The sequence below is a fragment of the Pseudophryne corroboree genome, chromosome 2 (genome assembly GCF_028390025.1).
Source record: "Pseudophryne corroboree isolate aPseCor3 chromosome 2, aPseCor3.hap2, whole genome shotgun sequence".
Classification (NCBI taxonomy): Eukaryota; Metazoa; Chordata; class Amphibia; order Anura; family Myobatrachidae; genus Pseudophryne; species Pseudophryne corroboree.
The window spans coordinates 860,938,447-861,199,937 of record NC_086445.1 but is presented as its reverse complement, the minus strand read 5'-3'; the positions used below and the strand labels follow the sequence as shown (position 1 = coordinate 861,199,937).

The following is a 261,491-nucleotide window of genomic DNA, read 5'->3' as shown; positions in this document are numbered from 1 at the left end:
TTTCGGCCAAGTCCGCGGAGCTCGGGTGAGAAGGGCATTCGTCGGAAAAATCGCGGAGCCCAAAAACCGGGTCTGAGATCAGTTCAATCCAGAGGGAAGGTTGCCCAAGTCCGCGGAGCTCGGGTGAGAAGGGCATTCGTCGGAAAAATCGCGGAGCCCGAAAACCGGGTCTGAGATCAGTTCAATCCAGAGGGAAGGTTGCCCAAGTCCGCGGAGCTCGGATGAGAAGGGCATTCGTCGGAAAAATCGCGGAGCCCGAAAACCGGGTCTGAGATCAGTTCAATCCAGAGGGAAGGTTGCCCAAGTCCGCGGAGCTCGGGTGAGAAGGGCATTCGTCGGAAAAATCGCGGAGCCCGAAAACCGGGTCTGAGATCAGTTCAATCCAGAGGGAAGGTTGCCCAAGTCCGCGGAGCTCGGATGAGAAGGGCATTCGTCGGAAAAATCGCGGAGCCCGAAAACCGGGTCTGAGATTAGTTCAATCCAGAGGGAAGGTTGCCCAAGTCCGCGGAGCTCGGGTGAGAAGGGCATTCGTCGGAAAAATCGCGGAGCCCGAAAACCGGGTCTGAGATCAGTTCAATCCAGAGGGAAGGTTGCCCAAGTCCGCGGAGCTCGGGTGAGAAGGGCATTCATCGGAAAAATCGCGGAGCCCGAAAACCGGGTCTGATATTTCCTTCCTTGCCCATCGCAGCGCCCCCTGGTGGGCTGAACCCGGTACTACGATTTGTGGAAGTCTTGCCGATGAGTGGAGACTGGCACCTCTCGGTCCGGGACAGGCTTCCAGGAGCCTGGGGAAAATCGGAGCATGTGGCGCAAAAGTGTCGCGCGCGCCGCCCGACACGTGACTCTAGTAAGAACCACCTCTCCGGATGTGTAATAGGAAGCACGTGCCGGGGCCTGGGCCCTCGATTCCCAGAACCCTGTATTCACGGTGGGCGTGGTCAGACAGAAAGCGCGGGCTTGGTACGGTGTGTGCGCCACAAACTCCGGAAGTGCTGGGTCTGCTGGTCGCAGTGAGGCAATGTACGGAACCGCGGCAGTGACGAAGACTATCTCCCCGACTCGTCAGAGTTGAGCAGCTCGGATGATAGTGGAGGGGAGGAGACGTCTTTTCACGGCAGGAAGGTTCTGGAAGTGTCCGGGGCTTGCTCCGCGGAGGCCGAACCAAGTCTCCATCCGGCCCGCGCAGTGTCGGTCCAGGTACTTACCCGAAAAGCAGATGGTTCGATTGCATGTAACAAGAAAAATTTCTGCCTGTGGTGCGAGAGGCCATTCTCAAAAATTGCGAGACATGTTCAAGCTGTCCACCACAATGAGCATGAGGTTGCAAGGGCACTCAGCTTTCCGAAGCGCTCCAGGGAAAGGACAGTGCAGCTAGACCTGATTCACACCCGGGGAAACTTTGCCCATAATGTCGGGGTTCTCCGCGAGGGCAGCGGAGTCCTCCTACCGTGCAAGCAGCCGAAAGAAGCAACGGCTCCCCAAGATTTCATGCACTGTGTAAAATGTAAAGGGCTATTCTCCAGGAAGCACCTGTGGCGCCATGTGAAGAGGTGCCCGCTCCGCAAAAGTGTCAGCCCCAAACCTGGAAGAACCAGGGTGCAGGGTCTCTTCACTTACGCCACACCGCTCCCGAAAGATGTTGGCACTGGCCTCTGGAAGTTGCTGAGCGAAATGAATTATGATGATGTGGTACCGGTAATCAAAGGGGACCGCTGGATTATGCAGTTCGGTCAGCACCTCTATAACCGTCTGGGGTCTGATGTCAGCAAGCATGATTACATCCGTCAGAAGCTCAGAGAGGTGGGGCGGCTTCTGCTGAAGGCGATGAAGGTCACACCGTTGCGGTGTATGGAAGATTTCATTTGCCCACAGAATTTCCTGCAAGTGGTGCATGCTGTGAGGAGCCTGGCCGGTTACGATGACCGCACCAATACATATAAAATACCCTCGTTGGCTCTGAAGGTGGGACACAGCTTGCAGAAGATTTCAGCTATGGTGGAGTGTCAGGCACTGATGGAGGGCAGTGCCCTGACAGAGGAGCGTGCCCGAAACTTTCGGAAAATTTATGAGGCGAGGTGGAGCGAGCTAATCTCCACTGCTGCCCTGAAGACACTTCGAGAGATAAAATGGAATGCACCGCTGCTTCTGCCCTTCACTGATGATGTTAAGCGCTTGAACCTGTACCTCCTTGACCGTCAGCGAGAGTACATCGATGAGTTGTCCGCCCACCCTTCCAAACAGCAGTGGTCCATGTTGGCCAAAGTTACCCTCACGCAGCTGATTCTCTTCAACCGCAGGAGAGAAGGTGAGGTTTCCAAGATGCTGCTCTCCTCCTTCGATTTACGGCACACAGCCGATTTGCAGGGTGATGTGGCCCAGGCCCTGTCAGAGCTGGAGAAGGCACTCTGTCGTCACTTCTCCCGTATTGAGATTCCTGGGAAAAGAGGCAGGAAAGTCCCTGTCCTGCTATCCCCAAGCATGCAGAAAGCGATGGAGCTCCTCATAGAGAAGCGGGCAGAATGTGGTGTGACCCCACACAATATCTACATGTTTGCTAGGCCAACAGCCATGTCCCATTATAGGGGATCCGACTGCATACGTCTCTACGCCCGGGAGTGTGGGGCCAAGCACCCCGAAGCATTATCTTCCACCCGCCTACGGAAGCATGTGGCTACACTTTCCAGAGTCCTCAACCTGAGCGATACAGAGATGGATCAGCTTGCTGATTTCCTTGGACATGATATTCGGGTGCACCGGCATTATTACCGCCTCCCGGAGGGTACCCTTCAACTGGCCAAGTTGAGCAAGCTGTTTCTGGCTCTCGAGCAAGGGAGAATGGCTGAATTCCGGGGCCACAATCTGGAAGAGATCTCCATTGATCCAAACGGTAGGTATCACTTGACAGTGTGGCTCCAGGGACTGACTGTCTAAGTGGGCTGGTGTGATCGGTTTCCCTGTCCTTCTCTATCCACAGAGCCGATCCAGGTGGTGAGCGATGACTCTGGGGATGAGCCAGAGAGTCAGGATACTGAGGTTCCCATGGGGCACATGGGAAAAGAAGCTGGCAGCGTGGTGTCGGCGGTGGATGGAGGTGCAGCTAAAGGTGGGTGTGACTGTCCATTCCATTTGAGATGCGTCCATGACTGGTGGTGGCGTTGCGTGGTGACTGACCTTTCTTCTCCCGCACAGGTGACAGAAGGGGTACCAAGCGCAATCCGTGGACCCCAGCAGAAGTGAAAGCTGTTGAACGTCGCATGATTCGGTTCATTCGCTCATTCAAGGTGCCGGGCAAGAATGACTGTGATGCGTGCCTAAGGGCAGAACGACAAGCGCTGAAGGCTCGGAACTGGCTCTCGGTTAAGTTTTACATTAAGAACCGAATTACTGCTGAAATGAGAAAGAACCTTTCCTGAATAAAATGTATCTGCTGCTGAATACACGTTTCCTCTATCTCTAATTAAACCCGAAAATAAATCAGTTATGTGGGGTGTCCTCATTAGGCCGGTATTCCTGAATAGGTCCCCATGAGGAAGGTTCCAGACATATGTCCCGATGAGGATAGAAAAACAAGTATGTGTGTGTGTGTGTGTGTGTGTGTGTGTGTGTGTGTGTGTGTGTGTGTGTGTGTATCTACAGAATATGTGTATCTGTGTGTGTATCTATGTGTATGTATGTGTGTGTGTGTGTGTGTGTATCTATGTGTATGTATGTATGTATGTATGTATGTATGTATGTGTGTGAGTATCTACAGTATGTGTGTGTGTGTGTGTGTGTGTGTGTGTGTGTGTGTGTGTGTGTGTGTGTGTGTGTGTGTGTGTGGCAACAGTTTGTGTGTGTGTATGTGCATGTATGTGTGTATATCTATGTGTATGTATGCAGGCTCGGCGACAGGGGGGGAGGGGTCAAAGGGTGCATTCGTACCAGGGCCCGAGGTTCAGAGGGGCCCGAGGTTCAGCAGCGGAAAAACATTGCCTCAGCGCATAACAGCAAATTTACCACCGATATGTCCGCACCATCTCCCCCTCCTCCTCCTCCCCTCCCGTTACCGGCATCACGTCATTTGGTCCCGGCCATTGAGCATATTAATGTCATTGTGATGTCAATATGCAGTGCCAGTCCTTCTATGTCTGTCCGTGCCGCTGCGGCCCGCCACCTAAGAAGAGGAGCAGACAGGAAGTGAAGCGCCGGGCACCAAGTCTATGAGGCAGTTGCAGCAGCTCCACCACCATTTACTCCCTACAGACACCCTCCCTGGTTGGCAGTGCAGCACAGCAGAAGAGTAAAAAGAAGACTGGTAACCAGGGACGTGCAGTCAGGGGAGGCAGTGCCCTGTCATTAATGATGAAAAGAATAAAAAGAAGATTCTTATGACACATATTCTGTGTCATAAGTATGTTCTTTATATTACTCTAATCATTTGACACTGGAAATACCTTGTAAATGAATTTCTGCGGCACCTAGAGCGGTGCCGCACGATGGCCATTGTAAAAGTCCAGAAGCAGGGGGCGGCTAGGGGGCGGAGCCAATCAGAGGATTGGAAAAGGCCATGGAAAATAACAGTGAAAGCGGCACCAGTACAAGTGCCGCAGAGCAGCAGCGGCGTGCTTTCAGCGTATATGAAAGCACGCCCCTGTCTCTATGATTGGGCAGCAGCTGTAGCACTGACAGTGACGGCATCCTGCTGTCACTGGCAGGCCCGGCGACAGGTGGGGTCAAAGGGGACACCCGTCCCGCTGGCCGCCTGCTTCGTAGTTGTAAGTAATCATTAATAGTAACGTACTGTCTTTTTTTGTTTTGCACACACTCCCCCCCCCCTCCACCCCTCAGTGCCCCTGCCCAGCGTCACCTGTCAGCCAGTCGGCCCCGTCCAGACCTCCCCTCCTCTCAGAGTCCTCCGTCCTCACCCGCCCTGTCTCTGCTGGGGATTCGGTGAAAACCGGGCCGGTTCAGATTCCGGAACCCCGGACGAGACCTGCTCCAGCAGCGACCCCTGCCGCTGAGGAGCTTTATATGCGCGTTCCCGTCCGGGGGGGCATGTCACTAACAGGCTGTCAGCGGGGACCGGGGAGACGGAGAGCGAGAGTTTTAAGAGCCGACTGGGCTGCTGCTCCCTGGAGAGACTGTCAGCCCTGCACACATAGCGGACGGGCGGACGGGTCCGTGTGCTGCTGTGTGTGGGGAGACATGACAGCCTCCTACCCCGCTGCTGCTGTGCACGGACAGAGGTAGGGAGGGGGGAGCAGCACAGGGAGATTCTGGTGCTGTGCTACTGTACATACATACAGGGCCGGTGCTAGGGTGTTTTGCGCCCCCCTGCAAACTATAAATTTGCGCCCTCCCATACTTTACAAAGGGACAGCGCACATAGGCCCTCATTCCGAGTTGTTCGCTCGCTAGCTGCTTTTAGCAGCATTGCACACGCTAGTCCGCCGCCCTCTGGGAGTGTATCTTAGCATAGCAGAATTGCGAACGAAAGATTAGCAGAATTGCGAACAAAAGATTAGCAAAACTGCTACTAAATAATTATTTGCAGTTTCTGAGTAGCTCCAGACCTACTCACAGATTGCGATCAGCTCAGTCCGTTTAGTTCCTGGTTTGACGTCACAAACACCCCCTGCGTTTTGCCAGCCACTCCCCCATTTCTCCAGACACTACCGCGTTTTTCCGACATGCCTGCGTTTTTTAGCACACTCCTGGAAAACGCTCAGTTACCACCCAGAAACACCCCTTTCTTGTCAATCATTTACCGATCAGCAGTGCGACTGAAAATCGTCGCTCGAACACCAGCAAATCTACTAAGTTTTGTGTTAAATAATCATGCTCATGCGCTCTGCGTAACATGCGCATGCGCAGTTAGCAACAAATCGCAGCATAGCGAAAATCGTCAACGAGCGAACAACTCGGAGTGACCACCATAATGCTTGTACACATAATGCTCCCTATAGTAGTGGGACTTACACACGTAACGCCCCCTGCAGTAGTGATGCGTACACACGTAACGCCCCCTGTACCAGTGATGCTTATACAAGACGCAGTGATGCTTACACACGTAACGCCCCCTGCAGTAGTGATGCTTACACACGTGACGCCCCCTGTACCAGTGATGCTATACAAGACGCAGTGATGCTTACACACGTAATGCCCCCTGTACCAGTGACGCGCAGCACCCTCTGTACCAGTGACGCTTACACACATAACGCCCCCTGTACCAGCGACGCTTACACATGTAACGGCCCCTGTACCAGCCACGCTTACACACGTAACGCCCCCTGTACCAGTGACGCTTACACATGCAGCACCCGCTGTACCAGTGACGCTTACACATGTAATGCCCCCTGTACCAGTGACGCTTGCACACGTAATGCCCCCTGTACCAGTGACGCTTACAGACGTAACGCCCTCTGTACCAGTGCCGCTTAGACACGTAACGCCGCCTGTACCAGTGATGTTTACACGCGTAACGCCCCCTGTTTCAGTGACGCTTACACATGTAAAGCCAACTGTACCAGTGACGCTTACACACGCAGCATCCCCTGTACCAGTGACGCTTACACATGTAACGCCCCCCTGTACCAGTGCCGCTTACACACGCAGCACCCCCTGTACCAGTGCCGCTTACACACGCAGCACCCCCTGTACCAGTGACGCTTACACACGCAACTCCCACCTGTACCAGTGCCACTTACACACGTAATGTCCCCTCTACCAGTGACGCTTACACAAGCAATGCCCCCTGTACCAGTGACGCTTACACACGTATCACCCCCTGTACCAGTGACGCTTACACACGTAATGCCCCCTCTACCAGTGACGCTTACACAAGCAACGCCCCCTGTACCAGTGACGCTTACACACGTATCACCCCCTGTACCAGTGACGCTTACACACGTAATGCCCCCTCTACCAGTGACGCTTACACACGTAACGCCCCCTGTACCAGTGACGCTTATACACGTAACGCCCCCTGTACGAGTGACGCTTACACACGTAATGCCCCCTCTACCAGTGACGCTTACACAAGCAACGCCCCCTGTACCAGTGACGCTTACACACGAACGCCCCCTGTACCAGTGACGCTAACACACGTAATGCCCCCTCTACCAATGACGCTTACACACGTAACACCCCCTGTACCAGTGACGCTTACACACGTAACGCCCCCTGTACCAGTGACGCTTACACACGTAACGCCCCCTGTACCAGTGACGCTTGCACACGTAACGCCCCCTGTACCAGTGACGCTCCCTGAAGCGATGATGCTTACACACATTATGCTGCACACATATACCACATATACACATACAACACGTACATACTGTACATACATTACACACAGTCACACATACATACACACAGATACTGTAGACATACACACACACATACTGCATACATATACACTCACACACACTTTCCAGCCACTTACATAAAGAAGCCTGGTAACTCGTCCTCTTGTGTTGCAACTGCAGCCTGGTCCCGTGTAGCTCCGCCCCTTATCCCCATGTAGCTCCGCCCCCTTTAGGCCCGGCCAGCACACTGCGGTGAGTCTGTAACAGGGGAGGGGGAGAAGATGCTTCATGATGCCGGCGCCGCTGCCTGTCAGAGTGTGACAGGCGCAGCAGCCAGCATTAGCAGGGGAACTCAGCACTGGAATGCAGAGCAGGGAGAGCGCCTCTCCCCCCTGGCGCCTACCTGCACTGCATCCCTTTGCTGAGCGGTAAGCGCCGGGCCTGTGCACAGAGCCCCCTCAGGTTACAGAATATAGGGATAGCAGTAGGAGTGAGATACATGGAGTAGAGATCACCCAGCAGCTATACACACACACACACACACACACACACAGTCACATGTACAATGCAGGAATTATGACAAACAATAAAACTGCACTGGAATACTATTACTGAGTAAAGCTATGTATATAAACAGATATATCAATGCACAGTAAAAACTGGATGAATATCACAGGGTACTTGTACTAAATAACCCTGAAGTTGCACTTGTTCTTAACTAACACTGTCTAAACGACATGTAGAATACTGAAGTGTCCTGTAAATGCACAGCGCAGATGATGCAGGCGGATTTACAGAGGAGGCATCACCCAGCAGTCCCAGAATCAGTTCAGTATGTGTGTAATGGCGCCCAAACGCTGACAGGGAGTGAGGGAGGCAGCTCCAGGGCGGGGACATTTACTCTAATGGTACCCAGGGGCTGGGGGAGGGGCTACAGGTCAGAGCCTTATCCCCTTGCTGGACTTCACCACCGGGTGCTGTGGGCCTTAATAAAATGGATTATAGCCTAATCCGACCTGTGCCCTTGCCCTGGTGGTCTAGTGGGGTCCCTATACGGGCACAGTGTCCACACCAGCGCGCGTGGCCCGCCTCCTAATGGCCGCCCCGGATCACGATTTCCAGCGGGTCCCGTCTGGGGAACCCTCTTACCTCCTCCCTGAGTGCGGCCACGTGATCCCGGAGAACTTCGGTTAGTGTGTGTGTCCTGGGAGAAGAACCATAGCCTCCGCTGTAAGTACCCGGCAATCAGGGACTCGGGAGTATACAGCGCTGCTGGGGGAGGTGATGGAGCTGCAGCAGGAGATATCAGAATGATATCTAGCACTAGAGTGCCTCTGCTGCAGCCCTTGAAGTCTTCTATCTTCTTTAAAATAGCTCTTCTTAGGGCTGCTGGAGCAGCCCTGCCTGTTAGCTGCCTGCACTGCAGGAACCAACTTACAACTGAGCTCCTGTGCACGGAGGCGGGGTTATAGAGGAGGCGGTGCTGAGCATCTGGGAACAGTCAAAGCTTTTAGCCTGTTGGTGCCTCGGATCAAGATCCTACTCTACACCCCGATGTTATTACCTGTGGAATTCCATTGTGTACCCCGCTGCAGAAATTCCCATTCCCATTACATGTACATATTGTATATGTACAATATCACTGGCACTGTGTTTGTCAGAAAGAACAGAAGAATCAAACCATCTGGAGGATACAGCTGCTGCCAGACATCTCACAGCAACTCTAGACATTTACTGTAAACAAAGGGGCATTGGCCTCAAAATAATTAGCTCAAATCTCACCAGATGATTTGTATGTCTGGACTCAGACTATTATTAATTTGAAATGCTTATTATGTAGTAATAGCTTATGAAAGGCATCATTATTATCAAACTCTAGCAATGCTCTACTGTTTAAAGACAAATGTCAATTCCCAGATTAAAAACATTGCTGTTTAACAATGATACATACCACCCCCCATACCTACATGGTATTGGTCAGTCAGTGCCATAACTACCATTGGTGCAGGGGATGCTGCTGCTAAGGGCCCCAGGTTGCCTCCAGAGCCCGCCGCTATCCCTACACTCAGTCACGCTGCAGTACTGCACTACAACACTGAAAACAACCAGCAGCTGCAGCGATTCTGACAGCCCTACTCAGACATCTACGCCCAATGGGAGGAGGCTTGAACGTTCTTCACATGGCAGGCAACACTGCAGCAGACAGGGATGGGCATGTGCCCCCTCTCTGAGCCAGCAATCCCTCCCAACCAATCCCACCCCCCACTGCATGTCTGCATATACGGGCTGTGGCTGCCTGCAATGCGCAGGGGAGCATAAGGAGTTGGCGAGGGTGGGCCGGACGACTGGAAACAGCTTTGACTTGCTATTTGGTGGGCCAGACATCCGTAAGTGTGGGCTTTATAAGGAGTGGGGGGCAGCGAGGTTACAGGAGAAAGGAGAAAGAGAAAATACAAATAAACACATTGAAAATTAACCCCCTATGTACTTATTGATTCAAGATTGTACCCTGGTGATCATGATCATACAAAGTTCCAATATACTGTACTGCCTGTTTACTGCTGCTGCAAGAGTGGGATATAGTGCAGCAAAAAGGTCAACAGGGTCAAAAAGGTTGACAATCAAAGGTCGGTCGTCAAAATGTCGGCAGGTTCAAAAGATCAACAGTCAAAAAGTCGGCAGATACAAAAGGTCGCTTGGCTAAAAAGGTTGACATATGGTCGACACGTTTTGTTATGTTTTTTTTCCAAGTCTTTACAGCTTTTGCTGCATTTATTATCCGTGTCACAAACTATTACCTTTAGTAGCCTTGACCGAAGCGTGGCATGCATTTCAATAAATTTACTATCCATGTCACAAACTAAATAACTAATACCATTAGTAACCTTGCGGCGAGTGAATCGGAGCAGAAAGAGCCACAGAGCCTGAAGCGTGGTGAGCGAGCACATTTCAAGAAATCTGGGTAAAAAATGTTTAAAAACCACAAAATAACACCCACATTTTTATTTGTCAACCTTTTGACCCTGTCATTCTTTAATCTGTCGACCTTTTGACCCTGTTGACCTTTTGACCCTGTCACCCTTTTGACTTTGTCGACCCTATGGTGTAGACTTAATGACTGTATATCTTTTTAATGTCTATCTTCTGTATCACATCCGCCTGCACCTACCTACACAGCTCAACTAGGACTGCAGACCGTGGCATCACTCATCGCTCTCCCCTCTGAGAGTCATGTCAAGATACTACTGAATGTAACAGTCTAGCCCACATGTGTAACAGGATCCGTAGCAACATCTCCTTGCTAAGTAGTAGTGGAAATACTGTACTATTATTATGTCAGGATGGGTGCATCCTTCTCTCTCTCTCTCAATATATATATATCTCCTATATAATAGCCCAGATCTGTGACTTTGTGATTCATTTGCTAACGCTGGGCGGAGTCACAACACTGGGCGGAGTTAGTCAAATGAGTCACTGATCTGGCCAAATCTATAGGAGACTAGGAGCAGAAGCAGATAGTATGGGCATGGCACAGGCAGGGGTGCATACCTCCCAGCCTTCTCCAGGAGCTTTCTTCAGGCAGAGGGCGGGATTTACTATAAGTAATCGCCGCCTCTCGCCGCCTACCGCAGCGATACTAATCACGTATGTACTAACATATGCGATTAGTATCGCAATGCGGTATAGGAGGCCCCCCGCGATGTGGTCTGCCGGGGTCGGCGGGGGTCAGCGGGGGTCTCCGTCACCTCCCAGACTCGGGAGGTGACGTGGGCAGGGAGTCCCCGGCTCCTCCTCCTCCTCCCCCCTGCAGCCGGAAGGAGACAAGGCTGTGATGCGGGGGAGAAGGAGGAGGGGGGCCGCACCAGCAGGCAGCAGCAGCTCAGGTATGCGGGGGGGGGGTCGTCGTTAGCGGGGCGGCGGCGGGATGCGGCGGTGGCGGTAAGAATCCCATAGGCTTCTATAGGGTATCGCCATAAAAAGATGGCGATACCGTATGAGGCGAAAACGCAGCGGTCGGGACTTAGTACATATGAAAATGCGGTAAAACGGGGGTTTTACCGCATTTTCCCTTTAGTAAATCCCGCCCAGAAGGAGGGACACACACTCGGCGAAAAGGGGGCGTGGCTTCACGGGAGGGCCCCCGTTTTCGTCAGTGAGGGGGCATGCCCAGCGCTCTGTGAGCTGCTGGCATGCCCCCAGGGGCTGATTATGAGTCCGGGGGGCCCAGGGCACTTGAGACAGGGGAGCCCTATCTCATTGCTGTGCCTGCTGTGGGTTGGGGGCGTGGCCTAATCGCGGGGCGCGAGGCCACGCCCCCTCATGCAAATTCCGGGATTTTTTTTTTTTTTATGGAATTTTGGCCCCTCGGCTAGGGGTAAATCCAGAGGAGGTGGTCGCTCCCCCCTACACACCCGCACAGGCAGAAGAAAGCAGGGAGACTGCTGCCTCCCTGCAACACCACAGACCTGCCAATACGCAGCAGCGTGTGCTGACAGTAGCACAATGCTGCCGTTGTTGCTGGCAGGACGGGGGAGCTTCTGAGCTGGGACAGAGCTACTCGAGCCGGGGGGCCCCCTAAAACTGTGGGGCCAAAGGTACATACCCCCTGCCCCCCCCCCCCTTAATCCGGCTCTGCTGCTGGAACCCCCCCTTAATCCGTACCCCCTGATGCCCCCTCTCCCTCTGTCTCCACTATTCACCGCTGCTCTGCTAAGCAGAACAGAGAGTACAGGAGCTTTCCAACTGACCCCCCCCCCCCCTTACCGCGGGACACTGCGACCCGCGGGTGGGACAGCGGGACAGACCCCAAAAAATGGGACTGTCCCGCAAAAATAGGGACATTTGGGAGGTATGGGGGTGTGTGAGGGGGTATGCCATATAGACAGACGGGCACCGGCTCACTGTGTGCTTGACCCCCCCTCTCTGGCACGGAGGAGCGTCACTTTCTGGCACACTCCACGCTTCTTAGCTGCAGTTTTGTGGGGCACCTGCCGCTGTGCAGGTTCCGTACTGCCTCTGTTACCTCCAGCCCCGGCAACCTCACCGCTAGCTGCAGCGCTGCCGCCCGCAGTGAGGTGCGCCCAGCTCCTTCACACACTTTAGCCGGCGGGTAGCGCTGTAGAAGTCCGAGCTGCTTGCAGGCTCCGACCCCCTCCTCCCTCCAGCCGCAGCGTCTCCTGGGAGCTAACCAGTCACTCCCAGTCTCCCCTTACCACAGTGCCCAGCAGCCGCAAGGTCCGCGCCACGTGCATGCTATGACCCCCTCCTCCCTCCAGCGTCTCCTGGGGGCTAACCAGTCACTCCCAGTCTCCCCTTACCACAGTGCCCGCCAGCTGCGTGAGGTCTGCGGTGTGTGACTGAGGAGTGGGGGGAGGGATGCGGACGGGCAGAGGAAGCAGGACTCCAGCCTAAGAGAGTCAGCCATGCCAAGTCTCCACCAGCAGCAGATCCCAACAGGTTGGAGTGGAACAGCAGCAGCCAGCAGCAGTGACTCCGGTAACACACATCTGTCTGTCACAACTGTTTTGTCCCTAATACCAATCTCTCCCGTGCCCTGTGTTCTGTCATGTCCCTGTCACCCCTGACCTTGCCCTGCCACCCTTATCCTGGCCCTTTCACCCTTATCCTGGCCCTTTCACCCTTATGCTGGCCCTGTTACCCTTATGCTGGCCCTGTTACCCTTATGCTGGCCCTGTTACCCCTATCCTGGCCCTGTTACCCCTGTGCTTGCCCTGTCAACCCTATACTGGCCCTGTCACCCCTGTCCTGGTCCTGCCGCCCCTACCCTAGCCTGTCACCCCTATCCTGTCCCTGTCATTTCTGTCTTGGCCCCGTCGCCCCTGTCCTGGCCCCGTCACCCCTTTTCTGACCCTGTCACCCCTGTCCTGGCCCCGTCAACCCTGTTCTGACCCTGTCACCCCTGTCCTGGCCCTGTTACTGCATACCCTCCAACTACCTTTTTGGCAGGTACAGTACCCGCAGCGCCTCCAGACCTCTCCCCAATGCACCACACCTCCGCACCTTCCCCACCACCACATGCGGCACTCCACCCCTCCCCCACACGCTGTGCCTCCAGACCCCCTACACCACCCGCGGCTCCCACTCCTCCTCCCCTTCACCACCCACAGCACCTCCAGGCCCCATCCACCATCCACCCCCCTTATATGTCTCCCCCCACACCTGCCCCCCTCCACCCGCAGCATCTGCAGACACCCTCCTCCATCCGCGGTCTCCCCCTCACCTACCCCTCCCCCACCAATGGCACCCCCGCACCTGCCCCTCCACCACCTGCAGCACCTCCGGACCTCCTTCCCTATCCGCCGCACCACCCGTACCTGCCCCTCCCCTACCCATGGCGCCTGCGGACCCCTACCCCACCCCCGGCACTCCCGCCCCTTCCCATCCCACAGCACCTCCGGAACCCGTCACCCATCCACAACATCCCCACACCTGCCCCTCTCCCACCCGTAGCACCCCTGCCCCTCCCCCACCTGCAGTGCCTCCGGACCCCTCCCCAATCTGCATCCCCCACTCCTCTGCCCCTCACTTTCGGTCAACCGCTGACTACAAATTTCCCACCATTGGTTACAATGGAGCGCATAGGCGCTACATTGTAACACTGCCATGTGCCGCCTGTCAGACAGTACAGGAGCACCTCCGATCAGGAGGGTGCCACAACGTGGCGCTCCCTGATTGGCTGAAGAAACCCTCTTAGACATCAGTCAGAGGGGGTTTCTGGCATTCGGGGAAAGGGGTCCCATGTGAAAACATGGGTCCCCTTTCAGTTCGTGGTCGGGTGTCCCGTTTTTTTATTTTTACAAGTACGTGGATTACAAATGGATTATCCGAGGAGCCCTCTACACTGGATTTGGTAAGTAGGATTTTTTCAACAGGTACACCATGGATTCTACTGGAGAAGGGGACCGACCCTCGTGTGAACATAAGGTAAGTATGTGTATATGGTGGTGTGTATGTATGCATTAAAGTTATACTTTCAAGGTGTGTGTGTAATGTCTTTATTGGGGTATTTTTTTAGTAGTAGTACTACAGGTACCAGCGGGCCCGGTTTTCCGCCGCATGCTGGTACTTGTGGTTCTCCAAGTACCAGCTTGCGGGGGAGGCTTGCTGGGACTTGTAGTACTGCTACTAAAAACAATATTCATTACTTTCAACAAAGGCTATCAGCCCCCCATCCGCAGCCCATTGGATGGGGGGGACAGCCTCGGGCTTCACCCCTGGCCCTTGGGTGGCTGGGGGGGGGACCCCTTGATTGAAGGGGTCCCCACTCCTCCAGGGTACCCCGGCCAGGGGTGACTAGTTGGATTTTTGATGCCACGGCCGCAAGGCACTGTATAAAAGTGACCCCCGGCTGTGGCATTATCTGTCCAGCTAGTGGAGCCCGGTGCTGGTTTCAAAAATACGGGGGACCCCTACGCTTTTTGTCCCCCGTATTTTTGGAACCAGGACCAGGCGCAGAGCCCGGTGCTGGTTGCTTAAATATGGGGGAACCCCTGTCAATTTTTTCCCCATATTTTTGCAACCAGAGCCGGCTCAAAGAGCCCGAGGCTGGTTTGGCTTAGGAGGGGGGACCCCACGTAATTTTTTTTTAAGTTTAAACATTTTTTATTTTTTTTACAAGGTGCACAATGAAGCCCTGCACGGATCTCTCAGATCCGGCCGAGATTCATTGTATTAAAGTCGGCAGTGTTTTACAAGTCACTCACGTAAAACACTGCCTAAAAAAACGAATGACATCGACATCGGAAAAAACGAAAATGCAGAATATGGCAGCTTAGTAAATTAGTCGTAATCAATTCAAAAAGTTGCATATTTACACTTTCGATGTCATTTGTGATTGAACTTTGACCTCAAACGGGAAATTACGATTCTTAGTAAATTTACCCCAATGTCTCTTTCTCTTTTCCCACTTCTATTTCCACTGTCAATCTCTCTGGGTGGATGTACTAATGGGAAAATGTGATGAAACCCCTGTTTTATGGGTTTTTAACTGCATTTCTTCTATATGTTCTAAACCCAGGCTTCAGTGTGGAGGGTAACACCAGCTATTGTTGACATTACCTTATAGAAGCCTATGGGCCTCTTTAAACATAGATACTGAGAGGGATCCGATTGTGTGTATGTGTATATTATATATATATATATATATATATATATATATACACACCCTTTGGGCGGAGCTTGACACGCCCCTTCATTCTATGCGAACCTATAATCTCCCTGAAACTAGTTTTGAAAAGTAGGCAAGTATGCACTGCACCCATTATAGAAAGGCCAATATCCAGTAGGCCTTGGCGTTCCACAGGGGTGTATCAGGGTCAATAGCTGTAAACCCCTGTAGCTTGTGGACCTCCACCCATATCTTAAGCGCTTGCAGAAGTAAATGGGGACATTTGCCACGTTCTCTACAGGCAAGAAGGGCTTATAGGGGGGCTTGTCTTGGTGACACCTGAGCCAACAGTAAGAGCAGTGTCAGAGGTGTCCTGCAGTCAAAGCCTCAAATGCGATAGCTGGACTGTGTAATAGTAAATGCGAAAATGAGGCAATGCTAACCCACCATCAGATTTAGCTCTGGTAAGAGTATTATACCTAATTGGAGCACGCTTATCCACCCAGACCAGAGAGGGTAAAAATACATTTGTAAACGTTTTTCTTTTCAGTGGAATTGGCCAATAATATTTGTTCTGCTGGTGCAGAATGTCCTTACAATGCTTACAACATGCATTGTACTTCAGTATACCCTTCTATTAACCTGCGTAATTTATATGTGACTTTATAGAAATAAGCCACACGCAGGGGGAGATGTATCAAACATTGGAGAGAGATAAGGTACCAACCAATCAGTGTCTAACTGTCCTTTTACAGGATGTTTGAAAAATGACAGTTAGGAGGTGATTGGTACTTCATTTCTCTCCACTTTGTCTCTCTCAATGTTTTCAAGTAATTGTTACAGCTACAATCTCACATTTTCAGGGAATAAGGCAGCATAATTCTAACTGATTAGATCTTAATTTTTATCATTTATTTTACTTAATGCGTTTTTGAAAATCTAATCCTGACAGATAGCATAGAACACAAAACACAATTAATGTTAATGGTGGTGTTCTGAATGATGAGACCGTCAACGCATCCTTATTTTACTCTCGTCTAACAAATTATTTTGTTGGAAATGCTGATAAGCTAGTAAAATCCATATTGGTCAAAGAAAAAGTAAAAGTGTTTCAAGCAATGGTACCCTTAAAGGTGCAAGTTACCATAACTACCCAATATGCTTCGGACTGAGCGACAAATGTGTGATTAACTTTATAACTTTCAACGACAGTAAAATTGTTACAGACTTAGGCATTCTGCTCTCTTTTGCTGACCTAATAAGCACTTGTACTAAAGCCCCCAGTATTTCAGTTTGCTCATAGTGACACGTTGATTGGAGTGCAGGCAGGAACAAGAGCATACTTCCTATTTTGCTCTTGACCCCACCAGTCACCGTACTACATTAATCACGCAATGGCATGCATGGGACTTGTGCTGCCCTGAACTCCTTCTGCAATCAGTTATTGCAGAGCGCCCAGTGAGCAGAGGGCTGGAAGTGAGGGGAAAATTAATTCAGTAGCCAAGAGGCCTTTTGTAGGAGATCACCTTCTATGATAAAAGAAGCAGGTACTATGATTGTTGCTGCTGAATAGAAGAAGTTTCAATTTGACCAAGGCTTCTCAGTTTATTGATGCTGAGAAAGTAAAATTGATATAGAAACTATTGTTATTTGCCTGCTGGGCTGCAGACATGACTGTGTATCCAATCCACATGTGTAACTACTCGGGCTTCTACATACACTATGGCCCACACGGCAGCAACATTCTCCTCGGTTATATATATATATATATATATAGTGCAGAAGACCCGGCACTCCTCTCGCTCCCCAGCGTGTCAGAAATGTGCTCCCGTGCCCTCACCTTCTAGGGCCTGGATCCCATGGATAGCAGTGGAAATAAGTGCGGCACTGGGAGTCTTGCAATGAAAAGTGAAAAAAGCCGTGTCTTTATTTCATCTACGTTTCGGGGACGCAGCCCCTTCGTCAGGATAACCACAAAGTGTAATAAAACGTGTTTAAATAGCATTAAAAAGAGGAGGTACTCACCGCCGCCTCCAGCCACGCTGCCCGGGTCCCGGTCCTGACGTCACTCCGCCCACCGGAAGTGACGCGGCTCCGGTCCGTGCGGCTAGCGCACTGAGGCTAGGGTAAAAGTAACCATGACAACAAGTTACAACAAAGTAGCAGCTGCGCTAACTCGTATGTAGTGCATCGTGTTTAACATACAATAAGTGTATAATCATTAGACTCATATACATGATATCTATGATGCAGAATAGTCGCAACATTAATAGTGAATGTGAAACATGAAAAATAAACAAAATTACATAATGAAAGATAAAACTCGCTAATTGATGCCTATACTGTATAGCACAAACTAAGGGGGGAAAATTACTCATCACACCAATTCGGGTATTTTCATTACAATACTACCTGAGACTCCCCTATCATATTAAACTACAGGGTTAAAGAAGGAGACTTTATAAACTAGTACCTACATAATAAGATGCATAGCTAATAGCCGTGACAAGAATGATAAACACCATATAAGGCAAAAGTCCAGTAAATACAAGAGAATACATTAAATAAACAAATATGTCTGTACCGAATGAGAATGGACGTAACAGAGCAGCATGAAAGTAAAAGTAAGAGTAAAAGCAGAATAGTGGATATAACCACCATAACAGGCGCCTAGCTGTGCTTCAGCCCCTACTTAAGGTCTCTCATAGGAAGCATTTGAAGCTGAGTGCTTCATTAAGGCCCCTGGGAAATTGGGTGTTCAGTGTATAAATCCATTTAGCTTCAGCCTGTAACAGTTTTCTAGAGCGATCACCGCCACGTAATACTGGCGGTACGTGATCTATAATTTTATACCGTAATGTGGCCATTCCATGTTTTGCTTGTGCAAAATGGCGTGCCACAGGTTGATCACTGCCACCTGATTTGATGGCCTCACGTATGGCATACCTATGTTGTGCCATTCTAGTCTTGAAGGCACAATCAGTCTTGCCTACGTAGGCCAGTCCACAGGGGCAGGTTAAAAGGTAAATGACGAATTTTGAGTCACATGATAAGGGGAATCTAATGTTATATTTTCTCCCAGTATGCGGATGCTGAAAGCTATCACCCTGTAGCATATAGCCACAGGTGGTGCACCCACTGCATTTAAAACATCCATTTCTCCGTTTAAGAAAATTTTTGGAATTGCTCTTATCAAACGAGGAAATGTCAGTCTTGACAACAAAATCCCTAATACTACGTCCCCTAGAGTAACTGGGCAATAATCTAGACTGATAAGCTTCACCCAGTTCTCGATCTGAGGAAATGATTGGCCACAGTTGTCTAGTTCGCTTCATTAGCTGTGGGCTGCTGGAGTTAAATCTAGTTACCCAAGGAAACCTTCCTTTTAGTTGTTTATGAACTTTAGGTTTCAATAATTGCTGTCTAGTAACACTCAAAGCCTTTTGTTTTGCTTGTTCCAGCAAACCTCTAGGGTACCCCCTCTCCGCAAATTTAGCTAGCATCTCATTCAATTGTTTATCTCTTATTGACTGTTGACTGTTAATCCTACACACCCTAAGAAATTGTGAGTATGGTAGGCTTGTAATGGTGGATTTGGGATGGAAGCTATCAAACCTTAATAAATTATTCCTATCAGTGGCTTTTGTATATAACTCAGTGTTGATCACGCCTCCGGTCAATGTAATGCGTACATCTAGAAAATTAATCTGCTTGTCATTACACTCCATGGTGAATTTAATGGGACTAGATGTAGCATTATGCTGCTTGATGATTTCAGATAGATGACTTTCAGGACCCGTCCAAAATATTAATACGTCATCAATATAGCGCTGATACAGGCATAGCCTTGATGAGATAGCCATATCCTGTAGGAACAGCTCCCTTTCTATTTCCCACATAAACGCATTGGCAAATGCCGGGGCCACAGCACTCCCCATGGCACAACCAGTGCGTTGAATGTAGAAGTGGTTGTCATGTAGAAAATAGTTATGCGTCAACGTGAATTCTAATAAGGACAGATAAAATTTAATATCTGGTCCTAAATATTTTGGGTTGTTAATTAGCAAATGTTCCACCGCTGCTAAACCCGCCCCATGGGGGATACAAGTGTATAAACTTGTCACATCAATAGATGCCAAGACAATATTGCTAGGAAGAACACCTAAACCCTCAAGTATACGTAATAACGATGACGTATCTTTCAAGTGTGTTACCGTATCCTGTATACAGGGTTGGAGATAACTATCACAGTAAATGGAAACTGCCTCACATAATGAACCCCTGGCAGATATAATAGGCCTGCCAGGGGGATTCACTTCATCTTTGTGAATCTTAGGAATCACGTAAAATATAGGGACTACAGGGAAATCAACACTCAATGCCTTAGCCACATCTGGGGTAATAGTTGCCGCTTCAACTGCCAGCTTCAACATATCATCCAATTCCTTCTTGAACTGACTAGTTGGATCCCTAGACAGTCTAGCATATGTAGAGTTATCTGCCAATAACCGTGAACATTCTGCTTTATACTTAACAGTGTCTAAGACCACAATCCCCCCTCCCTTATCAGCCTGACGTATTATAATATCTTCCCTTTTACCAAGATCTATAAGGGCATCAAATTCATCTTTGGCTAAATTGGGGTAACATTTATCATGATTATGATGCACAGATGTCTCAAGCATCCTGTTAAAAGTTCTAATGGAAGCATTGAGGGAATGTGGGTCAAACGTAGATTTGGTAAGTTTTCTCACCTGCGGTGGGAGAGAAGAAGTCCCCATGGTTGAATTAGCCACATTGTCCTTTGCAAAGTGTTCTTTAAGTTTCAAGGACCTGATCAATTTAAATTGTTCGACTTTCTGAAGAAACGGATCAGGACGGGATCTAGGAATAAAGGAGAGTCCTCTACTCAGTATTTTAGACTCCATCTCCGAAATCCGCCTTGTGGAGAGATCAAAGATTAATTGCGTCTTCCCTTTGGAGGTTTGGTGCCTGTGTTGCCTCCCCTTCTGCCTCTTTGTTTGCCCCCCTCGCCTCGTTGGGGCACTTCTCGTCCGGCTATGATAGCCCTGGTACGAACCCCTAAAGGGATCTCCCTTCTGTCTTGTGGGGTACCTTGGGCTCCTTCCTCCGTCTCGCTAGCTGATGTGCTCGAATACTGGGGACGTTGAGTTCTCCGTCTGTTATACGATGATTGTGTACCCCTTCCTTGGGTGGCTTGACTCCCCAGCCAGGAGTAAACTTTATGTTGATCATAGTCCTGTTGGACCCGAACTCTCTTTTGTTTTTTAAACTTAATGAGATTCGTTTTGTACAACTCGATGTCATCTGAGAGTTTGCTAAGCCACTCTGGTGCCGGTACTTTCTTCAAGTCATGTTCCACTTCGAATAGCTCTATTTTATTTCTGGTAATAGTTAGCTCACGAGTAGACTCCTCAATCACCAGTAGTAGTAAGTCCATGGAGCACTTATTCAGATCTGCTTGGCCCTGTGGTAGTCAGACAACGTCATGGCATGATACAGGAAATCAATCTCTCTTTTGCGTAGCTTGAGAAATTCCTTATAGGTATCCTCACTGGATGCTCCAATATCCGTGTCAAATAGCGGTTCTTTATATAGTATACTCTCCGCTTCAGCTTCGGAGAAACTCAAAGTATCATAAGTGTCACATTGTAGGAACAAAGTTGCTCCCTCCACTGCTGTTGCATCAGTATTAGACATGATATAGCGAAATAAAGTGCAGCACAAGTGCAGTGTACCAAAATAAATATCTAAAAGTGCTGTGAAAGTGCTGGTGCAAATGGACCTCCTGAGTCCGGTGAAACAGGTATTTAAGGGTGCCTTGGACAGATGCTTTCCGGCCCTATGGCAAAACAGGCCTCAGCATACATGTAGTGCAGAAGACCCGGCACTCCTCTCGCTCCCCAGCGTGTCAGAAATGTGCTCCCGTGCCCTCACCTTCTAGGGCCTGGATCACATGGATAGCAGTGGAAATAAGTGCGGCACTGGGAGTCTTGCAATGAAAAGTGAAAAAAGCCGTGTCTTTATTTCATCTACGTTTCGGGGACGCAGCCCCTTCGTCAGGATAACCACAAAGTGTAATAAAACGTGTTTAAATAGCATTAAAAAGAGGAGGTACTCACCGCCGCCTCCAGCCACGCTGCCCGGGTCCCGGTCCTGACGTCATTGATATAGAAACTATTGTTACTTGCCTGCTGGGCTGCAGACATGACTGTGTATCCAATCCACATGTGTAACTACTCGGGCTTCTACATACACTATGGCCCACACGGCAGCAACATTCTCCTCGGTTATATATATATATATATATATATATATATATATCATAGTTGCCTACCCTCCCTCATTCTGCAGGAGACTCCCTGAAACAGCAGCAATCTCCCTCACTCCCTGTCCCTGAATAGTCCAACAATCTCCCTGATTGCACCTTACCCCCATTATGTAGCTATTACATTCTTGGGGGGAAAAATAAATCAGAGATAAAAGCATTCAAATGGGATCATCATTGCCATTTCCCTGCATTGGTTATAAGACCGAATGATCCCTATGGCTACATGCATTTAAATAAGGTTTCTTGTGGCCACTTACAGTATATGGAACCTCTTGTAAAACACAATGGCCCTCATTCCGAGTTGATCGCTCGCTAGCTGCTTTTAGCAGCAGTGCAAACGCTAAGCCGCCGCCCTCTGGGAGTGTATCTTAGCTTAGCAGAAGTGCGAATGAAAGGTTAGCAGAACTGCTCGAAAAAATGTTCATGGCATTTCTGAGTAGCTCCAAACCTACTCCTTCCTTGCGATCACTGCAGACAGTTTAGTTCCTGCTTTGACATCACATACACGTCCTGCGTTCGGCCAGCCACTCCCCCGTTTCCCCACACGCCTGTGCTTTTACCTGACACGCCTGCGTTTTTTAGCACACTCCCGGAAAACGCTCAGTTACCACCCAGAAACACCCACTTCCTGTCAATCACTCAACGATCAGCAGAGCGACTGAAAAGCGTCGCTCGACCTTGTGTAAAACAGCATAGTTTTATGTGAAAGTACTTTATGCGTGCGTACTGCGGGCCATACGCATGCGCAGAAATGCAGATTTTTAGCCTGATCGCTACGCTGTGAACAACGGCAGCTAGTGATCAACTCGGAATGACCCCCAATATACAAACAAATCCTGCAAAATATCAGTGTCTTTTCTTCAACAAATAGATATTACTAAGTTTGGGCCTCATTTACATTTGGATGTAAGTAATTTTCATAACACGCCTCTCCGATGTAGCAGTACATGTCCGTGCTTTTAGTTGTTACTTTCACAATCTCCCTGAAATGCTTTTTCAAAAGTAGGCAAGTATGATTTTATATATATATATATATATATACTCAATAATTAATTTTGTGGTTCTTTGCGAATATCTTTATGTGGAAAAAGCAGCCAGTCTGTATAGTTATGCAGCCGTATTTGGCTTCTTATTTGATGTACTTTTTTTGATTTCTGTATATGTTTCAGTATTGTGTTCATTTGTACCATGTGTTAAGTCTCAATAAAAATATTTTTTGGGAAAAAAAAATCAGATCAGAACACCTGTCTAAGCATGTTGCAGCATAAGGGATGCTAGCTGGAACTCCACAGAGAAAATAGCTTCTGTCCACAGATGCCCCCCCACCCCCATGCCCCCATTCACACAGTACAGTTAACAGGGTCCTACACACTAGCCATCTACATACAAAAACTAAGGCTTTAAATAGGACAAAAGTCTGTCGCCCATGCAACAAAGGAATTGCGCGCGCCAAAAAAGGGGCGTGGTCTCAAAAAGAAAGGGGCGTGATCACACAATAGTAATAATGCCCACAATAGTAGCACCCCTAATACACATAATGCCCACAGTAGTAGCACCCCGTAATACACAATGCCCACAGCAGTAGCGCCCCTTTTACAATGCCCACAGTAGTAGTGCTCCACTGTACTGGTAGTGCCCACAGTGGTAGTGCCCCTAATATAGAGCCCATAGTAGTGGTGCCCCCTTTACAATGCCCTCATTAATAGTGCCCCCAATTGTAATGTCCTTAATGGTAATGCCCCTGTGTAGTATTGCCCCCAGTAGTAATGTCAACTGCAGTAATGCCCCCAGTCGTTTAGCCCCTGTAGTTTAGTACCATGTAGTTTGCCCCAAGTAGTAATACCCCCAGTAGTTTAGCACAGTAGTTATGCCCCCAGTACTAATGCCCCCCTGTAGTTTGCCCCCCTTGTAGTTTAGCCTCCTTGTAGTTTAGCCCTCCTGTATTAATGCCCCCAGTAGTTTAGCCCCCAGTAGTAATGCCCCCAGTAGTAATGCCCCTGTAGTTATGCCCCCAGTAGTAATGCGCCCCTGTAGTTATGCCCCCAGTGGTAATGCACCCCTGTAGTTATGCCCCCAGTAGTAATGCACCCCTGTAGTTTGCCCCCAGTAGTTAGCCCCTGTAGTTTAGCCCCATATAGTTTGCCCCCAGTAGTTTGACCCAAGTAGTAATGCCCCCAGTAGCTTGCCCCCTTGTAGTTTGCCCCATGTAGTTTGCACCTAGTAGTTTGCCCCAGGTAGTAATGCCCCCAGTACTTTAGCCCCCTTGTAGTTTAGCCCCCAGTAGTAATGCCCCCTGTAGTTTGCCCCTTATAGTTTAGCCCCCCTGTAGTTTAGCCCCCCCATAGTTATGCCCCCAGTAGTTTGCCCCCAGTAGTAATGCCCTCCTGTAGTTATGCCCCCAGTAGTAATGCGCCCCTTGTAGTTTGCCCCCTTGTATTTTGCCCCCTTGTAGTTTGCCCCCAGTAGCTTGCCCCCAGTGGTTAGCCCCCTGTAGCTTGCCCCCAGTAGTTTGGCCCCAGTAGTTTGCTCCCAGTGGTTAGCCCCCTGTAGCTTGTCCCCAGTAGTTTGCCCCCAGTAGATTGCCCCCAGTGGCTAGCCCCCAGCACTATAAGAGAGACGCCATGACGTCATTGTTGGACAGGATAGGACCAGGAGCAGCGGCGGCGTGGAGACAAGTGGGCTCTCCGGATTGCCCTGGACCAGCTCTTCCTGCTCAAGGTATGAGCCAGAAGAGTGGTGATGGTAGGGATGTGCCCAGGCAGCGGGAGCGCGGAGCCCCTGCACCAGCCCTGCTACTGCCCGTGTGACGGAGGCGCTGCTGCTGCTCTGTCGCGGCGGCTCCCAGGGGACTCTTGTGTATAGCCTGCCCGCCTGCTGCCCTCATCTACAGTAGCTGCTGCTTTGTCCCATGTGTGTGGGTGCTGCTGTACAATGTGTGTGTATATACGATGCTGTGTAGTGTGTATGTATCCATATGGTGATGATGCTGCTGTGCAGTGTGTGTGATGCTGTACAATGTTTGTGTGTATATATGGTGATGCTGCTGTGCAGTGTGTTTCTGTTTATGGTGCATATGATGCTGTGCAGTATGTATATATGGTGGTGGTGATGCTGCTGCTTTGTAGTGTGTGTATATATGGTGCTGCTGTGCAATGTATATATGGTGGTTGTGATGCTGCTGCTTTGTAGTGTGTATATATTATGAAGCTGCTGTGCACTGTATATGCTGTGCCAGCCGGAGTAGTCGTCCAATGCATGGCATGTCATGTGTGATGGGCACAATGCTGCTTCCGCTGCCGCTGTGTATAATGTAACATGCTGCTGTGTCTCGCACCTGGACTGATCGCCTCTGTGTCCCCGTTTGCTCCCCAGGGCTGTTCCTAATTGGCTGCCGGTCCACTGCAAATTTGAAATAGTAGTGCCGCGGTCATAGGAGCGGCCTGCAGTGCCTCTGACCACAGCCTCCTCCGATACACCTCAGCCGCACCGCCACCCTCATTCCTTCTCTGCACCTCCACCTTCTCTGCACCATGCCGGCCACAGCCTCCTCATCCACCACAGACCACAGCATCCTCAGCACCTCCGCTGCTAAATAGGTAATCTTACCCTGCTGCCTTTCTCTCTCCCTAGTCCCTACTGTATGCCCTTACTGTCCCTCGCTCTGTCACTCTCCCTGTCCCTATGTCCCTGCTGTCACTTTCCCTGTCCCTCTGTCACTCTCCCTGTCCCTATGTCCCTGCTGTCACTTTCCCTTTCCCTCTGTCACTCGCCCTGTCCTTATGTCCCTACTGTCACTTTCCCTGTCTCTCTGTCACTCTCCCTGTCCCTATATCCCTACTGTCACTTTCCCTGTCCCTCTGTCACTCTCCCTGTCCCTATGTCCCTGCTGTCACTTTCCCTGTCACTCTCCCTGTCCCTATGTCCCTGCGTTCACTCTCCCTGAGGCAGCCTTAGGTATATGCAACAAGACAATTATTTTGGATTGGATAACTTTCACCTAGCAACATGATGGGACACAAAGTACATGTACCACCACCAGCAGATGTTAGGGGTATATGTACAAAGTCATGTAGAGAGATAAAGTACCAACCTACCAGCTCCTGTCATTTTTCCTAATACAGGCCCTCATTCAGTGAGAGTGGCAGATTCTGCTTTAGCAGAATCTGCCATTTTTCAAAACGCATGCTGGGGGCCGCCCACCAACTGCGACTGTGCTCTAATTGCGTTTGTGCCGCAATTAGTAGACGGTCGCAGAAACCAGGGAAGCCTCCTGCCGGCACAGCCTGGCTGCGATGGCAAGAGTCCTGCTGCCATCTTTTTGTTCAGAGCGGCTGCATGTGATGTCACGCAGCCACCCCGAAGACACCGCAGACCTGCCTGTTTTCCCTGCTCCACCCCTGCAACGGTCCGTCGCCACCCCCGGCCTGCCCTGCAAACACCTCTGCCTGTCAATCAGGCAGAGGCATTCGCAGTTATTGCGACCCAAACTGCATTAACTGCAGGTGTACGCGCAGGACGGGACATGCGGGTGTGCCCGGATCTCAAAGATTGTGGTCGCATCGCGTTTCTGATGCAACCTGAATGAGGTCCACAGCCTGTAGCATGGTAGTTGGGAGCTGATTGGCTGGTACTTTATCTCTCTCCACTTTATCTCTCTCCAAGGGGTATATTTACTAAAATTTCGTGTTTGTCCGAATTGTGTTTTGTTTTTTTAAGTCCCAACACGGGAATTTACCAAGCACAAATCTCGGCAGTGTTGGTGCAATTCGTAATAGTTTTCACGGCTAAGTTCAGAAATACGAATGAATAGACCATCGGTCAAACGCGGCTGTTTGTTCATACAACACGGGAATTTACCATTAATTCGTATTTGGGTGTTAGTCTCTGAATGCTCAAGTGCGGGTGTATTTTTTTGTGAATCGTTAAAAAAAGCAGCAAAAAAATAGACCTGCTTTTTCAAGGCGAGTTTGGATAATCATGCACGGATCAGTGAGATCTGTGCATGGTTATCTATGGGAAAGGGTCTGTTTAGTGTAAAAATTGTAAAAAAAAATTGCGTGGGGTCCCCCCTTCTAAGCATAACCAGCCTCGTGCTCTTTGACCACAAGAGTGACCCCACTTAACCTCGCGGTCTACCACAGACCGCAAAGTTCCCACCATTGGATACAATGGAGCGCTTATGCGCTACATTGTATCTCTACAGTGCGCAGCCTGACTGACAGTGCAGGAGCGCACAGCCAATCAGGAGAGTGCCATGACGTGGCACTCCCTGATTGGCTGAAGGGACCCTCTTTGACAGCAGTCACGGGGGGTCCCGCCAGTCGGGGAAAGGGGTTCCATGTGTAAACATGGATCCCCTTTCAGTTCGTGGACTGGGTTTTTTGTTTTTTTATTTTGCCAAGTCCCTGGATTATAACTTATAAGAAGAGGACCGATCTACCCCGGATTCTTTGTAAGTATAATTTTTTTTACAGGTACCCCGGGATTCTACTGGAGAAGAGGACCGACTGCTTCGTGTCAACATCGGTAAGTATGTATGTATGTAAGTGTGCATGTATGTTTTAATAAAATTTTATTTGGGTATTTTTTTGTAGTAGAACTACAGGTACCAGCGGGCCTGTTCCCCCCCCCCCCGCATGCTGGTATTTGTGGTTCTCAAAGTACCAGCTTGCGGGGGAGGCTTGCTGGGACTTGTAGTTCTGCTACAAAAACCAATATTCTTTTTTTTACACAAAAGGCTATCAGCCTCCCATACGCCGCCCTTGGATGGGGGGGACAGCCTCGGGCTTCACCCCTGGCCCTTGGGTGGCTGGAGGGGGGACCCCTTGATTTAAGGGGTCCCCACTCCTCCAGGGTACCCCGGCCAGGGGTGACTAGTTGGTGATTTAATGCCAGGGCCGCAGGGACCAATATAAAAGTGTCCCCCGGCTGTGGCATTATCTCTCTGACTAGTGGAGCCCGGTGCTGGTGGAAAAAATACAGGGGACCCCTACGTCTTTTGTCCCCCGTATTTTTTGCACCAGGACCAGGCACAGAGCCCGGTGCTGGTTGTTAAAATATGGGGGAACCCCTGTCAATTTTTTCCCTGTATTTTAACAACCAGGACCGGCTCAAAGAGCCCGAGGCTGGTTATGCTTAGGAGGGGGGACCCCACGCAAATTTGTTTTCTGTTTTTAACCCATTCTGCACTGCTCACAATGCACACAATAAAGCCCTGCACGGATCTCACAGATTCGGACGGGATTCCTTGTGTTTTGTCAGGCAGTGTTTTACTAATCACTCCCAAAAAACACTGCCTGACATTACGAATGACATCGACATCGGAAAATACGAATGTGGAAAACTCGGCAGCTTAGTAAATGACCGTATCAGGATTCAAAAAGTTGCAGTAAAATGCACCCGATACCATTCGAGATCAAACACCCTTAAAAACGCCTAAAACACGAATATTAGTAAATATACCCCCAAGGCTTAGTACATATGCCCCAAAGTGGAAAAGTAGCAACCAATCAACTTCTGTCATTTATCCAGCTTAGTCTATAGATTGGTTGCTTTGGGCAACTTCTCAACTCTTTTAAATAATGCTCAGCATCTGGTTATTTATAGGGAGAGAAACGTTAAAATAAAATAATAGTGGGAGATGCCAATTTGCAGGCAAACTGTGAGACCATCGTCTCCACCATGTTTTTAAATGTCATAAGAAATGTATAACATGGTGCTATTTGTTCTGTTTTCTATTTCTTTATTATACTTTTAGACTCTTTATGCCTTTATGTTTCTCCAATCCACCAAGCGATAGATTTACATAGCTAAACAGGTGATTTATAAAGCAAAAACGTGTGTCATTATTTGATTTATATTTGCATTGCTTAGAACATTTCACATTGTTTACCAGACTTTTTTCCAACCTTTTACTGACCTCATTTGCGATAACTCTGTTTGAGACTATAGATACATTTTCTGTCTTCATTGGTTTCTTTTGTTCAGTGTTTACAGGACACATTACAGCGTGATGAATGTAACATTAATAGAACAAACCCATGTCATGTTTCATGGTAGTAGAGAATAGTAAAGTCACATCAATTTCCAAGCTATACAATGGCCCTGATTCAGAGGTGGACGTAATGTCGATTGTGTACTCAGAGGAGCGATGTTTGCTACTGCTGTAATATGCATACACTTCGATGGATTGGAGATGGCGTGTGTACAGAGGATTTATTTTCAAAGTGAGTGCCAGTAGTCAGGGTAATGGGGTATGGCTTGAGAAACACAGGCTTGTCGGCTTCTGAGCATGCTCTAGTCAACCGCTCCAAATTTGTCTACAGCTGGAGAGGTCCTGGCGTCTTAGAAGACACGCTCAGTCTGAGACAGCATAGGGATCCTCAGAGATTTGATAGTGCAACCAATGTGTGAACATTTTTCAGCTTTTGTATGTATGCAGCGAATGTCAGATGCCACCAGTGGGCATCTCTATGCACAAGACAGCATCTGTGTCAATAGCATATTTTCGCGAGTCTGCATATGAAACCGCAGCTGCTTATGAACTGCGTGCACCCAGGGCTGCCATCAGAAATTGTGGGGCCTGGGTCTCCACTTGTTCAGTCTCCTGTGCTCAATTATGGCTATCCTTAAAACCTGGACTGTGCCTTGAGGACCGTGGTTGGGCAGCACTTTTTTTTTTTTTAAACAGACAACAATACCTTTCTTAAAAACTGGAGCTCATCCCAACACCTGTGGCAGTGCCCCTTGGTGTAATTGTTCAAAGATAGATTTCAGTTTTTTTTTCTTATGCATTACTGCTTGCAGCAAGCCTTGGCAGTCCTAAATGGCTTGAGGATAGTGGTGTTTATAGGAGAGGCATTTGATATGTCGGCTGTCGGGATCCCGGCGCTCACCCTACCGACACCTGGAAGCCCGACAGCTGGCATACCCACAACTATTCTCCCTCTTGGGGTGTCCACGACACCGCTGGAGGGAGAATAAATAGCGTGGTGTGCGTAACACGCCACCGTGCCCACAAGGGGCTCTTTTGCACTCACCCCTGATCCTAAGTGCCGGCACACTGCGATCCAACCTGAATGAGGCCCAATGATCAGAAGCAATTCTTTTTTAGTAAAACATTACTATGGATTCGGTGTGGTGTGGTGTGATACAGGAGGAAGTCCATGAGGGGTGACACCATGAGTTACCCCACCGGGTGACACCAACCCTAGTGACGCCTCTGACTGTTTATAGCTCCACCTAATTGAAAGACAACTATTTTATAAAATGTTCTTGTAGTGGAACAAAAGACAACTTAATCTTAAAATACACATAGAAAAAGAAAATCTTTAATTTATCTTGTCACATGCAAAAATAGTAGCAGCCTCTGTACTACTTACACTTACACACCGGGATAGGACTCAGGAGGACTCACTCTGTGTGTGTGTGTCTAGACCCTCATTAGATAACAAGTTACACAGGACACAGTCACCACAGTGTTCCCACCCTGTGTCACTTACAACTATCTCCGCCCTCCTATCTCTCCTCTGGTTGGGAAGCTCCATCGGTAGTTCATGAAATCTGATACTGCTGTTGCTCACATTCTGGCTGTCTAGTTCTGCTGCTGCATAACAGGGAGTTATGTCAGTGTGCTCTGGCCGCGGGGCCCCCTGACAAAGGGGGGTTCTGGGTACAGTATGCCCTGCATCCCCCCCTTAATCTGGCTATGGGCCACGTACAATAAGGACATGCTCACACAAATCGATCAAGATGGCCTGGACATAGACATATATTCTAATTAGCTGATTCTGTTTGGACCCCTTTCAGTGATAGTACAGTATATAAATCAATAGTGTGGCTGCTTTAGTTTATGACGTTAAGTCACAATCTATTCACATTACGTCATTTATGTTTGCTTTCGGATCACATAGGAATATTCTCATTGCATTTGTAAAAGGAGGGATGTTTGTATTTATTTGACTTAAAATTATTCTTTTTTTTGTATTTATATTGGAGATGTGTGCTGACCCCTATGTTTTGGTTTTTCTATATTTTTTTATTTTTTAACCACTTAACTGACGATTCCCCCCCCCCCCCCCCAAAAAAAAACGCTCAGAAATTGTCTTTTTTTATGAGTGAATTAGGTGAAGAACAGGAATTTAACCCTATCCAAAATGATTTTAGTTAAAAAAAGAATGTATTTTGTTTTAAATAATTTTTTCAAATATTGGAACATCGATCGGGAACATCGAGACCATCATAACATCAGTATCATAGCGACCATCGCATTTTTATTTTTTAGAGCCTGGACAGCTGCCAGGTACACCGGGCGGTGGGGGAGGGGGGGCAGCTACGGGGTAATGATTTACACTCAGCAGTGATCGGAAGCACGGCAATCTGTGGGGACAGTGCAGGGAGACAGACAGCAGAAGCAGAGGGAAGTTTCCCTTCCCTGCCGCTGCATCCTGTGCGACCAGGTCTGATAAAGCACTTGCAGGCACGGTCGCATCTGATGCAACCATGCCAGGCAAGTGGTTAAATTGATAATAACAGCTAAAATCTCATAATGTGGGGATTCTTTTGTTTCTTCAGTATCATTAACCTCAATAACAATAATTTTCAGTAATTTCCATCAATTTTGACCACCTCACAGCTCACAATAATGTTCACCAATATAGACCAAAGCCTGGCTGGCTAAACTAAGTAGCAGCAGTAACCAGGAAATGGATACAGGAACCACCAGATGGTCCCACAGTGCTCAGAGCGGAGGCATCGGGGACACGTGTGGCCACTTACCGGCGTGGGGGGGAGGTGAATCAGTCCGGCAGGAAGAGGTGAGATCCTGTGTCGGATGAGCAGTGCGGTGACTGGGAGGAGGGGTCACTGCTGGGGCTGCAGATGATGCGGGTGAGGAGGAGGCAGATAACCGGCTCAGCTGCTTTATATCTACTGCGCGCCATATGTAATTAATATGTGTCCAGAATTAAAGGGATGAGGTGGCAACCCTACCCACACCCTGAACAGGCCATGCCCAGATCCCTCTGGCCAGCTGCTGGTGGCTACTGGTGTACTAATCCGCTCCTAACTGTCATTTTTCAAACACAGCCTGTAACATGGCCGTTAGAAACTGTTGGTTGGTACTTTATCACTGTGAAATTATCACTCTCCAAGGCTTCATAAATCTGGTCCATATATATGTCATAATGTAAATCGGGGGCACTGTGTTGCATAATGTGTACTTGCAGCCATACAATGTGACATAACATGAACTAAGACACTACTATAGTTCATGAAATAAACTAGGGCACTACTATGGAGCATAACATTAATCAAAACACTACTTTGGTTCAGAAAATTAACTAGGGCACTATTATAGGGCATAAAATTAACAACTGCAGCGGAGAGTGTCTCTCCAGAAGTATTGGGACAAAGGCCCCTTCAAAATGTTGCTATGGGGCACACAAAGTTCTGGCTATGCTCCTGTGACTAACCCATACTTACATAGAATTAGGCACACCCTTTTGACTAACCCATGCTCACGTACTGTAGAATTAGACACGCTCAAGTGACTAACCCATACATCGAATTAGGCATTCTCATATGTCTAACCCATGTGATTAACCATACTCACATAGAATTAGGTACGCACATGTGACTAACACATGCATAAAATCACATGTGACTAACCCATATTCACATAGAATTAGGCACTCTCATTTGACTAACCCATACTCATAGAAAATTAGGTACGCTCATATGGCTAATCCATACTCACATAGAATACGGAACGCTTAGGCGGCTGACCCAAGGCGGTGGAAAACTTTGAAGTTGGAGTCTGAGATCCAATGTATGGTAGTTGTGAGCTAAAGTGCTTTTGTGAAGCAGAAAAGTACCATGTATCCATTTATGCTGGAATAAACAGAGGTCTGCTATCGGATAGTCGCCGCCTAGACAGAGTGAAAATCCGCCCCGTGCAAGTCTGCGTACGCCTTGCAAAAAGCTTTGCAAATGCTGGTCAGCTGCAAATCCGTTCGCAACTCACTTACCACCTAATGTTTTTTCCAGTCTTTGCAGTCTGTGCGTAGCCCAGGACTTACTTCTACAGTGCAAAAGAAACAGGCTGATCAGGTCGGAGCTGACGTCACACACCCTCCAAATGCTTGGGGATGCCTGTTTTTTTCCTAACACTCCAAGAAAACAGCCAGTTACCACCCCCAAATGTCCACTTCCTGTTAATCAACCAACGTTCGCCTAGCAATCAAAAAAGACACAGGATTTATTTTGCAGTTTGGCCTTGCACGTGCGCATTACGATCCCATGTACACTAGATAATCTTATTGCAATGACCTGGCTTTGCAAATTTTGTTTTTGCTCAGTTCCTTACAATTAGTTTAACAGGTGCAGCTACTCCAAAAAGCATCATCACTTTATCCAACTTCTCCCTTCTGCTTGTCCTAGTTTCTGTTCCTCTGTAAACATGGACATCTTACTCCATACTACTCTATAATCCTATGTGGTTTGGTGGAAATCTAGGTGCATTTGCATAAGTCAACGTGAACAACCTCAGCCAAAAAGCGTTTTGCCAGGGGCATAATTACCACCAGATAATCCCAAGCAGATGCTAAAAGCAGGGCTGCTTAGACTTTGGGTGGGCCAGAGGGCTGGGGGATGTGGCTGTTGGAGCTGGTGTGGCTATGCCCCATTGTTGTACACATTACTATGGTGTGTTATCAGGGGCCTTGATTGTGGCATCACATCATTGCCTACCCTGCAATCCTAGGCTATTACAGAGGCTAGGGAATTCTGTACCCGTCTCCCACTGGCCGTAATGTTCAGTGACAAGTGAAGTGGGGTTCTTCTTAGCAGATTTAGAGGTTGTGACTTGCAACATGAAATCTGTTTGTGTATTCAGTTGCAATGTGATATCACAGTAGATCTGAAATCTATTTGGGGTTCCACTGTGCCGGTTCTGGCCAACCAGCATACTCAGGAGAAGGGCCAAAAGCAGAAATCTTGGGGCACATGCTCACATGTTTTTGTGTCCCCCAATCCCTCTCCAGTAGGTGTAGGCTGGATGGCCATTGTCTTATCCCCCTATATCTATCCAGCCTCATCCCTGCCTGTGCCTCTCTGACTTATCCCCCCATGTCTCTCTAATCTCATCCTTCTATATTGCTCTAGCCTCCCCCCTATTTGTCCATCCTCCTCTTTGCCTGTGTCACTCAAGGATCATCCTTGCCTGTGTCTCTCCAGCACCATTGCAGTCTCCAGTCTCATCCTCCTTATTTTTCTTCAACCTCATTCACCTTTGTCTTTCCATCTCCGACCATTGGCTCATCTCTCCTGTGTCTCTCAGTCTCTCTGCCCATCTTTCAGTTTCACTCTCCCCCTGTTCCTTTCAGCCTCATCCCGACCAACCCTGTGTCTCTCAGCCTCATCCCCTACTGTCTCTCAGCCTTATCCCCCACCCATGTCTATTAGCTCATCCTACCCTTTGTCTCTGAAATGTATCCCTGCCTGTGTTTCTCAGTAACCCCTCCCCCCGTGTCTCTCAGCCTCATTTCCCACTCATGTATTTCAGCCTCAAACCCCCCTTTGACCTTACCCTCCTGTGTCTTACATCATGATTACCCCTCCCTGTGTCGCTCAACCCCATCATTCAGTGTCTCTTCAGCACATCTTTCTGTGTCTCCCCAGCCCCATGTCTTCACCTCCATCCCCCTATGTGTCACTTGATCTCCAGCAAACCCAACCTATGGTCTCTCAAGGTCAGCCTACACTTATCTCCTGCTGCCTGCTACTCCTCTTCATAGGCGGATTGGCTACTCTCTGATCCGGCAGTGCAAAATCATGACATTAAAAATACTTTATTGCACTGGCAACCAGCAGTGGCACAGGCAAGATGATCGCGTAAACAATATTCCCTTGTATCCCCCTATCATCAGGGGAATAGATGACTCTAGTGAAATAAGTAGGTAAGCATTGCCAACTGCCCTCCCCTTGTCCCTACAGAGCAACATTTCATAAAAACATCAAAAAGAATCAAAATACATTTTAATGCAGAAACAAAAAACTAATACACTATGGGTGACATGTAATAGGATGCGATTTTTAGTAAGATTCCGAAATCGCCCCCTATCGCATGTTTTGAAAGCGTTAATTTTTTTGTCAAAATCACGAATGTAACAGGATGCGAATTCGGGAGTGAGACATGCGTTGTCATGCGATTTGTTGCGATATTATGACCCGGTAATGTGCGCTTTTCTGACCAACCAGAATACGATTTACAACACCATCATTAGACACAAGCAAAGACCCCCACCTATTGGCCGAGCTAAGTCCCCTGGAATCTGCATCACACACCCTATATAAAGGGCTCCAGCGCCATTTTGCCCTTTGTTAGGCTGGGAGGAGTGTAAGATAGAGAGGATAGTGACCAAGAGAGGCAGAGAGAGCAGCATGGAGAGAGGCAGCATATGGTGGCAAGGAGGGCAGTGGCTGGGAGGAGTCAGGAGGAGCAGGCTCAGCATGAGGAGCAGGAGGAGGCTGTGTGCTGGAAGCAGGCAAACTGACACTGAGGAGGAGGATTTTGAGAGGGAGCAGGAGGAAGAGCTGGAGGAGCCTCTCCTTAGTGACGTCGACTGGCAGGAGGAGGAGGGTGATGGGGGCCAGTTTGAGGAGGAGGCTGCAGAGGAGGGTGAGGAGGATGAGGAGGGTGAGGAAGGCCCTATGCCAGGGCGTACTCCCAGTGGTCGCCATATGCGTTTCTCCTATGAGGAAAACTGTGCCCTTGCCAGGGCAATGGTGCCACTTTTATCAGCTTCTGGGGAAGGATAACCACTGCACCAATATGGTGCGTAAGTGCAAAATGTGGGTGGACATTACAGACGCAGTTAATGCGGTTAGCATTTTCAAGCGAAGAGTGGTGAACGTGAAAAAAAGATTTAACGACATAAAAAGACTGCTCAAAACAAAGATGGTTGCAGAGAGAAAGGAGGCCAGACACACAGGGGGAGGTACCAGTGCACCCACACAGTTTACAGCCTATGAGGAACAACTTAAGCGAATAATACCGCCAGAGATACTTACCGGGCTACACATAGCTGATACAACATTGCGGGTGGCAATGTGTGCATCGTTATATTGGTGCTGTGAAGGGCCTTGTGGATTACGCGGAGGTGTCATGATCCACGGTAGACACCCATACCCTAAATCCCCTGCAAAACATAAGTTGTGGTTGTGAATGATTAATTACCGTTGTTTTCAGGTATTTGTTACACACTAAGGTATAGTTAATTTAATTACCAGACCCTAACAGTCAGTTATTACTACACATAAGCACAATCATTAGAGGAATGTAAGATGACTTCATGACACAAATAAGTGTGTTACTGACCAAATAAGCACACCATTATGGGTCAGGGTCATGCTGCATTGTTAGGCATTAAAACAGTACTTTTTAAAAAAAGGACATATTAGGAAACACATTAAAAGATAACTTGAATGTACCTACCAAGTAGCCATCCCTCAGGCATGGTGTGCTGCTGGAAGCGTTCCCAAACGGATGAGTGACGCAGGATTTAGGCATCATGGCAAGACCCTGGGTAACCTGCAACCACACTGAGAGTTCTAAGGTTAGTGTCACACACCACCCGCACATTGAGGAAGTGATGCCCATGTCGATTGACAAAGACATACCCCATCACGTGTGGTGCCCGAATCCCAATGTGGGTGCAGTATATGGCCCCCAGCACATTAAGGAATGCTGAGAGCCGATAGAATGCCACCTTCAGGTCCTGCCACTCGGACTCAGAACTTGGGAATGTGATATATGTGCACCACAGCTTCTTCAAAGCATATAACACTTGAGTTAAATGAGTTGAGAAAGTGGCTTGTGTAAACCCCAGCGACCAAGAGCTCACAGACTGAGTGGTGCCTGTGGCAGAAAAGTGCAGGCCACACATTAATTTTAGCAGCCCAGACACTGCATAGTTGGCAGAGCCATATGGCTCCAAATCATGTCTCACCTGCTCATATAAGCTCAAGAGGTTTGTTCGGATCAGCCAAAACATCTCCACCACCTCTTGAACTGAGAGGGAGTCCAGGTACACCCTCACACGGTACCTACGTGAAGCACAAAGTGGTCTGGGGACTTGGATCTGGTGCGCAGCCTGCACCCTCCTCCTGCGCAGCTCCTCCAAACGTGCAATATCACATATACACAGCTCAACTCCTGACTGCAAAAACTCCATTGTCAATCCCTCACAGGTGCCCTGGATGATGTAGCGGTATTTGTAAGGGTGTTTCTGATGAAAGTGTGGCTCACCTGTGCAAAATGTAACCCTTTGTTTTCTTTGGATGGTGGAAGTACTCCAAATCGCCTATCTCTACCTGGTCTGTTTTGTGTGCGGTTTTTAGTCAATTTTTAAGTGTGATTTCCAAAATCGCATCCTATTACATTTGCGAGTTGTATACTTTTGAATGGGAAAACATCTGGATGCGATTTGAAATTGACAGGTGAAAATATGCGATTTTCTCAGGTAAAAATGCAAATTAGAGTGCAATTCGCATTCTATTACATTTGCGATTTACTCAAAATAGGCGATTTCGGAAGTTTTTTGACTAAAAGTCTCAAAAGTCTAAAAATCTCATCCTATTACATGTCACCCTATGAATCACAGACAAAAAATGGTTAATAGAATGCAGTTGTTTTTGAACAAATGCCAAAAGGAAAAAAGTATAAAGAAACATTTAAGATAAGTAATCAAGTAATTCATTTAAATTCTCTTGAATAGTTTCCGGCAGTGACGGCCAAAATACTAAGGCACTTATAATATTCATGCAGGCTGCTAAACACATTTAGACAGGAGTGGGCAGATCCGGCCATTCAACCGCTCTTAACAACAAAGTCTTGTATGGCGAATTATTTACTGTTACTGATATAATTTCTCATTAACAGCTCCATGCCAGAAAATTTAACTATACTGTGGTGAAAAATAGGTCAAATATAACACTCTTCTCACCAGGGGGGTATATTTACTAAAATTCGATTTTGGAAGGGGCTTTATGAATCTTCTAAATCGATTGAAATCGATTCCATTTGGTATTTCTAAACTTTTAGAAATTTACCTTATTCACTAAAAATCGATTTGACATTTGATTTGGGCTTTAGTAAATCTGTTCAACCCAAATCTAATGGAAATCGAATTGAAACAGAATCCCAAATCGCTTGAATCACCAGAATCGAACTTTAGTAAATTTTGCCCCATGAGCCTATTCATTAAGCACTGCCGAATAGTAGCAAGCCCCCCCTATGAAGATGATGTCCGTTCTCGCAATCAAATTTTCAGATTTGAATGCATTGGGAATTAAGGAGGTCCCCATACTAGTATATGGGGTCCACATTCTGTTTCAGGGATGAGAGATAAGCTGTGTTACCTGTTTAATTAATTAATAGGGCCAGTACGTAACTTTTACAAAAGTAGGTGATAATGTATATTATCGCCTACTTGTAAGGATAATGAATAGGCCCCTACACAGAATGAGATTTATGGAGAATGGGACGTAGTGTAGCGTAAGCAGCAGGGCAGCTATACTGGTATCCGGTCTCTAGGTCGACAAGACTTAATGTCGACAGTAAGTAGGACGAAAGGGTTTCTAGGTCGACAGAGTCTCTAGGTCGACATGTTATAGGTCGACAGGTCAAAATGTCGACATGAGGTTGTTGTTTTTTATTCTCTTTTTGAACTTTTTCATACTTTATGATCCATCTGGACTATGATTGGGAATGGTAACCTGTGCCGAGCGCTGCGGTAGCGGAGCGAGGCATCTGGACCAAAGCATGGCGAGCGAAGCGAGCCATGCAAGGGGACACGGTGCACTAATTAGGGTTCCCGGTCACTGTACGGCGAAACGCCACAAAAAACAACAAAAAACTAATGTCGTCCTTTTGACTTGTTGACCTAGACCATGTCGACCTAGAGACCCTGTCGACCTAGAATCCCTATCGACCTACTTACTGTCAACCAATATTGGTCAACCTAGACACTGTCGACCTAAGTGTGGTCGACCTTCAATACCACACCCGCTATACTGTACTGTACATACACACACTGATAATGAGGATGTGTCATAAACCAGGCACCTATGCTGAGAGGTGCATATGGATGAATGAAAATAAGCCTATTTTCTTTTCTCTCTTTTTTTTTTTTTTTTTTGAGTAATTTATACGAAGAATTCTGCATTAGCTTCAAAGTCGAGGCAGCTTTCTAATAGGGTTAATAAATATTTCATAGAATGCAGCCTGTCATTTACAGTAGCTACCCTTACCTCATACCTATGGGTTATGAAGTGCCTCAGTTTTGTCACTGGCTCATAGTGAATTGACAGACTCATTCTCATGGTAAGTGCCGCCATCAGGGGCCGCCATCAGGGAACACCACATATACATTTTCTAGGGGCCTAAACTGTCATAGGAGCCCCGCTGCGACCTGCCATGTATTTTCTAATAAAATACAATTTATGTTGCTGCTCATGCTTTTTCTGGCCAGAGGAGGCTGCTGCACATTCTATCTTACTAGGTGACTTCTCTTATGATACCTTTCATGTGTATGGGTTATACATAGCGAGCCTGCTACTTGCATTAGTGGATCTGCACACAGGCAGCTTTTGCACTTTGCTACTATACACAGTGCAGTATCGGAAATGAAGATAAATGAATGCTGTCATGCCGATACTTCTGCCAATATTGGTTTAACTTTTCTGAATATGTGTTTTTATAGCAAAAAAAAAAGGAAATTGACATCACATCTGTACCTTTTCTCCAGGGAGTGATAATTACCAGTTATGTCTACTATTGGGAAACAGGAGAGCTGTCATTCCAATTCACTGCACAGCCTGATGCTTTCTTCCACAATGCATTAAATAAATGTGGTCATTTCATGTGAAAAACTGTGTTTACTGCACAAATGTGATTACCTTGGGTGAAAAATGTATGGAAATTTTTTTCCTCTTTTTTTCCGTGAAGAGTGATACTAAGGGGTCTATTCAATCCAAGGGGTCTATTCAATTCAATTCAATCCTCTCCGACGGAGAGGATTCCACACTTCAGTATTCAATTTGATGGCATTTCCGACAGGTTTTTGTCCATTTTCGACAATGCTGATCCGACATTTTTTAAAGTCGGATTGGCATTGGCAAAAACGGGCCAAAAACCTGTTGGAAACGCCCGCAAATTCGACAAAATACGTGGATCTGCGGATAATCCACTGATCCACGTGTTTTCTGACAAGTCGGAAAATGGCACTAGACTTGAATAGGTTAAATCCAGATTCGACCTAAAGTGCAGTTTTTCCCTGACAAGTCGGAAAATGGCACTAGACTTGAATAGGTTAAATCCAGATTCGACCTAAAGTGCAGTTTTTCCGACTAGTCGGGAATTCCGACAATAATTGAATAGACCCTTTTATTGTGAAGTTGAGAACTATTGGAATTTAGGCAATTGTTATTGCTTAACACAATAGGTAACTTGAGTTTCGGCCGGCGTGCGGGATTCCGGCCTAACTCAGATTTTTTTTAAAGTGGCCACTCCCACAAGGCATGGTTTTGCCTTGTAAGTGATTGCCCCTTTAAAAAAACCTCAGCGTTCGGCCGGAATCCCACACGTCGACGAAACTCAGTCGGTATTACATCTCGCCTTTGGTGTTTATCTCTCCTCAGCATGATAGGATTGCATATTGCTTAAATACTTTTGTGTATTTGCCATAACATATTTTTTGTGTGCATTTGCCATAACATGTTTTGTGCTCATTAGACTGCTGTTGTTACACATTTGGAGGCAGGGCTGCCATCAGAAATTGTGGGGCCCAAAACTGACAAAATAGGCAGGGACCCTCCCGCTACTCCCCGTCTGTTAGAGATTAGACAAACTGTAACACCTGGGTGCCCACTACCAACTGAGGGTATACCCTGCCAATTTGCCATCCCCGGGTTCACTCTGCCATTGTGTGTATGCTCTGACATCCCCACGTGTGAAGCTAGGCTTTCTGTCAATCAGTGCAGACTTAAGGCCCCCATCCACTAGCGAGTATTATCTCAGCAATGAGTTGGATCCTTTTTTCCTGCAATCTGACCGGCAGCTTCCCGGGAGCCCTGCGATTGCGATTTGCTACTTAAGTTTATTTTTTACATGTGATTTATCTCATGCGACCTAACGCACTGCTATCCATCTCATGCGATATATCACAAAGGGTGTTTTTCCTGCAATTTCACATATGATTGATCTGATGGGATAGGTTAAAATTATCATATGTAAACAGCAGCCATTTTTAACTCTAGGCACACTCTGCTCTGTGACTAGCGAGGCTGTTTTATTCCTGCTGAGCGTTCCACATTGCTACCGTGCACTGCTTTGTTTTGCTTTTCCTAAGTGCTCTATTCTATTCTGATATGGCTCCCTATCGTTATAACCTCTTGGTAGCCTATGGCTTTCTTGTGAGGAGACGTGACAGGGCTCAGAGAAGGAAGAGGGTGAGCTCCTGCTGGACAAAGGAGTGGCTGAAGAAGAGGGGGACTCTCTCTCACATGTCTAGCTGCTGGGCGTGTATATGGATTGTCCAAGGTGCCAGTCAAGTGACTCCTCCGAGCAATCACATGAGACCGGATCGCAGGTGTACAAATGCACTGCGATGTGCGCCTATTTCCATGCGATTGATATAAATATAATGGTCAACCCGTGTCATCTGCGATTGCAATGTGAGGCACACGGGAACGCGCCTCGCATCGCAATCGCACGAAAAGGACATGCGATGTGACACTTTTCATCCAATCCGTCTCAGCAATTCGTCTCAATCGCATAAAAAGAGCCCATATCACACTAGTGGATGGGGGCCTTTAGATCGACAACTCCCCACCACCACCAAACTTCAGTGGTGGCTATAATACTGTACATGACTATCTTGTAAATTGGCTTTAGGTACAATTGATATGTTGGTAGTTCCACTTAAAGTGTTTTTTTTGCGGCTGTCTAATAACCAGGGAAACCTAAGGCTCTGCAGGTATCTTGGAACTAAAAGTTTGCCCTTACTGTAGGTGTGCTTTTGTAGTTACACAACAGCCAGTGGCCAGTGTCCTTACCGCATCCCCAAGTAAGTGGGCATTTTCTCAATTAGGGTCCTATGTATCACAGGGAGTAAAGCCTAAAACCAGCAAAAACAGTTGTGTTTGCCAGAGATAGGTCTTCCCTATCAACAAGCCCCGAAACTAGCAAATGCTATCACCAGCTGCTTATTTTAGATAGATCCCAGTCAGGGGCATCTCTAGAGAGGAGGGGACCCGTGTGCAGACACCATGTGTGGGCCCCCTCCTCTCTCATAGCCGTCGCCGTTGCTGCTAGCACTCTGAGCGCTGTAGACTCTGGCACAGTGCCAGAGTCTACAGCACATGCGCAGGACTCCAAAAAATGGCCGCTGCGCCATTGTTTTCGGAGTTCTGCACATGCGCTGTAGACTCTGGCACTGTGCCAGTCTCTAGTGCTCAGTGCACTAGCAGCGGCGGTGGCGGCTACAGTAGAGGAGGGGGCCCACACACAGTCAGCAATGTACTCCGGAAAGGTAAGTATAGGAGAAATGGGTGCAGTGTGTGTGGTGTGGGCCATAATGTCCCTAGTAGTGGCGCCGCTTATACACATAATGCCCCTTGTAGTAGTGCTGCTTATACACATAATGTCCCCAGTAGTGGCACCGCTTATACACATAATGCCCCCTGTAGTGACGCCGCTTACACACATAATGCCCCCTGTAGTGACGCCGCTTATACACATAATGTCCCCAGTAGTAGTGCCGGTTACATATATTGCCCACAGAAGTGCCACTTATACAAATTTTGCCCCCCTCCACACACATACATACATACATACACACAGATAGACACACAGATATACACACATACACATACTGTAGATACACACATACATACATACATACATACATACATACATACATACATACATACATACAGGGCCGGCAACAGAAATCCCGGGGCCCTGTACACAAATATCTCTGGGGGCCCCCCAGTTAGAGAAGCACAGCAATACTCCCGGAGAAAAGATAGATAGGCTGACATACATACAGAGACTGGCACACACAGAGAGCCTGGCGCACAGCGAGAGACAGAGCCTGGTTCACAGTGAGACACAGAGACTGGCGCACACAGAGACTGGGGCACACAGACACAGAGCCTGGTGCATACAGACTGGTGCACACACAGACTGGTGCATACAGAGAGACAGAGACTGGCGCACAGCGAGACAGAGACTGGCTCACACAGAGAGACAGTCTGGCACACATAAGACTAGCACACACATATAGACAGAGCCTGGCGCATGCAGCGAGAGACAGAGACTGGCACACGCAGCAAGAGACAGAGACTGGAACACACAGTGAGAGACAGAGACTGGCGCACACAGAGAGACTGGCTCACACAGCAACAGACTGGCACATATAAGAGTGGCACACACATAGAGACAGACTGGCGCACAAATAGAGACAGACTGGCACACACATAGAGACAGACTGACACACACAGAGAGACAGAGACTGGCGCACACAGAGAGACAGAGACTGGCGCACACAGAGAGACAGAGACTGGCGCACACAGAGAGACAGAGACTGGCGCACACAGCGAGAGACAGAGACTGGTGCACACAGCGAGAGACAGAGACTCGCTCACACAGAGAGACTGGCTCACACAGAGAGACAGACTGGCGCATATAAGATTGGCACACATATAGAGACAGACTGACAGACACATAGAGACAGATTGACAGACACAGAGAGACAGAGACTGGCACACACAGAGAGACAGAAACTGGCACACACATAGAGACAGAGACTGGCACACACATAGAGACAGACTGGCACACACAGACAGATGAGTAAGGGATCCCATTCATCTGCAATACAGAGAAATGCAAAAATTTTTACTGTTACTATAACTGGAGTTACCAGCAGTGACGTGCGGTGAGGTAAATGGCTGGGGAGGCACTGGATTCTCCAGTACATCCCCAGCAGCACAAGAACACAAACCTCAGCTCACTTTTTAGGAACAGCATAATACGTTAGAGTACATGGGGGGTGGGCTGGTACTGCAGCCATTGTGTATATACTGTGATTACAGGGCAGCAAGGGTGTATCTACTCTTTGGAAGGATGCCATTCATCAGGGGTGCCGGCGAGAGGGGCGCAGTACAGTAATTGGTAGTAGCTGCTACTGGCATGGCACCTATGCATCATGTACTGTATGTGAGGCCAAGTAAGAGCCCAAGCTGGAGCTTACTGTACCTCGGCCCTTCCACCAGCAACGGAATGCCACGACTTGCCGCCAGTGAAGGGCACTGTCATTAAAGAAGACAAGGCGACACGCTCACCCATAACGTACTCCGCCAGAGGCTTCATTCCCGCCCAGCATCTCCCAGAGATGCCTCTGCTGTTCCTCAATCGCTTTCCCTGGCCCGCATACACCGCTCTGAGAGGGGGAACTGTGGGAGATAGAGGAGGGTGGGCCGGCGGAGACAGAAGGTGGCCACAGCTGTCAGAAGATACCAGGGAGGTAGCGGTGGAGCTAATCCGGCAGCTGGTGTCCGACAGCCCGGGAGTATGGGTGAGTGAAGGAAGTGTGTGTGTGTGTGTGTGTGTGTGTGTGTGTGTGTGTGTGTGTGTGTGTGTATGTATGTACACAGTACATACATAGAGTGATTGGCCTTTCCAGGGGATTCCACACTGATACTGTACGTAGACATTATTCTATACAGTAGTAGCATATACAAAAAGAATACTTAAAATGCACACACAGAAGCGAATACATACAGTACATACTAATGTATACACACTGCTGCAGAGTCAGTGGGAGGCGAAGTGCCGGAGACAGTCACTGCCTCACTGGTTCAGCATCCACTTCACCGCTACCCCGCGCCTTACCCGACCCAAATAATTCACACAGCTTCACAAGAGAAGTGTCTTGGAGGAGCCGTGCGCTACCGCTGCGGCTCTCCCTACTTGCAGGCAGACTCATAGTAGATACTGCCTGTGGATTTGTCCTCCACATAAAAAAAAAATAAGAATAGTTCAGCAGCGTCGATTGAGTGGTGGCCATGGGGGGGGGGGTTTTCTAGGTACTCAGAAACCCCCCCTGCGTGCGCAGCAGCACTGCTCCAGCGCTTACCTGTCCAAGATGAGTACCTTTATCCTCCTCGCTTCCTGTTGAACGGCTGTAGGCTGGATACTCCGGGGGGATAGGGTGGGTGTGGGGGGGGGTGAAGGTGTCGAGAGCACTGTATGCTGCTACCGGCTGCTTCTGTGTATCGAGGGGGCTCTTTGTGCTGCAGCCACCACTTCTGGGGATTCGGTGAAAACCGGACCGGACCAGATTCCGGAACCCAGGACGAGACCTGCTCCCTGCAGCGACCCCTGCCGCTGAGGAGCTTTGTATGCGCGTTCCCGTCCGGGGGGGGGGGGAGGGGCATGTCTCTAACAGGCTGTCGACGGGGACCGGGGTGACGGAGAGCGAGAGTTTATTTGATATTATTTATTTGAGATTAAATTTAACAATAAAATCAGACCTTGGTAATACCATATATTTGGTTGCACCATTTTTGGCATCCTTTTTTCTTTCTTTTCTTTATTACGCATGCTGCACTTTGGTGGTGATTTTCTGATTGGGCCCGTGAGACTGATTGCATTTATTTATTCCATGTATCTGTTATTTGGACAGGTTATGACTTTTTGGCAATATAACAATATGTATGGCTTGTCTTGATAAAGGCTCTGCCTGTTGAGCCGAAACGTCGACCCAATAAAGCCGATTGTGATTTAAGAAAATACGTTTGGATGATTTGTGAAGGAGAGTGCCCCCCAGGAAACTGGAACTACTACTATACGTGTTGATCCACCGAGACTGTGTGGATTCGACAGGGTGCACCCCGCAGTTGACTATACACGGATGTGAGTGCAGGACTTCCATGGATAGATATAAATATATATATATATATATAAAATGAACCTTATAGTGACCACGCTTTTAAAAAATATCACAATTGGCTGTCACCATTTTTTAAAAGTGTGGTCACTATAAGGTTCATTATATATATATATATATATATATATATATATACATATACACATATATGTTATATGGTATTACCAAGGTTTGATTTTATTGTTAAAAGTAATCTCAAATATTAATTGATCCCTCCTTTGCACACAAATGTTTTTTGTTCTTTTGTACTGTTATTATATATAACACTGTAGTGTATACACCCCCTCCTCTTATGCAGGAAGCGGCTATATATGATATGTATGCAGGCCCGGCGCTTACCGCTCAGCAAAGGGATGCAGTGCAGGTAGGCGCCAGGGGGGAGAGGCGCTCTCCCTGCTCTGCATTCCAGTGCTGAGTTCCCCTGCTAATGCTGGCTGCTGCGCCTGTCACACTCTGACAGGCAGCGGCGCCGGCATCATGAAGCATCTTCTCCCCCTCCCCTGTTACACACTCACCGCAGTGTGCTGGCCGGGTCTAAAGGGGGCGGAGCTACACTGGATAAGGGGCGGAGCTACACTGGGATAAGGGGGCGGAGCTACACGGGACCAGGCTGCAGTTGCAACACAAGAGGACGAGTTACCAGGCTTCTTTATGTAAGTGGCTGGAAAGTGTGTGTGAGTGTATATGTATGCAGTATGTGTGTGTGTATGTCTACAGTATCTGTGTGTATGTATGTGTGACTGTGTGTAATGTATGTACAGTATGTACGTGTTGTATGTGTATATGTGGTATATGTGTGCAGCATAATGTGTGTAAGCATCACCGCTTCAGGGAGCGTCACTGGTACAGGGGGCGTTACGTGTGTAAGTGTCACTGGTACAGGGGGGCGTTACGTGTGTAAGCGTCACTGGTACAGGGGGTGATACGTGTGTAAGCGTCACTGGTACAGGGGGCATTGCTTGTGTAAGCGTCACTGGTAGAGGGGACATTACGTGTGTAAGCGTCACTGGTACAGGGGTCGTTACGTGTGTAAGCGTCACTGGTACAGGGGGTGCTGCGTGTGTAAGTGGCACTGGTACAGGGGGGAGTTACGTGTGTAAGCGTCACTGGTACAGGGGGCGTTACGTGTGTAAGCGTCACTGGTACAGGGGGTGCTGCGTAAGTGGCACTGGTACAGGGGGGAGTTACGTGTGTAAGCGTCACTGGTACAGGGGATGTGTGACACCCCATCAGAGTTGCCACGGACATTTAACTTATTTCTGCGCCCTTTATCCCCCTCTACAAAATACAGCCTGGCTAAATACTTTGAGACTTCAGCAAGGAAAGGGTTAAGAACATTTTCTATGCTATAGCTGTCATGCGCTTGGACAGTTAACAGCCGTGTGCCGAGTGTGTTGGCAGTTGGGCGGCGGCCATCTTAGGAGGATGGGCAGAGTGAAACAGGACCTAGGAGCAGAAGGTGCTGAGCTGATTTGGTGGTGTACATGGTGACCAAAGGAGACTCCTTACCTGATCTTCAATAAATCAGAGTCCAGCAGCTGACAAAGAGAGTGTCTATGGAGTGGTGAGCAGACTACGTCAGCCCTGAGGCAAAATAGCCACTTCTAGTGAGATCCAGGAGCCCCATTGCAGACTATACATTCTCACACTCCCTGTCACAGACTCCCTGGTATACAAGAGATCACAGTTTTATACAGTAAATTAGCCAGTTTCTATAGTAATAACACCCTTTATGAGACTGATAAGAGCCATCAAATAGCAGTAAGCACCTCTGTGCAGAAGCAGACAGTCATGTGCCGCAGTTTTCTCAGCACACAGCCAGAACTTTGTAGCGCAGTAAGGAACAATACTGTCTTAGTTACACAGACAGCTTAAAGGATTCAGGACTCAATATCACAGGGGCCTGCAGCTGATGTACTGCTCCCAGTCAGACAGTGTAAATGTAACAATTGAGTACAGTAACCTTTTTAAAGTACAGGTCAGTAACCCTGTTTCACCACCTCTTCATTGCAAGCCCTTCCAGAGATAGAGAGACTGCTCATAACAGGGACAGAGACACCTTAGCTGCCTATATTGCATTTAAGGATGAGTCAGGATTAAGTGGCACAGTTGTAAACCTACTTATTGCCTGACACAGCCATGTGGATATCGCAGAGAGCCTCCTTTAAGAAAATAGCACCTACAGTACAATCAGTTAATATTATATCCAGACTAGCAAAATAGACTCACAGTTGCCTAACAATAGTGTGCTGCATCATATTAGAAGTTGCAAAACTGCCTGGTTGGACAGAACCTGCTACACTTCGGCCCTCATTCCGAGTCGTTCGCTCGGTATTTTTCATCGCATCGCAATGAAAATCCGCTTAGTACGCATGCGCAATATTCGCACTGCGACTGCGCCAAGTAATTTAACAATGAAGATAGTATTTTTACTCACGGCTTTTTCATCGCTCCGGCGATCGTAATGTGATTGACAGGAAATGGGTGTTACTGGGCGGAAACACGGCGTTTTATGGGCGTGTGGATGAAAACGCTACCGTTTCCGGAAAAAACGCAGGAGTGGCTGGAGAAACGGGGGAGTGTCTGAGCGAACGCTGTGTGTGTTTGTGACGTCAAACCAGGAACGACAAGCACTGAACTGATCGCACAGGCAGAGTAAGGTTGAAGTTACTCAGAAACTGCAAAGTAGTTTGTAATCGCAATATTGCGAATACATCGGTCGCAATTTTAAGAAGCTAAGATACACTCCCAGTAGGCGTAGGCTTAGCGTGTGTAACTCTGCTAAATTCGCCTTGCGACCGATCAACTCGGAATGAGGGCCTTCATTTGTTGTAATCCATCCATTGCTACCTTCATCCAAGACTTGTATTAACTATTCTCAGGATATAACTTTCCTAGAAAGGTGCACTATACTCAATGTAGCTAGCTACAAAACTAAAGGTTTTTACGGGGCCCCAATTATAAGAGTATTTTCAGGTGATTGCTTAAAACTGTATATTAGTGTGTAAGGATTGTCAAATGTGGATATTGTTTCTTGTGCTTTATTGTTCTTTGCATGAAAATGGTATGTGACTAGCATAGACATTGAGGTTAATCTAAATTGCCATTATATGAGATAATCTCAAATTTCTACAGCTGAGAAAAACTTATAGCAGTGTTTCAGTAGAATAAAAATTCATATAGAGAAATTGTGTAATCAATGCCTGTGTGCAATATATCCTGAACTATATTGTAAGTTGCTGGTGAAACTTATTCCTGTTAGAAGCTACAGACACTAGGTCCAGGTGAGGAACACCAGAAAAGATAAAGTAACACATTAAACCAGAGGGTTAGACTTCCTAATACTTACCTGTAAATTGTTGACTTCAGTGATACCTACTTTAGGGTGTCACATCTGGCGTCGTACGAACAGGATACGAACATGTCTTCTGATGATCAAGCAGCGGGGGATTTGTCAAATACTCACCCAACCATGGCCAGCATAAATCCAATCGTCTTGCCGTATTACTTTGGGGCTCCATGGATTCCAACATATAGCGGAGATGTTCGAGGTTCTGAAGGGAACACATGGACTGAATTTCGGAACAAAATGAAGTAATTGGGGTATATTTACTAAGGTCCCGATTTTGACCGAGATGCCGTTTTTTTCTTCAAAGTGTCATCTCGGTAATTTACTAAGCAAAAATCACGGTAGTGATGAGGGCATTCGTAATATTTTGGAAGTCCTAGGAAAAAATCACGAATCAATACACCATCGGTCAAATACGCCTGCAATTTGGTAGAAATCGGGAATTTACTAAAAAGTGCAAAACACAAACACTGCCGACAATAGCCAAACACTGCCGTGATGAAATACAAATCGTGAAAAAGTGCTAAAAAAAAACAGACCTGCTTTTTTATCCCGTGTTTGTATAGGCATGCACGGATCCATGAGATCCGTGCATGTTTTTCAGTGGGAAGGGGGGGGAAATGTTATAAATTTTCGAAAAACAAATGCGTGGGGTCCCCCCTCCTAAGTAAAACCAGCCTCGGGCTCTTTGAGCCGGCCCTGGTTGCAAAAATATGGGGGGGAAATGGACAGGGGTTCCCCCATAATTAAGCAACCAGCACCGGGCTCTGCGCCTGGTCCTGGTTTCAAAAATACGGGGAACAAAAAGAGTAGGGGTCCCCCGTATTTTTTAAACCAGCACCGGGCTCCACTAGCTGGACAGATAATGCCACAGCCGGGGGTCACTTTTATACAGTGCCTTGCGGCCGTGGCATCAAATATCCAACTAGTCACCCCTGCCCGGGGTACCCTGGGGGAGTGGGGACCCCTTCAATCAAGGGGTTCCCCCCCCAGCCACCCAAGGGCCAGGGGTGAAGCCCGAGGCTGTCCCCCCCATCCAATGGGCTGCGGATGGGGGGCTGATAGCCTTTGTGAAAAGTGATTGATATTGTTTTTAGTAGCAGTACTACAAGGCCCAGCAAGCCTCCCCCGCAAGCTGGTACTTGAAGAACCACAAGTACCAGCATGCGGAGGAAAAATGGGCCCGCTGGTACCTGTAGTACTACTACTAAAAAAATACCCCAATAAAGACAACACACACACACCTTGAAAGTATAACTTTAATACATCCATCCACACCTCCATATACACATACTTACCTTATGTTCCCACGCAGGTCGGTCCTCTTCTCCAGTAGAATCCATGGTGTACCTGTAAAAAAAATTATACTCACATAATCCATGGTTGAAGGCTCCTCTGCTTGTAATCCTTTTGTAATCCACGTACTTGAAAAAATAAAAAAACGGACACCCGACCACGAACTGAAAGGGGACCCATGTTTTCACATGGGCCCCCTTTCCCCGAATGCCAGAAACCCACTCTGACTGATGTCTAAGTGGGTTTCTTCAGCCAATCAGGGAGCGCCATGTTGTGGCACCCTCCTGATCGGCTGTGTGCTCCTGTACTGTATGACAGGCGGCACACGGCAGTGTTACAATGTAGCGCCTATGCGCTCCATTGTAACCAATGGTGGGAACTTTCAGGTCAGCGGTGAGGTCACTTTCGGTCAACCGCTGACCTGAAAGTTCCCACCATTGGTTACAATGGAGCGCATACTAAAAACAATATCAATCACTTTTCACAAAGGCTATCAGCCCCCCATCCGCAGCCCATTGGATGGGAGGGACAGCCTCGGGCTTCACCCCTGGCCCTTGGGTGGCTGGGGGGGGACCCCTTGATTGAAGGGGTCCCCACTCCCCCAGGGTACCCCGGCCAGGGGTGACTAGTTGAATATTTGATGCCACGGCCGCAAGGCACTGTATAAAAGTGACCCCCAGCTGTGGCATTATCTGTCCAGCTAGTGGAGCCCGGTGCTGGTTTCAAAAATACGGGGGACCCCTACTCTTTTTGTTCCCCGTATTTTTGGAACCAGGACCAGGCGCAGAGCCCGATGCTGGTTGCTTAAATATGGGGGAACCCCTGTCCATTTTTTCCCCATATTTTTGCAACCAGGATCGGCTCAAAGAGCCCGAGGCTGGTTTGCCTTAGGAGGGGGGACCCCACGCAATTTTTTTTTAACATTTAAACTTTTTTTTTTTTTTTTTTTACAAGCTGCACAATGAAGCCCAGCACGGATCTCTCAGATCCGGCCGAGATTCATTGTATTAAAGTCGGCAGTGTTTTACAAGTCACTCACGTAAAACACTGCCAAAAAAAACGAATGACATCGACATCGAAAAACCCGAAAATGCAGAATACGGCAGCTTAGTAAATTAGTCGTAATCAATTCAAAAAGTTGCATATTTACACTTTCGATGTCATTCGTGATTGAACTTTGACCTCAAACGGGAAAATACGAATCTTAGTAAATTTACCCCATTGTTCCGTTTATACCAATTGAGCAAACAACAGCAAGTGGAGATTCTTATAGGGCAGCTAAAAGGCACAGCCCTAAGAGAGGTGACTTCATGGCCAGAGGAAAAAAGAGAAACCGTAGGCCTCATCTTGAACCGACTAGCTGCCACATTTGAAACAAGACCGTTATCTGAACTTAAGGTGGCTTTTTACACGAGAAAGCAGCGGCCAAGAGAAACACTGCGTGACTTTGCACTCAATCTTCAGGAGGCACTTCGAGCATTACAGGTCATAGATCCAACAGAAATTCGGCCAACAGATGAAATATTGATTAATCAATTTATAGAGGGATCCCATGGTGAGATAGTGAAGTCGCATTTACGCCTCCTTCAGCTACAGTTATCAAATAGCTAATTTTTGGTCTTCAAAGAAGCTGCCATTAAAGTGGTAGGGACGTTACAGATGCAAGAAATGTCCTGCCCTGAGATGTTGGGAATCCAAGAAGAAAAATACCCTCCAGAGATCACAAATCTGAAATTGGATCTGCACTCACCTAAAGAAGTTGTTGCACAGGGTGATCAGGTGCCAAGGACCGATCTATTAAGAACTATAGGAGTGCAAGTCGCTGAGCTGACCCATGGGATAAATGAAATGACACAGCAATTGCGGAATTTCATGCAGCAACATGAAAAGTGCAGAGGAGAGACAAACTGGAGCATCGATGAAAGACAGCCCAGAGATGTGGACCTTCATGTTGTAGACCAGAATCAAACTGAAGTGGTCACAACACCAGCTACAGAGCCTGTAGTCAGTGCAAGAAAAGTTAAGGGGAAAGTCGTTTGGTTTAACGTGTGGTATGGCTATGGCTTTATAAATTGTCCTAACACCAAGAAAGATGTGTTTGTACATTATACGGACATAAAGAAGAACAACCCCCGGAATTATTTCCGAAGTCTGGAGAGAGGAGAAACGGTTGAGTTTGATGTTGTAAATGGAGAAAAAGGTCCGCAGGCAGCTAATGTAACTGGTCCTGGTGGTGCTCCAGTGCAAGGCAGTAGAGATGCATCAAATCGCAAGCATTATTGTCACAGAGGTGCTCCATGTGATTATCAGCAAAGCTGCCAATACAGTGAAGGTGGAGAGGAGAGCAAAGAAGGGGAAAATGTGGCAGAAAGTGCATATCAACCACAGCCTGATGGGACATGTTGCTACCCACTGTATGAGCAAATGGCGGAGGAGAGAGTTGACACTGTGCAGCAGAGCTTGCAAGACATAATCCGACCACAGCTGCCTCCAGATCCAGCATGTTTAGGTGAGGCCAGAGTCAAGGACATCAGTTCCAGTGCGGCCTGCCTTGATCAGGCAGATTCAGGTGTAGCCGACCGGGGAGAAGTCACGGAGAAAGTGATCTACATGGCTGCAGCAGAAGCCTTGGAAGTTTCCTCTAAACCCATTGCACCAAATTCCGTTAGGTCAATGTCTGAGCCTCATATTCCTGCAAAACCCTCTAATAAAACAAAAGAGGCTGTAACATGGCTTTTCCCAGAGTGGCATTGCGAAGACTGTGAATACACCACAATAAGAGGTGAAGAGTTTGTCTCAATTTTGCAACAGTCATCAAGAAGATCAGGAAAGAGGCCCAAAGGGATTTCTTCCCATTAGATACTGGCAAAAGAAAATGTAAAAGTGATTATATAACAAACATATCAGTTTATACAATAGTTTTGGAAAAAGTAAGTGTTAGAATTGTTTAATGTTACTGTTGCTATATGGCAAACTGACTGTGTTAACGTTTATGGTAAATTTCTAAAACTTAAAGTGAAGTCTTGAAAGTTAAAACAGAACGTCTTCTAATGTTATTTATGTTAAATATAGTGTAATGTAAAGACTGTATTTGAATTTCACAGCTGCAAGGTTGTTTGCTGATATGCGTGGGGACACGCATAATTCTAGCGGGCTGATATGTGACACCCCATCAGAGTTGCCACGGACATTTAACTTATTTCTGCGCCCTTTTTCCCCCTCTACAAAATACAGCCTGGCTAAATACTTTGAGACTTCAGCAAGGAAAGGGTTAAGAACATTTTCTATGCTATAGCTGTCATGCGCTTGGACAGTAAACAGCCGTGTGCCGAGTCTGTTGGCAGTTGGGCGGCGGCCATCTTAGGAGGATGGGCAGAGTGAAACAGGACCTAGGAGCAGAAGGTGCTGAGCTGATTTGGTGGTGTACATGGTGACCAAAGGAGACTCCTTACCTGATCTTCAATAAATCAGAGTCCAGCAGCTGACAAAGAGAGTGTCTATGGAGTGGTGAGCAGACTACGTCAGCCCTGAGGCAAAATAGCCACTTCTAGTGAGATCCAGGAGCCCCATTGCAGACTATACATTCTCACACTCCCTGTCACAGACTCCCTGGTATACAAGAGATCACAGTTTTATACAGTAAATTAGCCAGTTTCTATAGTAATAACACCCTTTATGAGACTGATAAGAGCCATCAAATAGCAGTAAGCACCTCTGTGCAGAAGCAGACAGTCATGTGCCGCAGTTTTCTCAGCACACAGCCAGAACTTTGTAGCGCAGTAAGGAACAATACTGCCTTAGTTACACAGACAGCTTAAAGGATTCAGGACTCAATATCACAGGGGCCTGCAGCTGATGTACTGCTCCCAGTCAGACAGTGTAAATGTAACAATTGAGTACAGTAACCTTTTTGGAGTACAGGTCAGTAACCCTGTTTCACCACCTATTCATTGCAAGCCCTTCCAGATATAGAGAGACTGCTCATAACAGGGACAGAGACACCTTAGCTGCCTATATTGCATTTAAGGATGAGTCAGGATTAAGTGGCACAGTTGTAAACCTACTTATTGCCTGACACAGCCATGTGGATATCGCAGAGAGCCTCCTTTAAGAAAATAGTACCTACAGTACAATCAATTATTATTATATCCAGACTAGCAAAATAGACTCACAGTTGCCTAAAAATAGTGTGCTGCACCATATTAGAAGTTGCAAAACTGCCTGGTTGGACAGAACCTGCTACACTTCATTTGTTGTAATCCATCCATTGCTACCTTCATCCAAGACTTGTATTAACTATTCTCAGGATATAACTTTCCTAGAAAGGTGCACTATACTCAATGTAGCTAGCTACAAAACTAAAGGTTTTTACGGGGCCCCAATTATAAGAGTATTTTCTGGTGATTGCTTAAAACTGTATATTAGTGTGTAAGGATTGTCAAATGTGGATATTGTTTCTTGTGCTTTATTGTTCTTTGCATGAAAATGGTATGTGACTAGCATAGACATTGAGGTTAATCTAAATTGCCATTATATGAGATAATCTCAAATTTCTACAGCTGAGAAAAACTTATAGCAGTGTTTCAGTAGAATAAAAATTCATATAGAGAAATTGTGTAATCAATGCCTGTGTGCAATATATCCTGAACTATATTGTAAGTTGCTGGTGAAACTTATTCCTGTTAGAAGCTACAGACACTAGGTCCAGGTGAGGAACACCAGAAAAGATAAAGTAACACGTTAAACCAGAGGGTTAGACTTCCTAATACTTACCTGTAAATTGTTGACTTCAGTGATACCTACTTTAGGGTGTCACAGATGCTGCGTGTGTAAGCAGCACTGGCACAGGGGGTGCTGCGTGTGTAAGCGGCACTGGTACAGGGGGGAGTTACGTGTGTAAGCGTCACTGGTACAGGGGATGCTGCGTGTGTAAGCGGCACTGGTACAGGGGGTGCTGCGTGTGTAAGCAGCACTGGTACAGGGGGGGCGTTACGTGTGTAATCAGCACTGGCACAGGGGGTGCTGCGTGTGTAAGCGGCACTGGTACAGGGGGGCGTTACGTGTGTAAGCGTCACTGGTACAGGGGATGCTGCGTGTGTAAGCGGCACTGGTACAGGGGGTGCTGCGTGTGTAAGCGGCACTGGTACAGGGGGTGCTGCGTGTGTAAGCGGCACTGGTACAGGGGGGCGTTACGTGTGTAAGCGTCACTGGTACAGGGGGCTTTACATGTGTAAGCGTCACTGGTACAGGGGGCGTTACGCGTGTAAGCGTCACTGGTACAGGCGGCGTTACGTGTCTAAGCGGCACTGGTACAGAGGGCGTTACGTCTGTAAGCGTCACTGGTACAGGGGGCATTACGTGTGCAAGCGTCACTGGTACAGGGGGCATTACATGTGTAAGCGTCACTGGTACAGCGGGTGCTGCATGTGTAAGCGTCACTGGTACAGGGGGCGTTACGTGTGTAAGCGTGGCTAGTACAGGGGCCGTTACGTGTGTAAGCGTCGCTGGTACAGGGGGCGTTACGTGTGTAAGCGTCACTGGTACAGAGGGTGCTGCGTGTGTAAGCGTCACTGGTACAGGGGGCATTACGTGTGTAAGCATCACTGCGTCTTGTATAGCATCACTGGTACAGGGGGCGTTACGTGTGTAAGCATCACTACTGCAGGGGGCGTTACGTGTGTAAGCATCACTGCATCTTGTATAAGCATCACTGGTACAGGGGGCGTTACTTGTGTAAGCATCACTACTGCAGGGGGTGTTACGTGTGTAAGTCCCACTACCATAGGGAGCATTATGTGTACAAGCATTATGGTGGTCATTCCGAGTTGTTCGCTCGTTGACGATTTTCGCTATGCTGCGATTTGTTGCTAACTGCGCATGCGCATGTTACGCAGAGCGCATGCGCATGATTATTTAACACAAAACTTAGTAGATTTGCTGGTGTTCGAGCGACAATTTTCAGTCGCACTGCTGATCGGTAAATGATTGACAAGAAAGGGGCGTTTCTGGGTGGTAACTGAGCGTTTTCCAGGAGTGTGCTAAAAAACGCAGGCATGTCGGAAAAACGCGGTAGTGTCTGGAGAAATGGGGGAGTGGCTGGCCAAACGCAGGGTGTGTTTGTGACGTCAAACCAGGAACTAAACGGACTGAGCTGATCGCAATCTGTGAGTAGGTCTGGAGCTACTCAGAAACTGCAAATAATTATTTAGTAGCAGTTTTGCTAATCTTTTGTTCGCAATTCTGCTAATCTTTCGTTCGCAATTCTGCTATGCTAAGATACACTCCCAGAGGGCGGTGGCCTAGCGTGTGCAATGCTGCTAAAAGCAGCTAGCGAGCGAACAACTCGGAATGAGGGCCTATGTGCACTGTCCCTTTGTAAAGTATGGGAGGGCGCAAATTTATAGTTTGCAGGGGGGCGCCAAACACCCTAGCACCGGCCCTGTATGTATGTACAGTAGCACAGCACCAGCATCTCCCTGTGCTGCTCCCCCCTCCCTACCTCTGTCCGGGCACAGCAGCAGCGGGGTAGGAGGCTGTCATGTCTCCCCACACACAGCAGCACACGGATCCGTCCGCCCGTCCGCTTTGTGTGCAGGGCTGACAGTCTCTCCAGGGAGCAGCAGCCCAGTCGGCTCTTAAAACTCTCGCTCTCCATCTCCCCGGTCCCCGCTGACAGCCTGTTAGTGACACGCCCCCCCGGACGGGAACGCGCATATAAAGCTCCTCAGCGGCAGGGGTCGCTGTAGGGAGCAAGTCTCGTCCGGGGTTCCGGAATCTGGTCCGGCCCGGTTTTCACCGAATCCCCAGCAGAGACAGGGCTGGTGAGGATGGAGGACTCTGAGAGGAGGGGAGGTCTGGACGGGGCCGACTGGCTGACAGGTGACGCTGGGCAGGGGCACTGAGGGGTGACCACTGGGCCGAGGGTGGAGGGGGGGGAGTGTGCGCAAAACAAAAAAAAGACAGTACGTTACTATTAATGATTACTTACAACTATGAAGCAGGCGGCCAGCGGGACGGGTGTCCCCTTTGACCCCACCTGTCGCCGGGCCTGCCAGTGACAGCAGGATGCCGTCACTGTCAGTGCTACAGCTGCTGCCCAATCATAGAGACAGGGGCGTGCTTTCATATACGCTGAAAGCACGCCGCTGCTGCTCTGCGGCACTTGTACTGGTGCCGCTTTCACTGTTATTTTCCATGGCCTTTTCCAATCCTCTGATTGGCTCCGCCCCCTAGCCGCCCCCTGCTTCTGGACTTTTACAATGGCCATCGTGCGGCACCGCTCTAGGTGCCGCAGAAATTCATTTACAAGGTATTTCCAGTGTCAAATGATTAGAGTAATATAAAGAACATACTTATGACACAGAATATGTGTCATAAGAATCTTCTTTTCTCTGACGTCCTAAGTGGATGCTGAGGACTCCGTCAGGACCATGGGGAATAGCGGCTCCGCAGGAGACAGGGCACAAAATTAAAAGTTTGACCACTAGGTGGTGTGTACTGGCTCCTCCCCCTATGACCCTCCTCCAAGCCTCAGTTAGGTTTTTGTGCACGTCCGAGCAGGGTGCAATCTAGGTGGCTCTCCTAAAGAGCTGCTTAGAAAAAGTTTGTTAGGTTTTTTATTTTCAGTGAGTCCTGCTGGCAACAGGCTCACTGCAACGAGGGACTTAGGGGAGAAGAAGTGAACTCACCTGCGTGCAGGATGGATTGGCTTCTTAGGCTACTGGACACTAGCTCCAGAGGGACGATCACAGGTACAGCCTGGATGGGTCACCAGAGCCGCGCCGCCGACCCCCTTGAAGATGCCGAAGAGAGAAGAGGTCCAGAAACCGGCGGCTGAAGACTTCTCAGTCTTCATGAGGTAGCGCACAGCACTGCAGCTGTGCGCCATTGCTCTCGGCACACTTCACACCAACGGTCACTGAGGGTGCAGGGCGCTGGGGGGGGCGCCCTGGGCAGCAATGAAAGTACCTATTCTGGCTAAAAATACATCACATATAGCCCCTGGGGCTGTATGGATGTATTTAACCCCTGCCAGGTTGTCAGAAAAACGGGAGAAGAAGCCCGCCGAAAAGGGAGCGGGGCCTATTCTCCTCAGCACACAGCGCCATTTTCCTACACAGCTCCGCTGCTAGGAAGGCTCCCAGGCTCTCCCCTGCACTGCACTACAGAAACAGGGTAAAAACAGAGAGGGGGGGCACTTATTTGGCGATATTAATAATATTTAAGCTGCTATAAGGGGAACACACTTATTTAAGGTTGTCCCTATATATTTATAGCGCTTGGGTGTGTGCTGGCAAACTCTCCCTCTGTCTCCCCAAAGGGCTAGTGGGGTCCTGTCTTCTATCAGAGCATTCCCTGTGTGTCTGCTGTGTGTCGGTACGTGTGTGTCGACATGTATGAGGACGATGTTGGCGTGGAGGCGGAGCAATTGCCTGTAATGGTGATGTCACCCCCTAGGGAGTCGACACCGGAATGGATGGCTTTGTTTATGGAATTACGTGATAGTGTCAGCACGCTGCAAAAGTCGGTTGACGACATGAGACGGCCGGCAAACCAGTTAGTACCTGTCCAGGCGTCTCAAACACCGTCAGGGGCTGTAAAACGCCCTTTACCTCAGTCGGTCGACACAGACACCGACACGGACACCGAATCTAGTGTCGACGGTGAAGAAACAAATGTATTTTCCAGTAGGGCCACACGTTATATGATCACGGCAATGAAGGAGGCTTTGCATATCTCTGATACTGCAAGTACCACAAAAAGGGGTATTATGTGGGGTGTGAAAAAACTACCTGTAGTTTTTCCTGAATCAGAGGAATTGAATGAAGTGTGTGATGAAGCATGGGTTACCCCCGATAGAAAACTGCTAATTTCAAAGAAGTTATTGGCGTTATACCCTTTCCCGCCAGAGGTTAGGGCGCGCTGGGAAACACCCCCTAGGGTAGATAAGGCGCTCACACGCTTATCAAAACAAGTGGCATTACCATCTCCAGAAACGGACGCCCTCAAGGACCCAGCTGATAGGAGGCTGGAGAATACACTAAAAAGTATATACACACATACTGGTGTTATACTGCGACCAGCAATCGCCTCAGCCTGGATGTGCAGTGCTGGGGTGGCTTGGTCGGAATCACTGACTGAAAATATTAATACCCTGGATAGGGACAATATTTTATTGACTATAGAGCATTTAAAGGATGCATTTCTTTATATGCGTGATGCACAGAGGGATATTTGCACTCTGGCATCAAGAGTAAGTGCGATGTCCATATCTGCCAGAAGAAGTTTATGGACGCGACAGTGGTCAGGTGATGCGGATTCCAAACGGCATATGGAAGTATTGCCGTATAAAGGGGAGGAATTATTTGGGGTCGGTTTATCGGATTTGGTGGCCACGGCAACAGCCGGGAAATCCACCTTTTTACCTCAGGTCACCTCCCAGCAGAAAAAGACGCAGTCTTTTCAGCCGCAGTCCTTTCGTTCCTATAAGAACAAGCGGGCAAAAGGACATTCATATCTGCCCCGAGGCAAAGGAAAGGGTAAGAGACTGCAGCAAGCAGCTCCCTCCCAGGAGCAGAAGCCCTCCCCGGCTTCTGCAAAGGCCTCAGCATGACGCTGGGACCTTACAAGCGGACTCAGGGGCGGTGGGGGGTCGCCTCAAGAATTTCAGCGCACAGTGGGCTCACTCGCAGGTGGACCCCTGGATCCTGCAGGTAGTATCTCAGGGTTACAGGTTGGAATTCGAGACGTCTCCCCCTCGCCGGTTCCTAAAGTCTGCTTTGCCAACGTCTCCCTCAGACAGGGCGACGGTATTGGAAGCCATTCACAAGCTGTATTCTCAGCAGGTGATAGTCAAGGTACCCCTTTTACAACAGGGAAAGGGGTATTACTCCACGCTATTTGTGGTACCGAAGCCGGACGGCTCGGTAAGACCTATTCTAAATCTGAAATCTCTGAACCTGTACATACAAAAATTCAAGTTCAAGATGGAGTCACTCAGAGCAGTGATAGCGAATCTGGAAGAAGGGGACTTTATGGTGTCCTTGGACATCAAGGATGCTTACCTCCATGTCCCAATTTGCCCTTCACACCAAGGGTACCTCAGGTTCGTGGTACAAAACTGTCATTATCAGTTTCAGACGCTGCCGTTTGGATTGTCCACGGCACCCCGGGTCTTTACCAAGGTAATGGCCGAAATGATGATCCTTCTTCGAAGAAAAGGCGTATTAATTATCCCTTACTTGGACGATCTCCTGATAAGGGCAAGGTCCAGAGAACAGCTGGAGGTCGGAGTAGCACTAACTCAAGTAGTGCTCCAACAGCACGGGTGGATTCTGAATTTTCCAAAATCCCAACTGATCCCGACGACACGTTTGCTGTTCCTAGGGATGATTCTGGACACTGTTCAGAAAAAGGTGTTTCTTCCGGAGGAGAAAGCCAGGGAGTTATCCGAACTCGTCAGGAACCTCCTAAAACCAGGAAAAGTGTCTGTGCATCAATGCACAAGAGTCCTGGGAAAAATGGTGGCTTCTTACAAAGCGATTCCATTCGGCAGATTCCATGCACGAATTTTTCAGTGGGATCTGCTGGACAAGTGGTCCGGATCGCATCTGCAGATGCATCAGCGGATAAACCTGTCGCCAAGGACAAGGGTGTCTCTGCTATGGTGGTTGCAGAGTGCTCATCTGTTAGAGGGCCGCAGATTCGGCATACAGAACTGGGTCCTAGTGACCACGGATGCCAGCCTGAGAGGCTGGGGAGCGGTCACACAGGGAAGAAACTTCCAGGGCGTGTGGTCAAGCCTGGAGACGTCTCTTCACATAAATATACTGGAACTAATAGCAATCTACAATGCTCTAAGCCTGGCAAAACCTCTGCTTCAGGGTCAGCCGGTGTTGATCCAGTCGGACAACATCACGGCAGTCGCCCACGTAAACAGACAGGGCGGCACAAGAAGCAGGAGGGCAATGGCAGAAGCTGCAAGGATTCTTCGCTGGGCGGAAAATCATGTGATAGCACTGTCAGCAGTGTTCATCCCGGGAGTGGACAACTGGGAAGCAGATTTCCTCAGCAGACACGATCTTCACCCGGGAGAGTGGGGACTTCATCCAGAAGTCTTCCACATGATTGTGGTCCATTGGGAAAGACCAATGGTGGACATGATGGCGTCCCGCCTCAACAAAAAACTGGACAGGTATTGCGCCAGGTCAAGAGACCCTCAGGCAATAGCTGTGGACGCTCTGGTAACACCATGGGTGTACCAGTCAGTGTATGTGTTCCCTCCTCTGCCTCTCTACCCAAGGTACTGAGAATTATACGGCAAAGGGGAGTAAGAACGATACTCGTGGCTCCGGATTGGACAAGAAGGACTTGGTACCCGGAACTTCAGGAGATGCTCACGGAAGATCCGTGGCCTCTACCTCTAAGAAGGGACCTGCTTCAGCAGGGACCTTGTCTATTCCAAGACTTACCGCGGCTGCGTTTGACGGCATGGCGGTTGAACGCCGGATTCTAAAGGAAAAAGGCATTCCAGAGGAAGTCATCCCTACTCTGATTAAAGCCAGGAAGGAAGTGACTGCACAACATTATCACCGCATTTGGAGAAAATATGTTGCGTGGTGTGAGGCCAGGAAGGCCCCCACGGAGGAATTTCAACTGGGTCGATTCCTACATTTCCTGCAAACAGGATTGTCTATGGGCCTCAAATTGGGGTCCATTAAGGTTCAAATTTCGGCCCTGTCGATTTTCTTCCAGAAAGAATTGGCTTCAGTTCCTGAAGTCCAAACTTTTGTCAAAGGAGTACTACATATACAGCCCCCGGTTGTGCCTCCAGTGGCACCGTGGGATCTCAATGTAGTTTTGGATTTTCTCAAATCCCATTGGTTTGAGCCACTCAAATCGGTGGATTTGAAATATCTTACATGGAAAGTAACCATGCTACTGGCCCTGGCTTCGGCCAGGAGAGTGTCAGAATTGGCGGCTTTATCGTACAAAAGCCCATATCTGATTTTCCATTCGGACAGGGCAGAACTGCGGACGCGTCCTCAGTTTCTCCCTAAGGTGGTGTCAGTGTTTCACCTGAACCAGCCTATTGTGGTGCCTGCGGCTACTAGCGATTTGGAGGACTCCAAGTTGCTGGATGTTGTCAGAGCATTAAAAATATATATTTCAAGGACGGCTGGAGTCAGGAAGTCTGACTCGCTGTTTATACTGTATGCACCCAACAAGCTGGGTGCTCCTGCGTCTAAGCAGACGATTGCTCGTTGGATTTGTAGCACAATTCAACTTGCGCATTCTGTGGCAGGCCTGCCACAGCCTAAATCTGTCAATGCCCACTCTACAAGGAAGGTGGGCTCCTCTTGGGCGGCTGCCCGAGGGGTCTCGGCATTACAACTCTGCCGAGCAGCTACGTGGTCAGGGGAGAACACGTTTGTAAAATTCTACAAATTTGATACCCTGGCTAAGGAGGACCTGGAGTTCTCTCATTCGGTGCTGCAGAGTCATCCGCACTCTCCCGCCCGTTTGGGAGCTTTGGTATAATCCCCATGGTCCTGACGGAGTCCCCAGCATCCACTTAGGACGTCAGAGAAAATAAGAATTTACTCACCGGTAATTCTATTTCTCGTAGTCCGTAGTGGATGCTGGGCGCCCATCCCAAGTGCGGATTGTCTGCAATAATTGTACATAGTTATTGTTACAAAAATCGGGTTATTATTGTTGGGAGCCATCGTTTCAGAGGCTCTTTTCGGTTATCATACTGTTAACTGGGTTCAGATCACAAGTTGTACGGTGTGATTGGTGTGGCTGGTATGAGTCTTACCCGGGATTCAAAATCCTTCCTTATTGTGTACGCTCGTCCGGGCACAGTATCCTAACTGAGGCTTGGAGGAGGGTCATAGGGGGAGGAGCCAGTACACACCACCTAGTGGTCAAACTTTTAATTTTGTGCCCTGTCTCCTGCGGAGCCGCTATTCCCCATGGTCCTGACGGAGTCCTCAGCATCCACTACGGACTACGAGAAATAGAATTACCGGTGAGTAAATTCTTATTTTTATTCTTTTCATCATTAATGACAGGGGAGGCACTGCCTCCCCTGACTGCACGTCCCTGGTTACCAGTCTTCTTTTTACTCTTCTGCTGTGCTGCACTGCCAACCAGGGAGGGTGTCTGTAGGGAGTAAATGGTGGTGGAGCTGCTGCAACTGCCTCATAGACTTGGTGCCCGGCGCTTCACTTCCTGTCTGCTCCTCTTCTTAGGTGGCGGGCCGCAGCGGCACGGACAGACATAAAAATAAGATTTTACTTACCGATAAATCTATTTCTCGTAGTCCGTAGTGGATGCTGGGGACTCCGTAAGGACCATGGGGATATAGCGGCTCCGCAGGAGACAGGGCACAATAATAAAAGCTTTAGGATCAGGTGGTGTGCACTGGCTCCTCCCCCTATGACCCTCCTCCAAGCCTCAGTTAGGATACTGTGCCCGGACGAGCGTGCATAATAAGGAAGGATATTGAATCCCGGGTAAGACTCATACCAGCCACACCAATTACACCGTACAACCTGTGATCTGAACCCAGTTAACAGTATGATAACAACGAAGGAGCCTCTGACAAGATGGCTCACAACAAGAATAACCCGATTTTTGTAACAATAACTATGTACAAGTATTGCAGACAATCCGCACTTGGGATGGGCGCCCAGCATCCACTACGGACTACGAGAAATAGATTTATCGGTAAGTAAAATCTTATTTTCTCTGACGTCCTAGTGGATGCTGGGGACTCCGTAAGGACCATGGGGATTATACCAAAGCTCCCAAACGGGCGGGAGAGTGCGGATGACCCTGCAGCACCGAATGAGAGACTCCATGTCCTCCTCAGCCAGGGTATCAAATTTGTAGAATTTAGCAAACGTGTTTGCCCCTGACCAAGTAACTGCTCGGCAAAGTTGTAAAGCCGAGACCCCTCGGGCAGTCGCCCAAGATGAGCCCCCTTCCTTTTGGAATGGGCTTTTACAGATTTTGGCTGTGGCAGGCCTGCCACAGAATGTGTAAACTGAATTGTATTACAAATCCAGCGAGCAATCGTCTGCTTAGAAGCAGGAGCACCCATCTTGTTGGGTGCATACAGGCTAAACAGCGAGTCAGATTTTCTGACTCAAGCCGTCCTGGAAACATATTTTTCAGGGCCCTGACAACGTCAAGTAACTTGGAGTCCTCCAAGTCCCTAGTACCCGCAGGTACCACAATAGGTTGGTTCATGTGAAAAACAGAAAACACCTTAAGGAGAAATTAAGGACGAGTCCTCAATTCTGCCCTGTCAGAATGAAAAATTAAGTAAGGGCTTTATATATGATAAAGCCGCCAATTCTGACACACGCCTGGCTGAAGCCAGGGCTAATAGCATCGTCACCTTCCATGTGAGATATTTTAAGTCCACAGTGGTGAGTGGTTCAAACCAATGTGACTTTAGGAAACTCAAAACAACATTGAGATCCCAAGGTGCCACTGGGGCACAAAATGAGGCTGTATATGCAGTACCCCTTTTACAAACATCTGAACGTCAGGCACTAAAGCCAGTTCTTTCTGGAAGAAATTCGACAGGGCCGAAATTTGAACCTTAATGGACCCTAATTTTAGGCCCATAGACAGTCCTGTTTTCAGGAAATGTAGGAAACGACCCAGTTGGAATTCCTCTGTAGGGGCCTTCTTGGCCTCACACCACGCAACATATCTTCACCAAATGCGGTGAAAATGTTTTGCGGTTACATCCTTCCTGTCTTTGACCAGGGTAGGGATGACTTCATCTGGAATGCCCTTTCAGGATCCGGCGTTCAACCGCCATGCCGTCAAACGCGGTCGCGGTAAGTCTTGGAACAGACAAGGCCCCTGCTGGAGCAGGTCCTTTCTTAAAGGTAGAGGCCACGGGTCTTCCGTGAACATCTCTTGAAGTTTCGGGTACCAAGTCCTTCTTGGCCAATCCGGAACCACGAGTATCGTTCTTACTCATCTCCCTCTCATGATTCTCAGTACTTTTGGTATGAGAGGCATAGGAGGGAACACATACTCTGACTGGTACACCCACAGTGTTACCAGAGCGTCCACCGCTATTGCCTGAGGGTCCCTTGACCTGGCGCAATATCTGTCTAGTTTTTTGTTCAGGCGGGACGCCATCATGTCCACCTTTGGTTTTTCCCAACGGTTTACAATCATGTGGAAGACTTCCCGATGAAGTCCCCACTCTCCCGGGTAGAGGTCATGCCTGCTGAGGAAGTCTGCTTCCCAGTTTTCCACTCCCGGAATGAACACTGCTGAGAGTGTTATCACATGATTTTTCGCCCAGCGAAGAATCCTTGTAGTTTCTGCCATTTCCCTCCTGCTTCTTGTGCCGCCATGTTTACGTGGGCGACTGCCGTGATGTTGTCCCACTGGATCAATACCGGCTGACCTTGAAGCAGAGGTCTTGCTAAGCTTAGAGCATTGTAAATTGCCCTTAGCTCCAGTATATTTATGTGGAGAGAAGTCTCCAGACTTGATCACACTCTCTGGAAATTTTTTCCTTGTGTGACTGCTCCCCAGCCACTCAGGCTGGCATCCGTGGTCACCAGGACCCAGTCCTGAATGCCGAATCTGCGGCCCTTTCATAGATGAGCACTCTGCAGCCACCGCAGAAGAAACACCCTTGTCCTTGGAGACAGGGTTATCCGCTGATGCATCTGAAGATGCGATCCGGACCATTTTTCCAGCAGATCCCACGGAAAGGTTCTTGCGTGAAATCTACCGAATGGGATCGCTTTGTAAGAAACCACCATTTTTCACAGGATCCTTGTGCAATGATGCACTGATACTTTTCCTGGTTTTAGGAGGTTCCTGACTAGCTCGGATAACTCCCTGGCTTTCTTCTCCGGGAGAAAACATCCTTTTCTGGACTGTGTCCAGAATCATCCCTAGGAACAGTAGACGTGTCGTCGGAAAAAACTGCGATTTTGGAATATTTAGAATCCACTCGTGCTGTCGTAGAACTACTTAAGATAGTGCTACTCCGACCTCCAACTGTTCTCTGGACCTTGCCTTTATCAGGAAAGCGTCCATATTTCTTTTAAGAAGAATCATCATTTCGGCCATTACCTTGGTAAAGACCCGGGGTGCCGTGGACAATCCAAACGGCAGCGTCTGAACTGATAGTGACAGTTCTGTACCACGAACCTGAGGTACCCTTGGTGGGAAGGCAAATTTGGACATGTAGGTAAGCGTCCCTGATATCCAGTGACACCATATCATCCCCTTCTTCCTGGTTCGCTATCACTACTCTGAGTGACTCCATCTTGATTTGAACGCTTGTATGTAAGTGTTCAAATATTTCAGATCTCACCGAGCCGTCTGGCTTCAGTACCACAATATAGTGTGGAATAATACCCCTTCCCTTGTTGTAGAAGGGGTACTTTGATTATCACCTGCTGGGAATACAGCCTGTGAATTGTTCCCAATACTGCCTCCCTGTCGGAGGGAGACGTTGGTAAAGCAGACTTCAGGAACTTGTGAGGGGGAGACGTCTCGAATTTCCAATGTACACCTGGGATACTACGTGTAGGATCCAGGAGTCCACTTGTGAGTGAGCCCTCCGCTTGTACTGCCCCAGCGTCATGCTGCGGACTTGGCAGAAGCTGTGGAGGGCTTCTGTTCCTGGGAATGGGCTGCCTGCTGCAGTCTTCTTCCCTTTCCTCTACCCCTGGGCAGATATGACTGGCCCTTTTGCCCGCCTGCCCTTATGGGGACGAAAGGACTGAGACTGAAAAGACTGTGTCCTTTTCTGCTGAGATGTGACTTGGGGTAACAAAAGGTGGATTTTTCAGCTGTTGCCATGGCCACCAGGTCCGATGGACCGCCCCTTTATACGGCAATACTTCCATGTGCCGTCTGGAATCTGCATCACCTGACCACTGTCGTGTCTTCGTCTGGCAGATATGGACATCACATTTACTCTTGATGCCAGAATGCAAATATCCCTCTGCGCATCTCGCATATATAGAAATGCATCTATAGTCAATAAAATCTTGTCCCTGTCAAGGGTATCAATATTTTCAGTCAGGAAATCCGACCAAGCCCCCTCAGCGCTGCACATCCAGGCTGAGGCGATTGCTGGTCGTAGTATAACACCAGTATGTGTGTATATACTTTTAGGATATTTTTCAGCTTCCTATCAGCTGGCTCCTTGAGGGCTGCCGTATCTGGAGACGGTAACGCCCCTTGTTTTTATAAGCGTGTGAGCGCCTTATCCACCCTAAGGTGTGTTTCCCAACTCGCCCTAACTTCTGGCGGGAAAGGGTATACCGCCAATAATTTTCTATCGGAGGAAACCCACGTATCATCACACACTTCATTTAATTTATCTGATTCAGGAAAAACTACAAGTAGTTTATTCACACCCTACATAATACCCTTATTTGTGGTACTTGTAGTATCAGAAATATGTAACACCTCCTTCATTGCCCTTAACATGAAACGTGTGGCCCTAAAGGAAAATACGTTTGTTTATTCACCGTCAAAACTGGAGTCAGTGTCCGTGTCTGTGTCTGTGTCAACCGACTGAGGTAAATGGGCGTTTTTACAAGCCCCTGACGGTGTCTGAGACGCCTGTACAGGTACTAATTTGTTTGCCGGCCGTCTCATGTCGTCAACCGACCTTGCAGCGTGTTGACATTATCACGTAATTCCTAAATAAGCCATCCATTCCAGTGTCGACTTCCTAGAGAGTGACATCACCAATACAGGCAATTTGCTCTGCCTCCTCACCAACATCGTCCTCCTACATGTCGACACACACGTACCGACACACAGCACACACACAGGGAATGCTCTGATAGAGGACAGGACCCCACTAGCCCTTTGGGGAGACAGAGGGAGAGTTTGCCAGCACACACCAAAAACGCTATAATTATACAGGGACAACCCCTTATACAAGTGTTTTCCCTTATAGCATTTTTATATATGTAATCATATCGCCAAATAAGTGCCCCCCCTCTCTGTTTTAACCCTGTTTCTGTAGTGCAGTGCAGGGGAGAGCCTGGGAGCCTTCCTCACAGCAGAGCTGAGCAGGAAAATGGCGCCGTGTGCTGAGGAGAATAGGCCCCGCCCCCTTTTTGGCGGGCTCTTCTCCCGGAGTTTGTGAGATCTGGCAGGGGTTAAATACAAAGAAAGCCAAAAGGAGAGTTTTGGAAAAGACTCTAGCCATGCTAGAGCGAAGCTAGCCATGCGAGGGGACACGGTGCACTAATTGGGGTTCCCCGTCACTTTACGAAGAAAACAACGCCAAAAACAGTTAAAAAAACCATGTCGACCTTTTGACCTGTTGACCTAGTACATGTCGACCTAATGACCATGTCGACCTATTGTCCCTGTCAAACTAATGCTTGTCGACCTTCCATGGTCGACCTAATGACTGTTGACCTAAGTTGTGTCTATCCAACGACCCATACCCTGAGGCGGAGGCCATTTTGGCAGGGACTTTTCAATAGAAGCTTGCAGCGTACTCGCCCCCTCCTGTGACAGTGTCAGATCTCGGTCATGAAAAGGGGGCAGAGCTACATGAAATGGATGGGGCGGAGCTACATGGAACCAGATTGCTACCACATCTGCTACAGCTCCGGCCAGCCTGTGATAGGAGGTAAGTTGAGGGAGAGTGAGTGGGAGAGAGAAAGTGTGTGTGTGTGTGTGTGTGTGTGTGTGTGTGTGTGTGTGTGTGTGTGTGTGTGTGTGTGTGTGTATTTATTTTTTACGTTTATATATATATATATATTTATTATTATTATTATTATTTGTTTTTGTTTTTTTGGGGGGGGGGGGGGCTGCATATTTTGTGAGACCCAGGACCCAGAATTTCTGATGGCAGCTCTGTCCCTGGGGCAGGAGTTTGGGTGGGTTCGGTACAGTGCTAAGCAGGACTGTGCAGTGAATATTTTGTTATTCAGCCCCTGCCCTAGTGGAGTTTACCACTCTACAGTCGAAAATCATTTCATACTATAAGTAGAGATGTGCACTGGAAATTTTTCGGGTTTTGTGTTTTGGTTTTGGATTCGGTTCCGTGGCCGTGTTTTGGGTTCGAACGTGTTTTGGCAAAACCTCACCGAATTTTTTTTGTCGGATTCGGGTGTGTTTTGGATTCGGGTGTTTTTTTCAAAAAACCCTAAAAAACAGCTTAAATCATAGAATTTGGGGGTCATTTTGATCCCAAAGTATTATTAACCTCAATAACCATAATTTCCACTCATTTTCAGTCTATTCTGAACACCTCACACCATTATTTTTAGTCCTAAAATTTGCACCGAGGTCGCTGGATGACTAAGCTCAGCAACCCAAGTGGCCGACACAAACACCTGGCCCATCTAGGAGTGGCACTGCAGTGTCACGCAGGATGGCCCTTCCAAAAAACACTCCCCAAACAGCACATGACGCAAAGAAAAAAAGAGGCGCAATGAGGTAGCTGTGTGAGTAAGCTAAGCGACCCTAGTGGCCGACACAAACACCTGGCCCATCTAGGAGTGGCACTGCAGTGTCAGGCCGGATGGCCCTTCCAAAAAATACTCCCCAAACAGCACATGACGCAAAGAAGAAAAAAAAGAGGCGCAATGAGGTAGCTGTGTGACTAAGATAAGTGACCCTAGTGGCCGACACAAACACCTGGCCCATCTAGGAGTGGCACTGCAGTGTCACGCAGGATGGCCCTTCCAAAAAAACACTCCCCAAACAGCACATGACGCAAAGAAAAAAAGAGGCGCAATGAGGTAGCTGTGTGAGTAAGCTAAGCGACCCTAGTGGCCGACACAAACACCTGGCCCATCTAGGAGTGGCACTGCAGTGTCAGGCCGGATGGCCCTTCCAAAAAACACTCCCCAAACAGCACATGACGCAAAGAAAAAAAGAGGCGCAATGAGGTAGCTGTGTGAGTAAGCTAAGCGACCCTAGTGGCCGACACAAACACCTGGCCCATCTAGGAGTGGCACTGCAGTGTCACGCAGGATGGCCCTTCCAAAAAACACTCCCCAAACAGCACATGACGCAAAGAAAAATGAAAGAAAAAAGAGGTGCAAGATGGAATTGTCCTTGGGCCCTCCCACCCACCCTTATGTTGTATAAACAGGACATGCACACTTTAACCAACCCATCATTTCAGTGACAGGGTCTGCCACACGACTGTGACTGAAATGACGGGTTGGTTTGGACCCCCACCAAAAAAGAAGCAATTAATCTCTCCTTGCACAAACTAGCTCTACAGAGGCAAGATGTCCACCTCATCATCATCCTCCGATTCATCACCGTGTACATCCCCCTCCTCACAGATTATCAATTCGTCCCCACTGGAATCCACCATCACAGCTCCCTGTGTACTTTGTGGAGGCAATTGCTGCTGGTGAATGTCTCCATGGAGGAATTGATTATAATTAATTTTAATGAACATCATCTTCTCCACATTTTCTGGAAGTAACCTCGTACGCCGATTGCTGACAAGGTGAGCGGCGGCACTAAACACTCTTTCGGAGTACACACTTGTGGGAGGGCAACTTAGGTAGAATAAAGCCAGTTTGTGCAAGGGCCTCCAAATTGCCTCTTTTTCCTGCCAGTATACGTACGGACTGTCTGACGTGCCTACTTGGATGCGGTCACTCATATAATCCTCCACCATTCTTTCAATGGTGAGAGAATCATATGCAGTGACAGTAGACGACATGTCCGTAATCGTTGTCAGGTCCTTCAGTCCGGACCAGATGTCAGCATCAGCAGTCGCTCCAGACTGCCCTGCATCACCGCCAGCGGGTGGGCTCGGAATTCTGAGCCTTTTCCTCGCACCCCCAGTTGCGGGAGAATGTGAAGGAGGAGATGTGGACAGGTCGCGTTCCGCTTGACTTGACAATTTTCTCACCAGCAGTTCTTTGAACCCCTGCAGACTTGTGTCTGCCGGAAAGAGAGATCCAACGTAGGTTTTAAATCTAGGATCGAGCACGGTGGCCAAAATGTAGTGCTCTGATTTCAACAGATTGACCACCCGTGAATCCTTGTTAAGCGAATTAAGGGCTCCATCCACAAGTCCCACATGCCTAGCGGAATCGCTCAGTGTTAGCTCCTCCTTCAATGTCTCCAGCTTCTTCTGCAAAAGCCTGATGAGGGGAATGACCTGACTCAGGCTGGCAGTGTCTGAACTGACTTCACGTGTGGCAAGTTCAAAAGGTTGCAGAACCTTGCACACCGTTGAAATCATTCTCCACTGCGCTTGAGACAGGTGCATTCCACCTCCTATATCGTGGTCAGTTGTATAGGCTTGAATGGCCTTTTGCTGCTCCTCCAACCTCTGAAGCATATAGAGGGTTGAATTCCACCTCGTTACCACTTCTTGCTTCAGATGATGGCAGGGCAGGTTCAGGCGTTTTTGGTGTTGCTCCAGTCTTCTGTACGTGGTGCCTGTACGCCGAAAGTGTCCCGCAATTCTTCTGGCCACCGACAGCATCTCTTGCACGCCCCTCTCGTTTTTTAAATAATTCTGCACCACCAAATTCAAGGTATGTGCAAAACATGGGACGTGCTGGAATTTGCCCATATTTAATGCACACACAATATTGCTGGCGTTGTCTGATGCCACAAATCCACAGGAGAGTCCAATTGGGGTAAGCCATTCTGCGATGATCTTCCTCAGTTGCCGTAAGAGGTTTTCAGCTGTGTGCGTATTCTGGAAAGCGGTGATACAAAGCGTAGCCTGCCTAGGAAAGAGTTGGCGTTTGCGAGATGCTGCTACTGGTGCCGCCGCTGCTGTTCTTGCGGCGGGAGTCAATACATCTACCCAGTGGGCTGTCACAGTCATATAGTCCTGAGTCTGCCCTGATCCACTTGTCCACATGTCCGTGGTTAAGTGGACATTGGGTACAACTGCATTTTTTAGGACACTGGTGAGTCTTTTTCTGAGGTCTGTGTACATTTTCGGTATCGCCTGCCTAGAGAAATGAAACCTAGATGGTATTTGGTACCGGGGACACAGTACCTCAAACAAGTCTATAGTTGGCTCTGCAGTAATGATGGATACCGGAACCACGTTTCTCACCACCCAGGATGCCAAGGCCTCAGTTATCCGCTTTGCAGCAGGATGACTGCTGTGATATTTCATCTTCCTCGCAAAGGACTGTTGGACAGTCAATTGCTTGGTGGAAGTAGTAAAAGTCGTCTTACGACTTCCCCTCTGGGATGACCATCGACTCCCAGCAGCAACAACAGCAGCGCCAGCAGCAGTAGGCGTTACACGCAAGGATGCATCGGAGGAATCCCAGGCAGGAGAGGACTCGTCAGAATTGCCAGTGACATGGCCTGCAGGACTATTGGCATTCCTGGGGAAGGAGGAAATTGACACTGAGGGAGTTGGTGGGGTGGTTTGCATGAGCTTGGTTACAAGAGGAAGGGATTTACTGGTCAGTGGACTGCTTCCGCTGTCGCCCAAAGTTTTTGAACTTGTCACTGACTTATGATGAATGCGCTGCAGGTGACGTATAAGGGAGGATGTTCCGAGGTGGTTAACGTCCTTACCCCTACTTATTACAGCTTGACAAAGGCAACACACGGCTTGACACCTGTTGTCCGCATTTCTGTTGAAATACTTCCACACCGAAGAGCTGATTTTTTTGGTATTTTCACCAGGCATGTCAATGGCCATATTCCTCCCACGGACAACAGGTGTCTCCCCGGGTGCCTGACTTAAACAAACCACCTCACCATCAGAATCCTCCTTGTCAATTTCCTCCCCAGCGCCAGCAACACCCATATCCTCCTCATCTTGGTGTACTTCAACACTGACATCTTCAATCTGACTATCAGGAACTGGACTGCGGGTGCTCCTTCCAGCACTTGCAGGGGGCGTGCAAATGGTGGAAGGCGCATGCTCTTCACGTCCAGTGTTGGGAAGGTCAGGCATCGCAACCGACACAATTGGACTCTCCTTGTGGATTTGTGATTTTGAAGAACGCACAGTTCTTTGCTGTGCTTTTGCCAGCTTAAGTCTTTTAATTTTTCTAGCGAGAGGCTGAGTGCTTCCATCCTCATGTGAAGCTGAACCACTAGCCATGAACATAGGCCAGGGCCTCAGCCGTTCCTTGCCACTCCGTGTGGTAAATGGCATATTGGCAAGTTTACGCTTCTCCTCCGACGATTTTATTTTAGATTTTTGAGTCCTTTTTTTTACTGATATTTTGTGTTTTGGATTTTACATGCTCTGTACTATGACATTGGGCATCGGCCTTGGCAGACGACGTTGATGGAATTTCATCGTCTCGGCCATGACTAGTGGCAGCAGCTTCAGCACGAGGTGGAAGTGGATCTTGATCTTTCCCTATTTTTGGAACCTCAACATTTTTGTTCTCCATATTTAAATAGGCACAACTAAAAGGCACCTCAGGTAAACAATGGAGATGGATGGATACTAGTATACTTATGGATGACGAGTGACTGACGACACAGAGGTAGCTACAGCCGTGGACTACCGTACTGCGTCTGCTAGTATAGAGATGATAATGATATAAAAAATATATATATATATCACTACTGCAGGTATATATAATATAATGACGGACCTGCTGGACACTGTCAGCAGACTCCTAAACTACTAGTATGAAGAAGATAGGAAAAAAAAACCCACCACAGGTAGGTATACAATTATGGACGAGCACTGACGACACAGAGGTAGCTACAGCCGTGGACTACCGTACTGCGTCTGCTAGTATAGAGATGATAATGATATAAAAAATATATATATATCACTACTGCAGGTATATATAATATAATGACGGACCTGCTGGACACTGTCAGCAGACTCCTAAACTACTAGTATGAAGAAGATAGAAAAAAAAAAACCACCACAGGTAGGTATACAATTATGGACGAGCACTGACGACACAGAGGTAGCTACAGCCGTGGACTACCGTACTGCGTCTGCTAGTATAGAGATGATAATGATATAAAAAATATATATATATCACTACTGCAGGTATATATAATATAATGACGGACCTGCTGGACACTGTCAGCAGACTCCTAAACTACTAGTATGAAGAAGATAGAAAAAAAAACCCCACCACAGGTAGGTATACAATTATGGACGAGCACTGACGACACAGAGGTAGCTACAGCCGTGGACTACCGTACTGCGTCTGCTAATATAGAGATGATAAAGATGATAGAGATGAACAAAAAAAATATAACACTACTGCAGGTAAATATTTATATAATATAATGAATGACGGACCTGCTGGACACTGTCAGCAGAATGCGTTTATAGAATAAAAAAAAAAAACACCACAGGAGTGTTTAACTTTTTCAGGCAGACAATATACTGGTGGTCACTGGTCAGTCACACTGGCTCAAAAGTGTGCACTGTACTCCTGCTATAACTGCACCCCAGTCTCCCCCACAATTCAGCTGTGTGAGCAGTGAGCACTCAGCACAGTCAGATATACATATAGATGATATTATCATGCAGCACACTGAGGCTGAGCACAGATATGGTATGTGACTGTGTATCGTTTTTTTTCAGGCAGAGAACGGATTATATTAAATAATAAATAAAACTGGTGGTGGTCAGTCACTAGTAACTATCAGCAAAACTCTGCACTCTGAGTACTCCTAATGCTCCCCAAAATTACTAAGTAATCAACTCAAGTGTCTCTATCTATTCTAACGGAGAGGACGCCAGCCACGTCCTCTCCCTATCAATCTCAATGCACGTGTGAAAATGGCGGCGACGCGCGGCTCCTTATATAGAATCCGAGTCTCGCGATAGAATACGAGCCTCGCGAGAATCCGACAGCGGGATGATGACGTTCGGGCGCGCTCGGGCTAGCCGAGCAAGGCGGGAAGATCCGAGTCTGCCTCGGACCCGTGTAAAAAGGCTGAAGTTCGGGGGGGTTCGGATTCCGAGGAACCGAACCCGCTCATCTCTAACTATAAGTAGGACTGTGGAAGGAAGCAATGCTAACCTCTGTGCCCACAGCATGCCTCAGCCTGGCAAGCCAGACATCTTACTAAGACTCCATACTGGGCCTTATTCAGTAACTGTTTGTGCCTCACAGGAGCTCCTGGCTCATCTACTGCTGCAGCGCAATGGAAAGCTGATGCAATGCAAGATCACTGAAACTCTGTTCTTCTAACACCGCAAGGTCTTGCGATAACCCTATGCAGACTTTAGGAAAAGAAGATCCCTGTACAACAAATGCGCAACCACGGAGAGCGCCAGCACCCCTATATTTTCACAACACCCCTGTAATTTTACAGCATACAAGACAAGGCCAGTGTACATTTATTTTCACTGCATCCCTGTATTTTACAGCATACAGAACCAGTGTACTTTTATTTTAACAGCCACACCCCTGTATTTTTACAGCATACAGGACCAGTGTACATTTATTTTCACTGCACCCCAGAATGTTTACAGCATCAAGACAGGGCTAGTGTACATTTATTTTCACTGCACCCCAGAATTTTTACAGCATACAAGACAGGGCCAGTGTACATTTATTTTACTGCACCCCAGAATTTTTACAGCAAACAAGACAGGGTCAGTGTACATTTATTTTGCTGCACCCCAGATTTTTTACAGCATACAAGACACGGCCTGTGTTCATTTCTTTTAACAACAGCACCCCTGTATTTTTACAGCATACAGGACCAGTGTACATTGATTTTCACTGCACCCCAGAATTTTTACAGCATACAAGACAGGGCCAGTGTACATTTATTTTACTGCACCCCTGAATTTCTACAACATACAAGACAGGACCAGTGCACATTTATTTTGCTGCACCCCATAATTTTTACAGCATAAAAGACATGGCCTGTGTACTTTTATTTCTCTAACGTCCTAAGTGGATGCTGGGGACTCCGTCAGGACCATGGGGAATAGCGGCTCCGCAGGAGACAGGGCACAAAAATAAAGCCTTAGGATTAGGTGGTGTGTACTGGCTCCTCCCCCTATGACCCTCCTCCAAGCCTCAGTTAGGTTTTTGTGCCCGTCCGAGCAGGGTGCAATCTAGGTGGCTCTCCTAAAGAGCTGCTTAGAAAAAGTTTTTAGGTTTTTTATTTTCAGTGAGTCCTGCTGGCAACAGGCTCACTGCATCGAGGGACTTAGGGGAGAGAATTTCAACTCACTTGCGTGCAGGATGGATTGGATTCTTAGGCTACTGGACACCATTAGCTCCAGAGGGAGTCGGAACACAGGTCTCACCCTGGGGTTCGTCCCGGAGCCGCACCGCCGACCCCCCTTACAGATGCTGAAGATTGAAGGTCCGGAAACAGGCGGCAGAAGGCTCTTCAGTCTTCATGAAGGTAGCGCACAGCACTGCAGCTGTGCGCCATTGTTGTCACACACTTCACACCAAGCGGTCACGGAGGGTGCAGGGCGCTGCTGGGGGCGCCCTGGGCAGCAATATTTAATACCTTTATGGCAAAAGAATACATCACATATAGCCATTGAGGCTATATGTATGTATTTAACCCATGCCAGATATCTAAAACTCCGGGAGAAAAGCCCGCCGAAATAGGGGGCGGGGCTTATTCTCCTCAGCACACAGCGCCATTTTCCTGCTCAGCTCCGCTGTGAGGAAGGCTCCCAGGACTCTCCCCTGCACTGCACTACAGAAACAGGGTAAAACAGAGAGGGGGGGCATTTTTTGGCGATATTTTGATATATTTAAGCTGCTATAAGGAACAACACTTATATAAGGTTGTTCCCATATATATTATGGCGCTTGGGTGTGTGCTGGCAAACTCTCCCTCTGTCTCCCCAAAGGGCTAGTGGGGTCCTGTCTTCGATAAGAGCATTCCCTGTGTGTCTGCTGTGTGTCGGTACGTGTGTGTCGACATGTATGAGGACGATGTTGGTGTGGAGGCAGAGCAATTGCCGATAATGGTGATGTCACCCCCCAGGGAGTCGACACCGGAATGGATGGCTTTGTTTATGGAATTACGTGATAATGTCAGCACATTACAAAAATCAGTTGACGACATGAGACGGCCGGCAAACCAGTTAGTACCTGCCCAGGCGTCTCAGACACCGTCAGGGGCTGTAAAGCGCCCTTTACCTCAGTCGGTCGACCCAGACACAGACACTGAATCTAGTGTCGACGGTGATGAAACAAACGTATTTTCAAGTAGGGCCACACGTTATATGATCACGGCAATGAAGGAGGCTTTGCATATCTCTGATACTGCAAGTACCACAAAAAGGGGTATTATGTGGGGGGTGAAAAAACTACCTGTAGTTTTTCCTGAATCAGAGGAATTAAATGATGTATGTGATGAAGCGTGGGTTAACCCAGATAGAAAAGTGCTAATTTCAAAAAAGTTATTAGCATTATACCCTTTCCCGCCAGAGGTTAGGGCGCGCTGGGAAACACCCCCTAGGGTGGATAAGGCGCTCACACGCTTATCAAAACAAGTGGCGTTACCGTCTCCTGATACGGCCGCCCTCAGGGATCCAGCTGATAGGAGACTGGAAACTACCCTAAAAAGTATATACACACACATACTGGTGTTATACTGCGACCAGCCATCGCCTCAGCCTGGATGTGCAGTGCTGGGGTCGTCTGGTTGGATTCCCTGACTGAAAATATTGATACCCTGGATAGGGACAGTATTTTATTGACTATAGAGCAATTAAAGGATGCTTTCCTTTATATGCGAGATGCTCAGAGAGATATTTGCACTCTGGCATCGAGAGTAAATGCGATGTCCATATCTGCCAGAAGGAGTTTATGGACGCGACAGTGGTCAGGTGATGCGGATTCCAAACGACATATGGAAGTATTGCCGTATAAAGGGGAGGAATTATTTGGCGTCGGTCTATCGGATCTGGTGGCCACGGCAACTGCCGGAAAATCCACCTTTTTACCTCAGACCCCCTCCCAACAGAAAAAGACACCGTCTTTTCAGCCGCAGTCCTTTCGGTCCTATAAGAACAAGAGGACAAAAGGACAGTCATATCTGCCTCGGGGCAGAGGAAGGGGTAAGAGAGGGCAGCAAGCAGCCCCTGCCCAGGAACAGAAGCCCTCTCAGGGTTCTGCAAAGCCCTCAGCATGACGCTGGGGCCTTACAAGCGGACTCAGGAGCGGTGGGGGGGTCGACTCAAGAATTTCAGCGCACAGTGGGCTTGCTCACAGGTGGACCCCTGGATCCTGCAGGTAGTATCTCAGGGTTACAGGTTGGAATTCGAGAAGTCTCCCCCTCGCAGGTTCCTAAAGTCTGCTTTGCCAACGTCTCCCTCAGACAGGGCGACGGTATTGGAAGCCATTCACAAGCTGTTTTCTCAGCAGGTGATAGTCAAGGTACCCCTCCTACAACAGGGAAAGGGGTATTACTCCACGCTATTTGTGGTACCGAAGCCGGACGGCTCGGTAAGACCTATTCTAAATCTGAAATCTTTGAACCTGTACATACAAAAATTCAAGTTCAAGATGGAGTCACTCAGAGCAGTGATAGCGAATCTGGAAGAAGGGGACTTTATGGTGTCCCTGGACATAAAGGATGCTTACCTGCATGTCCCAATTTGCCCTTCACATCAAGGGTACCTCAGGTTCGTGGTGCAAAACTGTCATTATCAGTTTCAGACGCTGCCGTTTGGATTGTCCACGGCACCTCGGGTCTTTACCAAGGTAATGGCCGAAATGATGATTCTTCTGCGAAGAAGAGGCGTATTAATTATCCCTTACTTGGACGATCTCCTGATAAGGGCAAGGTCCAGAGAACAGCTGGAGGACGGAGTAGCACTAACCCGACTAGTGCTGCAACAACACGGGTGGATTCTGAATTTTCCAAAATCTCAGTTGACCCCGATGACACGTCTGCTGTTCCTGGGAATGATTCTGGACACGGTTCAGAAAAAGGTGTTTCTTCCGGAGGAGAAAGCCAGGGAGTTATCCGAACTTGTCAGGGACCTCCTAAAACCAGGGAAAGTGTCTGTGCATCAATGCACAAGAGTCCTGGGAAAGATGGTGGCTTCTTACGAAGCGATTCCATTCGGCAGATTCCACGCACGAACTTTTCAGTGGGATCTGCTGGACAAATGGTCCGGATCACATCTGCAGATGCATCAGCGGATAACCTTATCGCCACGGACAAGGGTGTCTCTTCTGTGGTGGTTGCAGAGTGCTCATCTGTTAGAGGGCCGCAGATTCGGCATACAGGACTGGGTCCTGGTGACCATGGATGCCAGTCTGAGAGGCTGGGGAGCGGTCACACAGGGAAGAAACTTCCAGGGAGTATGGTCAAGCCTGGAGATGTCTCTTCACATAAATATACTGGAGCTAAGAGCGATTTACAATGCTCTAAGTCTGGCAAAACCCCTGCTTCAGGGTCAGCCGGTGTTGATCCAGTCGGACAACATCACGGCAGTCGCCCACGTAAACAGACAGGGCGGCACAAGAAGCAGGACAGCAATGGCAGAAGCTGCAAGGATTCTTCGCTGGGCGGAAGATCATGTGATAGCACTGTCAGCAGTATTCATTCCGGGAGTGGACAACTGGGAAGCAGACTTCCTCAGCAGACACGATCTACACCCGGGAGAGTGGGGACTTCATCCAGAAGTCTTCCACATGATTGTGAACCGTTGGGAAAAACCAATGGTGGATATGATGGCGTCCCGCCTCAACAAAAAACTGGACAGGTATTGCGCCAGGTCAAGAGACCCTCAGGCAATAGCTGTGGACGCTCTGGTAACACCGTGGGTGTTCCAGTCAGTGTATGTGTTCCCTCCTCTGCCTCTCATACCAAAAGTACTGAGAATTATACGGCAAAAGGGAGTAAGAACGATACTAGTGGCTCCGGATTGGCCAAGAAGAACTTGGTACCCGGAACTTCAAGAGATGCTCACGGAGGATCCGTGGCCTCTACATCTAAGACGGGACCTGCTTCAGCAGGGACCGTGTCTATTCCAAGACTTACCGCGGCTGCGTTTGACGGCATGGCGGTTGAACGCCGAATTCTAAGGGAAAAAGGCATTCCGGAAGAGGTCATTCCTACACTGGTAAAAGCCAGGAAGGAGGTGACTGCACAACATTATCACCGCATTTGGAGGAAATATGTTGCGTGGTGTGAGGCCAGGAAGGCCCCCACGGAGGAATTTCAACTGGGTCGATTCCTACATTTCCTGCAAACAGGATTGTCTATGGGCCTCAAATTGGGGTCCATTAAGGTTCAAATTTCGGCCCTGTCGATTTTCTTCCAGAAAGAATTGGCTTCAGTTCCTGAAGTCCAGACTTTTGTAAAAGGAGTACTACATATACAGCCCCCGGTTGTGCCCCCAGTGGCACCGTGGGATCTTAATGTAGTCTTGGATTTTCTCAAATCCCATTGGTTTGAGCCGCTCAAATCGGTGGAGTTGAAGTATCTTACATGGAAAGTAACCATGCTACTGGCCCTGGCTTCAGCCAGGAGAGTATCAGAATTGGCGGCTTTATCATATAAGAGCCCATATCTGATTTTCCATACGGACAGGGCAGAACTGCGGACGCGTCCTCATTTTCTGCCTAAGGTGGTGTCAGCGTTTCACCTGAACCAGCCTATTGTGGTGCCTGCGGCTACTAACGATTTGGAGGATTCCAAGTTGTTGGACGTGGTCCGGGCATTGAAAATATATATTTCAAGAACGGCGGGAGTCAGAAAGTCTGACTCACTGTTTATATTGTATGCACCCAACAAGATGGGTGCTCCTGCTTCTAAGCAGACGATTGCTCGTTGGATTTGTAGTACAATTCAGCTTGCACATTCTGTGGCAGGCTTGCCACAGCCAAAATCTGTCAAGGCCCATTCCACAAGGAAAGTGGGCTCATCCTGGGCGGCTGCCCGGGGGGTCTCGGCATTACAACTCTGCCGAGCTGCTACTTGGTCAGGGGCAAACACGTTTGCAAAATTCTACAAATTTGATACCCTGGCTGAGGAGGACCTTGAGTTCTCTCATTCGGTGCTGCAGAGTCATCCGCACTCTCCCGCCCGTTTGGGAGCTTTGGTATAATCCCCATGGTCCTGACGGAGTCCCCAGCATCCACTTAGGACGTTAGAGAAAATAAGAATTTACTTACCGATAATTCTATTTCTCGTAGTCCGTAGTGGATGCTGGGCGCCCATCCCAAGTGCGGATTGTCTGCAATACTTGTACATAGTTATTGTTACAAACAAATTCGGGTTGTTATTGTTGTGAGCCATCTGTTCAGAGGCTCCTACGTTTGTCATACTGTTAACTGGGTTCAGATCACAAGTTATACGGTGTGATTGGTGTGGCTGGTATGAGTCTTACCCGGGATTCAATATCCTTCCTTATTGTGTACGCTCGTCCGGGCACAGTATCCTAACTGAGGCTTGGAGGAGGGTCATAGGGGGAGGAGCCAGTACACACCACCTAATCCTAAAGCTTTATTTTTGTGCCCTGTCTCCTGCGGAGCCGCTATTCCCCATGGTCCTGACGGAGTCCCCAGCATCCACTACGGACTACGAGAAATAGAATTATCGGTAAGTAAATTCTTATTTTTAACAACAGCACCCCTGTATTTTTCAGCATACAGGACCAGTGTACTTTTATTTTAACAGCAGCATCCCTGTATTTTTACAGCATACAGGGCCTGTATACATTGATTTTCACTGCACCCCAGAATTTTTACAGCATACTAGACAGGGCCAGTGTACATTTCTGTTACTGCACCCCTGAATTTCTACAACATACAAGACAGGGACAGTGTACATTTATTTTACTGCAGTGTACATTTATTTTTCTACAACATGCAAGACAGGGACAGTGTACATTTATTCTACAACATACAAGACAGGGACAGTGTACATTTATTTTACTGCAGTGAACAGCAGTGACATTTATAACAAGAACTGACCTGTGACCCTCCAGTGCAAGCTCCATGTGTGTCCCATGCTCCCGGCCGCCGTCCCGCAGTGGAGACCCACGACCGGAAGTGCCACTGCGGGACGGCGGCCGGGAGCATGGGACACACATGGAGCTTGCACTGGAGGGTCACAGGTCAGTTCTTGTTATAAATGTCACTGCTGTTCACTGTTTTGGTTGTCTGAGGAAGGGGATTATACCCCGAAACGTTACCAATAAAAACGGCCCGGTGGGGTCTTTTTTTCACTAAAACCGTTTGATAAAAGTCTCTGAGTGCCGCCCATAAGAAAGGAGATATATATAGATATATATATATGTATATATATGTGCAAATAGCTGGTGCGGCACTCCAGGCGACGAAAAAACTCAGAGCCAGTACATCACGTTTAAAGACAACAACGTTTCAATGCCTTTATTACGTCATTTTCATCAGGATACCTGATGAAAATGCCGTAATAAAGGCATTGAAACGTTGTTGTCTTTAAACGAGATGTACTGGCTCTGAGTTTTTTCGTCGCCTGGAGTGCCGCACCAGCTATTTGCACATGTCTCTTACTCTGTGGAGGCACCCGGCGCAGTACCGCTAATACTGGGAGAGACGGACCTGCTGTTGGTTATATATGTATATATATATATATATATATAAAATGAGAGTATCCGGCACTCATACAATGGTTCCATCGTACTGGAGTGTCTGGCTTGAAGAATGTCACAGGAACAGTACAGGTAGTCGGCACTCCACAGACTTTCAATAAATAGAACACAACACAGGGTTGTACTTCCAACATCTCAAGTATTGTTACATTTTTTCCTTGAAAAAATGTAACAATACATAAAACGTCGGAAGTACAACCCTGTGTTGTATTGTATTTATTGAAAATCTGTGGAGTGCCAACTACCTGTACTTTTCCTATTTATTTATACGGGGGTGTAACTGTACCTTTGGAGGCCCCATAGCACAAGCACATAGCCCCCACCAGCGCAACATCCCCCCTTCCCATACTGCTTTAAGATCAATCCCTGCACCCTATTCCGCTCTCTTCCCTCCCCACAGCAGACCACTTGCGACTCAACTGCCCTTCCTGCCACCACTTCTCCCGTCAGACAGAGTGGATTGAGTCAGTGGGTGGCGCTCACCTTTAGAGTCCCATTGGCTGCTGTTGTATTTATAGTATGTGCACTGCAGGCACATACCTGCTCTCCCAGGCTTGCTCGGTTTCTCCTCACTGACTGAAACAAGAAAGAGTCATGGCCATGGTCTGAGGATGTCCCTGCAGGCTTAGCCGTGCCTCCTCCCAGCATCACTGACAATGAGGAAAGACTGGGTTGGCCAGGACAGCATATGTGCCTGTAGCACACTTCTAGGGAAAAGCAAATGGCAGCAAAAATAGGTGCAGGGGGAGCGCCAGGCGCCAGATGCAGCATGGACCCCGTAGCAGCTACACTCCCTGCACCTATTGTAGCTATATATATTTATATATATTTATGTATATTATACACACACATTTATAGAACAATGCAAGAAAATGCCTTTGTACACATTTGTACACAAATCCTCTTTGTAGCACATTTGTGCACTTGAGCGCTCACTGTTATTTAGTTACAATACCCTTTATTAAATAACACATTTCTCTAGCTTTCTATGCAAGGGCAGATAGTTAACTGAATAGAGTGTCTGACTGCAATGCCACAGGCAAAGGGTTCGAATCCTGTGTATGTCAGCATCTTGAAATGTAATAAAGGACAGTGTGACTGAATAACAAAGAGCTATAAGTTAAGTTCATGAATGTTGTATAGGTATTAGTAAAATAAGGAGTATGGGTAGGAGCAGGGCTGGTTCTAGGTTTTTTGGCGCCCCGGGCGGAGAATAGGGGCGTGGCTTCATACAGGGGGCGTGGTCAGTTACGCCCCCTGTAGAGTTGTGCCCCCATTTGTGCCCCCTGTAGCGTAGCGCCGCTTGCACACCAAAAAAAAATAAATACAATCCCCGCTCCTGACCGCTGCAGACCTCCGCTGGCGCCGCTCCTCTCCTCTCCTCGGATCTATGGGAAAGACGTCATGACGTCTCTCTCATAGCACAGCATACACAGACACTAGAGGTCAAATATGACCCCTAGCGTCTGTCAGTCCCACAATGCTGTGCGGTGCACGATGATGTCATTGCGCACCGCACAGCAAAGGTCCTCTCCACAAAGGGAAACTAGACGCGTAGCATCTAGTAACCTTCAGAGCGGGGGACACAGCGGGGGCACAGTAGCGGATCTTGCCATGTTGCGGTGCCCTCCGGATGGCGCCGGCGCCTTCCAGAAGGCGGCGCCTCTGGCAAAAGTCCTGCTTGCCCGTGGCAAGATCCGCTACTGGGTAGGAGACAGGGATGGTCAGGAGTTGCTTGGCTTCAAACAGGGCGGAAGCTGCAAGTGAAAGTAATTGAAACAGATAATTGACAAGTACTGCCAACAGCGCCCCCTAGCCTGCAGCGCTATATGCAGTGCACACTCTGCACACAACTAGTTACGGCCCTGCTGCATATACAATGATCACCTCATACTAACACCGAACAGATTTCTGCAGTCTGTTTATGATTTGTTACAGAATTACAATACAATGCTGCTGTTCCTGGATATCTTTGTTTCAAATTCTAAACTGAACACATAACATAATTTAAAAAAAAATAGTGATGAAGTATGCGATTGGCAAAATTCATGAACAGACTCAGCAGTCCAAAAAAAGGGATTAGTGTATTAATTCTCCTGACCCGACTCAAAGAAAATATCATAGAGACCACCTCCCCCACAACAGGACACCGCCCGGATAGGGACAAGCACTACAAGCTCCAGAATGGCAGTTTGCTGCGAGCAGCTGGTCCAGCGTCCCGGGGTCTGGACAGTTCCGGTTTTTACCCAATCCTGAGTATTGGTGCTCATACACTTGTGCGACATCGCGGGGCATCGCACCGGCAGTTCTCACACCTGAACTATCAAAGTGATTACTGTGCAATCATGGGATAGATCGCATGGTCATCACGTGATGGGCACATCACCGCCGAGTGGGAACGGCCTCTGGCGGGTGCCCATCACGCATCACAGTGCGATATATTGCATGTGTTTTTAAAAAACACATGCAATCGCACTGTGATACGATAAATATTAAGTGCAGCACTTAATATATTGCGATGCGACAGTCGACCGGCGTGCCCGCGCATCGCGTTGCATGGTACCTAAAGGCCCATACACATTAGACGATGTCGCTCTGTGAGCGACATCGTCTAATGTTTCCCCCTCCCGGGCCGGCCGGTCGTCGGCCGCCTGTACGCACTGAGCGATATGACAGCTCATATCGCTCAGTGACGTCACGCCTCCGCCAGCCCTGCATGAAGGTCGTGGACGACAGTCCACATCCTTCATGCATGCCCTACCGACAGCGACGATCGTTGCCGACCCGCGGGGCCGCGCATCGGTCGTCGCTGGCGGCATACACACTTAACGATAAAATGAGCGACGTCGCTCAAGGAGGGGGAAAATGAGCGACGTCACTCATTATATCGTTAAGTGTGTATGGACCTTAAAATGTGCATACAATCCTTATCTTACAGATACGGTCGAAATCGAAGGATTGTATGCCATATCGCACAAGTGTATGGGCTACATATAACCAAGAGATAATAATAATATTACAAATATTTACATACACCCCAGGACTCCTATAAATTGTTTTGTAGATTGATCTTAGAAAAACCACCAACAAATATTAATAAGTAGCACTTTTTTTTGTTTGTAAATGCAGAAGCACAATCACCCCTGCTGTGTATGGGTAGACAGATCCACTTGTCGCCTGTATAATCATGCAAGAGAAAGGCAGTTAGTGTGATTCCAGCGCTATGATCTGTATGAGCAGGTCGCTGTATACTGTATACTGTACTCTGCTCTGTGCTATGGCTGTGCTGGGACTCACAAGAAAGTGTGATCTGTGAGGTGGTGGGAGGTCATATGTAAAGTGACAGGACAGCAGCCGCCTATAGGAGAGCCATATAGCTCAGGGAGGCGTGGCGGGGGTACCGTAGCCATCCACTGACGCGTTTCCTAAAACCCCGGTGTCTGTTCTGTATAAGTGCAGCAGCCCATGTGCGCCCAGCGCAGGCTACACAGCAGCAGCTGGAGACCAGCTTCTGGGACGGGACTACACTCAGCCCGCAGGACCGGCTCACTAACTTTACCAAAGCCCGGGCTGGAAGGCAAGGCTGCCCTTGCTGTCCTCTCTCATCAACCATGCCCTCTCTGATTTGGGGTTATGGTTTGGATTACTAAAGGGAGTGTTTATGAGGACACGGGCATCCTGGCACACTATTATGTCACCTTGGCCAGCTGATTTCACCCGGATTGTGCCATGCTGTACCACTCATCGCTGACTTTTTGTTCATGCTATAATGTTTAGGCAATTTTGCGCATGCGAGGGCGCAGACGCGTCTTGAATTACGCAGCAGCATAGCGCAGCACAAGGCAGGGTGAGCCCTATACACCCTCCTCAGCGAGCTGCTGGGGCTCCTGAGACTGGTGGAGAAGTTGCATGTGGTTGGATTGTTATGACATGGTGCTTGTAGTCCAGTTACAGGTGGGTCCCTTGTGGGTATGGCGATGTTAGGGGACACCAGTGACGCTATGAAGCACTCCTTTGGGGACAGGGAGTGACAGGTGGACGCAGTAAGAGCCCCTCTGTGTGCACATATACACCACATACTTGCTCCGCTGTAATAAGAAGCTCTGGCCAGCTGACCGGACGGTTCTTCCAAGAAGTTACTGGAAAAGGATCGAATCTTATAACAAAAAATAAAGGGGGGAAGCAGCCCCTCCTCTCCCACCCCCAGATGCCTGTAACTGTCTCCCTATGTGCCATTAACCGGTAGTGGCAATGACAATAAGTGCAGCTTACATAGCTGTGGAGGTGATCATCGCTGTGCTGTCCATCGTGGGCAACGTGCTGGTCTGCTGGGCAGTGGCCATAAACAGCACTCTGAAGAATGCCACCAACTACTTCCTAGTGTCGCTGGCTGTGGCTGACATAGCGGTGGGGCTACTGGCCATCCCATTTGCCATCACCATCAGCATCGGCCTGAAGACTGACTTCCACAGCTGCCTGTTCTTCGCCTGCTTCGTTCTGGTGCTGACACAGAGCTCTATATTCAGCCTCTTGGCTGTGGCTATAGACAGGTACCTGGCTATCAAGATCCCACTCAGGTAAGAAACACCTGTGGCTGGGTGGGAAGTTATTCTCTCATCTGTACAGGATGACTTTTCTGTATCCGTGTCTGCAGTATGTGTGATACTCTGCGTACAGTAATCAGTGGGATCAGGCATACAACTGATATGTACTCAGACTTAATCAAGACGTATTTTACTGTTACATGGTGTGATACTGGAGGTGTATAGACGGGATCCGGTCTGAAGATCGACAGTGTCTAGGTCGACAATGTTTAGGTCGACAGGGTTTCTAGGTCGACATGTTCTAGGTCGACAGGTCAAAAGGTCGACATGAGTTTTTCACATTTTTTTCTTTTTTAGAACTTTTTCATACTTAACGATCCACGTGGACTACGACTGGAACGGTAACCTGTGCCGAGCGCAGCGGTAGCAGAGCGAGGCACCTTGCCCAAAGCATGGCGAGCCATGCAAGGGGACACGGTGCACTAATTGGGCTTCCCGGTCACTGTACGGAGAAAACGACACCAAAAAACATGAAAAACTCATGTCGACCTTTTGACCTGTCGTCCTAGAACATGTCGACCTAGAAACCCTGTTGACCTTCAGACCCTGTCGACCTATAGTGGTCGACCTAAACATTGTCGACCTAACGATCCACACCCGTACAGACACATATGCCAACTTCCATCTATATCCCATGATAGGTCTTTCTCAGACATATCCTTTAGCCCTAGATCTCTTATCAACGGTGTGTGGAGCAGTGATTGCATTATACCACTATTAGTGCACAATCGCTACAATCTCAAAGTGTACAGACTATGCACACTGTGTATTGCTATCAGTGTACTGTACAATGTATGCCATGTGACAGTATCACAGTAATGTGATAAAGGAATATGCCAAGCAAGGTGCCATCAGTTTGACGTTTTAATTGGTCTATTGGATTTCCTCACAATGTCCAAAAACCAAGCTGTACATTAAATGACTGAGATTAAATTGTCATGTGTGTTACAGTGCTCTTGGTGATGGCTAAATTAGCCTGTAAGCTCCAATCAGGCACTGGGAAATGCAGCAGACTCTGGGTAATAATTATTAAGTGAACCATAAGTATACATCTTCTAGGAAGGAATTTCATTTAGTGCAATCTCTCACCACAATGTTTTCCTGCGCACATCCCTGTATATTATAGTAGCCAAATATTGCTAATTTTCCTGTGCACCTCTGCTGGGTAGAAAGGGGAATCTTAGCAGTTATTGGCTGAATTGAATTCCCCCTTAGACTGATGTATAATAATGTATTATTGCTATGTGTGCACATGGTCTTGGCAATGTTTGTTTTCCATGTCCTTCTTGGAGTTCAGTCCATACTGGCGTTTTAGGTCTTACCACCTTTTCCTATTACCAGGTCTACAGTTAGGAGCTGTTCTGTGTGATAAGTGCATCTCTTAAGATAACTGGTGAGAATGTCTATAGATCAGTGGTTTCCAAACTTTTTTGAATCACGGCGCCCTAGAATATCAGAATTTTTTTAACGGCACCCCTAGGCCAAAAATTTCTTATTGAGAAATTTAGAAAGAAATATTAAATTACGTAAATTGTGTTTATATGTCATCCTTAGGCTCAATTGTGTGGTGACTGGTGAGAGACACGATTTGCTTCTGTTTGTCCCCATATTTGATGACTGACAGCTACTAGCACTAGTTTTGCCTATTATATTGACCATAAATAATTTGAATTGGTCCTGGACCACCAATCCAAGGCACCCCTGCAAGTATCCCGAGGCACCCCAGGGAGTCACGGCACACAGTTTGGTTCCTCTGCTATAGATGGAAGCTGCCCAGTGATAAAATACTTTTCATCTGTTTTCTGATAGTTTCCAGTAAATATTTGCCAATGATATTGCAACACATACATTAGCATTCGCTGTGTTTGAAGATGAAAAAAAACAATGGGAACTTTATGGGATTGAAAATCTACTTTATGGCTCAGAATTGGAATTTCTAAATTATTCATTCTCCAAAATCTATTTTGCTACAGGTCCTGACAATGCTATATGTTTTAGCCTCGGGAGTGTTTATGCACTCATGTAGTCATGTTTGCACTGTATCTGAATATGTACCTTGTGGTACCCTATAAATAAAAGTAAGTGATGATAATGATGATGATGATAATAATAATATGATATCAGTGTTACCGATTACAGGGAAATTACATTTCTTTATTAGGGACTAGTGTTCAAATGGAAAGAAAAGAAAAAGTCATATGTAACAGTGGGAAAAGGAAAAATAGAGTAAAATTATCATGAAAAAGAAAGATCATGTTCTCATTCTATTCAGAACGAGAATAGGGTCCCAGTTATCACAGCATAACCAGTTCTACATTGTTTAACTCCCCTTTAGAATGTAAGCTCTCACGAGTAGGACTATCATGTGCCTTTTCTAACTTAAACCGTCTTCGACGGCAACAAACCAGTTACTGTGCTAGATCGCTCAGCACACATCTCTGGGGAAATCTCCCCGTGTGTACTGGCCTTTATGTCAGTGTCATCTGCTGATGTAGCTCTGTTTATTTACCCTGTACTTGTCCTATATTGTCTTCAACTGTAAGTCACTATTTTCCGGTTTTGTATTATTTGTTTATGTACTCTGTAATTGGGCGCTGCAGATCCCTTTTGGCGTCATATACATAAAGGATGATAATAATAATAATAATAATAATAACAATAATACCCATAAATAAAAGTTAGCATTATACCATAATAAATGCACTATGCAGCTTTACATTATAAATGAACACAGTGGTAGAAATTGTAGTGTTCTATATTGAATGTTAAGAGCGTTTATTTAAATATTGTGTTCTCACCCATTTCTTCCATTCTTTTTGACAAATCTGGTTATATACCTATATCATTATCCTTATCTTATCCCCCACCCCTCTGCTATCTATAACTCATTCAGCATGCAGTGCTGGTTACTTACTAATGTAACTGAAGGGAGGGAGCGTCTTGTAACTAGTAGCAACCAACCTGCAATTGAGCTTTTATCTGTCTAACATAAAGTATACACTGAAGCAAATGTCTGCTTGGTAAAAACTCTATAGTGAAAGTGACACATTTCAGCAGTAGTAATAAATCCTTATATTGTGTACCTAGCCCTTTCTTCTTCCTTCCGTCGTTTCTATATTATCTAAGCACATTTCTGCACTACTGTTTCTTTATTACATATCTCTCTAAATTTACCATGTCTTAATCAAACTACCATGTTGACCTCTGCGCGTCTGTATAAAAATAGGTGCCAAGGAGACTGCAAAATGTTTTATAGTTCTTATGACTCATAAAATTATTTATTAAATAAAATATGATATTTTGCCTAAAACCCTTTGTGCGTGTATTACCCCTTTCACATCGCAAATGTCGGATCCCACCCGGGAATTGGAAACGGGTGGGATCAGACATTGGACGCTACAGCAGGCTTCCCTGACCCGGCAATATGCCCGGCGGGTTGCCATAGCGGCGGGGGTCAGACCGGCAGCGGGAACGTAGGTGGCGCTGGGAGATGAGCTCTCCCTATCTAGTGAACGGGTCCTGGGTCGAATCGACCCGGGAACCTGTTTACGCTGCCACTGACCCGGTATTCAACCCGGGAATAACACTGTTTTATTCCCGGGTTGAATTACCAGGTCAGGTGACCCGGGAATTCCACCATGGTGCTTTCACACCGCATGCCGGCCCGTGCTGGGTTGATACCGGGTTATTTGTGCGGCGTGAAGAGGTATATGACTTCTAGCATTGCTTTGTGCTCATATTTATCACATGTGGAAAGAGATAAAGTACCAACTAATCAGCTTCTAACAGTCATTTTGCAGGCTATGCTAGAAAAATGACAGAAACTGTTTGGGTGATACTTTAACACTCTCCAAGATTTGACGAATTTTCCAATTTGCACCATATAGACATGGAAATTGTGCCACTTAGTGAAACAATAATCACAGTTTATCTTCTCTCTATTGTCTCCTATTACTGTTTTATGAAGATTACAGTGTGTTCCTCACACTCATAGTTTACTTCTATAAAAACAAAATATGTACAGTAATCTGGGCATACACTATACAATTATCTGGCAGATAATCTGTGGTTGGAATGAAAACCTGGTAATGGATGAGAGCAAATGACAGTCGACCATTTGTACCAAACACTGAGAATCGGACAAAACCTGTCATTTATACAAATTGGTTTCACAGACAGGTTTTGTCCATTTTCCAGTGTTTGGGAGCAAATGGTCGATTTTCAGTTGCTCTCATCCATTACCAGGTTTTCATTCCAACCACAGATTAACTGCCAGATAATTGTATAGTGTATACCCAGCTATACTGTGTACCTTTCTGAATGTTACAGATTTATACTTAGTATACATCAACGTAGAATAGAATTACTTAGTAGAATATTTAATACTTAAGGGCCATTTGGTGAATTGTAAATGGATTACTTGCTGTTACAAGGCGGTACCTGTAAAATTGCAGATATAAGGGAATTTACCTGGGGTTCTTGATAGAATGGTGCCAATTGCAGTGGTAATTGGTTAATCTACACACATAATGGGTATTTGGTTATCTTGTATAGAAAAAGAAACGGGTTGGTAAAGGATAAAAAACTTCTCTAGACTAGGCTGGGTGTCCGGTCTCTAGGTCGACCACACAGGTCGACATGAGCTTTTCACGATTTTTTAACATTTTTTTTAAAAACTTTTTCATATTTTACAATCCACGTGGACTACAATGGAGAACGGTAACCAGTGGCAAGGGCAGCTGTAGCGGAGCGAGAGCACCTTGCCCGAAGACGCGAGCCATGCAAGGGCACACGGTGCACTAATTGGGGTTCCTGGTCACTCTATATGAAGAAAACGACACCCCAAAAAAAAACAAAAAACCTCATGTCGACCTTGCTCACGTCGACATAATGCTTGCGTCAACCTATTTTGGGTGTCGACTTAGACACTATCGACCTAAGTGTGATCGACCCTATGAACCACACCCACTAGGCTGAATGACAGTATCATTATTATCCAGAAACATAGTATACTCTTGATCTGGGCTGTCCAAGTGATGTTGTGAGTCTTTTTATGGCTCCTGCTTCCCTGATAATCAAGGTCAGGGTATAAAATATGGACATTGGTTAAAATTAGTGTCTTAGGACTCATGCCTCTTCATCAGCTGCAGGTGGATACCTGCAAAACTTACACATAATAAAAAATAAAATACAATACATCTGGGTTTGTTCTTTCATAAATTCTAGTTGTTTAGATCTTGAAGAAGGCAAACCAACCCCACCAATAAGACAACAACAGCCTTCTCAACCGCTAAAATAACAAGCTAATACATTCTATGGCCAGCCTACCTCTAAACCCTTTTTAGTTCTCCTACGTTCTTCTGACGGTGAAGTGCCCAACCTGTACCCCATCGCATATTCTAAATGCGGTCTGACTAGTGACTTGTACAGTGGTGCACTCTTTATGTATCATTTAAAACAAGTATTTTTGTTTTCTATACACACAAGTAAGACTAACATTTCTACTATTCATTTACACTGGCTGCTCTCATCTCAAAGTGAATGTGTCTCTTTATTATAAATACAGGTCCAGTATCCCATATCCCGAATGCTCGGGACCAGGAGCATTCCGGATATGGGATTTTTCCGGATAATGGAATACCTGGTCCGGAGAGGGGTCAAGCAGTCGTCACGGCTGGTCGGGCTGTCAGTGCGGGGGTCTGGGAGGGGCAACGGGGGTCCGCGGTGAGGTCAGCGGGGTCCAGCGGTCATTGCAGGGGTCAGCGATGAGGTCAGCAGGGGTTGGCAATTGGCATGCACTATGTGGCGAGGGACTACCTGCAAAGCCACTCCCCCACCGCCAGACATTGGTCACAGCTCCGGGATATTCTGGTTTTTGGAATATTCCGGATAACAGGTTTTTGGATAACGGAGACCCGACCTATATATCATATTCACACACTGACAACCATGTTATAAGAGAGGGTTGTATATTCCTAGGATTAAACCCACCTTTTATATACCAAATAAAATTGTACATTGCTACTGGTTTATTTAGAAGCTGTATATTCCAGAGTCATTTACATTAATGTTTCTTAGAATGTGTTGTTATTCTTTTTCCTGTCATTCAGTGAATCACAAGGTATATATTGGTGGCATCATGCTGCTGGCAATATTTCTGTTCTTTTATGTAATCCTCATTTTCAATATGAGTTTACTCTCGGGAAACTAAATTACAGGTATGTCACATGTAAAACTGGAATAATTAAAAAATAAAAATGAATTAAATGAATTACACTATTATACAAGGATAACAAATTACCATAAACAGAGTGTCTTTCTTGTTTGACCTCAGGGCCTCATGTACTCTATAGGTGAAACATGCTGAAGCACAATTTAGTGGCAACACAGAGATGGTTAATGTTATTTTTTATTGCTTTTTAATATTTTTTGGCTCTGTTTTTTTCTGTGCATAAATAATGAAGGTGGAATTGGATATTTGGGCATAGGTGTGCTTGTTTAGGGAGTACTGTATATGCTAAAAATGCTTACGGTCTTTTCCCAATAACTGTGAGCATTTTTAAGTATTATTATTATTATTATTATTATTTATTTGTATGGCGCCACAAGGGATCCGCAGCGCCCAATTACATAATCAAATGAGCAAACAAGAAAACAGCACTTACAGTATAAGACAATATAGGACAGGTATAGAAAACCAAGGGTTATGTGCCATCAAAGGGAGTATGGAGTATACGATAGTGTAAGTAAGAAAAAGAAAGGCACATGAGGAAAGAAGTCCCTGCTCTTGCGAGCTTACAATCTAAAAAGTAGATGGTGTAGTATAAATACCTTGTTCAAATAGTCATTAGATGTGGTTATTTCACGACCACATAGCTCTTCATGCTCTCTGTGCCTGTCGCCACTATAGTTATGTGTTTGTGTGTAATATCAGCACGATACCCGGCCCTCCAAGATGCAAACAACTTGTCCTGGTGCCCTCACAGAAGCAGCATATAAACAGTACAGAGGTGCGGCACTCACGGACAGATTTAGAATAAAGCTCACAGACGCAGTTTAGCGGTAGTTCAACGTTTCAATCCTCAACAGGATTTTCATCAGGAAAACAACACATAAATTCACATACAGTACCTTATAAACCCAGTGGACAAACATGGATTGGCTCGGATTGGCTGCGGTTTCCGGCGCGGGAGTCCCGGTCCAGAGGCTGTCGCAGCAACATGACGTCAACGCGTATAGCCGCGGTGCACGTTCAGCATAGTATACATCGCCATAGCAAGCAGATTACTGTAAACATAATGAACAATACCATGAATACAATGAAAGAAACAATGTTGCTCACACACAGGGACGTGCAGTCAGGGGAGGCTGTGCCTCCCCTGTTATTAATGATTAAAATAATACAAAGAAGATACTTATGACACATATTCTGTGTCATTAGTATCTTCTTTATATTATGGTAATCATTTTCAGTGTAAATAAGTGTTTAAATTGATTTAGGAGGCACCGAGAGCGGTGCCTCCCGCTGCCAATTGTAAAGGGGGCGGGACCAAGCAGAGGGCTGGGAAGTGCTTTCAGCCCATATGAAAGCACGCCCCTGTCACTGAAGCCAATGTGATTGGGCACCAGATTCAGCACTGACAGTGACTGTATCCAGCTGTCACTGTCAGTACTGTACAGAGAGGGAGAAAGTCAGTGTCAGCTGTAACTTTATCACATGCGGATCCGGTGGGAGGAAGGACGCGGGCCCTGTGCCCCCCCCTGTCATTTCTGGCACTTTCTTTAAAAAAAAAACACAGCAGTCCGGTCCCCGTCCTCTAGTTACTGGCTGTGCGCCCGACAGCGCCCGACCCACCCCCCTCCCCACGCCGGTCCTCAGCCTCCACTGCCTGTCTCCAGAATTACCTGTCCCCTGTGCTTGCTGCAGAGTGAATGGGAACAGGAGGAGGGGGACGCCGGAGCTTACTTAGCGGCCGTGCTGTCCAAGGAGGAAGGCAGAGCGTCCGGGACCTGGCAGCAGCAGACAGGAGGTGACCCCCAGCAGCATAGGCACGACGGCATCTGACTGAAGTCAGATAGCCGCCGCCTGCTTTGAATACTGTCAGCCAGCTCCCTGCACCTGAACACGTACAGCTGTTGAATGCAGAAGAGTGGGATGACAGACTGCAGCGTTAAGGGTAAGTCTCTTCCACTCCATCCTGTCCCCTGCAGCCCACCACTACTCCCATCCTGACCACTGCAGTCCACCACTACTCCCATCCTGACCCCTACTGTCCACCACTACTCCCATCCTGACCCCTGCAGTCCACCACTACTCCCATCCTGACCCCTGCAGTCCACCACTACTCCCATCCTGACCCCTGCAGTCCACCACTACTCCCATCCTGACCCCTACTGTCCACCACTACTCCCATCTACTCCCATCCTGACCCCTGCAGTCCACCCCTACTCCCATCCTGACCCCTGCAGTCCACCACTACTCCCATCCTGACCCCTACTGTCCACCACTACTCCCATCCTGACCCCTACTGTCCACCACTACTCCCATCCTGACCCCTGCAGTCCACCCCTACTCCCATCCTGACCCCTACTGTCCACCATTACTCCCATCCTGACCCCTGCAGTCCACCCCTACTCCCATCCTGACCCCTGCTGTCCACCATTACTCCCATCCTGACCCCTGCAGTCCACCCCTACTCCCATCCTGACCCCTGCAGTCCACCCCTACTCCCATCCTGACCCCTACTGTCCACCACTACTCCCATCCTGACCCCTGCTGTCCACCACTACTCCCATCCTGACCCCTGCTGTCCACCATTACTCCCATCCTGACCCCTGCTGTCCACCACTACTCCCATCCTGACCCTTGCTGTCCACCATTATGCCCATCCTGCCCCCTGCTGTCCACTACCACACCCATCCTGCACCTTGCTCCTTAATACTTAACTATTCCTGCCTTCTGCCCCATTACTTCCATCCTGCCCCTGCTCTCCACCACCACTACCCCTATCATGTTTTACAGCCACCTTCTACCCACTACTACTCAAATCATAATCCTGTCCCCCCCCCACACACACACACACACACACACACACACACACACACACACACACACACACACACACACCATATATCGTAACTAGGCCAGCTTAGGGGTGCCCCAGTCCTCCCTACAGCGCTGCGACTGGGCACTAGGACCCATTGGAAGGCCAGCGGGTACTTGGCGCCACAGTCCTCCCTCTTTGCAGTGCCTCCATATGGAAGGGAAGCCATCGCCGCAGCAGTCGGCAGGCTCTAGGACCTAGCAGCAGTCAAATGCTTCTCCTTTAGTCCCGGCATGAACAGGCTGTGGCTTGCACTGTGTCCCCTGCCCCCCCCCCCCCCCCCCCACACACACACACACACACACACACACACACCACACACACACACCTGGCAGTGGCTTACACTGTGCCCCCTTGCTACACCACCTGATGGCTGTGGCTTGCACTGTCCCTACCCCCACGCCCCTCTGCACTACCACCCGGCGGCTGCATGTGGGGATACAAGGGACACAAATCATTGGAAGGTGAAACTGTCGGTGTGTCAGCATCTGTAGACACTGACAGTGGGAGTCACAATCCTTGAATATTCAGACGCACGGATGTACACCAGGCAGTTGTAGCAGTATTAGTATAAAGTCACAGACACAACTGCAGCAAAAGACGTAAAGAAGGCCGCAACTGCGTCCAACTCAGAATTCGGCCCTATAAGGAGGGATCCCGCACCCTTGACAGACCTCACCCCTCAACAGACTCTGCCCCCATTAGGGCTGCTTCCATCCATTTACTGGGCTGGTTTTCCATCCCAATCCGCCCATGGTTACACATACAACACCATGGTTATTTTGTTGTCCAGCTCTTCCATTCACTTAGCACCACACCCACGGCGACCCCTACACATTATGTACACACACCAGTCAGTGCCTCACCGCACGCCACTGCTCACACATGTTACTAAACAGTAATAGAAGAACAGCATTACAATATCAGACCTGACTCTGAATCCTAATGGTAAATTAAATATAGATAAAGTGTAGCTAAAAAATAGCACAAAGCCACAAATCCCAAATCAAAAAGGCACAAATATTCAAAACCATCATAATTACATAAAGAGAAAACATTGTATAGTAAAGAATAATCCAGCTCAATTAATACAGCCCATAGCACGACCTATACTAGATAATAAAAATAATCACATATAGGGTAATCTCATGAGAAGCCAGCAAATCTAAACATATAATTCAAACCCTTTGGGGCAATCACATTCAGCTGATGCATCCATTCTGCCTCTCTCTTCAATAAGAGGGAGTTACGCTCCACCAGGGTTCTGCAGTGCGTACATAGGGGCTTACAAAATAAAACTAGATAACATAGGTGCAGGTGACCAAATTAGACAGTTACAGATATATTCACAATCTAACATATATACTTAATTACAATCCACAAATGACACATTTATGTGGGGGGGGGGGGGGGAAGGAGAGTAGGCCCTGTTCACCGGAACACATTCTATATAACTATATATGTAACACACATTACAGGTTATGTACAGTAATACGAGTCCATTTCAGTAGCTAATTTGCTAAAAGCAATTTTACTCTAATTAGACAGAAATTTCACTAAGTAAATAAATAAAAAACAGTCTTACCAGGTACATACTGTTATTACAGAAAATTGAAAAATATTTGGAATATTTTGGAACTGGTGTGAAGCTGTCATTGAATACACCACTAAGAAGTCGCTTGAGACAAAAGACGGTATCCAGACTCTGGGTCGACACTACCTAGGTTGACACCCATCAGTCGACAGTGAATAGGTCGACACTATAAACACTACGATTGGGGATAGTAACCTTCGCTTGCCATGCGAGGGGACACAGTGCACTAATTGGGATTCCCGGTCACTTTATGAAAAAAATTACACACAATTTTTTTTTGAAAAACTCATGTTGACTTTTTTCATGTCGACCTAATGGCTGTGTCGACCTAGCCTCTGTCTACCAATAGGTGTCAACCTAATGGGTGTCGACCTAGACACTGGCGACCCTGAGTCCCATACCCCAAAAGACGTTGGGTGGATATTGCAAATGTGTCCTGGAGTGGGTTTTTTACTTTGTATCCAAGCACTCGCAAACAAGTTTAGTGGCATCTAACCCAAAAAAGGCCACTTTGCATATGTAAGGCTGTTTTACTGATTGTTATTGATATGTTAAAATCAAATGTGATTGAATTATACAGAGGCTGATTGATTGTGTTCATGGGTGAACCCTGGTATGAGGGTCTTCTTGTAGAAATAAGAAGGTTCCACTCACAAACCTTCATCTTTGGATCATTTTGAAGCAGGTGCTGTTGGAATTATTGGAAAGACTTTTGTCTGGCACACCTTAAGATCCCCAATCTGTACATAGATATATATTTGTGTAGGTGTTAGTAGGGAATTCTATGGCAAAAATACAATATTCTGTATATTTGTCTACACCTATTCACATTTGATTGCCATAGTCTATTTCACATGTATCATATCCTATATTGTATGGTGGTTTGTCTGTGGTATTACAAGTTACAACAAGAAATACTAGGTTCTGTGCAGAAAGAAATCTCCTTACTATGCAGGTAGGTTTCATTTAAAGCAACTAGTATTTTAAGTGTAGTGTGGCTTTAAGCTGAAATGCGGTTATTTATAAAGTCATACTTAAATCACTTACATCAATTAATGATTGTGAAACTGCATACCTCCATTAGCTTGTAAGCATTGTGAGTGCTGAGCACATACCGTGAGTAAGTTTGTTGCGTCATTATTATATGAATAAAGACACCTCCCTCTTATATTTACAGACATAAAATCATGGCATGCTGACAACATATAAGAATTAATAGTGCCATCTAATCTTCCTTTATATAAGTTTGTTGTTAGGAGATACCTGAGAGTGAGACCAACTAATGATGGTTTGTTTAGACTTAAGGTCCGTACACCTTAGACATTGTCACTCTGTGAGGTACGTGGTCTAATGTTTCCCCTCCCGGGCCGGCCAGTCGGCGGCCAACTGTACACACTGAGCGATATGACCGCTCATATCGCTCAGTGACGTCACGCCCTGCATGCAGGTCGTGGACGACAGTCCAGATCCTTCATGCATGCACTGGCGACAGCGACGATCGTTGCCGACCCATGGGGCTGCGCATCGGTCGTCGCTGGTGGCATACACACTTGCCAATAAAATGAGCAACGTCGCTCAGGGAGGGGGAAAATGAGCGATGTCGGCAAGTGTGTATGGACCTTTAGCAGGGACGGATACAGAGGGGGGCGAGGGGGGCATTCGCCCCCACTAGCACACTCCTTCCGACGGGACAAACTGTCTCTGAAGTCCTGCTCCCTCCTCCCTTCCTAGCTCAGCTGGCTGTCAGCTTTTCTCAGTGGTGTCGAGCCGAGCTCCCAGACGCAGCATCTCACAGCAGGTGCCCCTTCCTCCCTATTCACCCTTTGACCTACACTGCACTTAATCAACATAGTTTGTTGATTAAGAGACTGCTTTCACCTTTCATCACCTCCACGGACTTACTCCATGGAGGTGAAATAGCTGTGGGGGTTGCAGAGAGAAGTTTAAAGAAAATCCCGCACTGAAAATCTGATACACTGAACATTTTTCAGCTTTTACAGGTAAAAGCAAAGTACATTTACTGTGGTCATAAAAATACTTTTTTTTTTTTTTTTTACAAAAGAGGTTTGAAGATTCTTTTTTTTTTGTGAAATTGTATATCGCAAATTATTACCATGCCTAAAATAATGACTATCCAGTATAGAATGTAAGGGGAATAAAGGGGGTATGCAGGCATTAACTTTCTCTGCAGCAATACTTGGGTGTCTTGAGAATGCGTTGCCGACTGAGAAAAAAGTTATATAAAGAGGCTGTGATTTATATAGTAACCTTTGCAAGGTTAGGGTTATCAAGGAGAATATTATATTAAATATAACATACTGTGCAAGGGACTTTGTTTATTGAACAGGAGACATTACAATTCAATGTTTATAGGTCATTGTATTTGGTATTGTCAATTTTTGTCACTTAACATACTTCTTATCAACCCACTGGATATGTGTTTACCTTCATTATACGCAGGACTACACCCACACTTTTATTTACTTACTCTGAATTGCAAGAGGCTGTTCAATTAGAAAAACAATTTTAATGTTTAAATACTCTGTCCTCATCACTTTAAATTAATAATATCAGTAAAAGATATATGCCGATATCCTATTAGCTGCTGTGCGTTACCGCAGCTAAAGAATTCCAACAGGGCTATCCTATTAGCCCTGTAAGTCAGCACTTATCGGGAATTCTGTGAGGCACGCGAAGCAGAATCGCCGATAACCAGCCTCCCGGAGATCCGTTATCGGACCCGAACACATGGGTCCGCGATGTTATCACGGATCCCATGTGTTATCGGCCGATAGCGGGTGAGTTACCGCACAATAAAATTGGGCTGTAATAGGATAGCCCGATATGTGTATAATGCCCAAATGAACCCTTCGCCTCATATATTGTGTAAATCTGGCTCTGGTATGTAATGTATTTGTGTGATGGAGGATTTGGGACTGGAGAGGGGAGGAGTCAAGACTGGAACGGGGAGGAGTCGGACAGGAGAGGGGAGGGGTCAATATTAAACAGTAAACCGCCCCCCCCCCTAAAATAAAAGTCTAGATCCGCCCCTGACCTTTAGAGTATGTTTTAATCTTTTAGAAAAATAATTTCTTGATTATTATTTCTGACCACATTCCATTGTGACACACTTTTTTCTGGAAATGTGATAATTCTTATTCTTTAGAACATACACTTCTTAACACTTTAATAAATGTTGCAATACTGTAAAACCTTTGATGTAAAACATACTTTAGAACTTGAGCAGCTGTCAGTAATTGGGTAACGTCTTAGCGGTGAAATATAAGACTGACTCGTCATATTTGTTAGCCTCTCGTGTCTTGCAAAACTTCAAAGGGGATTTCTGTGACCTTGTGTATAATTATCGAACCTTTCTATCATAGTTTGCCAAATGACTTATGTCTGCTGTCCTGTGACTCATTCAATTTATTTGTGGTCAGTCAATGCACTTATATTATGTGATTTTATCTGACAAATGTAATCTTCACTTTTTTTCTGTGGTTTATATACTTACCTAATACACTTTACTCTATGTATTCTGTTTGAATAAACTTTACCTTGTTTTATTGTAAATTATTTGATTGCCCCTTTCCTCCATCTTTGTCTCTCTTAAGATGAAGCCAGCTGTTTAGTATTCATAAGAATGCACAGTGAGGCACAAGTTCCCAGTGATTTGCTAGACTACAGCATGGCTGCTCAATTGTGAGTAGGTCACAGGTGCACATTTTGTGTTGCTCTATCATACTACTTATCAATTATAATTAGATTGAGGAATTCGTATCACACTCAGCCCACCTCAGCTGCTCTCCAGATTTGCTGTATTGTTTCGGATCTAAATGAAACAGGGTAACAGAGAGAGCTTGAACATGCATACATACATCTCTTTCTCGCTCTCTCTCTTTTCTTATATATATATATATATATATATATATATATATATATATATATATATATATATATATGTGTGTGCTTTTCATTCATTGAGGAACCCAGCTACAGTGTCTGTGAACAGAGAAAACACTAAATGGACCAGGCACACACTACAATTGTTTTGACCAGCATTTACTCTTAATTATAAACATACTGGCAATGCACCATTATTCAGCATGGTGATTCCCATTTGAAATGCAGCTGATTGTGGGGTCATCTGTGAAAAAGTAAACGTGGTTGTTATATTACTTTTTCCCAGAATGCACTGGAACCAGAGCCGTCTCTATGTATGGGCTTGCAGTTGCCCAAGGGTTCCGTGAGGTCTACATCCGCCTTTGTCAGTTGCCCAAGGGTTCCGTGAGGTCTAAATCCCTAATGTCAGTTGTCCAATAGATGCAGACTTTCCATTATACATACTGTATGCTTTAAGCAAGCAGTTCTCAAGGGAAATTTTCCCATGGCGTGCCCACCATTGCAGCCACTGTCAAGCTACATGGCTGTTCTTGAAATGTAAAGGCTGAGTACAGATTTGCTCCCCATCTCTGTCCCCCTCCCCTTCTTTCTCCTGTGTGCCTCTCCCCCCTTTTCCTCATGTGATCCCCATTTCATCTCATGTATGCTGCCCTATGTCTGTTCTTTCCCCAGTGGTTCTATTGTCCCTTTCCCTTCCCCGATGTGCTCTCTTCTCAGTTGCTTCCCTGTGCTACCTTATTTCGGTTCTTCCCATCTTATCTCAGCTGCTCCCTAATAATGCCTCATAGCTCCTAGCAGCATCTTACTATTTGTTTTACTTTTTCTCTAACGTCCTAGTGGATGCTGGGGACTCCGTCAGGACCATGGGGAATAGCGGCTCCGCAGGAGACAGGGCACAAAAGCAAGCTTTTAGGATCACATGGTGTGTACTGGCTCCTCCCCCTATGACCCTCCTCCAAGCCTCAGTTAGGTTTTTGTGCCCGGCCGAGAAGGGTGCAATCTAGGTGGCTCTCTTAAAGAGTTGCTTAGAAAAAGTTTTTAGGTTCTTTATTTTCAGTGAGTCCTGCTGGCAACAGGCTCACTGCATCGAGGGACTTAGGGGAGAGATTTTCAACTCACCTGCGTGCAGGATGGATTGGATTCTTAGGCTACTGGACATAGCTCCAGAGGGAGTCGGAACACAGGGCTCGCCCTGGGGTTCGTCCCGGAGCCGCGCCGCCGACCCCCCTTGCAGATGCTGAAGATGAAGAGGTCCGGAACCAGGCGGCAGAAGACTCTCAGTCTTCATCAGGTAGCGCACAGCACTGCAGCTGTGCGCCATTGTTGTCAGCACACTTCACACAGCGGTCACGGAGGGTGCAGGGCGCTGGGGGGGGGCGCCCTGGGCAGCAATGTATAATACCTGTATGGCGAAAAATACATCACATATAGCCCTTGAGGCTATATGGATGTATTTAACCCCTGCCAGATATCTAAAACTCCGGAGAAGAAGCCCGCCGAAAAGGGGGCGGGGCCTATTCTCCTCAGCACACAGCGCCATTTTCCCTCACAGAAAGGCTGGTGGGAAGGCTCCCATGATCTCCCCTGCACTGCACTACAGAAACAGGGTTAAAACAGAGAGGGGGGGCACTGATTTGGCGATATGTATATATATTAAAATGCTATAAAAGGAACACTTATATAAAGGTTGTCTCTGGATAATTATAGCGTTTTGGTGTGTGCTGGCAAACTCTCCCTCTGTCTCCCCAAAGGGCTAGTGGGTCCTGTCCTCTATCAGAGCATTCCCTATGTGTGTGCTGTATGTCGGTACGTGTGTGTCGACATGTATGAGGAAAATATTGGTGAGGAGGCGGAGCAAATTGCCTGTAATGGTGATGTCACTCTCTAGGGAGTCGACACCGGAATGGATGGCTTATTTATGGAAATTACGTGACAATGTCAACACGCTGCAAGCCGGTTGACGACATGAGAGGGCCGGCGAACAAATTAGTATCTGTCCAGGCGTCTCAAACACCGTCAGGGGCTGTAAAATGCCCATTTACCTCAGTCGGTCGACACAGACCCAGACACGGACACTGATTTCAGTGTCGACGGTGAAGAAACAAACGTATTTTCTTTTAGGGCCACACGTTAAGGGCAATGAAGGAGGTGTTACATATTTCTGATACTCCAAGTACCACAAAAAAGGGTATTATGTGTGAGGTGAAAAAACTACCTGTAGTTTTTCCTGAATCAGATAAATTAAATGTAGTGTGTGATGATGCGTGGGTTTCCCCCGATAGAAAATTATTGGCGGTATACCCTTTCCCGCCAGAAGTTAAGGCGCGGTGGGAAACACCCCTCAGGGTGGATAAGGCGCTCACACGCTTATTAGAACAAGTGGCGGTACCATCTACGGATAGGGCCGTACTTAAGGAGCCAGCTGATAGGAGGCTGAAAAATATCCTAAAAAGTATACACACACATGCTGGTGTTATACTGCGACCAGCGATCGCCTCAGCCTGGATGTGCAGAGCTGAGGTGGCTTGGTCGGATTCCCTGACTAAAAATATTGATACCTTTGACAGGGACAGTATTTTATTGACTATAGAGCATTTAAAGGATGCATTTCTATATATGCGAGATGCGCAGAGGGATATTTGCACTCTGGCATCAAGAGTAAATGCGATGTCCATATCTGCAAGAAGATGTTTATGGACACGACAGTGGTCAGGTGATGCAGATTCCAAACGGCACAAAGATGTATTGCCGTATAAAGGGGAGGAGTTATTTGGGGTCGGTCCATGGGACCTGGTGGCCAGGGCAACTGCTGGAAAATCCACCGTTTTTTACCCTAAGTCACATCTCTGCAGAAAAAGACACCGTCTTTTCAGCCTCAGTCCTTTCGTCCCTATAAGAGTCATATCTGCCCAGGGATAGAGGAAAGGGAAGAAGACTGCAGCAGGCAGCCCATTCCCAGGAACAGAAGCCCTCCACCGCTTTTACCAAGTTCTCAGCATGACGCTGGGACCGTACAGGACCCCTGGATCCTACAAGTAGTATCCAAGGGGTACAGATTGGAATGTCGAGAGGTTTCCCCCCTCGCAGGTTCCTGTAGTCTGCTGTACCAATGTCTCCCTCCGACAGGGAGGCAGTATTGAAAACAATTCACAAGCTGTATTCCCAGCAGGTGATAATAAAATTACCCCTCCGACAACAAGGAAAGGGGTATTACTCCACACTATATGGTGGTACTGAAGGCTAGGTGAGACCTATTCTAAATCTGAAAAATTTGAACACTTGCAAGGGTTCAAATCCAGATGGAGTCACTCAGAGCAGTGATAGCAAAGAACAAGGGGACTATATGGTGTCCCGGGACATCAGGGATGCTTACCTCCATGTCCCAAAATTTGCCTTTTCTCACCAAGGGTACCTCAGGTTCGTGGTACAGAACTGTCACTATCAGTTTCAAGACGATACCGTTGGATTGTCCAAGGCACCCCGGGTCCTTACCAAGGTAAGGACCGAAAGGAGGATTCGTCTTCAAATAAAATGGACGACCTCCTGATAAGAACAAGGTCCAGAGAACAGTTGGAGGTCGGAGTAGCACTATCTCAAGTAGTTCTACGACAGCACGGGTGGATTCTAAATATTCCAAAACCGCAGTTGTTCCGACGACACGTCTGCTGGTCCTAGGGATGATTCTGGACACAGTCCAGGAAAAGGTGTTTCTCCCAGAGGAGAAAGCCAGGGAGTTATCCGAGCTAATCGGGATCCTCCTAAAACCAGGAAAAGTGTCAGTGCATCATTGCACAAGAGTCCTGGTAAAAATGGTGGCTTATTACGAAGCGCTTCCATTCGGCAGATTTCACGCAAGAACTCTTCAGTGGGATCTGCTGGACAAATGGTCCGGATCGCATCTTCAGATGCATCAGCGGATAACCCTATATCCAAGGACAAGGGTGTCTCTCCTGTGGTGATTACAGAGTGCTCATCTTCTAGAGGGCCGCAGATTCGGCATTCAGGATTGGATGCTGGTGACCACGGAGGCCAGCCTGAGAGGCTGGGGAGCAGTCACACAAGGAGTGTGATCAAGTCTGGAGAATTCTCTCCACATAAATATACTGGAGCTAAGAGCAAATTTATAATGCTCTAAGCTTAGCAAGACCTCTGCTTCAAGGTCAGCCGGTATTGATCCAGTGGGATAACATCACGGCAGTCGCCCACGTAAACAGAAAGGGCGGCACAAGAAGCAGGAGGGCAGTGGCAAAACTGCAAGGATTTTTCGCTAGGCGGAAAATCATGTGATAGCACTGTCAGCAGTGTTCATTCCGGGAGTGGACGACTGGGAAGCAGACTTCCTCAGCAGGCACGACCTCCACCCGGGAGAGTGGGAACTTCATCGGGAAGTTTTCCGCATGATTGTGAACCGTTGGGAAAGACCAAAGGTGGACATGATGGCGTCCCGCCCGAACAAAAAATGGGACAGGTATTGCGCCAGGTCACGAGACCTTCAGGCGATAGCTGTGGACGTCCTGGTAACACCGTGGGTGTAACAGTCGGTGTATGTGTTCCCTCCTCTGCTTCTCATAACCAAGGTATTGAGAATTATAAGACATAGAGGAGTAAGAACTATACTCGTGGCTCCGGATTGGCCAAGAGGGACTTGGTAACCGGAACTTCAAGAGATGCTCACAGAGGACTAATGGCCTCGGGAGCTAAGAAGGGATTTGCTTTCAGCAAGTACCATGTCTGTTCCAAGAGGAACCGTGGCATCGGCCTTTAAGAAAGGACCTGCTCCAGCAGGGACCTTGTCTGTTCCAAGACTTACCGCGACTGCGTTTGACGGCATGGCGGTTTGAACGCCGGATCCTAAGGGAAAAGGCATTCCGGAAGAGGTCATACCTACCCTGGTCAAAGCCAGGAAGGAGGTGACCGCACAACGTTATCACCACATGTGGTAAAAATATGTTGCGTGGGTGAGGCCAGGAAGGCCCCACGAAAAAAATTTCAACTAGGTCGATTTCTGCACTTCCTGCAAACAGGAGTGTCTATGAGCCTCAAATTGGGGTCCGTTAAGGTTCAAGTTTCGGCCCTATAGATTTTCTTCCAGAAAGAATTGGCTTCAGTTCCTGAAGTCCAGACGTTTGTCAAGGGAGTATTGCATATACAGCCCTTGTGTGCCTCCAGTGGCACCGTGGGATCTCAACGTAGTGTTGGGATTCCTCAAATCATATTGGTTTGAACCACTCAAATCTGTGGATTTGAAATATCTCACATGGAAAGTGACCATGCTGTTGGCCCTGGCCTCGGCCAGGCGATTGTCAAAATTGGCGGCTTTGTCTTACAAAAGCCCATATTTGATTTTCCATTCGGACAGGGCAGAACTGCGGACTCGTCCCCAGTTTCTTCCTAAGGTGGTGTCAGCGTTTCACCTGAAACAACCTATTGTGGTGCCTGCGGCTACTAGGGACTTGGAAGACTCCAAGTTGCTAGACGTTGTCAGGGCCCTGAAAATATATATATATATATATAATTCCAGGACGGCTGGAGTCAGAAAGTCTGACTTGCTGTTTATATTGTAGGCACCCAAAAAGCTGGGTGCTCCTGCTTCTAAGCAGACTATTGCTCGTTGGATTTGTAGTACAATTCAGCTTGCACATTCTGTGGCAGGCCTGCCACAGCCAAAATCTGTAAATGCCCATTCCACAAGGAAGGTGGGCTCATCTTGGGCGGCTGCCCGAGGGGTCTCGGCTTTACAACTTTGCCGAGCAGCTACTTGGTCAGGGGCAAACACGTTTGCAAAATTCTACAAATTTGATACCCTGGCTGAGGAGGACCTGGAGTTCTCTCATTCGGTGCTGCAGAGTCATCCGCACTCTCCCGCCCGTTTGGGAGCTTTGGTATAATCCCCATGGTCCTGACGGAGTCCCCAGCATCCACTAGGACGTTAGAGAAAATAAGATTTTACTTACCGATAAATCTATTTCTCATAGTCCGTAGTGGATGCTGGGCGCCCATCCCAAGTGCGGATTGTCTGCATTACTTGTACATAGTTATTGTTACAAAAAATCGGGTTATTATTGTTGTGAGCCATCTTTTTTAGAGGCTACTTCATTGTTATCATACTGTTAACTGGGTTCAAATCACAAGTTGTACGGTGTGATTGGTGTGGCTGGTATGAGTCTTACCCGGGATTCAAGATCCTTCCTTATTGTGTACGCTCGTCCGGGCACAGTACCTAACTGAGGCTTGGAGGAGGGTCATAGGGGGAGGAGCCAGTACACACCATGTGATCCTAAAAGCTTGCTTTTGTGCCCTGTCTCCTGCGGAGCCGCTATTCCCCATGGTCCTGACGGAGTCCCCAGCATCCACTACGGACTATGAGAAATAGATTTATCGGTAAGTAAAATCTTATTTTTATTCCCCCAAGTCCAGTATCATGGTGACATCAGTTTCTTCCTTGATTGTCATGGAGACTCCTTGAAAGAGCAATCTCCCTGACTCCCTGAAGAGTATAGCAATCTCCCTGACTCTCTGAAGAGTATAGCAATCTCCCTGACTCTCTGAAGAGTATAGCAATCTCCCTGACTCCCTGAAGAGTATAGCAATCTCTCTGACTCTCTGAAGAGTATAGCAATCTCCCTGACTCCCTGAAGAGTATAGCAATCTCACTGACTCCCTGAAGAGTATAGCAATCTCCCTGACTCCCTGAAGAGTATAGCAATCTCCCTGACTCTCTGAAGAGTATAGCAATCTCCCTGACTCTCTGAAGAGTATAGCAATCTCCCTGACTCCCTGAAGAGTATAGCAATCTCCCTGACTCCCTGAAGAGTATAGCAATCTCCCTGACTCTCTGAAGAGTATAGCAATCTCCCTGACTCCCTGAAGAGTATAGCAATCTCCCTGACTCTCTGAAGAGTATAGCAATCTCCCTGACTCTCTGAAGAGTATAGCAATCTCCCTGACTCTCTGAAGAGTATAGCAATCTCCCTGACTCCCTGAAGAGTATAGCGATCTCCCTGATTTCACCTTCCCCATTATGTAGCTTTTATGTGCTTAGGGCAAAAACAGAACCACTTGTAAAACGCAATACATGAGCAAGTGAAAGGTATCAGTGCCTGTTCATCAACAAGTTCAGATGTCTCCACCTACATCCTTGCTACAGTCACGCTAAACAGCCCTTGAAGGTGTGCCATGCTATGGCGGGACTCTGTAGTGCTGAATGTCTTTTTTTGCGTGTTTTTCCAATGTAAAGTGATGTAATAGGACGCACAAGCTGCTTCTGCTGATTAAAATGATATGCAGCATCCCTAGATTCTATGTGTAATTGCGGCTATACCTGCATCTGAAATGCCATGTTACAGTGTAGCATAGCATTTTGTATGCAAATATAGTCGCAGTCAGACCCAGAATATAGGCATGCTGCATATCATTTTAATCAGCAGAAACTGCTCGTCCTATTACATTACTTTGCATCTAAAGGGGGGTACACACGGAGAGATCTGTGCTTAAAATCAAAGCAATCTTGCTAGATTGCTTAGATTTTAAGCACGGATCTGCCGTGTGTATGCCCCCCAGCGATAGCGATGCGCGGCCCCGCGCATCGCTATCGCCGGTCCTAGATTGAGCCTGCATGCAGGCTCAATCTAGCGGGTCGCTCACTTCACCGTTGTGTGAAGTGAGCGGCTCCCCGTCGGCTTTCCCCCTCGCTCAGCACATCGCGCTGTGCTGAGCGGGGAGAGAGATGTGTGCTGAGCGGTCTGTGTTAAGATCGTTCAGCACACATCTCTCCCGTGAGTACCCCCCTTAAGACACATTGCCACTTAGTCACACAGCACTCATGCGATATGTGTAACGCTACATGTAGTGCACAAGCAAAGATGTAAGAGGAAACATCTGTAGATCTAACTGCTCGTTGTGTTGATTAATAATAAATAATTAATTAATACTGTACAGTTTACCAATTCACTAACATTTATATGTTGAAATGTTTGTGTTTTTTAGGGCTTATAATGATCCTTGCTTTACTTACATTTTTTTGTGGTTAAAGTTTGAATTTGTTTAAAGTACCATTAAATTCTTAAGGTTTAAGTTTATTGACCGGTTACATTTTTATTTGTGTGAATAGGTGGGTAGGGGCCCCAGTGAATTGCTTGCCCAGGGGCCTACCATGCTGGTAAGATGACCCTGACTGAGTCCATGAAGTTCCTGCAGCCTACAATACAGATATCAGCATGTTTACGAACACCTACATGTGAAACATCAAATTACATCAAATGACAATACACGTGATTTGGAGTATGTAAATGTACTGTACTTACTCTTAGAAATTATATGACAGCTCTCATTTAGTCACCATAGCCACCTGGGCTCATAACCTTTTATCTTATAAAATTAAATCCCTCATCATTTAAAACCCCATTACTGTGTTGTAACTTCCACTCAGATGGAGCTCCCGCAGTCACTTAAAGACAGTTTATTCGAGTGCAGTATAAAGCATGTAATGACATTACTGCTTTCTTATCAGATAATCAGCCATCCAGTGCCAGGCAAAAACCATAAAGGCAGCCAGTAATGTATAACATTGTATTTTTGATGTCAATATAAGTCTGGCATACTAAATACTAAACTGCACGGCTGCATGGCTTGTGAGTTGTGCTACTGGAAGTAAAGGACATGCTGTAATGGTAACATCCATACTATCTGATCATGGGGGTAATTCCAAGTTGATAGAGAGAGTAAGATTTGGGTGGGTTATTTTGTTTCTGTGCAGGGTAAATACTGGCTGCTTTATTTTTACACTGCAAATTAGATTGCAGATTGAACACACCCCACCCAAATCTAACTCTCTCTGCACATGTTATATCTGCCTGTCACAATGATGGACACCAAGGCCAGATTATGGGGGTGTCGCTACTAACACAGGAACTGCCAGGTTTCAGGAACTCCTGCTGCTGGGAGCCAGGGATCTGTCATGCTGAGCAGGTATGTGGGTGTGGGTGTGTAGGTGTGGGCTGCCAACGCTGCATTGAGGTGAGGAGCAGCATTAGCCTTTTATTATATAAAATAGATGTTGTATATCTGTAATGGGCAGGCATAAGGATGCTGCACTATATACACCAGTACTGGCACGTGTAAGCTTACCAGTCCTCACACAGCTCCCGGACAGTCTGGGGGTAGAGGAGGCCAGAAGCCACCAGCAGCTGGCTGGAGGGGTTTGGGCATGGCCTGTCTGGGATGTAGGAGGGGCGATCACTGGACTCCACCCCTCCACTGACATGCAGGATATATAAAGCAGCAGAGCCAGTTATCTACCTCCTCACCCGCATCATCTGCAGCCCCAGCACCGACCCTTTTCCTCTCGGTCACTGTACTGCTCTGCTCACCCCACACTGGGTCTCACACCTTCCTGCCAGACTGATTCACCTTCTCCCTCTGCTGGTAAGTGGCCACGTGTCCTCCGTGCCTACCCCCTGAGAACTGTCGGCTATCTGGTGGATCCTGCATCCATTTCCTGGTTACTGCTGCTAATTGTTGCAGAGTCCTGGAATGGCAAGTAACCTGGGGTTGCAGCATACTGTATGGAGGAGGGGGGTGCCCTGTGTGTAGGCGTTACTATATAGTCTATATAGGGGGCACTATATGGAGGGATATGGGAGTGCAGTGTGTATATAGGGACAGTATATGGTGGGGGGTGTAGAATATGGAAGAGGATGGGGGTGCAGTGTATATATGGGCAGTATATTATGGGGGATGAAGTGTACATAGGGGTGTGTGTGTGGGTATGTGTATACCGCCGGCACCACAGAGGTGAGGAGCAGCGTTATCATTTTATATATATATATAGATATGTAATACTATTTTGCTAAAATCTGCATCTCTTTCCACTGTCCCTATCTGCCCCTATCACTCCACTCTCTCTCTTTCTCTCCAGTCCCTATGCATGTAATGAGTCTATATAATATATTAGTTTCACCTTTTAAGTTGAATTACTGAAATAAATGAACTTTTGCACGATATTCTAATTTTCTGAGTTTCACCTGTAATTTCATCCGTCAAGCGCCCTCTAGTGGCTGCTGGCGCACATAACAGGTGAGGAGCAACGTTAGCCTTATATAGGATGACTTATATGACAATAGGTTAACTACTGGCAAAATTATTATTATTATTTTATTATTCCTCAATAGTTAGTATAGACAAAGAAGAAATAGGCGGCACTTGGCAAATCAAATGTAGAAAGATTTGTATTCAAAATTGCATAAATTCCATATACAGCATATGTTCAGCACGACCAACGTTTCGGGGACCAATACGCCCCATTTTCAAGGTCCATATGCAAATGCAGGTAGTCACAAACAGCCGATTGGATAGGATGTTTGCCCTGTTTTATCCTATCTGCTGCTGCAGAACAGAGGGAGAGACACATACCACAGTGACCAAGTCTGCTTGACTATCACCAGTTGGGATTATATGACACATATTCATGGTCACTGTCCCATGAAGTTTTATTTTGCCTTTTAAAGCTCATTTGTGGATCCGATTTGGCCATTTGAAGAAAACAAATCCACCTCGTTGAATTTGTATTTAATCGATCCCTTTGAATTATACCCTTGATGAAGTCCCGTTTGTGGACGAAACGCGTAGGTCATTTTTGTAACAGCCTGTATTCTGTAAAAGGGATTTTTACCCAGGAGCTCACACTCGTAAGGGTTAGGTGACAGTCTGACATCACATCCTTTAAAATTGGAGAGGTTCAAAGTTTGCCATTTATGTGACTCAATATTAATTATGTGTATTGTATTTGATATGAATATGTTTTAGCACCTCTGTTTTTATACCAGGAATAAATATTCAGGTATTCAACTGGATGTTATTTTCTTATTATACGTTATTGAGTGACCATTTGTAAAAAGAGTACATCACCTATTAAGGGATTATCCCTATATGAATGTATTATTAGTGCACCGGAGGTAATTTTTTTCCTTCACATTATCTATTTGGTCCCCACTAGAAGGGGACTACCTATAAAGTGCAGCTCAGATTATATGTTAGCGCGGCCAAAAGGGGATTTTTTTTTCTGGTTACGTTTATGTGACCGGTGGTCAGGAGACTAGAACCTGTGGCGAGCGCAACAAGCCTGGAAGGGGCTTCATTGCGCTCCCCCTCCTGACGGCAATCTAACTGTCAGGAACCCGTATAAAGGTGGTCATTCCGAGTTGATCGCTAGCTGCTGTTGTTCGCAGCGCAGCGATCAGACAAAAAATCGGCACTTCTGCGCATGCGTATTCACAAAAGCCAATGCAGTTTCACACAAGGACTAGCGACGCTTTTCAGTCGCACTGCTGATCGTTGAGTGATTGACAGGAAGTGGGTGTTTCTGGGAGGTAACTGACCGTTTTCGGGGAGTGTGTGTAAAAACGCAGGCGTGTCAGATAAAAATGCAGGAGTGGCTGAGGAAACGGGGGATTGGCTGGCCGAACGCAGGGCGTGTTTGTGACATCAAAACAGGAACTAAATAGTCTGAAGTGATCGCAAGGTAGGAGTAGATCTGAAGCTACTTAGAAACTGCTTGAAAAGATTTAGTCGCCTTTCTGCAATCCTTTCGTTCGCACTTCTGCTAAGATACACTCCCAGAGGGCGGCGGCTTAGCGTTTGCACTGCTGCTAAAAGCAGCTAGCGAGCGATCAACTCGGAATGAGGGCCAAAGTGTATGAAAACTACAAAGAATATGTTTGAAATATCTTCTTTGCATTATTGTAATCATTTTTATAGCCAAAACTGTGCAGTAAAAAGTCTATGGCAGGTGAGGCAGTGCCTCACCTGCTTATCTTTTCTGCACATCTCTGATCAAAACTCACCAAATTTCCAGGAGTTTATACTGCTGCACCTGTGTATAATGCCCAGATGTACCCTTTGGCTCATATATTGCGATATTGTGTGTAAATCTGCTCTGGTGCTATTAAGTGCCTCCTGAGCCATTTAGCTCACCGCCTGTCCCATATATATACATATATATATATATATATATAAATATATATAATCTGTCTATATATACTGTATGTATGTTAACTAATCAAAGTTCGTCAGTATAGCAGGGCAGTTATATACCATATTACCTGAAATGGAAAGTCACAGATACCACAGGTCGTAGCAACCAGTGCTGTGGGTTCTGTGAGTGCCTGAGAACCCCCAATATTTGTTTCCCCACTATCCATGCCTATGCATTCCATAGTTTAGCTATATGAAGGGGCAACCACCAATCATTTAGTAAAGTTGTCTCTAGTACTACAGGCTGTGCAATAGTTGTGTTTGTTGTTGGTCATACTGATTAAATAGCAACTATTGTTTCTCTTACTATTTACTAGACTGTTACTGTGGTGTCTCTGTCGCCTTAGCTGAAAGCCTTTCAAGCTGCACTACCACCTACTACTAATATCTTCCTTCCCTGAGATCCAAGGGCTGCTCCATGGGGGTAATTCCAAGTTGATCGCAGCAGGAATTTAGTTAGCAATTGGGCAAAACCATGTGCACTGCAGGGGAGGCAGATTTAACATGTGCAGAGAGAGTTAGATTTGGGTGGGGTGTGTTCAATCTGCAATCTAATTTGCAGTGTAAAAATAAAGCAGCCAGTATTTACCCTGCACAGAAATAAAATAAACCACCCAAAACTAACTCTCTCTGCACATGTTAAATCTGCCTCCCCTGCAGTGCACATGGTTTTGCCCAATTGCTAACTAAATTCCTGCTGCGATCAACTTGGAATTACCCCCCATGTGGGGTCCTCCATGGTCCTTCTCACAGCCATGGCCTAAAACCAGAGGGACAACATAGATGATTTCAGATTGGTCCTCCCTCTGCCCCTAAACAGACATTTCTAAGTGGGCAGTGGAAATGTTCTTCCTCTTAGGTGTCAATAACGTTTTTATTTTCTTGTAGGTTTTTTGCTGGAAATAATAGTTTATAGATCCAGTTACATTTTCACTGCAATTTTTCTTTAATCATTTTTACCCAATAGAGGTGGGGCGGGAGGGGGCGTGCCAACGGCATTAGCGGGGGCGGGCCACAGCGGCTGCGTGACGTCACACACAGCCGCTGCGACCCAGGATGCGGCCAGTAGCTCCCTGCCAGCGCGCAGGAACTGCGCTGGTAGGGAGCTACTCATCAGGTATAAAATCACCGCCGCCGTGTGATGCTTTTGTACCTGTGCGGCGGGGCAGATCCAGACATGCGGGGCGGACTAGCCCTGTGCTGGGCGTTCACCCGCATATCTGTGAAAGTGATCGTAGATGTGCTAAATTTAGCACATTTGCGATCAACTCTGAATTACCCCCAAAGACGGAGCAGCTGTGCTACTGTGTCCATTTCTGAATCATGCCCTGTGGGTGGCATCATTAATCTAACCAAAAGCACAGCAGCACGTACTTGTAACGCAGTCTGTCTCTTTTCAACTGATAAATCATATACTATTATGTCATGTCAGACGTTACACCCTAATTCTCATGTTATTAAATGGTTGTTATTATTATAACCCAAGTAAGAGGGCAGCAGACTCCCTGCCTTGGCACAATGCATTTAGTCATTTGTAGGATCTGTTTAATAACCATGGCATGTAGTGAAACAGCCTACAGAGTGCAGACTGATCAATACTACAGGTCCAGAAAAGGAAGATGAGGCATTAATTGCTTGCATATTAAATAGGTATTGGGAAAGCAGATCTTATTAATATTCGGTAGCTACACAGATGCAAAACAATAGTTTGCTAGAATAATTCGGAATATTCTGCAAGGTCTGCCAGAAGATGATAAAATATGTAATATTATACATCCAAACATTATACCTAGAAGAGTAATTAGTGAGTAATCAAAGTAGCAGTTATGGATGTTTCTCATTGTGAACACTTATATGGAAATATTAACCGATTGTTTTTGCTACTGCGTGAGCAAAAATCTCTAAACACTCCTATGGCACATACTTTACACAGTGTACACACAAAGGTGCTATTGTGATTATGACACATGGTATCAGAAATGTCTTAGAAAATACTGGGCGTTCCTTGCGGGTGACTGCGACGCAAGAAGATGATCCATCTTATAGGCCTGTTATCAGTGGCGGTTCTAGGAGCGGGCACCATTTACAAACTTCACAGCGCCGCTGGTGTTCCCTCCCACTTTCCCAGAGCGTCAGTGCCATATGTAACAACGTCACAATGCCTGACATTGTAGTTCACCGCATTCTGGGAGCGACCGTGGTGAGAAGAGGACAGACTCTGAGCAGTCATGAAGGAGGGACCTGCTAACTTCACAAGGTAAGAATTACCCCACCACAAACATATCCCCCTCTTGGCAAACGGTGCCCCTATTGTGCAGCATGCAATTAGCATTCTCTTTATATATATATATATATATATATATATATATATATATATATATATATATATATATATATTTTATTTTTTTCCGTGGGAGCTGCAATGGACTCCCCCCTCCACCTCAATCAGGCCACACCTACCTGAGTTCCTTAGCTCAATAAACTCTAGGATTCGCCCTGCTTGTTAAGGGAGTGCCGCTGGACTATTTGCTTACACAGGCGTTCAATTGTTTACATACAGTAGGAAGCCATGATCAGAACATCTGCATCTGCCATAGAGCTGGTGCAATTTTCAATGGTGTAACTGATGCTGGTGTCTAAAGATGCACTAGGCGGTATTACACCGTCTGCGGATGCTCAAAAAGGGGGTCTCTGTCCTTGCACGTTCATATGCACAGATGTACACTAGGGATGGGCTTTGTAATGGCATGTACATAAAATCGAAGACGGACGACAGCCAAAAGACCACCTCTGAATCAGGCTCATAAGGCGATGGTACTACAATCTCATCAACAAACATTTAACAAAACATATCATCAGTAGGGCCCCATGTGCTAGTGTTTTATGAATGTACAAATTAGAAGTGTTAATAATACTCAGCGATTAGGTCAAGTGGAACTTGCAAAATAATCAGTGCACACTTAGCAATGCATATAAACCACGTTGTGCTTATGTATGTGTTTAAGATATGTTTTGTTTTTTAAGCGTTCATACAGTGTATATTTTAAATGTGTCTGTGACAGAACAGGAAGCTGTTAACTTGTGCAAACCAAACACATGTGGAAATAATGTAAATACACGTTAACCACATCTGAAGCCGTTTACGGTGTGCTCTCATTGAAATGAATGAAAAATGTTACCACAGAAATGGAACAAGAAGTATTAAACAAAAATACAAGTTAAATACACGGCTATACCCTCACCATATTGCATGGTGCAGCGTGCTGTAAAGGGGGACATTTGCAGCTGACATGGGCCCCTCAGACAAGTCCAGGCACCTGGGTAATAAGTACCCACGCCCCTCTTACTGCCCATGGAACTAAAGTAGCTGGGATTAGACAGTGCGGTTGGTATTTTAAAACATTGGGGCTAATTGTGAGTTGGACACAACTGTATCAGCTCTTCAGAGCAATTGCAGCTTTGTACTTTCTACAATAGACAGATATAAGTAGTCGTCCAAATGGTCTATTTACTAAGCCTTGGATGGAGATAAATTGGATGGAGATAAAGTACCAGCCAATCGGCTCCTAACTGCCATGTCACAGGTTTGAAAAATGACACGAGCTGATTGGCTGGTACTTTATCTCCGTCCAAGGCTTAGTAAACAGACTCCTAAGTGAGACATACAAACACAATTTATTTCATTTAATATTTATTTAAAAATTTCTCAATAAGAAACTTTTGGCCTAGGGGTGCCGTAAAAAAAAAAATGTCTGATACTCTAGGGCGCCGTGATTCAAAAAAGTTTGTGAACCACTGGTATATATACTGATGTGAGGCACGCAGATGGTGTATGTATACTGATGTGAGGCATACAGATGATGTATGTATACTGATATGAGGTATACAGAAGCTGTATATACACTGATATGAGTTAATGGATGGCAGAGTTGCCGTACTGCAGATTATACGCAGATGGATTAACAGAATGAATGGGACAATGCAATGTGTAATTGTAATGAGTGCCGGCGAACTGTCTGTCATGTGGTGTGCAGGGCCACATGTCAACAAATAAAACAGGCCCACAGGCATGTCGACCCACTACCCTTTTTTTTTGGCTGGTCTACCCTTGAACATACGACCTGGATTTTTTTTTTTCTCCCCCAGGGTCCTTGTTTTGGTGTGAAACAAGTATCAATACAGGTTGACACAGTGGGGTAAATTTACTAAGATTCGTATTTTCCCGTTTCAGGTCAAAGTTCAATCACGAATGACATCGAAAGTGTAAAACTGCAACTTTTTGAATTTGTTACGATGGATTTACTAAGCTGTCGGGTTTTTCTTTTCTTCCGATGTCGATGTCATTCGTGTTTTTTTTGTGTTTTTTACGGCAGTGATTAGCAAAACACTGCCGACTTTTTTACAATTAATCTCGGCCGGATCTGTGTGATCCGTGCTGGGGTTCTATTTTTTTTTTTTTTTTAATTAAACACTGTAAAATTTTAAAAAAAAATTGCGTGGGGTCCCCCCTCCTAAGCATAACCAGCCTCGGGCTCTTTGAGCCGATCCTGGTTGCCGAAATATGGGAAAAAAATTGACAGGGGTTCCCCCATATTTAAGCAACCAGCATCGGGCTCTGCGCCTGGTCCTGGTTCCAAAAATACGGGGGACAAAAAGAGTAGGGGTCCCCCGTATTTTTAAAACCAGCACCGGGCTCCACTAGCTGGACAGATAATGCCACAGCCGGGGGTCACTTTTATATAGTGCCCTGCGGCCGTGGCATCAAAAATCCAACTAGTCACCCCTGGCCGGGGTACCCTGGGGGAGTGGGGACCCCTTCAATCAAGGGGTCCCCCCCCCCCCAGCCACCCAAGGGCCAGGGGTGAAGCCCGAGGCTGTCCCCCCCCATCCAATGGGCTGCGGATGGGGGGGCTGATAGCCTTTGTTGTAAAAGAAAAGATATTGTTTTTAGTAGCAGTACTACAAGTCCCAGCAAGCCTCCCCCGCATGCTGGTACTTGGAGAACCACAAGTACCAGCATGCGGCGGAAAAACGGGCCCGCTGGTACCTGTAGTACTACTACTAAAAAAATACCCAAAAAAACACAAGACACACACACCGTGAAAGTATAATTTTATTACATACATACACACATACATACATACTTACCTTATGTTCCCACGCAGGTCGGTCCTCTTCTCCAGTAGAATCCAAGGGGTACCTGTTGAAGAAATTATACTCACGAGATCCAGGGGTCCAGGGTCCTCGGGGAATCCAGGTGTAATCCACGTACTTGAAAAAAAATAACAAAACGGACACTCGAGCCACGCACTAAAAGGGGACCCATGTTTGCACATGGATCCCCTTTTCCCGACTGCCAGAAACCCACTCTGACTGATGTCTAAGTGGGTTTCTTCAGCCAATCAGGGAGTGCCACGTTGTAGCACTCTCCTGATCGGCTGTGTGCTCCTGTCCTAACTGACAGGCAGCACACGGCAGTGTTACAATGTAGCGCCTATGCGCTACATTGTAACCAATGCTGGGAACTTTCTGCCCTGCGGTTGGCCTAAAGTGACGTCACCGCTGAGCAAGAAAGTTCCCAGCATTGGTTACAATGGAGCGCATAGGCGCTACATTGTAACACTGCCGTGTGCCGCCTGTCAGTGAGGACAGGAGCACACAGCTGATCAGGAGAGTGCTACAACGTGGCGCTCCCTGATTGGCTGAAGAAACCCACTTAGACAGAAGTCAAAGTGGGTTTCTGGCATTCGAGGAAAGGTGACCCATGTGCAAACATGGGTCCCCTTTCAGTTCGTGGTCGGGACACCGTTTTGTTATTTTTTTCAAGTACGTGGATTACCCCTGGATTTCCCGAGGAGCCTGGACCCCTGGATCTCGTGAGTATAATTTCTTCAACAGGTACCCCTTGGATTCTACTGGAGAAGAGGACCGACCTGCGTGGGAACTTAAGGTAAGTATGTATGTGTGTATGTATGTAATAAAATTATACTTTCACGGTGTGTGTGTCTTGTCTTTTTTGGGGTATTTTTTTAGTAGTAGTACTACAGGTACCAGCGGGCCCGTTTTTCCGTCGCATGCTGGTACTTGTGGTTCTCCAAGTACCAGCATGCGGGGGAGGCTTGCTGGGCCTTGTAGTACTGCTACTAAAAACAATATCTTTTCTTTTACAACAAAGGCTATCAGCCTCCCCATCCGCAGCCCATTGGATGGGGGGGGACAGCCTCGGGCTTCACCCCTGGCCCTTGGGTGGCTGGGGGGGGGGACCCCTTGATTGAAGGGGTCCCCACTCCCCCAGGGTACCCCGGCCAGGAGTGACTAGTTGGATTTTTGATGCCACGGCCGCAGGGCACTATATAAAAGTGACCCCCGGCTGTGGCATTATCTGTCCAGCTAGTGGAGCCCGGTGCTGGTTTTAAAAATACGGGGGACCCCTACTCTTTTTGTCCCCCGTATTTTTGGGACCAGGACCAGGCGCAGAGCCCGATGCTGGTTGCTTAAATATGGGGGAACTCCTGTCATTTTTTTCCCATATTTCTGCAACCAGGATCGGCTCAAAGAGCCCGAGGCTGGTTATGCTTAGGAGGGGGGACCCCACGCAATTTTTTTTTTAAAAATAAGCACTTTCCCACCCCTTCCCACTGATATACATGCACGGATCTCATGGATCCGTGCATGCCTATCCAATCACGAATAAAAAAAAAAGGTCTGTTTTTTTTTAGCACTTTTTTACGAGTTGTAATTTTTCACGGCAGTGTTTGTTTGTTTTTTGCTTTGCACTTCTTAGTAAATGACCGAGATTCATACTTAAACAGCCGCGTTTTGACCGATGGTGTATTCATTCGTAATTTTTTACTTGGACTTGCAAAAAATTACGAATGCCCTCATCTCTGCCGTGATTAGTGTTTAGTAAATTACCGAGATGACACTTTGATGAAAAAACGGCATCTCGGTCAAAATCGGGAGCTTAGTAAATTTCCCCCAGTGTTTGTTTTTTTTAATCTCAGCTCAGACCTTGGATTTTGATCTCAAAAGGGTATTAGTTTAGCTGATTGCCACTTCACGTCATCTTTCCACATTATTTCCTCCAAATATTGACTGTTGGAAGTAGATGCCTTCAGTGACATAAAACACTTGAGTTTCGGAACAAAGTAACAGGCACAACAATAAAGAATGTTTTTTTTTTAATGTTCGGAATGTTGCACTACACTCTTAGCACCCCATGGTGCTTTCTGACAGCTAATCTTTTCTGTAAATATACCTGGTGCAATTTTAAGGTTGATTACATATATACTATATACTTGAAACGGTAGTCAAATACCACTGAACATGCCAGTATACACACCCAAGCTATAAACACTCATAACCAATGCAGCTACTTATTCAGTAGTTCAGAAGCCATGATCTACCTTGAATAATAAGGAATGAATGATATCATGTGACCTTCTTACAAAACAAAGCCATAATTGTGTGTGTGTGTGTGTGTGTATATATATATATATATATATATATATATATATATATATATATATATTTCTCTTACGTCCTAGAGGATGCTGGGGACTCCAAAAGGACCATGGGGTATAGACGGGATCCGCAGGAGCTTAGGCACACTGAAAAGACTTAAGACTGGGTGTGAACTGGCTCCTCCCTCTATGCCCCTCCTCCAGTTAGACTTTGTGCCCAGGACTGACTGGACACTCACAGGGGAGCTCTACTGAGTTTCTCTGGAAAAGACTTTTGTTAGTTTTTTTATTTTCAGGGAGACCTGCTGGCTACAGGCTCCCTGCAGCGTGGGAGTGAGGGGGGAGAAGCAGGACCTACTTCTTCTTAGTTTAAGGGCTCTGCTTCTCGGCTACTGGACACCATTAGCTCCAGAAGGTTCGATTACTTGGTGCGCCTAGCTGCTTGTTCCCGGAGCCACGCCGTCACCCCCTCACAGAAGCCAGAAGAAAGAAGTCGGGTGAGTATGAGAAGATCAGAAGACTTCAGGACGGCAGAAGACTTCGGTGACCAGGTACAGCGCTCCCACACACATCGCGGATGGCACTCGCAGGGCGCTTGGGGGGGGCGCCCTGGGCAGCAGGTCACTGGGGTCCGGGTAGCTGGCAGAAGCACTGTCGGTGCCTCGGCACCGTTCATCGGCCCCCGCCGGCATTTTCAAATTAGGCGCGCTGAAGCCCGCCGGGAAGGGGTGGAGCTTAGCGCGCGGCTCACGGCGCCATCTTCCTCTCCTCCACGTGGCGGCAAGGAGACGCTGGGCCGGACCACCATCGCTCCCCGCAAGTAACGGGGAGATTTCTCAAGGGGGGGGGGCGCAGTGTGGTGCATTGTTTTATTTCTAGCAGCGCTGGTAATATATATCCCCTATAGGGATATATAGGCGCTGGGGTGTGAGCTGGCATACTCCCTCTGGGTCTCTCTCTGGGCTTCATTGTAGGCCTGTCCCCTAGCTAAGACATTTGGTGTGTGTGTCGCTGTGTCGATCGAACGTGTCGACATGTCTGAGGCTGAATGTGATTCACCGGAGGAGGTTGTGGGGGGTGAAGTTGTGGGTCTGGATTTGGCGCAGCCGACACCTGATTTACTCACGTTATTAACTACAATCAATACGAATGTAGCTTCGTCATCTAAGAGGTTAGATAAGTCTGAGTCACAGACGCAGGTGTGGAAAAAGTAGAGGAGGCTTTATCTCAGGTACAGACCCCATCGGGCTCGCAGAAGCGGCCTTTTACTCAAGTGGCAGATACTGATACCGACTCTGACTCTGACTCTGAGGTCGATTTTTCTGAGGCGGCTTTGCATCCGCGTTTAGTGAAGAGTATTCAGTACATGATTGTGGCTATAAAGGATGTGTTACACATTTCTGATGAACCTGCAGTGCAGGAAACAAGGATTTGTTTGTTCAAAGGGAAAAAACCTGAGGTGAAGTTTCCCCCCTCTCATGAAATGAATACTCTTTGTGAAAAGGCTTGGGAGTCGCCGGATAAGAGGTGGCAGATTCCCAAGAGGATTTACATGGCGTATCCCTTCCCCTCTGATGATAGGGAAAAATGGGAGTTGTCTCCAAATGTTGACAAAGCTCTATCTCGTTTTTCTAAGAAGGTGGCGCTTCCGTCTCCGGACACGGCAGCTCTCAAGGATCCGGCGGATCGCAAGCTGGAGACGTCTCTAAAGTCCATTTTCGCTAATACAGGCGCATTGCTCAGACCTGCAGTGGCGTCGGTGTGGGTAAGTAGTGCTATTGCTAAATGGGCCGAGAATTTAGCCACTGATATGGATACCCTTGATAAACATAATGTTCTTCTGACTCTTGGTTATATCAAGGAGGCTGCAGATTACCTGAAGGATGCGGCGAGGGATGTTTGTCTTTTGGGATCAAGAGCCAATGCCATGTCAATATCGGCTAGGAGGGCGTTGTGGACCCATCAGTGGAATGCTGATGTCAAGAGAGCTATGGAAGCTTTACCCTTCAAAAGTAATGTCTTGTTTGGGGACGGCTTGGCGGACCTGGTCTCTACCGCGATGGCGGGTAAGTCCTCTTTTCTTCCCTATGTTCCCATACAGCACATAAAGGCACCACATCAGCAGATGCAGTCCTTTCGTCCTAATAAATATAGGCGTGGAAAGGGTTCGTCCTTCCTCGTTTCAAAGGGTAAAGGAAGGGGTAGGAAGTCGCCTGCCGTGTCAGGCGCCCAGGACCAAAAGTCCTCCCCTGCCTCTACCAAGTCCACCGCATGACGTTGGGGCTTCCCTGGGGGAGTCCGGACCGGTGGGGGGCTGTCTCCGAGTCTTCAGTCAGGTATGGGTTCGTTCAGGCCTCGATCCTTGGGTCCTAGAGATTGTATCTCAGGGATACAAGCTGGAGTTTTGGGAGGTGCCCCCTCATCGGTTTTTCGTTTCACCCTTACCAGTGTCTCTTCCGGACAGGGAGCTGGTGTTGGCAGCGATACAAAAATTGTGTCAACAGAGGGTCATTGTTCCAGTTCCCCCGTCACAACGGGGGGAGGGGTTCTACTCGAGCCTATTTGTGGTGCCGAAACCGGATGGTTCGGTCAGACTGATTCTGAATCTAAAATCCCTCAATCCGTACTTGAAAGTTTTCAAGTTCAAGATGGAATCTCTTCGAGTTGTGATTTTCAGCCTAGAGGGGGGGGATTGTATGGCGTCAATCGACATAAAGGATGCCTACTTACACGTCCCGATATTTCCTTCGCAACAAGCCTTCCTCAGGTTTGCGATACAGGACTCTCATTACCAATTTCAAACGTTGCCTTTCCACGGCCCCGAGAGTGTTCACCAAGGTCATGGCAGAAATGATGGTTCTCCTTCGCAAGCAGGACTTGGACGATCTCCTGATAAAGGCGAGGTCCAAGGAAAGGTTGCTAAGGAGTGTGGATTTGGTGCTGTCGGTGCTTCGACAGCACGGTTGGGTGCTAAATTTACCAAAATCTCAGTTGATTCCGACCACCCGGCTGTCTTTTCTGGGCATGATTCTCGACACGGAGTTAGAGAGTTTTTCTTCCACAAGAAAAGGCTCAAGAACTGTAGTTGTTGGTTAGGGAACTTCTGAAGCCGAAGACTGTGTCCATCCATCAATGTACGCGCGTTCTGCGGAAGATGGTGGCGACGTACGAAGCCATTCCGTTCGGCAGGTTTCATGCCCGGGTGTTTCAGTGGGACTTGCTGAGCAAATGGTCCGGGTCTCATCTGCACATGCACCGGAAGATAAGTCTATCTCCCAGAGCCAGAATTTCCCTCCTGTGGTGGCTACAAGGGTCTCACCTTCTAGAGGGACGCCGGTTCGGTATGCTGGATTGGGTACTTCTGACGACAGATGCGAGTCTCCGGGGCTGGGGTGCAATCACCCAAGGCAGGAACTTCCAGGGGATATGGTCGTTCCAGGAAGCGGGTCTCCACATAAATGTTCTCGAGTTAAAAGCCATTTACAACGGCCTGCAACAGGCAAGAAGCCTTCTTCAGGGTTGACCTGTCCTGGTACAGTCAGACAACATCACAGCGGTGGCACATATCAACCGTCAAGGCGGCACAAGGAGCAAAGCGGCAATGGCGGAGGCCACAAGAATCCTTCGCTGGGCGGAACAACACCCGAGCGCCCTGGCAGCAGTCTTCCTTCCGGGAGTAGACAACTGGGAAGCAGACTTCCTCAGCAGACACGATCTCCATCCGGGAGAGTGGGCTCTTCATCAAGAGGTGTTTGCAGAAGTGACAAAGCGTTGGGGACTCTCTCTGATAGACATGATGGCGTCTCGTCTCAACAAGAAGCTTCCGAGGTATTGTTCCAGGTCAAGGGACCCCCAAGCCAGTGCGGTGGATGCCCTGGTGTGTCCGTGGGTGTTCAAGTCGGTGTATGTGTTCCCTCCGCTTCCTCTCATTCCAAAGGTACTGGGGCTCATTCGGCGAGCAAGGGTTCAGGCGATTCTCGTAGTTCCAGATTGACCAAGAAGGGCCTGGTATCCGGATCTTCAGGAATTACTAGTGGAAGATCCTTGGCCGCTTCCTCTAAGAGAGGAGCTGTTGTTGCAGGGTCCATGCGTGTTTCCAGACTTACCGTGGCTGCGTTTGACGGCATGGAAGTTGAGCGCCAGATCTTAGCTCGTAAAGGTATTCCAGAAGAGGTCATACCTACTCTCCTCAGGGCTAGGAAGGAGGTTACGGCGAAGCATTATCACCGTATTTGGAAGAAGTATGTTTCCTGGTGTGAGTTTAAGAAGGCTCCTGCAGAAGAATTTAATTTGGGGCGTTTTCTCCACTTTTTGCAGGCTGGTGTGGATGCAGGCCTGAAGTTGGGCTCCATCAAGGTGCAGATTTCGGCATTGTCTATTTTCTTTCAAAGAGAACTGGCTGCCCTCCCAGAGGTTCAGACGTTCGTGAAAGGAGTTTTGCATATCCTCCGTTTGTGCCCCCTGTGGCCCCATGGGATCTGGACGTGGTCTTGCAGTTTCTCATGTCTTCCTGGTTTGAGCCTTTGCGTAAGGTTGAGTTGAAGTTTCTCACCTGGAAGGTAGTCATGTTGTTGGCGCTGGCTTCTGCCAGGCGGGTGTCTGAGTTGGCGGCCTTATCTCATAAAAGCCCGTACTTGGTCTTTCATTCGGATAGGGCAGAATTGAGGACTCGTCAACAATTTTTACCAAAGGTGGTCTCCTCGTTTCACATTAATCAACCTATTGTGGTACCGGTGGCCAGGGATGCTGCGACAGTTCCAAGGTCTCTGGATATAGTGAGGGCGTTGAAGATCTACGTCGCCCGTACGGCGGTTGCCAGGAAAACTGAGGCACTGTTTGTCCTGTACGCTTCCAACAAGATTGGTCATCCTGCTTCAAAACAGACTATTGCACGCTGGATTTGTAGTACGATTCAGCAGGCTCATTCTTCGGCCGGATTACCGGTGCCAAAGTCGGTGAAAGCCCATTCTACCAGGAAGGTGGGCTCGTCTTGGGCGGCTGCCCGGGGCGCCTCGGCTTTACAGCTCTGCCGAGCGGCTACTTGGTCGGGTTCAAACACTTTTGCCAAGTTCTATAAGTTTGATACCCTGGCTGATGAGGACCTTGCGTTTGCTCAGTCGGTGCTGCAGAGTCGTCCGCACTCTCCCGCCCGGTCTGGAGCTTTGGTATAAACCTCATGGTCCTTTTGGAGTCCCCAGCATCCTCTAGGACGTAAGAGAAAATAGGATTTTGGTACTTACCGGTAAATCCTTTTCTCCTAGTCCGTAGAGGATGCTGGGCGCCCATCCCAGTGCGGACTGTTTCTTGCAGTGTTCTCTTGTCGGTTCACTTAGTTTATACACGGGTTGTGTATTTCTGGTTTCAGCTTGTTGCTGTTGTTTTTTCATACTGTTATCTGGTTTACTGTTACTCCGGTTGTACGGTATGGTTGTGGTGTGGGCTGGTATGTTTGTAGCCCTTAGTTTACACAAAAATCCTTTCCTCGAAATGTCCGTCTCTCCTGGGCACAGTTCCTATAACTGAGGTCTGGAGGAGGGGCTTAGAGGGAGGAGCCAGTTCACACCCAGTCTTAAGTCTTTTCAGTGTGCCCAAGCTCCTGCGGATCCCGTCTATACCCCATGGTCCTTTTAGAGTCCCCAGCATCCTCTACGGACTAGGAGAAAAGGATTTACCGGTAAGTACCAAAATCTTATTTTTTTTCCCCCCCTTAAGCATCTATTAATGTTGTGCAATAGAGAAACATGCCATTTCCTTTAAAAAAATAAATTAAAAAAATTCTAGAAGTGTTTTGTAACATGAATTTATCTAATAAGCGTAGCATGCATATATAATCATTTTCACACAGTTATAATGCATTCATTTCTGTTTCGAGCAACAATTGTATTGCTTTGTTGCAGGGCACCCAAAAAACATTTCAATCACCCCAATGAGTTAGATGTTATTATTAGATATTAGACAATTAAATATAGATAAATATGACATTAAATAGCACTTACTAGAATGCTCTCTTTATTGTATACGAGTCAATAGAATGCTCCATGTGTATTATATAGTTTGCAAGCTTGCAAGCAGGACCTTCCTACCGGTATGCGGTTAGCATACCGATTGTCGGGATCCCAGCGGTCACACTACAGACACCGGGATCCCGATGGGGGCACCATACCGCTGCCGGTATACTGGAGAGGTAAGCGATTCCTCCTCTATGGGTGTCCACGACACCCATAGACGGAGGATAGAACCTGTGGCGAGCGCAGCGAGTCCGCAAGGGGCTTAGTTGCACTCGCCCCCCTGCCGGCATTCTATCCGCTTGGGATGCCAATGTCGGTATACTGACATTCGGCATCCCATACGACAATAAAGCATACCGAACCCTTCCTACCTCTATGTCTGTCCCAATTTTGTTCTATTACTGTTGTTTTCAATTGTAAAGCACAACAGAATATGCTGCAGTATATTAGAAACTGTTCATAAATAAATAAAATATTGTATGGGTTGCTAAGATGCACTCTGCATTGTTTTTTTTGTACAATTATATCCCTTTCAGATCTCCAATGCCGGATCCCACCCGGGAATTGGAAACGGGTCCTTCCCGGGTGGGATCCGGCATTGGAGCCTCTGTGCTGGCTTTGGGTCGGTTGCCATAGTGGAAGGGGACGGGGGTGGAGGCGGTGCTGGGAGATGAGCTCATCTCCGTGCCGCCTCTCCTGATTTAGTATACGGGTCCCGGGAATCCATTTACGCTTCCACTGACCCGGTATTCTACCTGGGAATAACCCTTCTTATTACCCGGTTTGAATTACCGGGTCAGGCGACCTGGGAATTCTCGTGGGGCCCTTTCACATTGCACACTGACCCGTGTCAACCCGGCATATTATTTTTGCAATGTGAAAGGGGTATTAGAATGCGATACTACTGTACATTGGCCAGACACTAGCATACATACCGTATTTTTTTTTTTTTTTTATTGAGGTATCAGAGTATCAATACAAAAAGTTTGTATGCAATGTACAAATAATAAACATTGAAACATGTTATCATGGTTATTTTCCTGCTCAATGATGAATACAATGAAAATAAAGATTCAATTCACAAGTCTTGTGTTAGTCTACATACATTTTGTTATATATTCATGTATATAGAAAATATTACAATAAAAATACAAGTGACCGTATTTTATCATACCTCTCAGATGCTGAGCCACCTTTGCAGATCTATTGAGGGTTCGCGTACTAAGTGATTTGTCTCTGAACCTGAGCATCTGATTTTCCATGTGCAAATTGTCTCACTACAAGGCTTGACTGAGTGGCCAATTTGAAGTCCTAGGGACCTATAGGGTCTTGTCATCAAGCATTTACGAATGAGCCGTTGAGATTGTGGTTCTATATACTATTCATACTTACCATTTAGTTGAGATCCACCCCTGATGAAGTCTTGGAGAAAAGATGAAACGCATTGGGTTGTCTTCTTATGAAGCTCATATAAAAGAAAAAGTGGATTTTACAGAATATCACCTGTAAATTGCTGCTGTGGTCATTGATCTGTAAAAAGGGTGAAGCGATTTACCACTTTTTCTATGTACAAATATTGATTGTATGTTTTTACAATAATAAAAGTTTTTAGATGGAACATGTCACCATTATGTTTTAGGAGTAAAGTTTTTTAAAATGGTTTGTTTACATTATTAAGTATTGATACGTATTGTGGGCGCCAATTCTTCTATTGTGTTATATATAAAATGTTAATACCAGAAGGCATGAAAGAGTTCACCCTGGCACCAGACATGATTCATTTGCAAACTCCATTCTGTGCTGTACATGGGAGGTTTAAATGTGCAGTACAATTGGGGGCTGTATTATACAGTATACTGACTTCTGAGAGTTTCATGCAGTGGCGTACCTATAATTGGTGCAGTGTATGCTATACATATGAGCCCCCAGGGTCCAGGAGGGCCCAGGCCGCACATTTTTTTAATACTTACCCTCCGGAGTCCTGCGTCAGCAGCAGCGCACTGCAGAAACCACTGGGAAAATGGCATCGCGGTATGTTGAGGCTTTATAAATAAAAGTTAATCATTGTGTTATAGGCTGAGAATTCAGAATTATACTGTACTGTTTAAAAATTAGGTCACTCTGTGGATCTGCACGTTTCTTATGAGCCAGTCCTGCAATGATCATAAAATCACAAAAAGAAGGCTTAGTATCATTTTTCAGTTTGTCTTAGGGAGTTTCCAATGTTAAGCCGTTGAAACGCAATGAGACAATTTAAAAAAAAGTACTTAAATGAGTATGACAAATAGCAAACATAACAGTGTACCCTGCCTTTCTCCATGCATAGTCTGTACACCAATTCACACTGCAATATGTGTATTCGCCTAACCACTCTTATTGCAGAACTTGTGTGAACCATAGCCAGATTAAGGAGGGGTCGAAGGACATACTGTACCCCAGGTCACCCTTTGTCAGGGGGCCCCCCCAGCTAGAGCACATTGACATCACTTGCTTTCTCTCTTATGAAGCAGCAGCAGAACCAAACAGCCAGAATGTGAGTAGGACAGTATGCAGTGCAGGCAGAGACTTGGTTGTATAAAGGTTTCATGAGCTAAAGTACCTATGGAGCTTTCAGACAGGAGAGTTAGGAGAGTGGAGAGTGCTGTAAGTGACACAGGGATTCCAGTTTCTCCTCCTCCCCACCTGGGTGTCTGGGTCCTGTGTAACCTGTTATCTATTGAGAGTCTAGAGCAGGCCTGGCCAACCTGTGGCTCTCCAGATGTTGTAAAGCTAAAAGTCCCAGCATGCCTTGCCACAGTTTTGCCATTAGGGAATGCAAAAAGTGTGGCAGGGCATGCTGGGATGTGTAGTTTTACAACAGCTGGGGAGCCACAGGTTGGCCAGGCCTGGTCTAGAGTGAGAGACACACACACAGTCCTCTTGAGTCCTCTCCCCCTGTGTAAGTAGTACAGAGGATAAATTATAGATTTTATTTTTCTATGTCTATTTTAAGGACAATTTGTCTTTGTTCCACTACAATAAATTTTATAAAATAGTTGTGTCTCAATTAGGTGGAGCTACAAACAGTACCCAGGCATTATTACACTAATAGTTTAAATCTTATATACACCATTGGTTTGAATGTAATATACATAATCCATACGTCCCAACAGTACTCATTCCAGGAGGAACAGAATGCTCTCTATCTGGACGTCCCTCTCATGTAAGGTTTCACCACAGGTGATTGCAATCATTTCTTATCAATTAAATAGTTCAACACAGGTAACGCCAATCATATATTAACAGGAAGTCCAGGTAGAGAGCATTTTGTCCCTCCTGGAATGGGTCATGTTGGGAGGCATGTACAATCTAATATATACCCCTCTTTCCACCAGGGCCCCCCTGTCTTAAGTGCCCCAGGCACACCCAAGGCTTAGTCTGGCCCTGGTGTGTACACTGTATTTGTTCTTGCTGTTGCAACAATCACACATTGCATAATGCAATACACTAGAGTTTCTCTATATTCATTATATATCTTATCTGGATTGAGATAATGGTAGCAAAAAAACCTGCAGTATCTTGTGATAGATCCAAGTCCCATTATGATTAGCCTCTGGGGATATTAGTGGGATGGCTGATCAATTTCTGTACCACTGATGAGAACAGCAAGGATGTAATGAGAAGTCTGAGGTTCTACGGCTCTAAAGCGCATTACAGTCATTCAAGGAACAGATGATTTATTAAGAAGCATATTCTACTGTAGAAATAAAAGCAGTCAGATTGATACGGATTGTATTTGCCAGCAATAGAGTATTTTCAAATGATGTCCCATTTTTTGCAACATTAACTTGCTTTAGCTAGCTTAGTGGTATTAAAATTTGGTGTATTAAACATGTAGAAAATGCTTGATGGGCATTTATTTGGTTTATGGCAAAACAATGTTGTATTTTATTCCCCTCAATGATAGATGGCATTATTGACATAAATAAATTGGGTGTGGATTAATAGATCGACAGTGTATAGCAGGCCTGGCCAACCTGTGGCTCTCCAGATGTTGTGAAACTACACATCCCAGCATGCCTTGCCACAGTTTTAGCATTCCCTAATAGCAAAACTGTGGCAAAGCATGATGGGACTTGTAGTTTTACAACCGCTGGAGAGCCACAGGTTGGCCAGGCCTGGTGTATAGGTTGACAGGCATTAGGAAAACAGTATATGGTCGACATGTATTAGGTGACAGGTACAAAAGGTTCACAGTGCTTAAGGGCAACTGGTACAAAAAGTCGATAAGTTCAAAAGGTCGACATGTAATTGGTTGACACTTGGTTTTTGTGTCATTTTGGCCTAAATGTAAGATCTTTTCTTTTATCAAGTCACCATCAGCACAAACTTGTACCCTCGCGGGTTCACTTCGCTCTCCACAGGTTACCATTCCCAATAGATATCCACGTAATAATAAAGTAGATATTGAAAAAACATGTGTCGACATTTACATGTCAACATTTTGAGCCTGTTGAACTTTTTTCCTGTAGACCTTTCATCTGTCGATCTATTGTACTTGTCAACCTTTTGTACCAGTCGACCTAATGCATGATAACCAACCATATACTGTCAACCTAATGACTGTCGACCTATACATCGTCGATCTATCATCCGGATACCAAAGCAATAACCCCGTCTAATCTTGATTTAGGTGCCATCAGTTACCATGTTTCATTGCTGTGGTTAAAACTGCAACTGCAATTCCACCTACTCAACAGCAAATGAGCATGTTGAACATAGGGCTGAGAGGCACTTCCTAGGATGTCCTCCTTTCATTCAGACTTCTCTTTGCCAAATCTCACAATGTGGAAAAATATTTATGGTTACCCCTGCAATGCATTTGTGCAACAGCACTCAAGTTTAAACAGTCACTAAATACAGGTGATATTCCAGAGGACTGGAAAAGAGCAAATGTAGTTCCACTGCACAAAAGTGGAAGCAAGGAAGAAGCAAGTAACTACAGACCAGTAAGCCTTACATCAGTAGTAGGGAAAGTAATGGAAAAACTATTAAAAGAAAGAGTAGTGGAATATCTTAAATCAAACAACTTACAGGATCCAAAACAGCATGGATTTACTGGTGGGAGATCATGCTAAACAAATCTTATTGACTTTTTTGACTCTGTGATGAAAATAATAGATCAAGGGGGAGCTGTAGATGTAGCATATCTAGACTTTAGTAAGGCATTTGACACTGTCCCACATCACAGACTGCTAAATAAACTTGAAAGCCTGGGGGTGGATTATAAATTAGTGAAATGGATAAGAACCTGGTTGCAGGATAGGAAACAGACAGTTGTAGTTAATGGAGTGCAATCTATGGAGGGAAATGTTACCAGTGGAGTACCCCAGGGATCTGTACTTGGTCCAGTTCTCTTTAATATCTTTGTTGGTGACATTGCAGATGGTATTGAAGGGAAGATATGCCTTTTTGCAGATGATACAAAGATATGCAACAGGGTAGACACACCGGGAGGGGTCAAACAAATGATTGATGACCTAGGTAGGCTTGAGAAATGGTCAAGAACGTGGCAACTACAGTTTAATGCTAAAAAATGCAAAATCATGCACTTGGGTCTCAAAAACCCAAAGGCTAAGTATAGTATCAAGGGTACTATAATGGAAACTACTGAGGAGGAAAGAGATTTAGGAGTCACTATTTCAAGTGACTTGAAGGCAGGAAAGCAATGCAACAAAGCAATGAGAAAGGCAAGTCAGATGCTTGGTTGCATAGGGAGAGGAATCAGTAGCAGGAAAAAAGAAGTGATAATGCCACTGTATAGGTCATTGGTAAGGCCCCATCTGGAATACTGTGTCCAGTTCTGGAGACCCTATCTCCAGAAGGATATAAATACATTAGAGAGTGTACAAAGAAGGGCAACTAAAATGGTGCATGGCCTACATCACAAAACTTACCCGGAAAGGCTAAAAGATCTTAACATGTATAGTTTGGAGGAGAGAAGGGAAAGGGGAGACATGATAGAAACTTTCAAATATATAAAGGGTCTTAACAAAGTTCAGGAGGGAAACATTCTTCAAAGGAAAAGAAGTATTAGAACTTGAGGGCATACATTGAGACTGGAGGGGGGGAGGTTCAGGGGAAATTTAAGGAAAAATTACTTCACAGAAAGGGTAGTGGATAAGTGGAATAGCCTCCCATCAGAGGTGGTAGAGGCTAAGACTGTAGGGCAATTTAAACATGCTTGGGACAGGCATATGAATATCCTTACAAAGAATCAAGATTAAAAAAGGGTTGAGATTGCCTAAAGGATAAAATAAAAAAGGGGCAGACTAGATGGGCCAAGTGGTTCTTATCTGCCGTCAAATTCTATGTTTCTATGTTTCTATTAAGTTTGTTACTGAGGAGTCACCTGATCTGTGTCAGTGTCTTCCGTCCACTTCCTCAGATCTTGCTGCATGCTGAAGAGATCTGAGGAGGCAACAAACAACCCGTAGGTACGCGCATTGCCGTTGTTATTGTCCGTACACACGGCACTTTTTAAACGATGTGTCATTCTGATCGGACGGAAACGCCCTCTTTGTTTAAAATATTGTGCCGTGTGTAGGCAACTTTACACAATCGCAAGAGACAAGGGTGGTCATTCCGAGTTGATCGCTAGCTGAAAATGTTCGCTGCGCTGCGATTAAGTAAAAAAACGGCACTTCTGCGCATGCGTATGCGGCGCAGTGCGCACACGTGACGTACTTTCACAGCGGCCGATGTATTTTTACACAAGGTCTAGCGAAGCTTTTCAGTCGCAGTGGCCGCCGCAGAGTGATTGACATGAAGTGGGCATTTCTGGGTGTCAACTGACCGTTTTCAGGGAGTGCTCGAAAAAACGCAGGCATGCCAGGAAAAACGCAGGCTTTGCTGGCCGAACGCAGGGCGTGTTTGTGACATCAAATCCGGAACTGAATGGTCTGAAAAGATCGCAAGCGCTGAGTAGGTCTGGAGCTACTCTAAAACTCCACAATTTTTTTTATGTAGCCGCTCTGCGATCCTTTCGTTCGCACTTCTGCTAAGCTAAAATACACTCCCAGTGGGAGGCGGCATAGCGTTTGCACGACTGCTAAAAACTGCTAGCGAGCGATCAACTCTGAATGACCCCCTGGGTGTAGAAGCCTCATGACATCATATTGCATGTCATGTGATTGTGGTTGTTATGGTTAGCAATAAACAATATAATATTTTTTAATGGGATTTCAGTGGAAGATACTTTTAAATAGGTTTTCTTTTTTTTCCAAAAATGTAGTCCTTAAGATTTGATGTGTTTACATTATCCTTCCTAGACATGTAACAGACTAGAGAGAGACATAACGCTTCTTCATCAAGCTCGGAAATCGGTGGAATAAAAGACAGTATTTGGCTGTTCTGTGAGGACTTTCATTACTCGCAGGACCTGTTATTGCAGAACAGATTAATGTGCAATTTAGAGATATCAGTATACTCAAATTACTGTCTAAGTATTCTTTAGTGGGTGACCTTCATGCTGTTTGTCACCGCTTAAACAAATCAGCCTCTGCAGAGACCGTAGTGACATCTTTTAAGTGTTCAAAATAAGGTTTTCCATTAATATTTGTTTTTAAGCATGCTTTCTAAACACCATTAGTTATGTCTTTATGTCCTATGGCCAGTGAGGCAGATGTTTTCAGAATATCTTGTTTTGCTGGTATAAGTGGTGGCGATACATGCTGGAATATTAAAAACACTTCCCTGTGGTTATAAGCTATACAGCGTAAGTTTTTGTATGTCTGTTTTTAAAGTCCGATTGTTTATTTTGGATACAGCATGTACACAAGGAACATTATCAATCCGGGCATTACATCATTAAATATTTGCGGGATATTCTCAGAAAACAGACATTTTCAGTGGGATATTTTTAGTATCCCCAAGATACACTACAGAGGGGATGCATTTAATTTGCCAGTGGTCGGAATCCTGGCTGTCAGGATACAGACACCGGAATCCAGACAGCCGACAATGCCGCCAGCCAGAATGCCCGTGCAACAGGACTATTCCCACTCGTGGGTTTCCTCGACACCCATAGAGTGGAAATAGATCCTGTGGCAAGTGCAGCGAGCCACAGACCCCACAGTGAGGCGAGCGCAGCGAGCCCGTAAGGGGACTCTTTGCACTCGCAAACATGATAAAGACTGTGAATACTTATGTACATGTGATTTCTTAGTTTTTTATTTTTAATACATTTAAGAGATGAGCGGGTTCAGTTCCCAGAGAACTGAACCCCCCCGAACGTCATGTTCCGAGACCAGATCAGAGTCTGACTCGGGACTTCCCGCCAGACTCGGAAACCAGAACGAGGAAAAAAGTAATCATCCCGCTGTCGGAATCTTGCGGGTTTTGGATTCCATATAAACAGCCACAACCACCATTTTCACTCTAGACTTGGAGAGTGAGGGAGACAGACCTCTGTCTCTCTCTGTGAGTGGTGGTGTCAGGTGGGGTTAGTGGGTGCTCTGTAGGGTGCTGCTGCAGTCACTGTGGTGTACCTGTGCTGTGTTAGGGGTGCTGTCCTGGCTGTCACTGGTGTTTCATGTGCTGCAGTTGTACATGGGTGTTGCTGTCCTGCCTGCCACTGTGTTGTACAGGGTGCAGGGACACTGTCCTCCTGTATGCTGGAAAATATAGGGGTGCTGCTGGCCCTGTATGTTGTAAAAATTCAGGGGTGCAGTTGTTAACAATTATAAGCACACTGCTGTATGCTGTAAAATATAGGGGTGCTGCTAGCCCTGTATGTTGTAAAAATTCAGAGGTGCAATTGTTAAAAGTTAAAAGCACACTGCTGTATGCTGTAAAATATAGGGGTGTTGCTGTTAAAATAAGATTACACTAGCCCTGTATGTTGTAAAAATTCAGGGTTGCAGTTAAAAATTAAAAGCACACTGCTGTATGCTGTTAAATATAGGGGTGCTGCTGGCCCTGTATGTTGTAAAAATTCAGGGGTACAGTTGTTAACAATTATAAGCACACTGCTGTATGCTGTAAAATATAGGGGTGCTGCTGGCCCTGTATGTTGTAAAAATTCAGGGGTGCAATTGTTAAAAGTTAAAAGCACACTGCTGTATTCTGTAAAATATAGGGGTGTTGCTGTTCAAATAACATTACACTGGCCCTGTATGTTGTAAAAATTCAGGGGTGCAGTGAAAATCAATGTACACTGGCCCTGTCTTGTATGCTGTAATAATTCTAGGGTGCAGTGAAAATCAATGTACGGTGGCCTGGCTGGCAACAGAGTGAGCTGCTTTCTCTATGGGCTCCAGCCCGTGTGTCGACAGAAAGCCCTTTCTGCCCCTGCATACCCCTTCTTATTTACTGCCTCCGAGCTCCAGCACCTTACCCTGTGTTCCTGCCTTCTGGGGAGCGTGCCGCGGAATCGGGAGGAGGCTTAGGCCGAATCTGCGGGTTGCGGCCCTCCCTTCTCCATAAAGCCGGGGCCTCGATTTTGGAGACGCGCCGGGCCGGGCGCCGGAAGCGCGAGCGGGTGACCGGACTCGTCCTCACTGACGGGCCGCTCGCTGGGGCTCCCCTCACCGATCCTCCCCATCATCTGGACTCAATTCTGGCGGCTGGGAGCAGCGGGAGCGGTGTAATTGAGTCCCCTGGCCGTGAGTACTATGAGGCGGCGGCCATCTTAAGCTCTGCAGTGTGGAGCAGTTTTAACTGCCTGGCGTCTGGAGACTTTGTCTGGGGACTGGGCACTTTCAGTGCTGCTATATCTCCCCCCAAGTTTACAGTCACCTACCTGCATACTGCAAAATATATTTCTCTAACGTCCTAGTGGATGCTGGGGACTCAGAAAGGACCATGGGGAATAGCGGCTCCGCAGGAGACTGGGCACAAAGTAAAAACTTTAGGACTAGCTGGTGTGCACTGGCTCCTCCCCCTATGACCCTCCTCCAAGCCTCAGTTAAGATTTTGTGCCCGAACGAGAAGGGTGCAATCTAGGTGGCTCTCCTGAGCTGCTTAGAGTAAAAGTTTAAATAGGTTTTTTTATTTTCAGTGAGACCTGCTGGCAACAGGCTCACTGCATCGAGGGACTAAGGGGAGAAGAAGCGAACTCACCTGCGTGCAGAGTGGATTGGGCTTCTTAGGCTACTGGACATTAGCTCCAGAGGGACGATCACAGGCCCAGCCATGGATGGGTCCCGGAGCCGCGCCGCCGGCCCCCTTACAGAGCCAGAAGAGTGAAGAGGTCCGGAAAATCGGCGGCAGAAGACGTCCTGTCTTCAATAAGGTAGCGCACAGCACCGCAGCTGTGCGCCATTGCTCTCAGCACACTTCACATTCCGGTCACTGAGGGTGCAGGGCGCTGGGGGGGGGCGCCCTGGGACGCAATGAAAATACCTTAAATGGCTAAAAATACATCGCATATAGCTCCTGGGCTATATGGATGTATTTAACCCCTGCCAGTTTTCCACAAAAAAGCGGGAGAAAGGCCGCCGAAAAAGGGGCGGAGCCTATCTCCTCAGCACACAAGCGCCATTTTTTCCTCACAGCTCCGTTGGAGGAAGGCTCCCTGACTCTCCCCTGCAGTCCTGCACTACAGAAACAGGGTAAAACAAGAGAGGGGGGGCACTAAATTGGCATATTAATATATACAGCAGCTATATTAGGGAAAAACACTTATATAAGGTTATCCCTGTATATATATATAGCGCTCTGGTGTGTGCTGGCAAACTCTCCCTCTGTCTCCCCAAAGGGCTAGTGGGGTCCTGTCCTCTATCAGAGCATTCCCTGTGTGTGTTGTGTGCTGTGTGTCGGTACGCTGTGTCGACATGTATGAGGAGGAAAATGGTGTGGAGGCGGAGCAATTGCCTGTGTTAGTGATGTCACCCCCTAGGGAGTCGACACCTGACTGGATGGTCTTATGGAAAGAATTACGTGATAGTGTCGGCACTTTACAAAAGACTGTTGACGACATGAGACAGCCGGCAAATCAGTTAATACCTGTACAGGCGTCTCAAACACCGTCAGGGGCTATAAAACGCCCGTTACCTCAGGTCGATACAGACACTGACACGGACACTGACTCCAGTGTCGACGGTGAGGAAACAAACGTATTTTCCAGTAGGGCCACACGTTACATGATCACGGCAATGAAGGAGGTTTTGAACATTTCTGATACTACAAGTACCACAAAAAAGGGTATTATGTGGGGTGTGAAAAAACTACCCGTAGTTTTTCCTGAATCAGATGAATTAAATGAGGTGTGTGATGAAGCGTGGGTTTCCCCCGATAAAAAACTGCTAATTTCTAAAAAATTATTGGCATTATACCCTTTCCCGCCAGAGGTTAGGGCGCGTTGGGAAACACCCCCTAGCGTAGATAAGGCGCTCACACGCTTATCAAAACAAGTGGCGTTACCGTCTCCTGATACGGCCGCCCTCAAGGAACCAGCTGATAGGAAGCTGGAAAATATCCTTAAAAGTATATACACACATACTGGTATTATACTGCGACCAGCAATCGCCTCAGCCTGGATGTGCAGTGCTGGGGTGGCTTGGTCGGATTCCCTGACTGAAAATATTGATACCCTGGACAGGGACAATATATTATTGACTATAGAGCATTTAAAGGATGCATTTCTATATATGCGAGATGCACAGAGGGATATTTGCACTCTGGCATCAAGAGTAAGTGCGATGTCCATTTCTTCCAGAAGAGGATTATGGACGCGACAGTGGTCAGGGGATGCGGATTCCAAACGGCATATGGAAGTATTGCCGTATAAAGGGGAGGAGTTATTTTGGGTCGGTCTATCGGACCTGGTGGCCACGGCAACGGCTGGAAAATCCACCTTTTTACCCCAAGTCACCTCGCAGCAGAAAAAGATACCGTCTTTTCAGGCTCAGTCCTTTCGTCCCCATAAGGGCAAGCGGGCAAAAGGCCACTCATATCTGCCCCGGGGCAGAGGAAGGGGAAAAAGACTGCAGCAGACAGCCTCTTCCCACGAACAGAAGCCCTCCCCCGCTTCTGCCAAGTCCTCAGCATGACGCTGGGGCCTTACAAGCGGACTCAGGCACGGTGGGGGCCCGTCTCAAGAATTTCAGCGCGCAGTGGGCTCACTCGCAAGTGGACCCCTGGATCCTGCAGGTAGTATCTCAGGGATACAAATTGGAATTCGAGACGTCTCCCCCTCGCCGGTTCCTGAAGTCTGCTTTACCAACGTCTCCCCCCGACAGGGAGGCGGTATTGGAAGCCATTCACAAGCTGTATTCCCAGCAGGTGATAATCAAGGTACCCCTCCTACAACAGGGAAAGGGGTATTATTCCACGCTGTTTGTGGTACCGAAGCCGGACGGCTCGGTGAGACCCATTTTAAATCTGAAATCCTTGAACACTTACATAAAAAGGTTCAAGTTCAAGATGGAGTCACTCAGAGCAGTGATAGCGAACCTGGAAGAAGGGGACTATATGGTGTCTCTGGACATCAAGGATGCTTACCTCCATGTCCCAATTTGCCCTTCTCACCAAGGGTACCTCAGGTTTGTGGTACAGAACTGTCACTATCAGTTTCAGACGCTGCCGTTTGGATTGTCCACGGCACCCTGGGTCTTTACCAAGGTAATGGCCGAAATGATGATTCTTCTTCGAAGAAAAGGCGTCTTAATTATCCCTTACTTGGACGATCTCCTGATAAGGGCAAGGTCCAGAGAACTGTTAGAGGTCAGAGTAGCACTATCTCAAGTAGTACTACGACAGCACGGATGGATTCTAAATATTCCAAAATCGCAGCTGATTCCGACGACACGTCTGCTGTTCCTAGGGATGATTCTGGACACAGTACAGAAAAAGGTGTTTCTTCCGGAGGAGAAAGCCAAGGAGTTATCCGACCTAGTCAGGAACCTCCTAAGACCAGGCCAAGTGTCAGTACATCAATGCACAAGGGTCCTGGGAAAGATGGTGGCTTCTTACGAAGCGATTCCATTCGGCAGATTCCACGCAAGAACTTTTCAGTGGGATCTGCTGGACAAATGGTCCGGATCGCATCTTCAAATGCATCAGCGGATAACCCTGTCTCCAAGGACAAGGGTGTCTCTCCTGTGGTGGTTACAGAGTGCTCATCTCCTAGAGGGCCGCAGATTCGGCATTCAGGATTGGGTCCTGGTGACCACGGATGCCAGCCTGAGAGGCTGGGGAGCAGTCACACAGGGAAGAAATTTCCAGGGCTTGTGGTCAAGCATGGAAACGTCACTTCACATAAATATCCTGGAACTAAGGGCCATTTACAATGCCCTAAGTCAGGCAAGACCTCTGCTTCAGGGTCAGCCGGTGTTGATCCAGTCGGACAACATCACGGCAGTCGCCCACGTAAACAGACAGGGCGGCACAAAAAGCAGGAGGGCAATGATGGAAGTGGCAAGGATTCTTCGCTGGGCGGAGAATCATGTGATAGCACTGTCAGCAGTGTTCATTCCGGGAGTGGACAACTGGGAAGCAGACTTCCTCAGCAGACACGATCTTCACCCGGGGGAGTGGGGACTTCACCCAGAAGTCTTCCACATGATTGTGAACCGTTGGGAAAAACCAAAGGTGGACATGATGGCGTCCCGCCTCAACAAAAAACTGGACAGATATTGCGCCAGGTCAAGGGACCCTCAGGCAATAGCTGTGGACGCTCTGGTAACACCGTGGGTGTACCAGTCAGTGTATGTGTTCCCTCCTCTTCCTCTCATACCAAAAGTACTGAGAATCATAAGAAGGAGAGGAGAAAAGACTATACTCGTGGCTCCGGATTGGCCAAGAAGGACTTGGTACCCGGAAATTCAAGAGATGCTCACGGAAGACCCGTGGCCTCTACCTCTAAGAAAGGACCTGCTCCAGCAGGGACCATGTCTGTTCCAAGACTTACCGCGGCTGCGTTTGACGGCATGGCGGTTGAACGCCGGATCCTGAAGGAAAAAGGCATTCCGGATGAAGTCATCCCTACCCTGATCAAAGCCAGGAAGGATGTAACCATACAACATTATCACCGTATTTGGCCTAAATATGTTGCGTGGTGCGAGGCCAGGAAGGCCCCTACAGAGGAATTTCAACTGGGTCGTTTCCTGCATTTCCTGCAAACAGGACTGTCTATGGGCCTCAAATTAGGGTCCATTAAGGTTCAAATTTCGGCCCTGTCAATATTCTTCCAAAAAGAACTGGCTTCTGTTCCTGAAGTTCAGACGTTTGTCAAGGGAGTACTGCATATACAGCCTCCTTTTGTGCCTCCAGTGGCACCTTGGGATCTCAATGTAGTTTTGGGATTCCTAAAATCACATTGGTTTGAACCACTCACCACTGTGGACTTAAAATATCTCACATGGAAAGTGGTAATGCTGTTAGCCCTGGCTTCAGCCAGGCGTGTCTCAGAATTGGCGGCTTTATCCTATAAAAGCCCTTACCTAATTTTTCATACGGACAGGGCAGAATTGAGGACTCGTCCTCAATTTCTTCCTAAGGTGGTTTCAGCATTTCACTTAAACCAGCCTATTGTGGTGCCTGCGGCTACTAGGGACTTGGAGGATTCCAAGTTGCTGGACGTAGTCAGGGCCCTGAAAATATATGTTTCCAGGACGACTGGAGTCAGAAAATCTGATTCGCTGTTTATCCTGTATGCACCCAACAAGCTGGGTGCTCCTGCTTCTAAGCAGACGATTGCTCGTTGGATTTGTAGTACAATTCAGCTTGCACATTCTGTGGCAGGCCTGCCACAGCCAAAATCTGTAAAAGCCCATTCCACACGGAAAGTGGGCTCATCTTGGGCGGCTGCCCGAGGGGTCTCGGCTTTACAACTTTGCCGAGCAGCTACTTGGTCAGGGGCAAACACGTTTGCTAAATTCTACAAATTTGATACCCTGGCTGAGGAGGACCTGGAGTTCTCTCATTCGGTGCTGCAGAGTCATCCGCACTCTCCCGCCCGTTTGGGAGCTTTGGTATAATCCCCATGGTCCTTTCGGAGTCCCCAGCATCCACTAGGACGTTAGAGAAAATAAGAATTTACTTACCGATAATTCTATTTCTCATAGTCCGTAGTGGATGCTGGGCGCCCATCCCAAGTGCGGATTGTCTGCATTACTTGTACATAGTTATTGTTACAAAAATCGGGTTATTGTTGTTGTGAGCCATCTTTTCAGAGGCTCCTTCTGTTATCATGCTGTTAACTGGGTTCAGATCACAAGTTGTACGGTGTGATTGGTGTGGCTGGTATGAGTCTTACCCGGGATTCAAAATCCTTCCTTATTGTGTACGCTCGTCCGGGCACAGTATCCTAACTGAGGCTTGGAGGAGGGTCATAGGGGGAGGAGCCAGTGCACACCAGCTAGTCCTAAAGCTTTTACTTTGTGCCCAGTCTCCTGCGGAGCCGCTATTCCCCATGGTCCTTTTGGAGTCCCCAGCATCCACTACGGACTATGAGAAATAGAATTATCGGTAAGTAAATTCTTTTTTTATGATATACTTCATATGGCTCTATGATCTCTATTGATAATAACACTCCTGTTTAATTAGATCATACTGAGCCTGCCACTTCATATTCTTTTTCACACTCCGACTGTACCCAGCTTCTACTTGCAGCTCTGGCTGATGCCAGCTCTCGGCCACTGTTTGATATTATCTTCATACCACCAGCTGTGATTTAGCCGCCGGCCCCCGGTGCCGCACACCTCTGTGCATTACTGACCCCGACCGCGGGCTCGCCTGTAGCTATGTGAAGACCCCTAGCTACCCTGTGGAGAATGCTGCTGCTTACCTGATGTCCACCTAGGCCACGTGGGGGGCTACTGCATGGTGAAGACCCACGCATTTTTATATAACCAAGGATATGTGACAGTGTAACTCTGCGCCACCTCTCCTTATAGACCGATCCCATGGTGAGAGGCATAAAGAAAAAAAAGGCCAAGACCAAGCCAGACGAGACTCCAAAATCTGCGACCCGTCATTCGTCAGACCTCCGTCAGTTCTTAACTCCACCGGCCGTGGACCGAGCCACCGCTTCAACTATTCCAGACTCCCCGATTCTACTTGGTGGGCGTCATGTGGGATGCGGTCAGGATGCCGCCGGACGGAATCCCGGCGGTCGAAATACCGACGCCGGAATCCCGACCTCCACAATCCCGACATATTCTCCCTCCGTGGGTGTCCACGACACCCATAGAGGGAGAATATAATAGTGTGCCGAGCGTAGCGAGGCACCGTGCCCGCAGCGTGGCGAGCGAAGCGAGCCCGCAAGGGGCTTCGTTCCGCTCACCACCCCTGTCGGGATTGTGTGGTCGGGATTCCGGCGTCGGTATTTCGACCGCCGGGATTCCGACCGGCGGCATTTAGTACTGATCCCCTCCCTGTCAGTCCCCAGGAACACACAACCTCTGTTGGCCTCCTCTTCAACTGCAGAGATTAGCGAGATTCTGTCTCATGTTAAATCACTTCCCACAAAACAAGATTTTTCGGCCTTAGAGACTCGCTTGCTATCTACCATCAAGCAGGAAGTGACCGCGATCCGACAAGACATGTCTCAAATTGCGGCGCGTGTGGATATATTGGAAAGACACAAGACATCTAGCATTCACACTCTAACCAAATTTCAGGAAGTGATTTCTCATCAGAGGAGTGATATTTCTTTTCTCAAATCACGTATTGAAGATATGGATAATCGTGGGAGGCGGAATAATATCAGGGTTAGAGGCCTCCCTGAAAGCGTCCAACAGGCTGACCTGACGAATGCACTAACGACAATATTTGGAGAGCTTATTGATATGGATCCGAACAAGGACATCATGTTTGATAGGGCACACCGGGCTCTCCGTTCTCGTGGCTTACCATCGGATAGGCCGCGAGATGTGATTTGTAGGCTCCATTACTATGTCCAAAATGAAGATATAATGAGAAAGGCCCGCCAATTGGATGGTATTGATTTCCAAGGCGACAAGATTCAAGTGGTTTTCAGATCTCGCATGGTCGACCCTGAAACAGCGCCGAGCCTTAAAGCCCCTTACCGACTCCCTTCGGAAACTTGAACTGAAATATAGATGGGGCTTTCCTTTTTCTCTACAGGTTTCCCATAACGGTAAATTAGCTACTCTCTCCAGACCATCGGATTTACCGGCCTTTTTCACAACCTTAGGCATACAGCCTCTACTGTTACCTGACTGGGACTCTTTTCACCATCAATCTGACATGCCTGCTGTGGTCCCTCCAGATAACATGTGGCAACTAGTGCGATACCCGCGGACGCGGGGGACCCATCCTACTAGCCCACAATCTTCTGAACCTCCATGATTGAAACGTTTTGCCTTGTTTTATAGAGATAGTTCTTATTACTGCTGATGCATACTTGGTTTTTCTCCTTTGTGCTACAGCATGTTACTTATATGTGTGATCGGTTTGGTAATGGTTTCCTAGATAAGTAGTATATTGTCGTTAGAACATGTTTCGAACATGTTTAGGCTAAATCTTTAATATTGATAATAATATTTCTCTGACGTCCTAGTGGATGCTGGGGACTCCGTAAGGACCATGGGGAATAGCGGCTCCGCAGGAGACTGGGCACAAAAGTAAAGCTTTAGAACCACCTGGTGTGCACTGGCTCCTCCCCCTATGACCCTCCTCCAAGCCTCGGTTAGATTTTTGTGCCCGAACGAGAAGGGTGCACACTAGGTGGCTCTCCTGAGCTGCTTAGTGAAAAGTTTAGTTTTAGGTTTTTTATGTTCAGTGAGACCTGCTGGCAACAGGCTCACTGCATCGAGGGACTAAGGGGAGAAGAAGCGAACTCACCTGCGTGCAGAGTGGATTGGGCTTCTTAGGCTACTGGACATTAGCTCCAGAGGGACCGATCACAGGCCCAGCCATGGATAGGTCCCAGAGCCGCGCCGCCGGCCCCCTTACAGAGCCAGAAGACAGAAGAGGTCCGGAAAATCGGCGGCAGAAGACGTCCTGTCTTCAACAAGGTAGCGCACAGCACTGCAGCTGTGCGCCATTGCTCTCAGCACACTTCACACTCCGGTCACTGAGGGTGCAGGGCGCTGGGGGGGGGCGCCCTGAGACGCAATAAAAACACCTTGGATGGCAAAAAATGCATCACATATAGCTCCTGGGCTATATGGATGAATTTAACCCCTGCCAGAATACACAGAAAAACGGGAGATAAGGCCGCCGAGAAGGGGGCGGAGCCTATCTCCTCAGCACACTGGCGCCATTTTCCCTCACAGCTCCGTTGGAGGGAAGCTCCCTGGCTCTCCCCTGCAGTCACTACACTACAGAAAGGGTTAAAAAAGAGAGGGGGGCACTAATTACGCGCAGTATTAAAAATACAGCAGCTATAAGGGGAAAAACACTTATATAAGGTCATCCCTGTATATATATAGCGCTCTGGTGTGTGCTGGCAAACTCTCCCTCTGTCTCCCCAAAGGGCTAGTGGGGTCCTGTCCTCTATCAGAGCATTCCCTGTGTGTCGGTACGTTTGTGTCGACATGTATGAGGAGAAAAATGATGTGGAGACGGAGCAGATTGCCTGTAATAGTGATGTCACCCCCTAGGGGGTCGACACCTGAGTGGTTGAACTGTTGGAAGGAATTACGTGACAGTGTCAGCTCTGTATAAAAGACAGTGGTTGACATGAGACAGCCGGCTACTCAGCTTGTACCTGTCCAGACGTCTCATAGGCCGTCAGGGGCTCTAAAGCGCCCGTTACCTCAGATGGCAGATATAGACGCCGACACGGATACTGACTCCAGTGTCGACGGTGAAGAGACAAATGTGACTTCCAGTAGGGCCACACGTTACATGATTGAGGCAATGAAAAATGTTTTACACATTTCTGATAATACGAGTACCACCAAAAAGGGGTATTATGTTCGGTGAGGAAAAACTACCTGTAGTTTTCCTGAATCTGAGAAATTAAATGAGGTGTGTGATGATGCGTGGGTTTCCCCCGATAACAACTGATAATTTCTAAAATGTTATTGGCATTATATCCTTTCCCGCCAGAGGTTAGGGTGCGTTGGGAAACACCCCCTAGGGTGGATAAAGCGCTCACACGCTTGTAAGAACAAGGGCTCTACCCTCTCCTGAGATGGCCGCCCTTAAGGATCCTGCTGATAGAAAGCAGGAGGGTATCCTAAAATGTATTTACACACATACTGGTGTTATACTGCGACCAGCAATCGCCTCAGCCTGGATGTGCAGTGCTGGGTTGGCGTGGTCGGATTCCCTGACTGAAAATATTGATACCCTAGATAGGGACAGTATATTATTGCCTATAGAGCATTTAAAAGATGCATTTCTATATATGCGTGATGCACAGCGGAATATTTGCCGACTGGCATCAAGTCTAAGTGCGTTGTCCATTTCTGCCAGTAGAGGGTTATGGACACGACAGTGGTCAGGTGATGCGGATTCCAAACGGCATTTGGAAGTATTGCCTTATTAAGGGGATGAGTTATTTGGGGTCGGTCTTTCAGACCTGGTGGCCACGGCAACAGCTGGGAAATCCATGTTTGTACCCCAGGTCGCCTCTCAACATAAGAAGACGCCGTATTATCAGGCGCAGTCCTTTCGTGGGCAAGCGGGCAAAAGGTTCCTCATTTCTGCCCCGTGACAGAGGGAGAGGAAAAAGGCTGCAGAAATCAGCCAGTTCCCAGGAACAGAAGCCCTCTCCCGCCTCTGCCAAGCCCTCAGTATGACGCTGGGGCTTTACAAGCAGAATCAGGCACGGTGGGGGCCCGTCTCAATGAATTTCAGCGCGCAGTGGGCTCACTCGCAATTCGACCCCTGGATCCTTCAGGTGATATCTCAGGGGTACAAATTGGAATTCGAGATGTCTCCCCCTCGCCGTTTCCTAAAGTCGGCTTTACCGATGTCTCCCTCTGACAGGGAGGCAGTTTTGGAAGCCATTCACAAGCTGTATTCCCAGCAGGTGATAATCAAGGTACCCCTCCTGCAACAGGGAACGGGGTATTATTCCACACTGTTGTGGTACCGAAGCCGGACGGCTCGGTGAGACCGATTCTAAATCTAAAATCTTGAACACTTACATACGGAGGTTCAAATTCAAGATTGAGTCACTCAGAGCAGTGATTGCGAACCTGGAAGAAGGGGACTACATGATGTCTCGGGACATCAAGGATGCTTACCTTCATGTCCCAATTTACCCTTCTCACCAAGGGTACCTCAGGTTTGTGGTACAGAACTGTCACTATCCGTTTCAGACGCTGCCGTATGGATGGTCCACGGCACCCCGGGTCTTTACCAAGGTAATGGCCGAAATGATGATACTCTTTCGAAGGAAGGGAATTTTAGTTATCCCTTACTTGGACGATTCCTGATAAGGGTAAGATCCAGGGAACAGTTGGAGGTCGGTGTAGCACTATCTCAGGTAGTGTTGCGGCAGCACGATTGGATTCTCAATATTCCAAAATCGCAGCTGATTCCGACGACTCGTCTTCTGTTCCTAGGGATGATCCTGGACACAGTCCAGAAAAAGGTGTTTCTCCCGGAGGAGAAAGTCAGGGAGTTATCCGAGCTAGTCGGGAACCTCCTATAACCGAGCCAAGTCTCAGTACATCAATGAAAGGGTTCTGGGAAAAATGGTGGCTTCCTACGAAGCAATCCCATTCGGCAGATTCCACGCAAGAACTTTCCAGTGGGACCTGCTGGACAAATGGTCCGGGTCGCATCTTCAGATGCATCAGCGGATAACCCTGTCACCAAGCACAAGGGTGTCTCTCCTGTGGTAATTGCAGAGTGCTCATCTTCTAGAGGGCCGCAGATTCGACATTCAGGACTGGGTCCTGGTGACCACGGATGCCAGCCTGCGAGGCTGGGGAGCAGTCACACAGGGAAGGAATTTCCAGAGCTTATGGTCAAGCCTGGAGACATCACTTCACATAAATATCCTGAAGCTAAGGGCCATTTACAATGCTCTAAGCTCAGCAAGACCTCTGCTTCAAGGTCACCCGGAGTTGATCCATTCGGACAACATCACGGCAGTCACCCACGTAAACAGACAGGGTGACACAAGAAGCAGGAGGGCAAGGCAGAAGCTGCAAGGATTCTTCGCTGGGCGGAAAATCATGTGATAGCACTGTCAGCAGTATTCATTCCGGGAGTGGACAACTGGGAAGCAGACTTCCTCAGCAGACACGACCCCCACCCGGGAGAGTGGGGACTTCACCCAGAAGTCTTCCACATGTTTATAAAACTCGACAAGTATTGCGCCAGGTCAAGGGACCCTCAGGCAATAGCTGTAGACGCTCTGGTAACACAGTGGGTGTACCAGTCAGTGTATGTGTTCCCTCCTCTGCCTCTCATACCCAAGGTACTGAGAATTATAAGATGGAGAGGAGTAAGCACTATATTCGTGGCTCCGGATTGGCCAAGAAGGACTTGGTAACCGGAACTTCAAGAGATGCTCACGGAGGATCCGTGGCCTCTACCTCTAAGAAGGGACCTGCTCCAGCAAGGACCCTGTCTGTTCCAAGACTTACCGCGGCTGCGTTTGACGGCATGGCGGTTGAACGCCGGATCCTGAAGGAGAAAGGCATTCCGGATGAAGTCATTCCTATCCTGATCAAAGCCAGGAAAGATATAACCGCAAAACATTATCACTGCATTTGGCGAAAATATGTTGCGTGGTGCGAGGCCAGTAAGGCCCCGACGGAGGAATTTTCAACTAGGTCGATTCCTACATTTCCTGCAAACAGGAGTGTCTATGGGCCTGAAATGGGGGTCCATTAAGGTTCAAATTTCGGCCCTGTCAATTTTCTTCCAAAAAGAACTAGCTTCAGTCCCTGAAGTTCAGACGTTTGTGAAAGGGGTACTGTATATACAGCCTCCTTTTGTGCCTCCAGTGGCACCTTGGGATCTAAATGTAGTTTTTGGGTTCCAAAAGTCACATTGGTTTGAACCACTTAAATATGTGGAGTTAAAATATCTCACATGGAAAGTGGTCATGCTGTTGGCCCTGGCCTGGGCCAGGTGCGTGTCAGAATTGGCGGCTTTATCCTGTAAAAGCCCTCATCTGATTTTCCATTCGGACAGGGCGGAATTGAGGACTTGTCCTCAGTTTCTCCCTAAGGTGGTTTTCAGCGTTTCACCTGAATCAACCTATTGTGGTGCCTGCGGCTACTAGGGACTTGGAGGACTCCAAGTTGCTAGACGTTGTCAGGGCCCTGGAAATATAGGTTTCCAGGACGGCTGGAGTCAGAAAATCTGACTCGTTGTTTATTCTGTATGCACCCAACAAGCTGGGTGCTCCTGCTTCTAAGCAGACTATTGCTCGTTGGATTTGTAGTACAATTCAGCTTGCACATTCTGTGGCAGGCCTGCCACAGCCAAAATCTGTAAAAGCCCATTCCACAAGGAAGGTGGGCTCATCTTGGGCGGCTGCCCGAGGGGTCTCGGCTTTACAACTTTGCCGAGCAGCTACTTGGTCAGGAGCAAATACGTTTGTAAAATTCTACAAATTTGATACCCTGGCTGAGGAGGACCTGGAGTTCTCTCATTTGGTGCTGCAGAGTCATCCGCACTCTCCCGCCCGTTTGGGATAATCCCCATGGTCCTTACGGAGTCCCCAGCATCCACTAGGACGTCAGAGAAAATAAGAATTTACTTACCGATAATTCTATTTCTCGTAGTCCGTAGTGGATGCTGGGCGCCCATCCCAAGTGCGGATTGTCTGCATTACTTGTACATAGTTATTGTTACAAAAATCGGGTTATTGTTGTTGTGAGCCATCTTTTCAGAGGCTCCTTCTGTTATCATGCTGTTAACTGGGCTCAGATCACAAGTTGTACGGTGTGATTGGTGTGGCTGGTATGAGTCTTACCCGGGATTCAAAATCCTTCCTTATTGTGTACGCTCGTCCGGGCACAGTATCCTAACTGAGGCTTGGAGGAGGGTCATAGGGGGAGGAGCCAGTGCACACCAGCTAGTCCTAAAGCTTTTACTTTGTGCCCAGTCTCCTGCGGAGCCGCTATTCCCCATGGTCCTTTCGGAGTCCCCAGCATCCACTAGGACGTCAGAGAAAATAAGAATTTACTTACCGATAATTCTATTTCTCGTAGTCCGTAGTGGATGCTGGGCGCCCATCCCAAGTGCGGATTGTCTGCAATACTGGTACATAGTTATTGTTACCAAAAAATCGGGTTATTGCTGTAGTGAGCCATCTTTTCTAGAGGCTCCTCTGTTATCATGCTGTTAACTGGGTTTAGATCACAAGTTATATGGTGTGATTGGTGTGGCTGGTATGAGTCTTACCCGGGATTCAAAATCCTTCCTTATTGTGTACGCTCGTCCGGGCACAGTGTCCTAACTGAGGCTTGGAGGAGGGTCATAGGGGGAGGAGCCAGTGCACACCAGGTGGTTCTAAAGCTTTACTTTTGTGCCCAGTCTCCTGCGGAGCCGCTATTCCCCATGGTCCTTACGGAGTCCCCAGCATCCACTACGGACTACGAGAAATAGAATTATCGGTAAGTAAATTCTTATTTTTTTCTTGGCATTTTGATTACTTTTTAGATATTTTATAACTTGCTCATTTTCATTCCTTGGTAATTTTTTGCATTAAGTGAGTTTTTGTACCGTGGGTGGTCGCTGTCCTTGGCCCCCCCGTAGGACCCCCATTATGCTGCATCCCCTGTTTCTTCGGGTTAGGAGTCGGCAGGATTCCGCTCCTGTCCCTTTTGCAGCTGTTCTTTTTCTCATGTTGCTATTAGCCTTGTTTAATATTGATGTACTTTGCAGTGTACCTCTCCACACCGCAATTTCTTTCTTTACTTTCCTTGGTTTCCTTTCCAATCTATTGCCTTTTCTCTGTGCCCTTTCTTTCCCTCTCCATCTATCTGTTGTAGAGATGACTAATGCAAATCTGTTAGGGCTTGAGTTATAATGGGTCTGGATGATTTACATGTAACTACCCTTAATGAAAAAGGCTTGAATATTCCTGAGAAAAGATCTAAACTCCTCAAATGGCTTAGAGATGAGAAAGTTGATGTTGCCTTTATTCAGGAAACACATTTTAAGATTGGTAATGTACCATCGCTTAAATGTCACTATTGCCCTCATGTTTTTATGGCTAATAACCCTTCTGGTAAGACATTAGGTGTAGCTATTCTGTTAGCTCGTCACTTGCCTATCCTTAATGTCTCCTCTCACAGATTACTTGAAGGTAGGGGGTTGTTGGTTAAATGTGATATCCATAATCAACGTTTCTCCTTTTTGAATGTTTATGCTCCCAATACTAAGCAGCCTTCATTTCTGTCCTCGGTTCTGGAGACTGCTGAGCCTCTCCTTGAAGGAGTGGTGATGATGGGAGGCGATTTAAATTGGACTCTTGATCCCCTCCACGACACCTCTAAAAAAGTTTCTTTTAGACCGGAGAAGGAGTATAGGAGGGTGAGACGCACCCTGCTTGACCACCAGCTGATCGACACATGGAGACTGACACACCCTTCTGAGGTAGATTATTCTTTTTTTTTCACACCCCCATCAGACATATTCCAGACTTGACTACCTGTTTCTAAATCACCGACACCTACATTTGATCTCTGACACATCAATAGGACAAATTGTATGGTCTGATCATGCCCCTGTTAATCTCACAATACGTCTTCTGTCATGTAAGCGACACCAATGGTCTTGGCGCTTTAACGATACTTTTTTACAAGACGCGGCATGCCGCTCTCAGATTGACTCTGCCATAGACTCCTATATCAGCACGAATGACCAGGACGATATTTCTAAAATTTCGATCTGGGAAGCGCATAAATGCGTCTTACGAGGGGTATGTATCCAGACAGGCTCATTTCGTAAAAAACAGGGAAAAGCTTAGAGATGATTTATTGTCTAGGATAAAATCTCTTGAATTTATGCATAAGAAATCCCAATCCTCTCAACATTATTCTGATCTTGAGACTGCTCGGGCCGATCTGAATAAATTACTCTCTGACAGAGTTAAGTTATCATATCGGAAGTGCCGGAGCAGATACTATCAATGGGGCAACAAACTTGGGAAACTGTTGGCCAAAGCCCTCCGAGAACAACGTGCACTTACTTTTATTCATTCTATTAAAGATGGTCAAGGTCGGTCCCACCACAAGACACTTCAAATTGCTAGGGCCTTTCAGGCCTATTATTCCACCATGTATAATCTTTCTGGGCCGTCTGGGAGGGCAGATAGGATATCACACCAAGCAGCGGTATCTGATTACTTAAGGTCCTTAGACTTCCCTACGTTGTCCAAAGAAGACGCAGATGGTTTAGACGCCCCCTTCTCTACTGAGGAGGTCATGAAAGCCATCGACTCCTCTCCCAATGGCAAAAGTCCGGGCCCTGACGGGTATACTATTGCATACTATAAAGCTTTCAAGGAGAAATTAACCCCTCTTCTTACAAGAGCCTTTAACACTATTTCTGAAAATTCATGTTTCTCTTCACAATCCCTTGAGGCTCATGTTACAGTATTACCTAAAGAGGGTAAAGATCCCAGTCTCTGCTCTAGCTACCGGCCGATCTCGCTGCTGAACATAGGGGGTCATTCCGATCTTCGCATCGCAGCGATTTTCTGCTTAATGCGCATGCGCAATGTCCGCACTGCGACTGCGCCAAGTAAATTTGCTATTCAGTTAGGATTTTTACTCACGGCTTTTTCTTCGTTCTGGCGATCGTAATGTGATTGACAGGAAATGGGTGTTACTGGGCGGAAACAGGCCGTTTTATGGGCGTGTGGGAAAAAACGCTATCGTTTCCGGAAAAAACGCAGGAGTGGCCGGAGAAACGGGGGAGTGTCTGGGCGAACGCTGGGTGTGTTTGTGACGTCAAACCAGGAACGACAAGCACTGAAATGATCGCAGATGCCGAGTAAGTCTGGAGCTACTCAGAAACTGCTACGAGGTGTGTAATCGCAATATTGCGAATACATCGTTCGCAATTTTAAGATGCTAAGATTCACTCCCAGTAGGCGGCGGCTTAGCATGAGCAAATCTGCTAAAATCCGCTTGCGAGCGAACAACTCGGAATGACCCCCATAGATATCAAACTTTTTGCTAAACTAATTGCAAATCGCCTTAAACTATTGTTTGCCAGGTTTGATTCATGGAGACCAGGCCGGTTTTGTCTTGGGTCGAGAGGCCAGGGACAATACCTCTAAAGTGCTTAGTATGATTCACTATGCTAATCAAGCTACATACCCCTCAATTATGTTATCAACCGATGCTGAAAAAGCGTTTGATAGGGTAGACTGGGACTTTTTATCTGACATCTTGAGACACCTAGGGCTTGGCACCGCCTGTCTCCATAGAATTTTATCTCTCTACATTACCCCATCCGCCAAAATTAAGATTAATGGCTCCCTATCAGATCCCTTTACTATTTCCAACGGCACACGACAGGGATGTCCGCTGTCCCCGCTACTTTTTGTCCTATGTATGGAAGCTTTAGCTAGAAGCATTAGGGCTAACCAAAATATCTCCGGTCTGCTAGTGAGGGGGAACGAATACAAATTGGCTCTTTATGCCGACAATTTACTCGCTCTAATTTCGAACCGGACACTTCACTACCAAACCTGATGTTGGAATTTGATAGGTTCGGAGCCCTTTCTAATTTTAAGATAAAGTATTCCAAATCCATCGCAATTAACCTAACTACCTCTTCTAGTGTGGTTGCAGGTTTGAAATGCTCCTTCCCTTTCACTTGGCACGACCACAAATGAAAGTACTTGGGAGTGATGCTCTCTAACGACTTATCTAAATTTTATCCCTTTATGGAAAACACTTCACCTAGATTTTCAGAAGTGGAGGAGATTGCGATTATCTTGGTTTGGTAGAATTAACGTAGTCAAAATGAATGCCCTCCCTAGGATATTATTTTTTCTTCAAACCCTCCCCATACAATCCCTCTTCTGTGGTTCCGTGATATTCAGAATCTTATTCGAGCATTTGTTTGGGGCAGTAACACACCTAGATTTAAACATGCCATTCTATATAGGAGAAAACACCAGGGAGGACAACTGCTCCCACATATTCCCAGCTATTACCATGCTGTGCAGTTAAATAGAATTTTAGAATGGACACGGACCAAAGATTGTAAACAATGGGTGCTTCTAGAAGAGGAATGTTTCCCACTTCATATAGAGATCGCACCATGGCTGCCCACCCTTCTGAAGGTTACCCACCCCACGGTCTCCCCCACACTTAAATTGTGGAACACGCTTAGGTTGAGGAGCCACATATCCTCTAAATGGTCCCCTTTAACCTCTTTTCTCTTTAATCCCGAATTTATTCCAGGTCTCCGTGGAATAGCCTTTGCTCGGTGGGCTGAGATTGGGATTTTCAGGGTCGGTCAGCTGGTGAGTTCGGCCAGGGTGCGGTCATTTTCAGATATTCAATCTCTTTGGAATATATCAAGTTCCGATTTTTGGAAATTCCTTCAGGTTCACCATTTCCTAACATCTTCCAAGAATCTCTTTGACATAACGAGGGATCTCACCAATTTTGAAAAAATGTGCGTTTCCCCTCGATTTCCTACACACACTATTTCCCAAATCTATGCACTTATTATTGAGAACCTATTTCCTCAACCCCCTACTTTTATGATTTCCTGGGAGAAGGAAATACCAAGATTAGCTACACAATCTAATTGGGACTCTATATTTCATAACACCCAGGCGAGCTCCTTATGCTTATCAACGATGGAAACTCTTTACAAGCTCATATACAGATGGTACAGGACTCCCCTTGTTCTTAATAAAATGTTTCCCACTCTCTCGAATCTTTGCTGGAGGTGTAAGGGTGCCCCAGGGAGCTTTTTACACATATGGTGGGACAGCCCTCTTATAACTCCCTTTTGGATAGAAGTTTTTAAATGCTCTGAGCTGATCTTGGGAGATGTAGTCCCCAGAGACCCAGAGTTCTGGCTCCTCATCCTCACCTCGGCATGTACACATTCCTGCAAAAACTCCCTACTGAGACATCTTAGCAAAGCCGCTAAGGCCGTTATACCGACTCTTTGGAGATCCACCTCACCGCCCCGATCAAACAATGGTTTAAAAGGATTGACTACTTCTTAGAAATGGAGGACCTTATCTCCTTTTCAATGAGAAGTTCCATTAACTTTACAGCCATCTGGTTCTCCTGGTGTGACTTCAAGGAGTCTCCTGTATATCGGTCTTACGTAGCTCTCTAGATTTTCTCCTACTATTCCTCCTGATAATTCCTCAGCACATTACAAATCACCGAACGGAAATGTCCTCCCTCTTTTCTTCTATAGGGCCCATTCTCTTACTGGGAATACTCTTACCTATCCCTAACTTTTACATCTCTTCCTTTTTTTCCACTCTTTTCTTTCCTCCCTTTCTCTTCTTTCCTGACTTTTCCTTAGCTGTTTTATTATAATGTTTATCTCTGAATGTATATTTTACGATTGAAGAACAGACATCTTTCCCTGGTTTTTTAGGAGATCAAAATATGTCTAATTGATATGTATGACTTGCAACGGTTTTGTCTCCTATTGTCAGAAATATGCTGTACTATTGGTCTGTCTATTGCCTTAATAAAAACAGTTTACATAAAAAAAGAAAATCAATGTACACTGGCCCTGTCTTGTATGCTGTAATTATTCTAGGGTGCATTGAAAATCAATGTACACTGGCCCTGTCTTGTATGCTGTAATTATTCTAGGGTGCAGTGAAAATCAATGTACACTGGCCCTGTCTTGTATGCTGTAATTATTCTAGGGTGCAGTGAAAATCAATGTACACTGGCCCTGTCTTATATGCTGTAAAATTACAGGGGTGTTGTGAAAATACAAGCGTGCTGGCACTGTCTGCTGTTGCGATGTCTAGGCCTGACCTTCGCAACATTGTATGGGAAGAGGAGGCTCCTACCACCGTTTGCACGCGTCCTGCAAGTGCTGGTAGGAGCACCGCCAGTCCAGTTGCTGATATTGAGATTGAGGATGTCACTGTAGAAGTACACCAGGATGAGGAGGATATGGGTGTAGCTGGCGCTGCGGAGGAAGTTGACGATGAGGATTCTGATGGTGATGTGGTTTGTTTGAATAAGGCACCAGTGGAGACAGTTGTTGGCCATGGGATGAAAAAGCCCATTGTCATGCCTGGGAAAAATACCAAAAAAGCCACCTCTTCAGTGTGGAATTATTTCTCCACAAATACGGACAACAGGTGTCAAGCCATCTGTTGCCTTTGTCAATCCATAATAAGTAGGGGTAAGGATGTTAACCACCTAGGAACATCCTCCCTTATACGTCACCTGCAGCGCATTCATCATAAGTCATTGTCAAGGTCAGAAACTTTGGGTAATAGCATAAGTAGTCCACTGACACCTAAATGATGTGGTTTTGTTTGAATATTATTTCTCTGTGAGGATGATCCCCCCGATCTGAGGATGAGGACGACATCTTGCCACAGTAGAGCCAGTTTGTGCAAGGAGAGATTAATTGCTTCTTTTTTGGTCGGGCCCAAACAAAGCAATCATTTCAGCCACAGTCGTGTGGCAGACCCTATCGCTGAAATGATTGGTTTGTCAAAGTGTTCATGTCCTGTTTATACAACATAAGGGTGGGTGGGAGGTCCCAAGGACAATTCCATCTTGTACCTCTTTTTCTTTTCTTTGCATTATGTGCTGTTTGGGGCCTAAGTTTTTAAAACTGCCATTATGTCTGACACTGCAGTGCCACTCCTAGATGGTCAGGTGTTTGTGCCGCCCACTTGTGTCGCTTAGCTTAGTCATCCAGCGACCTCATTGCACCTCCTTTTTGTTCTTTGCATTGTGTTTTCTTTGGGGCCTAGTTTTTAAAACTGCCATCCTGTCTGACACTGCAGTGCCACTCCTAGATGGGTCAGGTGTTTGTGCCGCCCACTTGTGTCGCTTAGCTTAGTCATCCAGCTACCTCTGTGCAAACTTTTGGCCTAAAAACAATATTGTGAGGTGTTCAGAATAGACTGGAAATGAGTGGAAATTAATGTTATTGAGGTTAATAATACCGTAGGATCAAAATTACCCAACATTCAGTGATTTTAGCTGTTTTTATGTTTTTTTCAAAAATCATCCAGAACACAAAACCCGAAAAGTGTCCACCGCACATGTCTAATAAACTAGCAAAAATCTAAAAAAACTTTTTTCACATTGTCATTATGGGGTACTGTGTGTAGAATTTTGAGGGAAAAATGAATTAATTCTATTTTGGAATAAGGTTGTAACATAACAAAATGTGTAAAAAGACAAGCGCTGTGAATACTTTCCGGATGCACTGTAGTATCAGGCATATATTTTTTGTAAACATTATTATAAAAAATATAGAATGTGTTAGTTGCATGAATCTCTTGGTTTATGTACTCTGGGCCTGATTCTGATTTGCACGCACGCACATGCCTACAGACTTGCTAATCATCGAAGATGAAGCAGCCGCCCAGAAAAGAATGTAGACGCCCACCGGAGCCATTTCAAAGTCCTCAAAAACTGCAGAATCAATACAAAAACGAGGAACATTGGCTTCACGAGTGAGTCTATGATCATGCAGACTAGCTGCGGCAGTAGCGACGCTGATGCCATGTTTCTCTACGTACATGTTCGCAGCTGAAGGCAGAAACACGCCCTGAAAATACCCGTGACACACTTTCATTTTTGCCGCCTATCCCTGATACCTCCTCACACAGGGCCTAATTCAGACCTGATCGTAGCAGCAAATTTGTTAGCAAATGGACAAAACCATGGGGGTCATTCCGAGTTGATCGCTTGCTAGCAGTTTTTAGTAGCCGTGCAAACGCTATGCCACCGCCCACTGGGAGTGTATTTTAGCTTAGCAGAAGTGCGAACGGTTGTATCGCAGAGCGGCTACAAATTTTTTTTGTGTAGTCACAGAGTAACTCAAAACCTACTCAGCGCTTTCGATCACTTCAGACTATTCAGTTCCGGATTTGACGTCACAAACCCACCCAGCGTTCGCCCGGCCACGCCTGCATTTTTCCTGGCACGCCTGTGTTTTTCCGCACACTCCCTGAAAACGGTCAGTTGCCACCCAGAAACGCCCACTTCATGTCAATCACTCTGCGGCAAGCAGTGCAACTGAAATGCATCGCTAGACCCTGTGCAAAACTACATCGTTCGTTGTGCCCGTACGTCGCGCATGCGCATTGCGCCACATACTCGTGCACAGAACTGCCTTTTTTTAGCCTGATCGCTGCGCAGCAAACAAATGAAGCTAGCGATCAACTCGGAATGACCCCCTATGTGCACTGCATGGGGGGGGGGGGGGGGCAGATATAACGTCCAGAGAGAGTTAGATTTGGGTGGGTTATATTGTTTCTGTGCAGGGTAAATACTGGCTGCTTTATTTTTACACTGCAATTTAGATTTCAATTTGTACCCACCACACCCAAATTTAACTTTCTCTGCACATGTTATATCTGCCCCCCCCTGCAGTGCACATGGGGGCTAATTCAGGTTGGAACGCAGTGTGTAATCCAACCAGAATCTTTGCTGAAAAGATGCGGGCGCATTCGCCCGCATTTTCAGTGGGGGGTCGGTAGAAAATGCGTAAATCAGGTAGAGGCGGTCGCCAGGTGGGCAACGCTCTGTCTCCAGGGAGGAGACGGAGCGTTGCAGGGACAGGGCAACCTGAACGGTGGGTGGTGCGGCGCGAATGGGGGCGTATCAGGGGTGTGGTCGCAGCGGCTGTGTGACATCACACGCAGCCGCCGCGACAGGTAATGCTGATCCGACTTTAAAAAAAACTGTCGGAATTGCCCGCTAATTGTATACTGCACTGTTGGATCCTCTCAGTTGGGAGTATGGGTCATAGGGTCGACATGCATTAGGTCGACATTCATTAAGTCGACCACTATTGGTCGGCAGTGACTAGGTCGACACCTGAAATAGGTTGATACAGTCATTAGGCCGACATGAACAAGGTTGACAATTTTTTCTACTTTTTATGGTGTCGTTTTCATCGTAAAGTGACGGGGAACCCCAATTAGTGTATCGTGTCCCCTCGCATGGCGAGCAAACTTCGGGCAAGGTGCCTCGCTCCGCTACCACTACGCTCGGCACAGGTTACTATTCCCAATCGTAGTCCACGTGGATCGTAAAGTATGAAAACGTTTAAAAAATGATTTTTTTTTTTGAACAATACATGTCGACCTTTTTCCATGTCGACCAATAGTGGTCGACCTAATGACTGTTGACCTAAGTGTGGTCGACCTAATGACCGTATCCCTCACTTGGAGAGGGTATGTCGGGATGAGACTTCCATAATTGCTCCCTCACTTCATCCAGCATACACTCAGTAGCTGGATTGGCCATAGAGCTCACCGGGACGTTTCTTGGTGGCCGACGTGCCTGTTTGTTTTGTTGACATGTGGCACCAGCCCCCACATGACAAACTGTCCACCGATGCTTATTACACTCACGCACTGCATTGTCCCCATTCATTCTGTTTATTTATCCCAATGCAACTCAGCCTTCCATCATCTCACATAAGTGTATATACAGCATTTGTATGCCTCACAGTGTATATACAGCATTTGTATGCCTCAGTGTATATACAGTATAAGTATGCCTCACATCAATGTATATACAGTATCTGTATGCCACACATCAGTGTATACACAGCATCTTTATGCCTCACATCAGTGTATATACAGCATTGGTATGCCTTGCAACAGTGTATATACAGCATTGGTATGCCTTGCATTACTGTATATGCACCATCTATATGCCTCACATGCATGCGTGATAGAGTACTAACAGAATTTAAAATATATTAAAAAAAAAAGAAAAGAAAAAGAGTATGACAGAGCACAGAGTAATGCGCTGAATGTTCATTTCTGCAAGACTATGCAGAGCAATATTTCTTCCCAGATTAAAAAAATCATGGCTTCTGGTAATTGGTCATATGCATGGAAAAAGGTTTCACCTGTTGTCTAGACTAACAGTGCAGTTCAGTGCTTGATGGGAGTACAGAGAATAAACAGAGCAGACCCTAGAGCTAGTGAGTCCGTACTTGCACTGCTTTTCATCCAGTGCACTTTATATCCTAATACCATAATCCTGTTCTTGTAGCTTGAAGCAAGGGAAGACATTTGGTAGCGGGAAGACTGTTTAGTGTAATCTATTTTATGCTCCGTTAACACAAACCAAAACAATCCCTTAGCTTTCTTTTAAAGACAAGGTAACTTTCATGTAGTTAACCCATAGGTACTCTCCGCTTTGCTAACTTTTTATGCAATGTTTTCATTACCATAAATTCTGGTTACAAACGTAGAAACCTGGGGGGGTAATTCAGACCTGAACGCTCGCTAGGGTTATGTTGCACTGCTGCAAACAGATAGTTGTTAAACAGCCTAACTGGCGGTGGCGGGCTTTAGCGGCTCCCGTCTCTCTGCGGCTTCGGCTTGGTCTCCCTTGTACAGCTTCACAGCTTCAGAGCGTGCTGGTGTTGTTAACACTTGCGCGTCTCCTCTCTTGTCCTCCGTACCTTCACCAACACGTTTCGGGTTTCACACCCTTTGTCTAGGCTGTTTAACATCTAGCAGCGGGCACCACAGGTAGGGACAGCAGGGAAAGTTTCAATTGCACCCGTAAAATGTGGATTTAAACCGGACTTTGAAGACCCTCATCAATCTCTTTTAAATATTCACAAAAGAGCTGTAACATTACTAATATTAATTAACCTTCTTTTTTACAAGTATGAGCGTTCATTTTTTACATATTTAAGTGCTCCAATTTTATTATTGATAAATTGTTACTTTTATACGGAGCTGCTCAAACATACATACAGCGCGGTATTTATTATATACCTAATACAGCCCCGCTTTTTACCTTCGATCAGTCCTATGGTAAGAGCACAAATGAGCATTAGCCGCAACCTTAGAACTGATTGTGGGTCTGTAAGTGAATAGTTTCAGGCATGGGAACAGACTGCGCAAGTTGAAAGTTCCTGCAATTGACTGACATTAGGGAGAAATTCACTTGCAATATTGTTCATTCTACAATTAAGCCATATTCTGTCACAGAAAAGCATTTTTTTAATAAGCAAAACTAATCTTATTTTGCCTTTTAAAGAAATGTCGCTAATTACATTGAAAACGCAACCAGTTCAAATTTTATAAAATACAAAAAATACTGTATAAAGGGGGTCATTCCGAGTTGTTCGCTCGCAAGTGAATTTTAGCAGATTTGCTCATGCTAAGCCGCCGCCTACTGGGAGTGAATCTTAGCATCTTAAAATTGCGAACGATGTATTCGCAATATTGCGATTACACACCTCGTAGCAGTTTCTGAGTAGCTTCAGACTTACTCGGCATCTGCGATCATTTCACTGCTTGTCGTTCCTGGTTTGACGTCACAAACACACCCAGCGTTCGCCCAGACACTCCCCCGTTTCTCCAGCCACTCCTGCGTTTTTTCCAGAAACGGTAGCGTTTTTCCCCACACGCCCATAAAACGGCCTGTTTCCGCCCAGTAACAACCATTTCCTGTCAATCACATTACGATCGCCAGAACGATGAAAATGCCGTGAGTAAAATTCCAAAGTGCATAGCAAATTTACTTGGCGCAGTCGCAGTGCGGACATTGCACATGCGCATTAAGCGGAAAATCGCTGCGATGCGAAGATTTTTACCGAGCGAACAACTCGGAATGACCCCCAAAATGTGTTTCTGTCGCTGTCTCACACAAAATATTTGCATAGTATGTTTAGCTATCAATGGAAATTTTTTAATGTTTCCTCTCAAGTCAGGAAATGGAATTCCCTGCTGATTTTTTTTTTTTTTTCAAAGAATGTATTAAAAAATGAAATAAAAACATCTGCTTTTTAGCTAATAAAAAGCAAGGTTACTAGTTCAGGATGTCTCTTGTGAGAATTTGGTGCCATAGTTCATGAAAGTATTCAGACAAATGAGCTCTCACATTGTTTATTAAGATTGACGTGTGCTCTCAGAAGATTGTAAAGAGCACTACTGAAAACTACTGAAGATGAAGTGATGCAATATTGGCTTCATTAAGTGATGAAATCTCTATAGTCTTTAAACATGGTTAAATATACATTTCTGGGAGCACATGGGAAATTGCACTTACTGGGGTATATTTACTAAGCTCCCGATTTTGTCCGATTTGGTGTTTTTTCTTCAAAGTGTCATCTCTGGAATTTACTAAACACAAATCACGGCAGTGATGAGGGCATTCGTATTTTTTTTGAAGTCAAAGAAAAAAATTACGAATGAATACACCATCGGTCAAATACGCCTGTTATTTGATAGAACTCGGGAATTTACTAAAATTTGTATTTCACAAACACTTCTAGCAATAGCCAAACACTGCCGTGAAAAAATACAAATCGTAAAAAAAAGCAGTTTTAAAACAGACTTGCTTTTTTTTACCGTGTTCTGATAGTCATGCACGGATCCATGATATCCATGCATGGTTATCAGTGGGAATGGGTGGGAAATGATGGAAAATTAGAAAAAAAAATGCGTGGGGTCCCCCCTCCTAAGCACAACCAGCCTCGGGCTCTTTGAGCCGGTCCTGGTTGACAAAATATGGGAAAAAAAATGACAGGGGTTCCCCCATATTTCATCAACCAGCACCGGGCTCTGCGCCTGGTCCTGGTTCAAAAAATACGGGGGACAAAAAGCGTAGGGGTCCCCCGTATTTTTTAAACCAGCACCGGGCTCCACTAGCCAGGTACATAATGCCACAGCCGGTGGACACTTTTATAGTGGTCCCGGCGGCCCTGGCATTACATACCCAACTAGTCACTCCTGGCCGGGGTACCCTGGAGGAGTGGGAACCCCTTAAATCAAGGGGTCCCCCCCTCCAGCCACCCAAGGGCCAGGGGTGAAGCCCGAGGCTGTCCCCCCCATCCAAGGGCGGCGGATGGGGGGCTGATAGCCAAGTGTAAAAAATGTGAATATTGTTTTTAGTAGCAGTACTACAAGTCCCAGCAAGCCTCCCCCGCAAGCTGGTACTTGGAGAACCACAAGTACCAGCATGCGGTGGAAAACCGGGCCCGCTGGTACCTGTAGTACTACTACTAAAAAAATACCCCCAAAAAAACAGGACACACACACCGTGACAGTATAAGTTTATTACATACATGCACACCTCCAAACATACATACTTACCTATGTTCCCACGAGGCTCGGTCCTCTTCTCCATGTAAAATCCTTGGGGTACCTGTGAAAAAATTATACTCACATAATCCAGTGTAGATTCTGTCCTTTGTATAATCCACGTACTTGGCAAAACAAAAAAACGGAAACCCGACCACGCACTGAAAGGGGTCCCATTTTTACACATGGGACCCCTTTCCCCGACTGCCAGGACCCCCCCCTGACTCCTGTCAAAGAGGGTCCCTTCAACCAATCAGGGAGCGCCACGTCGTGGCACTCTCCTCATTGGCTGTGTGCTCCTGTAGTGTCTGTGAGGCAGCACACAGCAGAGATACAATGTAGCGCCTATGCGCTCCATTGTAGCCAATGGTGGGAACTTTGCGGTCAGCGGTGAGGTTACTTTCGGTTAACCGCTGACCGCAAAGTTCCCACCATTGGCTACAATGGAGCGCATAGGCGCTACATTGTATCTCTGCTGTGTGCTGCCTCACAGACACTACAGGAGCACACAGCCAATCAGGAGAGTGCCACGACGTGGCGCTCCCTGATTGGTTGAAGGGACCCTCTTTGACAGGAGTCAAGGGGGGTCCTGGCAGTCGGGGAAAGGGGTCCCATGTGTAAACATGGGACCCCTTTCAGTGCGTGGTCGGGTTTCCGTTTTTTTGTTTTGCCAAGTACGTGGATTATACAAAGGACAGAATCTACACTGGATTATGTGAGTATAATTTTTTCACAGGTACCCCAAGGATTCTACATGGAGAAGAGGACCGAGCCTCGTGGGAACATAGGTAAGTAAATATGTATGTTTGGAGGTGTGCATGTATGTAATAAACTTATACTGTCACGGTGTGTGTGTCCTGTTTTTTTTGGGGTATTTTTTTAGTAGTAGTACTACAGGTACCAGCGGGCCCGGTTTTCCACCGCATGCTGGTACTTGTGGTTCTCCAAGTACCAGCTTGCGGGGGAGGCTTGCTGGGACTTGTAGTACTGCTACTAAAAACAATATTCACATTTTTTACACTTGGCTATCAGCCCCCCATCCGCCGCCCTTGGATGGGGGGGGACAGCCTCGGGCTTCACCCCTGGCCCTTGGGTGGCTGGAGGGGGGGACCCCTTGATTTAAGGGGTTCCCACTCCTCCAGGGTACCCCGGCCAGGGGTGACTAGTTGGGTATGTAATGCCAGGGCCGCCGGGACCACTATAAAAGTGTCCGCCGGCTGTGGCATTATGTACCTGGCTAGTGGAGCCCGGTGCTGGTTTAAAAAATACGGGGGACCCCTACGCTTTTTGTCCCCCGTATTTTTGGAATTAGGACCAGGCGCAGAGCCCGGTGCTGGTTGATGAAATATGGGGGAACCCCTGTCATTTTTCCCCCCATATTTTGTCAACCAGGACCGGCTCAAAGAGCCCGAGGCTGGTTTTGCTTAGGAGGGGGGACCCCACGCATTTTTTTTTCGAATTTAAACTTTTTTTGTTTTGTTTTAAAGATGCACAATGAAACCCTGCACGGATCTCACAGATCCGGCCGAGTTTCATTGTTGTAATGTCGGCAGTTTTTTACTATTCACTCCCGTAAAACACTGCCAAAAAAAACTAATGACATCGACATCGGAAAACACGAAAATGTAAAATACGGCATCTTAGTAAATGAGGTGTAAAAAATTCAAAAAGTTGCACAATTACACATTCGATGTAATTCGTGATGAATCTTCCTCCAAATCGGTACTAATACGAATTTTAGTAAATATACCCCACTGTATGAAGGCATACAGTATCTAAGCCTCTCATGATTCTTAAATGAGAATCTGGGTTACCGCATGACCTGGGGTTCGGTATAAAATACCGATAGCCGGGATTCCGGCCTTCAGTATATGTCAGTGGCATCCCGGCCACCAGAATGCCGGCAGCGATTCAAGCGCAAGTAAGCCCGTCGCCACGCTGTGGGCACTGTTATAGTCTCCCTCTATGGGTGTCATGGACGGTATTCCGGATAGTATATCGGCGTCACCATTGTACCGCAGGGCGGGATTCCGGCGTCGGCATTGTGATCGACAGTATCCCGTGCGGCAGTATCTTAACCGTTTCCCATGACCTGAGGTTTATTCATAAAATTAAGCCCTATGTTGTACTAGTATTTACAGTATAACACAAGTACAGTGCATGTAAATATGACTGACAGAAGAAACCATTGTTTCTAGTGACATCACACTCACCACCACAGCCAGTGACTTTGGGGACTATTTACTAAGCCTTGGAGAGAGATAAAATGGGGAGAGATAAAGTGGGAAGATATATTCCCAGCCAACCAGCTCCTATCTAATTTTTGAAACACAGCTTTTAACATTGCAGTTAGGAGCTGATTGGCTGGTACGTTATCTCTCTCCAGTTTATCTCTCTCCAAGGCTTAGTAAATAGACCCCAATGTTTGCTAGCTTTGCATTCTGTTTTAGCTGTTGCCTTCTGTTTTAGTAAATGTATTGCCAAAGCCTATGTCCCTGTTTGTAGTTTTACTTGTGTTTGTTAATTCAAACGTAATACATTAAGTCATTTCTATAAATGTATTTTTTTTAGCAGATTATTGTTATAACCAGTTTCTCCTCACTATGTCGAGTAACTATTGGGCTCGACGGCTGGATCTGTCTGTTCTATCTGCATCCCCAGATTCCTTACACATCAATACAAATAAATGGGCTACTGCTAACAGTATTATAAACAAGCTGAAGTTGCCTGGACAACCCAGCAGTGTGAGAGATTATGCTTCTGTGTGGCCCCACATGTCACCTCTTTTTCACACTTGGAGACTCTGCTCACCCGGCATCTGCAGCACAGCAAGCTGGGAGACTGAAATTGGTGGTGGAGTTTTGGGTGAGACTTATGAGTGGGGAAGAGATTACATTGCAGCTATAATAAGAACACGTCTGCTGAAATATAAAGGCACTGCTGGTATAATATGGCACATGTTCATGCATATTATGGTGCACAGTATGCGGGTCCGGTATGATATACCGGCATACAGGATGCTAGCTGTAAGTATACCAACACAGCATCCTGTCTGCCAGAGTACCGGCTGCAAGTCCCCTTGCGGGCTCACTGGACTCGCTACGCTGCGGGTCCGCTGACGAGCCTCGCTCGCCACCAGTGGTGCAGAGAGAGGGGGGTACAGGGTACAAATTACCTGGGCCCAGGTCTAATGGAGGGGCCCAGCCAGGCTCTCTACTGCCCTGGATGGGAGGCATGCCATGTTCCTGTGAGTGGGTTCTTCTCATGTACTAGACACCCCTCCCAAAGAGGTGTGCTCATGTTCCCAGCATGCTGTGGTCACACCCCTCCAGGGGCGGAGGGGTGTGGGGCCTAGGAAGTTGTTGTATCGGAGCCCAGGATTTCTCTTGGTGGCCCTGCTTGCCACAGGTTCTATTACCACTCGGACCACTCGGTTGGTGGCGTGGACCCACCAACCGAGTGGGAATTGGGGGCAGGTGTTGGTATGCCCCCCATCGGCAAAATGACGGCTATCAGGATTCCGGCATTTGACTGCATCCCCAGTATACAAATATAATTTATTCACTGATGCTAGTCCTGCCTCAGTGGCATGGTGATTGTATAATATGGTCACCTCTGCTGGTATCATATGTATATTAAAAGCAATTTTGCTGGCATGTTGGTATACTATTATATAATTGTCTACGACAGAGGTTCTCAAACTCGGTCCTCGGGAGCCCACACAGTGCATGTTTTGCAGGTAACCCAGCAGGTGCACAGGTGTATTAATTACTCACTGACACATTTTAAAAGGTCCACAGGTGGAGCTAATTATTTCACTTGCGATTCTGTGAGGAGACCTGCAAAACATGCACTGTGTGGGCCCCCGAGGACCGAGTTTGAGAACCTCTGGTCTACGATATACATCTAGTGCAGGTACGTTGGACACCATACACACAGAGGAACCCTGGGGGTGACAGTTAAAGGGAGGTGGACGCACTGACCCGCAGCATAGGCTACAGCAACAGGGCTCACAAGTCATTACACGCCTGCAACCACGTACGCTACCACCCACCAAAGAAGTTTTTCATGTAGGTTTCGATCTTCACTCCATTGGCCCACTGATAGTCCAAGGAAGGTGCACGCCTATACTCTGCACCTGAAACACTGTCCCCGCATTACTCGATGGCAGAAGACATAACTTTAGCTGTGGTCAGTGAGTATTATAACATGAGGCATGTGGGACTGTGTGGCAGCCGTGCCATTGGGTTTGAAACTTATTTTCTCGTGTGTTTGCTGTTTGACAGGTGAATTTCTTTGCATACAATGGGCTGCTTGGCTGGTACTTTATATCTCTCCACTCTCTTTACCCCATGTGTAATGCATACATATAGCTATACATTTCCAGATGCATTTAATAAGAACGAGAGGAGAGACAGGATGAAAGAAAGGGCAAAAACAGAAATAGAAGAAGGAGGTAGAGGGGGAGGGGGGGAGGGGGCAATAAGTGGAAGAGAAGAAGAATGAGAAAGAGGGGAAGGCAAACAGCAAGAATGGATTAGAGAGATGCAGGATAAAAGAGGAGCAGATAGAGATAGAGAAGCCTAACCCTTCTGAGAATGTCGACATGTAGCCTGTTGACATATTAAAAATGCTAAAATCATAACTGTCAACATTATGGTGGTCAAATATTATGAATGTCAACATTGTCATTGTTGACATTTTCACTACATCCCGATACAAAGAACAAGGTCTGCAGATCAAGGGAGATTGCACAGAACTGCTACAGTACCTTAGGTCCATCATGGTCTACCTCCAGATTCTAGTCCATATAGAAGAACAAAGATATGTCTAGCATTGTTTGAAGACTTGCCCTTTAAAATACAGGAGACATTCAGGTCTACAGGTCTAAAATGTCTATATTGACCTATATATCACACTGAAAAGATAGACGGTAAAGAAAAAAAGAAAAACATGGAGATTTTGGGGTAGAGAATATAGGAACAGTTGGTGGCATATTCAGCAACTAGGTATGCTGCACATATGAAGACTACAAACCCACTACAAAACATTGTTCATTATACAAAATATTGAATTATTCAACAGTTACTTGACATTATTATACATCTAGATGGGTATTCATGTCTCTGCGTTTTGCAGTCATGAAGAGCGTCTGAACATATCACCACACATTGCAGTAGCATAACAACCCAGATTTCCTTACCGTGCTAGGAAAAATCTGCAATGTTGGTAATTACGCGATGCCAGAAGAATGGTCGGAATGCTAGTACATCATGGCCATTATGCTGAATTGAATTGACCACTAATAATGGAATGTATCATATATTATTTTACTGATACCTACATATTATATACACATTATATAAAACTAATAGAATATGCTGTGGCATTCCAATACACTGTGATTAACGGAATAGATAATCACCTATGGCTTATTCAATTGCAGTATAAGCACAGACTGGAAGCAGTGGAGCAAAAACAAACTTGTAACCTTGACTGGTTTGTGTAAATACGAGGGAGGGCAGAGGGAAAGGTTTAATACTTATATTCCGTAACATGAGACATTCCTTGTGAAAGAGAGGTTTCATTCTACACAAGCAGGACCTTGATAAAGGTGTTCGGTGTGCTTAAATAATCTGTCCCAACTATTCTGCAGTTAATTATTTCTGAAACTGGAGTATTCCCTTTCAGTACTGACCAACAGGATGCATATATATTCAAAACTGTTACTCGGGTCATTTGTGGGATAAATAATAATGTTTACTATACTTATTATAAAACTTGTTTAATTGTCATGTCATAAATTGCTTTTGTTTTCTTTATATAGGGTCATGTTGTATTACTACAGAATATCCATAGTATATTGTATTGCATCAAAACTTGAACTTTCTGATAATGACTTGTGGGCTTGTCAAAAGTTGAAAACAGATTGTGCATTTTTTCAGTACATTGACATAGGAATCAAAAGTCCTCATAGGGACGACTGTTCTGGAGGATATTTCACAATTGCTGCCATTAACTCCTATAAACTCAGGTAAATAATATCTCTATAAATTGTGTTTCTTAAAAAAAATGTTAAACTTATTTTTATTAAAGTAGAAAGTAAATCACATATTAAGATGAGAACAGACAAAAAAAATACTACTTGTGACTTAAAGTAGGTATCAAATTCTAAAAAACACCATGGGCGGTATTCAATTGTTATATTGTGCCCGATCTCCTGTCTAAAGTAACAGGAGATCGCGGGGCGATATTCAATTGTTCTTTTTTATTGCGCAGATCATGCCCATAAGTGTTGGGTTTAGCTGTGTATAGAATCTAAACCCGACAAAACTAATGAGCGCAACGCGTGAAGTCCCTATGAGCACTCGGGTCACTTTTCAAATCATTTCAGCTTGCCACCTCTGTCAAAACAAGGAAGTTTTTGGGAACACAGGAAAAATATAGTTCCACTTGAAAAACAATGCGTCCCAGCAAAAACAAAAGCAGTTAAAGTCCCATAAGATGATTTTAAGTAGGCCATAATTTAAAGGGATATGCCTTCTGTTTGCATTCGAACATGTAGGCAGCCAGAGACCGCCAGTAGTATAAAGGAAAGACGTATTGATAAATTCCAAGGAGTAGTCCCAAAAAGGTATCAAAACATTAAAGTGCTATGTACTCAGGCAAACTATAAAGGCAAAATCCAGTTTGAGAAGAAAAGGTTACAGCAAGGAGTTTCACAATACCCTGCAAATCCACATGGGCCACAATGCTGGAGATGAGCCAGCTTGTTGTATAGACAATGGAGTCCACCTCTGCAGTAGGCACAGGGTAACAATGAAGGAGCAGGACTAAAATCCTTGTCCAAACCCCCAAATAATATGGCAAAAAAAAAGGATAAGGTGGTATAACTTCCAGAAAAGGTAAAAAGGGGGTAAAACAGCCCTGGACCATAGTCCCAGACACCTTCTCAGCAGAGTACGGAAAGAAACACTCACTCAGCTAGGTAATGTGGATACTAGTAAGCAAATACAACAGTCTCTAGCAGGCAGCGTCTGGTCCCCGCTATGCCTCTTCCACTGAGCCCGGGCCATGTGAGCAGTGTCAGGGAGAGAGGACTCCAGCCGCACCCCAGATAAAATCTCATTAAGCCCTGCAGTAGTGGAAAACGGACTCACAGCTGTCACTAACTGGCGACTTCAGTCCTTGCTGTATAACAGATATCAAGTGGGGAAAACCAGGGAGACACCAGGTGCTCCTAAGGCACTCATTCACCTAGACTTGCAGGGATGAAGAGAGGGCTAAGCAAGTCAATAAAATGCATCTTGTCCAGCCAGGGACCCGATTCCTAGTCCCAGATGCTGCTGTGCATCTGGGAAGGGCCAAGGCATTCCACACCTAGACTGCTCCAAGATGGCAAGATGGCGGCCGATCCATTTGCTCAACAGCATGAGCCAGACTCTGGGGTAAGAAGGTGTCGGGAGGTGTGAGATGGCCACACGACACTCCAGGGACAATCCTTGTGACATCTAGCGCCAGCTAACGTCCCCAGATCTCCAGTTGGTCTCCTAGGGACCCAGCAAAATCCAGGGGACAGAGGAGCCCTTACTAAAACACAGCCACATATGAGGCCTGCCCACCGGAAGTGTCAAAATGGAGAGTTTTGAGGTAATTGTTTTGCTTTTCATTGGTAAAATGTGTGTATTACAAGACATAATGTACCCCAAACTATGAGTTGTTAATGATATTTCTCTGACGTCCTAAGTGGATGCTGGGACTCCATAAGGACCATGGGGAATAGCGGCTCCGCAGGAGACTGGGCACAACTAAAAGAAAGCTTTAGACTAACTGGTGTGCACTGGCTCCTCCCACTATGACCCTCCTCCAGACTTCAGTTAGAATCTTGTGCCCGGCTGAGCTGGATGCATACTAGGGGGTCTCCAGAGCTCCTAGAAAGAAAGTATATTTTATTTTTTTTATTTTACAGTGAGATCTGCTGGCAACAGACTCACTGCAGCGAGGGACTAAGGGGAGAAGAAGCGAACCTACCGAACTGGTGGTAGTTTGGGCTTCTTAGGCTACTGGACACCATTAGCTCCAGAGGGATCGAACACAGGACCCGACCTCGATCGTTCGGTCCCGGAGCCGCGCCGCCGGCCCCCTTACAGAGCCAGAAGCAAGAAGTGTTCCGGAAAATCGGCGGCAGAAGACTTCTGTCTTCAACAAGGTAGCGCACAGCACTGCAGCTGTGTGCCATTGCTCCTCATGCACACCTCACACTCCGGTCACTGATGGGTGCAGGGCGCTGGGGGGGGGGGGGGGGGGGGGGGGCGCCCTGAGGGCAATATAATACACCCTGGCTGGCAAATCTACACCATATATAGTCAGGAAGGCTATATAGGTGTAAAAATACCCTTGCCAGAATTCCAGAAAAAGCGGCACACTGGCGCCATTTTTCCCTCACAGCTCCGCTGGAAGGACGCTCCCTGGCTCTCCCCTGCAGTGTCAAGCTACATAAGGGTAAAAAAGAGAGGGGGGGCACTAAATTTAGGCGCAGTATATATATATATATATATATATATAATATAAGCAGCTATAAGGGAAAAAACACTCATTTATAGTGGGATCCCTGTGTTATATAGCGCTCTGGTGTGTGCTGGCATACTCTCTCTCTGTCTCCCCAAAGGGCTTTGTGGGGTCCTGTCCTCTGTCAGAGCATTCCCTGTGTGTATGCGGTGTGTCGGTACGGCTTTGTCGACATGTTTGATGAGGAGGCTTATGTGGAGGCGGAGCAGATGCCGATAAATGTGATGTCACCCCCTGCGGGGTCGACACCTGAGTGGATGGTTCTGTGGAAGGAATTACGCGACAGTGTCGACTCCTTGCATAAAAGGTTTGACGACATACCAAATGTGGGACAGCCGGCCTGCCCAGGCGTCTCAAAAGCCATCAGGGGCTCTAAAACGCCCGCTACCTCAGATGGCAGACACAGATCTCGACACGGATACTGACTCCAGTGTCGACGACGATGAGACTAATGTATCTTCCAATAGGGCCACACGTTATATGATTGAGGCAATGAAAAATTTGTTGCATATTTCTGATGTTACCCCGGGTACCACAAAAAAGGGTATTATGTTTGGAGAGAAAAAACTACCAGTTGTTTTTCCTCCATCTGAGGAATTAAATGAAGTGTGTGAAGAAGCGTGGGCTTCCCCCGATAAGAAACTGGTAATTTCTAAGAGGTTACTAATGGCGTACCCTTTCCCGCCAGAGGATAGGTCACGTTGGGAAACATCCCCTAGGGTGGATAAAGCGCTCACACGCTTGTCAAAGAAGGTGGCACTACCGTCTCCGGATACGGCCGCCCTGAAGGAATCTGCTGATAGAAAGCAGGAGGCTATCCTGAAGTCTATATATACACACACAGGTGTTATACTGAGACCAGCTATTGCTTCAGCATGGATGTGCAGTGCTGCAGCTGCGTGGTCAGATTCCCTGTCGGAAAATATTGATACCCTAGACAGGGACACTATATTGCTAACCGTAGAGCATATTAAAGACGCACTCTTATACATGAGAGATGCACAGAGGGATATTTGCCGGCTGGCATCTAAAATAAGTGCAATGTCCATTTCTGCCAGGAGAGGGTTATGGACTCAGCAGTGGACAGGAGATGCAGATTCTAAAAGGCACATGGAAGTTTTGCCTTATAAGGGTGAGGAGTTGTTCGGGGATGGTCTCTCGGACCTCGTTTCCACAGCAACAGCTGGGAAGTCTACATTTTTACCCCATGTTCCCTCACAGCCAAAGAAAGCACCGTATTATCAGGTACAGTCCTTTCGGCCCAATAAGGGCAAGCGGGTTAAAGGCGCGTCCTTTCTGCCCAGAGGCAGAGGTAGAGGGAAAAAGCTGCAGCATACAGCCAGTTCCCAGGAGCAAAAGTCCTCCCCCGCTTCCTCGAAGTCCACAGCATGACGCTGGGGCTCCACAGGCGGAGCCAGGTACGGTGGGGGCCCGTCTCAAAAATTTCAGCGATCAGTGGGCTCGCTCACGGGTGGATCCCTGGATCTTTCAAGTAGTATCTCAGGGGTACAAGCTGGAATTCGAGACGTCTCCCCCCCGCCGTTTCCTCAAATCTGCCTTACCAACAACTCCCTCAGGCAGGGAGGCAGTGTTAGAGGCAATTCACAAGCTGTATTCCCAGCAGGTGATAGTAAAGGTGCCCCTACTTCAACAAGGACGGGGTTACTATTCCACAATGTTTGTGGTACCGAAACCGGACGGTTCGGTGAGACCCATTTTAAATTTGAAATCCTTGAACACGTATATAAAAAAATTCAAGTTCAAGATGGAATCGCTCAGGGCGGTTATTGCAAGCCTGGACGAGGGGGATTACATGGTATCACTGGACATCAAAGATGTTTACCTGCATGTCCCCATTTACCATCCTCACCAGGAGTACCTCAGATTTGTGGTACAGGATTGTCATTACCAATTCCAGACGTTGCCGTTCGGTCTATCCACGGCTCCGAGGGTCTTTACCAAGGTAATGGCCGAAATGATGATACTCCTTCGAAAGAAGGGAGTTTTAATTATCCCGTACTTGGACGATCTCCTGATAAAGGCGAGGTCCAGGGAGCAGTTGTTGGTCGGGGTAGCACTATCTCGGGAGGTGCTACAACAGCACGGCTGGATTCTAAATATTCCAAAGTCACAGCTGGTCCCTACGACACGTCTACTGTTCCTGGGGATGGTTCTGGACACAGAACAGAAAAAAAGTGTTTCTCCCGGAGGAGAAGGCCAAGGAGCTGTCATCTCTAGTCAGAGGCCTCCTAAAACCAAAACAGGTGTCGGTGCATCACTGCACGCGGATCCTGGGAAAGATGGTAGCTTCCTACGAAGCAATTCCATTCGGCAGGTTCCATGCAAGAACCTTTCAGTGGGACCTGTTGGACAAGTGGTCCGGATCGCATCTTCAGATGTATCGGCTGATAACCCTGTCTCCAAGGACCAGGGTGTCTCTGCTGTGGTGGCTGCAGAGTGCTCATCTTCAAGAGGGCCGCAGATTCGGCATACAGGACTGGGTCCTGGTGACCACGGATGCCAGCCTTCGAGGCTGGGGGGCAGTCACACAGGGAAGAAACTTCCAAGGACTATGGTCAAGTCAGGAGACTTCCCTGCACATAAATATTCTGGAGCTGAGGGCCATTTACAATGCCCTAAGTCAGGCAAAACCCCTGCTTCAAAACCAGCCGGTACTGATCCAGTCAGACAACATCACGGCGGTCGCCCATGTAAACCGACAGGGCGGCACGAGAAGCAGGACGGCGATGACAGAAGCCACAAGGATTCTCCGATGGGCGGAAAATCACGTGTTAGCACTGTCAGCAGTGTTCATTCCGGGAGTGGACAACTGGGAAGCAGACTTCCTCAGCAGGCACGACCTCCACCCGGGAGAGTGGGGACTTCATCCAGAAGTCTTCCAACTGATTGTAAACCGTTGGGAAAGGCCACAGGTGGACATGATGGCGTCCCGCCTAAACAAAAAGCTAGAAAAATATTGCGCCAGGTCAAGAGACCCGCAGGCGATAGCTGTGGACGCTCTAGTGACACCGTGGGTGTACCGGTCGGTTTATGTGTTCCCTCCTCTTCCTCTCATACCAAAGGTACTGAGGATAATAAGGAGAAGAGGAGTAAGAACTATACTCATTGTTCCGGATTGGCCAAGAAGAGCTTGGTACCCGGAACTTCAAGAAATGATGTCAGAGGACCCATGGCCTCTGCCGCTCAGACAGGACCTGCTGCAGCAGGGGCCCTGTCTGTTCCAAGACTTACCGCGGCTGCGTTTGACGGCATGGCGGTTGAACACCGGATCCTGAAGGAAAAGGGCATTCCGGAGGAAGTCATTCCTACGCTGATTAAAGCTAGGAAAGAAGTAACCGCAAACCATTATCACCGCATATGGCGAAAATATGTTGCGTGGTGTGAGGCCAGGAAGGCCCCAACGGAGGAATTTCAGCTGGGCCGTTTCCTGCACTTCCTACAGTCAGGGGTGACTATGGGCCTAAAATTGGGTTCCATTAAGGTCCAGATTTCGGCTCTATCGATTTTCTTCCAGAGAGAACTGGCTTCACTACCTGAAGTTCAAACTTTTGGTAAGGGAGTGCTGCATATTCAGCCCCCTTTTGTGCCTCCAGTGGCACCTTGGGATCTCAACGTGGTGTTGGATTTCCTAAAGTCACATTGGTTTGAGCCACTTAAAACCGTGGAATTGAAGTATCTCACGTGGAAAGTGGTCATGTTGTTGGCCTTGGCTTCGGCCAGGCATGTATCAGAATTGGCGGCTTTGTCATGTAAAAGCCCTTATCTGATTTTCCATATGGATAGGGCAGAATTGAGGACTCGTCCCCAATTTCTCCCTAAGGTGGTATCAGCCTTTCATCTGAACCAACCTATCGTGGTGCCTGCGGCTACTAAAGACTTGGAGGCTTCCAAGTTGTTGGACGTAGTCAGGGCCCTGAAAATTTATGTTTCCAGGACAGCTGGAGTCAGAAAGACTGACTCGCTATTTATCCTGTATGCGCCCAACAAGTTGGGTGCACCTGCTTCAAAGCAGTCTATTGCTCGCTGGATCTGTAGTACGATTCAACTTGCACATTCTGCGGCTGGACTGCCGCATCCTAAATCAGTGAAAGCCCATTCCACGAGGAAAGTGGGCTCTTCTTGGGCGGCTGCCCGAGGGGCCTCGGCTCTACAACTTTGCCGAGCAGCTACTTGGTCGGGGTCAAACACATTTGCTAAATTCTACAAGTTTGACACCCTGGCTGAGGAGGACCTAGAGTTTGCCCATTCGGTGCTGCAGAGTCATCCGCACTCTCCCGCCCGTTTGGGAGCTTTGGTATAATCCCCATGGTCCTTACGGAGTCCCAGCATCCACTTAGGACGTCAGAGAAAATAAGAATTTACTCACCGGTAATTCTATTTCTCGTAGTCCGTAGTGGATGCTGGGCGCCCATCCCAAGTGCGGACTCTCTGCAATACTTGTATATAGTTATTGCTTAACTAAAGGGTTATTGTTGAGCCATCTGTTGGAGGCTCAGTTGTTATCATACTGTTAACTGGGTATCCACGAGTTATACGGTGTGATTGGTGTGGCTGGTATGAGTCTTACCCGGGATTCAAAATCCTTCCTTATTGTGTCAGCTCTTCCGGGCACAGTATCCTAACTGAGGTCTGGAGGAGGGTCATAGTGGGAGGAGCCAGTGCACACTAGTAGTCTAAAGCTTTCTTTTAGTTGTGCCCAGTCTCCTGCGGAGCCGCTATTCCCCATGGTCCTTACGGAGTCCCAGCATCCACTACGGACTACGAGAAATAGAATTACCGGTGAGTAAATTCTTATTTTCAAGTAAACTTGGATTTCCGTGATCTTTATAGGCATACTTCCAAAAATTTAGGCATGCAAAATCAAGACAATATATGCCTCACTCCAGAACTGGCCAATCCCACGCATTTGGATTCATCCAGGAACACCAACATATGGGGGAAACGCTGCCCATTTTGAGGTCTGTTCAACACAGGGGGTTTCGGCTAGTGTACAGGACTAAAGCAAAGAAAACCTCTTTGTGGGGGCACACTTAAAGAAAAATTATTATAAACAATATTAAAAGGTATCATTATAAAACTCAAGTCAAACTACAGTAATCTAAGTAGCCCTATATGAGAGTACAAAAGATCAAGGACAAACTGTCCTGGGTGAAAATATCGCAATATTTTGTTTTTGCTTATTAAAGTGGCATACCAAGTGAGTTGCTGCTTAATATCCTTCATATATCTCAACATGGAAGTATTATTGTGGTAGTCAATTCTCACCACACAGAAAAATTAAACTTAATCACCCCCTACACACAGTGTACAACAAATTCAGATTTTATGATCAACTCTCCTGGTAAATGTCTACAGTCATGTGATTGAAATCACATTAAATTGCACTTATATACATGTTAAGGCGGGTACAGACTACCCGATGTTTAAATGTCGGCGGTGAACGACTATATCATTGAACGCTATAGCGTTCAACGAAATAGTACGTACACACTGAACGTTATCGTTCAACGATAACGTTCAGTGACAACACCGCCAGCATTCTCGAACATGCAGCTCAGCCCGACATTGACAGGTTGAGCTGCATGTCAGCTCAATATTGGTGATCACCGAACGGCGTGCGGGAGCGCGCATCGTTCATCATTCACCAATACCAAACCCATACACACTGGATGATTTCAGGCTAAAAATAAATGACAACGACATACAGATGGGTCCACATTTATCTTGACCTTTAATAGGATTAACTGAGCCTGGCCAGTCGGACTTAATACCCTACTGTAATGACTTAATCCCCTGCTGTATTGTTCTCTGTATTGTATTGCAGCTGAGAACAATAGATGAAGGGTTTATGCTAATAAGTCATGTTGTGCCTAGGCGCAGAAAACTAGTCAAGATAACCGTGGACCCATCTGTAGATGTCATTATTGTTTATTTTTAGGCAGAAATCTCCTAGTGTGTACCCACCTTTAGTCTGATCAAGATAGACATAACAGTAACTCTTAATGTATATCAGCATTAAAACAGTGTCACTCAAGATCGCACATATAAACAGCATTGATAGATATCATGTTAATGAAGCCTTAAATTGAAAAATGTAACCAAGTGGTTTCTCATAGAGTGACCATATTATCCCTTTTACCTGGGACGCTCATGAATTACACAGGTTCTGTGGCTGATTAAAACCAGCTGAAATGTAGGCTTGAAGTCAGCCAGCCACAGAACCTGTGTAATCCATGAGTGTCTCAGGTAAAAGGGATAATATGGTCACTCTACTTTAAGGGATTAGCATAGTCCATTATGTGATGTCAGATCACTCTTGATGTATCTTCCATATGTGTGTGATCGCTAATGAGGATAGAGATAGGGGAGATGCTGAGACAAATAAATACTCCCGCTTCTAATATCCTTCTGTATGATATACAATCAGTGAACGGAGGGGGAGAGAGTAGGGGGTTTGTTTGTTTTGAGGTCTGCAAATCGGGTCTGTCACACAAAAATGAAGAAAGTTGGGCAGTATGTCATATAATCAAAAGACACACAAATATACACCCACATTTACTGTGGTGTGTATGTAAGTAAAAGTACGTAAATTCTGCAGTCTCATGCAGTAATGACATTTTAGGAACAGAATAACATCCTATCCAAGAAGTCTCTGGCTTTTCATCTTAATATGATTACAGTGTTTTGTTTTTTTCAATAAAAGTTTAAAAGTCAGTAACATACATGAGGCATAGCAACATAGTCATAACAATAATTGGCATTATGAGACACTGCATAAATGGAAAACAGAGCAAGATACAGCAAAAATACCAATTCACAAAGTAAACAGTGATCACTTTTGAAAATACAAAGGATAATTGGAACAATAAAAAAGACTTACAGAAAGAAAATAGAAAATGCATCAGAGGGGAGAGCTGTGTGAGGGATAAGATGTGTCAGGGGAGAAAGCTGTGTGAGGGATAAGATGTGTCAGGGGACAGAGCTGTGTGAGGGATAAGATGTGTCAGGGGACAGAGCTGTGTGAGGGATAAGATGTGTCAGGGGAGAGAGCTGTGTGAGGGATAAGATGTGTCAGGGGAGAGAGCTGTGTGAGGGATAAGATGTGTCAGGGGAGAGAGCTGTGTGAAGGATAAGATGCGTCAGGGGGGATAGCTGTGAGGGATAAGATGTGTCGGGAGAGAGCTGTGTGAGGGATAAGATGCGTCAGGGGGGAGAGCTGTGTGAGGGATAAGATGTGTCCTGGGAGAGAGCTGTGTGAGGTATATGATCCCCAGTAGCGGATCTTGCCATGGGCAAGCAGGACTTTTGTCCGGGGCGCCGCCTTCCGGAGGGCGCCGCACCATGGCAAGATCCGCTGCTGCTGTGGTGCTGCCCGCTGTCTGCTGTGAAGGGAAACTAGACGCTACGCGTCTAGTTTCCCTTCATGGGCTGCCCGCTGTGAAGGGAAACTAGACGCTACGCGTCTAGTTTCCCTTCCTGGAGAGGACCTTAACTGTAATGATAGCAAAGGTCCTCTCCACGAAGGGAACTACACGCTTAGCGTCTAGTTTTCCTTCGTGGAGAGGACCTTTGCTGTGCTGTGCGCGATGACGTCATCGCGCACCACACATCCTACTAAAGTACAGGGGGCGTAACTGACCACGCCCCCTGTATGAAGCCACTCCCCCATAATGCCGCCCGGGGCGCAAGAAGCCCCAGAACCGGCCCTGATGATCCCGTTACACAGGAGTGTTGACCTGGGGACAGCGGGATGTGCAAGTGTAGAAAGAGAAAATATGTAAAGTTATGTGTGAACTGTGTAGAAGGTAATTGAGCAGAATAAGAATAGTTTATGGAGGTAATGGTGGTTCTGGAATAGGGTAAGCTGTCTGAAGAGGTGAGTTTTCAGGGAACGCTTACAGGTTTGGAGACTACAGGAAAGTCTTGTGCATAGGAGGGCATTGCACAGAGCGCACGAAAAAATGTCCTAATCATGACTGAGAGCAAGCAATGCGTGTGGATGAGAGACGCAGATCTTGTGCACAATGAAGGGTTATCTGGGAGATATTGTAAGATAAGAGAAGAGATGTATGTTGGTGTAGTTTTGTAGAATTACGGTATATGTCAGTAGAAGCATTTTATATGGAACTTGGTTAAATACTGGCAGCCAGTGAAGAGACTGACAGAGCAGAGCAGCAGAAGATTAATGTTTTGCAAGGTGAGCAAGAAGAGGAGGGGCTAGGGGTGTGTCAAATTCCAAATGGGTAAAAAGGGTGTGGGTCAGTGACATGTGGCGGGTGAGTTCCACCTCCTCTCTAGGACCACTTCAAGCACTGCCAGTAACCATTATACAGTAAGTATTCATGGCCCTGTCGATAGCTAACAGGGATCTTAGTCACCGACTAGCTTTCCCAGCCTCATCATCATAAATCCCCCCAGACAGTCTTTTTACCTTAGACTGACAGTCAAATGACACTCCCACCTTGCCTCTTTGGTTGATTAATCACATGCTTTCAGCTGCCCAGGGGAGGAATGGGTGGTTCTCTTCGATGTTGGGTGGGTCAGCACTCAGACACCGTATTCTACTCTGAAGGAGTGTATCTGAATTGCATGCCTGGGGATGTGGTGGGTGTCATCTTTAACAAATGATTATGGCTTATTTAGTTGCATTAAATGATGGTGGCTTTGTTTTATTTTGATGTGAAAGATGTGTGTATGACAGTGTGTCTGTATATGTGTGTGTTTGTGACATACATGTGCGCTGTTCACTGTATATACTGTTGCTATGTGTGTGTTTATGACATTCATGTTTGCTATATATAGATATACTGTATGTGTTTGTGACATACATGTGTGGTGTATTTATATAGCTGTGTGTGTGTGTGTGTGTGTGTGTGTGTATGTATATATATATATATATATATATACACACACATATACAGCAATGACTGTACTTCTTGGTCTGGAATTGTGTGTAAAATCAATTCAGGGAAGCCTATTATATATATATATATATATATATATATATAGGTAGAATGTTCCACTGGTCTGAACACTGATGTGCTTGCACACACACACATCTGCATAACCTGCAATTCCTTCAATACGCTGTTAATGAACATTACCTACGTAAAAAACATCCCATTACAGCTGAATTATGCCTATTCAGTCACAAATTATGCGTTTGAGATGCAAATGGCTCTGCATCGTCCGTAGCTCGAATGCATGTTTCCGGAGCATGCGTGGTTCTAAAACATGCGAGATACGTTCTGCAAACAGACTGGTGTTATACTCAGTACATTGTAATAGTGCGCCCTGAGTGTTGCGCATTATCACTTGTATGCAGGAACAGACATTATTTGGCATATTTCAGTAGATGGTTCATCCGGCATGGAAGTGTTATTGGTTGACAGCTGTAGCGGTAGAGGTTAAAGAAGATAATGAAGAGTTATGTTTCACTGAGATAATGATACATTATATATATTATATTGAGCTGAAACAAATTGTACAAATGAAAGAGAGGATTGTTTTCCACTTTGATTTATTTGCTATAGATTTTTCTGCTCTTTAGTATTGCCCTGGATTTGTAGATAACATTGTTTAATAATCCACTACTATTGTCTCATTAAAACCATGTCGGGATCAAAGCAGAACAATTGTAAGCAAGTTTTGTTCATTACATTTTACTTCTTGCAGACATAATGACTTTTGAGGAGCCCGATCACGTTAGCTCACTTATACAAGATGTGATGGAAACCACTTATTGGCTTGGTAGTGGGAGCTTTGTAGCCATGTGGGCTGCATTGTTCCTAGAAACAAATCTCATTACATATGAAGAAGTCTGCAAAGTGCTAAATCTATGAACCCATACAGTACCTCATTGCTGAATATCACTGTGGTCGCCTTCAAAGTACTTCCCTTGGGAAGCTATGCACCGATGCAAGCGCCTAGTCCACCTTCAAAACTATTATGGAACTGGTTTTATGGAATGGCCTTTAGAGCTGACATCGTATTATTCCTCATATCATCAACATGCCTTCCTTTATCTTTGGGAACAGAAAAAAAGTAATTGGGGGCTAGATCCGGTGAACAGAGAGGGTGTTCCAACACAGTTATACCCCTTTTCCACTAGCTTTTAAAACACGGGTAAATGCGCGGGGGCGCGCATTTACCCATGTTTTTTCCTAGTGGAAAAGGATCCCCCTGCAAATTCCCGGATCAAGTGATCCGGGAATCCTATCCGGGTAGCTAGCCAGGTTGAACACGTGTTGGACACTAAGCTGTCTAGTGTGAACGGGAGCTGTGTCGCTCCCGTTCACAGTGTATGGGAGGGCGGTGCTGGGAGATCATGTGATCTCCCAGCGCCGCCCCTGCCGCTTCACTAGCAGCGTCACCAACCCGGCAATTGGTGAGCGCTGTGGGAATAGGGGGCTGTAGCACGGGTCGCAGCCGTGTCAGGCGACACGGCTGCGACCCGTGCTACAGTGGAATAGGGGTATTATTTGTTTACTAGCTAAAAACTCCCTCACATGTGAGCAGGTGCATAGTCATGATGCAAGATCCATGAGTTGTTGGCAGAAAGTTTAGGTCATTTCCATCTAACTTTTTCACGCAGCCTTTTCAGTACTTCCAAATAGTAAACTTGGTTGACTGTCCAGTTGGTACAAACTCATAATGAACAATCAATCTAATATAAAAAAAAGTTATAAACAATGTTTTGACTTACGATTTGGACTGTCTGAACTTTTATGGTCATGGAGACTTGCAAGTCTTCCATTATGCACTTTGCCGCTTCATTTCATGGTGTATTGGTAGACCCATGTTTCATCACTGTGATGACACAGTCCATAATGTCATCTTGCTTTTCCAAAAGGTCTTGACAAATTTCAAGTCTTCTTTGCTTTTATTCTTCATTGAGATCCTTTGGGACCATTTTTGCACACACCTTCCTCACGTCAAGATCCCTAGTTAAAATTTTCCTCTGTCAATGTTCATGTGTTCTGCTATGTTCCTGACAGTCAGCCGATGATTTGCATTCACAATGTGACCCATTTTTGCAATATTTTCTTCAATTCTGCTCATTGCTGGCCGTCCTGATCTCTCCTGCCACGGCAACCACATGGTGGTGAGTTCGCAAACTTAATTGTCAGACCTCATATCTGTTCTGTTCAAAAAGCTACTTTGTTATATGCTGCTCTACAGGGAAGAAGCACACTGGGGTGAATTCATTTTGACGTGTCATGTCGCGGTTGTATGCCTGTCGTGTACAAAAATCCATAAATCCAGGGCGGGAAATTGCTGTGGAGGGGGCAAGTTGCAGTGCTCTTGGCGGTGTTTCTACTCGGTTACAACAATAACTAACCTACCTCACAGTTAACTGATTTGGACCCCCTGTGTTTGCTCTAATCTGTGTCATTACGCTCCACTCCCCACACGCTGCATGACACTGCAATTCATATGTTGCATGGTGGGAGTCTGGTATGTGATGAAGCAAATAATTTTGTTACCTCCAAACGTCCCACTTGGACCTCCCCTCTCAGATCACAGATGAGAGAAGTACAATGTTGGCAAGCATGACGTCAATGGTCAATTTCAGTCAGGATTTTCACTTTTAAATAAATCTACCCTCATTATATATTTTCAACAAATCTCCAAACACTGTGGTAGTTGTAAGAACTATTAATTCCTAATAATTTCTAATAAAACTGGAAAATTATCTCTTCATAACTCATAAGTAATTACCTATTAAACTTGAATTTGAATGGCCTTTTAGACATTTTTGTAAATTGTTACCATGTTGGTAACCCTGTATTAGTCATCACCTCTTAACACATGGCTCTACATTTGTAGCTCTTATCTGCAGCTGGAATCATATAACTGGAAACTGCAGGGTGTTTGCATAAAACCCAGATTCATCACAGCAACAGTCTTCATTAGTTAATGAGGTGTTAAGAGGATTTCAGTTGTGTGGCTACATTGTTTTTAGCTGTTATCATCTGCAAATAAGGGGAGAAGATAATTGTGCCAGGTCAGTGCTGTCAGGTAGAATTTGTAAGCGGTTCCTCACTATAATCCCTTGAACAAGGAAAGTATCTGGTGTTACAGAAACAGCTTGTCATACATTTCCATTCTTTGTAGAGATGAGCGATTCGGATTTACTCAGTTAAGTTTGGATCTCAAAAACAGCATCTTATTGTCTATCGGCTGTCATGTGTTTTAGATGGGCAATAAGATAAATCCGGCTAAATTCGGTTTGGCGAAAAGAACCACATAAATCCAAACCCACTCATCTCTAATTGCAATGTTTGTCCTGTCAAGCAGCTCACTGCTACTGATTAATAGTTTGTTGGCTTTCAAAGACAATAGACAAAACATCTTATAGCATACATTGCTATACAGTATAAACATACAACACATATCGTTACTTGTACAATTAACTATTTATACAGACAATGTTAACTATCTGATTGCAGACTTGTATTTATAGGCTCAAACAAGATATACCTTTTTTCATAGAATTCTTAATTCAGATCCCGATGTTAACTCATAATTACACATCTCCCTTTATGTTACCATGATATCACGAACAGTGTCAATTAATTAACCTCTGCCCCCCTGTGCTTATATCTAAACTTCCATTCACTACTATGTTATCCATCCAATGTCATAAAAGACCCTAATTTTCATTTTAGTCAAATCTATATGGACATATGTACTACATCTATATTCTCATAACTCATAAAAATAAAAAAATAGAGAAATATATTTCTGTTATAGAAATAGAGACTACGGCGCTTAAGTACCAATTTGTGGTGTCTATACTCTATTAGGTTTGATGTCCCCTTATTAGAATTAAAACACTTCTCAGTATATTATCTGAGCGGCAGCTTATAATGCATAAATATGTGTTTGGCAACCAAATATGATTAGTTACAAGAATTAGTGAATACAAGCGCCCAAGAGTGTGGAGGATATAATAAAACAAAGGGGGGGAGGTATGAAAGAAAATGGTGATAAAAACGGCTTAGAACACTGAATCTGAAATAGAGAAGCTTTTTCTCAGACAGCCCTCTTTTTATGGCTTAAATACATGTGAAAAAAGAAGAAATAGCAAACATAGTGTATAACATTCCAAGGAATTGGTGAAAATAAGCGCCCAAGAGTGTAGATGGTATAACAAGGTGAATATACATGAAGGTATCAAGAGTGGATATATTGCAATCAGTTAAAAAACTTATCTGAAAACCAGAGAAGCTAAATTCAGGCGATGCTTCTTTGACGCTTAATACATGTTGAAAAAAAGAAGAGCAAACATAGTGTGTACTGTTTTTTTGGTAAAATATCAAAATATATCACTGGCCAGAAATCATTTAGGCTTAATTAGGGAAACAGCATATTCCCAAGTATGCAATCAATATATAGCCTAGGCAGTGTATATATATATATAAAGATAAATTATTTAATACACGTAATGACATAAAAATACATTAAAATACATAAAATATGAATAGCTGTATATCATGCGTACAGGATAACAGATTATATCAAGCTTATCTGTCCATAAATAGCTGGAATTCATGCGTACAGAATTCAAAATTATAAAAGGCTTATCTGTCCATAAGAGGAAATGTCAGCAGGTAGACCCAACGCGTTTCGTCCGTCATCAGTAGGACTTCATCAAGGGGATAGACAAACAGAGCAGGCATGCTTTATTTATACCCTCCTTGGGCAGTTTATGATGACATCACTTCCTGTGATGTCATGTGGCTGGAGCATTTATGTGAACTTTTAAAACAGGTTTTAATTTGCACTCAAAAAGGTGACAATATAAAATAGTGAAGTAGGGAGATAAGAGGAAGAAAAAACGAGGTGGAGAGGTGACATGATCAGCATAAAAGGGAGAACGTCCGGAATTTGCTGTGGAACGCATGTGGAACGCATGCGTCATTTCCGTAGACGGCGCTGACGTAATTTCCGGTCAGCGTATATAGATATTAAAAGGGTCTTAGAGAATTTACTAAACGTGTTTTAATGTGTGTCTCCTAGTTATTATAGAGAACCGGGCTGATTACTGAGCTGGATAGATGATGGAAGTGAGATTAGGAGGTGGTGTGATCCGTCGGGTATGGCGGTCACGTGACTTCCGTTATAAACACGGAAGTAAGTGTGTGGAACGCAAAATAGTGACGTGACTTCCGCTGAGCGGAAAGAAAGACGGGGAGACAAGGGGAGGCATCTAAGGAGTAAATTACACAAATGAGCCTTTGTAGATATGGATTACCGGGCTAGTAGTGACTTTATTGGATATTTGTGATCCGTCTGATATGACGGTCACGTGACATCCGTTATTGATTAAAGTGTGTATGGACCGCAATTAGGTGACGTAACTTCCGCTGAGAACGGAAGTAAATGAGGGAGAAAGTGACAATCATAAATAATAAGAAATTAACCCTCCATATTAGGAAAAGAGGTTTATGTTAATGAAGCTGTGTAAAGTAAACAGCTATAGTGCAGGTTATGTCACACAGACTACTGTGACAAGTGAGATTACCGTGACAATTAGCGGTGGAATACACTGCCATTGTGAGATATTAGAAATTATCACTATAGGATAATTTCTGATTATAGCAAAAATTATTTAATATACTTTATAAAATACTTTATAAAATACTTTTTTATATAAAAAAGGAGTTCAAAATAAATATCTAAAAAAGAAGGAGAGAACATAAAGGGTGGATATAATGTGTGTATAATTTCTGAGTGCAATTAAAGCATATCATAAAAAATGATCATAATAGATCGGATGTAAACTGATTAGAACATGACATAAGTGGAGTATTCTAAGTAGCAGCGTTGTAATTGTTTAGTTGATTCCTGCGGCAGAAATACATAGTCTTATCGCGTTTTAGATGCGCATCGTGTGTTCTTCTTTAAAGACTGTCTTGGTTATTATCCACATCAGGCAGGCGGTTGGTAATTTGCTGAAAGGAATAATAATGTTGACTGTTGATATCTAATTTAAAAGATAATAAAGTTACTATAGAGGGTGCTTGATCTAAAGGATTTAAAAAGAACCGGAAATTGTGAATAATAGGGATTATGTGGGAAAAAAAAAAAAAGTGAATGGAGACGGGAAAATTACAGGAAGGGAGCAATCTCAAAAGCTTCATTTAGTCCGAATGGTGATAAGGTCTTGAGTTCATGGATCCAGAACATTTCTCTTTTAGAGAGTTTGTTCAAGATATCGCCACCTCTTTCACCAGATTTGACAAGTTCTATTGCTTTGAAAGAGAGGTTTTCTGGATTCGATTGATGTTTTTCGATGAAATGTTTGGGGACCGTATGATTGTCAATCTTATTTTTGATGTTCCGAATGTGCTCTTGGATTCTTAATTTTAGGACCCTTTTGGTTTTACCAACATATTTAAGTCCACATGTACATTCAAGCAAATAAATTACCATTGTGGAGTTGCAATTAAGGTAGTCTTTGATGCTGTATTCTTTTGTGTTGTTGTGATTACTGAATTTTTTCCTGACTGGATGGAGGTATTTACAGATGTTACATTTTCCACATTTAAAGGAACCTTTACAATTAATAAAGGTGCTATTTCTAGGTTTATTTTTGCTTCGTAAATGACTAGGTGCCAGGATATCTTTCAAATTGCTGGTTTTTCGGAACACGATGTCAGGTTTTGGAGGAAGGATTTCTCTTAGTATTGGGTCCATCAGCAAAATATTCCAATGTTGATTGATGGATTTCCTAATAATTGGTTCTTGGTTACTGAATGTGGTAATGAAGGGAGTGAAGTTGTCGGATTTCTTTTGTGTCTGTTTACTAAATAAATCAGATCTTTGTTTGTTGGCAGTTTTTTCCAATGCTTTATTAATCACATGTTCTGGATATTTCCTGTCTTTGAATCTGGTGGCATATGTTGTGAGCTGTTTTTTACAATCTTGTTCATCGCTGCAATTGCGTTTGATCCGGTAAAACTGTGAGTATGGGATATTGGTTTTCCAGTTCTGAGCATGACAACTGTCAAAGTGAAGATAACTATTGGTATCTACTTCTTTTATGTAGTTGCTCGTTATGATCTTGGATGAAGCGTTTGAGAGAGTTAAGTCCAGATAATGTACATTTTCTTTACTGATCTCGTACGTAAATTTTAAATTGTATTGGTTCGTGGTGAGTATTGAAAAGAATGACTTAAATGATTCTTCTTCTCCTTCCCAGATGATTAGAATATCATCTATATAATGCTTGTAAATGATCAAATTGCTGATGTACGGGTTGTTGTTGTATATACAATCTTCTTCCCATGCACCCATTAGTAAATTTGCGAAACTAGGCGCAAATGATGTACCCATGGCTGTTCCACAGGTTTGTAAATAGAATATCTGTTGGAATATGAAATAATTATGGCCCAAAATGAATTGCATGAAATCGCAGATTGCATTCTTATGGGTTGTAGAAAGTTCAGGGTCTTTGTCCAGGAACCTCCTGCAGGCCTCTATCCCTTTCTCATGGATGATGGATGTGTATAGGCTTTGAACGTCTATTGTGATCCAAAGATAGGAGTCCTTCCATTCCACTGAGGATAATATATTGATAATGCTGCTAGTATCTTTTAAAAAAGATGGTAAGCAAATCACGTATTTGCTCAAGAATATATCAACGTATTCTGATAGATGACTGGTGAGTGAATCAATTCCTGCGATAATTGATCTGCCCGGCGGTTGTGTGAGATTTTTATGTATTTTTGGGAGATAGTAAAATGTTGGTATTACTGGTGTTGCCGTCAAAAGGTATTGGAATTCGTTTTTATCCAGGGTATTATTATGAAAGTAATGTACCAACAGAACTCTAAGTTCTTCTACGAAATGAGTAGTGGGGTCATGTTGAAGTTGCTTATAGGAGGATGTATCCTGAAGAAGCCGTAATGCTTCGGTTTCATATGCATCTCTGTCGAGGATTACAATCCCGCCTCCTTTATCTGCTTGCTTGATAACAATTTCATTGTTATCTTGTAGCTGTTTCAATGCTTCTTTCTCCTTGTTCTTCAGGTTCGAATAGCATGGTTTCTTTAGTTCAATGTCACAAAGGTCCTTTTTTACCAATTCCTGGAATACATTGATGTAGTTATCAAGCAAGCAGATAAAGGAGGCGGGATTGTAATCCTCGACAGAGATGCATATGAAACCGAAGCATTACGGCTTCTTCAGGATACATCCTCCTATAAGCAACTTCAACATGACCCCACTACTCATTTCGTAGAAGAACTTAGAGTTCTGTTGGTACATTACTTTCATAATAATACCCTGGATAAAAACGAATTCCAATACCTTTTGACGGCAACACCAGTAATACCAACATTTTACTATCTCCCAAAAATACATAAAAATCTCACACAACCGCCGGGCAGATCAATTATCGCAGGAATTGATTCACTCACCAGTCATCTATCAGAATACGTTGATATATTCTTGAGCAAATACGTGATTTGCTTACCATCTTTTTTAAAAGATACTAGCAGCATTATCAATATATTATCCTCAGTGGAATGGAAGGACTCCTATCTTTGGATCACAATAGACGTTCAAAGCCTATACACATCCATCATCCATGAGAAAGGGATAGAGGCCTGCAGGAGGTTCCTGGACAAAGACCCTGAACTTTCTACAACCCATAAGAATGCAATCTGCGATTTCATGCAATTCATTTTGGGCCATAATTATTTCATATTCCAACAGATATTCTATTTACAAACCTGTGGAACAGCCATGGGTACATCATTTGCGCCTAGTTTCGCAAATTTACTAATGGGTGCATGGGAAGAAGATTGTATATACAATAACAACCCGTACATCAGCAATTTGATCATTTACAAGCGTTATATAGATGATATTCTAATCATCTGGGAAGGAGAAGATGAATCATTTAAGTCATTCTTTTCAATACTCACCACGAACCAATACAATTTAAAATTTACGTACGAGATCAGTAAAGAAAATGTACATTATCTGGACTTAACTCTCTCAAACGCTTCATCCAAGATCATAACGAGCAACTACATAAAAGAAGTAGATACCAATAGTTATCTTCACTTTGACAGTTGTCATGCTCAGAACTGGAAAACCAATATCCCATACTCACAGTTTTACCGGATCAAACGCAATTGCAGCGATGAACAAGATTGTAAAAAACAGCTCACAACATATGCCACCAGATTCAAAGACAGGAAATATCCAGAACATATGATCAATAAATCATTGGAAAAAACTGCCAACAAACAAAGATCTGATTTATTTAGTAAACAGACACAAAAGAAATCCGACAACTTCACTCCCTTCATTACCACATTCAGTAACCAAGAACCAATTATTAGGAAATCCATCAATCAACATTGGAATATTTTGCTGATGGACCCAATACTAAGAGAAATCCTTCCTCCAAAACCTGACATCGTGTTCCGAAAAACCAGCAATTTGAAAGATATCCTGGCACCTAGTCATTTACGAAGCAAAAATAAACCTAGAAATAGCACCTTTATTAATTGTAAAGGTTCCTTTAAATGTGGAAAATGTAACATCTGTAAATACCTCCATCCAGTCAGGAAAAAATTCAGTAATCACAACAACACAAAAGAATACAGCATCAAAGACTACCTTAATTGCAACTCCACAATGGTAATTTATTTGCTTGAATGTACATGTGGACTTAAATATGTTGGTAAAACCAAAAGGGTCCTAAAATTAAGAATCCAAGAGCACATTCGGAACATCAAAAATAAGATTGACAATCATACGGTCCCCAAACATTTCATCGAAAAACATCAATCGAATCCAGAAAACCTCTCTTTCAAAGCAATAGAACTTGTCAAATCTGGTGAAAGAGGTGGCGATATCTTGAACAAACTCTCTAAAAGAGAAATGTTCTGGATCCATGAACTCAAGACCTTATCACCATTCGGACTAAATGAAGCTTTTGAGATTGCTCCCTTCCTGTAATTTTCCCGTCTCCATTCACTTTTTTTTTTTTTTTTCCACATAATCCCTATTATTCACAATTTCCGGTTCTTTTTAAATCCTTTAGATCAAGCACCCTCTATAGTAACTTTATTATCTTTTAAATTAGATATCAACAGTCAACATTATTATTCCTTTCAGCAAATTACCAACCGCCTGCCTGATGTGGTAATAACCAAGACAGTCTTTAAAGAAGAACACACGATGCGCATCTAAAACGCGATAAGACTATGTATTTCTGCCGCAGGAATCAACTAAACAATTACAACGCTGCTACTTAGAATACTCCACTTATGTCATGTTCTAATCAGTTTACATCCGATCTATTATGATCATTTTTTATGATATGCTTTAATTGCACTCAGAAATTATACACACATTATATCCACCCTTTATGTTCTCTCCTTCTTTTTTAGATATTCATTTTGAACTCCTTTTTTATATAAAAAAGTATTATATAAAGTATTTTATAAAATATATTAAATAATTTTTGCTATAATCAGAAATTATCCTATAGTGATAATTTCTAATATCTCACAATGGCAGTGTATTCCACCGCTAATTGTCACGGTAATCTCACTTGTCACAGTAGTCTGTGTGACATAACCTGCACTATAGCTGTTTACTTTACACAGCTTCATTAACATAAACCTCTTTTCCTAATATGCAGGGTTAATTTCTTATTATTTATGATTGTCACTTTCTCCCTCATTTACTTCCATTCTCAGCGGAAGTTACGTCACCTAATTGCGGTCCATACACACTTTAATCAATAACGGATGTCACGTGACCGTCATATCAGACGGATCACAAATATCCAATAAAGTCACTACTAGCCCGGTAATCCATATCTACAAAGGCTCATTTGTGTAATTTACTCCTTAGATGCCTCCCCTTGTCTCCCCGTCTTTCTTTCCGCTCAGCGGAAGTCACGTCACTATTTTGCGTTCCACACACTTACTTCCGTGTTTATAACGGAAGTCACGTGACCGCCATACCCGACGGATCACACCACCTCCTAATCTCACTTCCATCATCTATCCAGCTAAGTAATCAGCCCGGTTCTCTATAATAACTAGGAGACACACATTAAAACACGTTTAGTAAATTCTCTAAGACCCTTTTAATATCTATATACGCCGACCAGAAATTACGTCAGCGCCGTCTACGGAAATGACGCATGCGTTCCACATGCGTTCCACAGCAAATTCCGGACGTTCTCCCTTTTATGCTGATCATGTCACCTCTCCACCTCGTTTTTTCTTCGTTTTTTCTTCCTCTTATCTCCCTACTTCACTATTTTATATTGTCACCTTTTTGAGTGCAAATTAAAACCTGTTTTAAAAGTTCACATAAATGCTCCAGCCACATGACATCACAGGAAGTGATGTCATCATAAACTGCCCAAGGAGGGTATAAATAAAGCATGCCTGCTCTGTTTGTCTATCCCCTTGATGAAGTCCTACTTATGACGGACGAAACGCGTTGGGACTACCTGCTGACATTTCCTCTTATGGACAGATAAGCCTTTTATAATTTTGAATTCTGTATGCATGAATTCCAGCTATTTATGGACAGATAAGCTTGATATAATCTGTTATCCTGTACGCATGATATACAGCTATTCATATTTTATGTATTTTAATGTATTTTTATGTCATTACGTGTATTAAATAATTTATCTTTTATATATATATATACACTGCCTAGGCTATATATTGATTGCATACTTGGGAATATGCTGTTTCCCTAATTAAGCCTAAATGATTTCTGGCCAGTGATATATTTTGATATTTTACCAAAAAAACAGTACACACTATGTTTGCTCTTCTTTTTTTCAACATGTATTAAGCGTCAAAGAAGCATCGCCTGAATTTAGCTTCTCTGGTTTTCAGATAAGTTTTTTAACTGATTGCAATATATCCACTCTTGATACCTTCATTTATATTCACCTTGTTATACCATCTACACTCTTGGGCGCTTATTTTCACCAATTCCTTGAAATCCTTATGTGTGCATGCCAAGCACATATGTATGTATTATAAGCTGCCACTCATTTAATATATTGAGAAGTGTTTTTATATATATATATATTTTTTTATAAAAGGTTATTTTAAATTTAAGGTATAGACAACACAAAGCCGCACCAAAGCGCCGTAATCTTTATTTCTATAGTGTATACCATTTTAAGACTTCATAGTGTATCACTGTCTTATTTCATAGGCATAATTAGGGAACCAGCTTTTTCCCAAATAGGTATAATGTATAGCCTAGACAGTGTAATTTGTTAAAAACACATAAATTTAATACACAATTTAACATAAAATGGGTGAATAAAATGTGTACAAGATAGTAAAATAGATGAAGCTTATCTGTCCATAGACGGAATGTCTGTAGGTAATTCCATACAATTTGACATAGAAAGATAGCTGAATAAAATGCGTACAAGATAAAAGATATATGAAGCATATCTGTCCTTAAAAGGAGATGTCTGTAGGTAGTCCCAACGCGTTTCATCCGTCAGCATCCGGACTTCATCCGGACAGCTATCTATGTCAAATTGTATGGAATTACCTACAGACATTCCGTCTATGGCTATAGCAAATAAATTAGCTACATATCGCCGCGTGCAAGCATCCAATAATTCTTCATCTATCACAGCTAAGGATAGACAAAACAAAGTAAGAACACGTGGCGCTACCATAAGACAAAGACACCTCTTACATAAACAAAGGAATGCTCACAGATAAAAACCAATGATTACACAATGTGATCCTTCTGTTAAATGGGATTACCTCCCACAATTTTTCTAAAACAGAGAACAATAGTGCAAAACCAGATGATAAATGGCCTTTTTTATATGTATATAGTCTGTTTTTATTGAAAACAATGAACAATTACAATGAAAAATTACCCACCGTCTCACCAGCGGGAAGCATATAATAGACCAACATATAAAGAAAGAGAAGAGAAAACAGTGCATACACATTTCTAGTAAACAAATTCAAGAAATCTGGTTAATCACTGCGAATCATAATAACCTAAGTCCATCATGTAAGGAAAGTTGAAATTTGATATTGAATCCGGCCATGACGGTGCATATTCCAATATAACTCACAACTTAAGAATTAAAAAAAGGGGGACTAGAGGACGTAGGTAGGGTAAAAGGCGTTAAAAAGAGTGAGGAAAAGGAGAGGAAAGATCAGGGTAGTAAAGTCAAATCCACGCTAAAGTATCTTAATTAGAACACATCACATTAATAATTGCGAAAAAGAAGTGAGAAACGAGAGTATCCATCCCCTTCTACTGTGTTAAAAACATATAGTCTTTGTATAGGGCTGAAGCTTTATAGGTTAACCAGGGAAACCATATAGAATTAAAGTCGACAATCTTATCTCTAGAAGCTAAAAGTGTTTCCTCCATAGCCATATAATAATCAATCTTAGAGAACCACATTTTACGTGTAGGAGGACTGGTAGATCTCCACAAGGTAGGTATCGTCGTTCTGGCTGCATTACCCAGATGTTGTTGCAATGATGATTTATTGCCTGGTAGGGCCATAGAGGAGTGATTAATTAACCAAAAGGCCGGAGTAGTGGGAACAGTAATATGGAGAATATCTTGGGAAGTTGCTATGACATCGTTCCAATAGGAGGTTAACAGGGGGCAGCTCCACCAGATGTGCAGCAATGTACCCAAAGCTTTACAGCATCTCCAACAGTTAGCAGAAACTGAAGGAGAAATGGCATGTAAAAGAGTAGGGTGTCTGTACCATCGCATAAGAATTTTATATTGTGTTTCTCTGATCTGTATACAGACAGAGCTACTCTGAGTTTTAAGAAAAATAGCCCCCCATTCCTTGTCGGAGAACTTCAGGTTCAGATCACTTTCCCACTTTAAAGTGAAAGATGGAAGGGTGAGAGTATCGGGTACATGCAATAGTTTGTACAATGTGGAAATCGTGTGAGTGGGGTTAATTGGGGCAATGCATAATCTCTCAAATTGTGTTAATTCCCTGGTGGCCTATGAAAGTCTATTATCGGAATTTAAATTGTGTCTGACCTGAAGGTATTTCCAAAAATCAGTTTGTGGGACGTTCCATTTAGTACGAATATCTGCAAACTGTTTAACTCCAGATTTTTGTACTAATTGTCCAACTCTAAAAAGCCCCTCCAATGCCCATGTGCGAAAGTGAGAAAGAGAGATACTCGGCATAAAGTCTGAGTTACCCAAAAAAGAGGTTAAGGGACCAAAATCCGAGGAAACATACGAGCATTGACGTATAGTTTTCCAGAAAGATAGTGTGGGGGAGATAGTAGGATGAGGTGCAGTCAATTTGGGTATAGTAGGGAGCCATGGAAAAATTTCAGGGTATTGCCTTGTATAGAGGCCCTCCAAACCCACCCATTGCTTATTGTCCCGACTTCTAGTCCAGTCCAAAATTCTGCTAAGCAGAATTGCATTATAGTAGCTCCTAATATTGGGAAGTTGAAACCCTTCTCGTGTAGCTGGCCTTATCATGATGGATTTACTAATTCTCGGTCTTTTACGGGACCATACGAATTGCTGTATAAGGAGCTGAATGGAGCTGAACCACGAGTCCAGAGTCTGTATTGGCAGCGTCTGAAGAGTGTAAAGTAATTTAGGTAAAGTGTTCATTTTAACTACGCCCACTCTACCGAGCCAGGACAGATGTCGTAAATGCCACCAACAGTAATCATTCCTTATGGCTCGGAGGAGTGGAAGGAAGATCAAAGATAGTAGACGCGATACGTCCTGTGGCAATTGAGCTCCCAAATATGTAATATGTGAAGATTTTCAAAGGAATGGAAATGAGCGTTTCAATATAGTTACTGCAGAGGGAGCTGCAGAGATGTTCAGGGCGTTGGACTTGGACGTGTTCACCTTAAAATTGGAGAGGGCACTAAATGTGTCTAGTTCCTTCATAAAGTGGGGTAGAGAATGTAAGGGACATGTAGTCAAAGCTAAAATGTCGTCAGCAAATAGCGCTAATTTATATTCCTCATCTCCCAGTTGTAGGCCTGATATACATGTGTTGGCTCTAATAGCCCTGGCTAACGCTTCTATACAGAGGACAAAGATTATAGGAGATAAAGGGCAACCCTGTCTCATCCCATTACTAATTAAGAAAAGTTCCGAAAGCGAACCATTAATGCGGACCCATGCTGACAGTAAAGTGTAAAGAGCCATAATCTTAGCCAGATAAATGGCCTTTTATTGATTCCACTCACAAAGATGCATACATAACGTGCATATCATCCTCATAGATTGTGATTCCACACATCAACAATGCTTCATTGGGGAACTGGAAACCCAGAAGAACAAATATATGGTGCAATACTGTCTTATATAAAACAGAATTTTAATAAACAATTGCACTCACATAGAAAACATTGATAAAAGTATATATCACCAAATATTTTGTACTCCCAACTGGATATCCCAGAGTCCCAGTAACCTGCCGTTGCCTGATGTTAAAAATGGCAAGGTGTATTCCCTCAGTCCCAAGTACTGCAGGTTGGATCACCTCAGCGGCTGATGTTGACAGGGTCTCTGGATGCCGGATCCAGCGGTAAGAAGTCCCTTTGCTCAAACACGTTTTCGGTCACACTGACCTTCCTTATTTATGTAAGAGGTGTCTTTGTCTTATGGTAGCGCCACGTGTTCTCACTTTGTTTTGTCTATCATTAAGCTTGTAGAGTCGTGGTGAAGGCTTTACTGATAACACAGGCAGCTGCTATAATTTGTGAGCGCGGTATGGAATACTTCTTTCTCTGACGTCCTAGTGGATGCTGGGAACTCCGTAAGGACCATGGGGAATAGCGGGCTCCGAAGGAGGCTGGGCACTCTAGAAAGATCTTAGACTACCTGGTGTGCACTGGCTCCTCCCACTATGACCCTCCTCCAAGCCTCAGTTAGATTTCGTGCCCGGCCGAGGTTGGATGCACACTAGGGGCTCTCCTGAGCTCTTAGAAAGTTATAGTCTTAGAATTTGTTATTTTCAGTGAGACCTGCTGGCAACAGGCTCACTGCAGCGAGGGACTAAGGGGAGAAGAAGCGAACTCGCCTGCTTGCAGCCGGATTGGGCTTCTTAGGCTACTGGACACCATTAGCTCCAGAGGGATCGACCGCAGGCCCAGCCTTGATGTTCGGTCCCGGAGCCGCGCCGCCGTCCCCCTTACAGAGCCAGAAGCAAGAAGATGGTCCGGAAAATCGGCGGCATGAAGACATCCTGTCTTCACCAAGGTAGCGCACAGCACTGCAGCTGTGCGCCATTGCTCCTCATACACACTTCACACTCCGGTCACTGAGGGTGCAGGGCGCTGGGGGGGGGGGCGCCCTGAGGCAGCAATAAAAACACCTTGGCTGGCTAAAATACCTCAATATATAGCCCCTGGGGCTATATATGAGGTAAATACCCCTGCCAGAATCCCATAAAAAGCGGGAGAATACGCCGCGAAAAAGGGGCGGAGCCTATCTCCTCAGCACACTGGCGCCATTTTTCCCTCACAGCTCGGCTGGAAGGAAGCTCCCTGGCTCTTCCCTGCAATTCTACAGTACAGTAAGAGGGAAAAGAGAGGGGGGGCATTAAAATTGGCACTGTATACAGTATATTATATTGAAAAGCAGCTATTAGGGACATAACTCAGTTAGTCCCTGTATATATATAGCGCTCTGGTGTGTGCTGGCTGGCATACTCTTACTCTGTCCCCCCAAAGGGCTTTTGTGGGTCCTGTCCTCTGTTGGAGCATTCCCTGTGTGTGTGGAGTGTGTCGGAACGGCTGTGTCGACATGTTTGAGGAGGATAATGATGTGGAGGGGGAGCAGATGCCTTTAGCAGGGATGTCACCCCCTGGGGGTCAGACACCTGAGTGGATGGTATTATGGCAGGAAATGAGTGCACGTATAGACTCCTTACATAAAAAATTTGACGACATGCCGACTGTGGGACAGCCGAGTCTTCAGCTCGTGCCTGTCCAGGTGTCTCAAAAGTCATCAGGGGCTCTGAAACGCCCGCTATCTCAGGTGGCACAAGTAGATGTCGACACGGATACTGACACCAGTGTCGACGACGATGAGTCAAATTTAATGCCCGTTAAGGCCATTCACTGCATGATTGAGGCAATGAAAGAGGTGTTAAATATTTCTGATTTACATCCAGGTACCACAAAAAAGGGTATTATGTTTGGGGAGAAAAAACTACCTGTAGTTTTTCCCCCGTCAGATGAATTAAATGAAGTGTGTGAAGAAGCGTGGGCTTCCCCTGATAAGAAATTGGTAATTCCTAAGAAGCTACTAATGGCGTTCCCTTTCCCGCCAGAGGATAGGTTACGTTGGGAAACACCACCGAAGGTGGATAAAGCGCTCACACGTTTGTCTAAAAAGGTGGCACTACCGTCCCAGGATACGGCCGCCCTTAAGGAACCTGTTGATAGAAAGCAGGAGGCGATCCTGAAGTCTGTATATACACACTCAGGCATTATACTCAGACCAGCTATTGCGTCAGCATGGATGTGCAGTGCTGCCGCTGCGTGGTCAGATAAACTGTCAGAAGATATTGACACGTTAGACAGAGACACGATCCTGCTAACAATTGACCATATCAAAGACTCAGTCTTATACATGAGAGATGCACAGAGGGAAATCTGCCGGCTGGCATCTAAAGTAAGTGCATTATCCATCTCTGCTAGGAGATGCTTATGGACTCGCCAGTGGACTGGAGATGCAGATTCCAAAAGGCACATGGAAGTTTTGCCTTATAAGGGGGAGGAATTATTTGGGGATGGTCTCTCCGACCTAGTTTCCACAGCAACGTCTGAGAGGTCAGCATTTTTACCCCATGTCCCCTCACAGCCTAAGAAGGCGCCATTTTATCAGTGGGCTCGCTCACAGGTGGATCCCTGGATCCTTCAAATAGTATCGCAGGGATACAGGCTGGAATTCGAGGCGACTCCACCCCGCCGTTTCCTAAAATCCACCTTGCCGATTGCTCCCTCAGACAGGGAGGCGGTGCTAGCAGCGATTCACAAGCTGTATTCCCAGCAGGTGATAATCAAGGTACCCCTACTTCAACAAGGCCGGGGTTACTATTCCACACTATTTGTGGTGCCGAAACCGGACGGTTCGGTGAGACCCATTTTAAATTTGAAATCCTTGAACACATACATAAAAAAATTCAAGTTCAAGATGGAATCGCTCAGGGCGGTTATTGCAAGCCTGGACGAGGGGGATTACATGGTATCCCTGGACATCAAGGATGCTTACCTGCATGTCCCCATTTACAATTCTCACCAGGAGTACCTCAGATTTGTGGTACAGGATTGCCATTACCAATTCCAGACGCTGCCGTTTGGACTCTCCACGGCACCGAGGGTATTTACCAAGGTTATGGCGGAAATGATGATACTCCTTCGAAAAAAGGGAGTTTTAATTATCCCATACTTGGACGATCTCCTAATAAAGGCACGATCCAAGGAACAGTTGTTAGTGGGAGTAGCACTATCTCAGGAAGTGCTGAGCCAGCACGGTTGGATTCTGAATATCCCAAAGTCACAGCTGGTCCCCACGACACGTCTAATGTTCCTGGGAATGATTCTGGACACGGCCCAGAAAAAAGTGTTTCTCCCGGAGGAGAAAGCCAGGGAGTTGTCTTCTCTAGTTAGAGACCTCCTAAAACCAAAACAGGTATCGGTGCATCACTGCACGCGGGTCCTGGGAAAGATGGTAGCTTCTTACGAAGCAATTCCATTCGGCAGGTTCCATGCCAGAATTTTTCAGTGGGACCTGTTGGACAAGTGGTCCGGATCGCATCTTCAGATGCATCGTTTAATAACCCTGTCTCCACGAACCAGGGTGTCTCTTCTGTGGTGGCTGCACAGTGCTCATCTTCTGGAGGGCCGCAGATTCGGCATACAGGACTGGGTCCTGGTGACCACGGATGCCAGCCTACGAGGCTGGGGGGCAGTCACAAAGGGAAGAAATTTCCAAGGACTATGGTCAAGTCAGGAGACTGCCCTTCACATAAATATTCTGGAACTAAGGGCCATTTACAATGCCCTAAGTCAAGCAAAATCCCTGCTCCTACACCAGCCGGTGCTGATCCAGTCAGACAACATCACGGCAGTCGCCCATGTGAATCGTCAGGGCGGCACAAGAAGCAGGACGGCGATGGCAGAAGCCACAAAAATTCTCCGATGGGCGGAGAATCATGTACTAGCACTGTCAGCAGTGTTCATCCCGGGAGTGGACAACTGGGAAGCAGACTTTCTCAGCAGGCACGACCTCCACCCGGGAGAGTGGGGACTTCATCCAGAAGTCTTCCAAATGATTGTAAATCAATGGGGTCGTCCACAGGTGGACATGATGGCGTCCCGCCTAAACAAAAAACTAGAGAAGTATTGCGCCAGGTCAAGAGACCCTCAGGCGATAGCTGTGGACGCTCTAGTGACACCGTGGGTGTACCGGTCAGTTTATGTGTTCCCTCCTCTACCTCTCATACCAAAGGTATTGAGAATAATAAGAAAGCGAGGAGTAAACACAATTCTCGTGGTTCCGGATTGGCCGAGAAGAGCGTGGTACCCGGAACTTCAAGAGATGATCTCAGAGGACCCGTGGTCTCTGCCGCTCAGACAGGACCTGCTGCAGCAGGGCCCCTGTCTGTTCCAAGACTTACCGCGGCTGCGTTTGACGGCATGGCGGTTGAACGCCGGATCCTGAAGGAAAAGGGCATTCCGGAGGAAGTCATTCCTACGCTTATTAAAGCCAGGAAAGATGTTAAGGCAAAGCATTATCACCGCATATGGCGGAAATATGTTGCATGGTGCGAGGCCAAAAAGGCCCCAACAGAGGAATTTCAACTAGGTCGATTTCTGCATTTCCTGCAAGCAGGAGTGAATATGGGCCTAAAACTGGGCTCCATTAAGGTACAGATCTCGGCTCTGTCAATTTTCTTTCAAAAAGAACTAGCTTCAGTACCTGAAGTTCAGACATTTGTGAAAGGAGTGCTGCATATTCAGCCCCCATTTGTGCCTCCTGTGGCACCTTGGGATCTCAACGTGATGTTGAGTTTCTTAAAATCACATTGGTTTGAGCCACTAAAAACCGTGGATCTGAAATATCTCACGTGGAAAGTGGTCATGTTATTGGCCTTGGCTTCAGCCAGGCGAGTGTCAGAGTTGGCGGCTTTATCATGTAAAAGCCCTTATCTGATTTTCCATAAGGATAGGGCAGAATTGAGGACTCGTCCCCAGTTTCTCCCTAAGGTGGTGTCAGCGTTTCACCTGAACCAGCCTATTGTGGTGCCTGCGGCTACTAAGGATTTGGAGGACTCCAAGTTGCTAGACGTTGTCAGGGCCCTGAAAATATATGTTTCCAGGACGGCTGGAGTCAGAAAATCTGACTCGCTGTTTATCCTGTATGCACCCAACAAGCTGGGTGCTCCTGCTTCTAAGCAGACTATTGCTCGTTGGATTTGTAGTACAATTCAGCTTGCACATACTGTGGCAGGCCTGCCACAGCCAAAATCTGTCAATGCCCATTCCACAAGGAAGGTGGGCTCATCTTGGGCGGCTGCCCGAGGGGTCTCGGCTTTACAACTTTGCCGAGCTGCTACTTGGTCAGGGGCAAACACGTTTGCAAAATTCTATAAATTTGATACCCTGGCTGAGGAGGACCTGGAGTTCTCTCATTCGGTGCTGCAGAGTCATCCGCACTCTCCCGCCCGTTTGGGAGCTTTGGTATAATCCCCATGGTCCTTACGGAGTTACCAGCATCCACTAGGACGTCAGAGAAAATAAGAATTTACTCACCGGTAATTCTATTTCTCGTAGTCCGTAGTGGATGCTGGGCGCCCATCCCAAGTGCGGTTTATCTGCAATACTTGAACATAGTTATTGTTAACTAAATCGGGTTATTGTTGAGCCATCTGTTGAGAGGCTCTATTGTTTCATACTGTTAACTGTGTTTCATATCACGAGTTATACGGTGTGATTGGTGTGGCTGGTATGAGTCTTACCCGGGATTCAAAATCCTTCCTTATTGTGTACGCTCGTCCGGGCACAGTACCTAACTGAGGCTTGGAGGAGGGTTATAGTGGGAGGAGCCAGTGCACACCAGGTAGTCTAAGATCTTTCTAGAGTGCCCAGCCTCCTTCGGAGCCCGCTATTCCCCATGGTCCTTACAGAGTTCCCAGCATCCACTACGGACTACGAGAAATAGAATTACCGGTGAGTAAATTCTTATTTTTCCTATTATTGTATCACAACTAAGGTACATACAAGTGGGGAAAGTACAGTATATCCACCGGAATTCCTGTAGATACTATAATCCTTATCACCTCTTGCCGGAAATCACCTACTATAGGACAGGACCAGAGCATATGCCAGAAAGTACCTATATTAACTCTACATTTCGGCAATTACGCTGCCCTATTATAAGAAGCTGGACTGGAGTAATATAAACTCTAGGTAAAAATAAATAAATGTATCTGTTGAAAACAAATCGTTGTAGTAGCCTCTTTTGAAGCTCATAAATGCAATTTCACAAATATAAAATATAAATTTAAGCGCAGAGAATGTATCTGTATGATAAGCATTGAGCAAAGCAGAATAAAGCACAGACACAACCCGAGCTGAACCTATGGTTTTAAGAAGTTTATAAACCGGAGAGTTGTGGATTATTGGAGAAGATAGCCCAAATTGCGTCACACATGCATGGCGGAGCAGTGAATACCTAAAAAAATAAGATGTAAGAACCTTAAACTCACCCAGTAATTGTTCAAATGTCTTAAATATTCCCTCTGCATATAATACCCCTTTTCCACTGTAGCACAGGTCGCAGCCGTGTCGCCTGACATGGCTGCGACCCGTGCTACAGCCCCCTATTCCCACAACGCTCACCAACCCGGCATATCGCAGTGCCGCCCTCCCATACACTGTGAACGGGAGCCGTGTCGCCTCGACACGGCTCCCGTTCACACTAGACAGCTTACCGGGTTGAACACGTGTTCAACCCGGCTAGCTACCCGGGTAGGATTCCCAGATCATTTGATCCTGGAATTTGCAGGGGGACCCTTTTCCACTAGGGAAAAAGCTAGTGGAAAAGGGGTATTACTGACCAATTGAGCATATTCCCCAGCAACCCCAAATCTTCTCCATCTGTAAATGTAAAAAGTTGTGAAAAGTACGGGTATAGTGAAGCAGTGTACCAGGATCCCATCCCTCCCCCTGTAACATACGATGTACTTGTTTCCAAATCATAATCGCCTGCTTAACCAATGGCATATTGATTATAGTTACATTATCACCCAATAATAACTGCAGAGGAGTAATACAAGTATTTACAAGTATTTCTATTACTCAGTATTCAGGACATCAATGTACCCCCATTAACATCGTTAATACAATCATATGTGACAGTTGAGCTGCCCTGTAATACAATCTAAAGTTAGGAAGGACAACCCTCCAGAATCTCGCTTTCTCGTCAGTGTATCTAATTTAATTTTAACCCTTTGACTAGACCATACATTTATTTTTTTTGAGGGAAATAGAGCTAAGAGTGTTGTAATACATATTTCATTTTAGGCAGCACCACCATGTTGATAAGTTTAACTCTACCCGTAACAGTAAGAGGAAGTTTTCCCCATATCTTGATACGGGGTTGTAGATATTCTATTTGTGGTTTTATATTTAAAATAAAGTATTGTGATGGACTATTTGTTACCCAAATGCCCAGGTATTTGAATGAGTCAAACTAACAAAGCGGAAGTTTCACAGCGGAGATATTAGGACTATGTCCCCTAAAAGGGAGAATAGCGGATTTATCCCAATTAATAACTAAACCTGAGTATTCTCCATAAGTGTTGATAATATTTAGCAGGTATGGCATGGTAATAGAGAAATATAGCAAAATATTGTCCGCATATAGAGTAATTTTATCTGTCCCTCCACCCAGTTGATATCCTCCCACCTGAGGGGGGGAAAGTATAATACATGCTAATGGCTCAACTGCTATAGCAAAATGTAGCGGTGACAGGGGACACCCCTGTCTCGTTCCCCTTGTCAAAGGAAAAGACTTTGAAACAGCCATTTATAGAAACCCTTGCTGAGTATAGTAACTTAGCCCACTTAATAAAATGTGGTCCAATGCCAAAGCGATCCAGTGTCCCCCACAAGAACGCCCACTCCACCGAATGAAATGCTTTAGCCGCATCAAGTGAGACTATAACGGAGGATCCTGCGTCCCTGCGCAGGACCTGTAAGTGCATAAACAAACGTCTTAAGTTAGATAAAGTGGATCTTCCTGGCATAAATCCAGTCTGATCCTCGTGGATCAGTGATGTTATCACTGAACTTAACCTAGTTGCCAGGATTTTTGCCAATATTTTAACGTCACTAGATAATAATGAGATAGGCCTGTATGAATCCATTTTATCCGGATCTTTCCCAGGTTTCAGTAACACTCTAATTAGCGCTTCTGACATAGACATAGGCATAGATCCTGACTCATATTGAACAAATTCAGCAATTTAGCACCATAAAAACCTATATATTTTTCATAGAGCTCGATAGGTCATCAAGCCCGAGTGTTTTCCCCTCAGGAAATGATTTTATTGCCCTTTCAATTTCATTCAATGACAAAGGGGATTTTAAAAACTCCATTGCATCCTTAGATAATGTAGATAAAGAAACGTTATTTAAGTAATCAGCTACTTCTGGTGTAGTTTTCTCTAGTCTTGTATTATATTCATTTTTATAATAGATCACAAAATCCTCCGCTATTTCAGGGGTTGTCGTATAAATATTATCCTCCGCATCACGAATAGCTATCACTGTGTTAGTGGCCCTATCAGCTTCTGCCAATTTTGCTAAGAGACTTCCCGGTCTATCCCCCTCACCATAATATGTATGTTGTGTATAGAAGACGATATCTAGCTTTATCCTCCAAGCATTCACACCATTTCCTCTGAGCTCTCTACCATGCATCCTTATGGTGCCCATACACTTGGGAGATATCAGGTACTATCCTTCGATTTCAACCACATCTGTGAGATAAATCGAAGGCTTGTATGCACATTTTAGGTACCTTGCAACGCGATGCGCGGACACGCCGTTCAAATCTCGCGTCTCAAGATTGTATGTGCTGCACTTAATATTTATCGAATCGCGGTGTGATTGCATGTGTTTTTAAAAACACATGCGATATATCGCACTGCGATGCGCAATGGGCACCCGCAGGGAGCGGACAGGGGCCGCTCCCACTCGGCGGTGAGGTGCCCATCACGTGATTACCATGCGATCTATCACATGATCACATGGTAATCACTTTGGCAGTTCAGGTGCACTGCAGGTGCGATGCCCCGCGATGTCGCGTCGCTGGGCATCACACAAGTGTATGGGCACCATAAGATGTACCAAGTCTGTCGTTCAAGTACTGTATTTCTAGAGATCTGCATGCTACCTCCAACTCTAAGTCCTGATGTTTATACAGTTTTTAACTTTAAATGTTGAAACTGCTTTAACTAATGTACCACAAAGAAAAGCCTTAAAGGCATCCCACAACACATGGATAGGTACCGTATCCCCATTTATTACCATAAACTCTCTCCATGCTATCTCCAACTCTGTTTCATTATTCAACTGTGTCAACCAAAACGGGTTACATTTCCAAACTGTATTACCTCTAGAGCTTCCCAGGTCTAATTCCATAACTATTGGCGAGTGATCTAAAATACCCCTAGTTTCATATTGAACTCTTAAAATCCTAGGTAATAAACATCTAGTCACCATAGCCAAATCAATCCTAGAGAATGATGAATATGTGTTAGAGAAGCATGAGAACTGACGCATATTTGGATATCGCATCCTCCAAGCATCGACCAATGCTAAGCTCTCCAGTAATAATGCAAAATTTCCCTCTCGTGTGGGTAATTCTGTAGCAGAATAGCTCATTCTGGGGGTCACTCTGACCTGATCGCATGCTAGCTATTTTTTGCAGCGCTGCGATCAGGTCAAAACTCTGCAAAACTGTGCATGCGTATGCACCACAATGGGCAGGCGCATCATACGGGTACAAAGCGGATCGTGCTGGGCGATGGATTTAACAAAGAATCCATTCGCACAGCCGATCACAAGAAGATTGACAGGAAGAAGGCGTTCGTGGGTGTCAACTGACCGTTTTCAAGGAGTCGTTGGAAAACACAGGCATGTCCAAGCGTTTGCAGGGCGGGTGTCTGATGTCAATTCCGGGACCGGACAGGCTGAAGTGATCGCAGCGGCTGAGTAAGTTCAGACCTACTCAGAAACTGCACAACATTTTTTTGTACCGCTCGGCTGCACAAGCGTTCGCACACTTGCAAAGCGAAAATACTCCCCCCCCCATAGGCGGCGTCTATCTGATCGCAGCACTGCAAAAAATAGCTAGCGAGCGATCAACTCGGAATGACCCCCTTTGTCTAAAGCCGGATTAATAACGTTATTAAAATTGCCTATGCATATAGTAGAGACATTAGGGTATAGCGCCATAAACTCAGCCACTTTCCTTAGAACTTCACAGGAAAAGGGGGGTGGAATATATACCGCTAAAACAAGCAGTGCTATAGAATAAATCTGACCTTTTAAAAATACATATCTACCCCACTGATCAGTTGATGTATATGTAGAGTGATATGCGCAACCCACCCACGGCTTTTTTAGGGTCAGTACTTTAGCCCCCACTAGGTGAGTCTCCATAAGGCACATAATATCTGCCATATATCATTTATAGTGACGCATCACCAGAGCTCGCTTAATCTTATCATTCAGACCCCTTACATTCCAGGATATGATTTTAAGTTGGGTCATAATCATACTTTAACCAGGAGGTAAGATCTGTCCTGTTCAGCACCCATTGTCTGAACCCTTAAATTCCAAGTCTGCCAATATATCTCACACCAATTATAAAAACGTAACGATACATAAAAAAAAAAATAACCCCCCACCCTGTATACCTGCCCAGACATTGGCATACCTATTCCCTGTAACAAAAAAAAAGAAAACCCTGCCTAAAACATCTACCCACTAAAAGAGAGGCAAATGTTGAGATGTTTTGCCTATTGTCTTTGAAAACAAATAAAAAATATTGAAGAAGAAAAAATAGTTTGCTGGCAGAGTTCCATTGATATATATTAATGATCCGTCTACTGCCAAGAGGAGGTACGGTTTAATCTTCCATAGATATATGAATCCAGGTCAGGTTTAATTTGGTGCAAATCGCAGCCAGGTTTGTCTGTTTCTGATGGGATGGAAATTTCTTCCAAATATATCAGCTTCTCTTCAATTTCAGACAACATACTGGTGGCTGTACAGGCTTGGGAAACATTAGGCAGGCTGGTGGTGGGATGTGTGCTGATCGGGGCATTCTGAATGGTAGCTAGCCAAAGGAATTTGCTTTATATTGTGCACGAACTCCAAAAGAGATGTCATGCTGAGGGATGAGATATTTAAATAAGCTACAGGGGAGGAGATGACACATCTCATGGAACACAAAGCCTCATTCACTCGAGAAAAGAACCTGATTGTTTTCTTACTCTCTTGGAGTAGACTTTAATCACACACCCTATACTTTCTAATTCAACAAATAAACTTCATATGGAAAACTAATAGGCATAAATTTACATATATAATGAAAACAACCCTGAAAGTACAAATGTGACCTGTAATAAAGACGCTGCCTGTGTCCCTTGCTCTTGTGATCTATTTGGTGAAATAAGTGAGGCTCAGAAAGCAGTATTATAAGATACAAATAGGGATAGTTGTAATGAGAGTGGCACACATGTATTTCAGACAGGACGTTGTATATACATTTAGACGGTGTATTTGACTAGGATGTGAACACCTTTAAGGTTTTATTCTTTATCTCCTATTCAACTTTATGTCCAGGTTATGAAGTGTAGGTGACGGAACTTCCAGTTAGACAGTCAGCTCATCGGAATGTACACAGTACAGGTTGAGTCTCCCATATCCGTTATTCCGAAAACATTCCAAAACCTACATTTTTTGGTAGCAATAACATAACTGATGCGCCCCCACAGATATCTGCAATTGCACTCTACTGCCTGTAGACAGTTACACCCGGGGAAAGGGGGGGGACAGCGCCGCTGATCGGGAGTGTTTACCCCGATCAGCCACTGATCCAGTACGTGTGTACCCACCTTTACAGTCACAGTGCAGCTTTGGCAGGCTAGACGGCAAGAGACGCTGAGAGCGGCAGATACACACAGCCCTTATTGCTGACAGTCACATCTTCCTGCTGAGGCTCTCTGATTTCAGTGACCTAATTATAACGGGCCTGTCACTGCTGCAGATGCACCCACTGGGCCATCTGAAATCAAATCCTGTCGCTACTGGTGGAGCTGCTATTTCTGCCACTCCATCAGATCTTGTGCACTGACTGACCCGGCTTACCTCCGCCACTGGTACACACCACGGCAGCACCCAAGTGCCCACAGGTCAGTTAAAGGGTTGAACTTTGAATTCCAGGTCACGAGAGACTCCGAGTGCCGCAGCTCACATCACCATCTTATGGGTATGAAAATATTCCAAAATATAAAAAAATATACGAAATCTAAAATGCTTCTGGTGCCAAAATTTTGGATATGGGAAACTCAACCTATAGTATGTACAGTAGTACTTAGAAAGATGGGAGTATTGATTTGGTAGGTTAGTGAACTATTCATTCATTTTATTGCATATGTGAGGTGAGGAAATGGCTGGTACCAACAGACTAATGCCCAAATATAATATCCCATGATTTGCAGCAAGGTAGTCACTAGATTTAAAGCAGCCATGAGTTTAAAGACAAATAGAACCCAACATACATACTGTATGTATGTTGATATATTGAGTATTGTCAGGCCTGGCTTAAGCTCTATGGGTGCCCTAGACAGCACTTGCTCAGTTAGGAGGTGGTAGCCCCGGGATCCGGTCTGAAGATCGACACTGTCTAAGTCGACAATGTGTAGGTCGACCACTATAGGTTGACAGTCACTAGGTCAACAGGGTTGGAAGGTCGACAGGGTTTCTAGGTCGACATGTGCTAGGTCGACAGGTCAAAAGGTCGACATGAGTTTAAAAAATAAATTTTTTTTTTTTTTACTTTTTCATACTTAACGATCCACGTGGACTACGATTGGAACGGTAATCTGTGGCGAGCGAAACGGTATTGGAGCGAGGCACCTTGCCCGCTCGCCATGCGAGGGGACACGGTGCACTAATTGGGGTTCCCGGTCACTCTACGAAGAAAACTACACTAAAAAAAACAAAAAAAAAACCTCATGTCGACCTAGCACATGTCGACCTAGAAACCCTGTCGACCTTCCAACCCTGTTGACCTAGTGACTGTCGACCTATAGTGGTCGACCTAAACATTGTCGACCTAGACAGTGTCGATTTAATGATCCACACCCGGTAGCCCCACAGTACTGCCCTACTCCTCAGACTGGGAGTGCGGTGATGTGTACTGTCACTCAGTATTTTAGGCACCCCCTAACCAATAGTAGTTTAGACAGTCAGCTAGGTACAACTAATGGTAGTGCCAGTCCCTCCATACTTCTGCATCTGTTAGACATTTTTGGATAATTCCTTAATTAAAAATAAAATATACATTAGTTTTTTTTTTTGTTTCTTTTTTATTATTATTTTTATGTATTTATTTATTTATTTTTTGTCACAGTGACTGTGGACTAATTCCAAGTATCCATCCTTAAGTGAGCAATGTGCAGATTTAGTTCATGACAAAATAGTAGGACATGGTATACAGACTGTGCTGTATTTATTGGTTTAAAATTGAACTTTTTTTTAAAGTACAGGCGTCACTATGCAGAACAGATGGGTCAATTTGATGGTAACCAACATTAATGCAAATGCACCTTTTATTATCGGGTCGCATTTGTATGTTTGAATCTTACTAATTAAAGGGTATTTTTAAGCAGAGAAATGAACTTTCTGGTGGTAAATACACCTGGATTATCCAAAAGCAGCTATACATGGTCGCATTTGAACAAGAATAAGTGACATCCCAGAATGGCTTGACATTTATACAGTCTCTGCAGCCATCTCTTGCATGTGTCGCCACGGGTTCTATTCCCACTCTATGGGTGTCGTGGACACCCACAAGTGGAAATAGTCCCTGGTGGTCGGCATGCCAACCGTCGAGGTAGTCAGGGGGCGGGATGTTAGTGGAGGTCATGTGACCGTACCACCCGTACTGTATCTAGCACTTTTACTGCAATGAGTTTGTGAACTTAATTGACAAACCTCGTACATACACTGTGCAGGAAGTAAGTAACAAGTAAGTACTAAATACAGTACTACAAAGAGCACAAGTCTGCTCAATTTTAATTCCTGCTCTCAGGCAAAGTTAGAGGATTGATTGTGCTGACAGTAGGCGTAACATCGAGTTACGGTGCCCAGTCCCAGTCACACCCCATAGGGTATGACTTCACAACTTCATGCAGCGGGGGAGGCAGCTGCAGAGCATCATTGGGATGCTCCAGGGAGTTGTTTGCGGTACAGTATGTACGCCTGGAACAACCAAAGGAAGTTCTGGCCGGCGCTGCCACTATGATTCTGGCACCCAGGGCCGTCTTAACATCATTGAAGCCCTGGGAAAAGCAATGCACTTGGCCTCTACCCACCCACTGGGTGCATGGCTGCTGCTCACCTTTCATCCCAACGCTATGTAGTTTTTACCTAGGAAATGATTACAAGGCTGCTTTTGCTTGCTGCATTTTTTTGCATTTGAAACCCTTGGTTGCAGCAATGCAAAACTGGCAAATTCATTTACACTGGAAATCTTTCTTGGAGAAATGATCCTGCTCTCTCAAAGGGTGGTAGTCATGTGACCGCCGGTCGGCTGACCGACAGTCACATGACCTCCTCCGTGAGCCCGACGGCTCACTATCCCGATGGTCGGCATGCCGACCAACAGGGACTATTTCCACTCGTGGGTGTCCACGACACCCATAGAGTGGGAATAGAACCCGTGGCGACCGCAGGTCGCCACCGAGCCCGCAGCATGGCGAGCGCAGCGAGCCCGCAAGGGGCTTGCTGCACTCGCCCCTCCCCGCCGGGATCCCGGCGTCGGTATGCTGCCGGGATCCCGGCGTCGGTAAGGTGACCGGCGGTCAGGAGACCGCCGGTCACCCGTACTACACCCCTCTCAGATGCAGGACTAGCCCAGTGTTAAATGTTCAGACACTAAGTGCATCTAAGCTAGTATAAAAGGATCGGGACACTGTTCCCTTATACACCCGGACTTTATTATTCACCATACAATTCCACTTTACAGCTATAGTTTTTGGGGGTAATTCCAAGTTGATCGCAGCAGGAATTTAGTTAGCAATTGGGCAAAACCATGTGCACTGCAGGGGAGGCAGATATAACATGTGCAGAGAGAGTTAGATTTGGGTGGGGTGTGTTAATCTGCAATCTAATTTGCAGTGTAAAAATAAAGCAGCCAGTATTTACCCTGCACAGAAACAAAATAACCCACACAAATCTAACTCTCTCTGCACATGTTACATCTGCCCCACCTGCAGTGCACATGGTTTTGCCCAATTGCTAACAAAATTCCTGCTGCGATCAACTTGGAATTACCCCCTTTATGTACAATTACTTGTGTCACCTGCTTATATCGAACACAAGATTTTTATACAACACCCATTTTGCTTATATTTCTGTTTGCTGTATGCAGTGTTAAGGTAAACATTAGAGCCCAGCACTATACTTTTTCTATACCTTATTGTCCTGCAGGGATGTAGTTACATTGCCGGCAGTCAGTATCCCAACTACTGACAATGCCGCCAGCCGGAACCCCGGCTAACTGGAGATATTCCTACTCCTGGGTGTCTACGACACCCATAGAGTGGGATTAGAACCTGTGGAGAGCGCAGCGAGTCACCGAGGCCGCAGCGTGGTGAGCATAGCGAGCCAGCAAGGAGCTTTGTTGCGCTTGCCCCCCTGCTGGCATTCTAATGGCCGAGATCCCAGCGTCGGTATGCTGACCACCAGCATCCTGGCCGCCGGCATCCCATACCCAATGCGTCCTGCAGTTGGAGAGTGGGATCCTCTCCTATAGTATATGCAGATGGCCAACAGACAGACAGGCGAGTACAGCTCCTCCCAAAAATATATTAGACTTGCAGCTCCATCAAGAACTTTGCACAGTGTTTAAGAACAGATGACGAATACATGACTGGCTGAAGCAAATACTGCCTACCTGACTGCGCTGTGCGGGTAACAGGAGTCGAGACTGATGGAGGACAGCAGAGAACTTCACCCAGCCAGCCAGGTCTCAAAGCCCAATGGGTACTTCCTGGGATCTCTCACCAGGCGCGACTGCAATCTACATGGGGGAGGGATTGCTAAACTGTGGGCGGTAGGGGGACATAGGATGTTTGGCCACAGTTACCCGCCGCGGCCTAGGGGGTCTAGGATTACGGCGCCCTTGGGCAACTGTCCATAAAGGCCCATATGAAAAGACGGGCAACCTGGTACCGATTCTGGTATTTCAGACACCCTGCTGGCTAGATGTAGGGACCGTGGGGCAGAACTAGTGCCACCCACAGAGATATGCGCTCTGTTTGGCAGCACCGGCTGCACACCCCTAGTTACGGCCCTGCATAAGTATGTTAACAACAGGAGAATAAATCAACATTCATTATATAGGGCAGGATGTACTATGCATCGCATTTTGAATGCAATACATCGAGCCACGTAATGGGTGTAAAGTGGCGGTATGTATCTACAATTGAGATTATAATCGCAAAAGGTAGCTATTCCGAAAAGAGCTATCCTTTGCAATGATAAGATTTGTGGGTTTATGACCCAGGAGTCCTACTGTGCATGCGGTGAATGTCACCATGGGGAACACTGGGAATGTATACCTCTCAGACTAGACTGCAAAAAGATGTCCATTGGCTTCAGTTAGGCAGTGCATCTGTTGTTGCCTAACGGGTCCAAGCTCTAAAATAAATAAAGCTGATTAAAGGTTTATTACGAGGCTAGACCCTTCTTTATCTCTAATGTATTTATGTATTTTAGCACTAGACTCCAAACATTTCAGGATCATCCAGGAAAATCATTCTAAAATGAAAAACAGACATTTACAAAGCCTGCATGACACGTTATGGTTATCCCTTAACTTTGTGTAATCATTTATGATAAATCTTTCAATTTCACATCAATCTCATAATAACCTCATTCTTCAGCCAGAGATCCTCTGTGCTTTCCTGGCAATAGCCAGCAAGCAGCATAAACACCTCATGCCTCATAAACCAATCCTTCTGCAAAGACTCTGATCTGTTTCAATGATTTTGTTTCAGGAAAAAAACATTTGAAAACATATAGGAATTGAAGCTGCTAAACCTGGCAGATATTGCTGTGATGCCAGTTAATCCCACCCCTACCAATTGGTATAATAGAGACAGTATTCATTGGTGTCAATTCTATGCAGGTGCCGACAAAATAACTAGTTGTCCTATCTGCCAAAGCAGAGCCTGCTGATTAAATGGCACTATTCAAGTCTCTGGAGGTGACAGCGGTTTCTAGCATTCTGGCTTTGCTTAAGCAGTGACATTTAGCATCTCACAACATTCTAGCTACTTAAAATAGCTGGTTAGAGTTTTCTGATAGGTGGAACTTCAAGATATTTAGAAATACTTGTCAAAACCTTGAGTAAAAATTATTTGTGCGAGTCCAACAAGTAACATACAGTTCGGAGACTGTTACTTAAGGCTGCTGCTACTAAAGTGTCTGCATATGCAAACTTAATTATCCAGTTCATAGTGTGGAGGACTGACACAGTACATGGCGGTGACATGTAGAGATACAGAGGCACCCTTGTTCAGTAATAGCGCAACATTAGCAATATACAAGACACATTAAAGGGGTTGCCCTGAATTCAGTTAATATTTGCCATCTTACTCCCCTCCTCCTGCTCCTGCCTGCCAGTCACCCAGCACCACCACCCTCTGCCAGAGAGAGGGGGAGATGTACTAAGCATGAAAAGTGATAAATATCACTGTGATAAAGCACCAGCCAATCGGCTCCTAACTGCCATGTTACAGGCTGTGTTTGAAAAATGACAGTTAGGAGCCGATTGGCTGGTACTTTATCACTGTGATATTTATCACTTTTCAGGCTTAGTACATCTGGCCCAAAGAGAGAGAGAAAGAAGGTGGTGGTAGTGGGGTGGGGGGTGGAGGGGGGGGGGGGGGGGGTTAATCCTGCAGTTTATTAACACCCCTGTCTGCGGTTTGAGGATAAAATCCATGAGGCATGTCAGACTGATTCCCATTCAGCTGAGCTAATAGGATGTGGCTCATTCTCCGTACACTTATTATTTGGGGAGGGGGTTGGGGTGGGTTCAGGGATGTGCGGTGAGGTAAATGGCTGAGGAGGCACTGCATCTTATCAGAGTCAGATTTTCACACACACACACACACACACACACACACACACACACACACACACACACACACACACACACACACACATCGAGGGTTCATGTGGGCATTATTCACATTATTCACAGGTGCAGCAGTATATATTGCTGGAAATTTTGTGAGTTTTGATCAGTGACATGCGGAAAAGATAGGCATGGGGGCACTGCCTCACCTATCATACTCCAGTATATACCAGAGTTTTGACTATAAAATTATTAGTATAATACCGTCTTTATATTTTTCATATCATTTTTATAGTAAAAACTCTGGAGTATGACAGGAGAGGCTCTGCCTCCCCGCCTATCTTTTCCGCACACCACTGCATCAAATAGTGCAGTTGTGATGGGGTATTGAGCTGGGGACCAGTAAGGTGCTAACGGGGTAGTGGGACCTGTGGGGAGCAGTGAGGTGAGTATTATGAGCTGTGGAAGTGGGGAGGGCAGTGAGAGATGGAGGGAACTGACAAGGAGAGAGCTATGAAAGGGGTAATGAGAAGGCTATGGAGTGGCAAGGGATGTGAGAGTAAGAGACATATATAATTGTTTTTTTTTTTGTTTTTTTTTTAGAGGAGGCGAAAAATGTTGTGCCTAGAGGCAGCATGACCCCTAAATCCATTGCTGACTGTGGACATTATGTATAAGTGGCACTAGTACTGGAGACATTATGTGATATAAGCGGCACTACTACTGGGGGGCATTATGTGTATAAGCGGCACTACTACTAGGGGCATTATGTGTATAAGCAGCACTACTACTATGGGCATTATGTGTATAAGTGTCACTACTACTGTGGGCATTATCTGTGTAATAGGCACTAGGAGGGGCATTATGTGTATAAGCGGCACTACTGCTGGGTGCAATATGTGTATAAGCAGCACTACGAAGGTCGGAGTAATGTGAATAAGATTGTGCTACTGTATGGCGTAATTTGAAATGGGGGGTACTATTGTGTGTCCACGCCCCTTTCTTGTGAGACCACTCCCCTTTTTTATGCATGATGTCCCTTTGTAAAATATGGGAGGGGGCAAATTTATAGTTTGCAGGGGGGCGCCGAACACCCTAGCACCGGCCCTGGCGTCAGGCAAGGTTGTGTACAATGCAGCAATACTATAGAGGCTGGAAGAGGTCACTGCTGAAGTCAGAGACCCACCCAAAAAAATGCCTTGCCATGTCTGCGTTTTTACAAACACACCCACAAAACGCCATATTTCCTACCCTAAACGCTGGCTACCTGTCAATCAAAATGTGATTGCATTGAAGCACAATGCGTTCACAGAAATAATCACTAATCACGGGTGCGCATGCGCAATTCAAACGCTGCGCATGCACAGTCATTCGATAATCGGCCGGATTGCGATTCTCAAATTTTGCGATCCAACCTGAATCGGGTTCATAGGCTCAAATATATTAAGCCTTAAAGAGTGATAGAGTGGAGATGGACAAAGTGGGATAAATTACCAGCCAATCAGCTTCCTAACTGCCATGTAACAGGCTGTGTTTGGTGGCCAGGGTTGAACACTGCTTCAACCCGGGTTGCTGTGCAGTGTGAACGGGTTGCCGGGTCGTTGCGATTGATCATCTGATCTCCAAGCACAGCCTCCGCATGCATCACCGATGATGTCACCAACCCGGCAATATGCTGGGGCTGGGGACTCCAGTGTGAAAGGGGCCTGAGCAGGTCGCACCAAGGAAGCACCCGTGTACGGCTCCTGGGTGTGAGCCACCAAATGCTGTATGAAAGGGGTATAGCATACCCCAGACCTGTAAATTAATTTTGACATACCTAGTTTAGTTTAGCTACATGCATGGCATCAGAGTTTAATATATGCCTGCTTGAGGAGTGTATGTTATATCTTTTTGTACTGAGTATGCTTTGCAACCAAGTACAAAGAATGCAGACTTATGTGCATTTTTATGCCACCTGGACTTGCGACGTAGTAGTCGTAACTGGGCTGTAATGGGGCATTCTCACAACAAATCTAAGGATGGGGGTCAACAGGCCACAAGATGTGTATAACTCTGCATATGGGGAAATATTGGTATTTATTTCCATGGGCGCAGTGCAGGAACATCTGTGGCTACTTTGCGTTTAACTCATTGATTAGGACATAATTATGACAACCTACATGAGCATACTTGTCCCTGGCCTTGTGTTTTTATATGGCCATATAACTAAGCTGTAATGTGCAGTAATATTTATGTAATCAAATATATATTATCAGGCCTTTGACTGTATAACCCAGGTCCTTACAGAGACGTGAATCTGCCTCTGTATGCACATTTCAAATTCAAATTTTATGAATTTATTGATTTCCTATGAACTTGAACAATCTCTAATATTATAAATTACACTTGCATGAAATGTGAAGCTACAAGATGTTCCAGCTTGATCCTGAAAGGTGTAAGGGACAAGATTCCATTCAGCTTTTTATTCACCTCTGCTTTTTCTATACCTTATTGTCCTGCAGTTGAAGATCCTCTCCTATAGTATATGCATCTGCATCTATATCCAACAGACATACATACGAGCACAGGTCCTCCCAAAAATGTATTAGACTTGCAGCTCCATCAAGAACTTTGCACAATGTTTAAGAACAGATGATGAGTATATGGTAGGCTGAAGCAAATGCTGCCTACCTTTTATTCGCCTCTGCTCTCTGGAGTGTAACTTGCACAGTGCATTCATGGGGTGGTATTCATGTGACCGGCGGTCGGGAGACCCAACATCCCGATGGTTGGTATGCCGACTAACAGCGACTATTTCCACTCGTGGGTATCCACGACACCCATAGCGTGGTCGCCACCGAGCCCGCAAGGGGCTTGCAGCACTTGCCCCTCCCCGCCGGGATCCCGGCATCGGTATGCTGACGGTAGAATTTGTGAATCCGTTGGATGTGTGCTAGCAGTAGAAGTGCATGCCTCTGTGAGGAGAAATCGAGGAGGACGAAAGTAGTTTCTTCTCATACGCTTTTATTAATGAAAATACATATAAGAGCTAATATTTAAAGAACAAAGATGAAGAATTCCAAAAGATTAGGATGCAGAGTATTCATGGGCAGAGTTATTGAAAGAGTCCGTATAATAAATGATTGTCAGATATATCTAGTGAATACTGCAGAGTTTGCACGTTGGATCGGTAATTGTCGTGACTGAAGAACACTGAAGGAGTTTTGCGAAAGGATGATTATTAGACGTGGCTGAAGAACACTGAAAGGGGTTTTGCAGAATGGATGATTGTTAGACGTGACTGAAGAACACTGAAGGGGTTTTGCAGAATGGATGATTGTTAGACGTGACTGAAGAGCACTGCAGAACTGCTGGGAAATCCTCTACGGATAGAACTCCAGGAGACACTGTCCTAAGTGGCAGGCTGTGTCCCGTGGGGCAGGGGTAACCACTGGCAGTTGTGCAGCAAGCGACAGCTGAGGTGAGAATTCTGTGGAGCTGAAAATCCAAGAGACACCGAAAGGCACACAGGTGGACCTGTGGGAACGCAGAGCTAATACACCTGTACTGGGACAGAAACATAAAGCACTGGCAAGGTTTGAAACCGGACTGCCCCCTTTTACCAGAGAGCTCAGACTGTGATTGGCTGGAAGAGATCAGAGACCAAGTCCCATTGGCATACTATGAATTGGTCTCCAACATGAAGGCCCCCAGTACTGCAGACACGCCAGAGAAGGGGATCTTGCTCAGGCAGCCTCCCTACACAGTGCTCCAGAGCATGGGATCTTACACAGACAGCCTACCTGCACAGTGCTCCAGAGCATGGGATCTTACACAGACAGCCTGCCTGCACAGTGCTCCAGTGACAGCAGGCCGCACAGTCACCAGCTGCCCTCACAGACCTCCACTGCCGCAGCGCTAGCCATCTGACAGAGAGCCCCCAGAGACCATGCACAGAACATTGTGGAGAAGGCTGTAAACAATTTTTTTTTCTTTTTACATGCAAGCACAACCAGCAAAACAGCTTTAAAGCCCGTCCTGGAAGAACCACGTTCAATAGAAAATGGATTATATTTGAAGCTAATTCATTTTAATGCGGGTGTGATCAATTTTTACACCTAAATTCGCAACGTGAAAATATGAATTCAGTAAAAAGCTCTTGTTGAGAGACTGGCTCAAATAAGAGCCCGTCCTGTGGAAGAGCTGGTAGCAGTGATGCTTCCTATCTACTTCCTGGTTTGGCATGTGTGCGTACACTGCGCATGTGCGGCTGCTGGCCGCATATACATCAGTGAGTGAGGGAGTGATGGGGAGCGATCCAGAGGCAAGGATTGCAGAGCTTGATAAATCCAACTGCATAACAACCCCCTTAGAAAGCTAAAACGGCTGCTTTGCAGTCAGAAATATAGGGACTGTTGTAGATATCGGTCCCTTCATGTTAAATCCTGGGGAGCCTTAATATTTGTAGGTGCCCGCCGAAAATTTGCATTTTGGGGGGATATACCGCAAATATTATATAATAAATATGCCCCGTAATGTGTATACATTAGAAGAGGGTTACAGTTAAGCTTCTCTGCTCTGCACACATTCTTACTGTTAGTCCAGCTGTCACATACATTACTGATTTATCACTCTTGCACAGAAAGCAGGCTGACCTCCAAGATCAATGTCATTGTACAGGGCTGAAACATTAACACTTAGAACAGTGTGGCAGAGTACAGTTATAAGTAGCAGTAGCCTAATAGTGCGGGAACACATGTGCATTCCTACAGTGCCACATAATGTTTGCCTAGGCAGGCATGCAAAAATCATTGCTAATAGGATCCTTTCAATTAATAATTAGCTTTTTTTATGTAACAAACATTCACGAAAAATCTGGAAAATGTATATATTGTTTTTTCCTAGGTACATGTGACCAGTGCCGTAACTAGGTATGTGCCGGCGGTGCCTGGCACACAGCGCATGTGCACTGAGGGCGCAGGACCGCCGGCAACACCTGTGGGCTCCCGCTGCTTAGTGCTCGTCTGCAGAAGCACTGTAGCTGCAGCGGCGGAGCAGGACACTGGGTGTGATTGCCGTATGTCCGGTCATGTGAAGCTAACTTCAGCCTCGTGGTCCTGTGCCTCCTTGTCTCCCAGGCCACCTGTCTGTGCTGAAAGGGGGCGTGGCCAAGGGTCCGCGATTAGGCCACGCCCCCGACTTTGCTGTTTGGTCTATCTGACTCTGCATCCGTCTCTGCTACAGCGCCTCTCCTTGAGGTAAAGTTGGCACGAGGGGAGGGGGGGGGGGGAGTTCTGTGTGTGTGTGTGTGGTGTGACTGTAGGTGACAGGCTGTGTGTGTGTGTGTGTGTGTGTGTGTGTGTGTGTGTGTGTGTGTAGGTGTAGTGACTGTCTGCCATAATGTGTAATATGGGGAAGCTGTCTGCCGTAAAGTGTAAAACAGGGGACGCTGTCTGCCGTAATGTGTAATAAGGGGATGCTGTCTGCCGTAATGTGTAAAAAGAGGACGCAGTCTGCCGCAATATGTAATATGGGGACGCAGTCTGCCGTAATATGTAAAAAGGGGACGCTGTCTGCCGTAATGTGTTAAAAGGTGAATCTGTCTGCCATAATATGTAAAAGGGGCTCTACCTGGTGTAGTGGCGCTACTGTGTGGCGTAATTTGAATAATAGAGACTACTGTGCACAGTAATATGAATTGGCACCCCTTCCCCATGAAGCCGCGCGCCTACATATTTTTTGCGCGCCTACGGCGCGAACTGCCCCTGTTTTGCATAGAGGGGGCGCCGAGGCTATTTCTTGCACACAGCGCTAAAATGTCTAGTTACGGCACTGCATGTGACCCCTGGTCACTGTGTAGCTTGTATGAGATGCATACGCATGCAGCTTAACGCCTCACTAGGCCCTGATCATGCAGGCTTTACAGCAATGGTTTTTTTCCTGTGTGGACACAGGTGATGCCATGTGGTGGTTGTGCTGTGCTAATATAATATATACATACCATCTCTATTCCATAATATGTTCTTTTTATTAAATTACTCCTCCATCACAGTAATTGGTTGCAAAACAATGAAGGAAAAACATCTGCTTCTCCACTCCTGCACAGTACCTGGGTTATGACAACAATGAAAATACAGTATTACATCTCCTTGCTAGTGTTATCATTCCATACATATTTCCCTTCTGTATCAGGCTGTCACTGATTTACAGGCACTATGAATACATTAATCTCATATGCATTTGCTACACTCTACAAATGTTACATGGATCTGCTTCTCACTGTTTCTTTGCAGCTCTCCTCATAAGGCTTTATATACAATAAGTCTGCTTTCTTTGTTACAATTTAGCTTTTCTCCATAACAGTTCTGCATCTCTTTATCACAAATGTGCATCTATTTATCTCAGCGCTGCATCTCTTCATAACAGATCTGCATCTCTTTATTACAGCTCTGCATCTCTTTATTACAGCTCTGCATCTCTTTATAACAGATCTGCATCTCTTTATTACAGCTCTGCATCTCTTTATTACAGCTCTGCATCTCTTTATTACAACTCTGCATCTCTTTATTACAGCTCTGCATCTCTTCATAACAGCTCTGCATCTCTTGATAACAGCTCTGCATCTCTTTATTACAGCTCTGCATCTCTTCATAACAGCTCTGCATCCCTTCATAACAACAGCATCTCTTTATTACAGCTCTGCATCTCTATCACAGAGCGGCATCTCTTTATCTCAGCTCTACATCTCTTTATCACTTCTGCATCTATTACAGCTCTGCATCTCTTCATAACAGCTTTGGATCTCTTTATTACAGCTCTGCATTTCTTCATAACAACAGCATCTCTTTATTACAGCTCTGCATCTGTATCACAGATCACCATCTCTTTATCACAGCTCTACATCTCTTTATCACTTCTGCATCTATTACAGCTCTACATCTTTTAATATCAGCTCTGCATCTCTCTGTTACAGCACTGCATCTCTATCACAAATCTGCATCTATTTATTACAGCACTGCATCTATTTATCACAGCACTGCATTTTTATCACAGCTCTGCATCTATTTATTACAGCACTGCATATCTTTATCATAGCACTGGATCTATTACAGCTCTGCATCTATTTCTTACAGCTTTGCATTTATTTAGAACTGAGCTGCATCTCTTTATCACAGCTTCCATCTATTGATTACAGCTCTGCAGCACCCAGACATGTTAGGGCTCTTCTGCTGCCTCAGCCCTCCTTCAGTTGGGGCCTTACTCCCTCTTCCTAACATTATGGGGCTTCCAACTTTCTCTTTAGTTTTGCCACGCTGCTTCTGTAGTGATCCCTCCCTGTACTGGTTGCTGGGGACTTTTATATTTGGGAACTTTTCCCCTCTTTAGTTATAATAAGGGTTCTTACTCTCAATAACTGGGCTCATGACCCCTTTCATGGGAGACTCTTCCCTCTTCAGATATGGTCTCTTTCTACTCATACTTTATGTGGTATTTCACGGTCACAAAATTATTTGGGGTGACTCTTCAACAATTTAGAGCTGGGGGGGGGGGGGGGGGCGGGGAGGGGGGGGGGGTGTCGCTGGGCACCAGGAACCCCTCCCCTGGTCACACACAGAGCACTGTATCCCTCCACCTACTGTCACAGTGAGTGCTGTTACATAGCAATGTTAGCTTGTGAAATACCAAGATAGCTGTTTAGCTGACATCAATGATATAGTTCTGAATTATTGCATGGGGAGGCACAGAACCTGCTTGTTCGTGCAGTTATTTGACAGTTCAGCTTGAAAGTGCAACTCATTTGAGATAATGCAAAAACAGATGTTTTTGCCATATCAGGATCTGTAAATGTGTTGTTATATAGCCTCTACATCCATGCCTATTTGCTTTAGAACATTTTTATTTTGTGTCTTGTTACTTTTAGCATTTAAGCTTTCTATTTACAAAAGACAGTAGATGGTAACTATTAACATACATTTCTTAATCCCCTCTCCCTCCCAAATGCTGCTATTTATATACTATTGCCACATTCGCAGCCAACAGCCCTTCTTGGCATGACAGATCCTGTGCAACTCAGCTTGCGCTGAGCATCTTTTTCTCACAAATGTGCAACGTGATGGGACAAAACCACTTCATGAGACTGCACTGATTAATTTGATATGTGGCACGTGTACATCTGTGTGCGATGGGTCTGATTCTGTATACAGAGTGCTACAATGCAGTAACTTTTTTTCATGCCAAGTTCCATTGGGCTACATCTGCCACTTTGTACCTATCTAAAACTAATTCCTGGGTGGTTGAAGTCTCAGCCCAGTGTCTCTAGTCCAGATTGATTGGTGTTTCGCTACATCTGTGGTGCTAAGAAAATGCTAATTTAAAGAAAAGTTTGCTATGCTACACCATTCGGGCGCAGGTACTCACACTGAATTATTGCGGGTAAGTGTATGAGGACACATCTGTACTCCCTGAAATTTCCTTTGATTGTTGATACTCCTTCATAATTGTGACTTAATTGCTCAAAAGATTTGTATTTATCCGGAGAAGTCATCTGTCAGTGGCTTATGCCTTATACTGGTGACCCAAGAGAAAGGAGATTATTCACACTTGAAAGTCAAATGACTACCTGCTGCATGGATACAAGAATGGACCATTGTGTACTGTTGAGGTTGAAAAAAATCAATATGTTACACTAAGGGCAATCAACTCTACCCATGAAGTGTTCTAGTATTGATTTTTATCAGTGTTCTTTTCCATTTTCTTCAGTTTACCCTCGTCTCTGTAACCTTTCCTTCCATAACATTGGCTGTGCAGAGTGGTGCATTTGATATGTACCTTTGGACTACAAAACATGAATCCTCTGTCGTAATGTTTTTACTGCTTGTCCACTTTTATTGTCAATTCCTATTTTAAAAGCAATCAGTATTAAAGGTGAACCTGACACCTCCATACAGTGCCTTGCTGCAAGCCCAGCCAGTACTCATGACATTTATGCCTTGCGCCACAAACAACAAAACCACTTCCTCAACACATGCCTTTTAATATTTATTTAATACTGTCCTTGTGGTGTCTTTAAATTACATTTTATCTCAGTAGAAAAGTTTGGTGACAAGCTCCAATTAGCTGTGGTTACTTGTCTCAGCGGGGGCTATCCAATTAGCCCCGATAAGCCGGGGTGTGCCGCAGCTTATTGGGGATTTTGTGGCAGGTGAAACCAAATCCCCCGGAAACAGCCCCGTTTTTGGGTGAACCTGTGTGTTTTCGGGAGATAATGTATTTTTTTTGCAGGCGACCAAAGTGGATGGCCTGTAAATAAATATAGGTGAAACATTGGGAAAAATGGCAAAAAACACAACGCAGTTTTTTGCACCAGATGTATTTTCACCTGTAATTGGTTAGCCTCCTTAGGCCTCTGAAGCCTACAAGGAAAACAGATAGATAGATAGATAGATAGATAGATTTGTTTGTATTATTGAAAACGGGATTTCTTTTTTTTATTAATTCTAAAGATTAATTATATGTAAATTAGATCTGAAGAAGAAATGTATACTTTAAAATACTATAATACTATAGGGCACATTTACCAAAGCCATACTGTCATGTATTTTTTCCTCTCTGGGAGAAGCCTGGAAAGGAGCTGCAGCTACCACTTCACAGGGCAGGGCAGGGCCTGGGTTTCTGTGTCATTAGGCTCTACCCCCATCATAACAAAATGCCATAAATTGCAGGTCTGTGGACTATTGTGACAGAGCAATTCAAGTGTTCGTCCGTTCAGGCGCACACATTACTCTTACATACTTGGTCCGTCATTTTGTCGGGATGGTATCTAGCATATCTAGATCTATATACAGTACCTGCATATATGGTAGATAAATAAATAAATATATATATATATATATACATACACACACACAAACAAGTTATTTATTTTCTTACTAACCAACAATTATTGATAGATTGGTGCTAAATGACTGTGATAAGAAAAGTCATCTGTATCGCCACATTTAACCACTTTAATTGAAAAGTTTCAACATATTGTATTTATTAACAAAATCTACTTCTGGCCTATGCACTTAACAATTCACCAGGAACATATCTGAGGCATTAAGCACTTATCACATTCATTTGTAGTGGAGTGTTAGGGTATGTTAACCTGTTCAGGTCTGGTCTATAAACTCTCTGCAGTCATCAGTCAGAATTCTGTTCAACCGGTTGGAGGTCAGTAAATGAAAAAAGGACACAAGATCATGTGTAACCTTAATCAAATCATAAATGACCTGCTAGGGGCCGTCATAGGTTTATTATTTATAGCTTAAACAAAATCACGCTTGCCAATACATTTTAGCCAATCAGAATACACCATGTATGTCTTGAAATACATCGATTGTCATACAATGTTCCAAGTGGCAACTAAAACAGCCTTGAAAATGGTTATTGTTTCGTTTATCAGTCTTTCGGACATAAACTCAAAAGATTTCTTTCAACATTCTTCTCAATTAGCCTTGGATATATCTGGTGTTGCTTTGTCCACCTTGGATACATTTAATGTTGCATTGTCCTTGTACAAGTCATGCTTTAAAACAAGATATTCAGCAAATATATAATATTCTGACTAGCTCTGCAATATTTTTAAGGACACATGAACCCATTTTGTGATTAACAGTAAATATCTTAATAAATGCGAAAAAGCGTGAATCAATATTTTTGCTATACTGCGGAAGCTCCTACACCATCATTTCCCCTCTTTTTGATTCCACTTTTTCTCCCTATTCTACCTACACTAGGCCTGAACTATTCCCTTTCAGTAAACCAGTCCCCTGGACTTATAGTCCAAACCTTGGGGATTACCCTTAACAACAACCAAAGGATAAGCAACTTCATTCTCCTGGCTGGAGAGTCACTGTCAGCTTCTTCGAGTGGGAGGCGTGTAATCAGGTATCACGACCTTTCACCTTAATTTGAGGTAGGCATGGTTAGCAGCACTTGATATGGACCATCATATCTTGGTTCAAAGGTCTTTCTCACATTTTTCTTTAAATAGACCCAATCTCCTGGATTTAGCTTATGCGTAGCTGATCCTTCTGGGTCTGGAATGGAAGAAAACACTCGGCAATGGAGGTTAGTCAATGTTTTACAGACCTCCTGTACATAACCTGTTAAATCACTATGATTATGTTGTAATTGTTGTGGATAATAACAACCTGTTCTTGGAGCTGACCCAAACAATATTTCATATGGAGTCAGTTTACTGGGTCTCATGGGTGTGGTCCTAATATTGAACAAGACTATAGGTAGGCATTCTGGCCAAGTTCTTTTGGTTTCTGTCATCATTTTCTGTAGTTTTAGCTTAAGGTCAAAGTTCAGATGTTCCCCCTCCCACTCGCCGGGGGGCGATAAGGCACGTGGAAGGCCTGCTGTACCCCCAAATCTTTCATTATATGCTGCATGACTTCTCCTGTGAAATGTGTACCTCTATCTGATTCTATAACCTCAGGTATCCCAAATCTACATACTACTTCTGCTATCAGTTTCTTTGCAGTGGTTTTTGCTGTGGCTTTGCTTACTGGCCAGGCTTTGGCCCAGTGACTAAACATGTCCGTTGCTACTAGTACATATTCATATGGGCCGCTTCGTGGCAACTGTATATAGTCAATTTGTAGTCTTTGAAATGGGTAAGAGGCTTTGGGTATAGTTCCTAGAGGTGTCTTGGTTCTTTGTCCTGGATTGCCGATTCCACAGATCCAGCATCCTGCTACAAAGTTTGTTGCAGCTTTATTGAAGCCAGGAGCTATCCAGTGCTCTTGTACTCTATTCACCATGGCTTCCTTAGAATGATGTACTTGTCCATGAGCTACTTGTAACATAGGTGGAAATAGAGCTGCTGGTAGACAGTACTTTAATTCTCTTAACTTCCAAAGTCCATGTTCATCTTCTTCTGCCCCCAATCGTGTCCATTTTTCCTTTTCTCCTTGTGATGCTTGTTGTTGAATTTTGATCAACTCCTCTTCACTTGGCATTTGTTTCACATCTTGAGCTACTAAGACTTGCTCAGGTTCTTTTGATTGTATGGCAATTCTCTTGGCTTCTGCATCTGCAAATGCATTTCCTTTAGCTTCCATGGTTTGGCTCTTAGTATGTGCTTGTACCTTGATTACGCCAATTCTTTTAGGTAGTTCCAATGCTCTGAAGAGTTCCATAATCAAACTGGCATGTTTGATGGGTTCTCCATTTGCACCTTTGAAGTCCCTACTATTCCAAATAACAGCGTAATCCTGGGACACCCACCAAGCATAGCGTGAATCCGTGTAGATGTTAGCTGTTATGTTTTCAGCATGTATGCAGGCTCTGGTCATTGCTATGAGTTCTGCTTCTTGTGCTGACATTCTTGGTAGCAATGGTCCAGAGTCTATGACTTTAGTTTCAGTTGTTACTGCATATCCTGTCCTTGGGGATCCATTATCATAATATCTTGATCCATCGACGAACAGGTTCATGTCTAGATTGTCCAGTGGTGTATCTTGGACATTAGGAAGAGGTAAAGTCTCTAATTCCATGAGGGCTAGGCAATCATGTGGAAATGTTTGTGTTGTATTTTCTGCGTCTGTAGCAGCATTTTCCTCCTCATCTGACGATTTACCATCATTACCATTTCCCCCTCTCCTCCCCTCTTTTGAATCGTTGATGGGAAGGAGTGTAGCTGGGTTTAGTACAGTGCATCTTGTGGTGGTGACATGGGAGGCGCTTAATAGTGCTACTTCATATTTGGTAAGTCTGGCTGCAGAAAGATGCTTGCTTTTTTCTTGACTTAGTATTTCTGTTACAGCGTGCGGTACTTGTATACACAGTGGATGATCAAGCACAAGGTCTGTCACCTTTTCCCTCAGTATTGCTGCTGCTGCTGCCACTGCTCGGACACAGGATGGTGCTCCTCTGATAATCGGATCCAGCTGGGCTGAACAGTATGCCACTGGTCTTTGTTTTGGTCCGTATTTCTGGGTGAGCACCCCTAAAGAATGCCCTCTGTTTTCATGGCAGAATAGGTTAAAAGGCTTTTTGTAATCAGGCAATCCCAATGCTGGGGCTGTTACTATGGCTTGCTTTAGTTTTCTTACTGCTTCTTCAATGGTGTCCCTGTTTTCTGCTGACGCCTCCTTTTTTTGTTAATTCATATAGGGGATGCATCAGTAATGAGGCTGAGGGTATCCATTCTCTGCAATAACCAATAAGGCCCAGGAAAGCTCTGATTTCTTTTAATGTTCTTGGGGTTTTTACTTGAGTTATTGCTTTTGTTCTTTCATCAGTAAGATGCCTTGTTCCTTGGGATATGCAGTGTCCTAAAAAGATAACTCTTTTCTGTACTAGCTGTAGTTTGGCTTTTGACACTCTGCAATCTTCTTCTGCCAAAAAGATGAGTAGTGATGCTGTTTCCTTTTTGCACTTCTCTTCTGTCTGTGCAGCAAAAAGCAGATCATCGACATATTGAACTAACTGGGTGTCTGTAAAGTGCGGTCTCCATTTCTGCAGGATTAATGCCATTGCCTCTGAGAAATCGGATGGACTGGTTGCTCCCCCCTGGGGTAAACGTGTCCAACAATATTGTTTACCTTCGTGAGTGAATGTTAGAAACTTCTGGCTTTCCCATTCATCAGTAGATAATCTGTTTTTCCCTCCTTTTGAATCTTGAGATTCAGCACCTTTATTGATTAATGTTGGGAAAGGGTTGCTGAGTTGAGGGTAATACATCTTCTGATGGTTACTTGTCGCACTTTGGCAGTGCTACTTCATACATGGTCAGCCTTGCCACTGACAGGTGTTTGGTTCTTGCTTGTTGAAGCTTCTCTGTACCTGCATGTGGACCCTGGATGATAAGTTCATGATTCAGCACTATGCCTGTGCTCTTGTCCTCTTCTAGGACTACTGATTCAGCACTGTGTCTGTGCTCTTATACTCTTCTAGGACTGTTGCTGCTATCACTGCTCTGATGCCGGTAGGTGCTCTTTGATTACTGCTGTCAAGCTTGCTTGAGTTGTAGGCCACTGGTCTTCACCTCAGTCCATGATTTTGCATAAGGACTTCTATGTATGGCCTCCTTCTTTAATAGTCAGGTAGTTCTAGGGCTTGAGATGAGGTAACTGCTGTTTCCAATTGTTCAATAGCTTAATTCATCTGTTGCTGTATGTAGGATGCGGACCCTCCTCCCTTTCAGTGTTGTCATACAATGCTTGCATGTAGACTGGTGCTAGAGGTATCCATGTTCTGTAGTGTCCTACTAGGCCCAGGAATGATCATCTGACTTGCTTGACACTAGTTGGCATCTTAGCTTGCAGTATAAATCTTTTTCTTCTCACTTTTGTTAGATGTCGGGTACCTTGAGTGTCCTAGGAAGATTAACTCTTGCTTGACTAGCTGCAATTTCTCCTTTTGAGGCTCTGCAGTCTTGTTCTTCCAGAAACTTCACTAAGGACACTGCCCCTTCTTGGTGCTTCTTTTAGTAGTGGTGGCAATCAGCAGTTCATTCACATCCTGTATTTAGCTGTGTGTTTTGTGGATAAATCACTTGGTGATATAGCCCCTCCACATGGCTATCCTGGTCCAGTAGTATTGCTTACTTTCTTCTACAACTGGTACTGCGGGAATGAGTCAATACTGAACTTCTGTTCTAACTTGCTTTTAAATTGCTTTTTTTGTTCTTTCCTTTGATAAGTTTGCTAGAAAGTTAAACTTCTGCTGGTGTGTACTGTATTCTCCTTGGATAAGCTTTAGTACATTGTGCTTCAGCAAAGTCACTGGACATGTACTCCGAGGTTAAGAACTGGGCTGGTATTGGTGACTGTAGTTCTTGCATCTCCTGTCCTTTTAAGAATTTCTGATATCATCAGTTCTTGTGGTATCTCCCTTTGCTGTCTTCTGCGTGTGCTGGCTTCAGTATTCATTAGGCACAAACGTATTTCTCCAGTGGGCAAGGTGACTGTAATCATACCTTCTGCTGTTTCCTCTGGAGACATTATGTTCACTGGGGAGTACCTGAAGAAGCTTGTACTTCATATTGGCAGAAGAAGCATCATTCATTTGTCTTCTGGAACTTTTTCTGTCTTGTTCCTTATTATTTGCTTTAAACCCCGGAGCTTCTGTTGCTTTAAATCATGGCATTATCTCTGTAATCTTGCCATGTAGTACTGACCACTTGTCAGATGTCTTTCTTTGTCCTTTTTAAAGCAGACTTCCTTTAGTCTCCAAACTTTCATGCGACCTTCATATTGTTTCTCAACTTTTCTTTTTCCAATCACCTCTCTTTATGATTCATTCATTATTCTTCATACTTTGTCCTTTCTTTACTTGCATATTCTTTCTCACTGCTGCTGGCATGTCATCTTCTTAGTCCAAGTCCACCCAGGCTGGTGTTCAACATAATGATGTTCATGCTGGGAGTTGTTGTTCCTCTTTGTCTTACTTTTCCTGTGAGAGATAGACTTGTATAGCAGCTTGTATTTCAGGTTACATCTTTGCTTTCTTGCAGGGGTAGGGCTTAACCTCCCAATCCAGTCGTTGCAATGGCCTGATCTGTAAGTAAACGTAGAGGAATCTGGTTGTGCATAAAAACAGCTCTTGAAACCCTTGTGTCTCCTGTGGGTAAAGTCACTTTTATCGAACTGCCAGTGGTGACTGAGTACACTGTTGCCGACACAGGAGTTGCACACCCTCATATTCTATCATCTTGTGTGTCGTATAGTGACTTTATCATAGTAAGTTCTGATGGACTCAGTCTTTTCCTGTTTCAAATCTGGGGCTGTTGGTGCCCTGAGTGTCTGTGCATGAGCATGGCGGTTCATGTGATGAAATCCAGTTTCCACAATTTGGGCAATGTTCATATCCTTCTGAAACGCAAAACTGACATACCAGACACAATCTTTCTGGAAAATATGTCAGTTTATTCTGTACATTATGCACCTGGGCATGAAAAGCTGTAGAGGCTGTGTCTTGATCCCTTGCTTCTCCTCTCCGCCTGATTTGCACCCTTTCGTCTATAGTTCCTGATTGTGGACTATTGTTTACTGGACTCATAGCTTGATTCCAGGTGTCCACCACTCGTTTAAACATGAGGGGAGCTTTAGGTGCCCAGTTTCTTTGGTTTGATCTTGTTGGGGTTTCTTGTGATAAAGTATCAGGACACTGGGGCATACTCTGTACACATAGCTCAGGTAAATCATTCGGGTTTTCAACCACAGATCCTTCCAAGATAGGGCTGATTATTCGCCACTCTTTTCCTGGATCATCTCTTTTCAATTTCACTGTTAGTGAGCTTGCAGATGATTCAATTCTGTTCATACTAGGGGTACCTGGGTGTGCATGCATGTCTGGGTATAGGGGTGGGGTATAGTGTGGAGGTGCTGTTGCTGGACTAGGTCTCAGTGGTCATTAATTCACTTGGTACCTCTTGCTGCTTTGAAATTGTTCGGCTTGCTCCCGAGTCTATAATGCATTGATATTGGTGACCTGTTGGCAGTACAAGGGTCACTTGATCATTTTCTTGTTCAGATGGTGTTTTGGCAGGGAGGTACCTCGGGAAGCCACTTCTTCATGCTTTAGGTTTTTCTTGCTGGTTTTCACACCATTCCTTGTATTTTCTGCATTTCTTCTTGAAATGTCCTTCTTGCTTGCAGAAATAACACTTTCTGTCATCTTGCTTGGTTCCTTCTTTTGAGTTCCTTCCTGTGGCCCCTTGCGTTGGGCTTCTGATTTTCCACTTGCTTTGTTCCTGGACAACGTGAACTGTTACCTTCGGTATGGCATTATTTTCTTTGGCTTTTCTTATTTTTTTCATTTTCTCTTTCTTGTGCTACAGTGATCCAGATGGATACTTGATCTCTACAATTATGCTTAATTATCCAACTCTTGTTACAGGAGGCAAATTTTTCCCATTTCTCTAAGTCTAGTGTCCCTTCTGACGGAAAACCTGCTCTTTTGAAAATTTTACTTATTCCTTTCAGAGCTTTCCTCCCTTCCCTGTTACTAACAATATCCACGGGTTTGTCGGGCCCTGACATCTTTACAGACCGCGCTCTCATGCCTGGGTGAACGTGCGCGGAACCCCTCCTGATGTGGTATTTTAGTAACTCCTTATGAGGGACTTAAAATCTCCTTGTGAGACGCTGACTCTGAAGAATTTCTTCTATCCTTGTACCTAAAGAGCTCCTTAAATCCGTCTGTGGACAAAGGACTGGGGTTGTAGTGTTGCCCCTTCCTCCCTGTATTGGTGGAAAATCTATTAGTACTGCTCCCCAAGTGAGACCTGCATAATAGATTATTTCTTCTGGATCACTGAGATGCGTCCCTAATATTATTGTTAAGTTACTCCAAGGGTCTATCCCCCTGCCTATATAGACTGCTGCTTGTACCAGTACCCCTGTTGTTCCTTGTGTTCTTGGTAAACTCCCCACTATTCTTGGAATATGTTCACCTTGTGTCTCTTTCAGACAGTAGCTGTTCTTTATTACTGACCCTATCCTACCCCTTTAATTGTCTTGCATAGGGACATACAATATATATAGTACAATGTGTGCAGGAGAATCTAGTTACTGACACTGGTTTCATTATTCAGCAGACACCCCGACTCCCCCCCACCTTTTCAAAAGCATATTGACAGAGTACATACAACAGTGCAAGGATCCAAAAACAAGGATGACAGTAATTGCTATATCTGTTATCTGTGTGCACGGCACAGCTGTTTGAGGCTGCACGGGCAAATGGGTCTTAGACCTGGGATTATGTGGTTCCTAGGCCAATAGGTTATGATGTTAGACCAATCATTCTCAATGTAATGTTCCAACAATTCCCTTTTTTAAAATGACAACCTATTGTACAATAAAATTCATCATCATTTTCCACATAACCAAATGAGACTTCAGTGCTTGTAATTGCCGCCAATCTCGGTGTAACAGACCCTTTGTATTTTCTTAACACAACAACACAGGTACAAGATTTGCATACACCTCTTTGGTTATTTCTCAATTCAAACTGTTTATCAGCATTAGAATACACCTTGGCCATACGCCACCTTTTAAAAATGTAACATTTTTCTGGATATTTGATTAATTCCCCCTGTACACTTGTGACAAATTAGCTGAAGATATTTACCCACAATTCAACAATATAACATAAATGTATGGTACCTTAAAAAATTTCTTCTGACTGACACTGGGCTCTTTAAGATATTCTCTGATCTTCCCGACTGGACTTCCCCAGATGTCAAGAAACGCTGATTCAAATGAGCAGGTAGAAATCTACACATTTCTCACTTACCGGTTTTTTTTTTATCAGCGGTTCCTGAAAGATCAGAGGATTTGTTGCCAGTGGAGGAGATGCTGGAATATCCCGGACGATGCTCCCAAAATGTTAGGGTATGTTAACCTGTTCAGGTCTGGTCTAGAAACTCTCTGCAGTCATCAGTCAGAATTCTGTTCAACCGGTTGGAGGTCAGTAAATGAAAAAAGGACACAAGATCATGTGTAACCTTAATCAAATCATAAATGACCTGCTAGGGGCCGTCATAGGTTTATTATTTATAGCTTAAACAAAATCACGCTTGCCAATACATTTTAGCCAATCAGAATACACCATGTATGTCTTGAAATACATCGATTGTCATACAATGTTCCAAGTGGCAACTAGAACAGCCTTGAAAATGGTTATTGTTTCGTTTATCAGTCTTTCGGATATAAACTCAAAAGATTTCTTTCAACATTCTTCTCAATTAGCCTTGGATATATCTGGTGTTGCTTTGTCCGCCTTGGATACATTTAATGTTGCATTGTCCTTGTACAAGTCATGCTTTAAAACAAGATATTCAGCAAATATATAATATTCTGACTAGCTCTGCAATATTTTTAAGGACACATGAACCCATTTTGTGATTAACAGTAAATATCTTAATAAATGCGAAAAAGCGTGAATCAATATTTTTGCTATACTGCGGAAGCTCCTACACCATCAGGAGTGAAAGGCTGCATTCTCTAACATTATTTAAATAACCCATCATGCAGTTGAATTCTAATCAGACAAGTAAAGTAGATGCTTCTTTGGGTCTAATTTATATGATTACTCAGAGTAGAGAATGGGTTCATGTCTGTTGTGTATGTTTCAGGTGAGGTTTACAGAGGACGTTCATACCTGATCATCCTCAGCTTACGGCATCTCTGTTAGAGAATACATGCATTAGACTTGGCTCATTTGTAATAGGCCTCTTTGCATCCTTGTACCTTCTGTGCAGATGTTTGCACCATGTACCTTCTGTGCAGATGTTTGCACCCATGTTACTTCTGTGCAGATGTTTGCACCCATGTACCTTCTGTGCAGATGTTTGCACCCATGTACCTTCTGTGCAGATGTTTGCACCCATGTACCTTCTTTGCAGATGTTTGCACCCGTGTACCTTCTGTGCAGATGTTTGCACCCGTGTACCTTCTGTGCAGATGTTTGCACCCGTGTACCTTCTGTGCAGATGTTTGCACCCGTGTACCTTCTGTGCAGATGTTTGCACCCATGTACCTTCTGTGCAGATGTTTGCACCCATGTACCTTCTTTGCAGATGTTTGCACCATGTACCTTCTGTGCAGATGTTTGCACCCATGTAACTTCTGTGCAGATGTTTGCACCCATGTACCTTCTGTGCAGATGTTTGCACCCATGTACCTTCTTTGCAGATGTTTGCACCCGTGTACCTTCTGTGCAGATGTTTGCACGCGTGTACCTTCTGTGCAGATGTTTGCACCCGTGTACCTTCTGTGCAGATGTTTGCCCCCATGTACCTTTTCTGCAGTTATTTGCACCCATGTACCTTCTTTGCAGATGTTTGCACCCGTGTACCTTCTATGCAGTTGTTTGCACCCGTGTACCTTCTGTGCAGATGTTTGCACCCATGTACCTTTCTATGCAGTTGTTTACACCCGTATACGTTTCACTATGTCTGAAATGTAGGTAGTTGTTAGCTCATAGGGCACCATTTAACAACAATTCTTATTACCACAGCATGTTTTGTTTAGTATCACTGTGATAGTTCTGAATAAGTTACCAGTATTTAATACAATTTAACTGTCTGATGAGGTCTTGCATTGTCTCCCTCCTCTGCTGAGCAGCTGACTAATACGCATTTGCAACGTCCATCTGCACATGCAGATTGCGATTCAACCCAATGGGGATTCCAGAATACTGCTAGATCACTATTGCCTGCAATGGCGAATGTATCGTCGACTCCTGCCTACGGATTATTTCCTCCCACTCCTACCTCCAAGATTTTTCACGTGCTGCACCACTTCTCTGGAATTCCCTACCTCTCCCCCTCAGACTCTCCACCTCTCTACAAAACTTCAAACGGGCTCTCAAGACCCACTTCTTCACCAAACCCAGCCAAATCTCATCCTAAACCTCTGTTCCACGCTCTCTATGTACCCCATCTGCCTCACCCCTGTCTGTCTACCCTCCCTTTTAGAATGTAAGCTCTCACGAGCAGGGCTCTCTTCCCTCATGTGCTTATCCTTTTCTTACTTTAATAATATTCAACTGCACCAAATCCAGCAGTCCTCTGTCACCTGATACTTATTCCAGTGTCATCTGCTGATGTAGCTATGTTTATTTACCCTGTACTTGTCCTATATTGTCAACTGTAAGTTGCTGTTTTCCTGCTTGATTATTTGTTTATGTACTCTGTAATTGGGCGCTGCGGAACCCTTGTGGCGTCATATAAATAAAGGATAATAATAATGTATCGATTATGGTGGTCATTCCGAGTTGTTCGCTCACTAGCAGTTTTTAGCAGTCATGCAAACGCTATGCCGCCGCCCACTGGGAGTGTATTTTAGCTTAGCAGAAGAGCGAACGAAAGGATCGCAGAGCGGCTACAAAGTTTTTCTTGTGCAGTTTTAGAGTAGCTCAAAACCTACTCAGCGCTTGCGATCACCAGACTGTTCAGTTCCTGTTTTGACGTCACAAACACGCCCTGCGTTCGCCCAGCCACGCCTGCGTTTTTCCTGGCACGCCTGCGTTGTTTCGAGCACTACCTGAAAACGGTCAGTTGACACCCAGAAATACCCACTTCATGTCAATCACACTGCGGCAACCAGTGCGACTGAAAAGCTTTGCTGGACCCTGTATGAAACTACATGTTCGTTGTAATAGTATGACACGCGTGCGCATTGCGCCGCATGCGCAGAAGTGCCATTTTTTTGCCTCAACGCTGCACAGCGTACGAATGCAGCTAGCGATCAACTCAGAATGACCCCCTATGCCTTGTATACAGGGGCATATCTAGAGAGGAGGAGACCCATGTGCAGGCTTCATCTGGACCCCCTCCTCTCTAACCAGCACGTCCCAGAGCCTAGAGTACATGCGCAGATCTCCGGAAAAATGGAGCTGTGGACATTTTTCCAGTGATTTTCCTACTGCGCATGTGCGAAATACCGGGAAAATTATGCTGCCAGTGATTTCTGCAGAGCTGCTGCTGTAGGACTCCAGAGGGTAAGACAAAAAAGTGCCTTACATTTTAGGCTATAAGACTAATTTGTTTTTCACATCTCTAGACAAACAGAATGTTACTTAGAGGTCTTCCCTGTCCAGTTATATGGTGGGAGACTATGCAGGAAATACAGACTCATCTGTAACAAAACCTTCTAAAATCATTGCGCCCTAAACCCTTGTTTTGTGGTTATTATTAAAGCAGCAACATTTCAACTTCCGCAATAACCCAAGTTATTGTCAAGTCTACCCAGGTAACGGCTTAGTGTAAATGACGCTACCCAGGTTATCCAACCCGGGTTATGCTTAAAAGGTCTGTGAATTTTTCATTATTTTTAATAAACATTTAAATGCCAGCGTTAATATATACTGCGGACGCAAGGCGCATCTTATTACCATATACGATAAAAGTGCGCTGAACGTCGCAGCACTATTTCCCTTTAGAGAAAACAAGCAGTCGCACACATTGTATTACTGAGGTCCAACGCTCATATATATATATATATATATATATATATATATATTTGATATTAAAAGTTATGCATACAAAATAACATATATAAATATGGTTACAGAGTTACAGTTACAAAAGGAGCAGTTGCAGTTACATAAGAATCAGTTACAGCCAATATACATACGCAAGTTTTCCAGGCAGCCAGTCATCAGGAAGGAGACTTCTGAGAAGTGTGTGTGTGTGTGTGAGTGTATATGTGTGTGAGAGTGAATGAGAATGTATATGAGCTGCCTGATTCTGTGTCCCTCTTTTTATACAGTAAAATAATGGGTGTATACAACAGTGGGTTTCATCTTCCATTGGTCCAGAGGCCAGACCTCTCAAGAACTCTACGGCTCATAGGTCAGTGTGAGGGCTTTTGTCCTATGTTGCAGGCACATGTGGTTGCCCTCAGGGCCATGCTGTGAAGCCAGTTCCAACTGACCAGTATCCACACATGCTCTGCACATTATTCCATACATATCTTATCTTATATTACTCATATATTGCAGTCTCAGTGTGTAATGGTTTATTCGTAATGACCAGATTACTGATGGTAAAACACTGATTAATATGAGACTAAACATGATATGATTAACTTGTTCTGTATGAATGCCAAATTGATTTCTCACAAATATTTAAAATGCCCGCTCTAATATATATTGTAAGTGCCTGCACCTCTTACTACCATATACGATAAAAGTGCACTGTACATCGCAAAACACTGTATCCCATAAGAGAAAACAATACACCCACACATTATCTGAGTTCCAAAGCTCATTGATGTATATATTTGTTGTTAAAAGGGTATGGATTCAATATATATTACAAAGTACAGTATACCTATAGTTACAACTCATACAGTAAGCAGTTAATACATAGTTACATACAATTACATGCCAGCGATACAATACCATTATCCTTAAGTTATATAAATTTGTCCCTCCATATGGCTCTCTCTCTCTCTGTAAAATCATGCAAGACCTCCATCGTCTGGGACCGATCAGCAAGTACCTCTGACCTCCTGTGTGGTCAGCTTATGTCTCATCTAGTTTCTGGGGGAGGGGCCTCATGATGAGTCACCAATTCCTTTGTATGTGCTGAACATGCTCAGCACTTGGGGACATCCAAAGGGGCTGGCCTGAGTTTCCTGTTTGGAATTTCTATTGTTCAAATATATGTGATTTTAGCTTTTATACATTCAATCATAATTATCCGCTGCAATGTCCTACAACTTAATAACAAGTATCAAATTAATCTACACATTAAGATGGTTGTTTTAATAGTAAACATGACCGGTGTATCTGGTTTCGTTCAAATAATACACATTCATGACATTAATTCATTAGGTAATTTTAAATCATCATGATGTCTGGCGCTTGATATTATTATAATTATGTACTGCATGAAATAAGTGTAGAATCCATCTCTGTGGCATGTCCGTGTAAATGCGTGTGTTACCATATATGGCTGTGCTCGCTGCGCGTATTTGCAAGTATAGCGACTTAAATGTGTGTAGTTTGTATGTTCTCTTTATGTAATATTTTTGACTTTGACAGTCCACCCTTTTGGCAGCAAACAATAACTGCCATCAATTATTAACATAAGAAAAAATATTTCATACCATAATCGGTGACCTAGACACAAGTATGTATGCATTTCGCAAATCAGACGCTTGACTATATTTGGGGAAGACAGGGAGGAGGACGAGACATCCTCTATATGCACTCGGCGGTCACGGGACCACTGGTTGGGTGTGGGACAACATTCAACCTATAGAGTACGCTGGGACAGTGCTTTGGCCTATAATGTCTGATTTGCGACGAACATTTCACACATACATGTACCTACGTCTTTGTACACTGATGTTTGGATTCGATTGAGGTTCTGCTGGGTAGGTGAAGAAGACACAAACAAATCGTGACGGTGACATATAAAATTTTCATTATCTATATATTCCTATCATTTTCTGAACATTGTTTCCATTTCTGGAACGTATGCTAGGTCTGTTTAATCATTGCACAAGGGTTATAAGTAGTGTCCTTCCTAAATAACATAAACCTTCGGAGTTCGGGGAGAGCCACTCATAAACCTTTCTTCCACATATGTTAGTGAGCTCTTTATCTGCAGTGTGTGAATAGCCATTGCCTGACTGTTCCTGATTACCTCTGAACTCCATAACTACTAGCCCTTTGATTTTTCTCTACTGTAACAAACTGATCGGCTAATCCTGGGATCCTATAAGGAAATCACTCCTTCCTACAGAACCAGTTCCAGTCCACACTCGACTCCTCATAAAAAAAACCTCGCAAAAATAGAATATCCTGAAAGAAAATGTTTGTCAGCGGGAAAGGGAGAAAAGAGAAATAGAACAAAACAACTCTTGTTCATAACAAATCAATTACAATGACTGGTCTTTCTGCAGTCCTTTAGTACGCTCAGGTAGTGTCCAACAGTGCCGCCTCTCAGTCTTCACGGAACAGAGTCTCTGGTGATACTTTTGCGATCTCTTTGCCTTGCTCTTCGAAAACATAGTTCACTTTGAACACACAGTTCACTTTTCTCTCCACCTTGCTCTTTGAACACACAGTTCACTTGGAACACACAGTTCACTTCAAACACACAAACTCGATGAATGTGAGCAATAAACTACTTTGTCACGAGTTCTCTCCAGGTCAGCGACCTTCTTGCAGTGGGACGAGTGGACCCAAGTCTCTCTTTCAGCGACCTTTAGTGCTGTCATCAAATCTTGGTATGGTCCTTCCCACCTGTCTATTAGGCAACCTGAGCGTAAGAACAATCACACAGTCTCTTGGTTCATAATCAAGACAGTTAGCATTTGGCATACCAGCAATCAACAGTTTCAAGTTCTTTGTCAAGTTCTCAAATGCTGGCTCATCTCAATAAGTTACTGTACTGTCACCTCATTGGTATATTTCTGATCATTGTGCGGGTCAATCATGACATGAGGTTGTCTTTCAAAAACAACCCACAAAGACACAAATACCAAAACAAAAACAAATTTCGAAGAGGGTGATTCGTCGAGTGAAGATCTGGGAGTGGTTCCGAAGCTACATAATACTAGTGGCAGTATCTATGATCACAATAGTACAATTTCAAGCTTTGCTAAACCTTTAGGGGTACCATTATCTACACACAAATTTCTGCACAATTTTTCTTTGCGGTAAACACAGCAGCATCCGTGGCGGCAGGAAATGCCTCTACCCAGTTTGAGAAAACATCAGTGCACACCAATATATAACAATAATTCCTAAAGGGTGTTAACTGTACGAAGTCGATTTGTATTTCCTGAAAAGATCCGTCTGCAGGAAGGATATGGGATGGCTCTGTTGGTATTGCTTTACCAATATTCTTCCTCAAGCAAGTAAGACAGGTCAGTGCTCTCTTACCTGCATGAGAATAGAATCCTGGCGCACACCAGTAGACTCTCATCAGCCTGCACCTACCTTCTTTGCCTAGATGAGTCAGACCGTGTGCCACCTCAGCTAGACTGGGGGCTACTGGCTTACCGTGTCCACCTGCCCACAGTCGTGAGGACTCCTGGCCATACCCCTTTGTCCTCCAGACTGCCTCTTCCTGCAGGGAACACAAATGTTTGTATCTTAATTTAACTATCGTGTGTTTGCAATGTAGAGTACCATGAGCATAACTCAAAAAGAAAAAAAAGAAAAAAGAAACATCTCTAGAGGAGAGAAGGAAGAAGAAAATGAAAAAGAAAATGTCAGGTTTGCCATTCACCAACCTACATATCAGTGTCTATACAAAATTTCCCTTCACCAGTATTCCCATTCTCCACCCTTTGGGCATGACAAGGCACACTGCAGTAATACTGGTGTCATCGTGCTGTTGAGATATACTGGGTTTGGGCAGAACTCTGAAGGACCTAGGCATGTGGAGTTTGAACTGTACTTGGGTCCATGTATTGTACCACCCTGTGTGAACGCAAAAGATGAAGAGGAAACTGTAGAGAAACAGAATAGAGGTTGGTGACAGATGAGTTTTGTAGAGGTGAAGAAGATTTTATAAAAATTTGACAACTGGATTGGGCACTACGGGGAAGTGATTCTCTACTTGGTCTACTCCCCTTAAAAAAAAACATTTCTGTGTGTCTTATCTCAACTGGGACTATCCCAGCCATCAATCCAGTGTCCTGTCCATCCTAAGTTCATAAGGAACCCGGTATCTGTGAGATAATTTCCTCTACCTGTGATGGACATGCATCTAGAACAGTGAAATGTAATATTAGTAAGTTGCATTTATTTTGTTCTTCCCATTAGCCAAATCTGTTTTCTATATGGCTTATGATTCTTTACTATATGTCCCTTGGTCCCGTCTATGTGTTTAATAATGTGGCTTGTGTTTTCGGTCTAGGGGATCTATATTGACTATGTGTCCTACTACTACAATCTCTGGCAAAATGCCCTTCCTTCCTACAAGTGTAACATATTATTGACCATTTGGGATCTGGGGTTTGGACTGATGGGTCTTTCCTGTATGTGCCAGTATACTTACCGTCCTCAACCTCTCCACCTGTTGTTCTCTGCGCCTAACACTATTCTTGTGATGTTTAATAGCACACTATCTAAAATTAGCTACTGTGACCTTTCCAATTCATGCGAATTATTCATTCAATCCTTCTCATCCCGTATTAAGGGTCTGTACATGGTCCATCAAACATTTCCGAGCTCATCTTTACTAGGGGCATTACTAGGAACAAATACTTCTTATATGGTAACTGAAAGAAATACACTGGGGTTACCTTGTCTCTGTCCGCTTTCCTGCTGGCAAATACTAATGTGCAGACAGGTTTTTTCTCCATTTCTGACGTTACTTTCTTGATTTTTTTGTTTCATTTTTTTTTTATTTTACTATATATGTACACGAATGATACCATACTTACCTGTTCCACTGGTCTCAGCCACTTCCCCCACAGGCTACTGCTCTTCTTTTACTGGTTGGATACTCCTCTGGGTACATGAGAAATGGCTGAAAACAATCAGGTCACCTTCTTCTCCTAAATAAAACTTCAACATTCATTAGTACATATATAGGTTACAGTCATATTTTTCATATTTTTATTATTTTCTATAGTTTGTATGCTGGCCGTAACTGCTTCCACATCTACATAAGGCGGTGTACTTGCATTCTCTCTTTTTTTTTCTACTTATTTATTGTTGCTACAAGTTCAAACAGTTCTTATATTTTCATTCTTGTCTTATATGACTTTGGTTAAACATACCACCTGCAATACCTTAGGATCAAGCTCGCCAACCCCTCTTGCTGTCACAGGTTTAAACAATTTGTATGTCTGACCCTTTGTTTCTTGGATTTAATCAAACATATCCTTAACCTTAAGTTCTGTAATACCTCTGGTTCAAAGCTGCCCACTCTAGGGAATGGTACCCTATCATTGTTAGTCATACATACCCACTCATTGCATAAAACTTCTGTGTGTGAACCATATTTTTCACACATGATAAACCTTGCTGAGCCTTTTGGCCACAATTCTGCCTGAACCCTGTCTAAACGTCTCTTACTTGAGCAACTGGCTCCCATATTTGTGGGTCTCTTCTAATATCTTTAAAAAAATTCCCACAAACACCAAAATACTCAATATAAGTAGACGGTGGAAGTATACCTGAGCGCCTTCCACTCACTCTCGCCCACGCTGGCCAGTACAACCCAGTACATCCGCTACTGTTGGTAGCGGATCGCAATGTACCCAACTTAGGGCTCCTATCAGACCTTACACCGTAATTTCTTTCGGTGGAAGTTCTGTTTGGAATATTTTCCTGAGAGAGGCAGTGAAAATTTCCTTTTAAGTATGTTTCAACTGGAATTGTTTGTAGGGTGAAAAACAGAGAAATTAGATAACTATCTTTCACGCTTTCCAGTGAAGCCCACCAGGGAGATTTCCCGAAGTTATCAAAGAAAAACCCCTTTGTCTATACAATCACGTCTGCGTATGCTCTTCCACAGCGCATATGACACAATAATATCACGTTGCGCTGTGCAGAACAAACGGATATTTGATGCAATAGCACAGCCTATAGATACTAGTTATCTATATGCCCTACAATTGCTGTAGATCACCTAGCTTAGACCACTTCAGACCACTAAGAGTTGTATGGGATACCACTCAGTCCACTAAGACCACCTAGTTAATAACGCAGGGTTGCGAACCCTACGCCACCGGGCCTCTACTAACCCAGTGTGTCCACCTAGACCACCTAGCTTAGACCACCTAGACCACTTCAGTTCTTGGGCTCAGTATCCACTCACTCCTGCATTCGCTCACTCAGATACACTTTATTTTTCTGTACAGAAAATTTAAATTCATTCAGATAGGCAGCTTTACCCCAGAGGCAATACAGTTTTTTTAAACTAAATTTAGAGTAACCTGCTTTTGAAATCTGATAGTTATGTGCTATTGTATTAAATGTCTACTATCCCACCTTTGAACTAAACGACACTATTGTATAATTTGTACTCAGCGCCCGCATTCTTACGCACTTTGCGCAAACACGCGACCGTGCGTGTCCCTTACTTTGTCCGAGACACGTGTACAAAACCCTGCGTCCGCAATAAATCACACAGCTCTATAAATGTGAGCAATGCTAACTATTGCCCACTAGACACAACTTGTTCTGTATAAACTTTTATGCAGAACTGCGTTTGTGTCTTTACGCTTACTTCCTTAAAATACTGTTATTTCAAATTTACCTGTATAGCAACAAATGTATCCTATTTCACACAGATCTATAATGACTCTAGCAATAATCAATAATTTAAATGATATGATTCAGGTTGGATAGCCATCTTGCAGAACATACACTGATATAAATATACACATAATTATAATTATATATATGTACCATTCACTGGTCTCCTGAGACTCATTTACCCATTCAGTGCTTCTAATTTGCATATCAACAAAGGTTCATATGCCTGTTCAAGAGGGTAGTGGGACAGGTTAATTTGCATTTCAATGGCTATCCTAAACTAGCAAGCAGAGTTAACTGAATCCTAGAGGTAAAAGAAAAAAAAACACCTTGTTTATATCTGTGTGTAACTCTTACACTAAGTATTCATCTCACTATTAACTTTCACTAGGCCCAGCTGAAACTATTTGTAATTGACTATTGCATGGGTTAAATAAATGCATTGGTAACTCATAAATGGTGATTGATGTGACCGAGGAGAGCTGATTATTCTGGGCAGTGAAAATCAGCCATTTAGAAAAATGACCTTCCCAAAATGGCCGCTGCTCCTCCCCCTTCCACATCCATGAGGGTTACACAAAATGGTGGACAGCCATGTGGTTAGTCCAAAATGGAGGACAGACCATGCGGCTTCCTTTGTCATAAAGAAATCACACATCATACAAGCACCTGAAGTTATTTTAGGCCTGAGTTAAAAATAAAAACTATATCAAAGCTATGCAGCAACTTTTAAATATACTTTTAAACCTACTTAAACAGATAATCAATCCAATCTGAATCAAACACAATATGACTTATTTGAACCTTGTTTTGCAACAATAAAAATACATTTTAGCATCTTAAATATTAAGAGAAACGCATTGTCCCTTGAATTTCATATTATTGGCTTACTGATACCACACCAATACACGTGGATGTTATTTTCATCAGCTTCTCAATGCGTCCATTGGAGCCGGTCAATTACAGCCGCGTTTATAATGTACAGTGCATCATTAAGACCCTGATATCCCGTAAGAGCCCTCATCTATGAATGCCAAATTGATTTCTCACAAATATTTAAAATGCCCGCTCTAATATATATTGTAAATGCCTGCACCTCTTACTACCATATACGATAAAAGTGCGCTGTACATCGCAAAACACTGTATCCCATAAGAGAAAACAATACACCCACACATTATCTGAGTTCCAAAGCTCATTGATGTATATATTTGTTGTTAAAAGGGTATGAATTCAATATATATTACAAAGTACAGTATACCTATAGTTACAACTCATACAGTAAGCAGTTAATACATAGTTACATACAATTACATGCCAGCGATACAATACCATTATCCTTAAGTTATATAAATTTGTCCCTCCATATGGCTCTCTCTCCCTCTCTCTGTGAAATCATGCAAGACCTCCATCGTCTGGGACCGATCAGCAAGTACCTCTGACCTCCTGTGTGGTCAGCTTATGTCTCATCTAGTTTCTGAGGGAGGGGCCTCATGATGAGTTACCAATTCCTTTGTATGTGCTGAACATACTCAGCACTTGAGGACGTCAAAGGGGCTGGCCTGAGTTTCCTGTTTTGAATTTCTATTGTTCAAATATATGTGATTTTAGCTTTTATACATTCAATCATAATTATCCGCTGCAATGTCCTACAACTTAATAACAAGTATCAAATTAATCTACACATTAAGCTGGTTGTTTTAATAGTAAACATGACCGGTGTATCTGGTTTCGTTCAAATAATACACATTCATGACATTAATTCATTAGGTAATTTTAAATCATCATGATGTCTGGTGCTTGATATTATTATAATTATGTACTGTATGAAATAAGTGTTGAATCCATCTCTGTGGCATGTCCGTGTAAATGCGTGTGTTACCATATATGGCTGTGCTCGCTACGCGTATTTGCAAGTATTGCGACTTAAATGTTTGTAGTTTGTATGTTCTCTTTATGTAATATTTTGGACTTTGACATTCTGTCCCAGTAATATATACATATATATATATATATATATATATATATATCTCTGATGTTACACACTATTATACAAATAGAATTATAATACAAGTCTTGGTGCTAAACATGTTTTGTCTGTGTTGTGTGAATATGTGTTAAATATATCTTTATGGCTTCTCTGTACAAATGCGTATGCTACCGTATATCGCTTCGTCTATGCGCACGCACGCCGGTAACGCACACGAACAGAGGCCACTCTGTTTGGAGTTTACATGTAGTGTGTATGTAATATTTTTTACTTCGACAGGTCGGACCGGGGTTTTTGGTGGAAAAGGAGTATAAGTTAGTAGCATTTTATGTTTGCTAATACCAAAGCGCAATCCTCGCAGATGTTAATTAATGTTGAGCATACACTGCCAGATAAAGGGGGTGATTCAGAGGTGGTCGCAGTATGCTAATGCCGTGGCCAATGGGTGTCCTATTGAGATGGCCACTGGCCATGGCGCTAATCCGCTGATGCATACAAAGATGCACTATTGTCAGACCACTGCCGGTGTCAGCGGAATTGCGTCTTTAGACAAAGTAGCTGACACAGACACACCCTTCACTCCTCTAGTCACCACCCACAAACGTCCTTCAATATTGCATGGGTCTCAGACGCATGCACAAAGAAAAACCATCATTTCTATGCGGCTGCTGAATCACCCCCAAAATGTCTGTCAGACCGACATTTTATCTGACAAGCTAAAACAATCAGATATTGTAGCCTAAAGGGCCCCATACACTTATGCGACCACATGTCGCAGGCGATCACCCCGGCAGCCTCCCGGAGGGACAGGATTGCCCAAGATACATCGTATGCTGTCTTTTTGCATACGATGTATCTTGGGCGATCCCAGCCATGCCCCCAGGTCAGACCTGATTGAATGTGCAGCACATTCAATCTGGAGGATCCGATCCAATGCTCTAGGGAACGCGCATCGGATCGGAAACTCCTCAAAAAATACCCGATTTCATCAGATATATCGGGCCGACTGCCCGAAATCGGATGAAATCGGGCATTATCGCTCTAGTGTATGGGACCCTATACACTGTAAGCAGAGCAGATTAAAGGAGGGGCGATCGTGCTGGGGTCCCCACACATTAGGGACCCCCACACACTATACCCTAAATCAGAGGCTGGCAGCGCTATTAAAATTGTAGCACAGCATTTAGCTGTGCCATCATTCTCCCCCCTATTTGGCAATGGGCAGCAGTTTGGAAGGAGGATGGCATACAGCTGTTGCCCAGCAATGGCCCAACGGTGCATTCTGAGATGCCACAGAGTACCCATGCTGCAACCTCTTCCCCCGGGGAGCACTCTCTACCCCGGGGCAGTGTATATGTATATTATATTGTAATTGATAGGGGCCCCCACAAGTTTGTTGCCTAAATAATTATCAAATCTTTCGGACATGCCGGACAATTTCAGAATGTCTAACAAAGTGATAATTAGTGGTCGGTCGCAGCTATACACTGTACAGTTATGTGGCGGATCGGGCTGATAATTGTATATTGCATGCCCAGCATTACTATTATTTTTATGTACGGTTTACAGTGTTACACAACCTTTTGAGGTAGTCTCCTAATAAAGTTACAACCTAAGAGATATAAAAAGCAATTGCCACCAAGACAAACATGATGTAATTTCTACTAATCGTTTAGTGATTTAATAGTGTTGGAAATATTTGTTTATGTTTTGTTGTTCTTTTACAAATATCCTTTTATTACAGCTATGGTGACCAATACGAAAGATAAAAATCATAAAAATGAAGCATAGAAACATAAATATTTAAAGATTGTAAAATATAGCAGAAATAAAGTAAAATAGTAGTGCAATAATAAATAACCCAAAACTAGATTTAAATGAGCACATCCTGTATGGGAGGAACTTCATGTAGATTTTGAGGCCTGGGGGTATATATACGAAAGATCGATTTTTATCATTTTCAAACCAATGAATTTACATCTACTAACATAAAAAAATCTATATATAAAAAAATCATGTTAGTAAAAATGTGTGTTCCAGCTCCTGAAACCCAGCATCGATTGAGAGCGATTTTCATCTATTTGAAATTCGTAAAAAAAACACACAATTAAAATCGACCTTTAATGAATAGCCCCCCTATTCTTACTGTCAGCATTTATTAATGTTCAATTTCAGAACTGGAAATGATGTTCTAAAACTATTGCCATATAAGATTAGAAGAGTTCCTCTATACAGTATATGTACTTTGAATGAAGTTGTATTATTCCAAATCCTCTTTAATACTTGTGTATTACATACTATAACATAGTATTTTTGTTGTTGTTTTTGCAGGTACAAAAGTTTGGTCACTGGAAAGAGAGCAAGAACAATTATCGCAGTCTTCTGGATTCTATCCTTTGGTATTGGATTGACCCCGCTGATGGGCTGGAATTGCTTTGATAGAGACTGTGGTACAAATGACAGCATATCCAGCCAGAACCGTACCGTTTCATGTTTGTTTGAAAAAGTGGTCACAATGACATATATGGTGTACTTCAATTTTTTCGGCTGTGTTCTGCTTCCACTGTTAATCATGCTGGGGATATACATCAAGATATTTATGGTTGCCCGCAAGCAGCTCAGACAGATTGAACTAAAGTGTGTAGGTGCAGACAACTCAATGACCACTCTCCAGAAAGAAGTGAACGCGGCCAAGTCCTTGGCCATCATTGTGGGTCTCTTTGCTTTTTGCTGGTTGCCCATCCACATTCTGAACTGCATCACGCTCTTTGACCCAGAGTTTCACAAGAAAAAGCCAGAGTGGGTTATGTATATGGCCATCATCTTGTCTCACGCCAACTCTGTAGTAAACCCGATCATATATGCTTACAAAATAAGGGACTTTCGCTACACCTTCCATAAGATCATTTCAAAGTACCTTGTCTGCAAAAAGGACAACTTTTCCAAGTGTCCCAACGGCAGCATTGGGCATAGTAGACACTTGCAGATAAGCAGTGTAAGTGCCGGGAATGCCATCATGTGACCCCCCTACTCATGCTTCCTGCATCCTACATGGAGAGACCACCGCGCGTGTAGTTGGGTTCCATGTACTTATACTGTAAATTTGTTGCTTGGACCATTGAGGATGTCATGATTGACCACTTTGCTGCTGCACTTTGTTGATTTGAAACGTTGACCATTAGTTTTTACTATAAGGTATTACTGACATTTCTTGCAAACCCTTCTGCACTGTCAAAGGTTTTACTACTAGTTTTAACACAGGCTTGTGATATGTGTTCAGTGAATGTTATTTATTATGGAATATTTCATTATGAAAAGGATAAATTAGTTAGAGGGCTGTGCACACAATCCTTGAAACGGATATTTTTATTTACTTAGAATAGGCAAATAAAGCCATTTTAACAGTAACAGTGGAAGTAATGGCAACTGTTTAGGTATGTAAGTTTGCTTATTAGGCATACATCATATATAAACAACATGTCATACACATACATACATACATACATACAGTATATATATATATATATATATATAGATATATATAGATATAGATATATATATAGATAGATATGTATACATTTTTTATTTTTTTATTTTTATTCAGATGTTTGTTTCCTGTGAAATCATGCATACAGCCAGTATTTCTCAGACTCGGCCCCTAAGGACCCCTGCCGGCTCTCCCAGCTGGTGCACAGGTGCATTGATTACGCTTTCACATTTTACAAAGGCTACAGATGACCTAGAAAACATGGACTGTGAGGTGCCCTTAGGAGAGTTTGGGAAACACTGGTCTAATATATTGACTGTCGATCGGTTAATTTAGTACTTATGCACTTTAAGGTGCATTCATTGATAATAAATCTGCATTAACTAATCTTCAAAAGGTGAACATATATTTAAAATAAATTAGAAGGTAAAACACTAACGATATAGTGAAATAAGTTAATTAGAAGGGAGGGAGTATACCTCTTCTAAATGTTTGTGGTACATTTCTAACAATCCCTCCTCCCCAGCAAGCAGAGGAGTGGGCATCCCACCTGTGTAATTCAGCACAGACCCAATATTATGAATTCTACAGTCCTCAGCATCTTGAAGAATTCTACAATGCGCGCAGTGTGTCTTGCTGTCACCTGTTAATCACTAGTCCAAGTGTTCAAGAAATTGAAAAATAAATACATTAAATATATAACTTCAATAGCGGACAGAAATCTGAGGGAGTTTTCAGTTTATCACGACAGCATGTATTTTTCACAATACAATAGTGTTTCATCATATTTCCATGCAAATTAAATACTAGAAAAATAACTTTTGGTAGTGGTATACTATGCAGAAGATAATACAAAAGACCTTTGGCGGAGATCTACCGGGTCCACCACCTACATGTTCTATATAATCCAGACACTTTACCTTTTTTGAATTTTTATTCTTTAGTAGTGACTCTATAATAGTCTCAAAAGCACTCTAAATAATTCACTAGCTGTCTTTGCTTTGCTCTTTGACAGGGTTCAATCGGAGAACAGCTGCAGTGCATCCATATCCCTGAAGGCTGATCTCGGATTGGAACAAAAAGAGAGGTCAATGCATATGCGAGGTCCAAGGGGAAAAGCACAAATCCTAAGAATCCCAAATTACTCGCTAGATGTTCTTGTAAATAAATCTGTATTTATATATTTGTACTATTTCTGTTATTGCAGAAGGGAAAACTAATTAACATACCGAATACAGAGTGGGTCAACTGGCTTAAAAACCCTGTTTGTGTGATGGAGCCTATTGGAAGGCTATTCAATTTTCATTGTGTTACAGACAATCTGACATTCACTGTTACAGTGAAGGGCTACATATTACTGTGATCATATTTTATTAAGACGGTTATGAATATAAGTTATAATATAAAAATTGATTGAGTTGCACTGCATGAGAGAGGGAGATGCTGCCATTTTGTTGCATGAACCAATGTTTTGTTTGTCTCTATTCACTAGAAACAAATGGCATTACTGAGGCATGTCACTCGTGTCTATAGAATTAAAAGGCTTAATATTGGATTAATGCACAAAATGGCAGCTACCACTGATCCACTGATCCAGAGACAGGCACATTTTAAGGTGTTTGGCATTGGAATTACATTTACTATGTGGCTGACCAGAAGCTAGTTTAGGCTCAGATTTATCATGCCTCGGAGAGTGATACATTGCACGGTGATAAAGTACCAGTCAATCAGCTCCTGTCATTTTTCAAACACAGCCTGTAACATGATTGGCTGGTACTTTATCACCATGCAATGTATCACTCTCCAAGGCTTGATAAATCTGGGACATTAGAGGTCTATTCATGAAGCAGTGAAAAGTGTGGAGAAGTTGCCTATGGCAACCAATCAGAACTGAAGTAACATTTATAATTTGCATACTATACAAATGTACGGAGCAGCTGATTGGTTACCATGGGCAACTTCTCCACAGGCTCACTTCTCAACTATTTTCACAGCTTCCTGAATAGCCCCCTAAGTCTGTTATCAGCCATTTTAAACCAATAGGCCTACTGTCTTTGTCCTCCAATAGACTTAGAGAAAGAAAGAAATATATTTATAAATCCCAATCCAACCCCCCCCCCCCCCAAAAAAAAAAAAAAAAAAAAAAAAATATGGTCTTCAGCTCTGTTAAGCTCTCATAGATTTTATATTTATACTTGTAAATGCTATAGCTCTTCTATAAAAAGGCAATTCGTGTTTTGTTTAGTGGTCCCTTACAGGGTGCCAGTATTTATTAATATACTATAAATATCTGATCAGTCCCAGTTAATGCAATGTTATTACCACACATGGTTATAGAAATTGTTAACTCATTATATGAAAAAGAGAAGAAAAAAGTAGGTTCAGTCAACAAATTGGATGTTAAGAGCATTTTTCGGTCAATGAATAAAAAACATTAGAGCATTTCAACTATGCAAATAAAATAAACAAACAAAAGTAAAATTGATATGCGCAACTAAACAGTTTTTAAGCCTAAATTTATGATGATATAGTTTCCCCATAATATGAAAAATCGAGGGCAATCCAGACTTTCAAAGACTACATTTTAATAGACATCAAACTGTTTTAGATTTATAGAAGACATTGGAGTGTATTCACTAAAGATCATTTTTTCAAAGCAATAATAATATACACAAAATTAGACAATACATAATATACACAAAAGTGTTTTGGTATATAGCTGTTGTCCTTTTAAATCCATCCCTTAAAGATGCTTCGAATCAGCAGTTTCGAAAACATGACCTTTAATAAATATACCCCAAAGGCATTTTGGAGAGGAGAATAATTACAAGGGAGCAAGTACAGTATCCCATTGCAGTTTAATTCCAAAATTCCACAATGACATTCTTTTAACGTTACTTAAGATGTGTGTATATATTATAGAGAACCTTTATTTGAATACTGTGATTATTATATTTTAATACTAAACTGTTTTGCACTTTAATGGCAAAAATGCAGACTTTTACAATGTTTATAAAGGATATGTTGGTTTATGTACATTCCCAGGAAATTAACAAATATATCTTACAGGCGTCAGGTTGGTTTTTAAATATAACTTTATTTTGCATAAAATGTTAAAGAAAAGAAAAAAAAAGCGAAAATGGAGAATTGTTTAATCAGCTACGTTTGTGGACATTTATTCTTGGAGAGCTGTCAATTGTATAACAGCCCTTGTAATGTGATTTTTAACGGAACATATGGACTAATACATTTCCACTTGGCCACACCTATACCCTATAAACTATTCATTCTTTGTTGTTGCAAAAGCGGTGTGGCCTCTTTAATGCACATGGTCATAATCCTTTCACCGGTGAAACAACATCTAACACCAGTGTGATGACAGCAACCGTTCTCACCTTGTGATGTCATGGTCATTAAGGTATTGCACATATAAAATGCATTGATCTTATAAAGATACTATGTGATGCGCGAGATCAACAAGACATTTTTTTGGAAACAAGTAAAGCCACCTTGCCTTGAATTTCTTTTTTAGGCTGAAGAGTATGTAACAATTTTGTGAATGGTTCGGCATTTTGTTATTATGCTTTATTTTATGTACAAATGTAAGCACTAACAGTTGTTTTAAGAAACAGGAGTCAAAATGACCTATAGGCTGTTATGCCATATGTATATAGTACAAGGGTAAAGCATGAATACTTAGAAGATGAAATCCTTATTTATTAAAGTGTCTATTCCTCAGCCTGCATCTAGCTCTAGGGACAAGACAGAAAGCAAAACTGTTGCCTTGTGAGACCTATTACAGCGTTACCATTGTCTACAACTAGCGGAAGAAGCTAACTTATGGTCATACTCAGTGTATATGTGAATTTAACTATGGACTAGTGAACTCACTGAGGCATGAGGTATTCTGTACCACATGCCTCAGTGGAATCAATATACTCCATAGTGAATAATATGGCATTTACTTGTGAATATATGGCTGCCTCCACTATTTGCAGGAAGTGGATAAACTTAACTCTTAGTTACTGTAAAAAAAAAATGCTGCCTATACTTGATACACAGTGAAGGAATTCTAGCAGTTTGCTCCATGCAAACTCCTCGTCGACAACATTTCTTAAAACAGCTTAAAATACCGTATATTTCATAGATAATTTAATTGCACTACCTGTAATAATGATTTATGCCTTGTAAAAAACGGATACTGTGGTAATACATTTACATTTCACATAAAAACAATACAAATAGATACCCATAGAAAAAAAGCAAGTATAAAAAAGAATAACTAATATACCAACAAAATTACAGCTACCAGTGAACTGTAATTTCTTTATTTCCAGTGAGCGAAACAGCAAAGCAGGGACACCAGCTTGTATTTCCCTGGGAAGTATTTAGTACTGACTTTGACACGGATATTTATAATAGAGCAGAAGAATATACACAGTACATTGGATTACATTACGTAACGCAACATTCAGATGTTTACAACTACAGGCAGAATGGCCCACATATAACTGCTTGCGAGTTGAGATAACTGCCGATGTTTCGGTCATTTAGTTTCAATATATTAAGTGGCAGGTTGATTTTGTCTAAAAAACAATAAGTAAAATTGATGCTTTAAATCTTGTGGCTAAATCACTGGAAGATCATCATTTCTGCAATCTGCATGCTATTTAATTAATCAATAAGAGATAAATCAGACTGGTCAACAGTTTATAACATGTCTTATTTTATTACATGAAAAATATTTTTATGTAATAAGTCTATTATGATTATAGCTCTCCTTCAAAAGCTGCACACAAGCTAAGGTATAGCCTTAAAAAAAAGTCCTATACTATAACTGATGTCTCAATTGGGTGAGTAGAGAGTTTTCTCATCCTCTTGGCTCAGTAGTCACCGTTTATTTATTGTTTTCCATATCTGTTGGTCCTTATATTGTGAGAGGAATTTTGTCAATTTATACTGCAGGCTGGGTATCGATTCAGCCCACGATAATGGCTACTCCAGTGTGTGCAGGTGATGGGGACACTTTAATATATCATTATAGATTTAAGCCCTAGCTATACGAGATGGAAAATTCACAAATCACTTTGCTCTGACTGTAATATTATCAATTCTGCAAGACTAGGTCACATCACTCATTGTTTGTAAGGAATTTCTTGTTGAAACAGAAACATTCATTAACCTGAGAATTAATGTTTCTTTCCACCATGTTAAGCTGTTGTTTATATCAGGTGCTTTTTATACTTAGATAGGTGTATTTTGCCTTTGCTTTATTGCAATGTCCGAAGTGCTAAAATATATTTATTGTCATGTAAGTGAGCAGGGTCTGTTTATTGAGTACGTACAGACAGACAGATAGACAGACGGATGAAGCAAGAAAAGAAATAGCCATCAGTGTAATGGAATCTCATGATGTATTCTGAGATGTTGTCACCAGATAAAGAAACAACCCATTAATGACAGATTTACCATGCTTGACTTTATATACTGTATAAGCATTTGAAATATACCTCTTCAATAAACAAAATATATAGAGAGAAAGAAATACATTCAACACGTAGAGTAAAAGGTTGAATGGTTGAAAATCCAACACACCAGATCAGTGAGAGATATTATCCAAACTCAGTAGCGCTTATGTACAAGATCTCTGACTGGCTACTGCACTCACTGATTAGCTGCTCCTGTTATCTGTGGCTTCGGTAGCCAAGTGAGACCCACCTGCCGCTCACAGGGGCCTGATTCAGAGTAGTACGCAAACCCGATGGTTTGCATACTACGATTGTTGTGGATCTGTACTTGTGCAGAACGGCTCCTGGATTGTCGCTCGCAGATCCAAGCCGCAGCAGTCCAGCAATCCCCAATCAGTGACACCAAGAGCAGAGACATTAGCTTGATAGATCATTACCCCAAGGTTTATAAACATGATTTTTCCATAGTGTCTCTGTAAAATGTTATGTTCCCCTGTTTAAAGTATTCATGTGGAAAAGTTAAACAAATGATAGGAAAGTTGAAAATAATGGCTTAACATTATATGTATATTGTAATGGTCACTAGAACACAAAGTGGGAACACTGTTACAGTAACATAACTCTCAACTCTTGGGATCAGCAATTCTGGACTTCTAAAAATGGAAGTGGCTGTGTGCTACTCCGTATTGCATGTCACATGGGGGCATTGTCACACATGGTGTCACCGTTTCTCGTCAGTGGGGGCTTGCCGAGCTGCTGCCAGCCTCTCTCTCTAGTGCTTGGATGTAGCGCAGTGGTGAGATTTCTCTTCCAACCTTTCTCCACCACGGGACACTGTAACCTGAAGGAGGAAGAGTGAGACAGTACCCAAAAAGCAGGACTATTTAACTAAAAGCAGGATATTTGGGAGGTATGCAATAATACTATCTACCCAATCAGAGAAGTCATTCTAAACATGTACCCATTGCCTAAACACAGTAGAGATAGCCACTAGGAATGTGCAATAATACGCTGCCCTTTATGCCCCAGTCATGGTTCCAGTGCTTGGTGAATTGATAGGTGCATTCTCATGAATATCAATTTAGTCCTCAAAATGGCTCTTTCCACAAAATGGCTGTGTATTACAATAGGTGCAATTCAACCACTATGCCAAGTCATTGAAGGATCCTATAAAGCTGCATATTTATTTGATTACATATTCCAGCAACAACGCCAGGCATTTGAAGCCAGAGGATGGTGCAAGACTGCATTCAAGGGCTCTGCTCACCGGATGAAGGAAGACTCTGACCTTCCTTCTCCCTCTAAACGGAAAATGCCGGCTGGTGTGCAGTGGAGCGGCAGATAACAAGAGCATAAGGGCTGGGACAGTGAGGTAAGGGCTGCGTTTTACAAGAACTCTGGCTGCCCCTCCAACATTTTTCCATGAGGCTCTCTCCTTTCTATTTGCGCATCTGTGTATGCAGCCATGAAAATGGTATCATTAACAGCTAAATATTCAAAATACTTCAATGCACCAAGTAAACTGAAAAAAATAAATGCTTGTGCAAATGAAGCCAGAATATTTACATATATTGAAAGTGAGATGTAAAAAAAGACAGACAAATATATATATATATATATATATATATATATATATATATACACACACATATATTTATTAAGCAAAAAAAAAAAAAAAAAAAAAAAAGGCTTCGTCTGTGCAATGTCCAAATGTCTCTAGTCCTTTTAAATAAAACGTCCCGCACTGTATGATCCTCCAATATAGTGCTGCTCCCCTTGTATGCCCTGTCCAATGGGCTAAACTACAATGCAAAAGGAAATAAGGAGGCGCACAATAGTGAAGTATGTCTCCATTAGCATAAGTGTATTCAAACCGCATAATCACTCACAATTTTAGCATATATAAAAGGCATCTCACAATACAGTGGCTAACACCAGACTCTCAGCTCCATGTGGAGGCTCTCATCCTTTCAGTGTCCCGGAGATCCCCAGCGCCGTTCCGGAGGCTTGAACCGCAAGCTACTTCCGGGACGGGGACGGGAAACTCCTGGACGCCGAAAGGATGAGAGCCTCCACATGGAGCTGAGAGTCTGGTGTTAGCCACTGTATTGTGAGATACCTTTTATATATGCTAAAATTGTGAGTGTATATGCTGTTTGAATGCACGTATGCTAATGGAGACATACTACACTATTGTGCGCCTCCTTATTTCCTTTTGTGTATATATATATATATATATATATATACACACACACACACACACACACACACACACACACACACACACACATACACACTGCAGAGAGGGGTGGTATTCATGTGACCGGCAGTCGGGGGACCGACAGTCACATGACCTCCTCCAGCATCCCGACCCCTCACAATCCCGTACTACAGCCGTACTACACCCGCAGAGAGAGATGTAGCTCTACATTGCCAGTTTTTTCAGTAATTTTGTTTTACGACACTACATAGTATGCTTTGTTTAAGATCACTCCATTCTATTTCCTAGTTTATAAATAATACATTAGCACTTATTGCTAGAGCTTAATTCACTGATATTAAACTTGCCTGCATGTAATTAGACTACAGCTTGATGTTACACCCAATGACTCCCATTATCTCAGTAACCTCTTACATGTGGTTCTATGGACTGTACCGAATGCTGGATGTAGAACTTGGAAATTACTATGAACATAATTGGCTTTTTCAAATTGTGACCTCAGCAGACGTGTTGAGAAACACCCTGTTCCACATTGTGTGAACTGTAACCATTTGTCTCCTTGTCTATGTAACTATGAACATCTAATTCATGGATGTAAAGTTTACTGACACTTGTATAAAAATGAATACCGATTTTTACATAAAAAAAATCTCAACATTATAATGTGTTATTTCTGATTACTATGCATCTCATCTTATTTTTTCAAACATGATATTACTTTAAATGCTGAATTTATGTTTTTTTTTTATCATTGCATTTTTATTGAAAATACGCAAAAGTAATTATGGGGGTACAAAAAAAAAGGGGTAACGGGGGGCAAAACCACAGGAGGACCAGGGGAGATAGGCCATCCAAAGGCATCAAACACTGAGCAAGAAATGACAAAATGACAAAAAAAAGAAAAAAAAAGAAGCTCAAGCATCCGAGTCCCCCATTGGGGGTTCGTGTAAGCGGAGGGGCGCTATGTGAAGTAGTATTCGCAGGGAGGGCACTATTACCCTCCATTATATATACGTGCCACAGAAGCCATTTCATAATGGGAGAAAAGGGGGCTGTAGAGTATGGGATCTCTCGAGTCTCCGTTTTGAAATGGAATTGGGTTTTAGAGATAACTTTCACAAATGGGGGAAGGGGGGAATTCCAAAGCTGGGAAATAGTGGCTCTAGCAGATGAGAATGCGACCAAGGATATAACGGTCAGATTTGGGAACACTATTGGGATACCATTGTAAAAGGGCCAGAGAGGGGTCTGGGATTAATGTAATGCCTAAAACATCATGTATAGGTAGAACTCCCACCCCAAAAAAGGATGTAAGGCTGGACAGTACCAGAAGCATGAAAGATAATATCACAAATAGAGAAATGATGGAGATATTGCGCACAAGATATCTCACACAGCAGCCCTTTCTTATCTAGAGAGATTTTACCACCCTCTCCACAACAATAGATATTTGGAAAAATAAATTATCCTAAAGATGGCACTGTATGAGTTCCACAAATATAATAAAAGCAAAGTCAATGTCTCTTGCTTTTTATAAAAAGTAAAAACAATCCTCAATTCATCCAAAGTGCTGTGGAACAGTGTATCTTTGAATCTTCCATATATGTACAGTGACCCAAAGGCAGCATACAGGTTCCCCAAATGCGTAGTACTCCGCCTTAATATTTCTTAAAAAGAGGATAGAACCTTAGTGCAACACTGTTACGGTAAAACGAGTATGCCCAGGATAAGATTCAAGAGGGAGGGGGGGGGGGGGGGTCTGAAATACAACGGAGCTTATACTAATTTTTTCTACCCAGTGTTTAAGCTGCAAACAATAGAACCATGCTGAGAGACCTAAATTAAATGTGTCACTAAGGTCTGTAAATGACTGGATGGAGGACACAAAGAGAAAACCCACTAAGGACTAGATACCCAAATGAGCCCAATAGGAAATGTGAAGGTGTGGTAAAGAGCTGTCCAACACCTGAAGGGAGATCGTTCTAGTAGGGAGGGTAAGGTCAAAATGAGTCAAGTGTCTAAGATCTCATACTCTCAGGGTGTCAAGATCAGTTCAAAGAGACAATGGAAATTGTGGTTGAAGCTGCCGGGAAGGGAAGGGGGGGGGGGGGGAGGAGTAACCAAAGGAGGCCAGGGAGGGGGAAATCATGAAGAAGGGCATGTTCCAAATACACCCAGGGCTTAGAATATGGTGGAAGAACCTATTCACACAATTGAGAGAGCAAGGTGGCCTTGTGATACGTAGTCAACTTGGGAGGGTTGAGACCTCCCTGAGATTTGGAGCAAATCATATGGGACTAAGCCAGACTGGTGGCTTATGTTTCCACATGTAAGGAGCCATCAAATGTCACATCTGACACAATAATTTACAGGGAACCGCATAAGGGATGGTTTGCATCATTTTAAATTCCGCTTGTCGGCCCAACCTGGAGACCTTGTGATTCATCAAAGCAGTGACTAAGGACGTCAGCTGAGTCAGTAAGGTGCATTGCACACAGCGCATCTGCACTGTGGTCGCATCTGCTGGTACACATGTGACACAAGGCTGTATTGCAGTGCCTGGCAATGTTTCTACCGTGTCACAAAAATTGGTAGCCGGGCGCGTGTTCCCCCTCTGAGATGCCGGACTACTGCATCATGAAGTTTGGTGGCTCTCCCGCTGTGATGCTCTGGGCTCTCCCTGCAAGGTAATTAGACACACACACACACACACACCACCCCCCTCCCTCTCTCTACCTGGCACATGTCGTCTAAAGGGCTCTACCTGGTGCAGTGTCTATTTGGCGCAGTGTACCTAAGGGGCTCTACCTGGCACAGTGTGTACAAGGGGCACTACTGTGTGGTGTAATGTGAATAACGGACAATATTGTAAAGTGTAATGTGAATTGATACACGAAACTTCCCCATGAAGTCATGCCCCTACATTTTTGGCATGCGCCTTCACCGCACAATGTCCCTATTTTAAGCATGGGGGGCACCAATTTCCTTTCTGGCACAGGGCACCAAAATGTCTAGTTTTGGCTCTGCGGGACATAGTTAACAACATGGTCATTCTGGATGTTAGAAGGAATGGAGATACCCAAGTAGAACAAGGAAGAATCCTTCCAGGTAAAAGGAAAAAATTTCTTCAAAGGATGGAGAGCCGTAGGGGGGATACTAATAGGAAGGGCATTTGATTTTGTGGTTTTTAGTTTGTAATATGAAGCAGCATTACAACTTTCCAGTATAGCCCATAGGTGAATTAACGAGGTCTCTGGATTGGTGACAAACAATAAAACATTGTCTGCAAAAAGACACAATTTATGGAAAGTATTACAGACAGAGTCCAGGAAATTCCGAGGATAAACGAATCATTTGAGCAAGGGGTTCAATGGCTAACACAAATATTAACGATGAAAAGGAGGCATCCTTGCCTGGTGCTGTTAGAGAGTAGGAAGAGAGAAGAAAGAAAACCATTGCTAAAAATTCTAGCTGAAGGGTCAGTATATAGGGCAAAAATAGAGTGAAGGATATCTCCCTGGAGTCCGAACTTGGATAACACCCGGCGCTTACACTCCGAATGAAGATGATTGAACGCTTTTTCAGCGTGAAGAGAGAGAAGAAGCTGTGACTTACGCCCTCATTCAGTATGGGTTTGCTTGCAGCAGCTTTGCAAATGCGATCCATAACAATGTAAATGCAGTAGGTGTTACACACCTTGCTGATTTGCGATCGTAGCACGGTGACCAGAGTTGCAGTCTGGGATCAAACGGTAGCGATGGTCATCTGCAACGTCAAGCTGAGTAAGCTTCCGCTTACTTAGGCTGGCCGCCGCCGCAGGGCAGCTTGCAAGGCCAAAGAAACTGCTTCTCACGATGCACTCCCCTCGAATGCCTCTGCTTGTCAATCAGGCAGAGGCATTCACAATACTGTGATGCGATTATTGTGAAACTGCGCTGAGGATCACACCTGCGTTCCATCCTGAATAACCCCTTAGTACATAATGCCCACTCGACCGAATCCAAAATCCTATGCAGATTTTCAGGAGCCTGATGACCAAGAATTAAACCCACTTGGTCCGGATGTATCAGTCTTGGAAGTAAAGGATTCAGGCTATTAGTTATTAATTTAGCATAAATGTTTATGTCTGTATTAAGAAGCGATATGGGTTGGTAATTCTTAAATTCACAGGGGTCCTTACCAGGCTTGAGCCTCTACCATTTCTGCTGGGAAAAAGCCTGTGCTAGAAGCCTTTGTATACAGCTGCAAAAGGAGAGGGAAAAGGACCTCGCTAAATGTAGAATAAAAATAATTAAGAAAGCCATCAGGACCAGGGATTTCCCTTTCAGCAGCTGTTGAATTACCAGCTGTTTTTAATCTACAGACCAAGGGGTGATCAGAGATGCCAGGCTGTCTCCATATGGGGAAGGGAGCAAGAAGCTAAAAATTAAGAAATAGTATTAGTGGAGGGGTCCTTATGCAGGTTATACAGCTGAGCCATAATACTCCAAAAACAAATTAGCAATGTCAAGGGGACAAGACACTGTTTACCTGAGGGGGTAAGGAGACATTTAATCCGTTTATGGGGCTGCTGACCACCGAGTTTACGTGCTAATAAATAAGAAGCTTTATTCCCAGCTGTGTAAAATTTGTGGCAGAGGCATGCGAAGCATGAAAAGTTTCTGAGGTTGGTGCCTCATTTCTTGTAGCTGTTTACGTAGGGCTCTGGTCGGGTGGACTTGATTCTGA

At 45.2% G+C, this 261,491-nt stretch overlaps 1 protein-coding gene and 1 long non-coding RNA gene across 3 annotated transcripts; both read left to right on the top strand.

Annotated features, from left to right (window-relative positions):
* The first annotated feature begins 46,613 nt into the window (after positions 1–46,613).
* LOC135049894 (uncharacterized) lies at positions 46,614–55,034 on the top strand. Its single transcript, XR_010241506.1, has 2 exons — positions 46,614–47,338; positions 53,825–55,034. It is a non-coding gene; the product is annotated as an uncharacterized LOC135049894 (long non-coding RNA).
* A 31,392-nt stretch (positions 55,035–86,426) lies between these two features.
* On the top strand, positions 86,427–251,186 carry ADORA2B (adenosine A2b receptor). 2 transcript variants are annotated; one of them, XR_010241505.1, is made up of 3 exons: positions 86,427–87,556; positions 247,919–248,782; positions 250,090–251,186. XR_010241505.1 is itself a non-coding variant. In XM_063955866.1 (2 exons), the coding sequence occupies exons 1-2, from the start codon at positions 87,231–87,233 to the stop codon at positions 248,607–248,609; spliced, it is 1,017 nt and encodes a 338-aa protein (XP_063811936.1). In that variant the 5' UTR covers positions 86,427–87,230; the 3' UTR covers positions 248,610–249,092. The 2 variants fall into 2 exon arrangements, 1 of the variants encoding a protein (XP_063811936.1); XM_063955866.1 differs by lacking the exon at positions 250,090–251,186 and having other exon boundaries at positions 247,919–249,092.
* The last annotated feature ends 10,305 nt before the right edge of the window (positions 251,187–261,491 follow it).

Bases quoted from the DNA above. Each gene is read 5' to 3' on its own strand.
- ADORA2B (XM_063955866.1), top strand. From the start codon at position 87,231: ATGACAATAAGTGCAGCTTACATAGCTGTGGAGGTGATCATCGCTGTG. The intron at 87,557-247,918 runs GTAAGAAACACC...TTGTTTTTGCAG, and splicing joins GCTATCAAGATCCCACTCAG to GTACAAAAGTTTGGTCACTG.